The sequence below is a fragment of the Cupressus sempervirens genome, chromosome 9 (assembly GCF_028749045.1).
Source record: "Cupressus sempervirens isolate cs-2001-9-10 chromosome 9, ASM2874904v1, whole genome shotgun sequence".
NCBI lineage: Eukaryota > Viridiplantae > Streptophyta > Pinopsida > Cupressales > Cupressaceae > Cupressus > Cupressus sempervirens.
This window is the reverse complement of record NC_143126.1, coordinates 562,807,583-563,095,940: the sequence shown is the minus strand read 5'-3', so window position 1 is coordinate 563,095,940 and position 288,358 is coordinate 562,807,583. Positions and strand designations below refer to the sequence as shown.

The window sequence follows — 288,358 nt, the reverse complement described above, 5'->3', positions numbered from 1 at the left end:
CGAGGACTCAACTTGGATTTCAGCAGCTGAGGTTTCCCATTTGGGATTTCCTCTACCATTCATAAAGTGACAGGGTCACTTTTCAATCTACCCTGGGCGTCTGATGCAGGAGCATCTAGAGGTATAAGGGCAATCCTGTGTCACCCAAAAAATATACTTAGACTTAGTTTCTGTTTCATGTGTTTTCATTTTTGGATACCCATTTGGGTCAAATAAAGGTTCCAACTCTCATAGTTCCACTATCAGTGTTCGTGTAAATCTTGAAAAAATAGAAGTATGTAATTGAGGCATCATTTTGGTGAACTAGGGGGTGTAAATTGGCTAGATGAATGTAATTTTAATTTAGAGAATTCCAAAAAAAGAATCAGGTCAAAAGGCCCCACGGTTTGAGAGTTATTGCAGTTTTTCGGGTTATGGAGACCTCCTAAGAATGCTTCAAAGTCAGGTTAAGGGCATTAAATGACCTCAAAAAGTGTTGAAAAATGGGGTACAAGCAAAGCTCCTCCATAGGGCTATAGAGCGCTTTGAGAGCTTTTCGAAAATGTAAACAGTTCGTCAATCGAAGCTACGGTTCAAAAGTTATGCCTCTCAAAAGTTTGGTTACCGTTTCTAGATTCTTCTAGATTTGTGTCGACTTCTAACGCAGCTTCTAGAACCTTCTATTTGGTCGGTGGATGCCTACTAGCACTTTCTAGAATGTACTCCTAGTCCTTAACCCTCTGAGGTCTATTTAAGGAGATTTTTAACATTGTAAAAGGCAGTTCGGAGTGGAGTTTGAGAGGAGGTACTGAAAGGAGAGATTATCTCCAGATTTATGCTATTATAAGCCCTTAGGGCATGTTTTGAAGTTTATTTTCTCTGTACTGAATGTACTAGCTTATTTTTTAGTTAATACAATTTCCCTTTTCTGTTGTGTCCATTATGTTCTTGGGTTGTGTCCCCATCAAAAATGGGATGGGGTGGGATGTATGGAGAGGCACAAACATGCTTATTTTTGTAAGAGTATGTGTATATATCATTATCATTATTAGTATAGGAGGAGGAGGGGATATTTTGATTTTGTGTGTGTGTGTGTGTGTGTGTGTGGTGGGGGGGTTCTGAAATAAAAATCTCCTCCTATGACGTATCTCAAAATCCTAAGAGAGAGAATGCATGTGTGTGCGTGAATATGTGCTTTGTCAATAATGGTATAAAGTGAATGCAAAATTAGGTCACAGGGAAATAGAAAGAAGTTTGTGGGTTATAGCTAAAATTGATAAAGGATTATTTAGTTTTCTTTCTATATGTAAAGAGGAGAGAGAAAATTGTTGTAAATCTAATAGGGAAAGTAAGATGTAGGGAGGCAAGGGTGAATCAGGATCTACAAAACTTTTATCACTTCAAACATGAATCATATTCATACTTAATTCACCACACATATCTTTGTCTTAGCCTTAACCATGTAATACCATATAAAAATCTATAATATCAGATCTAATCTCTAATAACATTAATAAAACATATAAAAAATAAATCAAAACATTGACATGAGAAAATATATAGTAATACAAAAACCCTCCAAGGTGAAGGTATAAATGTGGTGGGGATGACACCCACAAAATCTTCACTTCCGCAGTAATAACATGTTCCAATTAGGCTATAAAGTTTGATCAATTCTAATGATCTACTCTATGAGGTGTCTTTCTTTCTAAGAGCTTAAAATAGTGTTAAGTCTACCTTTATTAAAGGATTTTTACATCATAATAAAGTGAGCACTCTTTTAGGAGATTTAAAATTAGGACCACTCTTTACAATAGGCCTATTAGGACCACTCTTTTAAGAAATTCACCTAATCCATTGGTTATAGTGAGATTGGTACTATGATCCTTTAGTCTTCACTTGATTGCTGATGACAAATCTTCTCTTTCCAATATACAATTGTTAGAAATATAAGAGGAGTAACTAAGAGGGGAGGTGTGAATTAGTTACCATAAAAATAAATCCTAGATCCCTTAGATGTCAATATAAATCAAAATTGAACTCTAATGTAACTCGGTAAACACACAAGAAAAATGTTGTAACTCAGTAAACATTGAAATAGCTTGGCAAATGCTTAACATGAAAATCTTAAGATATTATCTATGATTGATATTACTTTAAATTAGTTGCAAATACATAAGAGATATAGCATGAACACAAGATTTTAACGTGGAAAACCACTTTGGGAAAAACCACCAATTGCAACTAGTTACTAATTTTTACTCTTTTGAAGTAAGCCTTGTTAGGAGCCAACCCTGCTAAAGGTTACAAAGCACACTATTAGGTGTGACCCTATTAGAGGATTTAATCACCCTATTAGAAGTGGCCTTGTTAGAGGTCTTTAGACAATTCAATAGAAATGCCACCTTGTTAGAGGATTTACAAATAGTTGTTAAGTCAAGTTTGTTAAGAGATTTAGATCATTGGTACAATGGTTAGAGAGTAATAATGATATGACTTGATTCTTGATGCAACTGAATTACTAATTACAGATCTCAATTCTGGCTTGTATACTTGATCCTTCTTGATTGAATGTATCTTTGCATCAAAACAAGGATATTCTACTTATCCTTCTAATTTTCTTCCTCTGAGCATCATCAAATCTTCAATTATGTTTCACTTACTCTTATTTTTGTAATCCTCAACTTGCCCTTATACTTATATCTTACACATTTTCAAGTCAGCTTGAATACAACTTAGAATAATTAATATTCATCTTCTCAATCAACTAGAACCACCAAACAATTCGATTGAACTCAATATGCCAAAACAAGAAAATCCTTCACTAACCAACCCTGCTTGATAGATACTAACTCAAAGAAATTTTCCTATGCTAACCAAGTGAACTCAGTTAACACTACATATTCATAAATTTCCTTTGGTAACTAAGTGAGCTTAGTTAACACTAGTTCCATCCAACATTTCCTTCATTAACCGAGTGAGTTCGGTTAACACTCAACTTCTACAAGCTTTACTTTGTCACCCAAGTGAACTCAGTAGACATTGTCTTCTAAACTAGGCAAACTCTGGAATACTCACCAGACTCAGGAAAATATCTTCAATGCCTGAGTGAGCTCAACATACACTGACTAGAAATGATATGAAATTTGTGTAACATCAAAGACAATACACAATTAATCAATTATTTCCAACAACAATCACCACAATGTGATAGATATACTTTATCCTCTCTCTACACTTCTTAGTCTCATTAGTCCTTCAACCTTTAATTCACCTTCAATTGTGAAATCCTCTCTCTTACTACTTCAACAACACAAAATTAGGTCTTAAACCCTCTTTAAATATTCATTTGATGAAGCTTCTAGATCTTGATCAATGATTATGATTCATTTTTTTTTTTGCTTGACCTTTCCATTTTTTTGAACAGTTAATCTCATAATACAGGGATTAATGATCTTCAATTACAGGTGTAATTACCTCTATAGTTGACTCTTGAATCATATAAACACACTTCCAACTCAATAAAATGGTTTACATATGAGTTTGTGTCATTCCAAATTCAAATACAAAAAATTGTTTTACTTGACTCATATAGATTCTAGAACTCGATTATTCTTGTTCTAAATTTTTATCCCTTGGCATGAACTTGACTCTACTATCACTAAATCTTCCTTCTGTATTTCTTGGTGTATGTTTCCTTCTTAATCACTTAGCAACTACTGAAATTCTTGGTAACATGTATGCACTCAAAAACTATATTTTCCCTAGCACCAAGTGAACTTCTTCACTTCTCTACTTAATAGCTTAGCTAGTATGATGACTCACTGATAGTGTGATTGATCAAGATTTCCTAATAAATGACTAAGTATTTTTCACTAATAGAAAAGTTTGTCTTCAAGGTCAACAATTTCCACCTTTAACCTTTGTGGCAAAAAAACTTATCATTATCAATAGTGCATACATTGAAAAACTCCAAAAGTTCAAAACTAGAACTCCCCCAATGGGTATACTTCAAACCTTAACTCAGTTACTATATACATGATCCTATTCCTTAGTGTACAAATAGTAAGTTGGGGAGTGGGAATTAACCATACTTAGCCAAAAATGGTTTATGGTATTGCAAGATGAGATTCATAGTAGCATCCCAATTAGCATTAAGTATTTCAAGAATATTTTGTTCAATTTCTAATCTTGCTACTAAATCTATCATATTATCTGCCATGGATAAATTTTGATTGCTCTGAATCATATCCTTAGTAGTTTCCAAATCTCTTTGCATGACCTCCAAGTGAGTTGTCAATAAATATTGAACTTTGATAATATTTGTCCTTATATTTTTCTCTTCTCATGGAAACATAGATTTCCTTCTTGCAAAAATATCAATTTGGAAAAATGTACTAAGCTTGAACTTGCATCCAAGGTTAGTGTATCTCTACTCTACTATAAATTAGCTTCAATCTTGTCTATCTTATCTCTTTGGTATTTTGTAAAGAATGGGATATAACATAATTTCATAACTAATCTATTTAAATTTTGAACAATCTTCTCAAAATAGTTACAAGAGTAGAAAGTTCAACCTACTTAACTACAATCTATGTTGTAATTTTCTCCAACACCTTATTCTCAAATTTTCTTTTTGACCTTTCCATAATCTTTTCTCTTGTATCAATATTAGGGTCATTCAAATTCTCCACAATTTGAACCAACTATTTAATGATTGGGGCATGTTCATTTAAGTTCTCAACATCAATAGTTTTAAGGAATATATCCTTGATCTCATGCAATACTTGCTTCTTGGTTTTCCTTGCAAATAACTTGGTCAATGTTGTCAACTAATCAAGAATCAAATTGTTTGTGTCCCAATTGGGATTACAATCACTTCATCTAAGGTAACATGCTTACCTTGAATTATCTCTAGAGACTTGATTTTCTTTTTCTTTATCCTCTTCCCCTTTGAGTATGGAGTGCTAGAGCTCAACATAATCATATGTAGACCTTTAGTTTGTACACTTGTTCTTAGTCTATGTGTCTCCTTGGTCTATGTATGTTCCATAAATTTTGTTTGACTCTCAATAATAGTCACATATTGTTCAAGTGCATTATCCTTTAATTTTCAAGATTTTTAGTGAGTTCATGTTTGGAACTCACTTGTCCATCCTCCTTTGCTTCCTCAATCTGAGGTCTTGAAGCACTTGGTCTCTCACTTATAATGTACTCATCCACTTGATCATTCTATCTCTTTTCATGCTTCTTCTCTTCAGTAGTTTCATTTTCATTTCCCTCATTGGCATCATTCTACTATTGTGGCACTTGGACATTTTAATCTTTATTAGCTAGAACATTTTGTTGCCCAGCCTAACAAAGCTTATATATCTATGTCCTAATTCTTGACTTGTTGTGAAAATGGGAATAATAGGGATAAAAGGTGTAGTTTATACCTATTGTGTGGACTCCTATGCTTTGATCTTTGAATAGCCCTTTATGTACACAATCATAGGATTGAGGTCCATCAACTTTTCATGAGCTGGCAACTATACTAACTTATTCTATATAGGATCTTCACTTTTCTTCCTCGGCTCAGCTGTGACATTTCCTTTAACACATATCTTTCTAGACTCTTTTTTTCTTCTTCTTCAGTGACCACTATTTACTTACTTAACACATTTCTTTCTAGGCTCTTTTCTGTTTCTTCATTAGTGACCACTATTTTTTTTTTTCTTTCACTCATTTACAGAAAATTATGAAATGTATCAATATGATTATCTATTCTATCATAAATATCTTTGGTATTATCTAAATCCACACGTTCTTGTTCATATTTTTCTACTCTTTCCTTTTGCTCATCCTGAGGAATCATTCCAAGTATTTTCTTCCATATCATTTTTCTTTCCTCCATAATATTTTCAATTTTGTTTTTCAAGATCTCAAAAGGCCTCCTCTTAGGTACAAATCTATTATTGAAATATTTCATAAATTTTGCAATTTTTTTCTTATTTAACTTAGGCATGAGTTGGGAAAGTGTTCCTTTCTCATTTTCATTTTAGTTTTCAATGTATATTTCCATTTTCCATCTATTCTACCACAAATCCCATTGGGTATCATATTCCCTAACTCTAATGGTGTATACTTAAATTTTTCCATCATATCTAATAATGCATGTTCCACTTTGTTCTTATCCTCATTTCTCAATTGATCAAACTTAATGAAATGAAATCTAGATAGTCCTACATTTCCCCTAATATCTTCACATGTCTCATCTTGGGGTTTCTTGTGCATAGCCACTCTAAATGGGCATGTATCCTAAGAACTTTTTCTCTCTTCATCATCATCTTTAGCAACCACAAGCCTCCTAGGCTTCCTCACTAGTTTTCTTGTCTTGGGTCCTTCTGGATTATCCTTCCTCTTTGTTGTACTTTTTCCTCAAGATGGCCTTTTAACTTTTTCTACTCCCTTCCTCTATGGCTCTAGAGCTGAAATGGAAGTTTCCTTAGTTCTTTTTCTTATCACTTTCTGTGTTTCAGGTGTAGGCCTTGACTCCTTTTTCTTGCCTTTTCTTATCTTTGGACTGGCCACAACTACATCTTTACCCTTACCTTTATCATATTCTTCTTTTTGACCTTGTTTTTCATCATTTATTTCTCCTTTATTTCCATATTATTCTTCTTCATCACTGGATATATCTTCTCCTTTTCCTTCAATTATTTGTAGGGATGCCTCTTGCTCGACATCTCCACCCAATACTCTCTAAATTCTTGAACATTCATTTTCTCTTCCTATCAATTCTTGGAATCTTAGTCTCCATCATGATATTTATCTTAGAAGTTTCATATGTTTCAAATGGCTCATCTTTTTTATATATAGGTTCATCCAGCAATTTTTTGATTGTTGCAACTACTTCATAAATGTTAATCTCATAACCTAGTGGCTTTAGCCATGTAATTCTAGGTATGATAGATTATATATAATTCATGCCTATATCTAATATAAAATAGATACTCTCATAATACTTGTCAACCAGAGACTTAGAGATCCTTGGCCTATTTTTCATTTTCTTCTTGAATTCATCAAAATATCCTTCTAAAATAGTCTCAAAATTATCTCTAAACTAACTTATAAACTAATTAATTTGTTGTGTGGCTAGATTCTTCTTATTCCATGTTACATTACCGTTAGTAGAAAAAGAACTTTGCACATAAAATAATATACAAACCAAAAAAAGAACCAAACTTACACATAGTATTATTTTCCTTCCTGGTGTTTCTCAATTTTTCATCCAACAATTGTAGTTGTAGGTCGGCTAGGTCATAGGAATGACCTTTCTTGACAATTTTCCAAGCAACGTCAACTATAATACATGGAACTTTGTCAAGCTGGCTTGATTAGTAAAACTTGTGAGCTATAACCCTTACAAAAAAAAATTGTCTCGGCTTCCTTTATGGTAAGGATTTTCATACCATGTTTATTCCATACTGACATTATATTAGCTTCAATCACATCTTTTCTTTGGCATCTAATATTCTTCACTTTGTCTCTCATAAGGTAACCAGTAACTCAATGTATAATTTTATTTGTGATTTCGACTAGTCCACCCTCAAGCCATAACTTCATCTAATGTACAAAACTTAGAAGAATCTTTATCCACTCAACTTTTAAAACCTTAGAGAAATCTAGGGCTTGAGTAAGCCCAAACTAGGAAATGTGCTTGTGCTCCTCCTTTAGCTTTCCGTTAATGCATAATCTCTCATATGCATTCCTCAAGTCAAACTCTCCAGCTTCACCAATTTTTCACATATAAAATGAACTAACATCATGGATGATTATAACCCTTGGTGGGATGGATGACAAGGCACTAGATGCATCACCCTTTAATGTAATCTTAAGATATGCCTTAAACTTTAGTGGTTTCATAGCTTCATTATGAATTAATTGCACATCATTAACCTTTGATGTCTCATCCTTCTTGATTCTTGAACTTGATATCATTTATGCATTTAGGGTTTGAAATTTGACTATGTTTTACTCAATGATAACACAACCTTCAAATCATGTTCAATTGTCAATGGTACATTGTAAGATCTTCACACAAATCACTTATCTTCACTCTAGAATCACTCTAGCTCTTCTCTTATCTAGAATATAAAATGATAGGTGTTCAAGATTATCAACACAATTCATTATAAGGACCAAAAGTTCAACTTTAGAGCCTTATAAATGTTTTGTACATATAGTGGGTGTGTGACGGTTGTCTCAGCCTTCACTACAAAATTTGACACTCACACTTTCTTCAGTCTTCAACTTAGCTTACATACTAACTCAGTCATTACTACCAATCTTAGTCAACCACATTACTCATTCATCCTTCAATACTGACACTCATCCATATTATCAGCTCGATCTCTACACATTACTCAATACAAACTTCAAATATGTCCTACTGCTTATTAATTTACATTGATTTGTACTTTTTCACTTTCAATATTAAGAACTAATGTATGATTTAGCAGATTTAAAATAAAATTCCATACACACCTCTTTATTTAGTTTGAGGTGTAGGAATCACCTAATCCATTGGATTGGGTGATCACAACTTCACCATTTTAACTATTACCTTCATCAATTTTCTTCTTCTAGGTTTGATTCATTTGGTTCCTCACTTCCTCGGCATTGACCTTTTTCTTTCCATTATTTTCTTCATTATTGGGTACTAATGCTCAGTTCATACAATCCATTCTTAGGTGACCAAGCTTTTGACAGTTAAAACATACTGGACCAAAATTCCTCCAATTTCTTGGTCTTTCTCTGAGATGTATCCTTGCATAATTTATTGCAATGTATCCATACTTTCCATAAAATTGATAATTGACCCAATTATTGTAATCCCAATTTATATTATTACCTTTCCTAGTTGCATTGCATTGACCTTTGGGTGTCCAACTATGTTTTACATTAGATATGTACTCTTATGCCTTGTGACCATACTTATGACACATGTGACAATAACCTTCAAATCTAGATGTAGTGTGAGTCTTATTGGTCTTTGATCTACATTCATGTGATTGATTTCTATTCTTGTTATAGCTAAAATAATTTCCATTGAATTTAGGCTTAGGATTTGACCTACCAACTATTTTCTTGCAAATGTTTGTGGTGTGACTTGGTTTTCCATAATGATAGCATATAGGCTTCTTATTCTTAGCATTCCTTTGTTCTTCATGCTTTGATGATTCTCCTTGTTTGGTAGATGATATGAACTCTGTGTAGCCTAATCTAGTAGTGCCATGAGCTCTTCTTTGTGCTTTTAACTATTCATCAAGTTATATAATAGCCTTTCCTAATCTATTTAGTCTTTGAATGATCTTCTTTTCAACTCTCAAATTAGATTTCAATTGATTGTTCTCAGATCTCAGATTTGTAATTTATTCCACCTTCCTAGTAATCTCATGATTGGAAGTTAATAATTGATTTACCATGTCAAATTAATTGTGAGTTAGCCTCTATACCTCATTGATCCTCTCATCAAGACTTGTAGCCATCTATCTTTTGTCTTCTTCGGCCATTACCTTGTCTTCTTCAACCTTTTTCTTTTTATTAGTAACCTCACATATCCTTACTGACTATATTTCATGATCTCTTCTTCAGTGCTCTTACTTCTTCATTCAAGATGTTTTTCTTCTCCAATAGATCTACTATTATTGCATTAGTTTTAGTGGATCTTCCTTCATCACATGATTCCTCAATTATTTCTTCCTTGCATTGTGTTTCATTTTGTTGGATTTCCATCTCCTTCCTTCTCTTCAAATATTTCATTAGTTCCTCCTTTGTAACCTTAACTTGTTCGTATACAAGTTGCAAATCAATATTTTTATTCTCAATTACCTTTCCCAACTTATAGGCTTCCACCTGCAAGATCTTTGACTCTCAAGTGATTAGACTTCATTCTTAGAGAACTCAACTTTGATACCAATTGTTGTAAATATAAAAAGGAAGTAAGATGATGAGAGGAGGGGTGCATCAGGATCTATAAAACTTTAATCACATCAAATATGAATCACATTTACACTTAATTTGCCACACTAATATTTTCCTTAATCTTAACCATCCAATACCATATAAAAATTTGTAATATCAAATCTAATATTTAATAACATGAATAACACATATAAGCAATAAATAAGCACATTAAAATAGATATGGTAAAGAAGAAACCCTCCAAGGTGAAGGTAAAACTGCAGTGGGGATGACACTCCACAAAATCTTCACCACTATAATAATAATGTGTGCACATTAGGGCTACAAAGTTTTATCAATTCTTATGATCTACTCTATGAGGGATCTTCCCTACTAAGAGCTTACAAGACTTTTTAAATCTATCTTGATTGAAGGATTTTTATGTCACAATAAAGTGAGTACTCTATTAGGAGATCTTCAATAGGCTTGTTAGCACCACTCTGTTAAGAGATTCACCTGATCCATTGAATAGAATGAAATCACTACCATGATCCTTAAATCTACACTTGATTTGTAATGATAGATCTTTTCTTTCCAATATACAATCACCTCAATATGATAGATATACTTTGTCTCCTCTTTGCACTACTCGATCACCTTAGTCCTTCAACCTCTAATTCACCTTCAATTGTACAATCCTCTCTCTTACAACTTCAACAACATGAAATTAGGTGTCAAACCCTCCTTTACTAGTTATCTAATGAAGCTTCTAGATCTTGATCAATGATTAGGATTCATTCTTTTTGTCACTTGGCCTTTCCATTTTTTTGATTAGTTAATCCCATACCATAGGGACTAATGATCCATAATTACATGCATAATTACCTCCAAGTTGACTCCTCAATCATATAAAAATGGTTCCAACTCAAAAAAAATGGTTTACCTATGAATTTGTGTCATTCCAAACTTTCAAAAAACTTTGTTACTCAACTCATATAGCTTATAGTACTCAACTCTTCTTGTTCAAAATTGATATCCCTTGGCATGAACTTGACTTGGATATAACTAAATCTTCCTTCAGGATTGCTCAATGCATGTTGCATCCTCAATCACTTAGTAACTACTGAAAATCTTAGTGATGCTTGTGCACTTAGAAATTATATTTTCCTTGGCACGAATTGAGCTTCTTCACTTCTCTACTTTAATATCTCATCCTATATGATGACTCGGTCATAGTGATGACCGAGCAACATTTCCTAACAAATGACTATATTTTACACTAACAGACAAGTTTTCCTTTAGGGTTAGCATGGAGAGCCTATGGTTAAAAAACCACATCAAAACCATGTATAACAAGGAAATATACTATTAAGTTATTTTTCATTTATGATCATTTAAATTCTTACCCACCTTCAAAAATCCCAATTAATTTTCATCAAATCACACCTAGCTTTAAGAAATCAAAACCCTACAAACCATAATTAAATAAACATAATCAAGGTTAGTGTACAAGTATACTAAATGAATATATAAATTCCATGAGAATGGGTGTGTTGTATTGTTCAGCTAGGGAATTATGTTTGTGTTGCAACTTAGTGTTGAAGGAAGTCATCTTGAAAAGATTGGTACCACAAATTTGCAGCTCAAACACAACAAGGGTTGTAATGTTATTAGGATAAAAATGATGGTATTTTTATATTTTTTTTTCATTTCAAGCGATTTCATTTTCAAATAAAATCATGTTTCAAGCTAAGAAATTTCATTTTCAAATCAAATAAATTAGGTTTTAAATAATTTAATTTTCAAACAACATAAATCATGTTTCAAGAAGTTTCATTTTTAAATCGCATAAACGTGAAGAAATACATGGTATTACCTAGGTAGTGTCATTGGTAGGTTTGCAAAATCAATACACATCCTTATCCAAGTAGTGTTACTAATGGGTTTGCATCATTGAGTGGTACTCACATTTCTGTGCTCGAATGAGAATCCTACCTTTTGTGTGCAGTCTCAAGTAAAAATTATTTTATATTTGTCTTTTCTTTTAATGATAGATTATTATCAATGGAAGTCAAACACTTTACAAAATAAGTAGTCTAACATCCAACACCAATTTCACAAATTCTTCCCCTTCATTAGAAATTAACGTTTAAAATTAGGGCCAAATGTAGTAGTTAATATTTATTTCTTGCAAAGTGGATCATGAGCTTCCTATAAGTGAGTTTCCTCCTTTAGGTAAGGAGGGCCACTATTATTCCTTTAAAAAAATTTAATTGCAATTAGTTTTGTGATTAACATAACCTTTTTTATTTCAACTTCAGAGGTGTTTAACAAGATGACATTGATGAAAGATAAAATGATGTGGAAGATGATGTTGCACCCTCAGGTAAAGAGTAGAAAAATTATGTTACTTAAATTAACCAAATAATTCTAACAATAATAAAAAATTCATATGAATTTAAACCATTTCTTTCTTATTGAAAAAGAAAAACCCTTTTCAAAAGCAGGCTTGTCCTTGAACAAGGTATAAAATAAGGAAAATAGAAGAGAAACATGATAAAGAAAGAAATGGCCCACTTATTGCTTTCACTAAGAATAAATCCCCAAATTTTAAGCTCCAACTCTATAATGTATCTTGTTAATTCCACAAAGGTCTAGATACCTAATTATCCTAATTAAGTCTATGTAATAAAGCGACTACTAATAAAAGGTTTAATCTTGTAAAAATAATGATTAGAATAGTTAGGGAAACATAAAAATACCTTATATCCTGAATTGCAACCTCTAATTTGACCATGCATAAGAGATATTTGAGTTTCTAGTTTTGTTTTCCTAGAATATAGGGATGACAATCCACTAGGGCCCACTACCAAAATTCAAAAACATAACAAACAAAAAAATGGTTTTAGAATCCATTATAGGACCCTCAAAATTACCATACTCCAAGAGGCCTATAGTTTTAGTTAATGAATAATGGATATATCTGCAATTTTCTAATAAATCCTTAGTCGTAGGTTAATTTTAGACCAAATTCTGGAGAGTTTAACTTTTCTTGCATATGGTGACATATTAAGACCTCAAATTTGTTGCAAATTAGGGATAACTCAATCTTTCATACATGCATGATGTTTCCAAACATAGTATAGTCTATATACATATGTTCCAAGACTGTAAACAATAAAATATATTAGAAAATCAATATTCCTATAACTATCCATATATAAAACTGATCCAAACTCCTTCAATCCTTCACAAAACTATATTTTCAATATTTTTTAAAAACATATATATTTAAGAATCAATACATGGAAGGCCTGCCAATGTTGCTGCTCTTTTATCTTGTAGTCCAAAAATTTCCATTTAGCAACTTTTGGAAAAAAGTTGTCAAGCTACAATCTTTGCAACTTTAACAATTTTTGAAAAGTTGTAACTAATGTGCCTTCTTGATATTGTGACCCCTCTAAAGGCACCTAAATGATCTTAAATATAAACTGGTAACATATCTAAATGCTCATAGGAAAATTTTGACACTTGTACATGTTGGCTTATAAATATGCCAAGTCATGCCAATGTCTTACAAAATAGGCCTTTATTACAACTTGACTCAATCAAAATGCTTGCTAACATTAAATAAAATGACCTAACATATGTGCTTGAGTTATGTGAATTTGGAGATGAAATAGATAATAAAATTTCTTCATGTGGGTACCCCTACATAACATTCCAATATCTACAACAATAGTAGTTTGACTTGAACAAAAAAAATGTATCTCTTTTCTTAATACATTAATGGCATTTCAATCAGCAAGAAACTCATAAAAGAGTGAACAATAATAGGTAACCTAAAATATACCCAACATCTTATTAATTTTACTTCAATAAATTCATCCACCTTATTATTCTTTGGAACCTACACACTTTATAGGACTTTCAATTTTGTATTAGAGTTTTTTATCAATTATGTTATTGGCTCTTTTTTTACTAGCACTTAGAGTTCTTATTTCAAGTCTGACATCATATAACAAGTTAGACTCAAATTTAAGACTTTCTATTTGTTGTTGGAATATGGTATCAAAAAATCTATTAATTCCAATATTTGCATCACAAATTGAAGCAAATCTTTGTTATAAGACTTATGAGGAAATTCTTCATCCACCTTCCCCAAGAAAGTTTCATCATTCTCTATTGTTACAAGTTTGTCAAATTTTCTATTAGTCTCTTTCTTTTTATCCCTTTTAGTAAATGCAAGGAAGTTGGTTTTTGAGCATAGAAAAGGTTAGAAATGAGGAACAAATAGATCAAGAAAGGTAACTAAATTGGGATGGTTAACTAAGGATGTTATATAGAAGCAATTAAAATTGATGAGAGTATTTTTTTTCTTGGCCCCCAATAAAAACGTATTTCATACAATGTCTCTTTTTTTCTTGCAGTTTAATCATTATTCTCATCTACATTGGAACCTAGGTTTTGGTAAAAGAGATTGGATGTAATGTTGATGAAGTATTTTATTTTGAATTAAAACTTTATGACACTCAACCTAGATTCCTAGGGGGTACACATAATGAAATTATATTTTGGAAGATTGGGCAATCTTGCTTCCCACTTTTGTGCCTTGAGAGCACTTTTGGATACATATTCCTCTGAAGATGTGTCTAATGAGCCCTGTATAAAGATGGTTTCACTATTTGATACTAAAGAGGTATTGAATTCAATCTCAAGTTTTTACACTACTACTAATTGAATTGTAAAGTTTCTTAAAGCTTGAAATTCATGTTTGGACCATAAAGGTATTATATTCAGTGTCCCTTTAGTGTTGTTTGATGGATTGATCTTGTGCATTTTAGTTCATATTTTGGGGAAAATCTTGAGAATATTAACTAAAAGATGAATTTTATTTATTTAAGGTGAAATAGGGTCTCATATTACTATGTCTGACAACAAATACACTTGGAAATGTTTTAACTAGCTCAGTTATCTTTCTTATAAATCTAGGAAAATTATTAGTGTTTTGGAACTTCATTTCAACTTTAGAAGTCATTCCTCCCTTGTTTTATCTTCATTATCCATGTTGAATTCATTCTAGTATTAATTTTTTTAATAGCATACTAGTCAAGAGCAAGAAGATATCCAAAATCCATAAGATGATGACTTTTCTTTTCAATTTGATTGATGCAAAAAAAAAATCATACAATCAAATCTAGAAGCAAAGGCATCAGCATAATTTTTGTTCACTAAAGTATTATACTCACATAACCATAGACAAATATCTCTCATATTGCATGCATTGAGTTTTGGTAGTGGGCCAACATCTTTCACTAGATTCATGACATGATTTGAAATTTAGAAAATGTTAATAAATCCATAATGTGCTTTCATATTTATTATTATTCTATATCTATATTTTATTATTGGCCTTACTTTCTTGAGAATAAAATAGGATATTAAGTGAACTTGTAGATCATGTCAAAGCTCTTTGTTGTAAATTAATTAATTGATAGTACAAGTTGTTTGGGTTTGTAAAGTTCCTCTATTAGATCTAGAAGTACCTTGGAGAAATCTCATTATTATTATGGTCAAAAGAAGCATATTTTCCAATAGAGATATATATTTTGTGGCCTTTATTATGAGAACTATATGAATATAATTGTTATGAATGCTAACTTAAAATGTTTACTAGGTCATTCTCTTGGTTTCATGCGATGCAAGAGGTGACCCTAGTTCAATGCCAAAGATCAATATTGGTCTTGTTGAGGTGATTTTTCCTCTTGTACTATCACACACATATGGTACTTTTGAGGAAGCAAGTTGGGGACAATTTAAATCTAAATCATAAGAGTGGATGAGAAGCAAAGTTTAAAAACATAATTTTCAACACATTTTTGCATGTCTGGTAGATATTTCTATAGCTTTTTTAAGTTATAGATGTACAAGCTATTAAATTAGTGTGCAAAGAAAATTAAAAACTAATCTAATATTCAACATCTAAATAACATAATAGTATGTATGAAAAGACAAAAGGAAACATTGTAGATGAAGACAAACCAAGATTAGTGAGCTCTCGAAGTGTGACCTTGATTTCTCAATGTGTTTGAGTGATCGTGGATGTATTCTCAAACATGCTTCAAGCCTTCAATGGGTAGGAGCCTTCAAAGGGATAAAACAAGGTGTATGGGGTGAGTATGGATTCCTACATGGTAAGGATGAGTTTTGATGATTTGTTCTTCAAAGGGACATTATAAGTTTGCATGAGATTTGATATGAATTGTGAAGGGAGAGGGCTTAATTTATAGGCCAAGGGTGTGAGGATAGAGGGCGAAGATTCAAATATGGAGGTTTGATAAGGAAGGGCTAGGATGCAAGGAAGGGAAAGCACATGGATTGTGCTTCTTCAAAGCCATAGCCTTGTGACAAGCATCACAAGGGGATTGGATAGGGGAAGAGGACCAAGATGAAGGGTCAAAGGGATTTATGAGGGAGGAGGAGTGTGGAAGAAAGGTGAAAGAGGCATTAAAGGTTAATTAATGCATATAAAAGCCAATAATTCTCTTAGATAGGAATGTAAAACAATGGCGAAAAACTTTTGATTTTGGTTTGTATTAGAAAGTCTTAACCCATGCCTAATAGTGTGCACATTTTTAGGAGGGGAATTAAGCTTGGCCGAGGAGGGGGTTAGGAGTTAAATGGATTAGCATTAATGGGATGGGTTAATTAGTTGGCTAAGTGAGGTTAGTATGGGTGAATGGGTTGGTTTTAGGTAATGATAGTGTTTTAAGAATGGTTATGGATATGGGATTGATTTATTAAATAATTTATTTAATAAATGGGGATGTGGAATTAAATTAAATAGATTTATGAATTCATTTAATTTAATAGAGGAATAGATATTTAATTGATAATTTGACTATAGGTTGTCATTTTCTTTTATCAATTAGACTATAGTTAATTAAATAGATTAATTAACTAGGGGATAATGATTAATTAATTAAATATAAAATATTTAATCAATTATGTCCTAGAAGATTACTAAATAAGATTAATTAGTGATGAAATTAGATTTAGGAGTCTACATTTTGCCCCTCTTTGACATAGTGTTGGGACAACACTTTTTCAAAGAAGTTCAAAAATAAACAACACGCAGATGATTTGTTAAAGCAATAGAGTTGCCCTAGCCTTGAGTAGAAGAGGAGAAACTAGACTATGTGATGTCCCTAATGACTTCTTGAAAAGGTACAACAAGTCAAGATAAGTAGGAAGACAAAGAAGGGCTAAAAGAGTGTGAAAATGGCCATAAAATTTCCAAAGAAACATGGTCAGAAAAGAAAAAAAGAAAAAAAAGGTGGGCAGGGGGGCAAAGAGAACAAAGAGGGTAGGTAGTAGGGCACCACACGGGGCCTATAAGAAGGTTTGGGAGGGCTAGGAAGGAGTAATTACACTCATATTTACATTGAGATATATTGCAATTTTTGAGCTATGAGATGGAGAATGTAATTGTTGCATAGGAGATAATAGAGCATCGGGTGGATGTGGTATAGTGAGTACAGGCACAATGGACACTAGATCAATTAGTAGGTGCTAAAAATTTTCTTTGTGATTTTAGTTTAAATTGTTTATGGCATTCCTAAGGTTGTAAAAGAGCATTCCCGTAAGCATGGGTCTAGTGGGATTACACTAAGGATCAACATGATTGTGATCCTGCAAAAGGGCCAAGGGTAAAGGGTCAAAAGGGAGGGTTGGGAGCCATTTTTGTGAGAAAGAGAATTTGTCTCACAAATTTTGTAGGAACATGAATTAGTTTGGCAACTTGCGTAGGATAGCAAGTTTGGTTGCATGAAAACATTCTTGTTAGTAGGAATGCAGTCTTGTGGCTAAGGGTGGATTAAGGAGATTCAATATGGGAATGGGGGTTAGGGTTGATGGGTGGGGGGAGAGAAGTTGAGATGTGTTCCCACTAAAAGATTTATCTGTGAGAATGCTAGGTTAAAATGGGTCACAAGAATGCAAAATTTCTTGTGGGAATGTAGGTAAAGGGTTGGCTAGTGATGTGGGGAGTAAAGGGAGGGTGGTGAAATATAGGAAAAAAGGTTTAAAGGAAAATAAAATTGGTATAAATGTTATGTGTTGGATGCAATGGTCACTAGATGCATTGGTTTTGTGAGAGTGACGTGCTATAGTTCTTCACACTGGGGAATAGTTCACATCAGTGAACTAGGTGAGGATTGACATCATTGAGCTTGGATACCTAGTCAGACTACCACAGACTCATACATATATGGCAATGGTGATAGCATTGTGTAAGCATTGGCAAAGTGAGACTAGGATGCTTCATTTGTTGATAGGCGAGATGAGTGTCACATTGGAGGATGTATACAGGATCTTCTAGCTACTAGTGTGGGACTCATTAGTGATGGCTACTAGGTAGGTCACAAGATATAGGGTTATGCAGTGATTGGTGGGGCCCAAACTCCAATTCTAGATTTAGAGGGGCCAATTTACATTGGATGAGTACTCAAATTAGGTAGTAGTTGAGCGATAGATATATTTTTATGTGTGTGGGCTAGTGTTGGGGTGTATTTCCCTAGACATGGGTGGTACATGTGTTACATTAGCACTGATACTGATGATTTTTCAAATCATGGATGAGGGAGTCCTAGTGACATGGGGCTTACTAATGCTAGCGAAGCTATATGCGGATCTCCATCAAATAGTGTATCAGGGAGGAGGGTGCTATCAAGGGAGGAGTGTGGGCATTCTGACCCTACTCCATGTGTGGACTTGGGAGCATATTGTAGCATTCAAGCTTATTATATAGAGGGATAGGAAGCTAGAGGAGCATATAGTATATAGCTAGGGGGATCCACTCACATACCATCATACAGAAGAGGTAGACTATTGGTGGGTCTAGATTGACAAGATCTAAGTAGCAACATGGAGGCCATACATGGGTCTTGGTCCATGGGTAGAGGAGAGGCAGTAGCTATCATACACCACATCATCATGCTTTATTTTTGGATGATGGGATTACATATCCAAGCAATATCAGTCAAACAGGGTGCTATGGCAGTTGGGATGGCCTCAAGTTGTGCTAAGGGATCTTGTTTGGTACTAGAGAGTGACCAAAGAGTCTGTGACATTGTTTGGGCCACCTCTAGATAGAGGGGTTACTTTAGGAATGGTAGGATCTGGTGCCTTTGGATTGGGATTGGTTTAGTGGGGTTTTGGATGTTGGGATGACTTAGGGCTACATGGATTAGTTTTAGTGCTCAAGCCTAGTAGGGAAGGCACAAGTAACTAGGGTAGTTGTGGTGGTAGGGGAGATTGCCTAAGAAATGAGGAGAGGGAAATATGAGGTGAGGGGGTTGAGATAGTGGATAGAGGCTATGGTACAAGGGGAGGACAAGAGGAGGGTAGGTCATGGGACAAGGCAACACAATAGAGGGCCCAACAACTATTTGGTGGAGGATGGGGAGTAGGAGGTTCATCCTTAGGAGGGGGGATGATGAAGGGTTGGTGGCAAGATATGTGTCACTATAGTAGACACATGACACTATGAGTTGGCTATTGCAAGATATGTAGCAAGAGAGGGACTAGCTTTAGGTAAAGTGAGATCAGTTATGGTGAGAGTGTGATGCTTGGCAGGATAGCTAGATCAAGTAGAGATTGAGTTGGGGGAATTGCAGCTAGAGTCAAGGAGGTTGGAGAGGAGATTAGAGGTGATGGGGGTAGAGAGGGGGAGGCTCTAGGGGAGGTTGGACACTATTCGGGAGGAGAAAGATAGGCTAGTGGTGGAGATGGTGACATTGGGCACAAATAGTGGTGGAGTAGGGTTGGAGGAGCTCAGATGCCTGAGGGGGGAGGTGGAGCATCTGTGGGAGAGAGAAGGTTTCTACAAGGGGAGATACCATGATGCTATGCAACCAAATCAAATTGAGCATTATAGGAGACCAACATGGTCAAGCATAGCTGGCACATGTAAAGATATGAAGGGAGGTGGAGAGAGTGGATGGAGCACTAGGGCTCATAGAGGAATATTAGGTCTTAGTGGATAGGGTAGAGCTAGAGGTAGGAGAGAGGGATAGGTGGGAGGAGAGATGAGGTGGAGAGTTTGGGTACTTAAGGGGGCAGGATGAGGCCACCACCACCACTAGTGGGTGCAGAGAGAGATCCTTATGAGTCTCATGGTGAGGAGGCGATGAACAAGGATACATATGAGTAGTGATATGATACAATTTTGATGATGTATAGTATATTTGATGTATTGAGATATATTTTTGCAGGTACACACCCCTATGTATTTATATGGATATATGTACTAGATATGGACATTGGATTGGACTGTGATAGAAATATTGTATTATTTCATGGATAGGTGATGTATTCCTTATTCTTTGGGGGATATGGCATATATATATGATGAGCATTCTTTGGGGTGGGATATGTGTGTAACGAGTATTGTGCCTATGGTTTTTTTTATTGTATTGTATGTTTTGATGAGATGCATGTAGATATGGTTATGATATGGATTCATGTGTGTTTGATGTAGGATGTGATGTTGTTGATGATATGCATGATTTTACTAACATCTTGATGTGGGATGTGATGTTATTGATGATTTAGATGAGACGCATGATGCTACTGACATTTTGATGCAAGATGTGATGTTGTTTATGAGATACATGATGTTATTGACATTTTGATGCAAGATGTTGTTTATGGGATGCATAGAATGGTAATGTGGAAAAAATGAATCTAAAAGGCATATGATGATGTAACATGAATCTAAAACTATGATGATGTAACATGAATCAAAATCTATGATGATATAAAATGAATCTTAAACTATGATAATGTAAAAGGAATTAAAAACTATGATGATGTAAAATGAATCTAAAAATATGATGATGTAACATGAATCAAAAACTATGATGATGTAAAATGAATTAAAAACTATGATGATGTAAGATGAATCTGAAAACTGTGATGATGTAAAATAAATATAAAAACTATGATGATGTAAAATGAATCTAAAACTATGATGATGTAAAATGAATCTAAAAACTATGATGATATGAAATAGATCTAAAACTATGATGATGTAAAATGAATCTAAAACTATGATGATGTAAAATAAATCTAAAAACTATGATGATGTAAAATGAATCTAAAACTATGATGATGTAAAATGAATCTATAAAGTATGATGATATAAAATGGATCTAAACCTATGATGATATAAAATGAATCTTAAAAAGTATGATGATGTAAAATGAATTTAAAACTATGATGAGGCCAATGATAACTAAGAAATAACCTAACAATTATGATTATGGAAAAGGATAACTTAAAGGCACCTAAAAAGGAATCTAAAATGTATTATGATAAAAATGATAATAGAACTTAAAGAGATCATGACAATGAGGTAAGGGATTAATGGATGTGTTGGGGGATGGGTAGGATGGATGTGTATCATATCAGTAATCAACTATAGCTTTGGTTAGGGGGATGAATGTGCAAAACTTTGAATGTAGGTGTTTGTAGGAAATATGAGGGAGAGTTCGTAGGGGTGGGAATGAGAGAGAGGTTTTGGGGAGAGATGTTGGATTAGACTCATGTGTTGATAGGAAAAGAGAGGGACTAGGGATGCTTTAAAAAAAAAAAAATTAGATAGGTAGGATGTATATGGTAAGATAGGAACATGTATGTTTGGTAGTGGTGAATTGGTAAAGTGAGGTGAGGGGGATATTTATGCTTGAAGCTTGAGGGTGGGCTACTTTGTAAAGAAGTACCACCATGTAGTTTGAGCACTTTGTTTGATATAGAAATATTGTGGATACGCCAAGGTTACTATTGGATCTTGATTTAATAGTGATTTCAACTACCTTTTATGATGTGAGAAAACCTAGGAATCAGCTACAAACCATCATTGGTATTCTACAAATCAAAATAAAAGGACCAACTAACAAGACATCAAAGTCTTCTCCACTTTGAACTTTGCAAAATTCAGGCGGGTTTACCTCAGGAATTCAAATCTATACTCTTCTAGTCAGGATTTATAACATGAATTCTAGTAAAATTAAATTTATAAGCCTTATTTCTTCTATTTCAATGATCTTGAGATATGTTAATTAGTTATTTTACCAAAACCCTAAGGCTTGTTGAATCAAGTGTAGGCCAACATTTTCATGCTTAGTTAACATAGATATAATGATTGATTGATAATTGTACTCTACATCATGTAAAAAATTTCACTCAAATTAACTCACAAGGATAGCAAGTGCCTTATACATTGGCCTATAATTAATAGAGACTACAAACCTATTCTGATCATATCTCAATACTTTGTGCAAAGATCTATCTATATTCATGTCCAGATCTCATACTTATCAAATCTTCACCTAAAACCATGGTTTTCTTCCACTTTGCATTAAGAATTTACATATCCATTAGATTACCAGTAAAAGAAAATTGAAATATAATTCAAAGAGAATTACAACTAAAATTCAATAAACTTTTCTATCAAAATTTAGAGAACAAAACAAAAACAAGATAAGAGACAAGATTTAGGATGAAATCAGCTCTCAATATTTGTATTCATTTTCTTTGAAGTGTATAGAATTCAATGATTATCTATGTCAAAAATGACTCAAAAAACCAACAACTATAACTTAGTATTCAATTTTGGAATTGATTTGCAGTCTGCATGAATTGACTCAAAACTTACATATGCTCATGCAACAATAAAAATTTGGACCCTCCTCTAGCCTTGGGAACTCACTTATATAGTGTGAAATGCAACAAGCTACGAAAATAGAGGGAAAAGGACAACTATCCTTAGCACAAAAATATTTACAAAAAGGACAAAAACTATCAATATTATAGAAAAGAAAAAATTTGGTGTTCATTTTCCTTTTGCAATAGAATGGCTTTCTTATTTATTCTCTTGTGGTGGGGCTAGTTTTGTTGTAGTAACTTCTTGTTGATCCACTGCATCTAATGATTAGAGTTGTTGTATCTATTATTCTTTAGGTTTTGGGACCACTTGGATAGCATGTGATGTATCATGATTTACAATCTAAATATTTATGATAATTGGCTGCTCGTCTCTCAATTTATCAATTTGCGTGGCCACATCCACTATTGTAGCTTGTTGCTTTTCTTCCATTTCTTCTATCTTAACTGATGCATCAATTGACTGCTCCTTTTTTATGGAAAATTATTTTTCCACGTTTTATCTCTCAATTACCATTTGTAATAGTTTTGGTTCTAGTGAATAATCAACTTTCCACTTGTCAAAAAGTGCATCATCAGGCTAGTTGAAGCTCAATATTTCTTTCTCTTTCTTTAGGACATCTCTTCCTATTTTCCTTATCTCAACAAAATCTTGCTTGAAAGAATCAAAAAATAGTTGTGCCTATACAACTTTCTCAGTAGTTATAGTAAACCAAATGTGTTTTTCATCATTTACCACTATAATAAATCTTATGCTCATCAATTCATTTAATTCCTTGGCTCATTCCTCTTTTTCTTTTATTTGACCCATACCTTTGGGTGCATGTGGAAAGAGGTCGAAACTTTTACCTAGATACTTCGAGAAACAATTATTTATCCTTCTCTACAAAAAATTTCTCTTATGATCAAAATCTAAGAGGTCATTAGCTTGGTCAAAAGTTCTTTCAACCTATTCATTAGAAAAATCAATGACATGACAACAAAGGGTTGTAATGGCATCATCCCTGCTAATCTATTTGTTCAGAATTAGCCTTAAGGTTGCCTCATTACTTATCAATTCATTCCATATCTCTACTAATTTTTACAATTCTAAATAAAATGAGTGCCAACCTACCCTATCTAGTAGATACAAAATGGTATCACTAACCCTATTTTCATGTTTGACGCCCAATTCCACATGTACTGACCATATTTTTGCTTTTTCTTCTTCAAGCTCCTTAGCTGAGTAAAGTTGTGGTTCTTGGGGAGTACATAGGATTTCTACAATTGGAATTGTGTTAAAAGTTGGTACTAAGGGAGCTGGAGCAATTCTAAGCGGGTGAGATTGTGTTCCTACCTTTCTTTTCCAAAACTGTTTATCCAATTGTGCAATCTTTCTTTCCATTTGAGAGATCTCCTCCCTCTTTCTTCATGGGCTTCCAAAACCTTTTCAAAATTTTCATTAAGTTCCAAAAAAAAAAATTATCTTTGCTTTCTACCACCACACCAAAATCAACTATTTCTTTATTTACTAGAGCAACTTTTTCACTATCTACTTCTTCAACTCTATAGACCATGAGACTGCATGTATGCTTAGAATCTTAAACTTCCTAAATTTTGGCATTTTCTCTCTTTTGAATGGACCACATGACTAGAGCTTTATCATCATCATTGTACTTGAACCATTTGTGAGCTTGGACAACCCCATCCTTAGTTTTAAACTGGGTCTCATTTTGTTTTCTGACTGCATCAAAGACCATTACATTAGTAATGTCCCATTTCAAAAGTATCATGATTCTTGAGTCCTTTAACAAGTAACTTCTCCCCTCAAGGTTTATCTATCCAAACTCTTCCATGAGGTTGGCTTTGACTTCCTCTTCAATATCAAATTCCTACCTATTAGGTTGCTCTATCTTGATTTTCTTACACCATGCCTCAAAATTGCCTATATTATTTCTCCATAAAAATTGAATGAATGCTCTTGATTTAACAAAGCTTTTATCATGCAAGAATTTCTTGGATTCTTGTTCCACCACAAGGTCAATTTCTCTTCCTTTAAAATCCCCTACAGTAAGAGCTAATGATGGCATGGGGGGCTCTACAAGAACTCCTTCCTCTATCTCTGCTATGTTTATGACAATATTCTCTTGGCTACCCATCTATTTCAATGACCTCCTAAAGGAGTCTTCATCATCTATGTGGATAGGGGTTTGTGAAGGGGAATACTCCTCAACCCTAGATGAGGAACCCTATCCAAATTTTTTCTTCCTTGTAGCATGTATAGCAAGTGGACTTTCTAAAATTTGTCTCTTATAGAGAGGTACAAGTTGTACACTTCTTGCCACAATATACCTAGCCCTTTTTTGCAATGTGTACTAGCATGGGTTTATGATTGCTTTTCTAGTCAACCTTTTTTCTACCTCAATAGACTAGTCTAGATAGGCTTTGAGTCAATTTCTTTCTTCTCATCTAGGGTTTGCATAAACCCAACAAAATTATTCGTAAGCATGTCTATTTTAAAACCCCAATATTTTTTATCAACTAGGGGATCATATTTGGCTCAAAATCATTAACAAATTTGAGCACCCTACTATATACTTTCCATTTCTCTTTCCTAACCTCCTACTCTTGCAATGAAAATTGATTCCTAATTATATCTTTAGGAAAGTAAACAATGTGTTCATGTGATTTAGCTTTTGTTACCCCCTTTAAAATGTCATACAAACCCTTAGGATCAAAAAAATAGGAATGGGATTGGGCCATCTAGTATTTGTCCAAAAAAAATCCTAATTGTGTCCAACATTTCTTAGTAAATAAAAAATTGTGGACTACATCAAACTGAGAAAAGAATCTACCTTTGGATCTTCCCATCAGTTCTTTTTCTTCTAATCCTCCCACTTGCCACAAGAATTCTACAATCCCAACTTTCAATGGCACTTGATATGGAAATACAAGGGGTTTCCCTAGGAAACCATACACCTTGAATACTATTGAGACTAAATATGGGATGATATCCCCCCAATTGTGGCTTACCTTCAATCCCTTGGCATGATCTTTGGGTCTAATCAATTCTAGTAATGATTGAGATTTCTTGGGATTATCTCCAATTAACAAAATCCTCTACTTGGAAGCAAAGTATCTATCAAATCTTACAAAACTAGCACCAGTGACTTCCCAAGTCATATTTGCACTCCACAACTAAATGTGTAGCTTTTCTCCATCCTTTTCTAACTCTAATTTTTCATCTCCTTGGAGAAAATAGAAATACCCTTGTACAAACATATGTACATCAACATAAAATACCAACAGAAAGTTTTCTTTACTTTGGCTTTGTTGATACCTATGAATCCATTATGGATTTACTCTACTAAGAATGTGGAAAAATAAAAAATTGAGCTCATACCATACTGCAATATTTGAGAAATGATGATAACTATAGACATTTGGATGTGGTCTTGCTCATCCATCCCAAAGAGTCTGTAGAGGGAAAAGTACAATGCTTGTGCCCTAGGGTTAAAATATTTCCTTAGTAGGGGCTTGAGGCTATTTACTATAACCAATGGTAACTAACCTATCTTTATAAAATGTTCTTACAGTGGTCCCCTCCTTAGGTACAACCTCTAAGCATCATACCTAGCTTGCAAATCCTCCAAATTGATCTTCTCATGCACTGTGTGGTTAGGGTTTAACTTAAAAACATCCTAATCACCTCTAGTGTAAGCCTAAAAATATTATATCTAGAATGATTCTTAACCATCCTTGACATTGGGTCATATATTTTAGCTATCATTGCTAGGAGGTCATTGTGAAAGAAAACAACAAAAATAATTAGCTTTCCAATGTCAAAATCCCACACATTGCTTAGAGGAGTATCATGTTTTCTCTTAAAAAACCATTTACGAAATAGCTCTAGACCCATAGTGGATGTTTTGGTATCTTATAACCAATTGGACTTGTTATATAATCCCTCAGTAACCATTAACTTAGAGTTCTTTGGAACTAGCTCTTTGCCTTTAGCAGCCTCATTAGTAGATTGTGGTAACTATTCTAGAAAATAATCATGCATAGTTATTAATTAATAATCTACCTTTCTTGAGAAATCCATTCATGGAGTCATTTTGTCTATATTATCACAAATAAAACTGAAATTTCTCAACTAACCAGAGGTTTTCAGTACTTACCCAAAAAAACTTGCTTGCTCCACTGAAGATTTTGTCTGCAACAATTCATGACTTTAAGAAAAGACAATTTGAACTCTAAATCTTGCTGCAATTAGAAATCTTTATTTATTGGTAATCATTAATGAAAGGAATCACAAATTTTATGCCAATTAGCTTCACATGAATTCACATTGATTAGAATTAATGTTCTAACAGTCACATTTTAGGCCATGTCACAAAATTTGAAACCTAGTTGTCGATCCATGCAAAATTGGATGATTCTATTTTAAAACTCTAAAAGTTGCGTTAGCTTTTTAAAAAGTCAAACACATGTCAATGCATCACTTACCCACTTTACCTAAATTTTGGTCATCTTCAAATTTTAGGGAATTGATAATCGTCAATCTTTATTTGATCAACAATCCTAAATGATCCTAATTATTACTATATTCACTTCAAAAACATTAGGCCCACTGATCCAACTCAGCATCATATCTTCATTTATACATTACACCTTTGGCAAATTAGTACTCAACATCTTCCACCTTATCCAACTCAGCAGCATCTAGCAACTTGTAAAACTAGCTGCCCCCACCATGTCCACATTTCATCACCTCACTTCCCCACTTTTGTTAAACTTTAAAAACTTTCAAAATGTAGGGAAGTGATAACTATTGATCAAACAAGATCAGATGGTTTCACAAAATTGACCTTCTTCTGTCTTAGTCAGCATCTTTAACCAACCAAAAAATGCTAATCTGTCAACTTCTCTGACATAATTCCTTTTATGTATCACACCTAAATTTGGTTTCAAGGCATCCACATGGTAGCTTTTTGCTTCCTTGATTCAGTTAAACCTTACACATCTTCAAAAAGTGGGTAAGCGATGATCATTGATCTTCCTTTGATCGATGATCAAGAACTTACATGATCTTACACTACTTTAAAAAATAAAGGAAAGGGGGCCTATAGGGACAGGTGTCACAAGGTTATATGGGAATATGATGATCGTCAATTTTCCTTTGATCAGTGTCATAAAAACAAACTTTCCAATGGTTAGGAACTTCAACAAAACATTGCACAAGCCGACCTAAGGAAAACCTAAGGTTGAAATAGGAGTTATGTGCTAGGTTAAAAGGATTTTTTTTGAAAATAATAGAAGACAATGTGAAAATCATGTAATAAAGGGTTTTTTAAAGGTATTTAGGGCATATAAAAAGACTTCCCATGCACATTTTGAAAATACAAACAATGTAAACCTATTTTTTTAAACCTAGGGCACAAATGACATTAGGGAAACAAATATTAGGGATTTTTTCTTAGGAATAACCAATTAAAGGATACATAATCCCTAATTGCAAAATGATAATTGGATTTTTCACTATAATTTTGCAAAATTTTAAATACACAAAAAACTAGGCCAATAGTTACTAAGAACATCAAGGCATGTTCACCAATATTATATAGGACTAACCTGAACAAGCACAAAGGGATTTCCCCAACCTTACACATGAATCCTAGAGGAGTCAAAGTGGAAACAATACTGGGTAATCCACAAGAAAATGACATTTTCCAATTGCATCATGTGATTAGAAATGATCATATGTTTGAAACATGTAAAGGTCACATCCAACTAACTCACAAGCAAAAAAGAAAAAAAAGCCCCTTGATCAAGATCTTGCTCTCTAATTTCCCCATTTGCAGCACACCATGATATAAAATATCATGGGGATCTTAAGGAGGGAGCAACCAAATTTCTTGGAAGAGATATGTTTTAAGAACCGAAGTGAAATCTACTATCAAAAAAAAAATCCATTAAAAAGTAACATTTTGCCAAAGAGATCAGTTCGGCTAGATACTAACAGACCAAGATTAGACATGAGGAAGGATGAATCTTGCAAGGACCTATTGGTATTATTTGGAACTATGAGGAGTTTGGAATCTATAACCTTCATAAGATAATACTTTGATGAGAAGGAATCTCATTGGAGGACATTCTAAAATGGATAGCTAGGAGAACTGCAAATTTTGATCAACCACAAACTGACATGAAGAGGTGAGAGATATACAATGGTACAAAGCTAAGGATTGACTTTAGGGGATCTACAACTAACTGACCATGGTATTCACAAGGATCACTATATAAAAGCTTAGTATGATAGGATAGAAGAACAGATATGATATAGTACAATGGGAAAAAATATCAAGAGGAAGAGATATCATGGTGAAAAAAACTCAGAATAAGGGGATAGTAGAAGAACAAGGTATGGTACACTATTTTTACAAAGGGATTGGATTATATGAATATGTTGCAAGAGATAAGATACATCTAATATGATACATGGATATGATACAAATGGGATATGATACAAGAGTTAGGATACAATTGATAGGATACATGGATATGATACATGTGGGAAGGGTCATGATAAACTACACTTCTTTGATGTGGTTTCCAAGATCAAGGGTGAGAATAGTGATAGTGATAGTATGCTGATGGGATCATTGGAACACCTTGGGGAAATGGGAAGATGAGCAATGAGATGCATGGGAATATGGTGAGGGTGGATACAAACCAATGATAGATAATGGAAAGGCCAAGTACACATGGAGCCTATTTTCTAGGTTTTCACCAAGGTACCTATCCAAGCTAATTGAATTACCAAGTTTTAACCATTGGATGCTTATTCTTCTTTGTTATTTTCTTTTTCTTTTTTGAACTTTTTAATTTTTTTTGGTCTTTTTGCAATATTTTAGCAAGATACACTAAGGAGCTTACATATAGAACTTCTTGAGGTGAATGATGTTGGTGGGCTCATTCAATTTTTTAGCTTCAAGTGTTGATAGCTGATATGCTTCTAAGCCAAAAGATGTAGTGACAACATATGGACCAAGCCATGTGGGCTCAAACCTGTCATTCTTTTCTTGGTCTGCTTGGACTTTCATATTTTCTTTGAGGACCATGTCACCTAATTGAAACTTTTATGGGTGAACCTTTTTGTTGAAGTTGTGCTTGAAATAATTTTGATATACTATGAGGTGGTCATAGGCATGTTTCCTTTTTTTCATCAAGTAGATCTAGTTTTCTGAGTATGGCTACTCTATAATCCTCATCTAACATTTGTCCTTGAAGAGATATGTGCAAGGATGGGAGTTCAACAATAATAGGTAGGAATACTTTGGTACCATAGACCAAGGAGTATGGAGTTGTGCTTGCAGATGTACAAAATGAGGTGCGATAAGCCCATCAAGCTGGGTTAATTTGTAGATGCCAAACATTTCTAGAGTCATTGACAACTTTCTTAAGGATCTTGAGTAGGGTTTTGTTAGTTTCCTTAGCCTGATCATTACCTTGTGGGAAGTAGGGTATGGAAAAATAGTGATGAATATGGAGGAAGGTTCACAACTCTTCCTAAAGTTACCTCTATGGTCTATAAAAATGGTAGTAGGGATACCAAAGCAACATATAATGTGGTAGAGGATAAATTTTGATACTTGAACTCCTATGGTAGTAACAAGTGGGACTGCTTCTACTGACTTGGTGAAATAATTTGTATTAGCGATGATCCATTTATGGCCTTTAGAGGATAGAGGGGCAATAACACCAAAAAGGTCAAACCCCCAACATGCAAACGACCATGGTGATGCAATAGGTTGAAGATCTTGAGTTGGGGTTCATATCAAATTTGCATTATGCTAACAAGATAGAAATCTCTTGACAAAGTCACAAGCATCATATTCTATAGTAGGCCAATACTATCAAAATCTAAGTATTTGTCTAGTGAGGACTATATCACTCATGTGACCACCACAAAGTCTAGCATGTACCTCTTTGAGAGCCATTGCAGCCTCATTTTGGTATAGACACTAAGAAAGAGTATTGTGATAACCTTGATGATATAGGGTGCTAGCTACAATAGTGTAATGGGATGCTCTGTAAATGAGGTTTTGGCATTGGGTTCTTGTGAGATGAGGAAATATGATACCATTTTTTAGATAAGCATGAATTTCATGATACAACAAGGATTGGGGACCAACAAAAATGCATACGTGTGTTGATTCATCATGTTTCTTGACTAAGAATTTATACTGTGTAGCTCCTTGGGGGATTTCCAAGAGCAAACTAATAGTAGCCATGGCATCTATAGCTTTGTTTTGCAATCTAGGTACCTATGTGAATTGGATTTGAGTAAAATATTACTTTAGTTGATCAACCAATTCTTTGTAATGTTGGAGTTTTTTATCTTTTGTTTAGTATTCATCTAGGACCTATTTGATAATTAGTTGTGAGTCTCCAAAGACCTATAGCTCAATGACATTACATTCAACTACTATCTTGAGCCCTACAACGAGAGCTTCATACTCTACTATGTTATTTGTAGACAAGAACTATAGTTTGAAAGACTTAGGAATGTAGTCACCTTGAGGGGTAACTAATAGTATCTCAGTTCCAAATCCATGGGAAGTATAAGATCTATCAAAATATAATTTTTTTTCCAAGTTTTGGTCTTACCCTTTAAACACTTGAAGTCATTGGTTGATGATGTAGGAGCATCTAGTGGTGTAAGGGAAATCTTGTATCACTCAAAAATATGCTTAGTATTAGTTTTTTTTTAAAGTGTTTTCATTTCTGGATACCCATTTGGGTCAAACAAAGATTCCAACTCTCATAGCTCCACTATTGTTTTTCGTGGTTAGAGTTTTTGAGCACCTTGGGATACATGCCAACATAGAAAATAGGTTATTTTGTAACTAAGCCATAATTATAATGAGTTAGAGGGTTTAATTTGGAATGATGTTTATACTTTTAATTTAAAGCACTCTAGAAAAAGAATTAGGTCAAAAGGATTTATGGTTTGAAAGTTATTGCAATTTTAAGTTGCCTAGAGACCTCCTAAGAGCACTTCAAAGTCAGATTTGAGGCAATTAATGGCCTTGTAAGTGCCCAAAATATGGGGGACAAGAAAATCTATCCATAGGGCTATAAAGAACTTGGATATCTTTCTAGAAATGTAAATGGTTTGTCTATCAGAGTCCTAGTTCAAAAGTTATGCCTCCTGGAAGTTGGACTACCATTTCTAGATTCTTCTAATTTTACATAGACTTCTGACATGTTTTCTAGAACCTTTTGTTTTGGAGGTGGATGAAAAATGGCATATTCTCAAATTTATTCCAAACCCTAAACCTAATTTGGTTTACTTAAGGACATTTCTTGCATTGTAAAGGCAGATTTTGGTGGAGTTTGGGAGAAGGTACTAGAAGAGGGTTTTTCTCTAGGATCATACAACATTGTAAGCCTATAGGGCATGTCTATGGATCTATTTTCATTGTATTTAATGTAGTAGAAGACCACTTTTGATAATAATATTCCCCTTTTCCTATTGCATTCATTTTTGTCTTGGGTTGTGTCTTCATTAGTTGAGGGAGAGTGTTTCCAAGAGAGACATGTCTAAGTATGTTTTAGGTCACTTCTCATTTATCCTGAGTGCTATACTTTCTATGTTTTTTTATTTCTCTTTGCATTACATTTACCCATCACCTAAGCAGGTTTCCTATTTTCTTAGTTTGTGTAGGGTCTAAGTGATTGAGGCATGGTTGGGATGTGTTTTGGTGTCCTCTTGATGAGAAGTAAGCATTTCACATTTCATTCTCTGTTATCTTTCCCTAACATTTCATATCCCAAGGTTTGTGGGCTTTCAAGTTTTTTCCCCTTTATCAAACTACATCAAGTATGAATCCAAAGGATGAAGCTGTGACAATGATTAATAGGTCGTGAATGTGACTTTTTCAATGGCGAAAGGCCTACGAAATTGTAGATATAAGCTAGAGTGAGTCTCATTCAAATTTGTGGAAATAAGATCAAGTACTACAAGGGAATAAGGGTCTATGGTTTTTCTACTACATATTTTTGATCAAATAGGTAAGATTGACAAATGAGTGTCAACACACTTAACCATCTTCACTATACACACCGAGTAATTCAAGATACAACAGGAAGTCGAGCATTGTGAAGTTAATAGGAATCGAGTGAATCAGGAATCAATAGATGTCGAGCAATGTAAAAAACTAATAGGTGTCGAGTAACACAAAAATCCTACAGGTGATGAGTAACATCAACAAGTGCCAAGTAACATAGGAACTATAGTGGATGTCAAGCAATCCAAAATAGATGGTGTCGAGCATCAGTATTACCTCATGTGCCAAGCAATGCAGGATCAGCATGAAAGTTTGTGAAATCGCAAAACCAAGATGTAAAATGATTATGCATGACTATTGACAAGATAAAAGGATAAGATCAAATCCTCCCATCTACCTATGCAATCCTCATGCAGCCAATTAGAAAATTGGAGACCACATATAGCCAATCAAAAAATTTGAGATTGCATGTAGCCAATAGGTGAATTACGAAGGGTTTGAGTGAGAACACTTGAATCAAGGACGCATAATGAACCCCTATTCTTTATAAGGGAGTCTTGACACCATTAGACAAATAGAGGGGAATAGAGAGTTGAAAGAAAGAAGGAAAAGTAGAGCCTATTAAGATCATTGCAGAAAAAGATTTTAGTGGAAAGAACAGAATTTGCACATCTAGTTGATTAGAACAGAGCAAAAAGGAACACAATCAGTAGATCAGATCTAGCAGAGATCAGTCATAGAAGAAGCAGATCAAGTACCTGAGATCAGCATTAGAGATTGCATTAGATCAGGTGCATTATTCTAATACTCTCTTACAATTGTATTAGGAACTTTGTAAATCCTATTGAGTTAGGTAGGTTTAACAACCTTATGTAAATCCTCTAACTGGGTGACATTCTAAGTTGAATGTTCTTAAGTCCTCTAACAAGGCACACTCCTAATAGGGTGTAGAAATCCTTTAACAAGGTCACATTTAACAATGTGTTGTAGCCTTTAATAGGGTAGGCCTTTAACAGGGAAAACCATCAGAAGTGGTTGAATTCAATTGCTGCAATAATTTTGTGGGCGTCATCCCCACCCTAGTTTTATCTTCTTATTCTTGGAGGGTTTCTGGGTCACCAAAATCTCAGGTGTTGTATGGTGTTGCATGATTGTTTCTCATGATTATTTAATGTTTATATGCATGCATGTTAATCTATATTATAAATTATAAAGAAAGTAAAAAGGAAAAAAAGCTAGTATTTCTGATTCACACCCCCCCCCCTCTCAAAAGCACTCTTCCCATTAAGACATTCCAACACATATTCATGGAAATGAAGTTGTTAAGTTTTTTTTCCAAAGTTGTATGAACTTGAGATAAAATCTCAAACCCATTGATCAGAAAGTGTGGACACAATGTTGAAAAAACCATTTAAAGGATCATAACCAATAAGGCATGCTCAAGATTTAGCATTGAGGCCATTAGATTGAAGTAAAAGGTTGAGTTTTGTTTGTTGTGCTTTAGTCCAGGAAATATTGTTGAGAGAGGATTTTTCTATCCCAAGGCAATGAAAAAGGTCTCTTCTTTGAATTCTTTGAGAATAGAAAGTCAAGTTACTCTAGAATATGAATATCCTTTGGAGATGCTCAAAGGATACTTCCAAAGAAGCTAGTGTTGGAGATGTGAACCCAGTGTTGGAGATGTGAACCCATTATGAAGATATGCAGTATAAAAATATTTAAGCAAAAAGTGAAACAATGAAGGGCATAAGCTGTTTGAGGATAACTCCCTATGCTACGATTCCAGATAGAAGGAAAATGGGTTTTTGGAAAAGCTAAGTGTCTCTCTCTCCCACATGTATTAATATTATTAAGTATATCTATATTCCAAATTCTAAAGAAAATTAAGGCACTTCCCGTAAAGCTAAAGCATTTGTGTCATTAAGTGATTCTTAGTCATATACTTTACTTTAAGTAAAGTAAGAATGTTTTTAGAAACTTATTATTTTATGTGCAAATGAAAAAAAAAATTAATAATCATTACTCATGGAATTAAATGAAAATCTTGTTGTTATAATCATTGGCCAAACTTAATTTCATTGTGTGGTGCCAAAATTCTAATTCCTAAAGCTATTTCATCAAAATTGCATATAATTGGTTTCTTCAAGTATATTTAAATGACTATTTATCGAGAACTGCATTTTGTGCAATCATAGCAAATGGAAAGAAAAGTTGATGGTTATGATAAATTATTTGGCTTGGAGAGTGAGTTAAAAGAGCTTACAAATACATCTTTAAATTCTATGATTTGGGTGATCTTCATATGAGACTTAATTCTCAACCCATTCACCCAATCACTAAGAAACTCAAAGAGAGCAGACTAGCAAAAGCATTTGGTTTACCAATGATAGCTCATGCACCTATGTTAGTGAAGGAATGAATAGAGAGATACAAACTAAAAAAAAAAAAGATTGTGTTTCTTGGCTAGTCCATTCTCATATCAATTAACAAGCCGTTGATGTTGTCTGCATTTGGCATCCCCATGAAGGAGTAGTATTGTGATGTTGATTTCAGGTCCTTTGCATCCATGTTCAATGAGAAGAAGACCCTTAGATGGGAAGATATGTAGAGAACCTAGTTCCAAATTGCCCACTCAAAGAAGAGCAAAATGTCAAAAAATCTATTTGGCTCAAATTTGAAATGAGAGATTGTGGACATCCTCACACTCCTCCTCAAACTAAAATGAAAAGAGGAGATTATGGAGCTCATTGAGCACCACTTCTTCCTAGTACAAGCAATTTGTGATGAAGATATGTAAGTTGATTGGGCATCATCTATGATGAGCTCATCTCATGATTGAATTCGACTAGAGGATTCAAGCAATTCTACATGTCCACTTATTTTATCTATGCTTTGGAAACTCACCACATGTGGCCAGGCTTTCATAGCATCCCAAATTATGATGGGAACACCAAATTCTATGAATTCTACCTGCATTTGTTGCTACAAAGAAGCTATGAGGAGTACATAGTCATCAATGATGTTTTTACGATGAGGTTGTGCCAGGAATTGCAAGGATATCCTAAAAGGAGATTCTCACTGGAGGAAATTTCAGCCATAAGAAAATTTTGATGCTCATTCATCCAGTTTTAGAGTTTCTCCTATTTGTGAATAGGATCTTATGATAGATTTCCTAAGAGGTTACCAAGGTATCTAGAGGACAAGGTGGTTCTAGTCAAGCTATATTGATAGATACTTGCAATAAACACCATGTATTCTAATGTGAAGAAGATTGTTGGGATTCCATTCCCTATAGTGGTAGGCCCATATTCATGTGCCTCTAGATTAGATGCTCAGAATTTGGTAAAGATCTTTGAGAGTAGGATTAAATTGTTAGACTGTGAGGTTTTGAGGCCTCAATATGATCTAGTTAATTTTGTAAGGGATCATCTGAAGTTGGGATATGCCTACAGGCATGTCCCAAATATTAAAGACTTCTAGTCCAGGTGTCTCAATGAGTACCAAACTAGGGAGAGATTTTGGTCACAACTAACCATCAATTAAATTAAGTTAGATAATGATTATTTTGATGTTCTTGACCTTGCAAATGATGAAGCCTACATACATCCCACATCGTATGAGAAGATCACTTAGGGCACACCAATTTTGTCCACCCCACTCATGCAGGGAATAATCAAGAGAATGAACAAATGCGTGGAGTGCACCTGAGCAAGAAAAAAAGGATTGGGAGTATTAGTTCTACAAGTCAAGTACCAACTGGAGCCACCCAATTAATCGCAACAACAACTACAATGGCCACTACATCAACATCTGCAAGGTCATCATAGTCCATTGGCCAAGGTGGAGACCATCCTGAAGAAAAGAATGTGGAGAGATGTCTCCCTTGTGAACATTGAAAAAGTTGGGGAGAAGGAAGATGACAAGGATGAGGAGAAGGAACAAGAGAAATTAGTGGCCAAGCCATCTTCCCCTATTCAAGTTATCAATTTGGATGCTGATACTAAACCCATGGAAGGCCAAGAACTGGATGCATCTTAGAAAGGGGATACCTCAGCCCTTTTGGTAATGAAGGTTGTTACCTTCCTCATTGCTTCTTAGATCAAGCCAACTCCATTAATCCCAAGGAAGTTGTTTGACCCTACTGCATTGCAATCCACTATCAATGTGCCCTCTATAGAGTCTTGGCTCGAAGAGACCATTGATAGGAAGAAGAGGAGATATGAGGATGCAACCCCATCAAAGGACTTGATGACACAAGTTACCTCCTCTCAACTATCCAAGAAGATAAAGAAGTAGAAGACAATTATTACACTAGTAATGGATTCAAACACTGGCCATATGTTATTTGAGATTGCTAAGTCATAAAAAGAGGGATAGTTAATTTCCAAATTAGGATAGTTGATCTTGTCATCCCAGTTCATGACTCCATGGTGAACATGTAGAAGTCCACTAATAAGAAAATTGAGGAAAAGTTGGAAGAGCTTAGACTAGAGAAAGAGATATTGAAGGCCTCAAACAAAGAGCTAGTGGAATACATAAAGTTTACACTCAGGAGCATTTCTTCAAGTCAATTTGACCCAGATGCAAAGGAGAACAAGAAATTACTCCTAAAACTACAACAAGAAAGGAAATTTAGGGAGGTAGGCTGAGCATGCATGGATCAAATGAAGACTTAGTGTTCCCCACTAGTTGAGAATTTGGGAAGCCTAGTTTGGATGCTCACAAGATTAGGGAAGTTGCTTCAAATCATCAAACAAACATATAGAAGGAAACAGACAGATGATAGAGAAGTTGGCCCTTCTACAAGAGGTGATAGACATGAAGACAAATGTGGCCATTACTCACAAGATTTTGAAGAGTGGAAGGCAGTCACTATTTTACTAGAAGCAATCCTTGGAGTTTTTTATAGAAAGCTCCATCAAATCTACAAATGAACTCAAGGATGTGCACGACCTAGTGCAAAAGGTCATTGAAAAGTTGTTTCAATATTTGAAGATCTTGCACATAGAGTCCTTTGTGTCCACTAATGGAAAGCTTGTGGACATTGAGAGAATGCAATCTAAGGTTCTTGGCATTTTTTGATGAAGTCATTGACCCACTCAACTTCCAAGTGTCTAAAATCTAGGAACTCTCAATAGTGGATGCAATCATAAGGAGGAAAATGGAGAAATTCCAGTCAAGGGTGGCCAATATTGATGAATTGACGAAAATATTTGACTACTAGATGGTCTAAGCTGATAATATCATCATTCCAAATGTCAAAGAGCTAGAAAAGGCAACCTAAGCTATGAAATATTTGGCCAAACCCTTTTAGCTAGGGCTATTTTGTGTGATTTTGAGTTCATTTTAAACTTTATTGTTCATTTAGTTTAAAGTTGAGTATATGGAATGAATGTGTTAATGTTGAAAGTTGAATAAATGTGAATGAACTTCATTTTTTTTCCTTTGTTCAATATATTGTATGTTTTACTCTTTTCATCATAAGAATGTCTTCTATTCTCTCTATTTTTTTTCATGGCATGTGTGTTTAGTTTAGCTCTTTACATAAGGAAATGGAAAATGAGTGTGTAGAGTAGGTGAGAGATAGACAATCTATGAATTGTCAAAACATTAGCTATCTGTGTAATTTGGGAATTACTTATTTCACCATCTCTTCCTTTCTTCTTATTGTTGTAGCTAGTTATGCATATTTCCATTGCTTGCATCTAGTTTGTAATAGATTACAGTTGTGAGTTTATCCCCCTTTCAATTCCCTAGGTTGTTCAAAGTGTTGAACAAATTGGTTTTTGCCTCTTCTACTCTTTGGTTAAGAGTATACCCCCAAAACTCAAAAGAAAAAATTTATTACATATCTTCCATTCATAAGGGAGTTGTACCTTTCAATTCAGGGACCTTTGACAGATTAGTACACTAACCCATTCTATTGTTAACTTCTTTGTTTTCCATAATCCATTGGGCAATCAAAGAGTCAAGGTATAAACCAAAATATCAAGGAAGACAAACTATTAACCAAAAATTTCCATGATGGTTTCTCTTTGGTCATACAGAGATGTTCAACTAGATATTCCATAACCAAAGGGTGATTATCTACTAGAGGGGCATTAACCAAGTGATCTTCTATAGCTTGTCATTTGATTTCCTTTCTATCAATATATTGGATGTCAAACTCACTAAGAAACATAACCCATTTTGCTAGACATTTTGTGAGTTTTGTGCATGATAACATATTTCAAAGGATCAATCATGGAGATAAGTTACACAATATGGCTTAGCTTGTAGTGGCATAGCTTTTGAGTGGTAAAGACCATAGCCAAACAATATTTTTCCATAGGCATGTAGTTAAGCTCATAACCAAGTAGGGGCAAATGATATAGTAGTTAGACCTTTCTTTCCCCTTGTCATCAAGTTGGGCAAGAAGCACACCTAATGTTGTTGGGGTATAAGATCAATCATATATATACAACTAGCAGAACTAAGATGGGTGGGTTGGCCAAATATTTCTTGATATCCTCAAAGCTTTGCTAACATAGAGGGTCCCATCTAAAATTTTGATCATTTTTGAGCAAATGTGTGAATGGGTGACATTTATTGACAAGCTATGATATGAATCTTCTGACTAACTACAACTTCCCTTGGAGAGAGCAAAGTTTTCATGGTGTTTTGGGAGGAGACATATCCATGATGGCTTTGATCTTCTAGGGGTCAATTTCAATGCCTCACCTTGATATGATAAAGCCTAGAACTTTTCCAGATGTGATGACAAAGACACATTTCTTGGGGTTGGGCATGATATGATACTTGGCCAACCGATCAAACACTTCCTCGAGGTGAGATAAGTGATCAAGGGAATTGAGATATTTGACCAAGATGTCATCAACATAATTTTGAGGGTTTTTAAGGATGAGGTCATGGAAGATGACCATTATAGCTGACTGATAGGTTTTTGTGGTGTTCTTCAACCCAAACGACATCATGTTGTAATAAAAGGTTACCTAAGGAGTGGTAAATGTTGTCTTTTGTTGATCTTCTTCTACTATCTAAATCTAATTGTATCCAGAGAAATCATCCATGAGAGATAAAGCTCATGGTCTACAGTAAGATCAGCAATCATATCTATATTTGGTAAAGGGAAATCATCCTTAGGACAAGTCTTATTGATATCTTTGAAATCTATGCAAATTTTGATATCACCAAAGGGCTTGGTGGCTTGTACCATGTTATAGATCCAATTTGAATAATCAATCAAGCGAATGATCTTTGCATCTAAATTTTTTTCTAAGTCCTCTTTGACCAGTAGAAAAACTTTGGGATGCATCTTTCAAAGTTTTTTCTTGATTGGTTTGACCTTTGGGTCTATGGCTAAATGATGTACCACTAACTTAGAATCTAATCCTGGCATGTCTTGGTAAGACCATGCAAAGTAGCCAATATTTTCTTAAAGCAACTCAATGAGAAGATTTTCTTGTTTTGGTGGCAAAGATGCAACAATGTAGGCAATCCTTTATATCTATGTTACACTAATGTTGATTAGCTCGGTGTCCACTATTAGGATTGATGATACTGCAGGCCTATCATCTTGTGGGGGAAGGATGAAATCTCCCTCTTTAGGTGCCTCAGAAAGGTTTTCACTATTGGATATGTCCTTTATTTTCATTTCATTTTTTGAATGATCTAATGGTGCTCTAGAAGAGTTTTCTTTAGGGGATCCTTTTTCTTTTCTTTTTTTCTTTTTATTTTCTTTCTTTTGATCATTTTTGTGACTAGAGATTTCATCCTCCCAAAAGTATCCTTTAGGGTCCAATTTGTAGACATAAGTTGACTATGGTGGTGGCTTTTTGTGTGGTGTTTCAAATCCCATGAATCTAAGGAGTGCATACTCTATAGAGAACTTATCAACATGGATAATGATTGGTTGGCCCTGATCAATGAGTTTAGGATGAGTGAGGGGGAGGTATATGAGGTTAATAGATAGTTCATAGAGCATAGAGGCTGTTAGGATAATTTTGTCAAGGAAAATATGGTCATAGAATTTCTTTTCAACTTCCTTAGGGATGTTTTTGACCTCGACAACATTGTTCTAGATGTTTAAAAAGGCATGACTAGCTTTTTTTATGCCCCTAGTTGCAGGGAGTCCATAGCTTAGACCTTTCTTTTTCTCTTCCTTGTATGCTTCTACAAGTTGTCTAATGCCTAACTCTTCATGGCTCAGGCCACCTGCTTGATAATCCCACTATTCAATAGCAAGGTGATGTGAGTGTGGGTTTTTTTTGAAGTATTCAAGGAGCTCTTTACCCTTTAGAGGTAATTCTTTGTATAGCTATGTACTAATATCAAGGTTTTTTTCTCTTTTTCAAGAATCCCATTGCCAAAAAATGTGGTGTGTCTGAGCTATTTGATCTAAGGAGTCATGTTAGGTTTTGGCCCCTAATAGGCTGGGCACCCACAAGTATATGGATCAAGTGGTAAAGCACCCACACCACAGCCTTGGTAGTTGATCTTAACTATGGAAAGAGTGGAGGATAAGATGGTATCTAGATTATGGAAAGTACCAAAGGAACTAACCATGGTGTTACCAATCTCAATTCTAGGATATGGTTATCATATGAGGCATATATTGCATTGTAATAAGCAAAGGGTTCAAGATTAGTGTGGATGCTTATCTCAATACCATGATGCAAAAATTTGATGCACTAATGATATGTAGAGGGAATGGCCTTCATAGCATGAATCCATGGTCGACCAAGGAGGATGTTGAATGGTAGGTTAAGATCAACTACATGACAAACAGTCTCTCGAGTGGCAGGGCCAACTATGATAGGTAGCAAAATAGTACCCTTGGTGGTCCACTCCAAGTTATCATAGGCTTTGGTAATGATGATTGTGTTTATGATATCTGCCTCACTGTATCCTTTTTGTTTGATGAACTTTAAAGTACAGAGATTTAAGGTTGATCCATTATCTATCATGACCCTTTTGATAGTATAGTTAGAAACCATGACGATTATGCATAATGGAAGGATATAATCTAGCTCAACAACTAGGATGTTAAAAGCTTTGAAAGATAATGCGCATGAGGCAGAGAGATGGCTTGCCAAATTTGGTGGCATTAATATCAATGGGAACACAAGACTTGTGAAGGGCATTGTCAAGGATATCTTTGTGAAGTGGACTAGTGTGTAGGAGATCTAGAATAGAGATTTGGGCTAGCATATTCCCAAGGTGCTCCAAAATATTATATTATAGGCCTAATGGGATAGTTGTAGATGGTTTTGCTATGTTGAATCGAGTTCATTTGGTGGTAACTACAAATTGGTTATTTGGGCCTTTGATATTTATCACATTTAGAAAAGGCTTTATCTAGGATATGCAGTCGATCAAATTAACTTAGTCTAAGTATGTTGATGTGTAGTTTTGTGATTTATCATGATTATCTCCTTGTTTTTTTTAACATTATTTGAATTGTTGGTGTTGTTGGTGGCGGTGTTGTTTACAAGGGCCTTTCTTGTTTTTTTGTTGTGTTTGGTAAATGCATTTTGGTAGATTGATAGTCCTACATTTAAAGAGGCTTGTGCCTCCAATGTGATTTCCTTTTGATTAATGAGGTCTTGTACATAGTCCTTGAGTTGCATACACTTAAGGGTAGGATGTCCTTTAAAATGGTAAAATTTGCAAAACTCATTTTCTCTATACCAAGATGTCTATGATTTATTGTGATGTAATGGTTGTGTTTGTTGATGTTGAATAAGATTTTCTTGGGCAAAATTTTCAAAAATGACATCAAGTGGCTCCCCCAAAGGGATATATACTTGAGACTAGCTTTGGACTCGGGGCCTGGGTCCAACTATGATAGTAATGGCATTGGTTTGATTTTGAGGATTCAGTGCTTGTGTATTAATAGGCTCACACTGGGGCAAATAATTAACAAATAATTAACAATTTATGATGAAATTCAGCTTGGTCTATTCATGTCAATCTGAGAGTGTAAGCTTGCAAAAGGTGTCTGATCAATATGCCATCAAGGGATGATGGTTATGAGATGAGGGATTATGAATGCATCTAGAACACACAAGAATAAATTTGTAGCAAACTAAAATAATTTTGGTGATAGGAACTATAATTTTTTGGCAATAACAATTTCAATAGATCTAATAATCTAAAAACAAAACTCTCAAATACAAATCAAACTGATCTATAGACGTTAAACTTGCATAAGATATGGATGGTTAATTTGATAAAATAATTCCCTACTGTACAATTCCTTCTCTTCTAAATTTGTGATTAAAATTCTATAGGAACTACAATACAGAAATGCGACAGGAACTACAGTATAAAAATTAAGACATATTATAATGGAAATCAAATCTGAAAGCCATATCAACTAGATCTGCAACATTGAAACAAAAATAGATTATTAACACTCATTGAATATAGAAATATAATATTAACTAAAAAGAATTATTAAACTATCAAACATAATAATATAAAACATAATAAAAAAATGTCAAAACAAACTAGAATAAATTATTTATAGTCTATCAGCTACTGGAGAGTGGGCACCCTTCCTCCCATCAGATGGCAGAGATAAAGCTTGCAAAACTATGATGGAAACAATCAGCACAATGATTTTATTTCTTAACAATTTGATAACAATGAATTACATTCAATGTTTACATATGCTACTTATATTATTGCAGCTTCTAACAAATAATATTAAAATAGGTAATTTGTTTTTGAACATGGCCAACAAGTTGAAAATAATAGGTTTACATAATATTATTTGTTGGCCACATAATAAAACAAATTTGTTATAACTATGACTAGAAATAAGAAAATATATGTCATAATAATCTGTACCAAATCTTGGATTCTAGCCACCTATTAAAGCAAATAATAATAGGATACTATAATATTTGGAGATCCTCCTTAAAGCCAATAAATGCATTTGTTTCTATAATCCTCAACAATGTTGTTGAAATAATTGGGTAATCAAACAACATGCATGATAATATATGAAATGTTGAAGTGGATAATAAAATAAATCCACATGGAAAATGATAGGAACAATTGTTTAGATAGTAGATTCTAGTGAAGAAGGCGACATGAAGACCGAAAAGCTCTTGTAGCAGAAAGTTCCTATAATTTGTATGTTGCAAGCTTGGTTTTCTAAAGGCTTTGGATTATAATTTCTATTAGTAAAAACAATCAATAATATATATTCTATATTTTAATCGCAAAAATATAATAAACACTACTTATATATATTAAATCATATGCAATGTAAAATAGGAAAATAGAACAAAATGAGATGGAAATGGATTAAAATATGGTATAGAATGGGTTGTAAATGGCTCTCATCATGTATTATGTTGATTGGGTTATGATAAAGGTTGTTGATAGGATTTTTGATATGCACTTTGTTGGTAGAGTGCCTATTATTGTTGTAGGATTTGTTGATTAGGACTATTAGGTGCACTGGGCACTACTCCCACCACATGAACTTGTTGGGTATCAGTGGCACCATCAATGACTATTTTTTCTTTTTTTCTAATATTGTGTTTTGTCATTATATTGTCCTTGTTCTTGGGTGTTTTCTTTGTAGATTTTGATTACACCATATTTAATAAGTCTTTTCTCGAGGCTCATTCCCTTTTCCTTGATGTCTTTGTATGTTTGAAAGAAATTCATAACCATGTGGTGTGCAAGACTAGGATGTGTGTGGTTAATGAACATTTTGAAAAGGTGGTGTTCAGGTATGGTGCATGATATCCAAGTTGTGAGAGTTTTACATCATTGTAAGTAATCAAAGAGGCTTTCCCCCTCTCTTTTTTGGTGTGGTCTACATCTATGAAAGATAACTTGGTTTCAACTAGGTGAGTGTATTGGGCTACAAAGGCTTTTGAAAGATCAAAAAAGGTACTAATTGTGCCTTGGGGTATGCGATAGAGCCACTTAAGAGTAGAGCCTCCTAGACTTTTAGGAAAAATATGCATGAGGAATATGTCATTGTAAGCCACTTCTTGGAAATGCATATAGAATTATTTCACATTTGTGACTAGATCTCCTTTCCCCCTAAATTTATCAAATTTGGGGACTTTGAAGTGTTTAGAGAAGGGTGTCATCATTATAGTCTTGTCAAAGGGATATGGACAATCATTCTCAAACTTGAAGGTCTTGAATTCAGTTCCATATTTGAGTGCTTTAGGGAACTTTTAATTTCTTCCCATTCAGGGTTGATAGGTGTTATTATTGGTGTCCCCAATCTTGTTGCTCTAAGTGGAGGGTATATATCAGATGTCATAGGTAAATGTAGATGGCTTTGGTTTGTATATTGTGGTGAATGAAATGTGCATTGTGTTATTATTGGGATGAGATTTATGGGTGGTTGGAATGGTGGTTAGAAATATTGTTATACTTTTTGGATGTAATTTTGATAGGGTGGTTGTTGCAGCAGAGGGTAGATGTAAGACTATTGTCTAGTCATAGGATTATGTATGGAGGTTTGAACATGTGATGACTACAACGAGATTTTTTGGAAGGGTAGAGGTGGTGGATATAGTGGTGTTTTAGTTTAGGATTGTGTGCTTGGTTGAGGTGGCAACTCAAAGTTGTATGGGGCCAAATAGTTAGTGTAAGGAAATGCATCTATTGCTGGCACCGAGTGGTGTGGTATGGTTTGGTTGCTTCCTAGAGGTGGCATTGGAAAAATAATTCATGATAGTTAGTGTGGTGTTGATAGAAGATGGTGGTGGTGGTTGGAAATTAGTCATGAATGGATTGCTAGTGAAAAGGTTTGTAGGTGGGCCCTATGATTGCAAGAAACTCCAAGGACCTAGTGGATATTAGGTGGCAATGTTATGACTAGTAGAAAATGGGTTGCTACTAATAGTGGGTAGGATAAAAGGTGGATTGCTAGACCCCAAGGAGGGAATCCCTATGGTATAATGAGGTGTTGATTGGTTGTGCTACTGAGAGGGATTAACCACGGTACTAGTAGATACAACATATGAAGTGGAAGTGAAAAATTAAGGGAAGGAGGATGTAGCACTACTGAATGGGATAGAAGTAGATTGCAGCATTAGTATAGTGAAGGTGGTGGTGTTTATAAACATGGCCAATGTAGTAGTGGTATGATGGGATGTTGTGTGGACTAATGATTGTGTCATGGTTGGTTGATTACTTTGTGGAATGGAAGTACTGAGTGGGGTTGATGGTATATTTGGATCTATGCATTCTGTTTGTATTGATTGATATTCATTATTTGGTATAAAAAGGGGGTCATTAGGATCAGATGGACTGATAGGTGGTGGTGTTCATCCTAAAAAGGGATGTGTAGAGATCTGATATGTTGAAAGGTAGTGGTCTCCCAAAGTAAAAGACACCAACATTGTCTCTCAAGAAGCTCTCCATGATGGTTTCTCTATTTTGATCTATGATAGCATTAACAATGGTTGCATATCTAGTTGATCCATAAAGTCCTCCATGTCTAGTGAGGGACTAGATTCTTCTAGATTCTCTGGTGGTGGATCATGTGTGATTGTAGATACTATAGGGTATGGTTGTGCACTAGCTAAACTACCACTAAAACTAGGATCCATGTCTCTCTTCTTCCTTTTATTCTTAGTGAGAAGTGTGGTAGGTGGCATGAAATGATGATGTTCCTAAGGATGAAATACAAGATGGTAAGACAATAAGTGTAAGTATATGTGGCTGGATGGTTTCACTAAATGTTGTTAAGGATATAAATTTATGATGTAAGGATATTCTAGGATGCACAAAGATGTATGATAGATGTGAAGGAAGGATCTTATGTCTAATCTAATGATACCTATGAATCCTAAGGATGTGTGATGTGATGCCAAAGTAATAGAGAGGATGTTTTTCCTAAGGGTAAGCTCGAGATATGATGATTATGTCAACTCTAAGGTGGGCTTGTGACCTTTTGGGAGAAAAATGATGATCAAGTGTGGAGCCCAAAATTTATCTCAAGGTGATGAGGGACACACATGACAACAATAGTTTACCCTCAAAAATGCTTAGTTTGGGGGATAAACGAGATAGTGTGATGGATGTAGGATAGACAATTCTCAACAAAGTGACATCAAATGCTTAAGTATGATGGAGATGATGTAGGATTCTCATCTATGATTTTTTGATGTGGATGGGGTTGGATTTCTAAAGCATGATCTAAAGATGATGGATCTACAAAATGCCTAAGTAGAGTGAGAACAAAATGAAGACCTAAATCTATGATATGATAAGCATAAAGTGTGTGTGGAAGAAGAAGATCCTAATCAAAGTGGGTATAGCTAGTATAGTTGATAAGGTTTTGATTGACTCTACATCTTAGGGTTAAGTTCTAAAATTTGTGATACCACTCAGTTTGTAAAGCAATTTCAACACCTTCTTTCTCAATCTGATCTAGTTTGGAAATTCTTGGTTTAGGTGTGTTTTTCTTGCGTTCTACTTCTATCTCTCTATAAATGATTTTTTGCAAAAGCTTGACCTTTTTCAACTTGGGTTTTTTTTGTTCTAACATGTGGTATTCTTACTAAGTTTATCGTAATTGTAAGTTAAGGTAGTGACTACACTAAGTGTACCTTTTACTTTAGGTTGGACAACATGGATCTTTTGGATAGAAAAATGGGTCTAAGTAGATAAGAAATGGTGTTACCAAAGGGTTATTTTAAAGATAAGGAGTAGAAAAAACTAGACTTAGGTTTTTTTGTGAATAGACTTGCCAACAATTGTTTTGAGATAAAAAGGATAAGACTCTTTTAATAAGGAATAGTGAATTTTATCAAATGATGGTGTAATGACTTTCATTTTGGAAGAGGTGAAGTAAAACCAACTAGACTTAGGGTTGTTGCAAATAGACTTGCTAATAAATTTTTTGAGATAACAAGGATAAGACTCTTTTTGATAACCAAATATGGTGTATCGTGAGAAAAAAAATCTCTCAAAGGACAAAGCAACTTTGAGAAAGATAGACATGTGATCTCTTTAGCAAAAGGATTTGATAGTAACCATAAATGTGTATGTTTTAAAAAAAAATTTCACAAGGTCAATTGTAGAAATAAGACAATTCAAGCACACTTTTTATCCCTAAGGTCAATTTGGTTTCAGTGTGTTACTCACTAGGCCTGTTAAGAGAAGCCCATCTTGATGTTTTCTGAATCTAATCTCTAATTGAAGAGGTGAGTTGATACAAGAGTCAATTGACAAACTTACAAGTGAATGATCCTTCAAGGTATGACAAATAGAAGCCCCCCTTCTATGGGGACAACAACTCTTGGAGATGAAATCCAAGTAGCCTTATGTCTCTACCAAGGAAAACACATATGTCAGGTAACTTCAAAGAAGCCTTATATTCTCTTGCACCATGAGTAACACATTAAGGATAAAAGAGTAGCTACTAAGTTGGTTCGTAATAATATATGTGGAGTCAGTCACTTAGTTGTTACATATGTGATCCACTTAAGAAACTATTCTAGACATGTTGAAATCATGAAAAAAATTTCCCACCTCAGGCTACCCCAAGAAACACACCGCCCTAAATTTCTTGATGGAGAAGAAATTTTACCCTTCTTCTAATTTATGTACTAGCTAGAGGATTTTATTAGTTTAAGCTTCTATCCATAGGGGACACTTCCGAAAGGATGATGAACTTGTGTGCTAGAAAATGTGATATATTAGGAGCATGGGTTAACAAACAAACATTAGCTAAAAAACCTTGAAAATGCATCAAAGATTCATCAAAATGAAAGGAACAAACACTAACTAATGATTGCTTGGGTTTCGCAACCAACAAATCCAACCTTCCAGCCACCTCTATAGCTCAAAAAAGGCACCCATGAGAGGCCTTTTTGGTGTGTTAAGATGGGGGTATGTTTGGTGTGCTCTCCCAAACACAACAATGAATGAATCTCTTGAGTGTGTGAGTGCAAGTGTGAATGCAAATGTGAATGAAAATGCACTAAGATCCTAAGCTATGTAGGATGAGGAACACTTCAAGAAATGGCTATGGAGAAATCCATTCTTGAAAGCATTCAATAATGAAGATGATATGCAATAAAGGAAACTAACTAAGAATGTAAGCTATGGAATGGAAATGCAAATGCATAAAGAAAACTAGATTAACAATGCATGAAGCAAACTAAATCAGCTACCAAATTGTTAGTATGATCCTAGAAATCTCTATGAAAATTAAACTACAATGCAAACTCTAAGCATGAAAACTCAAAACTCAAAATGGCATGGTAACAATGCAATAATGGGAGATAAAAATGCTTGAGACAAGCCCTCTATTTATAGGCTTGAGGGAGGGCTTGGTGAGGTGGCATCCATGTAGATGCCACATAAGGTGACATGCAAGCCATGCAAATGTTCAAAAATTCAAAGTTTGCTCACACATGTGTGAGCAAACTTGAGAAGAAAAGTGGGAGACAAGAGTGTGTAGGCATGCCATCTCACACATGCGTGAGCACACTCTTAGGCTAATGAGGGGGATTAGGGAGATGATTAGGAATGATTAAGTGGGATTAGAGAAGAAGTAGGCTTAAGAGGATGAAAATGATGGTTATAGGCTAGGCTCTAGGTTAGGCTTAAGATTAAATTAAATAAAATTTAATTTAATCATGGGTTTAGATAAATTAATAGGATGTGAGGGTTTAAATAAATAAGATTTATTTTAAAATGGTGAAACATGGAGGATCATGTGTTAAATTAATTTAACCCATTAAGGCTAGAAGTATTTAAATTATATTTAACTACTTAAGAGAATGAACTCATTTAATTAATTAATTAAATTAAATAAGTAGAAAAATGTGAGCAATATAATTCATTAATTAATAATTAATTACAATGTCACGAAAAATATTAATAAGTTAATATAGTGTTTAGGGAGTATTTTCAGCGTCTACAAAACTCACTAGAAGCACTCCTATGTTGTTGCAGATGATCTTGCTAACAACTTTCAGTACATGCGTCACATACTTAAATGGTTCTATTTTTCTTGAAATTAAGAAGTCTAAAATGTTCTAAAAGTCACAACCTCAATACACACAAGGCACTTGATTCATTCGATTTTTGAAGTTGTTAATGTGTTCTTCCTATTGACAACTTGAAAACACATGTGATTAACATTAAAGGTTCATTCCAACTTAATAGTGATGGTCAACATTATAAATTTATTTAACATAAGAAAATTGCTCATATGAAAGCTTTGAAAAGGATGGGAATAACATCAATTTTTCTTTAAGGAATTCAAGATTGTGTGAATTGGTTTTAAGCACTCAATTGTGAAGTGTTTAGCCCACAATGTTCATTTACCACTTAAACCAAATGTTTGTCATATTCATTTCTTTTAACTCTTGGCATTCAAGATTTGTTTTTTTACTTAATCATTCATTCCATTTAAAAATATTACGAATTTTTCCTTAAGGCATTTGATAATAAGTTTGACTAATGTTAGACTATAACAAGTCTGTAAGCAGACAATTTTAAAATCCAAAATGACGCATGCATGTTACTCTTCCTATAAGAACTGAACATTAAAAAATTAGAGGTAAACTAGAAAACCTATTGGAGTCAACCCACAATCCTATACTGTAGGAATGCAGTCAAATAGGGTAGGATCATGGTACCAAAAACTAGTCAAAACAAAGAAAATTATGGGTCATAGAAAATATACTCACAATGCAAACCCATGACAACTTGATCCCATTGATTTGATAGGTGTTCTCGGAGACAAGTTTAACCATGACTTTTAAGGTGGAATTTTAAACTAATTTTTGGGTCTGAATGTTTTGGCAGAGCGATCCCATATGTATTGCAAGTGAACCCACTAGTAGTAACAAGCATTCTCGTGGATATATTGAAGAGCGGGAATGAAGAAGAAGAATTTGATGGCCATATGGTAGGTAAGTATTGTGATAGGCTCGATCCCTCATTTGTAGGTTCGCAATCCCACAAAGTTGTTCTCGTGAACTCATAGCTACAAGTTCATGAAAAGAAAAAAAATTAGGTTTTGTTGTTGGAAAATGAATGATATGGTTGGAAGTGTGTTTCTTGGATCAGGATTAATTCACCTGCAAACAATATTAAAATCCTAACATGCTAAAGAAAAGGAACACCATGTTAGTTTTTTTTATTAGTAAGCATAAGTGAAATAAATTATTAGAAGTGACCCAAATATAGACTCCCAATGGGCATGCCAAAATGTACAAGCTATTAAATTAGTATGCAAAGAATATTAGAAAATAATCTAGCATTCACACATCTAAATAAAATAATAGTACATATGATAAGACAAAAGGAAACACTATAGAGGAAGAAAAATAAAGAATGGTGAGCTCCCCAAGTGTAGCCTTGATGTTTTGATGTGTCCAAGTGATAGTGGATGTATGCTCAAACATGCTTCAAGCCCTCAATGCATAGGAGCCTTTAATGGGATAAAACAAAGTGTATGGGGTGAGTATGGACTCCTTCATGTTAAGGATGAGTTTTTATGATTTGTTCTTCAAAGGGACATTATAAGTTTGCATGAGAGTTGATATGAATTATGAAGGGAAAGGGTTTCATTTATAGGCCAAGATGTGAGGATGGAGGGCCAAGATGCAAAGATGGAGGTTTGATGAGGAAGGGATAGGATGCAAGGAATGGGAAGCATATGGATTTTTTTTTCTTCAAAGTCATAGCCTTGCGACAAGTGTCACAAGGGGATTTGATAGGGGAAGAGGGTCAAGATGAAGGGTCAAAGGGAGTTATGAGGGAGGAGGAATGTGGAAGAAGGGTGTAAGAGGCATTAAAGGGACATTAATCCATGTAAGAGCCATTAATGCTCTTGGATAGGAATGTAAGAGGATGGGGGAAGACTTTTGACTTTGGTTTGGGTTAGAAATTATTAACCCATGCTTAAATTTGTGCACATGTTTAAGAGGGGGATCAGACTTGGCTTAGGAAGGGGTTAGGAGTTAAGTGGGTTAGCATTAATGGGATGGGCTAGTTAGTTGGTTAAGTGAGGTTAGTATGGGTGAATGGGTTGGTTTTGGGTAATGGTAGGGTTTTAGGAATGGTTAGGGATTTGGGATTGATTCATTAAATGATTTATTTAATAAATGGGTATGTGGAATTAAATTAAATAGATTTATGCATTCATTTAATTTAATAGAGAAATAAGGATTTAATTGATAATTTGACTATAGGTTGTCATTTGATTTTATCAATTAGACTATATTTAATTAAATAGATTTATTAATTAGGGGATGTTGATTAATTAATTAACTATAAAATATTTAATCAATTATGTCCTAGAAGATGGCTAAATAAGATTATTTAGCGATGTAATCAGATTTAGGTGTCTACAATAAACTATGGAAGACATTGAAATTATGACTTATATAAGCAAGGGTGATATCATCAACAAGTGAGAAAATTGAAATAAATAAAAGACCAAAAGACTTTTAATCAAAATAGCTAAGAATTTTCCTATTTGAAAATCACCAAGGAGTTCAGACCACCGACAATTTTTTAAATATCTTTATCATATACAACCATCACCTATGTATAAGAGTTTATCAAAGAAGGTATATATATATAGGTGATAAGCACATATAATTTGCTAAAGCACTACTAGGAGATTACCCAACTACATTTGTACTAGTGATACATCCAAATCTTATAGAATTATCACTAGTACATTTTGGGTTGGATCAATTATACAAAAGAGAGGGGGCTTGGGGTGAATTAGTTATGTCCAGTTATCTCATAGTCTCTTGGCACTTATCAACACCATCAAAGAATTATAATAATTAATAACATTAATTTCAATAAATTTAATCACTCAATACAATATTTAGTCAACTCTTTCAACAACCACACTTTTAACAAATCATTCCTTGGATTACTAATTGTCAATAATTTTTTAGTAATTACCTTGTGATATCTTAATTATTACCAACTTGTCGTAAAATCTTAAAATATAAAACTTGCAACATAGACAACACTCACATAACTTTTACACCAATATTTAATGTGGAAACCCCGTTAAGGGGGGAAAATATCATGGACCAAAAATCTAAGAATTTCACTCTTTTGTAATGATCCCTGCTAGGAAACAACCTTGTTAAAGTTTACATACACTTTTTTAAAGAGACATTGTTAGATGATTTCACCAAAGATCATTTAGACCATATCACTCCCTCTCCTTGACTAAAAACAATGGCCTAATTTAAATGACTTACAAACACCATTAATCGATGTTACCATATAGGATATTATAGACTTGTTAGGTTCACTCAATACTTCTAATATTTTTTGCTACAATGGTTAAACAATAAATTGATTTATTAAGAGTAGCAACTACCTTTTCTTCTTCAAATCTTTGTTCTTTCTCTTTCACTATTTGGTCTCTCTCTTTAATATTCCTTCATTTTATTCTTTGACCTAGTTGTCTAACTCCTTATCTTTCTCCTTTCACTAATCAATTTACCTAGCTCAACAATCTCCTTAATCCTTCTTCACTTTTTCACTTTGATCTCTTCTTAGCAATATACTTAGTAGCAACATCAGCCAACGTCTATATCAACTACAACAACCTAAAACTATCTTATTCTCTTTGTTAAATAGATTTCTCAATGCTTCTAGATCCTTCCTATTTGAAAGTAAAGTCCACCAATTTAACTGGGGGAGGGGTGAATTAGTTATCCAACTATTATAAGAATCATCAACCTTATTAATCCTTAACAATGTGAGCAATATAATTAGTAACCATAACAAGATACTCATACACAATAACACCATATATGTTAGCTAAGGAAACCCTTGATCAAAAGGAAAACCTCAATAGGTATGGTACCCACAAAATGATATATCGATATAAATGTTCCTTATGAGAGGATGGACTCTATTAGGATCCAATGAAATACATTTAGTACATATCAATCCCTATTAGGAGACTTTGAATCCCTGTTAGGATATTCCAACCCTATTAGGAGTTGTAGAAGGTAGGTGGACCCATTGTCCAAACAATTTTAGGGGCAAGACCACTGAACTCGGTGTCCAACTAATCTTCATATTATTTCTTGTACAATAGTAGAATAAACTATACATGTACTTCCTCTATCCTATCAATTGGATTTCCCCTCTTCCAATCTTGTTACCAAATCACCAACTTTACATCCAATAATCCCTTGGATCACTTAGTCTCATTTACAAATACTCTGCTATTGTTGGCACAATCCACACTTTACCAAAAGAAAAATAACCTTCCTTTATACCATGTCCTCAAAATAATTCCTTGAGTCACCTTCCCATTTCATTATAATAGGACCTCATTAAGATAATTAATTATTTTACAATTACATAATATTGTCGGCTCACAATCTTTACAACTTCTCACACATGCGATCTCAGACCTTACGCACTCATTAGCATCATCACCAAATTTTCTATTATCACTGTCTAACTTCACATATCACAATTCTAACTATGTTAGGAGATACAATCCAAACATCAAAAAATGCTTCTTAGGAACTCTATCTATATATTATTCTCTATAAATCAACCATATCTTCTACATATCTTTGACTTTCTTGATGCACACTTATTCACATCATCATGATAGCATATAGAACATGTCCCTCACTATGATTGACCTAATCATTAATATTGTGTTCCTATGACCTTGATTTATGTCTACTACTCATCCATTCTTCATAGAAATACATTTATGTTGACATAAAAGTTAAACATAGTCATGAATGCAACATGTCAATCATGCTAACAATCTCCCTCTTTGGCATTGATGGAAACATAGATTAAAAACATCTAACTTCCAAAAATACAAAAACAAACTTTTTTGCTATTATTGTTCTCTTCATCAAACAAATCTGAACTCTTCTAGAACATTGTTCTTTTTGCATATTTTACTTAGATTAGAATCATCAGTTGTTCATACTCTAACTCTTAGGAACAACTCTCAACTTCTCCCCCATTCATGGTTCTTCTCTCTCCCCATTCATAGGATATGTTTTTCATACATACTTCTCCCCCATTGATGTCAATGACAAAGGTTGTTAGTTTGTGGTGACTGATCAGATACTTCATTAAAAAATTTGGGCTACTATTCACCAATTGGCTATTATTTATTTGCCAATTTATCACCAACATGTTGCAACTAATTTTAACACTAAAGTGGCAAAATAAATGTATAAAAGAGCATAGGGTTTGGGATTGTTTCATATAGTGTGATGAAAAAATTGCTTCTTGTGGTGGTATTGAGCGGTAAGGGATACAGATTGTAATCAAGTTGTAATCACTGGATCATAATAATATTGGACTTTTTGTTTGGTGGATGTAGCCCAGGGATTGGGTGAACAACATTAAACCTTGGTGTCTTGTGTTCTCTTCTATGTGATCTATTATTTTGTTATATTGTTTATATTTGCATGAAATTATTATTTTTGTTTGTGGTTTAATACTAACAAGTGGTATTAGAGCTTAGTTTTTTTTAGTTATCCTCTCTAAGAAAGTCTCACAATTGAGTGGGAGTCTCACAATTGAGTGGGAGTCTCACAGTTGAGTGGGAGTGATGGTAGATGAGGGTAAGTTGAGGGTTGACAAGTTTAATGGGTAGAACTTTTAGTTATGGAAGATGCAAATGGAGGATTATCTCTACTAGAAGGATTTATGGAAGTCATTGGAAGGAAAAACTAAAAACCAGGGTGACAAATGAGGAATGGGAGATTTTAGATAGAGAGGCACTTGGAAGCAGTCAATTGTGCTTGGCACCATTAGTGACATTTAACATTACAAAAGTGAAGATGACAAAAGAGTTGATGGAAACCTTGGCAAAATTATATGAAAAGCCCTTTGCTTCAAATAAGATATTTCTCATGAAGCATTTATTTAATATGAAAGTGGCAGAAGGTGGATCTATTGTGGATCATTTAAATGAGTTTAATACTATTACTAGTCAATTATCTTATGTGGGTATTAATTTTGATGAAGAAATTAGGGCTCTCTTGATTTTGTGTTCTTTTCTTGAAAGTTGGAATGGTTTGGTAATGGTTGTGAGTAATTCTATTCTGGTTTTAATACCCTAAAATATGATGATGTGATCGGTGTTATTTTGAGTAAGGAAACTCTTAGGAAAACCTCATGTGGATCTAAATTAGGAAGTGCTTTGAACACACAATGTAGAGGTAGAATGACTGAAAGAGGAAATAATTTCAGAAATTGTGGGAAATCAAAAGGAAAGTCAAAGGGGAAGAGGTCTCAATCTAGAGGACAGAGAGATTGTTGGTATTATGGTAAAACAAGGCATAAGAAGAAATATTGTTGGACTTGAAAGACCAATGGAGATAAACCATAAGGTAACAAGGAGGCAAATTTGGTAAGTAACAAATTTGAAGAGGATGCTTTGCTTCTATCTTTAGAAAGTGTTGATGATTTATGGATTTTAGATTCTAGTGATTCATTTCATGCTACACCTCATAGAGGTTATTTCATTGATTATGTCCAAGGGGATTTTGGGCTTGTTTATTTGGGGGATAATGAACCTTGCTAGATTGTTGGAAAGGGAAAAGTTAAGATTAAGTCGCAAAATAAGAATCATTGGCTACTACATGAGGTAAGACATGTTCCAAGGTTGAGTAGGAATTTAATTTCAGTAGGGCAACTTGGTGATGAGGGTTGTGTAGTTACTTTTAATGATAAAATTTGGATGGTTTCAAAAGGTTCCCTTGTAGTAGAAAAAGGTGTGAAAATAAGAACCTTGTATCTTTGTAGAAGTCATATTGTTCCTTCTACTTTGATCGTTTCAAAGAAAAATGAATGTTTACGAATAGTTGTTGTAGATTCTAATACAGCACTGTGGCACATTAGACTTGGGCACATGAGTGAGAAAGGTATGAAAGTACTTCATTCAAAGAAAGTTTTACCAATTTTGGAATGTGTTAATATGGATTTTTGTGAAAGTTGTGTGTATAGAAAACAAAAGAGAGTGGGTTTTGTGAAGACTGGGAAGGAAGATAAAAGGGAGAAATTAGAGTTTGTGCATACAAATGTATGGGGACCAACTCAAGTATCTTCCCTTGGTGGCTCTCATTATTATATTACATTTATTGATGATTTAACTAGAAAAGTATGGGTTTATTTTCTTAGATAAAAATTTGATGTATTTCAAACTTTTAAGAAATGGAAATGCTTGGTCGAAAATGAGACTAGTAAAAAAATAAAATGTCTCAGATCTGATAGTGGTGGTGAGGATTGCAATCATGAATTTGAAGATTATTGATCCACTAATTATATTCATAGACATAAAATTGTTCCAAGAACTCCATAGGAAAATGGAGTGGTTGAACAGATGAACAAGACTATAATGGAGCGTGCAAGGAGCATGAGGTTACATGTTGGGTTGCCCTTAATTATGTGGGAAAAGTCTATAAATATATTTTGTATGTGATTAATAGAGGTCCCTCTACTCCTTTGGGTTGTGGTATTCTAGAAGAATCATGGACTGGTAAGAAGGTGAGTTATTCTTTTCTCAAAACCTTCGATTATGAAGCATTTGCTCATATACATTCTGAAAATAGAACCAAGCTGGAAGCTAAATCAAAGAAATGGGTATTTTTTGGATATGGCATTGATGAATTTGGTTATAGGCTTTGGGATTTTGAAAATTGTAAAATTGTAAGAAGTAGGGATGCCATATTCAGTGAGAAAGTGTTGTACAAAGATTTGTTACAACAACATGAAAAGAAATAAGATGATTATGTAGTGCTAGATAATACAAAAAAGATGATGTTCTAGCAATTCTTCATGATGTGCAACAACCACAACAAAAAATTCTACACACCCCAATGAATGTTAGATGGTAAAAAAGGCTAAGTAGACCTCAAAAAAGATTTTCTCCTTCTTTGTATTCTATTTTACTAACTGATGTTGTTGAACTGGAATGTTATGATGAAGTTATGCAAGTGGATACTAAGATTCAATGGGAGTCTACAATGAAAGATGAAATGGACTCTTTGCTAAAAAATAAGACATAGGATTTATGCAAGTTGCCTACAAGTAAAAGGAATTTACAAAATAAGTGGGTTTACAAGTTGAAAGAAGAGGATGAACATAAAAAAAGGTTTAAAGCTAGATTAGTTGTCAAAGGATTTGCACAGAAAAAAGGCATTGATTTTGATGAGATATTCTCTCATGTTGTTAAAATGAGTTCTATTTGTATTATTTTAAGTATTGTGGCTACTAAAGATTTGCATTTGGAGTAGCTTGATATTAAAAAAAACCATCCTTCATGGTGATTTGGATGAAGAGATATATATGGCTCAACCATAGGGATTTGAGGTCAAAGGTAAGGAGAATGTAGTCTGCAGATTAAATAAAAGTTTATATGGCTTGAAGCAAGCACCTCAGCAATGGTATCTGAAATTTGACAGTTTTAAGCACGAGAATGGATATAGTAGGTGTCATTTAGATCATTGTGTTTATTTTAAGAGATTGGATGATGATAGCTACAATATTTTGTGTTTATATGTTGATGATATGCTTGTAGACGGGTCTAACATGGATCACATTATGGGGCTAAAATGCTAGTTAGCACATGCATTTTCTATGAAGGATTTGGGGGTAGCAAAAAAAATCCTTTGTATAAAGATTTGCAAAGATAGGAAGAACAAGAAATTGACACTATCTCAATTTAATTATGTTGAGAAAGTGTTGCAACATTTCTCTATGGAGAATGCTAAAACTATTAGCACATCTTTACCTAGTCATTTGAAGTTGACTAAGGAGATGTGTCCCAACACATAAGAAGAGAAGGATAAGATGTCCATGGTACCCTATGCTTTAGCTATTGGAAGCTTGATGTATGTTATAATATGTACAAGGCCAGATATTGTACATGCAATGGGAGCCATTAACAGGTATATGAGTCATCTAGGAATTGAGCATTGGAATGCAATTAAATGGATTCTCAAATATTTGAGAGGAACATCCAGTAAGTGTTTACACTTTGGGAGCTCTACTATTGCTTTATAGGGTTATTTTGACTCAGATTTGGCAAGAGATATTGATACTAGGTAGAGTACTATAGGTTATGTATTTATTGTTGGTGGGGCAACAGTGAGCTGGGTTTCTAGGTTATAGAAGATTAATGCTTTATCCACTATAGAGGCAGCCAAGGAGATGATATGGATTTAGTTCTTCTTGGAAGAATTGGGACAACCTCAGAGGGATAATTATTTGTTTACAAATAGTCAGAGTGTCATTCATCTTGCAAATAATTATGCTCTGCATTCAAAGACAAAACACATATAGATGCAGTACCATTTCATTTGGTTGGTTTTTGATGATGGATAGTTAAAGCTGGACAAGATATATACAGATGACAATCTAACAGATATATTTACAAAGGTAGTGACAAGGGAGAAGTTGAATTCCTCTTTAGCTTTGGTTGGTCTTTTAGAATAAATAAAATAAAAGAATGGTAGAGTCTAGGGTGGTTTGATCTAGTGGGAGCCCCATGTGGTAGCGGTATTGCTATAGGATTAGTCTCCAAGTGGGAGATTGTTGTCTAGTGTGGAGTCTGAGCAGTCCCTAAGTGTGAGATTATTTATTCACCAATTTATGGCTGACATGTTGTTACTAATTTTAACCCTGAAGCAGCAAAAATATTTGCATAAAAGGGCTTAGGATTAAGGATTGTTTCATAAGGTGTGATGCAAAAATTGCTTCTTGCAGCAGTATTGAGCTATAAGGGATTACAAATTTTAATCAGGTTGTAATCACTAGATCATAATAGTATTGGACTTGTTGTTTGGTGGACATAGCCCAAAAATTGGGTGAAACATGTTAAACCTTGGTGTCTTGTGTTCTCTTCTATGTGATCTATTATTTCTGATATTTTTTATATTTGCATGAAATTGTTATTTTTGTCTGAGGTTTAATTCTAACAAATGCTTCATTATATCAATCATCTACTCCATATCTTCAACCAAATCAAGTATCCAAAGACACTATTCTAAACCATCTACCAAGAGTCCTTTATAACTCTACTCATCTCAGATACTCCACTATTTAGGAAGCATCAACATTCAATCTAGTCAAACAATAGTGCTCTATACCTTTGGATTGATGTGATCTTTACATCATCTACTCAGAAGTAGGTAGGGGCATAACCCCAAGCATACCTTACAAATACTCAAATGTATCTTTAGATAAGGGCTTCATAAAGATATTTGTAATCCACACTTTTGTACTTACATACTTAAATCTAATTTCTTTCTCTACGACTTTCTCTCTCAAAACATGATACTTAATGGATATATGCTTAGTCTTAGAATGAAACACATGATTCTTAGATATACTCACTATACTTGTGTTATTACAATGTATGATAATAATATCTAACAATTCTATCTCGATATCCTTCAGCATCTCCTTCATCCACATGATCTGATTAAAATTGTTTATTGCTGCTACATACTTTTCTTTAGCTATGCTCTATGAAATACAATCATGTTTCTTTCTCAACCAAGAAACCAATCTTCCTCCAAGGAAAAATGCTCCACCACTAGGGATTTTTTTTTCATCCATACTATCTACATAATTTGCATCAATATTAGAACACAAAGTGAAATCAATTGAGGAAAAATGCTCCACCACTAGGGGTTTTTTTGTCATCCATACTACCTACCCGGTCTGCATCAATATAAGAACACAAAGTGAAATCAATCTATCTATCATAACATAATCCATAATTAGGTGTACCCTTTAGATATATGAATATCCTTTACTATTGCATAATAAGATTCATTAGGATTGGCTTGAAACATTGCTACTATCCCAACTACATTTTCTATATCTTGTCTAGTGTGAGTCAGATATTACAAATATCCAATCATAGATCTATACTTTTTCTCAAATGTGGGTGTTTCATCTTTGCTAGATAACTTGTGACCAATTATCAAAGGTGTACCAAAAGGATTACAACTTTTTAATCCATATCTTTTCAACAAGTCTTTCAAATACTTAGCTTGTGATAAGATAATGTCATCTCTATTTTGCATAATCTATAAACTTAAGAAAAACTTCATCTCTCCAGTCATACTCATCTCAAACTCATTCTTCATTTCATCAACAAACTTATCACTTGCTTCATCATTATCTCCAAAGATTATGTCATCAAAAAATATCACAATGATCAACAAACCATTCTCAATTTATTTAAAATAAAAATTAATATGTGTCATACCTTTAGCAAATCCTATTTTTTCCAAATATTTGTTCAGTTTTGCATATGAGGTTCTAGGTGCTTGTTTTAGACCATACAATGTTTTCTTCAATCTGCATACCACATCCTTTTCTTTTGTCAAAGGAATCCTTCAGGCTGCTCAATGTAGACTTCTTATCTAATTTCTCCATTCATAAATGCTAACTTAACATCCATTTGATACAATTTAAATTCTTATTTGATACATAAGATAGGAACATTCTTATTACATCCATTTTGACAATAGGGGAAAATGTCTCTTCATAATCTATACCTTGTTGTTCTGAATATCCTTTGCATACCAATCTATATTTTTTTCTTATAACTTCACCTTGTTCATTCATTTTGTTTCTAAATACCCCTTTAGTTTCTATAGTATTCTTTTCTTTACGCCTAGGAACCAATTCCCATGTCTCATTCTTCACAATTTGATCGAGTTCTTCCTTCATTACTTGAATCTACTGATCATCCTTGCATGCCTCATCTTCCCTCTTAGGTTCAACTTGAGAAATTGGACATAATTCCTCATGTTCTCTATTTCTTTTCACTACTCCTTTATCTTTGCTTCCAATAATCTGTTCAACAGGGTGATTATTTATCAAATTCCTATTAGGTGTAGAAGTTTCCACCTTAACTCTTGTCTCTCCCCTTGGTTTTGATCTTTGTTCTTCTCTTTGCTCAAAAATTTGTACATCATTCTACAAATCATTTTTAGTCTCAAAGAAAACTTAAATATTCTCTCTAAAAGACTTAGGATTATCTTCCTCATCATTAGAAAGATAATCTAGCATTCTCTCTTTAACTCCAAAATTTTCATCTTTATTCACAGTTGTACAATCAACAATTTGGTTTTCAATGAATAACCAAGGAAATACCCTTATTGCTTCTTTGATCAAACTTACCAATATCATCATCTCTCTTTATGTCACATTTACTTTCAAAAATTCTAAAATACTTTATTGAGGGTGTATGACCAAACCATAATTCATAAGGATTCTTATTTATACCTTTTCTAATTTTTACTTTGTTCATAGTATACATAACTATATTGACTGCTTCTCTCCAAAATGTCTTGGATACATCATTCTCAAACATCATTACTCTTGCTTCTTTTAATACAAATCTATTCCTTCTTTCTACTATCCCATTTTTCTCAAGATTCTTAGGTGATGACAATTGTCTCTTAATTCCATTTTCTTCACAAAAGATGTTAAACTCTCTAGAAATAAACTCTCCATCTCTATATGATCTTAAACAATTAATCTTTACACCATATTAATTTTCAACTCTACTCTTGAACACCTTAAACTTTTCAAATGCCTCTAACTTTTCCTTAAGAAATGTTACCCACATCCTTCTACTAAAATCATCAACAAAAATCATAAAATAAATTTCTTCATATAATCCTCTTGTTCTGGTAGGACCACTCAAGTCTGTATGACCAATCTCCAATTTCTATGTGGTAGTGAACTTCTTTCTAGGAAATGAAACTTTCTTTATCTTAGCCATAATAAATTCTTTTCAAACAACATTAGAATGCTTCATGATTCTAGGAAAATCTATAACTACAAATTTACTACTAGCCTTCACAATGCTATCAAAGTTTATATAAAAAAATCATCTATGCCATAACCAATTGTTATCCACTTTCACAACCAAACAAGTCATCTTAGTAGGATTCAATTGAAACACATTACATTTGGATATTGAGCCTATTCCAATCAACATATCATCCTTATCCTTGTCTTTCATAATGCAAGTCTTCTCTGTGAACTACAAGCCTTTATCAACTAATTGTCCAACACTCAACAAGTTATGCTTTAATCCATTAAAAAAAAAATTTTTAGTATTAGTCTTTCTATCAAGAGTAATAGATCATATCCATGTGATGTGACAAGTTGCATTGTTACCAACTCTAACAATTCCTCCATCGTGATTTTTGAACTTAACACACTTGTTCATGTCACTAGCCATATGATGTGAACATCCACTATCTATAATCCAATAAGATTTCTTTTCAACTTGCAAAACTAAGGATTTTTCTTTTCTAATTTCAATTTCAAAACTCTCTTCTTTTATAGCCACAACTCCTAATTCATCATCCCTTTCACTCTGAACTCTTCTCTCATATTCATCATCTTCATTTGCATACAAATAATTTATAGGTCTTCTAGGCTTGAAATTTCTTCTATACTTTTTCTCTGTTTTAGGAGACTTAGAAGTGTAATGACTAGATTTATCACATGTCCAACATTTGAAAAAAATCTTACCATCTAGTTCTCTTCTCACAAGAAATTTTATTCCTTCTTCAATCTTCTTGTCCTCCTTAGATATGATTCTATTACTACTAGCAAAGTCTCCATTGGTTCTTGCACTTCTTAAAGAACAAGGACAAATACTTAATTCATTAAAGGTTGTTTCCACTCTAGTTATCTCTTTAGATTGCCTCAAACTTTATTCTATTTCTTCCAATCTTCCAAGAAAATTCTCCCTGGTGAACTTCTTAATATAGAGTATTAAAAGTTCTATCATTTGTGCTACTTTTTTGAATGGTGTCATCAAGGTTTTCAAAATTTTCCATACAATCTCATCTTCCTCTTTAGATCCTTCACAAGAATTAATTCCTATAACAATCTTAGATATTCTACCAGTATAGCTTCTCACATATTCATCTTCCATCATTTGAGCATCTTGAAACAAACATATCCAATTCTGTAGTCTTACAATTTTAGCATGTTTTTCTCCTTCGAAATTAGTTTCTAAGGCCTTCCAAAGTTAATGATATGTTTCTAAAAATCTTACCTAATTGTATTCATCTTCAGGAAGAGATGACAGTACTCATGCTTCTCTCACTCAAATATTGCACATAAACATATCTCTTTCAACTTCACTACATTCCTTAAGCTTGTTTTCTTCCACAACTACTTTGTCATTCTTTTTCAAAAGCCAATATCCTAGACCCAAACATAGAAAATGAATCTTCATATTCTCCTTCTAGCTTTCATAAGAAACTCCATCAAAGTTAGGACTTTCTTTTCTAAAGTGAGCCACCATTGATCTCCCAAAGTTGTTAATGTTTCTCTTCAAGGACATGATGCTCTGATACCAATTTTTATCAAGTAAAATCTAACAATATAAAAAAGAGGGTGGGGGATGAATCACTTATCAAACTATTATAATAATTATCAACCATATTAATCCTTAACCATGTGAGCAATATAATTAGCAACCATAACAAAATACACATATGCAATAACACCACATATGTTAACTAGGAAAATTCTTGATCAGAGGGAAAACCCCAATGGGGATGGTACCCACAAAATGATGTACTAAAATAAGTGTTCCTTTTTAGAACATGGACTCTATTAGGAGTCAATGAAATACATTCAGTACATATGAGTCCCTATTAGGAGATTCAAACCCTGTTAGGAGTTGTGCCAACCCTATTAGGAGTTGTACAAGGTAGATGGACCCAATGTCCAAATAGCTTTAGGGGAAAGAACATCGAACTCACTATCCAACTAATCTCCATATTATTCCTTGTAGAATAATAGAATAAATTATACTTGTACTTCCTCTTTCTTATTAATCATACTTTTCCTCTTCTGATCTTGTTATGAGATCACCAAATTTGCATCCAATAATCCTTTGGATCATTTACTCGCATTTACCAAATACTCTGCTATTGTTCACAAAATCCACATTTCAACTTATCAAATCCACACTTACCAAAAGGAAAACCTTCCTTTATACCATGTCCTCAAAAAAATTCCTTGAGTTAGCCTTGACGATTTCCCAATTAATTATAATAGGATCTCACTAAGATAATTAATTATTTTACAATTACACAACACTGTCGACTCATATTTTTTACAACTTCTCAAACATGCAACCTCAGACCTTGCATACTTGTTAACGTCATCAATAAATTTTCTACTATCATTGTCTAATATTGCATATCATGATTCTATTTTTGTTAGGAGATACAATCCAAACATCACAAATTACTTCTCAAGAACTCTATTTGTATATTATTCTCTCTAAATCAACCATATCTTCTAAATTTCTTTGACTTTCTTGATGCACACTTAGTCACATCATCAAGACATCATCTAGAACACATCCTTAACTATGCCTAGCCTTATCATTAATACTTTGTATGTATCACCGTGTTCTATGTCTTATACTGAACCAGTCTTCACAAAAATACTACTATATTGACATCAATGACAAATAAAGTTGTGAATTCAACACGTCAATCATGCTAACACTTCAATATTTTGTCACTTAAACAAAATCATCAATATTAGGTTAACAATTGAATTCCTTTGTACAATAAATTTAGACACAAAGAAAATATAACCTTGCATACAAATTTGTATCCAATCTTATCCTTCATCACTTTCCTTCATCAAATCCTTCTCAATTTTTCTCAATTGTAGATCTCACAACAAACTTTGACTCTTGCATTAGACCTTCTCAAACTTTCCATATTTTCATCAAATGTCGGCCTTATATTCCAATTTCCCAAACTCGTTCATATGATTGTCACTTGATAAATATTACATTTAGTCAGGAAACATATAACTCATTTAATATTGACTTTCTTGGACAATGCTATGTTCTTCCTTCCTTTACAATAACTTGGGAAATAATGTAGTCACTTGATGAATACAGTCTCCCTTTATTAACCTTTTGACTTGGTTGAGCTTGTGATCTTCAATACATTACAACAATACATGATTGTAAAACAATCAAACCAATATTACACAATCATTGTCTAGCTCATTCAAGTGCCCATTGAATACCTTACATACCAACTATGTCTTCATCATACTTTCTTCAAATCCTCTTCATTCATCTAATAATATGGTACTATCTTGGGTCAGCATAATTTCTAGCCAATTGAGACTTTGACATCAATGAATATATAACAAATGATATTACTCTTTTACATATATTCATAACATCATCACCTAACAATATCCCACTATCAATTACAATATCAATTTGGGCTAACAATCTCCCCCTTTGGAATTTATGGTAACACATACCATACAATTTTACATTACAAAAAATTACATAAGATAATCAAATGCATGCATTGAAAACAATACAACGTTGTGATTCTCATTCTTCAAACTACTATTCGGTCAGTATCTTCAATAGTAGAAAACCCTACAACATTTTCAACATTACTTCCCCTTTGATTATGATCACTTGTTTTAGGTTCATTATTTTGTCATCTTCATCTTTGTAGCACTCCCCCTTTGGGTAATCTTTCTTCCTTTGATTTTCTTCTCCTTTTCATTAACTTCTCCCCATTTTAAAATGTATTCTCCATTTGACACAATTTTCTTCCATAGTACAATTCTCTCCTCCTTTAGTCACATTTCTTCCCCTTTGAGAACAATGCCAAAGGCCATTATAAATTTCAACATAAAACTTATAAAACCTTGTAGTTATCTGTGTATCTTGCATGTACAAATTATCATTACATCAGTGTCATCACAATCAACTTCACAACTTCAAAAATTCTCCAAAAGTGTGAACACTTTTGCATCAAATCCATACAAGTATTTTAATTCATCCATGAATTGATGAAGCATGAAGCTTCACCTAGTGAATTTTGGATAGGAGCATAACCCACAATTTACCTATTAGATACTCAAAAGTATCCTTAGGCGGTGACTTGGTAAATATATCATCAATTTTCTCCTTGCACTTTACATACTAAAGCCTTACTTGCTTCTCTTGAACTTGTTCCCTCAAGTAATGATACTTTATTGATATTTTATTTGTCTTTACATACATCACCAAATTTTTTGATATATTTATAGCACTTGTGTTATCATAGTGAATAGTGATAGGTTCAGTTACTTCTTCTTGCATTCCTTCCAATTGGTGTTTGATCCATACAATATTTGAACAATTAATTGCAACAATAATATATTCAAATTCATCGTTAGATTGTGCAATACAAATTTGTTTCTTTCTTATCCATGTGATAAACCTTTCTCCTAAAAAGAAAGCTCAACCACTTGTGCATTTTCTATAATCAATATTTCTAGCCCAATCAACATTAGTGTAGACTTTAAGATTAAAGTCATCCTCTTGTTTGTATGTACTGTGGCTTCATAACACATGCCTTATTTTGGAGTACAAAATGGAGACCCACTCTTTTCTTTGAGGATGAGGGATCCTATTATCTAGAAGAAGGCACCCAGTCAGGTGCCACAATGAATAGAATCTCCTTCTAGGTCTAGGTTAGTCTAAGTTCCCCATTTGGTCAGTCTAGAAAAAAATCTACAAGTCAAAGAATCAAAAATTTCCCAAGGAGAGAAAAAAAAGTGTGCATATGCACATATTGCACACATGTATGCCTATCAGTGGCACACAATGTGTGTCCATAGTACTTAAGCCCCAAAAGGGTGCACATGCATATATGTGCACCTTTGGAGGTGCGTTATGCACATGTCCAAAGATACCCACCTATAAATTTAACTTTGACTCTGCATACACTCCATATTTTGAGAGGCTCCCAAAACCACACCCACATACAATTCCACATTTGTACATTTTCATCTTCATTCTTGGAGCTTGATTGCATCTTCATCTACCCTGCAAGGCAAACATTGAGGATGGTGTGCATGGTGTGCTATATGTGCAACCTACATATGTTAAGTCCACCAAAGGACCTACATAGTGCATGATGTGCACATGTGCTAAGTATGCATACCCAATTTGAAACAAGCCAATGGCTCACATCATGTGCACCTTGCACACATGCACATGTGTGCAAGTTGTGCAAGTGCATCTTTAAAACCTAGGTAGCCAAATTGTTTAGTTTTTGCAATTTCTACAATTTGGTCAGTTTTTGGTAGTCTAGTTGAGTTTTTTAGTGTTTCTTTTGGTTTCTTATTGATGATATACTGATGTTTGTCTTTGGTGTAGATAAAATGACATCATCTTCATCTTCTACGGTCACAAAGATCACTCCTAAGCTAGTGGCTTCAAATATCAAGGAGCATGAAAGAAGTCCAAATTCAAAGACAAAAACTCAGAGATTTGTGTCACTAAATTGGGGCATATTGATTAGAATGCATTCCTAGTAGTGTGCAATAAATCCAAGGAAAGATCAGCAATGGTGTCAATGTTGATCAGGAGTGGGCTAGTGAATGTAGTTTTCCATTAGGTCCTCTGAGATGATAATGATTCTATCTCAACATTACATACCTATAGAGAATATGGTTAATAGTGTGACAAGAGAAAATGAGTTGGAGATAAGACCACGAAACATTGAGAAGGTCCTCCATCTACTAAGGGTAGATAAATACTTGCATATAACTAATGACATGATAGGATGATGGTAAAGGGAGAATGAGTCAAAGGCAAGGGAGCTAGTATAAGGGAAGTACCTCATCATCAGGCCACCATTGAACCAATAAGGTGGAAAGGTTGACATGATCTGAGGATACATAATTAACAATATATAGGCCACACGTAATCTACCCTTAGATCCTAAATAAGAAGCTCCCTTTCAAAGATTCCAAATATATATTGGTTAGTGATGGATTCATTTTTTATATCATTCAATTTGTCAAAGGAGACTATGCTTAGAGAATGCCAATAGAAGTAGTAGCCTGAATAGCACAAGTAGGTGCCTACTTCATATAGTTCAACACTTTCACCTATATCTAGGTACCTAATAACTTCATGTTCATAAGAAGCTTCCTCATTATTATATAGACTGATGGCTAGTAGAAATAGCAAGGCAACTAGCCTTGGCTTATAACAAAGTGTAGAAATAATACAAGAAGGCATGGGTCTGGCCGATCACCATCAAGCCTTCAAGGTCAAATAGAAATAGGACATAGCCACTTTTGATTTTGAATGTGATCCATACCCCTTGGAGGATTATTTGGCTCCTTGCCCCTACTTTGACAATATTAGGATGGTACAACATCTTGTAGGGAAAGACTTCATACCAAATGTGGTGATTGAAGATCACCAAATGAACTATATAGGTAACTACTATGTCTAGATTAGGGACTATTGTAGGATGAGTCTACAATTGGTAAAAAGGGTGCCTAATTTAGATAATACACCGAAGGTGTGGAATAAAGATTTTCCTAATGTACTAGATCCACTATACAACAAGGACAAGATCTATGAATGACCCATTATGAATGCAAAGATTGGTCAAGAGGAGAATGATGATATCCATCAAAGGGACTGACATGCTTTACAATTGACCGAGGAATGGGTTAGGAAACCTTTCCACTTGGATATAGTTCTCAACACCCTAACTCTACAAGAAACTACCCAACCCAAGAAGGGTAAAGGAATGAAAGTCACAAATCCTACTTATCCAATGAAGTCACTAGTGAGGTCTAAGATGGTGCATCAGCATGAATGAGAAGTGGAGTACTTCTAGACTAAGAGGGTAAAGAGGAAGAAGAGGAAAAGAGATACTCATGAAAGATCCCAATAGGAAAAGGCTCAATTAGAACAAGCCAAGTCAGAATAGGCTCAATCTGAGAAAGTAGAGGCCCAAGTAGAGAAAGCCCCAACAACCCAAAAGGAGGCCACCCCATCAATACAAAAGAGAGCTCTAATTGATATGGTGGTAATGGGAGAGAAAAGTAGGAAATTAGGAAGTTGAAGAAGAAAAGTAGTCCATCTCCTTAGGTTTTAGAGACCATACCTAAGGCTCAAGATGAGGAAGAAGGGGAGAAAATTGAATATATCCCACTTAATAGGAGAATCTAGTTGGGAAGAGATGCAGAAGAGGAAAGGAGGAAGAACTTAACACAAACACCACCTTCTATCCCAAAACAAACAATTCAAATAGAAGTGTCTAATCAAGAAAAGGAAGGATGGAATAAAGAGGTGGGAGGAGATGGGACATATGCCTTTGATATCTCAAACTTTGACATCATGTAGTAGGAATGTAGATGGTAGGGAAAATGATAAGGGATACTGCATGAAATGAATCTCTAGGAGAGGATTGCAATTAGTTTCCTTCCTTACCCAAAGGCCTGCTAGGTATACCTCCTCCATCATTGGTGAACCTTCCATCTATTCCTTCTCCTTAGGTAGAATGAGATGCAATTACAATGCATCCCCCTATGGTAGAGTTGGAGAGTTAGATGATGGAGAGAGATGGGTATGTCCAATTCCATAAAAATGAAGTATTAGTAGGATAGACTACCAAGGAAAGAGAACATATTCCTCTCAAAGGAGAGACAAGATCCTCACCATAGGAAAAAATAGAGGCTCAAGTAGTAGTGCCCCCAAGACAAGAGAAGACTCTAGAATGAGGTGATAATGGGAAATGCATAGATTTGGAACTATCACCATCAACTTAATACATGTCTCTCATGGGAACTACCTTGACATGATTGAAAAATCAAATTTTAAGTCACCAAAGGAGATATATGTAGTACATAGAGGCAAAGCATATGACAGAGTTGATAAAGGTAGTGAAAGTACCAGAACCTATTAAAGGTGATGCTAAGAGACTGGCCTTTATCATGAAGATCCAAAATGAAGATCTACTGGCACACATTGTCATCCCTCCTCCCCATATGGATACTAATGATATTTCTCTAAAAGACTCTTAGATGAAGGAGATATTGCTAAGAAGGCCCATAGTTGATGTGGGGAAGGTTTTGATCAGCACTTTTCTCAAGAAAGTGTTTCCACACTTGGATCAGGGTGAGCTAAATATTTTGGTGTTAAGAAAGAAGAATAAATTACTAAGAGGATATGCTAATGAAATAGTGAGTTTTATTGACCTCAACCATTGAAAGGTTTCTCAATAGGTTTCTTTAGAGAATCAAGAGTAAGGAAAGGTTGCAAAAGATAGTAATTTATTTTTGGATGCATGCAAAAGGTGGCATCACAATTTTGAAGATAGAGGAGTGAAAAATAATTGAAGGTGATTTGAACCTTCTACACAACATCTTGAATAATGTTGACAAATTGGTCACAATAATAGACCAATATTTTAGGCTAATAAATGAAGTGCATACCTAGACCAATGATTTGGAAGCATTGAAGACCATCAAAGGTCAGAGATATAAAATGTTGATAGATATATTTATGAAACAAAAAATTGCATAAAATGGATGGTTGGATTGAGAAGGTATCAATTGGAAATAGAGCCATGATAGGATTATATGAGGATATTCAGGATATGAAGAACAAAGCTAAAAAATGGATTTGGAATACAGATAAGTACTATAGTACCGCTAGACTAGAGATTTTTGGGAATGAGTCAAGAACACATCTTTCTTTAGTAGAAATGGTAGTACAATAGTTTAGAGCACTATTTGAAACAATTTCCTTTGAAGATGATATTAGACATATCTTCAAGATTGAAGAAGCTCTACTAGAGTTAGATTCAAAGTTGGATAATTTTGTGAATATTCGTTTAGAAATTAGTAACTATTGCCAAGTGGTGCACAATAAGTATGGTGCCAAGAGATTACTACAATTATCCAAAAGTTCAAATTGACACATCTAGACATCACGTTGGTCCAAGAGGAAGAAAACTCAGATGTTGGAAATTGAGTTTTGACAATTAGGAAAATTCTATCATTTTGTTCACTATTAGAAGATGCTATTTTCACAAAGATGTGCCTACCACAAGGTGCCTCAAAGAAAAAGGTGTGCTTTTCAAAAGGTGGGATTTTGATTAAGGTGCACCAACATTTTTTATTAGTAATGGTGGTGCCAAAAGTTAATGGCTAGTTGCAATTTTTGAGAATTCCATGCACCAAAAATGTGTTTTGATGGTAGTTTAACTCCTAGAAATTCTTAGAGAAGGTCAAGCTTGCATTTTTTGAAATCTTGGTGACTCTTAGATCATCTCATGGATTCTCTCTTTTTATCTTCTTCTTTTAATGTTTTAAGTCATGTAAAGGCTCATGCACCCATTAATTGATAAAAATAAGGGTGGAGAACTACTTAGCACCATTTAGAGAGTCAGTTTGTATATAATTTGTTTTATTTTATAAGTTTTTAGCATAATGTTTGCATTAAAAGAGCTATCACTCCTAACACAAAATAATGAGAGGTTTTCTTATAAATACATGGATGTAACATGTAATCCAAGTTGATATTTTGATGCAATAATAATTGGTGCTCTCATTATGAGTTTAGTAAATCTTGCCGGAGTGAGTTATTTTCATGAATAGTAATATAGCTAATGGTTTTATTGTGTTGTGATAATTGTGCGATCTTTTAGTTTTGGTGTTTTCCCTATGTTAAAAAACTATTCTTTTGTGATGAAATGGAGAAAGGATCATTATTGTTCTTGCATAGTGTTTTGTCTCATGTGTGTGCACTTTCCATGGCTAGACAATTTGATGAGTTGTGAAACATCTTTTGGTTTTCATTGAAATTCCTATCGATGATTGTATTAGTGGAGTTGAGGAAGCATTTCTCCTAATTTCATTGGTTTCCTACTAGGTCCTTTTGATAATTTAATTCTCCTATGTGTTGTTGCTTAAGTTTATGTCCATTAGGAATTTCCCTTTTGGTAATTTTATTTGATCTTTCATTACTCTATCTTCCTTATTTTCTTTTCAAACACATTTTTAAAATAAGAATTCATATCAATACATTGATAAGAAATTACATTTATCATAAAATAGAAAGTGCAAAAATACATTGGTTTTGTGGTTATGTTTCATCAAAGTGGTGCAGAATTGGTAAATACCAACAAAGGCCTCCTTGTAAACACTCACATTTATCTTTGATTGAGCTACTCAACAAGTTGAAAAATAGCCATCTAGAATAGAAGTGGTGCTAGAAGGAGGACCTAAAAACCATTATATAAACTAAGTTTTTGTTTGATAGTTCTACAATTTATATTTTTCTATTTTTTCTAAGTTTGTTCATAGTCACAAGGTGCACTTTTCAAAAGGTGCAATTTTTACAAAGGTATGCTTTTCTAAAGATGCTCTTTTCACCAAGGTGCACTAGGATACATAGTACACTCCCCCCAAAGATGTGAAAACTAGAAGATCTTGACCCATAGTCTCCCTTTAAGCAAGCATTAAGGTCTTCGCCTTGAAGACAAGAGTTCTTAGAACTCACTCACTTTTTCAAGCCTCACAGTGACAAAGGGATACCCAAGCTCCAGCCACTTACATTACAAATCTCATCTTCTTCATCTATTCCACATTCTACTTTACCTCTAGCTATCATTCCACTAAATCCTCCACCCATGGATTTCTTTGCAAATAGTGTATATTTTCCAATCAACCTACAAGGTCTAGTCAATGATCTTCCCAAGAACCTTGAGAAATTTTGTCCAAGGTTCATTTATGAAGAGACACAAACAACAAAAGATAATATCAAGGTTTTCAAAGAAAGATGCAATAGAAAAAAAATTCAAGAAGAAAACTTGTTCCTTCATATATTCCCAAAAAACTTGGGAGAGGTTGTGTTCATTGGTATGTCAACTTGCCACCAAGATCTATTCTAGACTAGGCAGCATTCAAGAATTTTTTTCTTGGATTAATTCAAAACATTCATCAATCTGACCATTCTACGTCTCCAGTTCATATCTATCAAAAGGGATCCAAAAAAGACTATCTCATGCTTTAATAATTATTTCCACGTGGCATATTGTAAGTTGGAAAATCCTTACACTATGCCAGTAGGGGATGCAATTCAAATCTATTTGAACTATATGTATCACCTCACCATTTTCTTCCTAAGGAGACTGCCTACAAAAGACATTGATACTCTTGAATTGGTGTTCAAAGAAGCAGCCACTTTCACCAAATAATCCAACCCCAATAGAGGAGGCATGATGATTTCGGCTAATGCTAGTGTGATGATACCACAATATCTCATAGGAATATAAGTGATGCCTAATCAATTCATTATGTTGAATCCAGACCTAATACAATAGGCACCTATTATTTCAAATCCAATTATAACCTACCCAAGATATGAACCTCCAAAACTTGTTTTCTTCAAGAAAAAGGTTACACCACCCACCAAGGAAAAGAAAAGAGAAATAATACAACTAAGCTTGACCAAATGAAAAAGACCATGTCTCAGATAACCAATGAGCTACCCATCTGCAATTACCACAAGGGTAGAATGAAAATCTCTAAAGAGCTAATGCATCACTAAACAATAAAGGTTGTGGTCAAAATTACAACATGAATTTTAGTGGAAATAATTCTACAGGACACAATTTCAACATGCCAAACCAAAACAATGGTTTTCAAAGGAAAAATTTATAATGGAATACTCATTCAAACAATGGAAATATCTCTAAAAACACTAATAATAATGCTTGGTTTTTTAATATCAATCAAATTTACACAAACCAAAATGTGTCAAATGACGGTGATATGTTCTTTGGTGAAAATCAAGAGATGAACTAGAATTCATGCAATGCCAACAATGAGCCCCCTATATAGTTCAACACCATAATGTTGGAATATTATGATTCTTCGTAGAATACCAAAATGTGGAACCCAATCAACAAAGAATTTTGTGTTCCCATTCAATCAAGAATTAGATCCTGAGCTAGCTAAGATGTTCTCTTTCCAAAATGATAATCAAAACACTTACAGCTTGTGTAATTGAAGGGAACCCATGACTAATAGAATCCCTCCATGATTAAAGCCAACACTTCTTGATACAAGGGTGAATAATAATCAAACACCTTCAAGAGCACCCTTCTTAGGACAAAAAACTCAGCCACAAGGGAACATACCATTATAATAAATAATCATGCTTGGGCAATAGAGAAGTATAGTGCAATTAAAGAATTAAAAAGGACTAGGGAAAATTTCTTTATGCATGATATGTTATAGAATTGTCCTAGCTAGAGGGAAGCATTGTTGAAAACCCTTGATCATACAAAAATTATAGTTAGCACTAGAACTTAGAAGACAATTACTCCACAAATTAACACCACTGAGGCTATGCCTAGCATGTACAAAGATAAAGCAAAGGTACCCCCTTTTTTGCTAAATCTTTGGATTTTTGAATTAAAACTTCATAATTGCCTTATCAATTCAAGTGATTTGTGTAATGTTATTCCACTTTTGATATCTCAAAGGTTAGGGTTCACTCCACAACCTACAAATCAGATTGTAATCTAACTCCACAAAATGGAAGTAAAATTCATTAGAGTGTTGAAAGATGTTAGCATATAATTGACTATAGATCATAGGATCTATGATATCATCGACATTCATGTGGTGGAAATCCTAGAAACATGTGGCCTACTTCTAAGTAGAGAATGGACAAGTGTTTGAGAGGATGGTTCTCAACAAATTTTATTTAATAATGGGTACCTTGGAAGGGATTGAACAACCAGATCAAAATAGATGCTAAGCCAAAATTAAAGATAATGATCACAGAATACAATTCTCGTAATGAAGTATTATTTCTTCAATTAGACCAAGGATCCTATAGAATGATGGAATTTGATATATATGATATCAAAAAAACCAACGAAAAGGTTACTACATGACCACAAGAGCCCTCCACATGGGAAGAAATCATTACTCAATTCATAGACACTATAGTTGCAAACCTGCAATGTTTAGGAGAAGATGCAGATCCAAATATATTACTTGTTCTCAAATTTTGTAGGTTGCACCATATGAGTCACTTAGAGTTCAAATGCTTAAATTTTCAAGACATGATTGCCCAAGTTTTGACTCACGTAACACAATTGACAACGTGCAAAGTTGTGAGTGAAATACCCAAAGAATATTTAGTTCACCTAGGTGCATCTAAAGTCATGAATGATTTATATAGGGAGGAAATTCAAGAAGATCTAAATGCTTTGTATAGTGATACATCCTCAGATGGGGGAGCTTTATCATCTCTTCCTAAAGGAATGATCAATTTTTTTAGTAGACACTTTTTGAGAGGTCAACGTTGGACCTTGTTTGTTGTCCATCCTAAACCCCAAAATTCAAAAATCATGAAGTTGATTGAAGAGATCAAGGGTAAACAAAAGGAACAAAAATCCTCATCTCAAATGCAACTACCAATGGCTTATTAAGCCCAACACCAAGAAAGATTTAATGGGTCCCCAATAAACAATCTTTCAAAGTCCAAATGAAGGAAAAGGTTTGAATAAATAAACACAAGTCAAGGAAACCCAAAGAAAACTAATTTTGACACTCAGGTTTGATGGTTCCAAAAGAAACCTAGGAGCCAGAGTTGGAATTGAGCTAGTTAATTCCAAAGGTAAGTCTTTCTACGCTACATATCCTTAATAATTCATATGTATTGGTAGAATATGAGGCCTTGATATGTGGGATCCTTTTCACATTGGAAAAGAATATCAAAGCTCTCATAGTCAAAGGAGAGTCCCAGTTGGTGATTTGACAAGTTAAATTGACTTATTCCTAAAATGAAAAAAGGTTGATGGATTATCGTAAAAGAGTATGGGACTTGATGGAATATTTTGATGCACTAAATATCAAATCTATCCTAAGAAGAAGGAATGCAGTAGTTGATGCACTTACAATATGTGCAAGTGCACTATAGCCTATGGAAAGGAAAAAATTCAAGAGGTTCTCAATAGAACTCATGGCTTCCCCATCCATTCTAGATAATATTATTAACTTCCAAGTTTTCTAAGATTACCAATACTTCCTAGAATTCATCATGTGTAATGATTTGTTCAAAGGACAAGAAATTGATGACACACCCAATGACTTACCTAAAGGGGATGAGATGGAAGATGAAGATGGGATAATATATCTAAAAATGAATACTATTCCTAAGGGGATGGTGGAGTTGGAATGTATATTTGATCAAGATGAATCAGCATGACATAGGAAAAACTTTAAAGAGAAGGGAATTGATGATTATGACTAGTACAACCTAGGCACTGAAGATGACCCCAAGATGGTAAATATTAGAAGGGCCTATGACTCCTAGGAAAAAGTAGACATGTTGCAGTTAGTCACAGAATATCAAGATGTCATGGCCTAAAGTTATGAGGAGGTCAAGACATATGGTCCCAACATTATTACCATGATATTTCCTTGAAGCCTGATGCTAGGCCTTTTTTCCAAAGATAGAGGTCAATAAACCCCATTATTGAACCCTTAATAATGAGAGAAGTCTAGAAGTTGTTGGATGCCAAGATATTTTTTTTGATTAGACACTCTACCTGGGTTTCCAATTTAGTATATGTCCTAAAAAAAGATTGGAGAAATTCACCTTTGCATGGACTTCAAAAATTTAAACCAAGCATCTCAAAAAGATAATTACCCATTGCCTTCACTTGAAAAAGTATTACAAATTGTAAACGGGTCTAAAATGATGTCTTTTTATATGGATACTCAGGATACAACCAAGTATTAGTAGATGAAGAGGATAGATTGAAGACAACATTCACCACCAAATGGAGAACATTTGCATAAAAAAGGATGCTTTGGCTTAATTAATGTAGGAGCTACATTCCAAAGAGAAATAGATGAAGCATTTAAGGGATTAGTAAACAAATGCATAATTATTTATATGGATGACCTTACAATATTTTCAAAAGAGAGTAGCACCCATATTCCCAACCTAAAGAAAGTTTTCAACCACTATAGGAAATATGGCATATCTCTTAACCTGAAGAAATGTTCATTCAGAGTTACAAAAGGGAAACTCCTAAGACACATCATCTTTGAAGTTAGTATTTCAATTTATCTAAAAAGAATAGAATAAATTATGAAATTATTGCCTCCTCATAGTCACAAAGAGCTTAAGTATTTCTTAGGAAAGATTAAATTTGTATGCAAATTCATCGGTGGGTTCACCGAGATAGTTTGCCCCCTCAATGATTTATGAAAGAAAGGAGAAAGTATTGACTAGGTTCCTAAAGTCAATAAATATTTTGAAGACATCAAAGTGATTATTTTTATTTCCCCGGTACTTTTGAGTCCTAATTATCAATTTCATTCAAAGTTTATTCTTTCACTTCAATACTTTCATGTGCAAGTATCCTTACACAAAAGAGAGACAAAGAAGATGAAACACCCATCACATTTATGAGTTTCTCCTTGAAGAATGTTGAATTAAATTATCCAAATATAGATAAATAATCATTCATCCTAGTAAAATAAATTAATAAGTTTCATGCCATTACATACTTTCAAATAAGTTATATGCCATTATACTAGATCCTGTAGCCAAATCATTGGTAATGTAGAACTAACTAGAAGAAAGAAGAAAAAAATGGATTACCATCTTATAAGAATTTGATTTGGAAAATCAACCAATAAATCTAGTAAGAGGACAAAGTTTAACTAAGATGATAGTAGACAATGTAGAACAAAGCATGGTATCTCAAGTGGATGCAAATGAAGGGACAATAACATATGTCTAGCATCAGGACATTGTATTTTACTTCTTACAAAATTAGTACCCTTAATGGATGAATAGTTCCCAATGTAGAGGTTTGAAGATGAAATATGAGTCCTATTCTTCAAGATAGAAAGATCTACAAGAAAAACTATGAGCGGATTTACCTTAAAAAATTGGGTCATGAAGAAGCAAGAGAAGCACTAGAAAAATATCATGATAAGTACGGTATTGGACATGGATCAGAGGAGGCTATGACCCACCAGATTCTAAGACCAGAATACTTTTGGCCTACCATTTTCAAGGACACACACGAACACATATGTTCTTGTCTAATTTTCCAAACAAATTTCAATAGGGAAGAAACCCAACTATACCATTGAAACCATTTTTTGAGGTTCCCCTAAGTGGGAGCTAAATTTCATTGATCCTATAAACCCACCATCATATATAGGACATGTGTTTGTTTTAATGGCTATAGATTATTGCACATAGTGGACTAAAGCTAAAACTTTTAAGAGTTGTACTACAAAAGTGGTCACCTATTTCCTAGAAGAACATATTGTGACTAGATTTGGGATGTCATTCTTTTTGGTGAGTGATAATGGGTCATCTTTTGCATCAATTTTCCTTACACAATGGGCATTGGAGAATCATGTCATAATCAAATTCTCATCTAACTATTATCCACAAGGGAATGACATGGTTGAGTTTACCAACAAGAACCTAATAACAATCATAAAGTGCTTGCTTAGAGAGAATCCAAGGGATTGGCACACATAATTGAAATGTGCCTTGTAGACTAATAAGGTGAGAATAAAGAACACTTTGGGAATGTTCCTGTGTTTGCTAGTCTATAGCCAGGAACCTGTATTTCCCCTCAACCTCAATATTCCAATGCTAAAACTTATGAGAGGATATTTTGAAGATGCATATAGGGTCGAAATCATATTATTGAACCTTTTGGAATTAGATGAGAAAAGGAAAATAGCATTTGAACATGTGTCAAAACATTAAGTTGTCATCAAATGTTGCTTCAACAAGAGAGCCATGATAAAATATTTCAAAATCTCATACCTTGTTCTCATATGGGACAAGGCAAATGAAAAACTAGGTAGTCTCACCAATTTTCAACTCTTGTGGATTGGTCCTTATCAGATTACAAAGATTTTGGGAGAAAATAGTTTTAGGCTAAGTACTTTATAGGGAGAATCAATTTCATTATGGGTTAATGGCTAATTCCTGAAAAACTATTTTGAAGCCTAAAGGAGAAAATGTTATTAAAAATATATATATCTTTGAGTTGTGTGTTTATTTTAGTTGTTTTATTTTGAGGTATGGGTTAGTGTGTAATCAATATTTCTCTTGGTAAGTGAACCATGCTAACTGGTCTCTATTTTTGAAATAGGCATTTCTTTGTCAAAGCATTTGGAAAACTTTATTTCTTGTACAAACTAAATATGCATATCACTCACAGGAAAAGAGGACTTTCAACCTTAAAATTGAATTTTAGATTGATTAGTCTCAACACTTCCACAAATTTGAAGAATTTCTCATCTAGGTTGCTTTCAATTTAGGCAGACAGTACCAAAGGACAATTCAAAACCTACCATTTTGGACATAAGATTTCCCTAGAGACATATTAAGATCACTATTTGGCATGTGATTTTACCAAACATTCATTGAAAGAGGAATGCAAGAGTCATTATGCTAGAATAAAACCAAAAGGAAACACCAATACCTTAGGTGAAAACTCCAATCATAGTCAAGGAAAGTGAAAAGAAAAGAAAAAAGAAAATCAGAATGGTGTCACACAATAGATTCTAGAGCTTGGTATAAATGAAAAGGGTAATCAAATAGGAGCTAGCACAACATAATCACTAGTCCAATTCACACAAACAAAATGCTTCAAGGAAGAATCAAGTGGAAAATGAGTTCTACGAAGTAAGATAATGGATTTCTAAGTACCCAAACGCAAGAAATCAATGACTTTTTAAGAGCCCTCTAAAAAAATTCTCATAATGATTAATAGTAGGTTTATGAGAATTTTGGACACCCCTTCTAATTAGCAAACTATTATTTCTGCATTGTTGGACACTCATGATGGTTGGCAACTGAGAGCATCAAAAGAATTAAGACATTGAACACATATTGAGCATGAAAGTTGAAGACTAAGTTTCTGCTTTCAAGTACCTAGAAGTCACTTGTGACATTTGGAATCAAGTTGTAAACTTGACACAAGTTTTAACAGTGCTTGTTGATAACGAAATGGATTTGTCATTTCTTCCTTTTGTTGGGGCTATTTTTTGTGGCTTCACAACATCACATGCCTCATTTTTAGTTCAAAATGGAGACCCCCTCTTTTCTTTTAGGAGGAGGGATCCCATTCTCTAGAACAGGGCACCTAGTCAAGTGCCTCGGTGAATAGGGTCTCCTTCTAGGTCTAGGTCAATCTAAGTTCCCTAGTTGGTCAATTCAAAATAGAGTTTGCAAGTTAGATAAATTAGAAATGTCTTGAGGCAAGCAAAAAAAGTGTGCATATATGCATATAATGAACATTGCACACATACACACCGATAGTGCTTAGTCCCAAAAGGACACACATGCACACATGCACACATGCACATGTATGCACCTTCAAAGGTGCACTATGTGCATATTTAAAGGCCCTTTCCTATAAACTCAACTTTGACCCTACATACACTCACTTTGCATTTTGAGAGCCTCCCAAAATCACACCCATGCACAATCACACAATCGCACATCCATACATCTGCATCTTCATTTACCCAAGGTAAATATTTAGGGTCGCACCTACGCATATACCCACATGTGCACCACACCATGGTGTCCATGGTGCATTATATGCATATCCCATATATGTTAAGCCCCATTAAAGGACCTACATAATGCATGTTGTGCAATTGCACACATGTACTAGGTGTGCAATGTGCATTGTATGCGCATACCTAGTTTGAAATAAGCCAAGGGCTTACACCATACACACTATGCACACATGTGTAGGTCTGCAATGTATGCCTTTAAAGCCTAGTTGGCGAAATTGTCCAATTTTGTAGTTTCTTCTAGTTTGGCCAATTTTTTCTAGTTTGAAAGTTTCTTAGAGTTTTTTTGGTTTCTTATTGATGATACACTGACATTTGTCTTTGGTGCAGATAAAATGGCATCATCTTCATCTTCCTTTGAGCTAATAATGACTCTAGATCACCATTATGTACCTATAGAGAAGGTGGTTAAAAGCATAACAAGAGAAATTGTGTTGGACATAAGATCAAAAAATATTAAGAATGTCTTCCATCTAGGGTAGATCAATGCTTGCATATCACTTATGACATGGTAGACTAGTAGTATAGGGAGAATGAATCAGTGGCGAGGGAGCTAGTACAAGAGAAGTACCTCATTACCAGGCCACCATTAAACCAAAGAGGTGGAAAGGTTGATGTGACATGAGGATACATGATCAATAATATTTTCTACTCTATAGTCCTTTTGAGTAGATCCATGGGTCTCCCAGCAGCAAGTCACCTAGAGACTTGGATGGTGAATTTCATAGAAACCACCAGAACTAGAAGAATACTAATTTATTAGGATATGATTCTTAGTGAAAAACTTGATGAGAAGCTCATCTTATGAAAGAAACACCTATGATTCTACATGACCTCCTATGTTGTGCACCTCTTAGTTGCAAGGCCAATGGATTATCCAAGTTTAGTCAAACAAGGAAGCATGCATGATGCAAATGCTTGGCCACATGTAGTCTACCCTCACCTTAAGAAAAATAAGCTCCCCTTCAAGAGACCTAAATATAGATTGGTCAATGATGGATTCAATTTTTTTATCATTTGATTTTTTGAAGGAGACTATGCTAAAATAATCTCAGTAGAAGCAATAGTCTGAATAGCAGAAGTAGGTGCCTACTATAGAGTCAACACTTTCACCTATATTTAGGTAGTTTTTACCCTCCTATGCCAAAAGAAGATTCCTCGTGATCCTTTAGATAAAATAATACTAATGGAAATAGAAAGGAAACTAGATTCAACATATGATAGAGTACAGAAACAACACAAGAAGATGTGGGTTTAGTTGATCACCATTGGAGCTTTCATGGTTAAATAAAAATAAGACATAGCCACTTTTGATTATGAATGGGATTCATAACCCTTAGAGGGTTATATGGCTCCTTGCCCCTAATTCAACAGTATTGGGATGGTATAACATCTTGTAGAGAAAGAGTTCATACTAGATGTGGTGATTAAAGATCCCTGGATGAACTATGTAGATGACTACGATGCCCAAATTATGGACTATTACAGGATGAGTCTACAACTAACAGAAAGGGAACATAATTTGGATATACCACTTAAGGTGTGGAACAAATATACTCCTAATATTATAGATCCACTATACAACAAGGACACAATCTATTAGCAATCCATTATGAATGTAAAGATTGTTCGAGAGGAGAACAATGATATCCATCATAGGGCTCGACATGTTATACAATTAACCAAGGAATGGATCAAGAAACATTTATGCTTGGATATAGTTCCCAATGCTCCAACTCTTCAAGCAACTGCCCAACCCAAGAAGGGTAAAGGAAAAAAAATCACTATCCCTACATATCCATGGAAGTCACTAGTGAGAACTTGGATGGTGCATGAGTATGAATGAGAAGTGGAGTATTTCTAGACTAAGAGGGTAAAGAGTAAGAATAGGAAAAGGGCTATTCAAGAAAGATCCCAATTAGAATAGATTCATCTTAAGAAAGTAGAGCAAGCCCCAGTAGCTCGATAGGAGGTCACCCCATCAATACCAAAGAGAGCTCAAAATGAGATGATGGTGATGGAAGAGACAAGGAGGAAGTTAAAGAAGAAAAGTACTCCATCTCCTTAGGTTCTGAAGACCATACCTGAGACTCAATATGACAAAGAAGGGGAGGAAATTGAATGTATCCCACTCAATAAGAGAAACCACTTGGGAAGATCTCTAGAAGAGGAAAGGAGGAAGAGATTAACACAAACATGACCTTCTATCCTAGAATAATAGATTCAACTAGAAGTCTTTGATAAATAAAAGGAAGGATGGACTAAAGATGTGAGAGGAGATGGGACATATTTCTTTGATATCTTGGACTTTGACTTCATGCTGATAGGAATTAATATGGTAGGGTAAATGATAAGGTATATCCTATAAAAAAATCACTAGGAGAGGATTGGGATTAGTTGCCTTCCTTACCCAACAAGAAACTAGGCACACCTCCTCTACCATTAGTGAACCTTCCATATGTACCTCCTCCTTGAGTAGAATAGGATGTAATTATAGTACCTCCCCTAGTAATAGAGCTAGAAAGATAGACAATGGAAAGCGATGAGTATGTCCAATCACATATAGATGAAGTATTAGTAGAAGGATAGTTTGTCAAGGAAAGAGAAGAGATTCCTCCCAGAGGAGAGATGAGATTCTCACCATAGGCAAAAATAAAGGCTCAAGCAGTAGAGCCCCCAAGACAAGAGAAGACTCTAGAATGAGGTGATAAGGGGAAAGAGCCAACTTTGGAGACATCATCATCAGCTCAATACATGTCTCCCATGGAAACTATTCAAGCATGGTTGAAAAAGGAAGTTTTAACTCGCCAAAGGAGATATATGGAGTACATAAAGGTGAAGGGTATGATGGAGTTGATAAAGATAGTCAAATTTTTTGAACCTATTAAAGGTGATGCTAAGAGACTAGTCTTTATCATGAATAACCAAAATAAGTATCTACTGGCACACATTTCCATCCCTCCTCCATACATATAGTAAAGATATTTCTGCAAAAGACTATTAATGAAGGAGATAGTGTTGGGAAGGCCCACAGTCGATGTTGCAAAGGTTGTGATCACCATGGGCTTCAAGCAAGTGTTTACACACTTGGATTAGGGTGTGTTAGATATTTTGGTGTTAAGAAACTAGAATGAATTTCTAAGAGGATATGTTAAATATGAAATAGTGGGCTTGATTGACCTTAACCATGCAGAGGTTTTTATAAACATTGCTCTTGAGAAGAAAGAACAAGGAAATATTACAGAAGAGAGTGATTCATTTTTGGACACATACAAAAGGTGGTGTAAAAGTTTTAAAAATAGAGGACTATAGATAATTGAAGGTAATTTGAACCTTCTACATAGTATTTAGAATAATTCCAACAAATTGGTTTCAGTAATAGAACAAGATTTTGGGCTAATGGATAAAGTGCATACCTAGATCAATGATTTGGAAGTGTTGAAGACTATTAAAGGTCAAAGGTGTTAGATGATGACAAATATATATACAATGGAATAATTATACAAAATAGATGATTGGATGGAGAAGGTATTAGCCATAAATATATTTATGATAGGATTACATGAGGATATTTAGGATATGAAGAATAAAGCTAAAAAATAGTTTTGGGAGGTGGATAAGTACTATAGTGCCACCAACCTAGAGATTTTTGGAGATGAGTTAAGAAGTCAAATTTCTTCTATTGAAATAGTAGTACAATAGTTCAAAGTACTATTTAAAATAGTTTCCTATAAATATGATATTAGATAGATCTTCAAAACTAAAGATGAAGCACTACTGGAGTTAGATTCCAAGTTGGAGGATTTTTTGGATCCTAGGTTAGAAATCAATAACTAGAGCCAAGTGGTGCACAATATGTATGATTCCTTAGATTTTTTGGGAACTCAAGAAATCATTGCCATCATCCAAAAGTTTAGAAGGACACATATAGAAATTATTTGGTCCAAGGGGAAGAAAACCTAGATGTTGGAAATTAAGTTTTGACACTTAAGAAAAAAAATTCATTTTGTTCATTATCAGAAGGTTTAATTTTCACAAAGGTGTGCTACCAAAAGGTTCAAAAAATACAAAGGCGCACTTTTTAGAAGGTGCTCTTTTTATTAAGGTTTACCAAAAATTTTGATCAGTAATATGGGCACCAACATTTAACTTCCAGTTTCTTGTTTTGAGCATTCCACGCACCAGAAACACATTTTTATGGTAGTTTAACTCTTGGAAATTCCTAGAGAAGGCTAAGATTGCATTTTTACAAGTCCCAATGACTCCTAGATCATCTCATGGATTATCTCTTCTTATCTTCTTCTTCTTTTATTGTTTTAAGTCATGTAAAGGCTCATGCACCCATTAATTTATATAAACAAGGGTGGAGACCTACTTAGCACCTTTTAAAGAGTCAATTTGTATATAATTAGCTTTATTTTATTAGTTTTTAGCATAATGTTTTCATTAGAAGATCTTTCACTTCTAACACAAAACAAGGAGATGGTTTCTTATAAATACATGGATGTAATATGTACTCCACACCAATATTTTGATGCAATAATAAATTTTATTGGTTCTCTCATTTTGAGTGTAGTAAATCTTGTAAGAGTGTGTTTATTTAGTTATGAATTTACATTCATGAATAGTAATGAAGGTAAGGGTTTTATTTTTTTATGATAATTGTGCGATCTTTTAGGTCTAGTGTTTTGCCTTATGTTAACAAATTATGAGTTTGTGACGAATTGGAGAAAGGGCCATTATTGTTCTTGCATAGCATTTTTTCTCATGCATGTGTACTTTTTGTGGCTACACAATTTGATGAATCATGAAACATGTTTTAGTTTTCTTTAAAGTTCTCATCGACAATTGTATTAATGGAGTTGAGGAAGTGTTGCTCCTAATTTCATTGGTTTCCTACCAGGTTATTTTGATAATTTAATTTGCAGACTTTTTTTTTGGCTTATGTCTATTTGGAATCTCTCTTTAAATAATTTTCTTCAATATCTAATTACTCTATCTTCATTATTTTATTTTCAAATACATGGTTAAGATAGGAATTCATATTGTTGCATTGATAAGAAATTTCATTCAACATAAAATAGAAAATATAAAAATACATTGGTTTTATGGTTACATTTCATCAAAGTTATGCAGAATTGGTAGATACTAGCAAAGGCCTCCTTTTGAACATTCACATTTATCTTTGATTCAAATGCCTAGGAGGTTGAAAAATAGTCATCTAGAACCTTGGAGTTGGTCATTAATCAAATTTTCAAGAGAGAGATTCGAAAGAATTTATGTCATTAGCATCGTCCCAAATGATATTTTCTCAATAATACCATAGATCATATCTTCAATTTCTTTAAGATATTTGAATGCTATTTTTCTAGCAAATATATGGGTTTCCCTTTGATTAGATGAAAACCTTACAACAATTCCAATAGCTAGGGTAATATCTAGTCTACTACTTACAACATATTATACCTTTCCAATCATTGACCTTTATTGTGTTTGATCATCTTCACCAGTAGTGTCTTCCTTTAACAATTTCACTCCAATCACCATAAGTGTACTGACTAGTTTAGACTCATCCATTCCAAAAAAAAATCAATATTTTGTTCATATATTTGGATTGAGTAACATAGATACCTTTTAGTGTTTGATAGATTTGTAAACAAATGAATTTTTTTATCTCTCCAAACATGGACATTTCAAATTTAGTACTCATTTGATCAACAAATGTCTTACTCAACATATCATTTCCTCCAAATATTATAACATCAACAAACATTTCAACAATCAACACCATATCTTGTGATTTTTTCTTCAAATATAGATTACTATTTTCACTTGTTCTAGCAAATGTATTCTTCATCAAATAAGACTGTAATCTTTCATACCATGCTCTTGGGGCTTATTTCAGTCCATAGAGTGCTTTGTTTAACTTGGAGACCATGTCCTTCTTTCCACATTCAACAAATCCTTTAGGTTGTTCAATGTATACTTCTTCTTAAAATATTTCATTCATTAAAACTAATTTAACATCCATCTGATATACCTTGAATTTTTTGCATGTAGCATAAGTCAATAGTGTTCTTACACCTTCTAATCTTGCTTCAAGTAAAAAAGTTACACCATGGTCAATACCTTCTTCTTGTGCATAACCCTTGCAAACCAATCTAGCCTTGTTTCTTACCACTTCTCCATTCCCATTCAATTTATTTCTAAAAAATCCACTTTGTTCCAATCACATTCTTGTCAGTAGGTATCGGTACAAGTGTCCAAGTATTGTCCTTCTTAATTTTATCAATCTCCTCATTCATAGCATTAATCCAACCTTCATCATCCAATGCAACTTTTATTAATCAATGTTCAAAATCAATAGTTAAACATGTATCTTGTCTTGTTTTTCTTCTTGTTTGTACTCTAACACTTCTATCTCTAATAAATTTTTCATGTGAATGATTCTTCCCCACATATTTAACCAATACAAGTTCAATTCTTTAATTCTCATTGCTTTTTTCATTCAGTAAAAATTCAACTTCTTTTTTGAGTTTTACTAGCTGATGTTCACTAGCTTTGTATTGTAATTTAGGTAGAGTATCAAGTGCATCATCATAGAAATTAACAAATTTATTGTAATTTAGGTTCCTTCTTGATTTCTAGGTCATCTCATTCTACAAACTCATTAAATCTTACATTTTTTCTTTCAATCATCTTGTTAGTAGCCTTGTTTAAGAATTTTTAAGCTTTTCTCTTGGATAAAAATCCTAAGAATATACCTTCATCTCCTTCAGCATCAAGCTTACAATTCCTATCATCCTTTTGAAAATAACATCTACTTCCAAATATTTTGAAATAACTTACATTTGGTGTAAGACCCTACCATAGCTCATAGGATGTCTTATTTGTTCCTTTTCTCAATTAAACTTGGTTAAGAGTGTAAACAATAGTATCAGCTACTTCTCTCCAAAATATCTAAGAGACCTCATTCTCAACTATTAGTGTCCTTGCACAATCCATGATAGATCTATTTCTCCTTTCAACAATGTCATCCTATTGTTATGTCCTTAGTGTAGATAACTATCTGTTGATACCATTCTCAGCACAAAAGTTAGTGAATTCAACAAACATAGGTTCACCACCTCTATTAGATCTCAAACATTTCAATGACTTACCAGTTCCCTTTTAAACTCTTTCTTTGTACCATTTGGACATACCAAAAGAATGTGATTTCACTTTCATGAACATTACAATCATCATTCTTGAATAGTCATCCACAAACAATATGAAGTATCTATTGCCATAATAACTATCAACTCCAATTGGACCACATAAATATGTATGCACTGGTTCTAGAAAATCATTTGGAGTGTGTGCCTTGCTAGAAAAAACTTGACTTGGTTATCTTACCAAGCAAACATTTTTTGCAGATAATATTTTCAAATCTTTGCAGATTCGGTAAGCCTCTTACTCTTTCCTTTCTACTAATTTTGATCATGTTTTCAAAGTTTACATGACACAATCTTTTATGTCATAAACACACATCTTCAACTCTAGAAAATAAACATGTCTCAACTGTAGGATCAAGGTAGAATAAGTTACCTTTTGTTTGTGTTCCTATTCTAATTAGATTACCTTCATTGTCAAAGATTTTGACCTTCCTTTTCTCAAATTCCAACTTGTGACCTACATTATTCAACTGATAAAAACTCAAGATATTATATTTAAGTCCTTGAACCCAATATGCACCATTACATATAATCTTATCATTCAACATGAATGATCCTTTATCTTTTTCCAAGTATGCAACATCACTACCAAACTTAACAGTTTCACCATCATCAATTTCTTCAAATTTGTCAAACTCAATTCTATAATAACCCTCTATTGACATTTGATATCTATTAATTTTGACATAAATATCTACATTTCAATCATTAATTTGTCTAGATGAAATACATTTCCTATAATAATAATATTAGATGTTTTTTATTTTTTATTACAATCCTAAGACATTGATTGAATAATATCACCAGATTTTAACAATCAACATTACAAACTCAAAAGCAGTAAATTGGCCAACTAAATCATCAAGTATCAGATCATTTCTAGGCATAGCTCTTACTTCTTGAATATAAGAATCTTTAATAGCATAAACAAGAAAAAGAGTTCTCAAGACTTTACTTACAATTTTAGAATCTTGGATGGCTCTACTGGCAGCTCTAATTGTACTCACAACATCTTTGATTTGATTCACATATTGTGCAACATTCTCGCCTTCTTTCACTCTCATGTCACCATACTAACCTCTGAAACTTTCAACTTTGGCTCTCCTTAGATTGTCATCTTGTCCATGTGCTAGCTTCAATTTATCCCATATTTTCTTAGAATTAGCACAGTTCTTGATATCATCAAATTTAGCACCAGTTAGAGAAGATGCAAAATCAATCATCATACTATTATGATTCATCTTCTCCTTCATTTTCTCCATAGTTAGAGGGCTAGCAGTTGTGACATTTTCATTATCCAACCAATTTGTGGCATTATCTCTAATACCTAAAAGATGCAGCTTCATTCGGTCTTGTCACGAGAAAATTTTCTCCTTGTTTAGCTTTGGTGGCTCTCTCTTATACATCTTGATCTTTATCTTAAGCACCTTTAAACTTGTTTCTCTAAGAACTCAACTTTGATACCAAATTGTTAGATAACTAAGGAGGGGGTGAATCAATTATGTCCAATTATCTCATAGTCCTTTCAAAATTATTAGCACCATCAAAGCATTATAAACATTAACAACATTACCTTCAATAAATTGGATCACTTGGTATAATATTTAATCAACTCTTTCAACACTTTAATCCACACTTTTAACAAATTACTCCTTGCATTACCAATTTTTTGTAAATTTCCAATAATTACCTATTAATATCTTAGTTAAAACTGAGTTGTAGTAAATTGTTAAAAAATGTAAAATAGCTTTCAACATAAATAACATTCACACAATTTCAATACTAATATTTAACATAGAAACCCTGTGAAGGGAAAATACACCTGGGACCGACAACCCAAATTGTTCACTCTTTTGAAGTGATCTTTGCTAGGAGACAACCTTGTTAGAGGTTACATACACTTTGTTAAAGCGGCCTTGTTCGAGGATTTCACCAAAAGATCATCTAGACCTTATCATTCCTTGTCCTTGACTAAAAAGAGTGGCCTGATTTAAAGGACTTACAAACACAATTAATCAATGTTACCATATAGGATTTCATAGAGTTGTCAGGTTCACTCAATACATTTGACATTTTTTGCTAAAATGGTTAAATAGTAATAGTATAAAGTGATCTATTATGAATAACAAATACCTTTTCTTATTCAAATCTTTTTTCTTGCTCTTTCACTATCTAATCTCTCTCTTGAATCTTCCTTCACTTTGTTATTTGACTTGGCTATCTAACTCCATCTCTTTCTCCTTTTATGGTTTGATTCACTTAGCTCAACAATCTCCTTATTCCTTCTCCACCTTTGCACTTTGATCTCTTCTTAGCAATATAATTAGTAGAAACATCAGTGAACATCAAAAACAACCTAAGACTATCTTGTTCTCTTCCTTAAATAGATTTCACAATGGTTCTAGATCCTTCCATCTTTTCTTACTTAATCAACATCGTCAATCTTAGGTTTACAACTAAATTCCTTCATATAATGAATTTAGACACATAAAATATATATAACCTTGCATAGAAACTTGTATCCAACCTTATCCTTCATTAGATCCTTCTTGATTTTTCTTAGCCATAGATCTTGCAACAAACTTTGACTCTTGCATTAGACCTTCTCAAAATTTCCATATTTCCATCAAAATTTGGCCTCAAATTCCAATTTCCCAAAACTGTTCATTTGACTCTCACTCTATAAACATTACATTTACTCAGGCAACATATAACTCAGTTAATACTCACTTTCTTGGGCAATATTGTGTTCTTCCTTCCTTTACAATCACCCATGCAATACTATAGTCACTTAGTGAATACAATCTCCCTTCATTAACCTTGTGACTCAGTTAAGCTTGTGATCTTCAGTCTATTACAATAATACATGATTGTAAAAGAATCAAACCAATATTAAATAATCATTGTCTATGTCATTTAAGTACCTATTTAATACCTTACATAGCAACTTTGTCTTCATCATACTTTATTCAAATCCTCTTCATCAATCTAAAGATATAGTACTATCCCAAGTCATCATAATGTCTAGCCAATTAAGACCTTGACATCAATGACAATATAACAAATGATATAACTCTTTTACATACATTCATAGAATCATCACCTACCAATATCCCACTATCAATTATAATATTAGTTGGGGCTAATAGGGTCAAGCTTCCAACAATGCTTTAGAAAATCTACAAGTTTGTCACCTATGCATATATCTTCTCTAAGAAACTCTTATATCATGTAGAGTTAAAGGTTGTATATGTTGAGAAAATTTAGAAAATTATTGGTGGTCAGATCTTTTTGGTGGTTTTCTAATAAGGGTGTTCATAGTTATTTTGATTAACAGTCTTCTAGTCTATTAGTTGCTTTATTTTGCTAGCTTGTTGGAAGCATTCCCTTGGCTATAGGAGTCAAAAATCTAATTTGTATAGTGGTATGTAACCTAAAAAACCTATCCATCTCTAACAAAAATACAAATGTGTGTTGAAAATCATGGTTATTTAACTCCACCTAATGTCTATGCATATGGATTGTGGTTTTATTGATTCTGAATTGCTTTCTCCAAAGTATCATCGACAAGTTGTCATAACTTTGACACCCTTGGAAGAATTATTAACACACTTCCAATGAGGGTGCCATACTCTCGATGACACTGTCTTCAAGGGTGAATGTCTTACTGTTAGAATGCTAATGACTATTCAATGGTGCATCCGACCTAGATGCCATACTCGTGACAACTTCTTTATAGTTTATTTGATTTGTGTCATCATTTTTTTTATGCACGCTCGTAGGTACATGTTCAACAACAAAAAAATCCCTTTTTTTTTTTTATGACATCGACATTGACATTTCAATTCTCACATATTTTTGATGGCTAGCTAGGAGGGTTAGAAGTTTGATAGGTGCACTTCCCATTGAAAATTTCAATGCTCATTTAGTGATGACAATATTAGTTGGTATTCTGAAAGATAACCATCGGTCAGTGCAACAAACAACCATAAGAATTAGTGCCAAATGTAGTAGTGAGGTCCTAATCTTCAAATATTAGGTGCAATTTTTAAGAAAAGTTAGCTTTAGCATGGAAAATAGATTCTAAGTGATTAGAAGAAGGAAAGGGAGGATCCAAATGGATAGATCATACCTCAAGCTTTACATCATGAAATAAGAATACTAAGGAGGAGCTATTAGGTCATACCCTAATTTTTCCTAGGAAGAATAAAGAGAGAGGAGAAGAAAGGGGATAAATGAAAATACATGATGACATCATATTAAATGGGTGCTAAACTATCATTAAATTGAAATGCATCCAATTTAAGATAGTACAACTAGCATCATGAATTCTTAATATTATTATTTTCCTTAGTCACAGTTGGCATTACAAAGCATTCATTTAGTCATCATAATAGCCATAACGATTCTTTATTACTTCTAATTGATGATTTTGATAGTGTTTAATGTTAAACATCCCATCTCTATCCCTTTTAGAAATCCACTATCTATGTTGGCTATAAAATACAATCTACATCTATAGTTTTCATACAATTATACCTTCCATATATGATATAACATTTGTTGTCAATGATGCACACTTGAGACTCCTTCATTTAACTTGTGTGATATATTTTTAGTTATTGAATTCCATTAATACTCGTTTTCCTTCACACACACACACACACATCTTCAACAAATTATATATTTCTATTATTTAGTATATAGTTTGAGACTTTAGGTATTTTTAACAACTCAACTGACAGTTATAACCATCAAATAAATAAAATAATTAACGAGATAATCATTGTATCATTAATCACTTCTATATAGAGATATTGTATTTTTACTCACTAAATGAATGTGTCTTCCCATAGTCTTCTCTTTGATAATTCTTTTCCTTATGTTTAAAGGAAGTTGTGATGTGTTTGGTGTGGATCTTGATCAGTCTCCAAGTGGGAGATTGTTGATATTGTTATATAAGTGGCTGAGCTGCATAATGCATTATCATGTTGGTGTGCATTTTTTCTAGATAATAGAAAGGTCAAAGGCTATGTAGGTGGATGTAGCTCAGGTTTTGGGTAGACCACATTAAATATATGTGTTATCTATGTTATTTGAGTATTTTTTTTAAAAAAATTCTACATATAACTATTTATTTTTATATTGTTATGGATCTATCAAACCCTAACACGATGAATTTCTTATAATAATGCATCTATGCAAACATCAATTAGTGATCATTGATAAAATCAATTTATCAATATTATATCAACTCACCCATTTATTTTCTATAAAGTTTAGTACTTACCTCAATGAGAATGTCATAATAGTTTTCCATGTCATGATACATTCATTGTCTTCTAACCAAACAAAAGAGTTATAGAGTAATATATCACTTTGTTCATGTTGTCCAAGGAAAAAATTAATATTTCTTACACATTTCTAGAGATTGCCACAACCATGACAACGTAGTAATAATAAATTCCATATTTGAGACATGCTTTGTATATGATCATCAATTTTAATATTTTCCATAGGCTGATGAATATGATTGAGACCTCCTCCTTTCATCTAATGGTTATTTTCCACATTTGTTTTATCAAATTCCATTATTGATAGTATTTACAATGATCTCTATACATATAGATTTCTTTTTTAATCACATTCTCCCCAAAATTGATTTTGTGTTTACCATTTCAATTAAACTGGGTCTTTATGATAGATCTTTGATAATATCTACTTATATATCAATCTAATTGGATCTAACTTGGCTCTAATACCATGTTAATGTTAGATCAGACTAGATTTCAGGAATTTTAGATTTTAATTTCTATTTCCTAGATGCACAATGTAATATTTTCTATTTGAGATGGCATGATATATCTTTGATGCCACTTGTAATCATAATTATTTGTTTATGTTATATTCAAGATTCCCATTGTGTGTGTGTGTGTGTGTGGGTGTGATTCAGGAGCATCTTAGTTCAATAAACAATCTTTCATTGCCCAAAAATATTTATTGTTTTATGTACCAATCTATTGATCATGGAGTAGTCATTTTTGCATTAAGTTTTATGTTGTATGTGATTAACATCTTATTTAGGACCTATTTTTAGTCCTTACCCTAAGAGCACAGAAGATTATGTGTTGTATGCTTTGAGTTTTGTGTAATTATTTTTGTTCTCCATTTTTTCATCCTACAAAGCTTGTTATTTCTTTTGGAACAGTTTCCTATGATGATGTTGCCTCCTTTGCAGTTGGGAGTTAACTCCTTGATTGTTTGGATCTATCCTCAAGAGCATGTGGACAATTGTTTTCCATTACTTGGGTTATAGATTACAACTCTAAGGTAGAACATATATTGTAATTAAATGCCTGACTAGATGACTTGTGGTCTAGTTGCTATATTAAGACTTGGATTTGGTGTAAGAAAGTAAGTAGGATAGTAGAAGGAAGCTTCTAAAAATCTTTGTATTTGCCTCAACCCAGAAGGCCTCACAACTAGACATATTGGATGTTATCACTTATATTTTATCATGTTATTCATGTAATCAATCAATGACCTAGTGAATTCCAAGTCTCTCTGGATGCAAGCCTATGTTTACTTTTGTCTATACTCTTGGCAAGGTTGTTAGGTGATTGGATATTCCTCCTCTCATCTACCTTCCCTATGTTAGGTGGTATTAGAGATTAATTTTCTTTCCTTCTAGGTTTGAATCATGGATTGCCTTAATTGAATTGGTCATAGGGTGGTGGATCTAGAATTTGACCTACAAATTGCAGAAGGTTATGAGCTTGCAAGAACTATTGTCAAGATGGGTTGAGGTAGGGGAAATGCAGATAATGTTATAATGGACATGATGATATAGATTGCAACAAGACATGAAGATGTTAGGAAAACCCAAAGAAGAGGTGTATATTTTGAGGATATTAGTGATGTTGGAGAAGCAACACCTAATCTTGTCCTTGAACTTGAAGTTGAACATGATGAGGAAAGGCTTCTTAGAGGTCTGTATAGGGAAAACTCTAGACGTGTTGTTGAAGTTGCCTCCTATGATGGAAGACTTGATACCAATGTTCTATTGGGTTGGATCTATGAGATGGATAAGTACTTTGAGTTTGAAAACACTCCTAATAATAAGAAGTTGAAGATGCAATCACAAAGTTGAAGGGTCATGCTTCACTTTGGTGGGATCATTTTCAAGATGAAAGGAAAAAAAGAGGAAAAGCAAAGATCAAGAAATCAGCAAAGATGATTGGCAAGATGAAGAAGAAGTTCCTTTCTATAGAGTACCAATTTAAAATGTTGAGAAGAATGTGAGATCTGAGACAAAAGGAAATGAGTGCGACAGAATACACAGAGCAATTCTACAAAGTGGTTATTAGATCTGGACATGTAGATGATGAGGTGGAAAAGGTAGCTAGATACCTAAATGGTTTGAGGACATCAATCCAAGATGAAATTAGCTATGTTAAGATGGATATTGTGGAAGAAGCATATTAGTGCACCTTGGAAGCTGAAGAAAGGTTGGCAAAGAAACATAATCAAAGCCAAAGAGGAAGGGGTGGAAAATTGCAAAGAAGCCAAGGTAGAACCTATGGAGAAGACAATAGATGTGAAAACACAACACAAGATAAAGGAAAGAGAGAATGGAAAGAAGAACTTTCTTGAAAGAGAGGTAATTACACTAGAAGTAGCTATATTGGTTACTCTAGGAATGACAATGGTGGTAACAAAGAAGAGAGATCTTGGTTTAAGGACACTTATTTCAAGTGTTGGGAAAAAGGAAGAGTAAGTGAGAGTACTAGAGTAAAAGACTACATAAAGTACCTTGTCTAGAGGAAAGATAACCTAGTTGAAGATAGTTCATGGATAATACAAGGTGAGTTGGATCTTTATGATTCAGGTTAGAGCATCAGGGTTTCCTGGTGTGGACATTAGTTCTTTACTTACCTGAAGTGTCTGATGCAGGAGCATCTTGGGTCACTAAGAAATCTTGCATCACCCAAAAACATTTCTTGATTTCTATACCAATCTACTAATCATGGAGTAGCCATTGTTTCCTTGAGTTTTGTGTTGTGCGTGATTAGCATCTTGCTAAGGACCTATTTTCAATCCTTACCCTAAGAGCACAAAATTTGATGTGTCATATGCTTCAAGTTTTGTGTAATTCTTTCTAGTCTTTGTTTCTTATAATTTTAATCCTGCAAAATGTATTATCTCTTTTGGCATAGTTTCTTATGATGACTTGATTTTCTTTGGATCTACCCTCAAGAGCACATGAATAATTGATGTCCATTGCTTGGGTTATTGCTTACACCTACAAGGCTGCAAGGTAGGACCTATATTGTAATTAAATGCCTAGCTAATTGGTTGACTTGTGGTCTAGTAGGCTATATTAATACTTGGATTTATTATAGGAAAGTAGGTAGGACATTAGAAGAAATATTCTAAAAACTTTTGTATTGGCCACAACCCAAAAGGCCTCATAGTCAGCCATATTGTATTTCATCACTAATATTTTATCATGCTAGCTATGTAATCAATTAATGAATTGGTGAATTATGGGTCTCTCTGGCTGCAAGTATGCTTTTTCTTCCATGTGTAATCTTGGCAAGGTTGTTAGGTGATTGGGTATCCCTCCTCTTATCTACCTTCTCTGTATGTGTGTGTGTGTGTGTGTGTGTATTGGACTAACCACCAGTGTTCCCATTTAGGATTCACAACATGACTTAACTGCCTCCTATGTTTTATAAGTCGTGTGGTTGTATCAATTATTAATAGGTTGATCTTTTAGCATAATAATTAACACAATGACTAACAAGTGGTATCATCTTGGTCACATGTTCAAATCTCCTTGGGTAATAGTGAGGGGTTGTTGGACTAACCACAAACATTCCCCTTCAGGATTCATGATGTGGCTTAATTGCCTCCTGCATTTTATAAGTTGTGTGGTTGTATTAAACATTAACATGTTGATCTTTTGGCATAACAACAAACATGACGGCTAACAATAAATATATTGATCATGGGACATGTATCATTAATAGACATGTCCCTACATGGACATAGTGTTAGGATTAATGAGACAAAAATAATAATTACATAAAAATACAACCAATATCAAAAAATAATAAATCACATAGAAGAGGACACAAGACACAAAGATTTAACATGGTTCACCCAATCCCTAGGCTATGTCCACCAAACAACAAGTCCAATATTCTTATTATCCAATGATTATAGTATGCAATCCCTTACAACTCAATACCACTACAAGAAGCTACAATCTCATCATATATTATGAAATCTCTAACCTTGAGACATTTTATAAAAGCTTTTTGCCGCTTACAAAATTAGGGCTAGAATAAGTCGTCCAACTAAAAAAATAGCAGCTTACACCTTTTACAATAAGAAAGTCAGTTGAGATTTTGGGGGCATTGCCCCTAAACCCCACCCTATACTACAAGCACCTGGGGCTCTACACCTAGGGACCCTGCAAGGGGCACTACCCCTTGACCCCATCTTGGGGGTGCTACCCCAAAATCCCCATAGTAAAATTTAGGGGGAAACTACAGCAAATAAAGTGGGAAAAATTAACCTTTGAGTCTAATTAGACTCCACATCACAAAACATAGTCCATGTAGGGACATGTCCCTTTATGAGGCATGTCTTACCTTATACAAGGTGACACTTCAAAACTTAGTTGGGATTTTCAAATTGTATATTACTTTGATACTAAATATATATCATCATAACTGTAGTTAATACAGTAACAATATCGACTAAAATGGTTGATAATGATCATGGAAATAGACTTGATTTCATGAAATCAAAAGAGAGATTGTCTCTCATAATAACTTTGAGTAGGATGCAAATGGTAGATAATGTATTTTGATCAAATACAAATTCATCAATTTGATTGATCCGAATAATGCTACAAATCATTAACACTCTAGTTTGTTTAATGAATCAAGTGATTCTTCCTTTACAAGTGCATTTCTACTACCGTTGTCAGTCATCTTGCTTGTATTGTTACATTTGAATGCCCTATGTCCTTAACTACACTTGAAACAAGTTCCCTTGCACCAATTATTGTATTCTCTCTTCTAATCATTACCTCTATGATAATTACCCCTTTGATAGCCTCCTCTACATTTGTAAGAAGTTTCTCCTTTCCATTCTAACTAGCCTTTGTCTTGATTCATCTTATCTTGATCTGACCTATGACTTTCTCCATGGAATTTACCTTTGTCTCTTGAAAAGTTGATGCACGTAGAAGGTGGTGAACTTGTTCTTATTCACCAAAACTATATAACTAGGTTTTAATCTTTTGCAAAATGACAAGTTTGGGAAGATGGAAGGTCATCCATCTTGGATGAGCCCTTAGAGGAGGTGAAAGGTCATGTTTTTGTATAAAACAATGTAATCTCATGTAGAAGAGAGGGGAGGAGGATATGTAGAGAAGAGAAATGAAGGGTTTTATGTATGGTTTTTGAATAAGAAATTAGTTTTTGTGAAATTTTCTCTTGTATTGATATTTGATTGCAAATTTAACATTTCTTCCTTAATCCTTGGGTATGGTGATCTTCAAGCTTTTTAGATATATGGAAATGAAGTATAGTAGTGTTATTGATGTTTAATGTTGTCTTAAAGCATTGAATGATTGGCAAAACTTACTACTCGTTGTTTATATAGTAAATCTTGCATATTTTTAGAGCAAGGTGACTTAGTGATTGAATGTTCTCATTTCGTGGAGTAAGGAAGGATTGCTAAAGGTTTTGTATTATTGAGATTATCCTCTCATAATTCTACCTCAAAAACTCTATGTGGATCTCATCAAGATTCCTGGGAAAGGGGAATTTAGGATCAAAGGAACTTGCGAGTCTATGACTTCTTCTAAAAAGGATGTTATAGTTTAGATGCAAAGTGGTAGCACTCATGAACAAGGAAATGAAAGATGCAATGTAACTTGAAAGAAATATGCAATCCAAGCAAATTTAACTATAAAATTTAAGCATGTAATTATGAAGATATGAAATTAAATTGATAATTTCTAATGTAATGCACATAAGGTGATCTAGATACCAAATTAGATTTGACAATGTAACAATGAATCTAGATGCATACAATGTAATTAAGATGTAATACATACAAGGTAGATCTAGATAGAAATGAAATCTCACACCAAAATTATAATGGAGATGTTACAAGTCAAGTTCACCAAAATGTATAATAAGAACTGGTGAGCACTACTAAAGGGGGTAGATCACTCACAAAATGGGGGTTTTCTTATTAGTTATTGGAATAAAGACTCTCTCTTGGTCAAAATCTAGTTAGCACAAGCCAAAAAAGGATGGAGGAGTGCTAGTGCAAGATCTAGGATAGGGGGATTTGGGAAAATTCCTTATACTTAGAATATGATTATGATATGTAAAAGTATAAATGACACTTATGCTCTGATAAAGGAAATGATTACTAACAAGACGTGATTTCAGATCTAATGCATAAAAGTAAGTGCTAATGGAAAGAAACATCTCACCTTGGAGCTAGAAAATGAGGACTAAACTTCATATCTAGATTTGATTGTTGAGCTATCAGAAACATATAGTTCTAGATTTGGAACTCTAACACATAAAACTCTTGACAGTAAAAATTATAGATTCTCACGACAATGTTGACCAAAGTTGACCTTGTCCAAGAAAGTTGACCTAGTTTTGGAGGCACAAAAATTGATGAAATAGCAATACCTGTCACTAATTTTGTAACCCTAAAAATCAAAATGCCAAAATTATGTTACTTATTCCTACACAAAAAAGGAGGAGGAATTATTATAGGGAGGGGATTGCCTTGGTCATGCCACTATATAGGAATTAAAAATTGAAATGAAATTGAGATTCAAGATAAATGTAAATATTTACCTTGCATGATAAACCCTCTTGGATGGATGTTAGGATTTGGTAAACCCATGAAGATGATTGTATGCTTTCTTGAGATGTGTTGTAGATTCAAGGATGTCTCCACAAATGCATGGATCTAATCCTAGATCTTGTATGAGTGTATGCTTGATTACTTCAACGGAGAAGGAGAGAGAGGAATGAATGTATGTGGATCTTCTTGCTTTCTTTTGAATTCCTCTACTTGGCTAGTATGGGAGAGGGATACAAGCATCAATGAGAGAAGATTATCTTTGTTTGAAGGGATCTTGAAGATGCACTTAGAGATCTTGAATTGGGTGTTTTTCTTCAGATCTTAAATCCAAATTCTCAATTAGCTTGATTGCACTTTCTCTTGAAATCACCAATAATTTACACACAAACATGATTGATGGATGTCAAAATCAGAGACATTGATGTCCTTTTATACCCTTTTCAGGATTCAATATCGTCATGCCAAGCATAAATAAGACCGGAAAACAAGATGTCCCACATTGAGCCTATAGCCCAAAGCCCACTGAAAGCAATGCTAAGGGACAAGGTCGAACTTGAAAAAGGCCAAACTAGTCTAGATAGAGTTATTTTCAATGCAGATCCAGAGCTCGAGAAGTGTGAAAAACCCCAGGGAGAGAAAATGGACCATTATACCCGAACTGTCTTATAGGAAGTCCGTAGACTTTTGTAGGGTTCTAAGAGTACCTTTGAAGTTTATCATATCTTGGTGTCATTTGATGGAGGTTTCTTGAAATCTCTTGTTGATCTTGAGATTAGTTTATAGAAAGTTTCATCTGTCTTGTCTCTTATTAATAGGCTATATTTTCTTTGGACCAATCTTCTCCTTTATATTTCACCCTTTAACTTTGATTCTAGAAGTAATGTTGAGATCTAACAACTATTTTTTAACACCATCTTGGATTAGGCATTAGGTGATTGGAAATCATACACAAAGAAGTTTGACAATTCTTGTGCCAAATGTAATGTCGAGAAATGAAACATGATGAAGAACAATAATAGCCAAGACTCAATAGACACAAAAAGCCTTATGTTCGTTCAAAAAAGTCATCAGATCCTATAGCATATTCGACAACTTGACTTTAAGTGAGGAAAACTTAACAAAAAGGCTTTAAAGACTTGGAAAATAACCCAAAATAGTAAGTTTTGAATTAGATACCTAGAACTTAGACAACCTAGTCATACTTGCCACATATATGAAAAGTAATGAAGTCCATAGATTAAAATATATGACACCTAACCCTACAAATACATAAAATCTTTTGAAAAGGGCCAAAACACATAACTACTAGTTTAATACAACTACTAGTTTAATACATTTATTCATAAGACCCTAGATATTTCTAAGGGGTCTTTATCCTTATAATCGTTGCCATGTGTTTTTGCTATGGGGGTCCTGTAAAATGCTTATGTAATATCCCTTCTAAATATCTTGTCAAAGCATATAATATAAAAACTGAACATATTTCCAAGGTGGAAGTCACGTGTTTGATACAACCGTAGCCAGATTGCTATCGAAAGTACTGGTAACAAGAGCTTGCACTTCATCCAATCAAAATGCACATTTTTATCTCCTCATCTAAAATCCAACATTTGTTTGAATTGAATTCAGGTGGTATCGGGGGGTAGGGGGCCATGGGCGGCATGGCCTCTGCAGCATTCTCCTTTGTGTCCAGCTCGTCCCACTCTTCTCTTCTGTGCAGATCCTCCAGCAGAATAGCATGTATGCACGGCTCTTCTCTTTCCTTCTTAGCAGTTCCTACGATCCAGTCATTCTTTTAATAATTTAGAATGGCACTGCTTACAATCAAATGAGCTGGGTTCAGAAGAACAAATTTTTAATCTCCTTAAAAACTTGAATTTGCAGTTAAGCATGGTTGAAGTTAAAAAGCTGTTTCTTCTTTCGAAGTTTAAATGTTTCAAATAACAAATAAGGGGTTGATTGTTTAAACTCTTCCAACAAGTTTCTAGTTAAATTCTTAATAGCAAATAGCATGCTAACTGAATTGAAGCTCTGGTAAATACTAAAATGTGCAGAGTATTGACAATAAAATGCTACCATATAACTTTTTTTTTTATGGGAACAAGCAGTTTTTGGGCTTAAAGGAGGAAACTGCACCGTTAATATAAAGCTCAACTTTTTGTCTGGGTGGTTGCAGTGATATAGATTATTCCCACAAACAGGTTTTGTAGAGTTCACACAGTACTCAAATGATATTTCAGAAGAGATAAGATCCTTGAACATTTCAGGCTGGCTTTTCCATGGTCCGGTCGAAATGCTTCTTGCAGTTAAAATGCGAATTTCTGTAATGTTGTCACTAAAGATTGCACCCTAGCTAAGCCTAGACTCAGCTATCTTGTGAAACATAGGACAGTCATACACAAATAAGCTGTACTAAGCATACATTTTCTTGCTACACATTGCTTGAAATGAATAAAGAAGTAAAGGATTGAGGTCAAATCATAATAACTTGTTCGATTCCACTCCTACACAACAATGAACAAAGTGATTGAGAAGGACAGCTGACTTCTTTTCATTAAAATCAGAAAAGAAGGTGATTACAATGCTGAAAAAATGAGTCACAAACACATGAAAATGAGTTACAGGCACTCTTCTTTGATGTATGCACAAGAAGAAAGCGAGAGTTAGAGAGAAAATAAATAGAGTTGTCATTTTAAATTGAAAAGAGTTTCTGATGGAACCTCTAGTCAACTCAGTCTTATGCTTTAGTCAACTTTCTTGACTAAAGGTGAGAATTGAGATGAGCTGAGTCCTAGCTGACTGCAGCTACTCCTTCAAATCAGGGGCTTAACTGATGTCTTATCCTTGAAAGCAGGAATTGGGTGTTACAAATGCACACTCTTCCTTTGAATTTCAAAATTTCACTTGTAAACGTAAAGTTTAAATAGGCCTAAAGTCCCTTGTTTGCATGCAAGCTAGTGAACCCTATTTATACCACATCAAAGTTTGAAATTCAAAAAGCTTCTTTCCGAGGTTGATGAAGCTTTCACTGCTGCTATTTTCCCTTGAAAAGGAGCACTAAACTATTGAAAAACATTGGTATCGAACCCCTTGAAAAGTAACTACATTCTTTGAAGGACTGTAGTAAAAATTGATGTCTAGACCCTTTGAATACTACTGCTTTGAAGCCTCGTGTTAGTGCTATCCTTTGACAGTGACTTGATCACTGTTCTTTTTTCCATTGCATTCACTGTCTTCATTCCATCTCTCCAATTTAAATCTTGTGGATCATTGATACTTAGCATTTAAATCTTCATTGCCCCAAGGCATTTGTGCTACTCCTCCCTTTAACAACTCATGAATGCTCATTGATAAATCATGGCTGTTCTAATTGATAATCTCGTGATACATTGTCGTTTGTTCTCATTTCTTTATGATTCTTTACATTTATTTTTTGAATGACTTCTTTGACATTCCTCAGACTGCTCTTCATGATCTATCATTTACCTACTGTTCTGATCTTTATTGTGACTGCTCTAACAGTGAATGTCACTGTTTCCAACAGTATGTAATTGTTTCATCATGAAATCACTGGTATACATCTCTGATCTGATTGATTTTCTTTTCACTGCTATCACATTGCAAAAACACTGCTTTTAATCATTGTTTATCAAGTAATTTATCACTGTTATGCCACTTTTATTGACCACTGCTCCTAAATACTCTTGACCACTGTTTGTATCACTGTCCTGATTTTGTTGATTTCTGATCCATTTTCATTCACTGACTTTTCATGACTAATGACTTTTTTAGGGTTCATTCTTCTGTTTGCTGTCTTCTTTCTTTGAATACGGTTCTTCAACACTCATTGAAGACTACTGTCATCAGAAATTCATGAAGCTTACTGTCAGTAGACATGAAGATGATCATTGTCCTTAGACATTCATTCGACTTTTTTTCTGGATCTTCACGTCCTCTCTTAACAGTCATGATATTTTCTGATATTCTTCTGCATTTCTCCATTTCTGATCACTGTCATAAAAATAACAGACACTGTCCTGCAGCACACTCTCTTCTACATCCTTTTGGTTGCTGTTCTCAATCATGGATTATTGCTCATATCATTTTTATTATGATTGCATCATTGGCACTCTCTTCCTTCTTGAAACAAAAGATTATTGTCTTGCTCTAAGTGATTGTCACATTTTTTCTCTATCCTTAACATGCATATCACCGTTGTTGACAAGTGCAACTTTTCTGCCTGTTGTAGCAGTTATAACTATTGCGAAATACTTTTTGTATTATTTTCTGATTCCTTACTTGGAACATTCCTTTTGTGTAATGTTCCTTCTGCTATGTGAAGGGTTTTGTTGTCCATGCACAAACTATGGTGCAGTCCATCTGCAGCTGTCATCTGTACAATCAAATTCCTTCTTGGCAATGAAGTGAATGGCCACCTTGCTGACAGATATACAATTGTCTTTCTTACTGATCCAAGAAACAAGTTTTCCTCCTAGAAAGAATGCTCCACACCTTGTGCTCTTCCTGTCATCAACATTACCTACCCAACATGCATCAGTGAACACTTTTAAAACAAAATCATCACTGTGAGGATACCAAAGACCATAATCAATTATACCTCTAAAACATCTAAATATCCTCTTCACTGCCACCATATGTGCTTCCTTTGGATTTGACTGGAATCTAGCAACTATCCCAACTGCACGACCTATATTAGGTCTACTATATACAATATAATATAACTTGCCAATCATGGATCTATAAAGTGTTTCCTAAACTGAACTTAAAGTGTCATCCTTTGACAACTTACAACCTGCGATCATAGGTTTACCTACTAGTTTTGAATATTTCATACCAAAAGTCTTTAATACTTGACATATTTGGACTGACAAAGGAAAATTGCAGCTTTCATTTGCATCAGGTGCAATCCAATAAAGGAGTTTCTCTCACCAATCATGGACATTTCAGATTCTTTCATCTCTTCAGCAAAACCCAAACTCATATCATCTCCTCAAAAGATGATATCATCCACAAAACTTCAACAATCAACAATTTGTCACCTTTCATCTTCAAATATAGTATCTTCACTTTTTCTTTTGAAACCAATCTTTATGAAATATGAATGTAACTTTCATGTCATGCTTTCGGTTCTTTCTTCATATCATACAAATCTTTCTTCAATTTGCAAACCATATCCTCACCTTTTGATAAATCAAACCCATTAGATTGCTCATTGTAGACTTCTTCTTCCAATACAGCATTAAAAAAAGCAGATTTGACATCCATCTGAAAGACTTTAAACTTCTTATAACTTGCATAGGCTAGCGACATCCTAACTCCTTCAAGTCTAGCTACTGGTGCAAAAGTCTCCCCATAACCCAAACACTTTTCTTGAGCATATCCTTTGCAAACCAATCTTGCCTTCTTCCTGACAACTATGCCATCTTCATTCACTTCATTCAATTTATTCTTGAAAACCCACTTTGTGCCAATCACACTTTTGTTCTCTCATCTAGGAACTAATGTCCAAGTGTCACTCTTGTGAATTTGATCAAGTTTCGTTTATTGCCTTGACCCAATCATTACTTTTCAAAGCTTCATTTATTATTCTAGACTTAAGTTCATAAATTAAGCATGTACTTTCTCAAATCTTCCTTCTAGTCTACACTCCTGCATTCTTGTCTCAAATAATCTGTTTTGGAGAATGATCCAACTTTACATTCCTTGGTATTACAAGTTCAAGCCTTTGTTCTTCGTCTTCATTTACCGGTTGCACCACTTCATTTTCTTTATTGTTTTACTCAACAATCTCTTGAACTTCCAGTCGTATGAATATCATGTCTCAATCCTTTTCAGTTTCCTGCTTATCTGAATCATCATCATGCGCCTCATATATGTCTGGAAATTCATCCACCTTCACATTTGCACTTTCAATCATCTTATTAGTTCATTTTTTCCAACACTTGTATGCTTTACTCTTGGTAGAATATCTTAAGAATATTACTTCATCACTATTAGGATCAGACTTTTCAGTGAATTCATCTCTCTTGATATGACATTTACTTCCAAAATCTTTGAAGCAACTTACACTCAGAGTATGACCATGCCATAATTTACAAGGTGTCTTACTAGTTCCTTTCTTGACTCGTACATGTTTCATTATATAGAGTGCAATACTTGTTACTTCTCTCCAAAATATCTTTGCAACAACATAGTCCTTGTAGTGTCAACAATTGTTCTATTTCTCCTTTTTGCTATTCCATTTTGTTGAGGAGTCCTCCAAGCTGACATCTGTCTTTTAATTCCATTTCTATCACAATAATCAACAAATTCCCAAGAAGTGTACTGACCACCTTTGTCATATCTTAAGCATTTTGAGATTCTTACCACTCTCTTTCTCAACAAAGATTGAAAGATTTTGAACTTATGAAAAGCTTTTGATTTCTTTCTTAAGAAAGTAACCCACATCATTCTAGAATAGTCATCAACAAATAGCATGAAATACTTGTCACCATGATAACTTTTAGTTCTCATAGGTCCACATGCAACAAATCTAAGGTTTTCTCAGATGAATAGGACTTGATATTGAAAGTAGTACTAGTCAACTTACCCAATTGGCACTCCTTTCACATAACATTATCTTGTCTTACTGAAATGGACAATTTTCTAATTGCATTAGTCTTGCTTATCTTTATCAAACTTTCAAAGTTCACATAGCAACACCTTCTATGCCATAATCATCTTCAACCTTTGCACTTAAATGGAATAAGTTACCTTTTGTCTGTCTCTTGGTACCAATCAAATCTCTCAAGCTTCCTAGAATCCTACACACACCTTCCTTGAACTCTAAACAATATCCTTTGTCATTCATTTGACCAATATTGAGAAAATTGTGCCTTAGACCTTCAACAAAATATATGTCATCAACACCACTCTTTTCATTCAAAGAAATAGATCCTTTACCTTTCCTCATACATTGAGTATTATTGCCAAATCTCACAACACCACCATCAAACTCTTTAAACTTGATGAAATTGCTTCTATCACTGGTCATGTGATGTGAACCATCATTGTTAATAACCCATTCATGACTGTGATCTATATGTCAAACACGAGCTTTCTCACCATCTGCAATGCCTTACTTTACTGCTTCAAATTCATCTTGCTTCCTTTCTTCATTAAAGATTGAATCAAGATCAGTAAGTGTAGCAATTTCCTTACCTTTACTTCTTGGATTCAACGATGGAGGCTCTGAAAGTAGCTTCAACCTTAGGAATACTATTGTCATAGTTACTCAGCTCAAAATCATTACAGATCAGTCCATCAATGAAAGCTTTCTCAAAAGTTCTTAATTCATGAATTACAGAAACTTTGATTGTATAAACAAGTAGTAATGTTCTCAACATTTTACTCACCACAACATCATCTTCTATAGTTCCACCAGCATTTCTTATTCCAAAAACTACTTCTTTCAACTTATGACCATATTGAACAACATTATCACCTTCTACTATCTTTATGTCATCATACTTTACTTTCAAGATTTCAACCCTATCTTTTTGAACATGAACATCTCCACCATAGACTAACTTGTGCTGAACCCAAACATTATGTGCATTATTAATCGCATGAACATCAACAAAATCTGAGTCAGATAAGGTACTTACAATTACATTCAAGGTTTGTATGCTTTTCTATCTCCACCTTCAATTGATCTACACTTAGTGTCCCATTGGGTCTTGTATACTTGTTGTCTACATGTGCCCAATATTGTGGCCCCATTTCTTTGATGCAGAGTTCCATCTTATCATACCAAACAAAGAAGTTCTCCTTGGAAAGTCTAGGACCTTCCTTGTTCATCATCTTGGTCTTTTCCTCAAGCTGTTAGGCTTTCCACAAAGGGGACCAAAGCTCTGATATATATCCGAGGTCCTAGATTACTACGAGGGGGGGTCAGGGGTGGGTGAATTAGTAATCCACAATATGCAAACTTTAACTACAGCTTTACAAAACTAATTAACCAATATCAGATCTAACTCTTAACCATTCATTCATTCCATGTTAACTTGTGAAACTATCAATATGACAACTAACAATATCATCCACACAAGTAACACCATAACAACAATCACTTTTTTGTGGAAACCCTTGGCCAAGGGGAAAGCCACAATAAGAACTCGTACCCACAAGTATTTGCATTCTTCTCAAATGCGCTATGCTAAAGGACTGACTTTGTTAGATGCTTACAAGTATTAAAGAGAAAACCCTGTTCGGACTTAGGAGACACCCAATTAAGGGATTTACCTTAGACCTGTTAAGATCTTTACCTTGTTAAGATTGACCTTGTTAAAGGATTTTCTAACTCAATTAATGAGCCACCTTGTTAAAGGAATTCACTTCAGACTTATTAAGATCTTGCTCGTCCTATTAAAAGTGACCTTGTTAGAGGCTTCAAACTAGAGAATCTATTAGGATTCAACAAGATGAGTGACCTAGAAATAACACTTCAGTACTACTTGTACAAATCTAATTCAGTTCACTGTTTGGATATACTTGCAAACATTTGACTACCAACTTAATCGCACAACTCTTTATGATCTTACTATCCACTCTCACCCTTGCAAAAATAACATTCCGCCAAAATATACTTCACAACATTAGGTCAATCCACCACCTTAACCTAAATGTGTTGCGCCTTAAATCAACCATAGCTTGACCAAAACGCATTAACAAACCCTAATCTATCAACGACTGGTACTACGCAATCAACCATTTAAATCACAAATCAATTCAACAAAGAAAATTTGATGATATCATTTTTTCCAATGATCGTACACTGTTCCATAAATTCCATCACAACTACCAATGTATAACTGATCCTTTAAAACTTATTGGTTACATGCCATTTCCACATCATTAACCAAATTTCCATTGTAAAAGATTTACCAAAAACGACCTACATTTTGGAGATAATTTCCACAGCAAGTCAAATTGTGATATTGCTATCAAGATTTAACTGTATGATTGAGTCAAACTCATTGACCCATGTTCCATGAGTAGTGATTCAAAATGAATCCATCTCTCTTGAGAATAAATGGAACACTTAGCATCACCTAGGTCCAATGAGTGCTAAGTGTTCCATTTATTCTCATGAGAGATGGATTCATGTTGAATCACTACTCATGAAACATGGGTCAATGAGTTTGACTCAAAATCACACAATTAAATCCTGATAGCAATATCACGACCTACATGTTACTGGTTCAAGATCAAACACAAATATTCAACTTGTTCTTTGTTTTCCTATCTTTACTGTCTTCAATCGATCCAAAACAGGCCTTCTTGTAAACCAAATCATATTAAACAACTAAGTAAACATCAGAAATCTTGAATTTCATTTCTTGAAACATCATAGATTTGATAGACCATTCACTGTTTGTCATATACTGGTTAACCTAGTTGCATTGTCTCACTTTTAATCAATCATAACTCACTCAATACTTATGTATAGTACATGAAATTAAATATACAAGAACTAGAAACATCTCTAAGTTTGCCATAACCATTGTGCACACTAACTCAGGTTATGTGCACACTAACTCATTACACAAATCAATTGCCAACTTGATTTGTCACCTACATAGTAAAGAACTTAGCTGCTTGGTAAACAATTCATATTGATGTGTTTTTTATATATTTCATTTAATTTAATTTATATTACAATAATAATATTTTATTATTAGTTCTTATTTTTATATTTTAATACTAATTGTAATATATGATTTTATTTTCATTCTTTATTTAATAATATTCTATTATCCAACTATTATCAAAATCCCATCTTAAAATTGGGACATGACACAAGTGTAAATGAAATTAATGCAATTAATATCCCATACGAAGGGTTGTGTCAAGTATGTTGGCTGGATATTTTGCAACTGACAGTTTTGGGTAAAAATCCAATTGCAAAATTGTTGAAACAATTGATTAATTGTGTATTGTCTTTGATGTTACACAAAATGTCATATCATTACTAGTTAGTGGGTGCCGAGCTCACTCAGGCATTGAAGACAATTTTCTGTATCTACCGAGCATTCCTGAGCTTGCCAAGCTAAGAAGACAGTATCTACAAAGTTCACTTGGGCGTCAAAGGAAAGTTTGTAGAAGATGAGTGTTAACGGAGCTCACTCGATTAATGAAGAAAAAGTTGGATGGAACTAGTGTTAGCCGAACTCACTCGGTTACCAAAGGAACTTTGCAAGTATGCAGTGTTGACCGAGTTCAGTTGGTTAACACAGGAAAATTTTTTTTAAGTTAGTATCTACCAAGCAGGGTCGACTAACGAAGGATTTTCTTGTTTTGGCATAGTGAGTTCAATTGGTTTATCTATTGGTTTTAGCCGACTGAGAAGATGGATATTAATTATTCTAAGTTGTATTCTAGCCAATTTGACAATATGAAAGATATAAGAATAAGGTCAAGTTGAGATTTAGAACTATGTGTGAGGGTGTAGAAGATTTGATGATGCTAAGAAGAAGCGAATCAGAAGGATAAGCAGAATATCCTTGTGGAGCAGAAAAGATATATTTGATCAGGAAGGATCAAGTATAAGCTAGAATTGAGATCTGTAATCAGCAATTCAGTCACATCCAAATCGAGTCATATCATTGTTACTCTCTAACCATTGTAACAGTGATCTAAATCTCTTAATAGAGTTGGCTTAACAAATATTTGTAAATCCTCTAACAAGGTGGCATTTCTATTGAATTCTCTAAAGACCTCTAACAAGGTCACTCCTAATAGGGTGATTAAATCCTCTAATAGGGTCACACCTAATAGTGTGTTTTGTAACCTTTAACAGGGTTGACTCCTAACAGGGCTCACTTCAGAAGAGTGAAAAACAGTAACTAGTTGCAATTGGTGGTTTTTCCCAAATTGGCTTTCCACATTAAATCTTGGTGTCACTTTGTTCATACTATTTCTTTTATGTGTTTGCAATTAAGTTAAACTAATGATAATCACAAATAACATCTAAGGTTTTTCATGTTAAGTGTTTGCTAAGCAATTACAGTGTTTACTGAGTTTCAACATTTCTTTGTTTGTCGAATATCAGCAGAATTAAGTTTTGGCAAAATTGTTTTGTACTGACATCTAAGGGATCTGAGATTTATTTTTATAGTAACTGATTCACCCCTCCCCTCTCAGTTACTCATCTTATTTTTCCAACAATTAGTATCAGAGTGTTTGGTGCTTGCAGAGGTGGTTTTAAGGACTTAAGCTAAAGATTAGGATGTCTTACAAAAGAGAGATTCCCAGGCTGAACAAAGACAACTTTGCAGCATGGCAAGGACTTATGAGGTTACATCTGGAAACCATTAGTGATTCAGGTTGTATCTTGATGCTGAATACAAGACTTCTATTAGAACATTATCAATTGAGGATATTGCTGAAAAGAAAAAATCATAATATCATGATGATTGATAATGCATTTGCTCTTAGTTATGTTGAATTTGATGAAATAAAAGACTGCAAAACAGCTCATGAAATGTGGACCAAACTAAAACACATTTATAGAGGAGATAACAATGTAAGAAGAGCTAAAGCAGAAAGTCTCAGAGGTCAATTTGATCAAATGAAAATGAGAGAAGATGAAAACATTGCAAAATATGTGGAAAGAATCAAAGCAAGTGTGAGTACAATCAAAGCATCTGGAGGAGACATTGATGACAAAATAGTTGTAAGCAAGGTACTCAGAACCCTTCTTCCTATTTATGCAATTAGAGTGTCTATTATTCAAGAGATGAAATGTGATCCAAATAACAAGATAACTTTGGATGCTCTAGTTGAAAGATCGACAGCTTTTGAGTTGGATAACTAGGATAACTATGTTCCTAGTTCCAAAAATATTGAGTCTGCATTTGAAACCAAACTCTCACTCAAAGAAAAGGGCAAGAAATCAAAGACCAATCAATCAAGAAGTGAAGAAGAGATAGAAGAATGTTCTGACAGTGATCTTGAAATTGTTGAAACCCTATTTGCAAGAAAATATTCCAAAGGTAGAGGAAAGTACAAAGATAAGGTTCTTCTAATTTGTTTTTCTTGTGAAGAAGGTGGTCACATTGTTGCTAGGTGCCCAAACAGAGAAAATAAAGATGAAAAGAAAAGTAAAAAGTACAAAGGCAAGAAGGAATTCAAGAATTACAAGGACTACAAGGACAAAGGTAAGAAATTTGTTTTATGGTTAAAGATTCTGACAATAGTGAAGATGAAATGGTATATATTGCTGTAAAAGATGAATCGGATGATGAAAGAGATAAGATGGCACTTATCTCTCATGTTAGCAAAAAAGATACATGGATCATTGATAGCGGCTGCTCACATCATATGACTGGAGATAAAACAAAGTTTGAACACATGGAATGTTATGATGGTGGTAGTGTAAGATTTGGAAACAATGAACCTTGTAACATAAAAGGAAGATGATGTATCTCTTTGACTAATGAACTTGTATGTGATAATGCTTATTGGGTTGAAGGATTAAAGCATAATCTAATGAGTGTAGCATAGTTGAATAACATTGGATTCAAGGTAGGATTCATGGATGGAAAGGCCGAATTGTTGGATGGAAAATGAAATATGGTTGGATCTGGCAAAAAAATAAAAGGTAATCTATTCTATCTTGATCTCAGTGAAAGTTCATGTTTTATTACTCAAGTAGAAGAAAGTTGGTAATGACACAAAAGATTGTGTCATGTAAACTTTGATAATCTGGTTAAGATAAGCAAACATGAAGAATAAGAGGTATTCCTAGTTTGAAGAAACTTGATATGAGTTTATGCAAGAATTGCCAAATTGGTAAGATGAGAAAGACTAGTTCCAAAAGCAAGAGCTATCATTTTGAAGAAGTCCTAGAACTTGTACATACAGAATTATGCAAACCTGTTGGAATAGAGAGTTACACTAGAGAAAAGTTTTTAATTATCTTTCTTGATGATTATTCTAGAATGATGACTGTAATGTATCTGAAAGAAAAATCAGAAGCCTTTCAAAAATTCAAGTGGTATTTGGCAAGAGTAGAAAAAGAAACTATAAAAAGATTGAAATGTTTGAGATTAGACAGAGGTGGTGAATTCATCTCCAATGAATTCAATGAATTCTACATTGAAAAAAGAATTAAAAGACATGTATTACCCTGTGGTACACCTCAGCAAAATGGTATAGCTGAAAGAAGGAACAAATCCATCATGGATTGTACAAGAACATTGATGATAGAAAAGAATGTTACAATCAAATAGTGGAAGGAAGCTATCGGCATTGCAGTTCATATCTTGAATAGAGTACAACTGAAGAAAGATTCAAATAAAACTCCTTATCAACTATGTTATGGCTACAAACCTAATGTAAGTTACTTGAAAGTGTTTGGTAGCAAATGTTATATCTTGAAAGAATCTAGAAAAGACAAATTTGGTGTCAAAGATGATGAAGGCATATTTCTAGGATACTCCTGCAAAAGTAAAGCATACAAATGTTTGAATTTGTCTACTCATAAAATTATAGAAAGTGCACATGTGAAAATTGATGAGTTTGCAGAAAAGTGTAAAGAAGAAAGCAACAAAGAACTAGAAGATTATAGAAGATTTGTTTACTATGAATCTAATACCCTGCCAAACCTATCTGAAAGAAAGGAGGCTTCACCTCCTGAGTCCCCAAAATCTCCAACAACTACCAAGTTACAGACAGTGCAACCTGAGTCACAATTTGAAGGACCCGAGTCACAATCAGAGGATACCAAGCTAGAACAAACCGAGTCTAATGGACCCGAGTCACAAACAGTGGGACTTGAGCTTGATATTGAAATTCATGATGAAACCAGTGAAAGTCACTCCAAATCCAAAGAACCTGTGTTAGCAAGATATGTCAGAAGGCATCATGCACCTGATTAGATCATTGGAGACAAATCAGATGGAACAATGACACGAAACAAATTGAAAGGTACATGTTTACTTGCTAAATTTGAACCTAGAAATGTTAAAGATGCATTGGATAATGAAAGTTGGATAGAAGCAATGAATGAAGAGATAGAACAAATAGAGAAGAACAAAACTTGGACTTTTGTTCCTAGACCCAAGGATAAAAATGTAATAGGCACAAAGTGGGTATTCAGAAACAAGCTGAATGAAGATGGAAAAGTATCTAGAAACAAAATAAGGTTAGTATGTAAAGGCTATTCTCAAGAAGAAGGTATTGATTATGGTGAAACTTTTTCTCCTGTTGCAAGAGTAGTAGGTGTTAGAACTCTATTAGCATATGCAGTTGACAGAGGATTTAAAGTATATCAAATGGATGTAAAATTTGCATTTTTGAATAAAATTCCTGATGAAGAAGTCGACATTGAACAATCAGAAGGTTTTGTAGATCCTAGCAAAAGGGACATGGTCTGCAAATTACATAAGGCATTATATGGTCTTAAGCAAGCTCCCAGAGCTTGGTATGAAAGACTACACAACTATTCAGTACAAATTGGTTTTCAAAGAACAAATGATAATAGTAGCCTATACATCAAAGAAGGACCACTCAAGAAGATTGTGTTGGCAGAAATATTTGTTGATGATACTTTATTCATAGGAAATGATGACTTGTGCAAGGCATTTTCAAAAGAAATAAGTAAAGAATTTGAAATGTCTATGTTTGGTGAGATAAGATTCTTTGTTGGACTGCAAATTCAGCAGAACAAAAATGGTATATACATTACTCAATCTAAGTACATCAAGGAAATACTAAAGAAAATTGGAATGGAAGTTTCAAAACCAGTTAGAACTCCGATGTTTATTGGACATAAGCTTTCCAAGAATGATGATTCCAAAGAGGTAGATTAGACCACATATAGATCAATGATTGAAAAATTATAGTATGTAGTACATACAAGGCCTGATATTGCATTAGCAGTTGGTATGGTGGCAAGATTCTCAGCAAATCCCAAAGAAAATCACATGATGGCAATCAAGAGAATCATGAGATATCTGAAAGGTACTGAAGACTATGGTTTATGATACAAAATAGGAGGGAATTTGGACTTAAAAGTATTTATTGATGCTGATTGGGCTAGAAGTATTGATGACAAGAAGAGCACTAATGGTGGAGCACTTTCTTGGTAAAAGACTAGAGTCTTGGACAAGCAAGAAACAAAATTGTATCTCTTAATCCACAGCAGAAGTAGAATATGTGGTAGTAGCAATTAATTGTTCTAACATTGTTTGGTTCAAACAACTGATGTCTGGAATGAAGATAGAGATCAAGGATCCAGTAGTCATATACTATGATAACACCAGTGCAATCAATATATCAAAGAACCCAGTGATGCATACCAAAACAAAGCACATTGCTATAAAATATCACTTCTTAAGAGAATTGGTGCAAGACAAAGAAGTCAGATTGGAATATGTAAATACAAAAGAGCAAATTGTAGATATATTCACCAAGCCATTACCTAAAGATGCATTTCTGTATCTAAGAAGTAAGTTAGGGGTCATTCCCCTATTTGAAGCTCACTAAATAAAGTTTAGTGATGCATTGACCAGAGCATTATTGAAGATTAATCAGTTGATGTAGAATTGACAAGGGCATGTTGCAAATGAATTGGTACTTAAGGTACATTAATATTAACAGAGTTATTGTCTTTGGCGTGTGTTGTCAAAGAGGGAGAAGTTTACTATCATATCTCATAGATTTTTTTTGAAAAGAGGGAGAAGTTTACTATCATAGAAAGAGTTGCAAAAAAGGGAGAATGCACTTGGCAAAAGTTCTAGCAAACAAAAGTCTTCTGATAGAGGTAGGAATTGTGGACAAAAAGTTCACACTGATAGAGGGAGTTCTCATAGATGAGAATCAGAATGAAACTAATGATATATTTTTTATTTTTGATCTAAAAATTCATTGTATTATGACATATTGTGTTGCCATCAATGCCAAAGACGGAGATTGCTGAAACAATTGATTAATTGTGTATTGTCTTTGATGTTACACAAAATGTCATATTATTACCAGTCAGTGAGTGTTGAGCTCACTCGGGCTTTGAAGACAGTTTTTTGTGTCTACCGAGTGTTCCTGAGCTTGCCAAGCTAAGAAGACAGTATCTACTGAGTTCACTCGGGCATCAAAGGAAAGTTTGCAGAAGATGAGTGTTAACCTAGCTCACTTGGTTAATGAAGAAAAAGTTGGATGGAACTAGTGTTAACCAAGCTCACTCGGTTACCAAAGGAACTTTGCAAGTATGTAGTGTTGACCGAGTTTAGTTGGTTAAAACATGAAAATTGTTTCTGAGTTAGTATCTACTGAGCAGGGTCGGCTAACAAAGGATTTTCTTGTTTTGGCATATTGAGTTTAATTGATTTATGTGTTGGTTCTAGCCGACTAAGAAGATGAATATTAATTATTCTAAGTCGTATTCTAACCAACTTGACAATATGAAGATATAAGAATAAGGTCAAGTTGAGATTTAGAAGTGTGTGTGAGAATGTGGAAGATTTGATGATGTTAAGAAAAAGCGAATCAGAAGGATAAGCAGAATATCCTTGTGGAGGAAAAAGATATATTCGATCAGGAAGGATCAAGTATAAGCCAGAATTGAGATTTGTAATCAACAATTCAATTGCATCCAAAATAGGTCATGTCATTGTTACTCTCTAACCATTGTAGTAGTGATCTAAATCCTTTAATAGAGTTGGCTTAATAGCTATTTGTAAATCCTCTAACAAAGTCGCATCTCTATTGAATTGTCTAAAGACCTCTAACAAAGCCACTTCTAACAGAGTGATTAAATCCTCTAATTGGGTCACACCTAACAGTTTGTTTTGTAATCTTTAATAGGGTTGGCTCCAAACAGGGCTTACTTCAGAAGAGTGAAAAACAATAACTAGTTGCAATTGGTGGTTTTTCCCAACTTGGGTTTCCACGTTAAATCTTGGTGTCAATGTGTTCATGCTATTTCTTTTATGAGTTTGCAACTAAGTTAAAGTAATGATAATCACAGATAACATCTAAGGTTTTTCATGTTAAGTGTTTGCTAAGCAATTACAGTGTTTACCAAGTTTCATCTTTTTTTTGTTTGCTAAACATCAACATAATTAAGTTTTGACATAATTGTTTTGTATTGACATCTAAGGGATCTGGGATTTATTTTTATAGTAACTGATTCACCCCTTCCCTTTCGTATGTTGGTTGGATATTTTACAACTGACAGTTTTGGGTAAAAATCCAGTCGTAAAATAGGATGACCAGCCACAGCGTGTGAGATAGTCTCTCCTACTTTAAAGGGAAGACTCTCCCTTCTCACCATTCCTTGGATCAACTCAAGGTAAGCAAGAAGTCAAGAGATTTTGTAAAATGGGTATTACCAATATCCTTTCTTCTTAACTTTCAAGAAAGAATCCACTTACTCTTGGAGCGAGTAATGGGCAGGGTGAATCTCTAACTATACTTCTATCAAGAGCTAAAACCAGTGATACCGATAAACTTTGACTAACTCAAAGGCTAGCTGAAAATGTACCGATTTGGCTCCAAGTCCGATTGTACTTCGATATGAAATTTTTTTACAATTAGGGCACAAAGATTCCTAAAAGTAAGAATAACTTAACTATTTTGCGAATTAAGAAAGAAGTATAAGTTACAGACAAAGCTTCTAGTTATATATTTGCTTCTGGTCAAAGCTCTGGCTCTAATTGCTTCTTAACTCTTTTCTATTCAATTCACAAGATACAATTACCAAAAATACAAGATAACATGAATCAAAGACAACTTAGATGAATTATACACAAAGCTTATAACTCTTGCAAGCAACAATCTCACTTTAATCAAAGTTATAAGTCTCAAATGCTCCTTTGTATTCACTTTCTCTCAAAATAGTGCTTACACAAACAAAGTTCTACTAGCACAATTTCTCCAGAGCTCTCTTGCATAAACATAATGATGATTTTACAAAGAGGGGGCACTCCTTTATATAGGCATAAGAGTTGAGAAAAAGGTGGAGGAAAAAGTGGGAGCAACTCAACCAACTTTGACCTAGTCTAACTATAGGAGAAAATAAAGAGTTACATGCAACTCGCATTACATCCTTTTACATACATCTAACTCGCATTATATGTAATTACACCCTTTCATGTAATGCATCATTTACAACTACTAACATAAAATTAAAAAAAAAAACAATCTTAGAAATTGTTTCTTAGTGACTTAAATTTGACAATGATGTCATGCATTGTGGGAAGATCAACAATCTCCATGGTCTTTGATATGGCCTCTACTCTTACTGCATTTGCATATGCTAATTGCACAACTTTGGAATTTTCTGCTATAGTATCTAACAAGTGCTTTGTCAAAGATTTATACAAGACAAACTTGTTCATTGTATATGAACCAAAGTCTTCAGAATCTACATCAGCATTGATCCTGATTGTATATTCTAAATTTACTCTCTCTGCTGTAATAAGATTACTAGAGTCATTAGTAACACGACATCCCAGCTGTTCCAAATCACAAGTAACACTCGTTACAACTGCTTGACAATCTCCAAAGGCCACCTGCAACTTTGTAATCAACTTCCTCAATGTCTCCTCTTTGTAACCAATGTGTCTTGGAATTTGAAGAACATTTCACATGATGGAAGAATGTCACATGAGACTAAGGCATCCAGATCGAACTTCACTATTTCATCCCAATTATCAAGGATTTCCTTCAAGTTATCTACTTCTTGAGTCAAAGAAGAGATTAAGTTTCGCTCCATTTCATTCATCTCTTTGACATTCCTAAGGACTACAAATGTCTCCATGATGGTTCGAACTCCTTAAAAAATGACTTCCTGTATCCAAGATTTGGCAGCTTCAACTAGCTTTCTCTCTTTAGATGTTTGATACATAACAACAACACTCTGAGAAGATTGTTGCCAAATGACTTCGTTTAGACGAGAGAACTCTTGTTTCAATTGATTTTTTTTCCTCCAAAGCTCATGATTGCTCTTTGATACATTAGCTAATGCATCTTGAGCATCTTGCAAACAATTCAAATGTGATTGCTTTTTGATTTCAACCTTAGTAAACTTGTAGTTAGAGCGAGTAAGTTCCTCAACAGGTTTATCTACCAAGGGCTTAACAACTTCAACAAATTTGGTTTTATCTAAATCAACCAAAATTCTGGAAACAATCTTGTCCTTCAAAGATTTGGATTTAGTCTTCTTAACAGGAAGATTGTCCGAAGGAACAACCACTTTTCTCCTCTTCGTTATTTTGCCCAACCATGCAGGTAGGCTGAAACCTTCATCCGTAGAAGCAAATATGGTAGAGACCATTGGTATTGGTCCTGATTGTATTTCTGTTGTAATAGAGTAGGATTCAATTTGCACAACTAAAGGCATAGGAACATGTTGAGAAGACTCCGTTAGGAAAAGCTCAACCCTATTAAAGATGTATCAAGTTGGGAAACTTGACCATTGTTAAGAGTCGGAAAATCCTCAAACGCATTTGCTAAATGTTCATATTTGTTCATGTCTAGGGATGCGAGGAGTAGCAGAGGAAATAAGAAGAACCATGGTATTAAACTCTGAGACTGGAATGGAAGGAGTGAAAATAATGGAGAATGAATCCACATCGTCATCTACTTCATGCAGAAAAAGGCTTCATGTATAGAAGATGTGCAAGCTTGTGCAGGCTTTGGAGGAGATATGATCATGATTTCCCCTTGTTCATTTGAATCTCCTTTATCAGATCCTGTTTCCAATTCCTCTTTTGATTCTTCCACTTATTCTTGAATTGGTTCAGGAATTTGAGATGAATTATCTCCTTTTTTGCCCTTCAGTTTGAATTCGAGGGAACCCTTAGCATCAGAAGATGAGGCACCATCTTTCCCTGTGATTTTCAGTTGTGACTTCCTGCCAGAAGGACCAAATCTCCCACAATCCAAGCCCATCTTAAGATTTATTCTTTTAAGGCCTTTACTTTTCAACCATTTTTTAGTATTTGCTAAAATGAATTGAAATCTATCCATGATAGATGTGCCTTCCTTTTGTTGCCACTGAATAGGAAATAGACACTTCTTATCAAAGCCATCTTGATGAAATTCTGGATTGAGGATGTCGCCATCATCTTCAACTTAGAAATCTGTAGGGATCTCCAACATGTTAAGATTAATTATCTGCTGCAAGGTTAATCTGTGGTAGTCCATCTTCATGATGTCAAACTCAGATGTCCTCAATGCGATGAACATGAGTATAAGCTCTTTTAATTTGAGAGTTCATCTCTCGGTAGTCAAAATCAAATTTGGCCTTTAACTTCTTCAAGGTGATCAACTACAATTCTGCTTCCATATTGTTTGCTTTAGGCATAGAAATGATCGAATAGTTGCCAATAGCCAAAGGTTTAGCTAATGTAATGTCAAAACCAAGCCTATGCATAACATGCTGATCACTCTGCACGTCCATGAGCTGTCTAGCTAACTCCATCAAAATAGTTCGATCTGTAGCATACTTAGGTAAGGTATACGGCTCGCCTTTAAAATATCCAACTCTCAAGTATGTGAAAGTGGGAAACTGAATGAAAATATAGCCATATTAGTTCACCTTCTCCCATGTTGCATCAAATACTCTTTTAACATATAAATGTTTATTGAACAAGCACTGAAAATGCCCAAAGAAGACATCTTGGACTCTTCTCAGTCTTCTGTAATGAAATTTACTATTTGGCAAAGTGATTTGGTCATAGTACTCCCAAACAGGAACCTGAAGACGATCTCCCTTAGTAGAAAGACCAGAGAAAGATCCCATAGCAGCAGCAATGTAAACAAGCTAAGAACTCATATAGAAGGGCATTGATGTTACCACGTTGCCTATTTGCTGGTAAAGTGCAGTGTTGATGAGCTCTCCCCAAAAGATGTGTTCTTTCTTCTCCATGATTTGAAACATGAACTTATACATCCATGGCTTGAAATCATTAGAATCTTTAAGGCCATAAATGCTACTGAGAAGGATGATGAGATCCTTATATTCTTGTTTGAAGTTAGACCAATGAACAATTTTTGGCCATTTGGAAAAGTTACTTCTTTTATTGTCTAATCAATAAAGGTTGACATACTTCTGATAATCACCCTTTTGCCCATTCCAGCATGCCAAAGATGATTCTTTGGTCAAATCTACACATTTTGGTTTATGTGGAACCTTGAAGATTTGTTCAATGACTTCAGGATCAAGGCTAATAATAACTTTGTCATCAGCATCCTTGATAGTCTTCATCTTTGGAGTAAAACGTGATGCACATCTGAGAATGAAGTCAGGTTCTATAGATGCCTTAGGAAATGTAGACACCAAGTGAATGTTGCTTTTCTTGATACGTTTCATTTCTTGACTACTTGGAGCTTCAACTCTCTGTAGAAAATCAGCCACGTTCACATGACCAATCTTTGTGTCTATCATGTTATCCAGAATAGATATGACTGATGAAGGAGTTGCATGAGCCAATTCTTTATCATATTGATATTTCATTTTGCCTTTGGATTTTGACGATGAGGGCATTTCTTGTGCTTGTACTACAACACAAAAACCCCAAAGCATAAATACATCATTAGATGGAATCGCCATACAAGTTGATTTGTGATCAATAGAGATTTGGAAACAAATTGGAGACTTGGTAGATCCAACGAAATGATCTCGAAGAAATCATATGCATATGTAATGGATGAAAAATGAAATGAACAGAATGCAGAATGAAGTGTTATGAGAGTGAAACTATAGAAGATGGACTGAAGCAGAATGAAATGAGAATGTGTGAAAGGAATGCATGCAAATGAAAATTGTTGATTTCACATGTGACTTAGGGTTTCAAGGCATTATTGCATAAAAACTGAATACATGTAAGTGCAACATATAACGGGAGATGGAAGGTGAGATGAGATGTGAATGCGGGTGGAGGATGCACTTCACATGTAAGTGTGAATGGAGGATGAGATGGAAAGCATGGAAAGATGTGGAAACATGTATTTGCTCATGGAGGCACAAATGCATATGGAGGGACGGAAATGAAAAATGGAAGAGGGATAATGAGTTTTATAGTCACTTTTGGTGAAAAAGGGGAAGTCAAAGTACATGGGAGATGAAAATGACATCTTTTTGACTTTTCAAAATGCGACTTTTAATCAAATTCGAACCTTTTGGATGCAATTACACATAAGGCATTTCGTGTAATTGTGTCATGCAAATGATGCGAAAAGTGAGATGAGTGAAAATGGAAGCCGAAAATGAGATTACATGCAAGTGCGGATGGTGAATGAGATGGAAACCATGTAATTGTATTTGTTGAGTGACAGGTGTTGTATTGTGACATAGAAATGAAATGTGGAACATGATGATGCTTTCGCATAAAGTGAAGCAAGAACATGTTCTTGGGAAAGAACTTGCAATTTCTCCAAGTGCAGAAAACCAACAAGCAAGCACAAAGCACAAAACACAAAAGAAAAAACATAACTTTGGAAAGTGACTCAAACATGCCAAGATGTAATGTACTTCAACACACAAATTCGAAATTGTGACTTGGGGAAGAACCAAAAAAATGAAAAAGAACAAAAACTTCATTTTTAAAGGAAAAATGCACTTTCCATGGCAAAGATTTCAACAAGTGGCAATCATCAAGCAATTACATGCATAAAATCAGCAAGATAAGCATGAATTAAAAGCAAGAAAAAATGAGTCCACTTACATTTGTCAAAAATGAAGGGAAAAGATGCTCCAATGTTTGAAAAATTCTCCAAAAATGTTTGAATCTTTCAAACTTTCAGAAATTCAAATGGGAGAAGGCAGAAATCAAGGAGAAGTTGGTAAAAGATGCCAAAACATGCCCTAAAATCACTCCAAGATCCAACATTTGGAAGAACATATGCTTGGGACATTTTTAGCAAAAATATGCTTTTCCATGATGCAAGATCAAAATGTTTTGGTGTTTAAACACCAAAATATGCATCAATATGTAATGCAATCCCAAAAAAAAGCCAAATCAATTTGCTTTGGAGTCAAAACATGAAGCAAAAATGAATTTATTTGCTGATTTCTCCAAAAATGTGCCCTAGATGGGAGCTTTCAAAAATGTTTTTTAGCTTGTTGAATCCATTTTAAATGCAAGAGAACTCATTGCCAATCAAAAACACCTCCAATAGAAGAAATCTCATGCAAATCCATTGAAAAAATCTTTACTTATGATCAAAATTGAGTTCTTGGAGGGCAAAAACATGTTCTTCAAAATGAGACTTTTGAGTGTCATTGCATATATTAAAACATGTTTTTGATCAAACTTGGACCTTTTTGGATCACTTGCATGTTTTAAAATATGTATCTCATCAAAATCACACCTTTTGGGTGCTATTACATGTTTTAAAATATGTTCATAAGCAAATTCAGACGTTTTGGGGGAGGATGCATATTTTAAAATGCATCTCACTTTTAGATGTAAAGGCATAAAAACTTCACTTTTGATGCAATAGCATAAAAAAGGTCCACTTATGATGAACTTTTGATGTAATGACATAAAAAAGGTCCACCAAAGTGAACTTTATATGCAGTGACATGTAAAATGTCCACTTTTGATGGATTTTACATGTAATTGCATATAAAATGTCCACTTTTGATGACTTTAAGTCATTTAATTCACTTAAAATTATAAAAATGTTACACAATGGGCCATAAACAATATTTCTCTATCATATTAAAAAATATAACATATAAACATCATTTAAAAAGTAACATTTAAATAAACATTTGATTTAAAAACTAAAAATTAAACTGGAACTATATAGTTATATAGTTACTTTAAGTGAAAAATTTAAAAGTAACTCAACTTAAAATTATAACATAAAGTACACTATAGTCACTTTAAGTTAAAAATTTAAAGTTCAAGTAACTTAAAAACATAACAAAAAGTGAATATAAGTTATATTTATCAAAAAATGAAAGTCAAATTAAAAATATAACATCATATTTTTAATTCGTGTTGTTGCACCAAAAAGGTCCACTTTTGAGACATTAAAACAAACATATCTCTTGACTGACATCTCCTATTGAGCTCTAGGTTAGACCGAAATGGAGAAAAAAACAAAAGGCATGACATGATCAAAACCAAAGGACTAAAAACCAACAAATGCAAACTCAAAAGCAAAGAACAGACGATGAAGGCTTTAAAAATCAAGCAAAGGCTCGACAAAAAACAAAACCAAAAAAACTTGACGAAAGCCTTTAGTAAAATGATTTGATATACGAATTGAAATGGAATGATTGATCAACATTAAGCAATTGAATATCAAATTCAAGCTTAGAGAAACGCGAAACTAGCTTGAAAATGTTTTGTGTTGTTACCAACATTTTGTGGTGACAAAATGTAGGACAATAGAGTAACGACCCGCATTCAAAACACACACTAGTCAATTAAGACCATTTACCATTGAAGAAATTGAAAACTGCTTTCTTCATGCCACACATTGTGTCATTCACTTCCCTACTGTCAAACTTTTAGGAGGATTTGACAAATCAATCAGTTAACTTCACCTCCAATCAGCAATCAATCTCCTAAGATTGTACTGAAAAATGGAATCTGTGGCATATGATGACTATGCCACTTTGAACCCAACTTGTGTACTACCAAGTACCACACCAGCCCGTTATATGTGAGATACTCTGGCCCTTTTGAAGAATGTCATTTCTTAGTACCATTAGAACCATTAGGATGGTTTACATGTCCACATCAGCCTCACTCTAGTTTTCCCACTCACATAGGCCAGTTTGGTCAGCAGTGTAGCCAATTGGTTTATCAAAAAGCCTTGCATCTTATCTGGCAAATTACAATTTCTAAATCTGGCAGATACTATCAATTATTACATGTAATCTGTTTTTGGATTTGATTGTGTATAATTTTTAGCATCAACGTTTCGGATCACACTCTGTGATCCATCATTAGGATGAGAGAATGCAATAATAGAATGGTATGATGCTAAAAATTATACACACAATCAAATCCAAAAACAGATTACATGTAAAAATGGATTGTGGAAACCTGATAAAATTCACGATCAATTATTATCAGTATATCACCTTCCTCATAAAGAATAGTTGCAATTGCCCCATTACATACTCTTGCTTTTCCCCCATATGTCTTCTTATGAAGTCAATACCAATAATGGATGAATATTTCTTTGTTCCATACCTCCAAATTGAACATCTCATATAAGGATGAAATTGGTATGAGAAATGTATCAACTTCTCAGTACCTCCCTAAAACTTAGTCTTGTCAACACAAATTTGCACTGAAACAATCTTTTGAGCAGCCTTGCTAAGATCATCATCAAATAAGCGAAATAATAATGTACTAGATGGTATCATAGTCACCTCTATTTCACATGTAATCACAATCCTTTTGATCCTATGGCTAATCAAGCTCAGTGTGCAAAATGTAACCCATAATAGTACACTATCCTTGCCGCATCCAAAATTATGCTCTCTTAGGAATCCCTGAACTATCTCCTTGCAAAGCCAATACGATCTCTTGATGGATGTTTAGAAGATCCACATCAACTTTGAATTGTACTTCACCTTCATCACATGCCAAGTTGGCTAACCGACCAGCCAGGGTATTGCCGTCTCTGTAAGTATGGGAGATGAAAATTGGTTCAAACTTATCATACAAAAACCAGGCCTGCTTAAAAACATAATTTATCTTCTAGTTGTGGCAATCTCTATTTTTTAGTAGCTTCAATTATTAACAAAGAATCCCCTTCAACATGTAAATGTGAAATACCAAGTTCTTTTTCCAGACTCACTCCATGAAGTCATACGTAGGCCTCTGCCATATTATTAGTTGCTTGACATAAGGGTATTGCTTTAGCAGCAATTAGCTTCCCCTCTGCATTCCTTATGTACACCTCACTCTCTAAGATTCTTGGGTTACCTCGCAAAGCACCATCAAAGTTTAATTCCAAAAAAGGATGTGAAGGAGGTTGTCAAACAATCTGATTCCTGTTTGCCTTGTCCTTTGGAATGTTCATAATGAAGCCATTAAAAGGCAGCGAGCTATGGGGTCATTTCTTGAATCCCTGATTGTCCCAAGAGGAGAAGATTGAGGTGAAAGATTTAGCTTTATGAACGCATAACTGGCTCTGAGATTGAAAGTTAAATCTTTGTTAAAATGTTCTCAATGGGAGTGATCTTTTTCCTAAAAATGTGTTTGTTTGTTTCCCACCGCAGGGACCAAGTTATGACAGCTGAGGCAACCACCCATATCTCTGCAAAAATGAATTCTGATAGAGTAGTGGCCAGCTTTGACAGAGATCCCAAATGTATGTGGTAATGGCATAGTAAAATCTAAGCTTGAAAGGATGAAATGCCCAAATTTTTGAGCAAAATTAGAATGTTGAAAAAGGTGATTTAAATCTTCAATGACCTGTCCACAAAATGCACAATTGAAGTGGTCAACAATATGCAACTTGGCTAGTCGATCACTAGGTAAGACTCTTTTCCTAAGAACCAACCAGGGGAAAAAGCCAGCCTTTGGGGAGACTGCAGTGTTCCAACGAAGTTGAAATGCCCTTTGTGCAACAATTTGAGATACCTTGGACTGAATTGCTGCATAACCCTTTTTCACTGTGTACTGTCCTGATTTAGAGGATGCCCATATAATCTCACCACTGTTATGATTAAAGAAAACAACTCTCTTTCAGTGTTTGAGACAAATTTTTTTGGTTCAAGCTCATAGGTTGGCTGAAAACATCCTTTTATAACACCTTTCTGGAGTCTAGTTCCACTGCATTGACATACTCAACTAGATTTACCCCCCAAATTTGTGTTACTGTCGGGTCCACCAAGTCAAAATCATTCATTAAGCAGAAAGGTTTGTCTTCATTCCAAGAATCATACTAAAAATTAACACTTTCGCAATTGTCAACTTTCCATGTAATGTAGGAGGTAACTACATCCCTTGATGCTGTAATAAAAATCCACACAGCTGATCTGTTAGGTGGATTTGCAATTGTAAATATTCTTGAAGGATCACCTCTATCTAGATATTTAGTGTGCATTAGCTTGCTTCAAACAAATCTTCCACTTGGCAAACACCTCGTAAGAGCAACGAGAGGAATACCGACATAACTGTTTAATCACTAGGGACCAAGATGTCTATGGACTACGAACACTATTTTGGACTTCTCTTCTCATACTTTTAGTTGCAACATTCATCAAATTTTTACATTACTAGCTTCACCCTGCCATTCTCAACCATATCTATGACAAAATGATACCGAACATCAATGCGCTTGGTTTGGACGTGAAATATCGGGTTCTTGGCTAGGCAGATCATACTTCTGAGTATTACAGTAAATTGTTATTGCACCTTGTTTTATTCTAATATTTGAACACAATCTTTCTATCTGTATGGCTTCTTTACAAGCATGAGTAGCTTCCACGTGCTCAGCTTTAGTAATGGAAAAATCAACTACAACTTGACGCTTGCTGATCTAACTAATTGCACCACCAAATAAATTAAACCCGTAAGCACTTGTAAATATTCTACTATCAATATCACAAATTATGAATATCAAGGGAAATTTCATATTCTGTAATATTATCATGATAACATAAAAAATACTTTACTCTTCAGATATTTTAACTGCATCCAATAAACTCTACCAGGATTAGACATATTTTTGGAAATAACTAACATTGCTTGGGAAATGTCTAGTCTAGAACAATCCACAATACACCTTCCAAGTTCCAACTGCACTCTACTAAGTTATACTACTCATGTATCTTTGATTGGGATGTAGGACAATCTAAAACAGATAACTTCCTTCTAATTGTAAAAGGAACATTTAATGGTCTACAATTCTGCATGCTGACCTTTTCTAAAACCAAGTTCACATGCTTACTCAGGCCTAACCATAGCTTTCTATTCACTGTGTCATTTCTAACTTCCATCCAAAGAATGTGTTTAGCTGCACCAAGATCTTTTATTTCAAATTTAGCAACAAGCTGAGACTTTAGTTTTGAAATCATATCTTTTTCGTTGTGACCTCTAGCACCAACATATCAAGAATAACCTTTTTTATTATTGCAAGATTGAGACCAATTTCCTAACAATGATGACACCACATCACCGCAACAAGAAATTAGACTCAAAGCTAAAGACATGTCACAATGTTAGCTTGTAGTCTGAAAAGGGTCTTTCAAATAAAAGATACAATTTGAAGGCTAATGTGATGCAACTAGGTGTTGAGATGTGGACAAACAATCAGACTTTGCAACCTTAGGAAATAGTTGAGGCATTCAAAGAACTAGGGAGAAATGAAATTGTCAATATCAAGTTGTACAAATGTAAGGCCACTAAAACAATGGGGTTTGATGGGATTGAGACTTATGAGTTAAGAGATACAACCTAGGGAACCTATCATCGTGGGAATAGAAGGTCAAGCTGATAGAGAATATGAAAAACCTCGAGGACTAAGATTTTAGTCAAAGACATGAAAAGAAACCTTAGTGATGAACAAAAAGCAAAAACCTGAAGGGTCAAAACAAAAAAAATGAATATTCCAACTAGGCTATTTGATTCATATGCATTGATAACAAAAATGAGTTGGCAAATCTAGAAGGGTATATAGAAATCTATCCTTTTGCCAAGGTTTTTTGTTTTTCTTTGTCAATATAGGGAAGTTTGAGAGTACATATTATCTAATGTGCATTGGTTTTGTTGGGTGGATATTTTGCAACCAACAATTTTGCGTAAAAATCCAGTCACAAAATAAGATGACCAGCCACGACATGTGAGACAGAGTCTCTCCTACCTTAAAGGGAAGGCTCCCCCTTCTCACCATTCCTTGGATCAACTCAAGGTAAGCAAGAAGTCGAGAGATTTTATAAAATGGGTTTTACTAATATCCTTTCTTCTTAACTTTCAAGAAAGAACCCACTTACTCGTGGAGCAAGTAATGGGTAGGGTGAATCTCTAACTGCACTTCTATCAAGAGCTGGAAACAATGATACCAATAAACCTTTAGTAACTCAAAGGCTAGTTCAAAATATATTGGTTTGGCTCTAAGTCCGGTCGTAATTCTATATGGAAAAGCTTTACAATTAGGGCACAAAGACTCCTAAAAGTAGAGATAACTTAACTATTTTGCGAATTAAGAGAAGAGTATAAGCTACAGACAAAGCTTCTAGCTATACACTTCCACAGTTGCTCCTGGTCAAAGCTCTGGCTTCAATTGCTTCTTAACTCTTTTCTATTCAATTCACGAGACAAAATTACCAAAACACAAGATAACATGAATCAAAGACAACTTGGATGAATTATAGACAAAGCTTAACAATTCACACAAATAACAATCTCACTTAATCAAAGTTAATTCTCAAATGCTACTTTGTATAATCAAAGTTAATTCTCAAATCCTACTTTGTATTTACTTTCTCTCAAAATAGTGCTTACACAAATAAAGTTCTGCTGGCACAATTTCTCTAGCTCTCTTGCATAAAAGATAATGATAATTTTACAATGAAGGGGGCACTCCTTTATATAGCCACAGGAGTTGAGAAAAAGATGGAGGAAAAAGTGGGAGCAACTCAACCAACTTTGACCTAGTCTAACTATAGGAGAAAATATAGGGTTACATGCAACTGCACATGCAACTCGCATTACATCTTTTACATATATGTAACTTGCATCACATGTAATTATGCTTTTTAATGTAATGCATTCTTTACAACTAATAACATGAAATAAAAACAAAACAACAATCTTAGAAATTGTTTCTCAGTGCCTTGAATTTGACAATGATCTCACGCACTCTGGGAAGATCAACAATTTTCATAGTCTTCGATATGGTTTCAACTCTTACTGCATTTGCATATGCTGATTGCACAATTTTGGAATTTGCTACTGTAGTATCTAACAAGTGTTTTTTCAAGGATTTATACAAAACAAACTTGTTCATCGTATGTGAACCAAAATTCTCAGAATCTACATCAGCAATGATCATGTTGGTATTTCTGAATTTACTCTCTGTTGCACTAAGATTACCAGATTTATCAGTAGCATGACATCCCATTTGTTCCAAATCACAAGTAACACTTTTTCAACAGCTTGACAATCTCCAAAAGCCACTTGCAACTTTGTGATCAGCTTCCTTAATGTCTCCTCCTTGTAACCAATGAGCCCTTGAAATCTGAAGAACATTTCACATGATGGAGGAATGTCACATAAAACTAAGGCATCCAAATCAAATTTCACCATTTCATCCCAATCGTCAAGGATTTCTTTCAAGTTATCTGCTTCTAGAGTCAAAGAAGAAATTAAGTTTTGCTCCATTTCACTCATCTCTTTGACATGCCTAAGAATTGCAAATGTCTCTGTGATGGTTCGTACTCCTTCAGAAATGATTTCTTGTATCCAAGACTTAGTAGCTTCAATCAAATTTCTCTCTTTAGACATTTGAGAGATAACAACAACACTTTGAGAAGATTGTTTCTGGATAACCTAATTCAAACGAGAGATCTCTTGTTTCGGTCGATTCTTCTTCTCCCAAAGCTCATGATTGTTTTTTGATACATTGGCCAATGCATCTTGAGCATCTTGCAAACAACCCAAATGTGATTGCTTTCCAACTTCAACTTCAGTAATCTTGTAGTCAGAACGAGTAAGTTCCTCAACAGTTTTATCTACCAAGGGCTCAACAACTTCAACAAATTTGGCTCAACAACTTCAACAAATTTGGTTTTATTAGAATCAATCAAAATTCTGGAAACAATCTTATCATTCAAAGATTTGGATTTAGTCTTCTTAATAGGAAGATTGTCAGGAGGAACAACCACTTTCCTTCTCTTTGTTGTTATTTTACTCAACCATGCAGGCTGGCTAAAACTTTCATCTGTAGAAGTAGGCACAGTAGAGACCATTGGCATTGATCCAGATTATATATCCGTAGTGACTGAGCAAGATTCAGTCTGTACTGCTGAAGGCATAGGAACATGTTGAGAAGACCCCGTCATGAAAAGTTCAAATTTTGTCAAAGATGTATCAAGTTGAGAAACTTGACCACTGATAAGAGTCAAAAAATCTTCAAGCACATTTGCTAAGTGATCATATTGTTCATGTGTAGGGACGCGAGGAGCAGCAGAAGAAATAGGAAGAGTCATGATATTAACCTCCGAGATTGGAATGGAAGGAGTGAAAATAGTGGAAAATGAATCCAAATCATCATCAACCTCATGCAAAAAAGGTTCTTCATGTATAGAAGACGTACACGCTTGTGCAGGCTTTGGAGGAGATATGATCGTGATTTCCCCTTCTTCATCTGAATCTCCTTTATTAGATTCTTCTTTTGATTCTACTACTGACTCTTGAATTGGCTCAGGAACTTGAGATGATTTTGTTCATTTTCTGCCCTTCAATTTGAATTTGAGGGAACCCTTGGCATCAGTAGATGAGACACCATCTTTCTTGTAATCTCCAATTGTGATTTCCTGCCAGGAGGACCAAAACTTCCACAATCCAAGCCCATCTTAGGATTTACTCTTTTAAGGCCTTTACTTTTCAACCATTTATTAGTGTTTAGAAGGATGGATTGAAATCTGTCCATGATAGATGTACCTTCCTGTTGTTGCCATTGGATAGGAAAAGGGCATTTCTTATCAAAGTTGGCTTGATAAAACTCCGGATTAAGAACGTCGCCATCACCTTCAACTTGGAAATTTGAAGGGATTTCCAACATATTAAGATCAATTATTTGTTGCAAGGTTAATTTGCAGTAATCCATCTTCATGATGTCTTATAAGTTCTGTCCTCATATCTATCCAAATGTCTTCGATGCGATGAACATGAGTGTAGGCTTTTTTAATCTGAGAATTCATTTCTTAGTAGTCAAAATCAAATTTGGCCTTGAATTTCTTCAAGGTGATCAACTGCAACTCTGCTTCCATATTCTTTGCTTTAGGCACAAAAATGATTGCATAATTGCTAATAGCCAAAGGCTTAGTTGAAGAAATGCCAAAACCAAGCCTATGTGAAGCATGCTCATCACTTTGTATGTCCATGAGCTATCTAGCTAACTCCATCAAGATGATTCGATCTATAGCATACCTAGGTAAGGTATACGACTCTCCCTTGAAATATCTAACTTTCAAGTATGTGAAAGTGGGAAACTAAAGAAAAATACAGTCGTATTGGTTCACCTTCTCCCATGTTGCATCAGATACTCTTTTGATAATTAACTGCTTATCAAACAAGCATCAGAAATGTCCGAAAAAGGCATCTTGGACTCTTCTATAATGGAACTTACTATTTGCCAAAGTGATTTGGTCATAGTAATCCCAAATAGGAACTTGAAGACGATTTCTTTTGGTAGAAAGACCAGAGAAAGATCCCATAGCAGCAACGGTGTAAACTATATAAGAATTTATATAAAAAGGTACTGATGTTCCCACATGGCATATTTGCTGACAAAGTGCAGTACTGATAAGTTCTTCCCAAAAGATGTGTTCTTTATTCTCCATTATTTGAAACATGTACTTATACATCCATGGCTCAAAATCAGTAGAATCTTCAATGCCATAAATTTGACTGAGAAGGATAATGAGATCTTTATACTCTTGTTTAAAATTTGACCGATGAACAATCTTTGGCCATGTGGAGAAATTACTTCTTTTGTTGTCGAACAAGTAAAGGTTGACATACTTCTGATAATTATTCTTTTGCTCATTCCAACTGGCCAATGATGATTCTTTAGTCAAATCAGCACATTCTGATTTATGCAGAACTTTGAAAATTTGTTCTATAACCTCAAGATTTAGGCTAATGATAACCTTGCCGTCAACATCTTTGATAGTTTTCGTCTTGGGGGTAAACCGCCATGCACATCCATAAACAAAGTTAGGTTTTATAGCCGCCATAAGAAATGTGGATACCAAATGAATGTTGCTTCTCCTAATGCACTTCATTTCATGACTAGCCAGAGCTTTAACTCTTTGTAGAAAATCAGCCACATCAACATGACCAATCTTAGTGTCCAACATGTTATCCAAAATAAATATGACTGAAGGAGTTGCATGAGCCAATTCTTTATCATATTGATATTTCATTTTTCTTTTGGATTTGGATGGCAAGGACATGTCTTGTGCTTGAATTGCAACACAAAAAATCCCAAAGCATAAATACATCATCAAAAGGGATCTCCATACAAGTGAATTCCAGATCAGCAATGAAGGTTCGAAAATAGATTGGAGACTTCACAAATTCGTCAAAGTACTTCAAAGAGAAAGGATATGCATATGCAATGAAATGAAAAGCGGAATGAAAGTGAGAAAATGGAAGATGGAATGAAATGGAATGGTATGAAAATGCGTGAAGGTGAAATGCATGGGAATGCATGCAAATGAAAATTGTTGATTTCAAAAGTAACTTAGCATTTTCAAGGCATTATTGCATGAAAAATGAATACATGTAAATGCAACATTTAACAGGAGATGGAGTGTGAAATGAGATGCAAATGTGGATGATGGATACACTTCACATGTATGTGTGAATGAAGGTCAAAATTGGAAAGCATGGAAAGATGCGGAAACATGTATTTGCTCACAAAAGTGCAAATGCATATGAAGGGATGAAAATGGAAAATGGAAGTGAGATAATGAGTTTTATAGTCACTTTTGGTGAAAAGGAGAAGTCAAAGTACATGGGAAGTGAAAATGACATCTTTTTGACTTTTCAAAATGTGACTTTTAATTAAAAACAGACTTTTTGGAATCAATTACACATAAGACATTTCGTGTAATCGTGTCATGCAAATGAAAGCGAAAAGTGAGATGGATTAAAATGAAAGTGGAAAATGGGATTACATGCATGTGCGGATGGCAAATGGAATGAAAAACATGTAATCACATTTCGTTGAGTCAAAGATGAAATGTTGTGACATGAAATGGAATGTGGAATATGATGATGCTTTCACATGTAATGAAGCAAAAAAATGTTCTTGGGAAAGAACTTGCAATTTCTCCAAACGGAGAAAACTGACAAGCAAGTACAAAACACAAAACACAAAAGAAACAACGTACCTTTAGAAAATAATTCAAACATGCCAAGATGCAATGCACTTTAAAACTCAAATTCGAAATTGGGACTTGGGAAAGAACCAAAAACATGAAAATGAATAAAAAATTCATATTTAAAGGAAAAATGCACTTTCCATGGCAAAGATTTTCACAAATGGCAACCATCAAGTAATTTCATGCATAAAATCGGCAAGATAAACATGAATTAAATAGCAAGGAAGAAGAAGTCCACTTACATGAAGATTAAGTGCCAAATATGAAGGAAAAAGATGCTCTAATGTTTGAAAAATTCTTCAAAAATGGTAAGACCTTTTCCAACTTTGCAAATTCGAATGGGAGAGATCAGAAAACAAGGAGAAGTTGTTGGAAGATGCCAAAATGTTCCCTAAAAAGCTCCATATTCCAACGTTTTTGAAGATTTATGCTTGCAAACACGTTTTTGGCAAAAATTTTTTTTCTTCATGTTGCAAGATCAAAACATTTTGATCATTAAATCTCAAAATGTGAACTTCATTGCCATGTAATCTCCAAAAAATGCCAAAACGATTTGGTTGGAAGGGAAAACATGCACTAAAAATGGATTTTTTTGCAAATTTCTTAAAAAATGTGATCCATTATGAAAGTTTCAAAAACGTTTTTGAGGCAAGTAAATCCATTTTAGAAGTGAGAAAACTCATTGCCATCCAAAATGTTCCAAATGGAACAAATCCCATACATATCCATTGAGAAAAACTCAAGTTATGAGCAAAAATGAAGATATTTGGAGTTTTTCTTCAAAAATGTGCCCTAGGATTGATCTCCAAAAACAATTTTCACAATGCCAAATCCATTCTTGATGCAAAGAAAATCATTGCTAAGGAAAAACATCTTCAATGGAGAAGATTTCATGCAATTGCACCAAGAAAATCTCAAGTTATAAGCAAAATCGGGTTCTTGGAGGCCAAATGCATGCTTTCCTTTCAAAATTGGACTTTTTGGGATGCATGGCATGTTTTAAAACATGCTTTCCTTCAAAATCAGACCTTTTTAGGTGCAATGCATGTTTTAAAATATGCATCAAGTGAAAATAGGACCTTTTTAGGTGCAATGCATATTTTAAAATGCAACTCACCCTTTAGATGCATAAGCATGAAAACTCCACTTTTCATGTCATAGCATAAAAAAGGTCCACTTATGGTGAACTTTTGATATAATGACATCAAAAATGTCCACCAAAGTAAACTTTATATGCAATGGCATGTAAAAAGTCCACTTTTGGTGGATTTTACATGTTATTGCATATAAAATGTCCACTTTTGAAGTCTTTAAGTCATTTAATTCACTTAAAATTATAAAAATGTTACAAAATGGGTCAAAAACAATATTTATTTATCGTATTTTGAAATATAACATATAAAGATCAATTTAAAGTAATATTTAAATAAGCTTTTGATTTTTAAAACCAAAAATTTAAAATGAAACTATATAGTTATATAGTTACTTTAAGTGAAAAATTAAAAGGTAACTCAACTTAAAATCATAACATAAAGTGCACTATATTCACTTTAAGTTATAAATTTAAAGTAAAAGTAACTTAAAAACATATCAAAAAGTGAATATAATGTTATATTTTCCAAAAAGTGAATATCAAATTGAAAATATAACATCATATTTTTAATTCGTGTTGTTGCACCTAAAATGTCCACTTTTGAGGCACTAAAACGGGCATAACTCTTGACTGACAACTCCGATTGACTTCTAGGTTAAGACTGAATCGAAGAGAAAAATGAAAGGCATGACATGAGCAGAAGAAAAGGATTAAAAACAAGCAAACGCAAACTCAAAAGCAAAGAACGGACTATGAAGGCTTCAAAAATCAAGCAAAGGCTCGACAAAAAGCAAAACGAAAAAGACTTGACGAAGGCCTTCAGTAAAACAATTTGATATTTGAATCGAAATGGATCAATCAATCAACATTAAACAATTAAATATCAAATTCAAGCATTAGAGAAATGCGAAACTAGCTTGAAAAAGTTTCGCGTTACCAACATTTTGTGATGACAAAATGCAAGACAATAGGTTCAGCATAAGTTGGTTTTGTTAATGAAAATATGGTTTCTTGACTTTAATCCTTTGATAGAAATTTCAATTATGTTGGTCTACAAGGGATTTAGTACAATTGGGTGTGTCTATATGTTTGCTTGTCAAAGTATGTTTATAACTTATAGGTAGGTGGGTGTATATGGAAGTGGGTATTGGAGCATGAGAATATCTTGTTTAGATTTATACACACTTCTATGTAGGTCACAATGTTGCAAATTGTCCTATGGAGAAACCAAAACAGGTGAAACATGTGACTTGGTGGCTCATCTATTAGTTACTAGGGTGGCTGTGGTTTGTCTAGCGAGATAGATGTTCAAGGAGGGGGCATGACACTTGATGGAAGAGGCTTTGTCTTTGGTGGTGGGCACTCCTTTGCCCTTCTAACCAACCAAATGCTAAGGTATAGCTTACATTGTTTACCTCTTCAACTTCCTTCCTTGGATTGTTCTTCACAAGAAAAAAAAGAGTGAATTTTTGTAAGTATGGCTGGTTCTAGAGATAAACCTGAGAAGATTGTTCCTAATAAAGATGTGCAAACAGTGCTATGTCTTATGTCCCCAAGACAGCCTATCAAGATTTATTGCTAGCAGTGATTAATCAGCCATTATTACTCCTCCTATACATATTATGGAGTGGTCGAGGCTTGACTGGTTGGCAAGAGATTAAGGAAAAAAATAATCTTTAAAATACCAGCTTTTGGCTGTATAGGGACAAGATCAAGAAGCAAGAAAGGAAAATTATAATGGGAGTAGCTTTTAATTTTCAAGATTGTTTGCTATCAGTGATCAGTCAGTCAATACTCCACTAATATGGATTATGAAGTAGCTGAGGCTTCAATTGGTTGGAAAGGGATCAGCCAAATAAAAAATCTGTTAAGTTTCTGCTTTCTGGTAATACAGTGACTAGATCAAGAAGAATGGAAGGAAAATTATAATGCTTTTTAGTATTGGTTGTTCCACATGTTGCTAATGTATGTTTGGCATTGGGTAGGAGCCTCTTTTACAGATCCCCTAATAATAATAATAACAGCAACACACTACCATTACATGCTACAACTCAAAGAAATAACAGCCAAGAATAACTTTTTCAACACACTAGAATTACAAGCTATACTTTCAAGAATACTCAACTACAAAGAATCATATGACCCTTGAAAAGCGGACATAGCACACATTCAAAAATTCAGCTAAATGGTCCGAGCAAAGATTCCAAATGACATTAGCCTTTGAAAGGCCAGATTCAAGCATTTGAGCTTCCTTAGATCCATTTGGTGTTAAGGAATTAACCTGGATAATCTACAGGTCTACGGGTGCAGATTGTGCCTAATTCTCATTCTCATATACTCCATTAAAAGACATTTGTAATTACTTATACCTGCTCTAAAGGTGTCAGCAATCAAAGTGTAATAGGTTTTAGTTTTCCTTACCTAACCTTAGTTAGGATTAACTAATATCTATCCTATGGTTGCCGACTTTGGGTATACTAATTACTTGTTAATGCTAAAGGTCATGTCCCTTAAGGGACATACCCTCTGATATGGATATATAGGCAGGGCTGTGAAGGTAGTTTGGAGACACATAGCACACCTACAGTCTGATCTTCAAGTCTTCTTAGCCTCACGGGTTATCTGCAACATTTTAGTACTCCAGTTCGTACATATACCAAGATCTTCAGTTATCTCATCTGCATAATTGTACTTGAATATAAGTTTTATTGCCGAGGTTATTCTTGTGCTTATTTAGTCTTTGCATTTGAAGTCTGATCCTGTTATCAGAATCTCCAGAATATTTACATGGTATCAGAGCCCTGTTATCAGATCTAGGGCTCTGCAGATTTTTTAATTATCAGACTTGTTTATATCCAGTAGTTATCCTTCATTTTCAATGGCATATACCATCAAGCTTGAGGACAGATTCGATGGAAAGGAACATTTTGAAGCATGGAAATTCAGAATCTTGATGATTCTCGAAGAAAATAATGTTAGACAATTTGTTGATGGAGCATCCAAACAGCCACCTGTTGAATCTCACAAATCCATATGGACCAATGGAAATAGGAAAGCCATTCAAATAATCTTGGATGGAGTTAAGAATGACACCGTACCTATGCTTACAAAACACCAAACTGCCTATGATATGATGAATGCATTACGAAATGCATTTGAAGTAAATAATGCAACAAGGGTCCTTGCACTAAAGAGGCAACTAAATCACATCCAAATAAAGAAAGGAGAATTAATAAACTCTTATTATCTAAGAGTTGTTGTTATTAGAGATGAATTGTCAAGCATAGGAACCATCATAAATGACACCAAACTAATGCTCATGGCCTTAGATGGACTGCCAAAATCATGGGAAATATTTGCACAAGGAATAAGTGGTAGAGATCAGCTTCCGGATTTTAACAGACTTAAGAATGATTGTCGTCAGGAAGAATCAAGAAAACTAAAGAAAAGAGGAAAACCTAAAGTGGAAGATGAAGAACTTCACGTTCTTAATGCCAACTCTTATAAAGGCAAGAAAAAGCATTTCAAGAAAAATAAAGGAAATCAGAAGAATGGAAAGTCCAAGAAAGACCTATCAAAACTAAAATGTGAAAAATGTGAAAAATTTGGACACTATAGATCTAATTGTCCAAAAAACTCCAAACAACAAGCGAATTGCACAAATGTTGTTAGAGAAGAGGAAACTTATGATCCGGAGAATCATGTTTTGTATTCCTCCTTATCAAATGAAATCTCAAATAAGGCATGGGTAATAGATAGTGGATCCTCTAGGCATATAACGGGATACAAAGAAACTATAGATTTCTTGTCCGAGAAAGTTAACGGTGAAGTTACTATTGGTGATAACTCAGCACATTCAGTTAAAGGAATTGGTAGCTGCACTTCGAAGCTAAAAACAGGAAATACTCTTCTTCTGAAAGATGTACTATATGTACTAGGAATAAAAAGGAATCTAATATCAATTACAACATTAGAAGATGATGGACACAATGTTGCATTTGTGGATGGCAAAGTATTAACTTGGGCTAAGAACTCTTCCATCAAGAAAGCTAAAGTAATCGGTCAAAGAAAAGGATATTTGTATGAACTAAATATAGAACCCATTCAAGCTCTTGTTCACAAAGCGGAAGATTCAAACAAAATATGGCATAGAAGATTAGGGCACCTAAACTTTAAAACCCTATCTACTATGGAAAAGATGGTTACCGGATTACCAAAGTTATACCAAGATTACCTAGTATTTGCAAAGGGTGTGCCCTAGGTAAAAGTACTAGAAATTCTTTTCATGATAGTACTAGAAAAACAAATAATGTACTAGAATTAATTCATTTAGATTTATGTGGACCCATGTCCGTTCCCTCCCTTGGAGGATTCTGGTATTATGTCTTGTTCATAGATGACTTCTCTAGGAAAACATGGATTTATTTTTTAAAATGCAAAGAATCAGAAGAAATCTTACCAAGATTTAAGGAATTCAAAGCATTAACTGAAAAATTTTCAAGACATAAAATTAAAACCCTTAGAATAGATAATGGAGGAGAATATACCTCAGATTTGTTTAAATCTTTTTGTAAAGAATCAGGGATCAAGAGGGAGTATACTGTTCCTTATAACCTTGAACAAAACAGGATAGCTGAAAGGAAAAACAGGACAATTATAGAAGTTGCTAGGGCTATGATTTTTGACCAAAATCTAGAATACTATTTTTGGGCAGAAGCCTCTTTTACTGCTATATACATTCATGTGCCAAAAGAAAAAAGAACCAAATTGGAACCATTTGGAAGGAAGGGTATCTTTGTAGGGTATAGTGAAACTTCTAAAGCATATAGAATTTTCATACCTAGACAGAAAACTATTGAACTTAGTAGGGATGTAATCTTTGAAGAAGATCTTGCATTTAAAAGAGCAATAAATTCCCATGAACCCTCTCCTTTATCAAATTCTAAAAGAATAAGTGAATCTGAATCCCAGGGGGAGAACTTAGAAGAGTTTGAAGATGAAATAAACCTTGAAGAAAGTTCAAAGAAAAGGCCACTTTGGGCCATAAAAACAGTTGAAGCAGCTCAAGATTTTGCTGCACCTTCAGGAGCAGTCAGAGAAAGAGATTCTCTGGTTATACAGCAAATATGATTGATTTATCCAAAATAGAGCCAACCAATCTTTCTGATGCTATTAAACATCCTGCCTGGAAAGAAGCTACGATAGAAGAATATCAATCAATTATGAAAAATGATGTTTGGGAAATAGTTCCAAGGCCAAAAGGAAAATCCATTGTTTCTTCAAAATGGATATTCAAAATAAAGCATGCCACTGATGGAAGTATTGAGAAATATAAAGCCAGATTTGTAGCCAAAGATTTTTCTTAGAAAGAAGGAATTGATTATGAAGAAACCTTTGCTCCTGTCGCTAGATATACTATCGTTAGAGCTGTCTTAGCAATTGCCGCATCTAAGGGATGGAAGGTACATCAGATGGATGTAAAGACAACATTTCTCAATGGGAAGATTTCAAAAGAAGTCTATATAGAGCAACTAGAAGGATTTGAAACCCATGATCCAAATGCCTTTGTTTGCCGACTCAAGAAAGCTCTTTATGGGCTTAAACAGGCTCCCAGGCCTGGTATGAAAGGATTGATAAATACCATAGTTCCAAAAATCGCCATGAAATCGCCAAAATCGCGATAAGATTCATGGCTCACGATTTTTTTGGAATTGGAAATCGCTGGTGGCGATTTTTTCCTGTGAATCGCCTGAATCGCCAAAATCGGCGATTCATGGCAAAAATAGCCAAAATCGCCATCGTGAATCTCCAGAAATCGGCCGCGGCAGCAAGGATAGAAAGTTCAATTTAAAAAAAAAAACACATGTTTTATTTGCTTTCTAAGTTGACTTTCCTCTTTGTTATAACCCTAAAGAGCCTTCTATTTGCTCAGTATGAGTAGAAGAGAGGAAGAGTGAGAGAGAAGAAGAGAAAAGAGAATCCATAGGTTTCCAACCGGCAAGAAGGAAGAGCACCAAAGAGATTAGAAGTCCATCTGGGGAGGCCATAAATTGCATTGGGAGCATTAAGGAGTCAATATCAACACTCCTCAACTCATTTGCAAGAGGTAAGTGTTGGTTTTTTTTTTGCATGTTAGTGTAGTATGCATTTTTTGTTAAATTTTTTTAGTGTTCATTTGCAAATCTTGAATGTTTTTTATTTTTACTAAATTGCAAACTAGGGTTTGTTGTTTTGTAGTTTTTGTTTATTAGTTGCAAACTTTGATTTTTTACATGAATTTTTTTATTGCAGCAGCCCTTTGCTTTCATTTTCCAATTTCCATAATGGGTAAAAAAGATGAATGCTGGAAATATAATGAAGAGTTTCCTGGGAGAACCAAATATCAAACAAAATGTATATTTTGCAAAGAAAAAATAAATTTAGGAGGTATCTATAGATTGAAATACCACATTGCTGGCATACCTGGCTATGATGTCACAGTTTGCACTCATCAAACTGCTGAGGCAAAACGCTCTTGTTTAGTGGCATTAGAAAAAATTGAACAAGACAAGTTGACTAAGAAAATGCAACTTGAAGGGTTAAGAGGCATTGGCTCCCGTGCTCCCACATCCGCAACCGCATCTACATCTGCAAGTGCATCTGCATCAGCTTCCGCATCCGTAGGTTGTGTTGGAGAGGGTTCTTCTAGGCCTCCTTTTCATCCTAGTGCTAGTGCTCATGTGAGTGTTAGTGGTAGTCGGTCTCATATTGAGACAGAGTCCAACACCAACCTATTGCGGCCTAGAGTGCGGAAAAACAGAATGGATAGTTACTTTGTGCCCCGCACTACTCTTGGCTCCCAACCCACGCTTGAGGGCATGGGTTTGAACAAGGAGATTCATGATGCTACCAGAAAAGAGATTTGCAAATTCTGGTACTTTTGCAACATTTCATTTATTGCAGCCAGGTAATTGATTCTTTTTTCTTTGTTATCTTCAAAGTTAAAGTTAAAAGTAAAAGTAAAACTTTAATTATATCTACTTGTTTTATGATTTTAGTTTTTGACATCTAAATTTCTAATCAATATCATTATCTATTTGTGACAGGACTCCTTATTGGCAGAACATGATAGATGCAGTTACCATCTGTGGTCCGGGGTTTAAAGCCCCAACCGAGGCTGAGTTGAGTGGATACCTCCTGGAGGAAATGGTTGAGGATATGAGGCATGAGCTTGAGGACAACCGAAAGGAGTGGATCGAAAAGGGTTGCACCATCATGACTGATGGTTGGACAGATAGGAGGGGAAGAACACTCCTCAATTTTCTTGTATCCTATGGAGGTGATTGATCATTCTACTTTCCTACATACATAATTTTGAATTATGATTGACTATTTCAAATTTTGATTTGTTGATTGCTAATAGTAATTATAATTCGTTGTTTTGTTACTTGTAGGATATACCATGTTCCTCAAATCCATTGATGCTTCTGCTCATGTAAAAAACGCCACATACTTATGTAAGGTTATTGAGGAAGTTATAGAAGAGGTGGGGGAACAACATGTGGTGCAAGTGGTGATAGATAATGCAACAAGTTATGTTGCTGCAGGTAAACTTTTAACTTTTTAAGTTTTGAAAATAAATTTATTTGAATTTTGAACTTTTTCTAATTCTAACTTAGAATTTCTAAGTTTCCTAAGTTCTAACATGTTTGAAATTTGAATTTCTAATTATCTTAAAATTGTTGTAGGCAAACTTTTGATGGAGAGGCACCCCACCATATTTTGGTCCCCTTGTGCACCACACTGCCTTGACCTCATGTTGGAGGAAATTGGCAAACTTGAGTGGGTCAAGTCATGTGTGGAAAGGGCAAAAAACATATGCAAGTTTATTTATAATCATTCATTTGTCCTTAGCACAATGAGGAAGTACACAGGAGACAAAGAGTTAGCTCGTCCAGGGATCACGAGGTTTGCCTTGAATTTCATCACCTTGCAGTCCTTGTTGACATCAAGAGATGATTTGAGGAGCATGTTTGTTGGGCGGGAGTGGATTTCATCTTCCTATGCTACGACCACTGCAGGGATAGATGTGGTGGATTGCATATTTGATGATGATGGTTTTTGGAAACCTGCTAGAGAAATCCTTAAGGTAATTTTATTGCAATTTAACATTTAATATTTTACAGTTTACTATGCTAATTGTTTAATGATTTAGTTTTACCTTAAGTTATATTATTGAATTATTCTATGTTTAAGTTTTGACTCAAATTTTTGTTTTACTTTATATGTAGGCCACTGAGCCCCTTGTATCTCTCCTAGGAACTGCTGATGGGGAGAAGCCCTCTATGGGCTACATATATGAGGGCATGGATAGGGCCAAGGAGGCCATTAGAGCTCAGTATGTAGGAGTGCAGGAGAAGTATGCCCCTATTTGGGACATCATTGATAGGAGATGGCAGAATCAGCTCCACAGACCCATCCATGCAGCAACTTACTTTTTGAATTCGGCATTTCGTTTCCGTCCTGACTTCAAGGCGAATGAGGAGGTTCTCACCGAATTATATACAGTGATCCAGAGGTTGAGTACTGATGAGGATAGCAGTGCTGCAATTATTGAGCTTGATAAGTTCAATAATAAAGAAGGGCCACTTTTCTCTAGCAGGGTAGCCATAGATGCTCGGGAAACAATACAGCTAGGTAAAAATTAAATAATATATTCAATGTTCATGAATCTAGATTCTAAACTTAAAGTTGATTATGTAATTTTAGAGTTAACTTGTAATTTGTAATTTGTAAATGAGACTAATTATTTTTATTTTCCCTTATTTCAGATAGATGGTGGCAAATGTTTGGGGCCACAACCCCAAAACTTCAAAAAATTGCCATTCGTATTCTGAGTTAGCCAAGAAGTGCTTCTGGATGTGAGCGCAGTTGGTCCATGTTCGAGCACATCCACTCGAAGAGGAGAAACAGGTTGACAGTGCAGAGGTTGAATGATCTTGTCTTCGTTCATTACAACCTCTGTCTTAGGATCAGACAGATTTTGGGCACTGACTCCTCTCCGATCATTCTGGAGGAGATTGATCCAGAATCAGAGTGGCTCACAGAGGTTGTAGATCCAGTCTTCACTGAGGAAGACCGTGCGTGGATTGACCAGGTGGATATAGAGGCTGAGGCAGCTAGAGCACGTTTTTCAGGCATTGGTAGACGCACACGTGCACGCACAGACACAAGCCCTAGCGACATTCGTGAGCCCATCTTATATGCGGGAGATATGGCTCGACAGTCCTCTAGGACCTACATTAGACGCCTTGCTACTAGGCAGACTGGATACTCAGAGGCTGAGGCTGAGGCTGTAGCCGAGCTTGAGGATGATGTTGAGGATGATGATGACTATGAGCCTGAGGCTTGAGCTGGAGCCTTGTTTTTATATTTTGTTTACAGATATTGATACTGAATCATTGATAGACTTATGTTTCAAACTTTCATGGATCTTCATCTTAGATTCTTACATAAATTTATGATTTGATGTCTTATGGATCATCTTACATACATTCTATGATTTAAATCATTATGATCATTTGATTTCTATTTACTTCAGCTAGCCTACAATTTACATTTTAGATAACATAGTTACGTATGTGATGGATTTTATGTTCCATGTTTATGTATGTTAAGTTTTAACTTCTATTTGATGATGTTATAGTGTGCTTAAGTTATATTCAATAAAGGGTGCATGAAATAAGTTTTAAATTGTTAAAATCTTTAAATTTAAAGGGTTTTTTCAAATTTGCCGCTTCATTGCCGATTCACGATTCGATTCGGCCTTGCCGATTCCGATCCGATTCCAATTCACGTTTCTTTGATAAATATCTCATTGGCTTAGGATTCTCTAAGAATGAAGCTGATCCGAACTTATGTTATAAAAGACATAAAGATGGTATGGTAATATTGATATTGTATGTTGATGATTTATTAATGATAGGTGATGATCATCTTATAGATCAGTGCAAGAAAGATCTTATCAAAGAATACGGGTCTTCTCCATTACTTCCTAGGATTGGAAGTGTGATAGAATTCTGATAGTATCATACTGAATCAAAGGAAGTACACTTCAGACATCTTGAAGAAATTCGGAATGTGGAACTGTAAGTCCATGTCTTCTCCAATGGAGACCAATTTGCATAAACTTAAAGAAGCAGCTACAGAATCACCTCCAATAGATTCTACTCTCTACATGCAGATAATTGGGTCTCTGATGTACCGAGTAAATACAAGACCTAATATTTGCTATGCGGTTCATGTTTTAAGTCAGTTTATGTGTGAACCTAAGGAGATTCACCTAGTTGTTGTTAAACACATTATGAGATACCTACAAGGTACTCTTAATTATGGACTCTAGTATGAGAGAGTTGCTTTAGATTTACATGGATTCACCGATTTAGATTGGGGTGGAAGTGTTAAAGGCAGGAAAAGTACTTCAGGTTGTTTCAATTTAGGATCAGCTATGATTTCATGGATATGTAGAAAGCAGTCTTCAGTAGCTCAGAGCTCCATAGAAGCTGAATACATTGTAGCAGCAATGGCCTCTCGAGAAGCAGTATGGTTGAGGAAGTTGCTTGTGGGATTATTTGGGCAAGCCATGAATCCTACGATCATTCATTGTGATAATCAGAGTTCCAACAAGCTCTTAGTGAATCTAGTTTTCCATGATAGATCCAAGCATATTGAAATACCTTACCATTATGTAAGAGATATGGTAGACAGGAATTCTGTGAAATTGGAATACATTTGTACTGCAGATCAGACAGCAAATATACTCACCAAACCTCTATCTAGAGTAAAGATAGAACATATCAGAAAGAGACTTGGTATGGTTGAGTTGTAATTCATTTTTGTACTATTTGATTATTAATAAAATGATAAATTTTATTTTGTTAGGCTATTGACTGTTATGGGCTCCACCATATGTAATCATTATTTAAGAGGTGACGATCTTTGAAATAATTAATACTTGTGCAATAGGCATTATGAGAGGTGACGATCTCTTAGATAATGTCCTAATAGTAGATTTTACTGTAAGATCCAGGTGAATTTTAGATCGTCTTGTGACATTGACATGTTCATGGGTTACAAATTGGATAAAGAAAGAATTCTAGAAATTCTTTGGGTTTATCCTATATTCTGGTAGATCTTAAATTCAGGATCTAGTTGTGATCTAGAAATACCAGTTTCTATGAGTCACAATATGTGTCTGATCACTAGTAGCAGTGATTTGTCATATCACAAGTTTAGTAATATGACTTTGTATCATGTGTTTTATGATACTATGTATTAAGAAGAGATAGACAGATATAGAGTATTAATTCTTGCTTAACATCTGTATTGATGTTGCTAGATATAATATGTCTCCATAGGATTATCAGGTTAAGAGGGAGTGTTAAGGAATTAACCTAGATAATCTATAGGTCTATGGGTGCAGATTGTGCCTAACTCTCATTGTCACATACTCCATCAAAAGGCATTTGTAATTATTTATACCTGCTCTAAAGGTGCCGGCGATCAGAGTGTAACAGGTTTTAGTTTTCCTTAACTAACCTTAGTTAGTATTAACTAATATCCTATGGTTGCCGACTTTGGGTATACTAATTACTTGTTAATGCTAAGGGTGATGTCCCTTAAGGGACATACCCTCTGATATGAATATATAGGTGGGGCTGTGAAGGCAGTCTGGAGACACATAGCACACCTACAGTCTGATCTCCAAGTCTTCTTAGCCTCACGGGTCATCTGCAACATTTCAGTACTCCAGTTCGTACATATACCGGGATCTTCAGTTATCTCATCTGCATAATTAAACCTGAATATAAGTTTTATTGCCAAGGTTATTCCTGTGTCTATCTAGTCTTTTTATTTGAAGTCTGATCCTGTTATCAGAATCTGCAGAATATTTACATTTGGGTCTTCATTTTGTCTCTTTTGTAAGGGTTTGTCACAAGCCAAAACTGCTGTTTGTGTTTTTCCTAAGCCAAAGACTTGTTTGCCTGAAGACAAACAGTTAACTGTGCATTGCTTTCGTCTTCTCATGGCCCCAGGGTGTTCTAATTGCCTTAGAACCCCTTTACTTCAGTTTTTAGTCTCTGCACTGCTTTGAATTCTCTTTTCTTAATCAAATATGCCATATTAGGAGTATTGGTAATATAGCAATTTCTTGCCGTAGTCATTTTTTAGAGTGAGACTAGTAACCTTGTTGAACTGATTTCCACTTAGTTTCATGATCCAATTTAGATCAATTTCTTCATTTTCATTTTCTCTCAAGTGGACATATACTTGGCTTTCATTTTCTTCTTAAGAACTGCTCCATATATGTATAAGTTTTTCCATTTGTTTTGATTATTTGAATTCATTACATGTGATTCTATAGTCACCTCAATTCTTCTAGATTCCCATCTTCAATTTTCATTTTCTTCATCAGCCTTATATTTTTCTATCATTTTCTTTGATCTGACATTGCTCTTTCTGATCTACTATGTTGTTGACTTTATTTTGTATTTTCTTCTTCCTTTCAATAGACATGTCTCATCCTCTGTATGTTATTGGCCTTCTCAGAGCAGGCTTTGTTCCATCTTCTGTATGCTATTGCATTCAAAACGATAACTTTTTGGAAACTAATATATTTTCTGATTTGCAAGGTACACTAAAGGGCATTAACCTTGCTGACTACTTGTAGAGGCATACATTGTGCTCTTAACCATGCATCATGAACAACATACAAACTAGAGTAGAGATATAACAAAAAACAACTTTCTGGACATTTAAAAGACATTCCATTTCACTTGTGAAGAACAAAAGCATAGCTATCACATTTTCATGTCTGAGATCAGAAATATCGAAGCATAGAAAGTTTCAGTTTGTATTAGGAGTAAAGATAACTATACAAAAACTTAACACATTGATTTAGTATGCCATACATTTATGACAATGAAGTGGCAGTTGCGATGCTGTCTGCCAATTAATTGACACCGTGAACATATCTGTTTCTGGATGAGTAATGATCAACACAGTGTTACTCACACATTGACACTTGATGAACAACAAGATACCAGCTACAACTTAATATCAACAAGGTGCTATCAACATGCCAAAATTACATATATGCAATAATGTATGCTTGGCAACATGCAAGCCCCAAACAATATGCATAAATATAAAAGTAACCCTATTTCATTCCCTACAGCTTGCTTGAACTTTAGGACAAGTTGTTAGGATCGAAAATGTGAGTAATTTACAGAGTTAGCTGCAGATGACTGAAAATAAGTCTTTAGCAAGTATTCTCAGTACAGAGTCGTTAAGATAGGTGCTTTCTGATACGCAAGTATTATTTGTGTTGGGTAATATGTTTACAAAGTCCAATTCTTTGATGGAAAGCTCTCACTCGCCAAAAACTTGCCAAGCCCAAATAAAAATGCAGGAAACATTCGGCCAATTTTTTAAAAAACTCGGGGAAAAACTCAGGAACCTAAAAAACAACTTAAGTTTAATTAAACATATTTGTTTTTTGCAAAATTCAATGAGAAGATGCATCCAATGAGTTAATTTAATGAGAACACAAAAGAACCAAGTAGAGTTTAAAATCTAGATATATATAAATGCAAGTGGGTACAAAATCACATTCTCTTGTAGAATGCTGATGGCGAGAAGCAAAATTATAAATAGTTTCTATAAACTAGAAGTAGATACATCATTGCAGTTAGTTTCTATAAAATTAGAAGTAAATGCATCATAGTAAATAGTTTCCATGAAACTAGAAGTAAATACACTGTAGCAAAATAGTCCAAGAGTGAGTTTGAGCAATTTTGGCCTATTGGAAAGTAATGCTTGTGTCTTGGGTGTGAGCAAGTGGTTGAGATAAGTCTGTCAAGTTTTGGGAATATAGAATTGAAACCAAGTGATTGCTGAGAAAATGAGTTTGAATCATTAGAAAATCCTTGTTCCAGCTTCAAGTTGACCTCAAATAGCTAGGACAGGTTGTGGGAGATAACACTGCTGAAGGCATGCTGAATCCTGAAATTTGGCTAAGCCTAGATTTTTTTGAGAACCCCCAAAATCTAGAATATGTATTTTAGGTCCTATGAAGATGAAACTTATTACAAACATCTTGACAATATTTATGCAAATATAGCTTAAAGTATTGTTACCTTGGTATTAAACCTGACCCAAATTTTTAAAACATTTTCACCGTGATTAACCAAGGTTTGATGTAATGATCCCATCTTTTAGCAGTTGACCAAGTGTGTGTGCGTTAGCCTTGTTCTACATGGTCCCGAGGGCTAACGAAGGGTTTAATGGGATCCTGGAGTGTTTTGGCCTAGTCATTTCCAGTTTGGGCCAAAACGAAGTTGATTTACTCAGTTTCAGACATACTTACTATTTTTAGTAAGTCGGCAGGACACAGTACAGGTCAATTTTGGTGATTGGAATTCGATACTCCTCGGTGAGAGCTTTCCGATGAGCTATCACTCGCATTATTCGGAGTCCGATTGCTAATACATTTTAATGCTTGAAGTTTTAGTAAAGTAACGTCTAGTTAATTGTAAAATATTAAAGTGTTACTTTAATATTTATTTTATGGTAGTGTGTACCTAAGGGAGACATAAGGGGTATTTTAATATATGTTTTATATAGTACACATCTTTTATCCCACATTGCCCATATGAGTTGAGCGGACCCTTGGAAATAGAATAAAAGGAAGCATTTGTGGCTTCATTAGGCAGGTGGAATATGAGAAGAAATTGGTGTGTGAGTTGCAGCTTTGTTCTTGGCATTTGAGGACGTCTATCCTCTCTTGTAACATTCTAGACGTCATTCCCTTGGGGTTTGGCCTTTGAAATTCTTTCTTATTGGCTTCATTAACAGGCATTTTAGTTGCATTTCCGGCTACAGGCAGATTTGATATTTTGCTCATATCTTCTTCACTACTTGTCCGACGCTTATGCCGCTTGGAGGGAATGGTATTATGAAGGTAGTGGACTGATTGGAAGACAAAGTATTGTAGCAGCAAGTTCGTAAGCATGGGCTGGAGTATTATGACAATATTGCTGAAGTAATTAGTGAGTTGATAAATCTGCCATGTATTTGGTTTTATGAATTCTGAAAATAACATTTTATTAGCAGCAGTTCATTTCCACTTTGCATATTATTGTAGTTTCTTTCTTGTTTATGTTGTATGATACCGATTCCATGCATGAAACACAACAAACAAATAAACGTTTGATTTCCGGAGTTATAAGGGGTTTTAAGAAGTTGAATGCAAACTGTTTGACATAATTCCTTTCAGCGATTTGGTTTAGTTTTTTGGGACATCCAAGGGTGTCCATTACAGTGGTATCAGAGCTTGCTTGCAAAGTGTTTCACGAAGTTATAACCAGTAGGTGCGCATTACAGTGGTATCAGAGCTTGCTTGCAAAGTGTTTCACGAAGTTATAACCAGTAGGTGCGCATTACAGTGGTATCAGAGCTGTTAGTCCTGCCATCTTGTGGAGATCTTATAGATAGCCGGATAGAGGGAAAAGTGTTTGACAAAATGTATATCAGTCCAAATCAAGAAAATGTAATATTTAGATTACTGGGTACATTAGAGAAAGGGCGTCGTACGCAACAGGAGCAAAATAGGCGAATGGATATGATGTTGCAACTTATGGCAAAAAAGATGGGCATCAACATTGACGATTTGTATGTTGCTCCAAACCAGAAGGTAGTTGATTCTTCAGATGGGATCGAGACACCACCGGGCTATGCTATTGGTGATAGTCAGGAGTCCACATATGAAGCTTTGTCAGGGGATGGCGATGCAACAATGATGGGATTAGAAGAATGCGAGGACACTGTCATATCAGCAGCCACTTCTATGTCCGTTGAACCATCCAACAAGGAGTTTAGTAGTATGCATGCAGTTGTAGATATGTGCTTTGATGATCATTGTACACCTATTATTGCTAATGAGGTGAGTAATATAGTGACAGAGTCATATTATACTGTTGATCAACAAAGTGTTAATGTTCACTCTTGGGATAATATTATGTTCAACATGGATGCAACATTGTCTTATGACAATCTGATGTTTGAGGCTGATGTTGATCATTCACCTGAGTGGAGTTGGGCTCAGTTTTCACTATCTACAAAGATTCAGTTTTGTGTTGCAACAGTTGGGAGGAAGAGGTTTCATAGATCTTCTATGGAGCCACCTTCTAGTGACATCCAGACTTATACTTCATCAGCACAAGTTTTGGGAGCTAACTTGCAGGACATGTGGTTGGTCCTAATGATGTTCATTTGTAATTTGTTTAATGTCTATATGGATATCACACATTACTTCAATTGGGATCCAGGTGGAGGTTGGAGTTCATTATGTTACTTAATTGCTTGAGGACAAGCAATTTCAAGGAGGGCGGATTTGTAATGATCCCATCTTTTAGCAGTTGACCAAGTGTGTGTGCGTTAGCCTTGTTCTACATGGTCCCGAGGGCTAACGAAGGGTTTAATGGGATCCTGGAGTGTTTTGGCCTAGTCATTTCCAGTTTGGGCCAAAACGAAGTTGATTTACTCAGTTTCAGACATACTTACTATTTTTAGTAAGTCGGCAGGACACAGTACAGGTCAATTTTGGTGATTGGAATTCGATACTCCTCGGTGAGAGCTTTCCGATGAGCTATCACTCGCATTATTCGGAGTCCGATTGCTAATACATTTTAATGCCTGAAGTTTTATTAAAGTAACGTCTAGTTAATTGTAAAATATTAAAGTGTTACTTTAATATTTATTTTATGGTAGTGTGTACCTAAGGGAGACATAAGGGGTATTTTAATATATGTTTTATATAGTACACATCTTTTATCCCACATTGCCCATATGAGTTGAGCGGACCCTTGGAAATAGAATAAAAGGAAGCATTTGTGGCTTCATTAGGCAGGTGGAATATGAGAAGAAATTGGTGTGTGAGTTGCAGCTTTGTTCTTGGCATTTGAGGACGTCTATCCTCTCTTGTAACATTCTAGACGTCATTCCCTTGGGGTTTGGCCTTTGGAATTCTTTCTTATTGGCTTCATTAACAGGCAGTTTAGTTGCATTTCTGGCTACAGGCAGATTTGATATTTTGCTCATATCTTCTTCACTACTTGTCCGACGCTTATGCCGCTTGGAGGGAATGGTATTATGAAGGTAGTGGACTGATTGGAAGACAAAGTATTGTAGCAGCAAGTTCGTAAGCATGGGCTGGAGTATTATGACAATATTGCTGAAGTAATTAGTGAGTTGATAAATCTGCCATGTATTTGGTTTTATGAATTCTGAAAATAACATTTTATTAGTAGCAGTTCATTTCCACTTTGCATATTATTGTAGTTTCTTTCTTGTTTATGTTGTATGATACCGATTCCATGCATGAAACACAACAAACAAATAAACGTTTGATTTCCGGAGTTATAAGGGGTTTTAAGAAGTTGAATGCAAACTGTTTGACATAATTCCTTTCAGCGATTTGGTTTAGTTTTTTGGGACAGGGTTTTAATAAGTTGAATGCAAACTGTTTGACATAATTCCTTTCAGCGATTTGGTTTAGTTTTTTGGGACATCCAAGGGTGTCCATTACATTTGAATGACACGATCTTGAACAATCCAAGCATTGAACCGTTTGTGCCAAGATGGGAATTGTGGAATAAAGTACAGAAATGTATTTAAACATGGGTGATGGCTAGCATATTTTCCACTAAATGTTCAAGAAATGGTTGCAGAAATTGATAATCAAGTGGCAGGTAGTAGGGAAATGGGTATAGGCATGGTTTGGCCTTAATAATAAGACAGAGCAGAATCACATAGTATGAGAAAAGATTGAGCCAGCTGTCAATGAACTTTCCTAGCATCAGTGGCATAGACCCCTTCTCATTTTAATTTGGAGGAAAAATTTCTCCCATAATTGACAAATTGCAAATCCAGAAGGTCCCTTGCTAAGTATTTGATAGATTGCTTCATTTGAATGTTTGTTCAAGCAATAAAACAAAAGGTGGAAATTTTCAAAGATGCAAATCTTCCTTGATTGAGCACGAACTATTTGGCAAAATGTTAAATATAAGAGAGCTATCATTTATCAAGTAGATGGAATGCATTTGATGTGTAACAGATTCTCAGCTCCCACTTTGTTGATTCAATACTTCCATTCAAGTTAACAACATGTAGCCAACACTCCAACATGTTTGTCCCACAATACAAGCTCTCGCAATGGCATATATCTTTTCAAAGCATAAGGATTAGGTTTCAATCAGCCAATATAGTTCAAGTGATCTGGTAAACGTGTGGGGATGGTGAGGAATAAGCAAGATATGTGAAATGTTCAACAAAAAGTTGAGTTGGAGTCAATGAACTTTCAAGTAATGAAGTCAGGAGATTGAAAGCTTTGGTTGACATGCATGCAAAAATGTGGAAGCATAAGCCAAAAACAAGGATTGTGTGACAAAATGTTCGAGTAAGATAAAAGTGTTGATCGCCACCCTTGTCCATCTCTCTATATGTTCTGAAAGCATAGCATGTAAATCATTTGATGGAATGCACAATAGCAATACCAACATAGTTGGAAAAGCCACAATACACATGCATGTGGTGTGACGTGGGAGCACAAACTAAGTTTTTGAATTATTTGACATAATGCACCTAAGTTTGTTGCCCATCTCCTAGCCTACTCATAGGTTTTTGATACGATGACAGAGACTTCAAAGGAAAAACCACTAGCAGCGATAATGCTAAATTCTGTTACTTCAAAAAATAATGAGAGTATTGGAACTTCTCTTCAATGCCAATCAAGGAATGTCTATGGTAAAAGTTTTGTCAAATTTTGAAGCTCAAAATCTCCATTCTCCAATTTATGGCAGGCTATTGATACTATTGCATTGCTTGGCATGTGATTTGTTTTGCATAATATCTTGAAACTGCAGGTGATTTAATAATCGGAGAGAATGCCTCATGGGGACACCATTTCAAGGGAGAACGTTTGTACATGACAAAGAGAGCAAGTGATATGTTTGATAGAATTCTTCGAAAACATGTCTTCTCATAGGATGTATGAGCAAGGTGTCCAATCAATGCTCTCCCTCACAAAACAAAATTACTTTAATGAGAACTATTCAATAGTTTCAAATAGCCACCTTCTATCTATGCCAAGTATATACAAAAAAGAATAGATATCCATCAAACGGGAGCTTGTTCATAGAATGAGCATCAAATGCCATTTAAACAAAAATGGAGAGATCTTTGAAGGAAACACAATTATAAACAATGCCTCTATTTCATTGTGGTGATGATGTCTGATATTGTGGCTGAAGTGTTCTCTATTGCGGCAAGGCTGGAGCTAGTTGTAGACATCCATGAAAACATAAATGCACAAGTTGAGAGGCAAAGGTTCTTTTGCGATTATTGTGCGTCCAATAGAAGAGCTAGTGGTTTATTTGTTAGAGTGCTTCAAAGATATTGTGTAAGGGAATAAATTAAACATATAGCAGGATGCAATGACATGAGTTCAAAATTCAATCAAATGCAATAGAGGCTATTAATGAGTTGATTTGTTGAAAATTTATTAATGTTTGAACAACAAACAGAGATCTATAGAACGTAAGCACAATGAACTAAGCCAGGAAAGTTTGTAGAACCCAAATCCAATACCACTATTGAAATTGATATCCATCACCTTGGTAAGAATTTGGTCAAATGCATGAAAAATGTGGAAGCATATCAGACATGGGATTAGTATGACCAAATGTCTTGATGAATTGTTTTATAGAATTTCATTGTTGAAAGGATTTCAAAGTTTCTCAAGACCATTCATCAGTGGAATCCTTCAATAAGATGTAGCAAAAAGAAGTGATCTTGAAATGAAATGGTTGTAAAACAAATGATGACAGAGGATGCAAAAAGATAAAGTTATCATTCTTCTCTTCAGCAACAATGGAAGTCTCAAAATGGTATGTCGACATCATGAGGAACTAGTGCATATTTGCAGTACAATACTCATCTTAGTAAAGAAGACGAAGTAGTTCGAAGAGCAATTTTCCAACGTCTCCTAGATTTTTATATTAGACTAACTTTGATTTCTTCTTATAAAGCCACACTTATTGCATAGGGATTGTGTTTGGATACATTGTACTTTTTGGAGGAATAGAAGATGGAAATGCAAGATGTAATTAATTGATTAAGCTGTATCTTTTAGAATGAATGTTTCAAGTGAATGATTGTTACTATGTCAATACTGAAGAAGTCAAACTATGCACTAGATCACAAGAAGATTTGGAGGCTTCAGTCAAGACCAATAATTCAAGTCTTATTTGAAAACGTGTCCATGTTTCATATTATATTTTGGTTAATTTTGTCTAATTTAATTAACCAATATTTTTTGCCCAAAATTGTGAGGTTAATTAGCCTCTTGCAAAATATGTAAAAAGAAGTTAGTTATTAACCCAGAAAGAAGGTAATAATTTTGCATAGCCTATAAATACAAGGCCATTTGTAATGTAAAAGTGGGGAGGGGGGAGACTTTTTGCAAAAGGGGAAACTCTAGAGAAATTTTCAGAGGAACTTTCAATAAGTTTTAGTTTTATATGATGTGTAAGGGCTTCTGAGTTTGTAGATTCTAAAAAAGATAATGAAGATTGCATTTTGGTTCGTATGTGTAAAATGACCTTCTGAGTTATGATCACAAATTTATCGTATGTTAAACTAGTGATTCTTGTATGCATTCATGAAGATCATTCAGTTTGGTGTAAAGAAACATGTTCATTTTATGGTATTGGATGCATTCATATGGCTTATCACTTTGTATGTTGGGATTTGTCATACTTCTTGCACCATCATTATATTTGTATGCTCAAAAACCCTTTGTGAATGGTCATCTTTTGAATCTCGGTTAGTAGTCGTATGTCTATTATTAGGGTTCATATATCTTCTTTTAGTTTCATGTTCTATCCTTTCCTACTTTCAGGTGAAAAGTACACAAAAATCCAAAATACTTGCATCATACAAGGGAGCTTCCCCTCTCAAACGCAAAGGAAGGTTGCACTATCATAGTGATCAATTGTAGTCTCTCCAACTGTTGGCATAGTTGCCACTATTCATAGGGTGAATAGGGTCAGTTTTGAAGGTTATTTCACAGTGACAAATTTGTTTACCAACAAGTATAAATTATGCTTAAATGTTATATTTGTATAAATCCTCTTCCCAGCTCTAGTAAAAACTAAGGGAGAGGTAGAAGTAGAGGGTCTAGTCCCAGAAGTTTGTAATGCACATGATTTTGGGTCCTCTAACTCAATGTGTGGCTTGTCTTCCATCCTGGATATAACCACGCCTCTAGCTTTTCCCAGCAATAGTAATGACTAGTAATTCAACTCAATATTATCCAACGCGAAACTAAATCCACCACCCTCCTCCATAGTCTGCCTCTCCAAAATCATTGATGCCATCTTCTTCAAAAACCACCAGGAATCTACCTCAAATCTGCCTCAAATCGATAGAAACCAGTTTGCAAGTATTTGGAGTACAAGGGTTTGGAAGACTATTTTCCCCCTCAGCAAAATACAAGTGAGGAAATGAGAAATAAAATTAATTTGGGCCCCTTTTTTCCCTCTAAGTGCAGTTACAAAACTACAACCAAAATTTGAACAAAAACTCCTTGAGTTTTTAGCAAAAACTTGGCAAGTACTAAGCCAGTTTTTACCAAAATTTTGGAGAGTTTTTGGTGCTAGAAAAAGTCTTAAAAACTTGCTAGGCTAGAAAACTTGGCAAGTTTTTGCAACTCGGCCAGTAGTACATCTGTGGTCCACACAACACCATGGTAGGTAATTAGGTCTTTTTACATAGCACAGGAAAATGCATCTAGTATCACTGGTTGCTTTTGTTATTAACTCTCATCTCCCTGAATTGGACTTAAAGCCTAAATGGATAAATTTCTTGAACTGGTTCTTGATAAAAGATGCAAATTCCCATTCACTCTTTCTTTGGTACTTTGACTTTGGACAGAAGCAGATGACAATATTTGTCTTGACCCTCTGAAGTCCTTTTACTCAAGTTAGAATATAACTCTGACACAAACATTGCTGTTTCTATCTTGTCATTTGTTTCTTTCTGAAAGCTTGAGAAATTGGTTGCTTACTGTATCTAGTTTTTGACTGCAAGCATTTGCCATACTCTCTGACCAAATTTTTCTAAATGCAATTTGAGAACAAAAGGAATGAAACTTGTACTCTCTTGCTGGTGTCCCTAACAAAAGGTTGTAACTCTAATAATTCTTTAGTAAGAGGTTTATGATGGGTTGCAGGGCTGAATCCGTATACTTGTATTCATGACTAAAGTGAAATATTTACAGCACAAATAAATATTAACCAAGACAACTAATTGACTTTTTTTCTTGTGCCAATTATCCAGCAAAACTTCCACAAGTGTCTTGTTCAGAGACATCCATAATATCAGCCACAACTGTTATGCCTAGTTCCTCTGGAAATCTTCATATCCATGCTACAAACTCCCTTTCTTCTGATTTGTCTGCTCAAGAATTTTTTCCATACAAGACTCGGGAAATTTCTCTGCCGCCCAAGGTGAGCATAATGTGTCAACCCTGTTTGTGATGAGTTCAACATCAGATGAAAAGTAAGGTTTTTTTCTTGATATGTATGTTAATGAAAACTTTAAATAACAACAGTATTACTTTAGTGTTTTAGATAATTCCTGCATGCCAGAGAACAAATTTTGACTGTATTACTGCATTAAATATAGGCTGGTTACTGTTCTTGATTACTTCTGATTGTATTCCAGGTAATTGTGGAGGCCACCACAGGCAGAGCAATACTGTTGAAAAGTGAAGAGTTGGATACAGAAAGTGCATCAGCAGAAGCTAAAACTGCTGCTAGGGATGTATCGGTGGTTTGCGAAGATATGCAGCATCTTCCAAAAGACAAGTTGCTTTCAAAGAGAGATGAAAAATCTGGAAGAGAGAAACTTACCCAAATAGAAGTGCTTGGAATTGTCAAGTTATTCAAAAAATATGAGCTTGCTGAGAATAATTCAGGAGCACAATGTATTTTAAATAGATCAAGTTCCTTCACTTATCATCCTCAATTTGAAAGAGAATGTCCTGTTTTTCCCAAATTCGAGGGCAATTCCATTCAGGCCTCTCAAAATATAGTGGAGAAAACAACAAGATCCAGTAAGAAATCAAGAGCAAGAACTATGAAGTCACAACTATTAAAAAATACTACAGAACTTTGTCCAAAATCAGTTTCTTCCCCATCTACTAAAAAGTCTACAATGATCATTGTGCGATCTGGCAATTCCTCTGACACATCATACATTCACCATCATATCATCAGTGCAATCTCCTTAACTAATAATGAAGCAGAACTCTGTCAAGGATTAAAGGTAGATCTCTTATTGATACTTTATTTTTACCTTTAATTAGACCTCATTGTAGTCAACAGGCAAAGTTCACTTGTGATGTCCACTCTTGCCACAGGTAAGCCATAATGTGAAACCAGGCTGAGCTCATGATAACTATCTTGTTGAAAACACCCATAGAATGCTGAACATAACTTATGATGTCAAAGAATATGTTTTTCTTTGTTGACATTTGACACTTTGAGTGTTATGTAATGATCTCTTTCTGTTTAAGGACCTGCAAAAATTGGAGAAGATTAGAGCAAGAATTAAAAGTAACATTGGACACGAACCAACTTCAGCCCAATGGGCAGAAGCTGTTGGCCTAGATCAGGGAACTTTGCATAGGAGACTACTGGCAGGGCACTGTTGCAAAGATAAAATTGTTAAAGGTGCCATACGGTTGGTAACATCAGTTGCCAAGAAGTATCAGGGAAGAGGGGTGTGCCTACCAGATCTCATTCAGGTGAGAAGCATAATTGCAGAGGACATGGTTTTTAGCTATTATATTTATCAGTGTTTCATAAACATCTGTACTGTTCATCTTCTACTTTGAAATATCTCAAAGTGAAATTTCAAATGCAGGAAGGATGCTCAGGCCTCCTCCGGGGGGCTGGAAAATTTGATCACAAAAAGGGCTTTAAGTTTTCAACATATGTTTATTGGTGGATTAGACAAGCTATCACAGATGCAATAATCAAGAAATCGAGGATAATCCAGTTACCTGTAATGTTTTTTTTCCTTTAATGAAGTTTTTCTGGCACTTATCGTGGAATTTTTTGGGACATCAGTAGAGTTTTATTTTGATATTAAGCAAGGTGTAAATGTCTTTTATACTGGAAATTTTTCTCCAGCTCATTGGAGATAATTATTACTTGACTGTGCAGAAGTATTTTATCAATACCTTGTTCCAAATCAGAAAAGCAAAGAAGTATTTATACCAGAAGTTCAGAAGGCCTCCAAAAGATGAAGAAATTGCTTGTTTTTTGAACCTGTCAGTTGCAAGAATAAGATTTGTGAAGATTCGTTCAAACTTTCCAAGATCAATTGATCAGCATGTTTCACAAGACAATGACAGCAAACTTGGAGTATGTTGCCACTTCTTATCTACTTCAAAGCTCTCTTACGTTTTTTGTTTTGTGCATAAATGCATTTTATGTTACTTCATGGATCAAATAACTACAGTAATGTATCTAGGGTTGCAAGGAAACTCTCTTCTTACATTTTTCAGAAAATATAAATTCTGAGCTGGTACCTATAAGAGGCAATGACTTGCATCTTTGCAAAGATAATTGATTTCAATTTTTTGCAAGCAAACCCCAGAACCTTCATTAAAAATTAAGTGGTGAGGGTTTCTCAAGGAAAAAAAATCATTACATCTTGGTTTCTACAGGTTTCCAATAGCATTCGATTGAAAAGCATACCATCAAAATCTCGAGCTTTGGCAAGGTTTTCCCCACCACTAGAAATTGTTAGGGCATTAAAAATTCCAAAGCTTAGTGCTTGGAAGAAGATCAAGATTTTCAGATTGATTGACTTTTCCTTTACCATAGAGTCATAGGATATCTCATCCTTATCTCTTCTTTGACTGTGAAGCAAATCATCAGCGTGTTTCACTGCATCATACAGTCAATTTCACAATCTACATGACCACTAATATCCTGTCATTTCCCTAATAAGGATCTAATCTTTGGAGCTGAAGTTCTAAATGATAATTTTTAGGGATGTTCCTAGAAACTTTGAAGTATGAAATGCAGGAAACAGTATCTGAAGTCTGATATGCTTGAAAGAGTGTTTCAAGTGCTCACATGATGGTGATAAGAAGTCAGCATGTGGCATATCCAAGATGAAACTGTGGGAAGCTGGAATTTAAGATGAAACATATGAAGGTCTTATTGGAGAATGCTTTGCATTCCTTTTCCTAAGATTTTGGTGGCTTGCAATTTAGGTGTTATAATACATGGTCTATGAATGTTGCACTATACCATTTTTAGGTACACAGAAGTTGTATTTTGTTGTTTGTTAACAATAAGTTTGCCTATCAGAAATAGTCAAGATAGGTTCAAAGAATGCTCCACATTGGAATTTAACGTTGTGTGGTTTGGTACATGTTTCTAATGCCTATGCAATGTTCCACTTCAGATATCTTATTTTAGTTTTCTCTGCAAGTGAAGACATTTTGTTTTGAGTGCAATATTGTCGTCTGTGTTAGTCTCTAGCCAACTTAGTTAATTGTGATGAATTCATTCACAATATATTGGTTTGGATGCTTTGGAGGAAAAGTTAGAATATTGAAATAGGTCCTCTCATGGCACATTATTCTTTGCACCATGTCATGAATTGGAAAGTGTTTTTGGTCTAGGCTATAAACACGCTTCAATACTTTTCTCCAGATTCCACTTGGGTCTGACCTTGGAGGTGTTTGCAATGCTTTCAAATAGATAAGAACATTTATTAGAGATGATGTATTTGGATCCCTTTCATCTTCTAGAGTTGACTGCATTGGTTTAAATGCTTGACTTGGCCAACTTTGTGTAAATTATGCGTATATCTACCATGGCTGACCTAGTTGTAATTTTGATTGATCAAATTGATATATATATAGACACGTGGTTGGATGAGTTGATGAGAGCATGCGTGTGGATTAGAGTAGAAGCGTGTGGATTGATTTGGGATTGAATGTGAAATTAGTAAACTGCAAATGTGAGAAAGTAGAGGTGACTAACTGCAAGATTGACAAAGTTGCAGCGTTTCATCAGGAGATCCTATATCCTCTCATTCCATCTTTTCTTTGTGCTTGATAGAATATTGTTTTCGCTTTTGGCAGCTTGTGCAGATCTATATCTTTCCTTAAGGCAGTGCACCTTAGCTTGCAAATCCTTTTAGCGTACTTCCTTAGTAGTATGCTTAAGACAATCATTCTTATGCTATTATTCATATTTTGAGTAAGATTATCATTGTGGTTTTTCCCACATTGGGTTTCCATGTAAATCTGGTGTTCTTATGTGTGTTACTATTGGAATATCTTTTACTGATGGTTGGTTGGATTAAAGTTAATCATTAAGGGATTGTGATAGAATAATTGAGGTTTGTACATTTTATTTCACCTGATCTCCTCTTAGCATCAAGATGTGTACAATAATTGGTATCAGAGAAAGGTTCCTATTGAAGAAGCTTAACTACTCCAGGTATACCTAAGGTGGAAAGTGAACATGGCATCAAAGTACAACATTCTGATGGAACAAACTATACATTTTGGAAGGCAAGGCTGGAATCACATCTAGACTCTATCAGTTAGAGTTCTGGAAGTTATCAGAAACTGCTACACTCCTCTTGCATCTGGTACTCCTACACTAGATGAGATTAAGGAATGTGAGAATAATGAAAATACTAGGAGCATTATTATCAGTAGATTAGGTGGTTTGGAGCTACTGAAAGTTATGGGATGCAAGACCACATATGATTTTTGGGAGATATTAAGTAGACACAAAAGTCAAGAAAATCAAATTGCAGTATTTGAAGCATATATCTGAGACTCTGAGAAAATCTGAAGATGAGAACATAGAAGGTTATTTACACTAGGTGAATGCACTTTTCAATGCAATTAGAGGCATTGGTGGATCTATAGAAGACAATGAAGTTGTTTTGAAGGTGATGAAAACTATGCACAGATCCTACAAGACTTTCCTGATTGCCATTCAAGAGAGTAATGATATGGATAAATATACTTCAGACTTCTGTGGAGTAGTTTCCGACTTTTGAAATGTCCAAACTTGAAGATGCTTAAATAAGAAGAAATATGTAGCCTTTAAGGCCTTCAAGAAGACCAAAGATGAATAGAAGAAAGCTATGATCCAGATGATGTTGAGGAAAACTTTGTCAGAAGGCTGAACAAAGGATCCAGAAAGTATAAAGGTAAGTTAAGTTTCAAAAGTTTAAATTGTGGAAGAGTAGGACATCATGTTGTTAAATAAGGACAATTGTAAGTTGTCTAATGAGGATAAATAAAGTTATAGAAGGAGTAATAGAAATACTAGGATAAATAACAAAGAGAAAGGAAAGAAGAGTGTTTGTTCAATGAAGGCTCATTTATCAAAGGATGAAGATGGAAATTACTCAAACGATGAAGTGTTGTTCATAGCTATTGAGGATGATGATAATAAAATTTTAAAAATTTGGAAGTCATAATGCTGCAGAAGAAATTGTGAAGACTACTCTATGTGCAAGAGAAGAATCCAAAGCTTAGATCATTGATTCTAGATGTTCAAATCACACTATAGGAGAGAAGAAAATTCATAAAGATAGAATATTATGATGGAGGGTCAATCATATTTTTTAGTGAAGGCTTTGCACCTATGTAGTATGTGAATCATATCTATTGATGGAAAACATAAAGCTATTGTTGTCTATTGTGTTAACAGATGATGCAGTGCAAGGTCTCTGTATCCCCAAAGGAGATGACCAAAACCCCCAATGAAGACAATACATCAGAAGTATAACAAGATACAATTGGAAACAAACTCTTTTATTAACAATAGACTTTGAATTACATCAAATGAACAGCTTACATGTTGGGTTGTGAGGCCTTCTTGGTTACGGCCAATAAATTCCAGATTACAAACCAAACTATTGTTCTTCGAGCTACCACTTTGCTCTTTTGACCAACCTACTATCATGCTACTTCTGACTGCCCTACTATACACAACTACATTACATATATAGCCAACAGGATACACAGGCTGGCTTTGAGTTCATTTTCTCCAATAATAGGAAACATGTTATACAATATAGGAGTGACCCACAATCAATTAGTGACTAGATGCATAATACATCATAAGAACATCAACAACCTTAGACATAGGTCCACATGACATCCAAATATCTAGATCTAAGTGTACACAAGCCAACTCCCAAATATAGAACCTCACCAAAACAAATGCCATGCATTGTATGAAGAACCAGATAGGAAACCAGCACCCGAGAAGGTGAAACATAACTTAAACCAATTGTAACATTAAATTTTGCGAACATAGGATAGTGATCTAGAATAGGTCCATAATAAGAAACCAAGCCCGCAGAATCTGGAAATGGAAATCAAGTGATCATCAAATCAAATTGTCAGACAGATAATTGGAAAACAAAAAACAAAGCAAATTTCTTTTTGGGTGATGCAAGATTGCCAACAACCCAAGGATGCTCCTTCATCAGACACCCAAGGTGACAAAAAGATGTTCCATAAAGACTTATGAAAATCTGAAAGGATTCAACACATATATCCATGCTCATTCTTAACCCACAAATCCTCTTCATCAATCATCACAAAAGTCTAACCAAACTTACTGTTGTAACCAACTATTCCATCACATGCCTCAAATCAGTTCCTACTTCCATGATCAAATGAAACATACATGTTGCATACCTTCATTTGATTAGAAGTCTTCTTTCCTTTGCATCTATTTTTAACCACATGATCGGACAACTTTCTCAGATCAGATTATCTTTCATCAACAGTAACTTGAATCTCATGCTCTGCTATTCCCAAACAGAAAGTTTTGAAAACATTTAGCTTCTTTTCTCTTCCTCCTTCCTCATCCTTACAAGGAATCAAAGCAAACTTTCTTCCATCCTTCTCAACTATAATAGTATTCTTCCTGCAATCATTAATAACTCCTCTATCGAATTGCCAAGGTCTTCCAAGTAAAACATGACAAGCACTTATGTTAACCACATCACATAAAACTTCATCCTTAAAAGGTCCAATGCTGAAGTTAACCAAGCATTGTTCTTTAACTTGCACCCCATGATCATCTTGAAACCAACTGATACCATAAGGTGTGGGATGTTTTAATCCTTGCAACCCAAGTTTCCCAACCATTTCCTCTAATACAAAATTATCAGTACTTCATCCATAATAACCTTACAACATTTACCTCTAGATTTACAAATAGTTCTAAACAAGTTTCCTTCTTTGCATTGGTTACTTGTCATTCTTAGCCAACATAATTCTTCTCATCGTAAGAGATTCTCTAATTGCGGGTGAAGCCAAATCATTATCTGATGTTTCCTCTTTTTGATCTTGTACTACCAAGTTATGTCTGTCAATCTTTTTACCAAGACATTCAAAATCTTAGTGTCCCTCTTTGCCACATTTGAAACAAGTACACTTGAGCACAAATTTCTTATCAAACATTATTTGCTTACCCTTATCCACTTTTGTCAACTGTTTACCTTTCTTTATTCCTAACTTATCTTCTTTCTTTAATGCATATTGATAAGTATCTTCAACTGACCTAAGTTTCGACATACTCAATTCGTCCTAAATGTTAAATTTCAAACCACTAATGTACCTTGCAACCTTTTCCTTATAAGGTTCACAATGTCCAGACCTAATCTGTACCTTGTAAAATTCTTCAGTATATTCCTTCACAAACAATTTTTTGTCTCAAGTTTGCAATGTTTTAAACAAGTCAAGCTCATAATCTTCAGGTTTGAATTTAGCCTTCAACGTAGAAACCATAGGTTTCCACTTACTAATTATAGATTCATCACTATCCTCTCTATCTTTCTGCAATTTTTGCCACCAGAAGGGAGCATGCCCTTTCAACTTAGTTTGTGCTAATCTAACCCTCTGTGGATCTACAATATTCTCAAGATCAAAATAATCTTCAAGTTCATTAATCCAATCTATCAATTCCTCAAGATCTAAAGATCTTGAATGATTTGATACCTTCAATCTATGACTCTTACCAACTTGTGTCTAAGCTTTCAGCAATCTTTCTTCTTCTGCAGGGATGTCTACTTTAGATACTTAAAGATCTTCAACAACTTCTACATATTCATCTTCTGTTTTAGGATTTATTTTCAAGCCATTCAATATATTGCGAATCTCTTTCCTCATTTATACCTTAAATTCTTCAAACATTTATTCTATCCTCCTTGGTGGCATACTAAATCAAATCAAGGTACAACTCCCTCAACTTTGGCAATCTGTTCACCAACCTAACAATAAGCCAACACTCAACAACTTTGCAACTGGTTACCAGCAACTTGAACAAGTCCTCTGCAATTGTGAGTCAGAACTACGACTTGCCACCTTACAACCAAGAAGTTTAGGTCTTGATAAGTCCACCGAGATCAACCATGCTTTGATACCATCTAATGAAGTGCAAGGCTTGTGTATCCCCAAAGGAGATTGCCAAAGCCCCCAACAAAGACAACACAAGTATAACAAGATACAATTGGAAACAAACTCTTTAATTAACAACAGATCTTGAAATACATCAACAACGTACCTGCCGGGTTGTAAGGCCTTCTTGGTTACGACCAATACATTCTAGATTATAGACCAAACTATTGTTCCTCGAGCTACCACTTCGCTCTATTCACCAACCTACTATCATTCTACTTCTGGCTGCTCAACAATACACAACTACATTACATATATAGCCATCAGGCCACACAGGTCGACTTTGAGTTCACATTCTATGTAACAACCAAAAATTTCATATTCCTAGATTACTCTTTATTTTAACATATGAAACATACTAGCTTCCTATTCACATGACAAAGGTTCAACAATTATAACTGATTGATTGCATTCTCATGGTGATTCTTAACTATCATTTAAAATTAACCAAATAATTTACACAAGAGAAGTGGATTATATCTAACTGAAACATTTAACTACCTATTTCATATAATGAAAGAAGTAAACGTAATTGCATATACATATATCTAGCTGAAACTGAAATAAGACTATAGAGGAAATGTAAATACCAAGTTCAAATCACATCAAATTTAGAGAAGCAGACCCAATCTGTCTTGTGCAAGTCTTGGCATGTAGTGGTGAGGAGAAGCATTGTTAGAGGTGTAACCTCCCAACCATGGACCATATGTATCGCCTCTCATTCTCAACTAAAATTACCCTACCTGTGTGGGATTAGACACAGGACACCAACTTGTTCTATCACTTGAGCATTTTGGTCTTAGAGTGTCAGCTATACAACTAGCTAGACTGCGGAGTCCTTCCTATCAACCTATTCATCCAACTGCAAGCCATCCTGACCTCTAGTGATCACAGCAGCAAGTTTCCACTAACTTACCCTGGCCAAGGATTAAATGGGCACTTTGTACCTAATCACCCACCGCTAGAATTGACAATCAAGACTACACCCCATTGTGCACCATTAGACGACTCAGTCTTTAATTAAGTATCGTATGTTATCATTTAATGCTTGGTTTTTTATTGATTTATACTTCTTGTTACATCCCAATTTTTGACCTAGCTTGAAATATAGACGTTGAAGTTCACATTAAGTCAGTTGGTAGTTTAATTTGATATAATTTGGCAAAATGGTAAGATAGTTGTTATGATTTCAAGTGAAGACGACATGCTAGTTATTCATTAATTGTGAATTCATGGAATCAAGAGGAAAGGTTAACTAATATGATTATTTATAATTTATAGTTTAATTACAGAGAAATTCCTTGCAAGGAGCTTGTCGAAGGGGTGGAAGCATTGTCAGAAAAGAATTAGGCAGGGAATCACCATCATTGGACAAACAGGTAGAGGACCAAGCGATTTGTAACAGGACTCATCTCTGGAACTGCATGAGTTGTTAATAATTAATTAAATTTAATTAATTAAGTTTAAATATAAACGCATTCTTAAAAGATTTTAAATTATCTTTCGTCGTATTATTTTTAATAATAGTTTATACATGTGCATTTGAACATAAAAATATTTTGGCATCTTTATATGTTAATAAATTAATAGAATGATGTTTTAAAAAGTACTTATAAGATTTTAATAAATTTTCGAATTATAATAATATTAATAAAACTTTTTCACCTTTGTTCCAATGATTCATTTTTCCATTTGATGGAATTCAAAGCGCATTTGAGTCTTGTAACGGCAGAAGCTGAAAAGCTATTCATTATCTTTTTATATGGTTGCCTTGTCGTTTTCAGACAACACCAACAAGATACTCGTTCGTTCTTGTTTCCGTCATAGTCTCAGAACCTCACTATTCTGCAACCTGAGTTTGTCTATTTGCCTTGTATCTTGTTATATCCGTCTCAAATTCTTCTTTTGCAAATACGTTTAACACCCTACTAAGATCCGTCGTCCATTTTGAAAAACGTTATCACCTACAACATCATTCCTGCCTAGCGCGATATCATACCTCTGAGCTTACACGAGATCATTCTTGCGCATCACTGAACAGCGGATTCAACGGGTATTTGAAGAGTTCACAAAGCAGGGCACACAGTAATCCGTAGCCAAGTAAGGATGTGCTAAATTGTTTTTAACTTCTTTCACTCACGTTTTTCTTGTCTTTTCTGGGTCGGGTTGATACAAAATGTAAGAGTTGTGTGCACAGAATAGAGTCTTGATGTTTACCTTGTGCTCAGAATATTAGAAAATGCCAACAGAGCTTGTTTACATGATTACTACTAAAGTAGTTGATGCTTATGATAGAAGCCAATAAAGGAAGTAATAAAACTTTATGTTCTCATCTTATTCATTGTCTGATATTATCGATTGCCATCACTTAATTCAAAAATACTTTTGAATACAGACTATATCTTTATCAAACCACGTATGTCTTAAATCTGTAGATTTTGTCATGAAAAGCTATGTTCTCAAACAAACAAACAGTAATAATGATCAACTCTGAATACCAAGGAAATTCTGAGAATGTAGTCTTAATTTTATGAATAGGTATAAGATGTAACGGTTCAGGCACCAAGGAGACACCAATCTAAAAATCTGTTGATGGTTAGTGAGTGCAATGAGTTGTTCTTTTCTAGTTTGCAAGTTGGATATAATATGAGTTCATCTGTTGTATCTGTGTGTATTGAGAATTTGTTTTTCAAGGATATAGATATTGAAAATTGGTTGAAGATATAAGCGTAGGAGACAAGTAAGAATGTTGCCGAATTTAGTAAGAATGTTGCCGAATTTAGAATGGCCAATCGTGTTTTTCTTTCTAATGCAATTGTTGAATCAAGAATGTTCAATGTGTCTCTTTTTCATTAATATTATTGCAGACTGAATCAGGGTGGTTAGTAAAAGAATTCTTGTTCTTGGAAAACTGCCTTAAACCGTAAATGTTTCTTTATTCATAAGAGAGTATTAAACATGTATAAAGATATGGATATGCAATGAAAATCTGTGATTAACTAATTCAGTTCAGAATGTATTACAAACATTCATACCCTGCAAGTGTGAATTTATTAATATTAAACAAGCAACTGGAAATCACAGGCTTGGAGACCTGATGAGGTTGAGGGGGCGTGAGGAAAGATTCATCAACAATAAGAACCAGTAATATCAGTTATGACATTTTAATATATATCATTTAATATGAATTAATAATAGCTCATGCATATTCTTGTTATGATGATCTCCTGCTGCCAAGTTGTATGGCGTGTTATATATCATGATGCCCAATGAATGGTAAGATGTTCCCTGTCAATTCTGGGTAGGGAGGGCCTTTCTCGTTAGATATCATGTGGGGATATATATATTGTGGTCCGAGGTTGGGTGGTAAAGCCCCTGGCAATGTTTCATCTCTCTCAAGATGTCAAATATGCGTCAAACAGAGATAAGCCATGAAATCAATTGTTTAGCGAAAACAGGTATTATCATTTTTGTTTATGAGAAGGTAAGATTAAATTGAGGTATTTCATTGTTATCATCATTTTACTTCATATAAATGAATATTGAATATAAGTAATTATCTAATCTTGAGAAATTGTCACAGATAAGCAATCAGAAGGAAAAGAAATCCGAAGCCCTAATTGATTACGTGACAGCTGGAACCTTAATTGATATGGTGGCATTGGAAGCCCTAACTGAATCCGTGGTATCGAAAACCCTACTTGAATCCGTGGTTGCGAAAGCCCTAAATTGAATCCGTCGTCGCAAAAACCCTAGATAAAATCCGTTGTCACGGAAGCCCTAAATTGAATCCGTGGTCACGGAAGCCCTAAGTGGTAAAGTAGTACCAGAAGCCCTAAATAAATCAATGGTAATTGATGCCCTAATTGGTAAGATGATATGTGATGCCCTAATTTAAGTTATATTGGTATTTAGTGGTATTCATCAAATGATTTTTGAGATAGCAGTCGATTTGAGAAATTGTTATAGTATATTTGTGGACTAACCCGAGTGGTTGCAAAAGCATACTTAGATGAATTTCAGTCTCAGTTTTTCCGAGGTATGTGATTTCAATTTATGAAGTAATTTCATTAAAAGGTATTTCAAGTATTTAGTTAAGAAATTTTGTTTAACTGACTTCAACAGTAATCTTTTTCACATGAACATGAATGATGTAACTGCCTTCTTATGAAGTCGAAGTTAAAACTGTAATTCTATGCTTATGATAGATGTTAAAATTAGACCCGAGAAAACCGATACACTTCTAGGCTTCTAGGTACCTCCCATAGTCCTTGTTATCAACCTACACCTTCATCTCAACTATATTTGGTTGTCCTTGATGATCACAAGTGTAGCTGTCCATGAATCTTAATCAATATTGTTAACCATAGTCACAAATTCTCTAGCCAACCTCAACCAATAGGGATGTTAAGAAAGTCTTATGGCATGCAATTGTATTACCAACTCAGTGTAAAAGTACCTCATCTTATCTTAGAGGCATACTATCTTATACCTTTGTATAAGAGCATACAGTTTTGAGTTTTCTTTTGATCTTTTCATATTCTGAAGATAAGTAACAACATGTATTTCCATTCTTATCTTAGAGGCATACTATCTTATACCTTTGTATAAGAGCATATAGTTTTGAGTTTTCTTTTGATCTATTCACATTTTGAAGATGAAGTAACAACATTTATTTCCATTCTTACTCAAACCGGCTATAAACAGATTATTTCATTTGTTTCTAATTATATTTTTTGTTAGACCGAAAAGCTAAAGCAAGACTTAGAGACCCTACAATCTTGGGTCCTAATACGATTGGAGCATTCTAATTACATTTAAATCTTCCATTAAAAAAAATTGTTCAATTGTAAGGTTCATAATCATAAAACTTGTAAAGGAAAAATGCATGGAAGATGCACGACCTGGCAACCTGAAATGTAAGGTGCGTCTAACCTAATTCAATGGAAATAATTCAATTCTTGTTATTGCTAGAATTCGTTGGTTGTGACAGAAGAGAAGAATTGCAGAGCTTTAAATGCTACGATATGTCTTTCTTTGGCTATACTTGTTTTTAAGGTTACAAAATGCCAACAAGAGTTACGCACAAGGTGACTTGAAAGTTGGTGACATAAGTAACATTCTTGATTTGTAAATTCAAAGGCCAAAAGTAAAAGGCCAATGGGCTCTAGGATAAAAGGTCGATGGACTCAATAATAATAAACTAACATAAATTGGAAATTATTTGCTCCTTATGTTTTATTATAATGATACTTTATTGTATTTGTATATATTTGTATGTGTGACACACACATATACATACATACTCATAATATTCTAAATATATGTATTTTTGTGTATACATTGTAATATAAGTACACATATACATACATGTACGTCATATTTGAATATACGCATATATACATCTATATGCATGTACATGTACAAATGTATGTAAGTACCGTGGTATTATAATACTACAACATGTCTGATATTACAAGAAGGGTTTGAGATTGACCCAACTCATAAAGGTAACAATTGTTCTTATTTGATGCTCAAGTGAATACTTTAATATATCTTATTAAATGTGTAGACCTGGTTAGCTCACGGTGGACACTTGGTATACCCTTGCCTGCCTAGTTCATTTTCCCATGGCTAGGGTGGTTAGGGCTCATACCTGTTGGCTCAATGGTAGGTTGGTACTCTTGTGCCCTATTCCCTCTTCGGCAACGCTTTTCCCTTTGTTGCGCTCTTGGAAGTAGAAATTTACCATGGTAATAGCATATTTCCAAATCATTTATTGAAATCAAAATTACCATAACAAATAACCATACTAACTAACCATTTCTAATTTAGATAGCATCATAACGATTAACCAATATTTCTACTTCCCATGGAGTCATTACAAATAACCAATATTTTCACTTCAAATGAAACCATAACAAATGAACAATTTAACTAATGATCTCCAATTCCCATGAAGTCTCAACGGCTAGATAGAATATTTAAAATTAAACAAAATAGGGGGATGTAATATACTTGCCGCACCCCCCACCCCCCGCGCCCCCCCTGGTTAGCTCATGGTGGACACTTGGTATACCCTTGCCTGACTAGTTCATTTTCCCATGGCCATGGTGGTTAGGGCTCATACCTGTTGGCTCAATGGCAAGTTGGTGCTCTCATGCTCTATTCCCTCTTCGACAGTGCTTTTCCTTTTGTTGTGCTTTTGGAAGTAGAAATTTACCATGGTAATAGCATATTTCCAAATCATTTACTGAAATCAAAATTACCATAACAAATAATCATATTAACTAACCATTTCTAAATTAGATAACATCATAATGATTAACCAATATTTCTACTTCCCATGGAATCATAATGAATAACCAATATTTCCACTTCAAATGAAACCATAGCAAATGAACAATTTAACTAATGATCTCCAATTCCCATGAAGTCTCAACGGCTAGATAGAATATTTAAAATTAGACAAAATAGGGGGATGTAACATACTTGCACCTCCCCCCCCCATGTTTCATCGTCCTTGATGAATATTGCAATTAAATACACAAAGAACATCCTCAAGGAAAGAAATAGATGTCATACTGTCTTACATAGCATCATGTCATATTGTTCCAACTTGCAAACTAATAATAGTAAACTATATTTGGGCTCAAACCTGTTGGCTCAATGGCAGATTGGTGCTCTTGTGCTCTATTCCCTCTCCGGCAATGCTTTTCCCTTTGTCGCACTCTTGGAAGTAGAGATTTACCATGGTAATAGCATATTTCCAAATCATTTACTGAAATCAAAATTACCATAACAAATAATCATATTAACTAACCATTTCTAATTTAGATAACATCATAACGATTAACCAATATTTCTACTTCCCATGGAATCATAACGAATTACCAATATTTCCACTTCAAATGAAACCATAGCAAATGAACAATTTAACTAATGATCTCCACTCCCCAATAAAGTCTCAACGGCTAGATAGAATATTTACAATTAAACAAAATAGGGAGATGTAACATACCTACACCCCCCCCCCCCCCCATGTTTCATTGTCCTTGATGAATATTGTAATTAAATACATAAAGAACATCCTCAAGGAAAGAAATTGATGTCATACTGTCTCATAAAGCATCATGTCATATTGTTTCAACTTGCAAAATAATAATAGTAAACTATATTTGATGTTCTTGGAAAAAGCTGGGGAAATTTCTGGAAGATCTCATCATAATCTTCCCAAGTAACATTCTCTTCAGCATATCGTCCCACTGGACCTTGCACTAGGTAACATCTCGATTTCATAAGCAAAGCTTATACACCTCAAGTATTCTAAGTGGCTCTATTTCTACCACCCCTGGGTCTCATATCTGCAAGAGATTCCAGTCAATAACATGCTCATTATTGGCTATATATTTTTTAAGATAGGATACATGAAATACACTCTACATCCGGACAAGGGTTGGAGTGGTGCAGGGGCATCCAGCCTCAACAACAATTCATGAAGCCACTCCAAGTACAAGACTATGAAGACAATCAAGTCACCTAATGAAGATCAAAGGATCAAAGAGGTTAAAGGGATCTTAAACAATGCAAATCCAATAAATCATAGTTTTATTGACACCTGTGATGTTTTAATGCCCTGCAATGGCATTCAAATAAATAGATTTCAGTTATATGTTTTAAGAGCCAAAATTTGGATGTAATATGGACCACTAGTGTCCAAGGGTGCTTTTGGGTAGTAAGGAGTATCAGCATGGAGTGATTAAGTAATAAGGTTTAAGCATTTTTAGCATTTTTAAAGTTTAAAGGTTCAAATATTCAAAGTATAACGGTTAGTAGTCACTTTAGGAGGGAAATAGGATTTCATTATTCAAATCACTTGAGTAATCCCTCTAACCGGTTGTGTATGGTTGGGGAAGTTAAGATTTGATTTATTATATTGTAATCATCTCTCTTTGTACGGGCAAAAAGAGAGAACCTGGAGTTTATGGTAAGAACAGGATTTTTAATAAAATGACAAGTTTAGTTTGCAATCCTTGTGTTCTATGCATTTTTATTAGGATCCATTTCTTTTGTTTTGATTTTCAGATACAAGATGGAATAACAATCAATCTAAAACATTCATTTACTGATTGAGTGCATTTAGATTCACTTTAAACTCTTTGTTCTTGCATTTTGTCTAAAGCAACTTGACAGTGTCAGCAATTGTATTAATTCATTTGAAGTTCTTTATCTTTTCCATGCACTCCTGATTGGATTAAGGAATTGGAAGATCAAGTAATACATTTGGAAGGTGCATTAGATGTTTTGAAAGGCTTTGAAGAATTTTTTAGCATTACTGTTCCATCATCTACAGCGGATTAGTCCTGATTTTGTTAAGTTTAAATCTATTTTGAAGTTAATTGGTAAACCTTGATGGACCCAAGGGCCTAGGACCAATGGAAGGTTGAATACTAACATTGTAATATAATTTCCTAATGATTATACTTGCAGATGATTAAAGAGTTAGAGTAATCACTGGCTGGAACAGTGTGTTCCTTAAGGCAATTGATAGCTAGGGAGCAGCAGTGAGAGATTGGCCTTAAGAGCAAGGCATTTTTATGACTTGGATAGTCATATACTGGCATATTGATGGTGGATCAACCACAAATAGGTCTGGAAGTGTATGGAGAACAGAGATTGTAGAAACCCTCAAATCAAGGGTTTAAACTTTAAAGGCATCATTTTGGGGCTGTTGATGTTCCAAGGAGTTTGGGTCTAATTCCTCTTGGAATTAGGGGTTTGGTAACACATTGAGACACTGCTGAAAGGTTGGAGTCTTGGGGGTACAAGTAACTAGGTGTGGCTTTGTTAAATCACCCTATTTTGGTGCATTTTGGGGTCACATAGCAAGGACAGTCATACTTGGTCCAAAAGAGTCTATGGAGATCTTGTAGTATGTTGTGTTAGGGCCAAAAGGGTATCCAAATATACCATTTATTTGTTCCATCCTTTGAGAAAGTTTTGTGTTTAAAGACAAAAAAGGGCTAAATGTTGATTTTTAGGCCTCATTATGCTAATTTGGAGTCTTTTTGCTGTTGTGAGTGAAAGATAAGTCTAGAAACCTCAAAACCACCTTAATCCATCCTTATGTACATGAAACTCTTCAAATCTATCATTAGTTTGCATTGTGAAGAGTCTTGGTTGGGTAGAGTCTTATAAAGCCATTGTGCACCTTTGGGAAAAGTGTGGGTTTCTAAACCAAATTTGAATAACTTAATTTGTGTAAAAGGTCCATCACCCTTTCCTCTGCATCATGGAGATAGGGCAATTCTGTAGGCCTTAGGATGACAACTTTCAATACTTAAAAGGGTCCCACATATCTTGGGGCTAGCTTCGCATTTTTATTGAACTTGATAATGCTTTTTTAGGGTTTTACCTTTAGGAGAACCTTTTCTCCCACCTTAAATTCTATGGGTGTCCTTTTTGCGTCTACATAACTCTTTTGCTGGTCATTTGCTTCCTTTAACCTCTGTTGAATTTGAACTACCTGTTCATTCGTTTCTAAAAGCATTTCAAGACCAACAATGATTTGATCTTCAATTATATTCCAACTTGCAAGTGTCCTACACTTATGCCCATAAAGAGCCTCAAATGGTGCCATCTTAATAGCAAGCCAATATTATTTATTTTAAGAAAATTCAACCAAGGGAAGCTACATCTTCTAGTGGTATTCTTGATCCATACAGTTTACCCTTAGAAGGTCTTCTAGCATGTGGTTCACCCTTTCTATCTGGTCGTCTATTTCTGGATGATAGGCTGAACTGATGTTTAGTTTTGTCCCCAATGCTGAAAACAAGGTTTGCTAAAAATGAGATGTCATTCTAGCATCTCTATCAGATATAATCTTCTCTAGAACCCCATGAAGTCTAAACGCCTCTTTTACGAACATATGGGCAATTCCTAGTGCCCCATCAAATAAATTTGCTAGGATGAAATGGGCTACTTTGGCTGACCAATTTACTACTACGAGGATAGTGATATGTCTATTTCTGGTCATAAGCAGTCCTTGGATAAAATCCATGGAGTTTATCTGCCATTTCCATTCTGGAACCTCATTTGGGTGTAACAATTCAGCTGGGTACCTATGTTCGGCTTTGACCTTTTGACATTCAAGGCATCCTACTACAAACTCTGTTGTTTCATGCTTCATGCCCTTCCTATATTGGTTTCATATTGGCTATCATTTTTGTTACTCTCAAGTGTCCTAAATATGGGGCGGCATGGATCTCCCTCAAAATCATTTTCCGAATTTTAGAATCCTTAGGTATCTACATCCTTCCTTTGTATCTCAAGAGTCCATCTGTTTCCAGTTGATAACCTTCGTATTTGATGTCATGAGGGTCCCTTCAAATGACTTGACACGCTTGATTATAGAATCATCTCTTTGTAGCCTTTGAAGCACTTGCTCCCCAGCCCAATATTTATTGTTATCATAGCAGAGATATGCCTTTGTCTACCCAAGGCATCAGCTACTCATTTTTCTTTCCCCTTGATATAGTTGATCTCAAAAGCAGTCTGCTAAGAATTCTAACCATCTTCTTTAGTGAGCGTTAAGATTTATATGTACTTCAATCCGTGATGATCTAATTTGAGCTCAAATGGTTTTCCAATCAGATAATGTCCCTAAACCTATAGAGAGTAAACAATGGCTTATAATTCTAATTCATGTGGTGCATGATTCTACTCATAGTTCTTTAACTTCTTAGATTCATAAGTAATGACTTGGTCTTCTTTCTTCAGGACGCCCCCAATCCTTCTCCTAATGTGTCAATGAGAACCACAAAATGACCCTCAGGGTTTGGTACTTTGAGTATTGATGTAGTGGTTAGTTTCTCTTTCAAATATTCAAAAACTACTTGGCATTTCTTCGACTAGACAAACTTCTTACCTTTTTGCTGCAAGGTAGTTATAGGTTATGCTATTTGTGAGAAGTCCCTATCAAATTTCTTGTAGGAACTGGCTAAACCCATGAAGCTACTGACCTCTGACACATTCCTAGGTACCGGTCATTCCTTTATTGTCTTGATCTTGGTGGGATCTACTGCAATTCCTTTTGCTGATATAATATGCCCTAGATAGTAGATTTCCTTTCGATAAAATGAGCACTTTGACAATTTCCTGTACAACTTGTGTTTGCCCAACCTTTGTAGGACTATCTCTAAGTGTATTTGGTGCTCCTCATTCTAAGAATAAATAAGGATATCATCAATGAATACTAACACGGTCTTGTCCAGACAATCTTGGAATATACTATTCATAAGACTTATAAAGGCTACAAGGGCATTAGCCAACCCGAAAGCTAGAACTATGAACACATAATGTCCATAATGGGTTCTAAAAGTAGTTTTATGAATGTCTTCCTCCTTAATCCAAGGTTGGTGGTAACCCGATCTAAGATCAATTTTAGAAAACATTGTGGCTCCTCTTATTTGGTTGAATAAATCATCTATCCAGGGAAGTGTGTTTCTAATTTTTATGGTGACCTTATTGAACATCCTATAATTGATGCATAACCCCATGTTTTCATCCTTTTTCTTCACAAACGGATAGACGCTAGGACAAATGATCTTTTTATCAAGTGATTTTGGTAATTGTACTCGTAACTCCATCAGTTCTGTAGTAGTCATTCTACATGGCGCTCTTAATATAAGCTTTGCTCCTGGTACCAAATTCGTGGTAAAATAAAATATCTAGAAGGGGGTAGGCCATGTAGTTCTTTTGGAAACACGTCTTGAGAGTTACTATGATAGGGGTATTTCTTTGTAAAGGCTTCCTTCATCCCTTCCCTTATCTCACCATCCTCAAGAATGTTATCATCTTGATATACATTTGCTCAGGTTTCCCTTAGATCCTCCACTCTTACTGCAATGATTTCACACCCATTTCTCCTACATCTCTTAAGTTGCATGGCTGATATTTGATTTGTTTTTATTTCATGTAATATTCCTTGAATGCTGACTGGATTCCCCAGGTTATCTAAGCATTTTACAGTCTTTGCCAGACAATCCACTTTTGCCTTGTGCTCGCTAAGCCAATTTATCCCTATGATAATGTCATAGGATGTAATGACCCCTACCAATAGGCCACTAAAAACCTCTAATGCTGAATTGAGAAATTTTGTCAAACACTTGGCATGCGACTGAAGACTACTACTGAAAGTAAATGCTGAACATAGGAAATTGCTCAAAACCATATGCCATTCATAGATCAACAATTTGCAACAATGCCATACATATTTCAGCCAATAATATGATCATCAAACCCTAGGTTGGTAATATAGATAGTCTAGAAATTACAATACTCTTTTACTTGCAAAATCCTAGCCTTCCTTTGATAGCAATAATGTCAAATGGCAAACAAAGACAAGTAAAATGTAAAATAGTAAAGCGCTGAAGCTATATTTTGTACTCAGCTGAAAACAAACATTTCTCAGAAAATATGACAAATGCCAAATGAGAAGTGAAGAACCTGATTGTAGATGGCTGTAATAATTTTTACCAATGCTGAAGATGCCAACACCCAAGCCAAAGTCACCCCAAATCTAAAAATGTACTTCCTTGCAAATTTTCGAAAATGTCTAGGAGTTTTGAAAAATTCCTTAAAAATAAATCATGGCATTTTGGAACTCCAAAATACACCTATCTTTATTTCCTAGACAATAGAAATCCGATGCAAAAATACCCAAAAGATATGCTCAGTAATGAGGAAGATATGAACAAAAATGTGGTTCCAAAGCCCTATCTTGAAATTCTAAACATTGGATCAGACCTGTAGCAAAAATGAACCAGCAGCTATAAATATTTTCTCGACCACAACTAAGCCTTCTAAAGATGTCCTGCAATCAATCAATGACTGAAAATGAATAGTCCTCAGCAAATGCCCTCCTTTTATAATTTCGGGTTTGCTGAAAGAAGCCTCCTAAAATTTCGGAGTTGCTAAAAATGGCTTCCTATAATTTTGGACCTGCTAAAAATGGCCTCCTATAATTTTGGCCCTGCTATAAATGCCTCCTGAAATGCTGAAATGTTGAAAATGGCCTTAGGCCCAATGATTCCCTAGCTGAAGTGACTGTAGTATCACCTCCAACTGTGCAACCCTTCAAAAGATATTTCACCTCCTCAGTTATGCAAAATCCTTAGGAGACTCCGTTCCTAAAGACCTAGTGACTATGTGAAACCACTTGGCTCCATTATAGACTATGTGACTAAATCACAATTTGATGTCAAGGGAGAAAATACAAAACTGGATGATCCAATGTAAGACCCATAGGGTCTATTTAGTCACTTTTCAGTAGCTTCCTCTAGAAGTCACTTAACCATTCTAGAAGCATCCAAATATTCTCATGAAATAAAGTGCACTTTTATAAAATATTACTTTATAATAAAAAGTGCATCTCAACATCAAATTATAAAATTGGGCCCGAATAAAGTAACTTTACTTTATAACAAATGTAGGCCCAAATCACTAATCAACTGTAAGGACAAAATACTGCCAAATAGTCGCTGGTACGAGAGCTTGTGATAGACTGATTTGGCATGCTAAACGATGTCAGCCAAAATGGGGACATGACAGTCTGCCCTTCTTGAAATTGCTTGTCCCCAAGCAATGACTGAACAATAAACTAATCAACCCACTTGGATCCCAAATATAGTCATGTACTATACTGCTGTCAATCAACGCAGTCTCCTGCAATATCCTCTACAATATAACCAAGAAGAATCCATGAATAAAGCGTGAATCACTGCTCAACTGAACTTCAAATCCCCTATTGCCATAGTCAGGAACCCATGAGACACGAACTCCCAAAATATTAGAACCCAAGTAGAGTGGACATCCCAAATTACCAACACAGTAAATACCATCGACACATCCCACTGGCCTATGCAGAATGTACAATGCAACTCTATCACAATAGTGGACACTCCTGAATGAAATTGTACCAAGTACGGAGAATCCACACATTGTACACCTACTGCAATCAGCACAACTGTGCAATTCACCGACCATTGTCTCATAACCATAACTCCCATGCACCACTGATGGTGAGTAGACATCACAAGATAAACAGCAAGAAATTGAACCCATAGCAAGTTGGCCTGCCATCAACTCCTCAACACATGGATCAAATGCAAACTGATGAACATACCCCACAATATAATGTTGATTAAAAGAACCAACCTCAGTCAATAGCTCCCCATGCATGGGTGATACAACCCACTGCAACTGATCACCAGCTAAGTCAGGAGATGACATAGCCAAAGGAATAGAATCAATAACAACCGCTGAAGCATCACTCCCAAACTCCTGCTCTAAGTCATTTACTATCAAGCTGTCAACCGCAGATGCTATCGCCATGTCATGCCCATCACAATTCTCATCCCGTGGTGTTAAACCGTCCCATAACTGATGACAAGCACTAGGAACCAAAGTACATCTTTGTATCATCATCTCATCAACATGGTCATCAAAGGTAAATTGATGAGCATACCTCACAGTGTAATGCCGATAGAATGCGCCAATCTCAGTCAATGGCTCAAACTACAATCCAGATGAAACTAACTGCAACCGATCACTGACCAAGCTAGAACTGACTACTACCTCCGAAGACATCGCCAAGGGAGTAGTATCACTAGCGAGAACCATGCCAACTGCCAGCTCACCAACATCACACATGATCTCTGACACAACATCCCTAGTCTCCGTGCTATCAGTAGTAGAGGCCATCACCATGTCAAGCATACCACAGCAATCTGCTGCAGCACCCAACTCAACTAAACTTGATTCTAGTGGAAACGAACCCGATCTGCCAATGCTAGTATCAAGGATGGATGCATCCCCATCTCCACTGTCTCTGACAATCTTGAGCATGGACATCCTTGGATCACCAGACACCACAACCTGCGGCTGTACAAAATCTGGTAAAGATTGCAGTCGCTCTAACTCCATGGTCACCTCAGCCAAATAAAATTGTGACACCTCAAAAGCCAACTGTGTACTCTCAAGAATCTTAGAAGTCACCTTGAGTTGTTGAGTAAGCTCACTCACCTCATCTTCCTTGGCCAATAATGCATCGTATGTTGTACTCCTGCACTCCATAAGATAATCTTTGTCGGCTACCAACTGCATATAATTCTGTCTCAGAATCTGGATAGCCTCCCATAAGGGTGGATCTCTGTCAAGGAAAGATAATTGCCTCCTTGCTCATCACTAGTAGGAAAACCCCATCCATAAACTACTAACAACTGATGAGTAGCATCGAAATGCTAGCAAGCGATAGCAATGTCTTACTCACTAACTCTCAGCTGACTAGACACATGATGGCATTGGCTAGACTGTCTCCTACAAACCTCCTCTGACGCACTGTCCAAAGGAGTATCCTCAAAGTTACTGGTCTCTAGAGTATTACCATCCACATCTTGCGAATCAACTCCAAAGCTCATATCAACATACGAAGTATCAAAAACTGTAGCACCGCTACCCAATTCCTCTGTACCAAAAGAAATTGCCAAGGAAACTAAGTCCTCAAAATTGCCCACTGCATCCTCCTGGATGTCATCAATGCCAATATGATCCTGGGACTCATTTGTAAACACTACCAAATATGAAAGATCATCAACACATTCCAACAAGAATAGTTGATTGAATATATGAACAAAGCCTAACATTGGTGTATAAAAACTAATACCAACATCGGACAAGTTGTTGACACAAGAAAGGACAACACCATGCAATCTTCTAATCAAATCCATGATAGCACCCAAACAATCACTGCTACAAAAAAGTGATAAAGATCTCTAGTCAATTGAATCCCAAATGCCAATATAACAATCTCCGGTCCATATCCGTAAACTAGAATCAGCTGGTAACTCAAGCAAACTCCTCACCTGAGTAATATGACTAATACCAACTAACTCCACATACTTGTTTAACACTGTTCCTGTATCCTAGATGTGAATGCAAGATGAACTCACAACATTATCAACGACCACATATGATCCTCTTGCTGCAAGAAGCTGAGTATCAGGTGTGCAAGATGGTACTAAACTCAACTCCACGCCATGCTCATTCCCATGTCTTTCCAAGTCCTGTAATGCTAATGGAGTATTCACCAAGGAAACTCGAGTGTCCTCAAGCTCGCGAGAAAGCCTGTCAACTTCCCTCTCCTTCCTCCTCAAGGCATCTAAATAGTCACCGGCAAGGCTAAGAAGATGGTCACGATCTGATAGAAGATGTAAATAACTCAACTTCATCGTTCCCATTCCTTCCCTAATCGCCTGTAAGTGAATACAAGAAGACTCTGCTTGAACTCCCTTATGTTTGCCCTGTAACTGAATCATCAGGATGTGATCCTCTATCATATCCCGCATCCTGTCATGATGAGATAATGAAGTCACAAGACTGTCTTTGCTCACCTTCAACTGGCTGGACAAATCGTGCGAAGTACTACCAACCTCAACCTCATGTGACGAAGCATCCAAACGTGCCTGGTACTCCCTCTTAGCAAAGTCATGAATACTCAATGTCTGCTCATCTCTACCAGGTATCTCACCATCGTGCACAACAACATCCTCAAAATCATCATCTGAACCCTCTATGCTATAGTCACTGCCTGTCGTAACTAAGCCATCCCGAGTATTTGTGACATCACCCTCTAGCGACCTATATACAACTATCTCAACTTGAGTATCAAGTTGACCATTACTATCAATTTGCATAATATCCTTTACCACCACCTCCTGTAGTGGAGTAGAATCTGAGACCTCTGTCTGGCTGTAAGCTAGTTTCTCGAACTCCTCATGCAAGTTCCTGGTAATTGTGTCATTTGCCCTGTGAGAAGATCTACCAAATAGAAATCCAGTCAACTTATCCACCTTAGCTAGGTCAGACAGCATGTCATTCAGCATATGGTGATGCTTAACCAACTGTTCAGACATGTCATGGCTTATTTTCCTAAGTTCATCTCGAATGTCTAAATAACCATCCTTTCTACTGTTCCGACTTTGGATCTTCCTACTTTGTCTATCAACTGTCCAAGATCGTGTCCTCGGAGACTCTGTACTATACCTGTCCATTCTGGATAAAGTAGAGTGCTGATCACTCATACAAGACGGCTCTTACCCAACAGGATGGCAAGAAAACCACTCTAATACCACTATAATGACCCCTACCAATAGGCCACTAAAAACCTCTAATGCTGAACTGAGAAATTTTGTCAAACACTTGGCATGCAACTGAAGACTACCACTGAAAGTAAATGCTGAACATAGGAAATTGCTCAAAACCATATGCCATTCATATATTAACAATTTGCAACAATGCCATACATATTTCAGCCAATAATATGATCATCAAACCCTAGGTTGGCAATATAGATAGTCTAAAAATTACAATACTCTTTCACTTGCAAAATCCTAGCCTTCCTTTGATACCAATAATGCCAAATGGCAATCAAAGACAAGTAAAATGTAAAATAGTAAAGTGCTAAAGCTATATTTTGTACTCAGCTGAAAACAAACATTTCTGAAAAAATATGCCAAACGCCAAATGAGAAGTGAAGAACTTGATTGTAGATGGCTGTAATAATTTTTACCAATGCTGAAGATGCCAACACCCAAGCCAAAGTCACCCCAAATTTGAGAATGTACTTCCTTGCAAATTTTCAAAAATGTCTAGGAGTTTTGAAAAATTCCTTAAAAATAAATCATGGCATTTTGGAACTCCAAAATACACCTATCTTTATCTCCTTGACGATAGAAATCCGATGCAAAAATACCCAGAATGATATGCTGAGTAATGAGGAAGATATGAACAAAATTGTGGTTCCAAAGTCCTATCCTAAAATTCTGAAAATTGGATCAGATCTGTAGCAAAAACGAACCAGCAGCTATAAATCTTTTCTCCACCACAATTAAGCCTTCTAAAGATGTCCTGCAATCAATCCATGACTGAAAATGAATGGTCCTTAGCAAATGCCCTCCTATAATTTCGAGTTTGCTGAAAGAAGCCTCCTAAAATTTCAGATCTGCTAAAAATGGCTTCCTATAATTTCGGACCTGCTAAAAACGGCCTCCTATAATTTCGGTCCTGCTAAAAATGCCTCCTGAAATGCTGAAATGCTGAAAATGGCCTTAGGCCCAATGATGCTCTAGCTGAAGTGACTGTAGTATGACCTTCAAATGTGCAACCCTTCAAAGGATATTTCACCTCCTCAGTTATGCAAAATCCTTAGGAGACTCCGTTCCTAAAGACCTAGTGACTATCTGAAACCACTTGGCTCCATAATAGACTATGTGACCGAATCACAATCTGATGTCAAGGGAGAAAATACAAAAATGGATGATCCAATGCAAGACCCATAGGGTCTATTTATTCACTTTTTAGTAGCTTCCTCTAGAAGTCACTTAAACATTCTAGAAGCATCCAAATATTCTTATGAAATAAAGTACACTTTTATAAAATATTACTTTATAATAAAAAGTGCATCTCAACATCAAATTATAAAACTGGGCCCGAATAAAGTAACTTTATAACAAACGTAGGCCCAAATCACTAATCAACTATAAGGACAAAATACTGCCAAATAGTTGATGGTCGACTCTCTCCACATCACCACCAGTCTACGAGAGCTTGTGATAGACTAATCCGGCATGCTAAATGATATCAGCCAAAATGGGGACATGACATAGGACCCCAGAGGTGCTACATATTGATTAACCTTGGTAGAGAAGTTTGAAAAGTCTACTTGAGCCTCAAACAAACATTGATCTACTCGAGCCCTTGACTAGTTTGCATATTCAACAATCCAAGGATTTTCCACAAATCCAGTTCTTTTTGGAAATTTACTTAATAATATTGGAGATATAAAACATTTTGTGGCTCTAGTATCAATTAATATGGAGATGGGGTTTCCATATATCTTACCCAGGGTTTCTATGGGGTCTAGTTGTTCCTGCTTGACGGTTGTCCAGGGCTGCATGAATTCTCTGTTGGAAGACAATTTGCTCATGTGGTAAGGGAGGATGCGTTTGCTAGTTGGATGTGCCCTAATTAGGACACTAGTTGGCATAATGGTCTCTACCACAAACAAAACAACCTTTTGCTACTTATTAGTTCTCATTATTCTCATTGGTAAGATATAAATTTTTCCTGTTGCAATTGCAACCATATTTATTACAAAACTTTCCCTCTACTAAGGTACAAGGAGAAACTTTATCACAACTTTTTAAGGAAATCGGACACCCTATCCTTGGGTATCCTATTCGTTCCCTTCCCTAGGCTTATCCTACCCTTCACAAGGTACATGATATTTCATGAATGGGTCTGTTTGTTTAGAATTCCATATTTGGATGAGTTATTTTCTTATGATTGCCTTCCTAGTAGGAGTCCACTTGACTCTTCCCTTCCTAACTCTGATTAGAGCATGAGCTAATGTCTCATCATCTTTGGGCATATAACATTGCGAATAGTCAAATTTGGGCACGTTATTTATTAGAAAGTAATGGATGGGGTGATAGAGTTTTTTCCGAGGTGTCATCTGGGTCCACATCTTGTTCTTATTTCAACATTGCATTTCAATTTTGAAGACAATGATGAGCCCAAGGTTTAGTGTCAAACCCAGAGCTTTGATACTATATGTAACAACCAAAGAATTCATATTCCTAGATTACTCTTTATTTTAATAAATAAAGTATGCTAGCTTCCTATTCACATGACAAAGGTTCAACAATTATAATTGATTAACTGTATTCTCATGATAAGCTTTAACTACCATTTAAAAATTAACCAAATAATTTACACAAGACAAGTGGATTATATCTAATTGAAACATTTAACTACCATTTTATATAATGAAAGAAGTAAATGTAATTGCATATACATATATCTAGCAGAAATTGAAATACCAGTTAAGTTCGTGTCACATCAAATTATGAGAAGTAGACCCAATATGTCTTGTGCAATTCTTGGCATGTAGTGGAGAGGAGAAGCATTGTCAGAGGCTTAACCTCCCAACAATGGACGATATGTATCCCCTCTCATTCTCAACTACAATGGCTCTGTTGGTTCCCAAAACTACAGATTGGAAATCCAAGAGCTTGCCACTTCTCCGATAGGATTTCTCAATCAGTTCTGGCCAACGAACATGAATACTTCTCGATTCCCCTGCACTTCAAGCTCCACTACACCCAAGCGGGTAAACCTTCACCTCAAATGCTGACTATCTAGTTCAAGGCTTTTCTATAAAAAATTTAAACTTCCGAAGTTCTCCGGCTGGCAAGGTCCTTGAACTCGATGAAACCGAAACTAAATGCCAAGTACTTGAAATAATTGAATGTTTTGTATAAGGCTTGTTAATAATGAATTTGATGCTTGTAGGAAGGAAGATATAGATTTTCCGACTTCAATAATGAAAAGACTAGTGCCTCTACTCATCTAGGAAATAGAGTCAACTTCAATGAATTTTCATGTAAAACTTTATAAAGTTCTTATGCACTTATACTGCCAACAAATAAATGATCGAGATGCAACAAACCAAATATTATGCAATCTTAAATTAGTCCAGATTGAATTTTAACTCCTCAAGGAGACAAACTGGACACAAATATGGAAACAATTTAATATTTCACAATATTTGTGATGATCAAATTCAAAATGCTAAATGACCATGTCCACTTATCCGACATTGAAATTGCTTATAGAATTCCAAAAAATAATTACAAAGGACAATTCATTTGCAGTTTAAATCTCCATGCCATTTAAAAAATAGACAAAAGACATTTTTATTTTATTATAAAAATAAAATAATTGAATTTATATTAAAAAGTCATAATCAAGCCCTTATTTCTCCATACAAGTAGATATTAAATGCTTCTTCAGAATATGTTTTTTTTAATCTTATAATGTCTTATGTTTTTTTTGCCTCTCACCACCGCTCCATATTTATACTTGAAAATACAAAAGAAAGTGACTTTTAATATTTATGTCATGCCTCTTCACATATAATTAACATTAATCATACATTTCTAAACTAACCAACCATCCTCTTTTGCATTGCGCTTGTCGAACGATGACTTGGTATTTTTATTATTTTTAATACTTTCATTATCGCATGGTTCACTTTAGCTATGATAATCAAATCAGGAAATAAATTCATTAATATCACCGGCTTGTTATCAAGGGCACTTCAATATTCATTCTCTGCAATTTCAACAATTATAATCCCTATTCCTTACATTGCTCTTGAGTTCAGATGCAACTACACTGAAGAAATTGCAATGACTGAATGTGAAACATTCCTTGTTAATGGTTGACTTCCTTCAACAGGTTCATATTACTGCCATTATAAATGTCATGAATGATTTGAAAGTTTTCGAATGGCCAAATAATTATGAAGAATAACATCCAGGTTATGCAATATCCATCGTGCTCACTCAAAATTCCCATATGCTTGCCATTATTGGCTCATGTGCGATGTTTTCTCAAATTGATGTCTTTGACCGTTGTAAAACATTTTTCTTTGCCTGTCTTCTGCAAGTATCGTGCTGCACAAGATGTGTTCCTCCAGTCCTTCGAATCTCCTGAGCATTTGGTGGGTGACATCTGCTTCATTTTTCTTTATTCTCCAATAACAGGTGATTGTTAACCATAAAAATAAGATTGCATTCGAACCTTGGCAGACATTCTCTTTCTTGCTCCTGGTGGTCATTTTGCTCTTTTTACATCTCGTGTTACAACAGTGATTACTATATGTATATTTAATTTCTTTCAGAAGTTATTTTTCATTCACCAATCACTCGGTTCTTGAAACACCCGCAAACAATAGAGGGAGGTGTCTTGATATAATCACACCTTTACATAATCAATTTTCGAGATATTGGTGACAAATTTCATTGCACTAAGAAATCCCGAGAACATGTCATCATGCAATTTACAGTATTTGATGTCTTCCTTGAAGTCAAATTTGAACAAGGATCCTTTATACCTATGTATTCTTTATAGGTCATAGAATGAGCAGTCTAATTGTGCTCTCACTTCTAGAATTTGCTATGCTTTTAATTGGGACTGATAGATTTCTTCGAGACAAAGAAACTCCATAGATGTCTTTCTATGGGCCATGTATGCAAGTCATAACTAATTAACCATCATATTCCTAAATATAAATTTAATAAGAACCAATGATTAGTCTCAACTTTTATCATATGCAAGAGACTAGTCTTTTCCACATCACTTCCACCTCTTGTCTGAATTCCTTTAGCTGGTAACCTAGAGAATGATAGATTCTGAGTTTACATTGGTCATCACTTCCTCCACCAGAGCCTCTACCATGATGAGCACAATTAGAGGGAAAGATGCGTATTTTAACTTACCCATTCCTTGATCATGATTCTTATTCAACAACGAACATAAGATCCAATTAAATGGGGTGACTAACAATACAATTAAATGGGGTGACTAACAATACTGCAAGCAAGCCTTGGAAATATAACTTTAATCAGTATTTGTTTTCTCCATGAGTTTTTTACACACAAAAGGTTCATAAATGGAGAATAAAAAATAAGGCTCCATCAGGCCCTACCATGTGTGGGATTAGGCATGAGATACCAACTCGTTCTATCGGCTGAGCATTATGGTGTTAAGAGTGTCAGCTATATAGTTGGCTAGACTGTGGAGTCCTTCCCATCAACTTATCCATCTGACTGCAAGCTATCATGACCTCTAGTGATCACAACAAGAAGTTTGCCACTAACCTACCCTGGCCATAGATTTACATGGGCAATTTGTACCTGATCACCCACTGCTCGACAATCAAGACTAGACTCCATTGTCCACCATGAGATGACTTGGTCTTTAATTTAAGTAGCTTATGTTATCGTTTAATGCTTGGCATTTTATTATTATTTTTGGGCTTGTAGGTACTTCCCACAGTCCTTTTTATCAGCCTACAATTTCATCTCAACCATATTTGGTCATCCTTGATGATCACGGGTGTAGCTGTCCATGAATCTTGATCAATCTTGTTTACCACAGTCACATATTCTCTGGTCATCCTGGGCCTATAGGGATGTTAAAGAAATTTTTTTGTCATGCAATTACATTACCAACTCACTATAAAAGTACCTCATCTTATCTCAAAGGCATGCTATCTTATACGTTTGTATAAGAGCATACAGTTTTGAGTTTTCTTTTGATCTATTCACGTTCTAAAGATGAATTAAGTAACATGTATTTCCATTCTTACTCAAACCGACTATAAACAGATTTATTTCATTCATTTCTAATCATATTTTCTATTAGACCAAAAAGCTAAAACAAGACTTAAGAGACCTAAAAAAAGTATTTGATGGTTGGTATACTAATAAAAGTATTTGATGGTTGGTATACAGAAAAGAGTATGTGAAGTCCTACAAAAAAGTATGAGGGTGTGTCTAGCATGGAGAGTTGTGGAATGTGAGGTACGTAGGAAAGAGCATCTGATGGTTGATGTTAAAGAAAGAGTATTGAAAATGTGATGTGCAAGAACAAGTATCTAAAGTCTGATATACAAAATAGAGCATTTGACATGCTCAAATTATGGTGATAAAAAGCCAATATGTGAAATGTCCAAAAGATGGAGGCCGTATGAGAAGATGGAATATGTGGGAAAGTGTATTTGAAGTACTTAATGGGAGAATGCTTGCATTCTTCTGCATAAGATTTTGGTAGCTTGCAGTTTAGGTGTCGTAACATATGGTTTATGAATGTTGCACAATCCCATGTTTAGGTCTACGAGAGTTCAAAGGGAGAAATTATTTTTTGTTGTTTTCTATAAGTGAGGTTGGTTGTCACAAATAGTTAGGTTAGGTTTGGAGAATGCTTTGCATTGACATTTGAGGTTATGTGGTTTGGTGGACATGTTTCTAATGTCTAGGTGTTAGCCCCATCTTTCGCTGGTTCTCCTATTTTTCCTAATTATAGAGTCACCTTGTGAAATTTTTCATGTGTATTATAATCAAGTCTTTGAGCCATCATAAAGTTATTTGTGATAATAATCTTTCTGTCGAACTAAACCTTCTTGTTGAGCTTCCCAAGGTTCACAACTTCAATTTCAACCTCAATTATCAATCTTCATGTTTTAATTGTCGAGAAAACATAATGTTAAAAAGTGAGGCTTGATTGAACTTGAACTTTGAAACAGTTTTTGTAAAGGTTCAAAGGTTAAAAGTTCATGCCCGAAGTCCCCACTATTGTTAATGTGTTATTTCTTCATATGTCTTGATTCCTAGTTTTTCTTTTGCATCAGTCTGTTGCCAATAGTAATTGAACTTGAACCCATGAACTTACAACTTTTTCAAAAGGTTCAAGGTTCACCCATACTTGGATAATGAAGGTAATTATTACAAGTGTTGTTAAGGAAATATGCATGGGGGAAGTATTTTGATTAACCATAAGTGTAAATTTCATCATTGTGAAAATGTCATTGAAAGGTAAGCTCGTAGTGTGAAAGGACATACTATTAATTACCCTATTTGACTACCATCTTTTCAAGAGTCACCTCCCAACAAATGCAATGTTCCATTGTCCGACTAACCCTTGGGAATAAGTTTGTTTGTGTGTGAACTTGGTGAATGCCAGAATCAAACATGCACGGGTCAAAGTGGCCGTATAGGGAAGCCTAAATAGCTCGTATGATATCTTCTTGGTGATGCTATGGAGGTCGTATGTTAAAGCTAGAAGGCCATACAGTAAGCTAGGAGGTTGTATGGTATGGAAGATCGTGAGGGAGGGTGAACAGGTAGGCCGTACATGGAGCAACAATTGATGAGGCCGTACAGTAGAGCTTGGAGGCTGTACGGTATGTGAAGATCGAGCTGCACTAGAAATCAAGACAATACACTCACCAAATATATTAAATAATGACAAAATAATTGATTCAATCCGATCCCAGAAATGTACATATGAACCAACACAAATGTGGTGCTTTGATTTGCCAGATTTGAGCAAAGTAATACATAGACAAAATAGGGTGAGGGTTGAATCCCACCAAAACCGAAATAGCCAAGTAGGGAAGATCTTTCACTTTTTAAATAGTGAACCACAAAGAATCCCAATGGGAATTTGCAGTATAAAGAAATAATCCAAATTGCATACCAACAACTACCTACAAGCCGTGCTTAAATACCCGTTGGGGAAACCTTTCCAAGGGTGTACAAAGATAGCCAACAACCATACCTACCTACTGAAACAAAAACAAAAATAAAAATGGATCCGAGATATAGTAAATCAATCAACCCATTAACAAAGGTTTGATTAGTTATTTATTTTATGACGGGAATATTACAGTCCTCCCATCCCAAATTTTGCTTGTCCTCAAGAAAATGCAATGTCAGATGCTGGAGAATGTGTTCGCCTTCCCAATTCGTGTCATCCAATGGAAAATGTCTCTAGCATACCAAGTATTCCTTCATAGTACTGTTCCGCAAGGTCTTCTCACGTACATCAATCATCTCGACCGGTTTCAATATGAGCTTCCCTTCATTGAGCAGCAAAAGGTCTACAGTCACCGTGATGTTCTGTCCCACAACTTTCTTTAGGTAGGAGACATGAAAAACGTTATGAATGCGACTCCCGTTTAGAAGTTCCAACTCATAGGCAACTTCACTGATGCGACAAGCTACACTATAAGGGCCATAAAGTCGTGGCTTCAATTTTTCTTTCCCTTTTACCTGCAATGAGGATTGCCTATATGGCTGAAGTCTGAGATAGACCAAGTCTCCCACTTTGAAGCTTCTCTCGATTCAATGTTTGTTAGTGTACATCTTTTGTTGATTTTGCGCCCTTTGTAAGTTTCCCTTCAAGCATCTCAGGATGTCCTGCCCCTCTTAAACCCAATCCCTCACCCTTGGTGCGTGACTGTCACCCAACACTGTGTCGATAAATGAAAGGTGTTCATACCCATATAGTGCTTTGAAGGGTGCCATCCTGGTGGACATGTGGTAAGTGGTATTGTAATAGTATTCCCCTAGATGTATCCATTTGACCCATGCCCATGTCTCCGAAGGTAACCTTCTAGCCACTTGTTCACAATCTCTATCTATCCATCTGTCTGAGGGTGGTAGCTGGTACTTGTGAAAATTCCATTCCTGCCAACCAAAACAATTTTGTCTAGAAAACACTGATAAATCGACCATCACAGTTACTAACAAGGTTTCGAGGTAACCCGTGTAGACGAAAGACTTCTTTGAAAAATAATTTGGCTACCCATGCCACCTAAAAATCTAAAGAGACAGCGAAGAAGTGTGCATACTTTGTCAATCTGTCAACTACCATGAAGATACAATCTTTTCCGTTCACCTTGGGAAGTCTAGTAATGAAGTCCACCGAGATACTTTCCCACTTTTTTTCTAGTATAGGTAAAGGTTGCAGTAACCCAACTAGTAGAGTATGTTAATATTTGTTTTGCTGGTAGACTACACATTATCTTACATATTGCAATACGTCTCCTTTAAAGCCTTTCCATGAAAACCTCTCCCTGAGTTGTCTGTAAGTTTTGAGGAAACCTAGGTGTCCAGCTAAGGGTGAGGCATGTATCTCCTTCAAGATTTTCTACTTCAGTTTGGATTTAGGCACTAAGTAATTTCAATTCTTATAGTAAATGATGTCATCCACCACTTTGTACCGATCATTTTGAGTGTTGTCATCCATTAACTCACATGCAAATGTGTTTTTGGAATATTCCACCAATAAATTTGCTTTCTAGTCATTTGAAATTTGAGTCAGTAAGCAGATGGCGGGTTTCCTAGACAAGGCATCTACAACCACATTGTTCTTTCCTTTCACGTATTCAATTTTGAAATCAAAATCCTAAACTTTTCTTACCCATTTTTGTTGCCTCTTGTTCAAATCTCGTTGCTCTAGAAAATATCTCAAGCTATTATGTTCAGTACAGATGACAAATTTGGAGCCCATTAGATATTGTCGGAACTTGGTCAGAGCATGTACGATGGCTAACATCTCTGTCATAAAGGGAATATAGACACTTTGCTTGTGTAAGCTTTTGAGTCTCATAGGCTATGGGGTGTCTATCTTGCATCAGTACCATGCCAATGCCTTCTTTGGATGTGTTACACTCCAGAATGAATGGTTGACTGAAGTCAGGTAAGGCAAGTACTAGGATAGTGCTCATTACTTCTTTCAACTTATCAAAAGTGAGTTGCGCCTTTTCATTCCACTGGAAAGAGCCTTTTTTTGTCAGATTTGTTAATGGTGCACTAAGCTGAGAGAATCCTTTTACAAACCTCTAATAATAACTGCAGAGTCCAAAAAATCCTTGCAACTCAGAGAGCAGTTTAGGTGGGGGGGGGGGGGGTTGGCGGGGGGGAATCAAGGATCGCTTGAATCTTCTCTTAATGACCCTGTACTCCATATTTACTAACAACATGCCTCAGGTACAATATTTTTGTCATCTTGAATTCACACTTTGATTGCTTGGCGAACAAGGACTAAGCCTTCATGATCCTTAGGACTTCATCCAGATGCTTCAAGTGTTCTTCCCACATCTTCCTATAAATAAGGATATCGTCAAAGAATACCAGTAAATACTTACGCAATTGTTTGTTGAAAATGCGATTCATGCATGACTGGAATGTAGCAAGTGCATTCGTTAATCCGAACGGCATGACCAGGAACTCATAATACCTCTAGTGACAACGAAAAGTTGTCTTCTCTACGTCTTCTTCCCTCATGCGGATATGATGGTATCCCAAACAAAGATCTATTTTTGAAGACTAAACCACACCATGTAATTCATCCAACAATTCATTGATCCTGAGAATAGGATATCTATTTTTTTTGTCTTTTTGTTCAATGCATGGTAGTCCACACACATGTGCATCATTTTGTTCTTTTTAACCAATACTACTGAGGATGCAAAAGGGCTAGAACTAGGACGGATCCATCCTCTCTCAAGTAGTTCTTGAATCATCTTTTCGATCTAATCTTTGAATTTCTTGGGATGGCAGTAGGGTGTGGTTATGACTGGTTTGGTGCCTACTTCCAATTCAATGGTATGCTCAAACCCACGATGGGGAGGTATGCCAAGAGGAATGTCCATGAAAATTTTATCATGAGCACTCAAGATATTCTAAAGATCATCATCTTGGCGAGGTGTCTGTTGTCTTTTTATGGGTTCTGTCAAAACAAAAGTGTGCAGCCCATACAATGCCATCATGTCGAAAGATTGCTTCCATCTGCTGTACCGCCATTCCACGGAGAATCCACCTTCTTTCCATTGACAACAAAAGTGAAGTCCATCCGTTTGAAACTTTGAGTGTATTTATCAAGTGTCTCCATCCACTGTATGCCCAGAATAACCTCCATATCATCTAGGTTCACTATAAAGAAATCCTCTATCACAGTGTGGTTAGCCATGGTGATACTTAGTTGGTTAAAAAAGGTGTGTACAGGGCAGAAGGGTCCCTCCAGCGACCTTAACCTAGAATCCTGCATGCATCTCAATAGGTAGACCTCTTCGTTTATGAGTTTATGAAGTTTAGAGTGGCTCCGCTTATGAACATCACCATGACCCTTTGTCCTTAAAGGGTTTCTCATACATGAAACACTATAAACTTCGGGCTCTTGGCTAAGGCAATAGTTCCTCCGAGCCGTACCAAAGCTGTAATTCTCTTCATACAGTTTAGGCTAACCATTTTGGTGTCCTCGTGGGGATGGTTGTCTTCAGAAGGTAGATCCTCCTAATCATCCGCATCATCAAATACGACTTCAATGTAGTGTATTTTTCCTTTACCGAGGTATTTGTGCCCAGGCTCCCATGGTCCCTTGCAATTGAAGCATAATTTCTTCCTTCGTAGCTCCTATTTGGTGGCTTCGTCCAACAAAGGTTTCTTAGCCAGAGGTTTGTTATCTTTGTCCTTGGGAAATACTGGCAATTTGGAGTGTGCGTAACCTCAAGAGGATGATGTTGATGATGATGCCATGCTTCACGACTTCTTTATAGCCTCCAAAAGAGTGGTAGGATTGGAAATTTTTACCCAACCTCGTAGTGGTTTCGTCAGTTTGTCCATGAACAACACTATTCATCTCCTTTTGGAAATGTTCATGACCAAAACAGAGAGTTTTTGAAATTCCGTATGTATCAGTCCACTGATCTAGTTTGCCTCAGTTGTGCCAATCCTTTGAAATTAAGTTCCGAATCTTTACCATCAAATTGATCTATCAATCTTTCAATGAATTTTCTGCACAAGTATTTATTTGGTCATGCCCCATTGTGATGGTGCCATGATGCCACCATTCATGTGCCACTCCCTCCAAGTGTAGTGCTGCAAATTTGATTGCTTCCTCTTTTGGCATTGGATTAAGTTGGAAGTAAGTGTCGGCCTTCATTACCCATGCTTGAGCAGATATGGTTCCAGATCCATTAAATGGTGACAAATTTACCTTACTCAACTTCCTTCAAAAATCATCATTAAAATATCCTCGGTTTCCGCCTCCGGAATACCTCATTCTCAGTTCCACATAATATTTATAGGATATATCCTCCAAATTTCCATTCTTCCAGTCTTCTCGCAATTGTCCTTGAACTTCCTCAAAGGTTGCCTACTTTCCTCTGTGTGGTACCTTTGTTTGTGGAGGGAAAAATGGCATGGAAGGTTGAGATCGTGCTGAATGAGGATTTTCCTTCCCTGACACTGAGTCCACGCTATGACCATTTTGTTCACCAGATATTGTATTATATGCCAATTTCCTGAGAGTTTCTTCCATAAGTCACTGGGTATCATTGATTTGCGCCTGATTCCTCGAAAGATCAATTAGTATTGCCATGAGTTTAGCAGTAGTGGGTTCTTCTTCCTCCATTCTATCAATTGAATGGGATCTTCTCTTCTAGCTATAAACTCTCATTCACTATCCATAGGTTGGCAAGATGATTGGCTTTGATACCACTGTAATGTTCCATCATCCGACTAACCCTTAGGAACAGGTTTGTCCATGTGTGGACTTGGCGAATGCCAGAATCAAACGCTAGACCAAACGTGGACAGGTCAGAGTGGTTGTACAGGGAAGCTTGAATAGGTCATAATGTATCTTCTTGCTGATGCTATGGAGGTCGTACGTTAAAGTTGGGAGGTCATACTGTAAGCTTGGAGGCTGTACAGTATGGAAGATCGTGAGGGGTGAATAGGTAGACTGTACGTGGAGCAACAATTGATAAGGTTGTATGGTAGAGCTTGGAGGCCGTCCAATATGTGGAGATCAAGATGCACTAGAAATCAATACAATACACTCACCAAATATGTTAAATAATGACAAAATAATTGATTCAATTCGATCCCAGAAATGTATATATGAACCGACACAAATATGGTGCTCCGATTTGCCAAATCCGAGCAAAGTAATACACAGACGGAATAGGGTGAGGGTTGAATCCCACCGAAACTGAAATATCTAAGTAGAGAAGATCTTTCACTTCCAGAATGGCGAACCATAGAGAATCCCAACGAGAATTTGCAATATAAAGAAATAATCCAAATTGCATACCAACAACTACCTACAAGTCGTGCTTAAATACCCATCGAGGAAACCTTTCTGAGGGTGTACAAATATAGTCAACGGCGACACCTACCTATGGAAACAAAAATAAAAATGGGTCTGAGATATACTAAATCAATTGGCCCATTAACAAAGGTTTGATTAATTATTTATTTTATGATGGGAACATTACAATGAATGAATGATTTTTCACTGTATGTACCGTGGCCTTTGTTATTTTCATCATTACATGCAAAGCAACTAAAATTGCTATCATTATAGAACTAAGGGTTGTGAGATGGAAGGTAGTAGAGGTATTTATAGGAAGTCTATGCAATTTTAAGAAATATTTGATAAATCACAAAGATGAGATTTGGTGATTCTTTCCTAAATTGTTGCTTATTTGTAAGGAAAATTCTAGTTACTCTATCTTTTGTTTAGTTGCATTGTAATTTATGTTGTGATCTTTTGAGATTGCATTGAAACCACGAGGACTATACTTGCTAAGTTTGGACAAATGTCTTGTTTAGTGAGCACTCTTAGAGCTAAGTGATACCTCCATGGCACAAGCCAATTTTGAGGAATTCCTTGACAAGGTGATGAATCTCCCAAAAAGATCAATGATGGAGAAAATAGTTAATAGTGGTATGGATGAAGTAGGAGCCTTTTTGAAAGCAGCACCATGTCCAAAATTGGTATTGGAGTGTATGAATAGGTATGACTCATAGAACTGGTGTATCCACAAAGCTGATTGGAGTGAGCTCGTGCAAATTGATAGACAAAAGGTGATGGTTGCAATGGGTATCCTTAATAAAGAGCCTTATGAAGATTGGTCAATTTCAAATCCATATTCCATCTTCCAAGATCTATAGATGTGTTATAGTTAGGAAGTAGGTCATAACGTTACAAAAAGGGGGTTTTAGATTGCCCAAGCCTTTAACTAGAGAGCATATGCTTCCTGAAGTGAAGGACATAGTTAACTTGCTCAACCAAGTCAAAGGAAATCCACAATCCTTGTATTGGGAGTACTAGATGTACTTTATCATCCAAGTTTGGTTGGGAGGTGTTGATGTGAGTTTTGTTCCACTACAACATGCAAAATCAAATACTTAATGCTTCAAGGAGAAACACCAAACATCAATTCTCTCTTGATATAAGGTCATCTCTCATGCTAAGCTTGCAAAGTAAGATCATGAAATAACTTCAAAATTCCTTCTTAATCATGGACTTCACTCAATTTAATGATGTGATATGCAGGTTATCTCAAAGGGACTTATGTTATTTATTCAATGGATATCAACTCTTGCACTTCTATAGATTTGGCTTTACAACACGTAATGAAAATATAGTGCAACTTCTCAATTATCCACTTAAACTTAGACTTAAACTTCTACTACTTTTATGTCTACTTTCAACTGTGAATGCAAGGAATCGTGGATGACTTGGACTCTATTAGATGTAATCTCAACAATGGCTCCACCTTACTAGTGCAAGATCTTAAGGAATGCAGAAATGATTTTCACATAAATATCCTCTCCCCAATCCCATCATCTAGACACAAACCAAAGATTGAACATCAATTGAAGTTGTTTTATTGGCTTACCATGCAAGGCACCCTTACCATCAGCAAGAGGCTAGTGGCCTAGATTTGTTAGAGTCAAACAAGAAAATATCCACAATCACTTGCATTCAACTAAACTACTTCAACATGAAAAGAAATCTACTCCAAGTGAAAGATTGAGGAAACCATGCAATACTACAAAGCAATACTAAGTAGTCCACCACGAAGAACGGGCAATGAATTATCAATTACTTTCAAAAACATTATAGCAACAATTTGATCAAGTCTCTCCCTTGGCTATCCTACTCTACTCTAGTTCTCGAATCTTTCCTCCTAGCTCTATTGTAATCTCATCTCCTAAGTTCAACTAATCTAATCAATCACAACAAAGGGCTAAGATTGATTCAAGATCAAGGGCCGAGATTTCTTCCCACAAACCCTAATTGGGGTTGCCAAATTTTCAACCAATTACATGAAGGCACCAATTCATGGACCAATAAGAAAACCACAATAATTTTGATAGCTAATGAGAAAATAGGACACTTGGCATGATGTGATTAAGTGTGCTTGAAACTGAAATTTTCTAATTGGAGGAGACAAACAATTGCCATGTCACCATCCTTATCTTGTGTTTGGAATCTTGGCTTGTAGAGTATTGCCAACATTTTTTATTTCCTCCATCCTTCAAGATTTCCTCATGGAATCGACTTGAATCACTTGCATCTTTGTGAACCTGTGAACTTCATCTTTCTTGATTCTCCTTGAACATATCCTCGTGTAGCTAGATCCTTTGCACTTTATTGCATTTTCTCTTGATTTCAATTTAATTTTGCGGGTTGATACGCTGAACATGAATCCTTCCTCCCCTCTTGAATTCCCTTGTAAAACATAAGAGAAAAGCATTAAGGTTGTGGAAAAAATCTAAAAATAAAATCACATCAATAATGAATGAAATCCATTCTAGCTTAAAACTAACCATTTTGCAAAGTCGAGGCAAATTTTAATCTCATCACAATCCAAAACCATTTATTATGATTTTTTATTTTTTTATTTCTAATTTATGTCTATAGTAACACTGGAAAGCCATTTTTCCACATCTTGTTCTCATATATGGAATTGATGATATTCAGAACAAAGATCTATTTTTAGAAAATAAACTGCACCATGCAACTCATCAAGCAAAATCATCGATCCTGGGAATAAGGTATCTATTTTTTATTGTCATCTTGTTCAACGCACAGTAGTCCACATACATGCGTAACATCCCATCCTTCTTTTTCACTAGTACCAGTGATGTTGCAAAGGGGCTAGAACTAGGAGACGTCCATCCCTTGTCAAGTAGTTCCTAAATTGTCTTTTCAATCTCATCTTTAAACTTCTTGGGATGGTCATACAGTGTGGTGATGACTAGCTTGGCGCCATCTTCCAATTCAATGGTATGCTCAAAATCATGATGAGGAGGTATATTAGGTGGCATCTATACAAAAACTCTATCATGTTTATCCAAAATGACTTGAAGCTCATCAACTTGATAGTACACCTATTGCACTCTTATAGGTTTTGTCGAAGCCAAACAATGTGCAGCCCATGCAACATCGTCATGTCAGAAGACGTCTCCATCCGACAGGCTGAAATCTCCTTCAAACCCTCATTCGTCATTCCCCTGAGGACCACCTTATTTCCATCAACTATGAAAGTGAAGTCCATTCGCTTGAAGCTTTGTGTGTACTCGTCAAGAATTTACATCTATTGGATGTTGAGAATAACCTCTATGTCATCCGAATCCACTATAAAAAAGTCCTCAGTCACTATGTAGTTGCCCATGGTAATACTCAGTTACAGAACTAAGTGTAAAAGTATTCCTCCGACCACTTACGCTTAGAAACCGACGTGTGCTTCTTTTGGTAAAACCATTTTCTTTACAAGTGATGCTTATAAAATTTAGGGTGGCTCCACTATCCAACATTTCTATGACCCTTTGTCCCTAAAGTGTTCCCCGTACCTTGAAAACTATGCACCTTGGGCTACCCACAAGAATGATGGTGCCCCCATGTTGTACAAGTGCAGCTATCCTCTTTGTTCTTCCTCAACTATCCTATTCGGGTGTCAAATCCTCTGGTTCTTCCTCACTGTCCGATATGACCTCAATATAGTGTATTTTTCCTTTTCCTAAAAATTTGTGGCATGGTTCCCACAAGTCCTTATAGTTGAAACACAATTTTCTTGTCTTGAGTTCCTGACCAGTAGCTTCACCCAACATAGGCTTCTTCAGTTGGAGTTGGTTGTCTTTTTCCTTCGAAGCCAAGAATCATTTGGTGTGTGATTAAGCCTAAGAAGACGAGGTTGATGATGATGCCATGCTGGAAACCTTCTTGATAGCTTTCAAGAGGGTGATTGGATTGAATCCTTTTACCCATCCTTTCAGCAATACTATTAAGTCATCTATGAATAGCACGGTCCGTCGTCTCTTTGATATGTCTATAAGCACTATGAAGAGTCTCTGAAACTTCGTGATGTAATTGTCCACCACCCCCTATTTGTCTTAGCTATGTCAATTCTTTAAATTTGAGTTCCAGATCTTTGCCATCAAACTGATCTATTAGTCTTTCTATAAACTTGGCATAAGTGATTATTTGGTCTTCATTTTTGGCTAAAAACTTTTATGCACTGTCCATAGACTGGCAGGATCACTGGCTCTTATACCATTGTAATGCACCTAACTTTCACACACCAAGTTGGATGCCTAATGATAGGAAAATTTGGATCCAAATGGAAGGAAGAGTAGTTAAGGTCGTACGGAGGAAAGTGCTAAGTATGGTGCATAATGTCAAGGTCGTGTAGTGTCTAATTGTTTCAAATAGGTTGTATGGTTTAGGAGGGAGCTTGGTATGGAGTAGAGGTAAGTGCATGGGTGGAAGTTGTTCGTACATGGAGGAACTGGAGTAGTGTACGAGTATGGAAGGGATGTCGTATGGTAGGAGTAGAAGAGATGAGATTGTTGTAACCGTACAAAGGATTGGAGAAGACAAATAGCATATGGTGAAATGGCATACAGTGGATGGAAGAAGACCAAAATGGCATACAGTGTTGAGAAGACTTACTATTTGTAGGGTCCTGTGGGGAAATGTTGTAGGTATAGCATGCAGGTTGTACAACAAGTAGGCATACAATCAGTCGGCCAATATTGCACGAAATTGATATTAATGTTGTTATTGAATACAAACATGCTAAATATTTGTCAAAGTTTGAATGCCAAAACACAAAGAGAGAAGCAATTTAGCCACAAATATTCTTCTAATTTGCAATAATGATGGTTCTCCAATGTTCCAAATCCGAGAAAAGTAAACCACAAGCAGAATAGGGTAGAACTAGAAGCCTACCAAAATTGCAAGGAGCAAAGTAGGGAAGATATTTCACTTCCGAAATGGCGTACAAGTAGATTCCAACAAGAATTCACAATACAAATAATAAATCCAATCACATAACTAAATAAAATAACCCAATGGACATAAATACCCCATCCAGGGAGAAACCAAGTGCCAACTCAAGGCACGACAAACACCTACGAAATAATTAAAATAGACATGGGTCCAATATATACTAAACCAATCATTTCCATAAACAAAATTTTAAATATCTTATTTATTTTATGATGGGGACTTATAGTATGTGTTAGGTTAATTATGTTGTTTCTGGGTTGTTAGTTTGTGATGAGTTTTTTGTCAATTGATGAAAATGATGGTTTGCAATCTTAACTACTTGAGGACTCCTATATATGTACTAAGTTTTTTGTATTGAGAACAATGGGTGAATTTCCATTTACTTGCATATCAATTGAATGGAATAAAACACTTTATCTTTCTAGCACTATAACTGTGTTTAAAATTCTATGTTATTTACATTCTATTCTTGTTTACTTTGTGTTGTAACATAACCCTATCAAAGTAAACAACATCATTCTAAATTCTTGCTCTCTTCACATTATTAGGTTTGTCTTCACTTGTGTCCAAAATGGATGACTTTCTACTACAATATTAAGGGTTGACACTATAAGTTTGAGATGAAGAAGTAGGTGGCCTTTATGAGCCCCTTCCTCTCCTCAAAGGATACTCCATTCTATTGGCAATCTTAGATGTATTTAATCATGGCTTGATTCATTTTTCTATTTTCTAAGCTGATTTAGGTGCAACATATTTTCCTAGACAAATTTTGAATCCAAATCCAAAAATGAAACAAAAACTAGCTTTCCCTCAATTGTAGGGATTTGTATGCTCACACCCACTATACATCCAAAGATGTCCCAAAACTTGGAATCTACTATGTCATTTCCACCTCCACAAAGATAAAATTGAGCTAATTTTGAATGAGGGTTATCAATGGAGCTAGTACAAGTTGCCATCGTAACAATGTAATGATAATCTCCACATGTCATTGGACTACAAAAATAATTTTGGAAAATAAAATGAAACTCCAACAATTTACAAAACATCTTAACCTTGGAATCATAAAAAATTGTATTAAATTTGAATTTATATAATAACTGAAGAATTGTACATTAGTTATTCAATAGAACATCAATATGTTAATACATCAATAATAAATATTGTATATAAAATTAGTTTTATATATAGAAGTCACAATACTATTTAGCAAGGTTGCATCAAGACGGGGGTACTTGGAGACTCTAGAGATTGGTAGCAATATTTGTACAACTACTTTTCCAAAATAGTAGTGGAGGGTACTCGGGGACATCAATTTCTTTAGTATAATCTAATAATTTGTAGAAAATCTGAAAATATAATTACATTGAACTTTCAAATAATGAACATTGATAAAGTCTACTGTTTAACATTGTAATAGCCCTATTTGTAATAACCAATTATTAAATATATTTGTAAGAGTTATTTATTAAATTTAATTGTAATAATATTAATGATTACTTAAATGAAAGTATATTGATTATTAATTAAATAATAAATAAGATTATCAAAAAATTAATAATTTACCAATTATCAATGTTCTATCAAATAAGTTAAATAAATAAGATTATCTAATCTAATCTAAGTTAAGTTAAATGAATTTTATTACAATGGAAGTGTTCTCGAAGAAGTTGCGGAATATAAATACCTTGGCATCGATTTCAACAAAAAACTAAGCTGGTCTAGCTGCAGGTATAAAAGGACATTAGGTGGATGGAAGGCTTTCTACGCTCTTCAGAATAGGTGCCGTGAAGCGGAGTTGTGGGATTGGAAAACTATTCAAACCTTGTTTGGTCTTCTTGTGCTGCCAGTTGTTCTTTATGGGTGTGAATTATGGGCCAGCAGCACTACTATAGCACAATGGAAACAAATCGAAGGAATCCAAAAGCGCTTGATTACAAGCAAGTTTAAAATTAAAAGCACTGTTCCATATGACATCATGCTAAGTGAAATGGGGGCTGCGCCTATTGAGGCACTTGCTATGGTTCGCCTTTTAAGCTATCTAAAAAGAATCGAAAAAATGGAAGAGGATAGATGGCCGAAAGTTGTCTTTAGTGACACACTATGTAAGCGAAAAAGGACATGGATGCAACAAAACATCAAGTGGATGAGTAAATGGAATATTCATTTCAATATGTGCCCCACAAGTAATAAAGAAATAAAGGTCTTTGTTATGGAGAAATTCTACAAGAGAAATTGGGGAAGCGAGATTGGGAGGAAGAAACTATATTATATAAATGAGTTCAACCCCACTTGTGATCAACTCGAAAAAGTGTACATAGGAGCCAACATTTCTTGGAGAGCTAAAATTCTTATTGCTCAGCTGAGAACCAACTCTCACCAACTTCGTTGTGAGACCGGGCGTTGGAAGAGGCCAAAGGAGGCTTGGGAAGAGAGAATTTGCAGATTTTGCAATTCTGGGAAAGTGGAAACTGAACAGCACTTTATTCTAGAATGTGAGGCCTACAAGGATAGCAGGGATAAGTTTGCGGATACTATATGTGACAGTTCTTGGCATAACCTGTTCAACGAAGAGTACATTGAGCAATTGGGGGGGCTCATCATCAGTCTACACAAGAGGCGAACAGCGCTACTTAAGTCTGCTTGAGTTGTCTTGCTGTCCCATAGGCTATTCTTGGCCTCGTGGACGTTAAAATTTTATATATCTATCTATCTCCCATAGCTGAATAAAATACATATTAAATAACACCAATCTAATCTAACCGTATACATAACCTAAGCGCACCACACAAACACATTGACAATTTTGGACCACCCATACACATGGCAGGACTTGATATCGAGGGAAGTCGCGCCTTTCAATGCGGGGGATATAAATACCCAACCACACAAGGTGGATAGGACCATGGAAGGCGTTTTTGGAAAAGCATCAAATAAGAAACTTATAAACCCCTTTGTACCTTGTACGAGCAGCGGATCAGACACATCACAACAGCTGTTGACTACGAGTCACGTGAGGTAAGTGTGGGTTTCTAACCATATTGGCCAAAGTCAAGTACCGAATGTCATTTTGTTTATTATAAACATAAATCTTTTATCGTTAATCACCTTGGGTAATATATGAATTAATATCTAAGTCAATAAACATTCTATGAATTACTGTTTATAAATGGATAAATATAATCAATTTTATATTTCTAAATATTGTGTTAAAGACAAATAATCAATATTATTTATATTTAATTTAGGGAGAGGTAAGAGCCCAATGTTGTCAAGAAAGGGCTTGTCTAAATCCAAGCAATTGGATCTTTGTCCCAAAATAAGGTACGGGTCAGCGACCCGTGATCTTTCGGGATACGGGCTCAGACCTATAAATTTTGAAGGAATCCATTTGCATATTTGGCATCTAGGCAACTTGGACGACATCTATACTTTCCAACCCTCAAATTAAATGATGATAATATTGATATTTTAGAAGAATAACTATTTCATATTTCAGGCAATTAATTATAAAACTTATTTTAGAAGATAACTATTTCATATTTCAGACAATTAATTATAAAACTATGTATTGAACTAATTATGTCCAATCCTACTGGGGGAAATGACAAATGTTAACTTTGAAGTTTAAGTATACAAATTAACAAATGTTATACAATCATTGTGTCAAAGTTTCAAATTGATTACATGTTGAAATTAGCTTGATAAGCAGCAAGCTGATACACAAACAAAAACAAAAATCAGAAATCTTATATCATCTACTCTTCTACATCATGATCATCCATATCAAGTCATCAACTAGAGTTCTTTCTTGGCTATTTCTCAAGAAGAAAGATCTCATAATGATCCCTAGTGTCAAACTTTCTTCTTTTTATTTTATGTGTGGGAGAGGACACCTTTTGTGTGGGAGACAGCATGAGTCTTCAAGAGACTGTAGATGAAAGTCTCTTGCAATTTGGGACATCTTAGGCAAGGTCTCTAGTACGGAAGATGTGCTCTAGTGTTCAATTCGCTAGGGGATTAGAGATGCATCTCTCTGCAACCTAGCTATTTAGTTGGGTTGGATGCTTGGCTCTATTAGTGAGAGCCTTTTGTGGTAGGCATGAGATTATGAGGTCAAGTCTCCCCCAACCCACGAAGGGCATGCCCCGCTAGTGCTCAAACTATTGGATCCTCTCCCCTATGCCCAGATTGAAACTTCATAGTAAGAGAATTGAAGCTTATTCAAATATAATAGAAACCCCTGAATAATTGTTGCTATCAGAAATGTTGGCTCACTCAAGACTAGGAAGCTATGGAGGTGAATATTGGCTTCCCTAATTGCAGGAAAACCATCCCTATTCGTGGAATAATAGTACCCCTTTCACAGAAAAATCATCCTTGTTCTTATGAAAACCATCCCTCTTCGGCATGATAGCAGAAACAATAATAAAAACCATCATATGGCATTGGTACAATGTCTCTTTGCTTCAAAACTTAGCGTGTCATTACATTCTCGGGTTTTCTAATTGTTGAAAAGTGAAGAGAACATCAAACTAAATGGCTTCAGTTTCCCTCTAAACATTCTAAAGTGTCATTGCATTGGGCCAAAACGTGCAGGTTTGGGATGTGCTTGGTAGAATTGATTTGATTCCAAAATACCAAATCCTAGACATTTTTGCAAATGTTTCTGGGTCAATTCTGATTGTGGCAGCCCCAAAGTTTAGTGCATATTCAACAATTTTTTTGGAAGATAATATAAATATGCAAAATAAACTTTTTAAAAAAAGATTGAGAAGCCTTATGAATGGTTTTTCTAGAATGCATTGAGTTTACAATATATATAGCTTTTACTTCGCAAAATCTCAAAAAAAAAATTGCATATCATCTTCAATTTTACAGTAGATTATTTGGCAAGTCCCCTACTTATACTAAGGTTTCAGGGCCACATCATCAAATATGATGCCACAACAACATGTCTTTTTTTGAAGTGACGAAAAAGGCCAAGATAAGTGAGACCACTAGTTTGTCCACTAAGTCATATTTTATTGGTGTACTAATAAGGCATCATATGATTTGTTGCTCTTTAGATCTAAAAAATACATTTCATTCAATTATGGGTAGTCATCACGATCACTAACAACTTTGAAGTAACTAGCAGTGCAATAAATGTATTTAGATATTTAATCAACAAATGCTACAATTATTGGAATATAGCCTTATTGCAGTCCAACCATCATAATGTCAATACTAGAAGGATGTGGAAGTGTTTTGCTAATTTCAAAAGAATGGTTGCATCATAGGTGCCTGTATGTCATTGCCATTACATATCAAAATGAAGACGACAATCTGCCTAAACATCTCTTGGATGCAACTTATCTCAACCTCCCACCAAAGGCAGGTACCTGATCAAAAGAGCATAAAAAATAAGTTATAGTTTGAATCATAATACCAAATTAAAAATAGATGTGCCTTATTGCTAAGATTTCATCATTTATTCCATCCTTCCCAGTAAGAGGGAGATTGAGACTACTCAAAAGTTGAAACTTGAATCTTAGTTCAAAATCCAGCAAATATCTACTTTTAATGATCTGCAAACCTGATTCTAATTACCATATGGGGTCCTTATGCAGCCGATGAATTCTCCTAGTTCTGTACAATTATATTTAACGTGTTTGGAGGCATATTGATTATAAACAAGACCCACAATTCACAGGTCCTATCAATAAATATAAGTATGACTATCACAATGGGGTTCTTGGGCAAACTCACGGGCCCAGTGAAAACCTTCTCAACCGTTAGTGATATTATTAAGAATAATTCTTATACTAAAAAAGAGTTTGGTGCTCCCAACTGATTGGGCTGGATGCAACTGAATCCTCCTAGCTAGATTCTTTTACTGGAACCTTGCAGGAGTTTTGAGAAGGGTAATAGAACACCATCTTCACATCTTTTTCCTTCCGGCATCTTTAGCAATGAGCTTGATAAGGCCGACATTGAACAACTCTTTACATTATGGGGCTAATAACATGCAACATTTTCATCCAAATTTTCACCAGAAATCTCTTTGGGCTGGGAGAACTTTCGATTTTGATATCCTTCATTCCTGCCTCAATCCTTATGTCTTCCATAAGTTTCAACCTTTGAACTTATAGATGGGTTGATAAACCCTATAGAAGCCTTGGGCAAAGAATTAGTGCCCACACATGTAAAAATCTTTTGGAAATAATCGTGAAAGATATGGCGGAGGGATTTTTCAATCTCTAGGATCCTCTCCGACTTTTGTGTCCTCTAATTTAAAAAAAATAAAAAATTATTATGGAAATGTTTAAATGTATCACACAACATTTGATGAAATCCAAAACCTCTAATGATTTTGAATATTTTGGAGAGGCATTTACCCATTCCACTATTAGCTAAAATGACATATTATGAAGGTTTTCAATTTACTTATAATAATTACAAGTCTGTGCATTTTGTTCAGGAATTTATTGCAGATCCTGTAGTGAAAAACTCAGAGATGGAATTGAGCAGACAGAAGGTGCGCCAAGACATTGACGAACTTCTCGAAGCTCTTCAATCAAGGGAGAGAGAAGTGATAAGACTGCGCTTTGGACTAGACGGTGGCATGTCTAGAACACGTAAGGAGGTTGCCTACCAATTTTGTGTTTCCAAAGAACGCATCAGGCAGATTGAAAGCATTGCTTTAAGAAAACTTAAACACCTATCTAGACACAAAGATATGAAATGTTATTTGGATTACTAACATGTTTTGCATCACCAGAGTTTTGTGAAATGTAAAATCTTGAGATATGGCAAGAAAAGAAAAGAAAAAATAGAGAAGCGTCATCTTCAGTGCCCCAAAAATTCTTTGAGAAGCATTCAAATGGAAGCATCCAACACCAAATAAAAGACAAATGCTATAATCTAGAAGGGAAAACGGTTTCTACTAATCAGAGCTACAGTCTACTTTGTCACAGTTATGATCTTGCCAAGAATCTACTGTTTCCTGGAATATGTTCCTAGATGTGCCCATGTTTCTGGCTCAGAGACCAAGAAAAATGTTTCTGGCTCAGAGACCAAGGAAATATGTTTCCAGTCAAGTAGAATGTTGCTTGCAATCAAAAACTATTTGTACAACAACTGATAAAGGCCACGCAAAAATTCACAGGTTGAAAGCATGCAGGATCTTGTAGTAAAATGATGATGAATAGAAGCAGATATTTTTAGGCCATGAAAGGATGGGAAAAAATTTCAATCTTGCCATATACCATGTAATTATTTAATGCCATCAATGCTTCTGTTTAACGCACTTTTTCAACTTTTGAGGTACAACATACAACAATAGGAACTGTTAAAAAATAGTTTTGAACTGACATAAAAATAAGCAATGGGCTTTGTGTTGGTGCATGTCATCTAGCAACCCTCTATTCGTTAGAATAGAATAACAGCTAATGAATAAACAGCTAATAATAAACTGGCACATTACTACCCATCCAATTGCCTTGGTGGAATGTAACGAGTGAAATTGAGAAACTCTGGCAGTGCAACTTGTTTCCTTAATTATATTAAAAATGGAACTTTTTTATTTTTATTTTTGGAATTTCCCTGTTTTCTAATTGATAATCAAATATAGTTTGAGTGGTAATCAACACAATGTAGCACTAATCTATGATATTCTATTAACATCAATCCTATGCATGTAAAAGCAATGCACAAGTACTATTTATAAATCACAACAAAGTTTAATTCATAAGAGATATACATCTTTCTAAATTCATATGGTCTACTAGTTAAGTATGTGATAGATGGTGCTCTATAAGAAGCAGAGTTCATTGCGTGCCTCTCCATAACAATGCATGTATTATAAGAATCCAGACCAATACCAAATAGGCTTTATTTTCAACATTCATATTCGCTTATGTTATAAATGTGTTAACAATGCATGGATTAAATCCCAAGGGATCCAAGGGGTTTAAGATCTTCCAATCAAATCTATACAAATCTTCTTGCAAAAAATGACTAATAATTCCACAAAAGTAATTAGGGTTGCCAAATTTTCTATCAAAATAAAAGCACAAAGCATACAAGAATTTAGAAGAGCAACTTCCACAAACAATTTTAAACACATATTTTATTGAAAAATGGACTGAATTATATATGATAACCACATTTTTAAAAGCTTATAATGACTAGTGAGCCACTCGTCCATCTTGAGAATACTCAACCACAAGAAACACAAGCATTGCCAAGTAGGCTGGGGTACAATAGTGCAGTTTCTATGCTGCCATGGGTTAAAGAAGGCCTCAAAAGTCTTCACAAATTTGTTGTAGGAGGTAGTGGTGGTGATTCCTAAGGCACATTATCCAAAAGAATTATGCTCATGGTGCAAGCATGTTTTCCAAATAGTTGAGTATGATTGAGGATGTCAAAATTCCAATGCTACCTTCTTGGCTTGTGCCTAAAAATATAGATGAGAATATGAACATATTTATTAATCAGAAAATAAAAAAATTATTAATAGCAATATTTGTAATAATAGGTCAATATAAGAATATAAATTTTCTCATAAAGAAATAAAGGAATTGAAATGGATCAAAGGTTGTTGCTTTAATGTTCTATTATCATTACATTAAATTTTAACAAAATTAAAACCATAAATATGTACTTAAACATTCATTTCAAGTTCTTTTTTATTAGACTAATAATAGAGGTGAAGGGTGATTCTAAAGGAAAAGTGTTAAAGATGATAAAAGTGAAAGGTGGGTTGTTTTGGCATCAATTGGAATGCATCTACAATCAACAGTAATTGGGATGCATTTAAAGTTGATAGTGTTCAAGTGTGACATTGTCTAGATTTGATGCATTGGCATCTACAATATTTAAAATGCCCTTGTCTCATGAAAGAGAATAATCATGATTAAAGACTACTCTAGAATCTAAGGAGAATCACTTTAACTAGAATGGTATATGATTCATTAAGGACCACTTTAACTTAGATATATGAAGTGGGACTCATGATCACTTTAATTTTTGCACAAAGTTTTTGTAATAAAAGGGAGGATACATGCTCCCCTCATATGGACTCTATATAAAGTAATGGAAGAAACAATTCTAATTTCTATGATCCCAAATAAATAAATAGTTTGCCTCTGCATTATTTGTTAAGAAAATGGGATAAATAAATATTTGTCTAAGTTTTGTTTGTTAAGAAATGTGATCATATAACCTTAGATCATTGAGGAAAATGAATACTTTTGCCTTGTATTGATGCCTTCAAATGTGAGGGCATGAGTTATGTGTTATATTTGGCATTTTACTAACAACATTAAAATGTGACATGAAAATAGTTATAATGTTATTTAGTGTTTTAAAGTTATGATAATATGATAGTGTGGAATAATCAATCATATAAATTACAATGCAGTAGAAATGTTAATATTTTTTAGGAAATGTGGCTTAACATCTCATCATTTAGGAGGAGGTGGAAATGGAATTGTTGTTGATGCATCCTAAAACTAGGGTTTCATAAGAGCATCAATCATTTGCAAACTCTACACGAAGAAGATCGCATGGTGTAAGCATCAATGCAAATAAAAGTTGTAAAGATAAATTTCAAGCTACAAGGGCAAGAAGGATGTAGTGGAGTGTGTTATTGGTAATGGTGAAGAATGACAAATAGAGGGAACATTGGAAGACAAATGAAGAAAGGTGATCATGATGGGGGAAAATGATGCCAGACTAGGTTATAAGGGCAATGGCACTTGTAGTCCTTCGAGGACTTCAAAGGCTAATGTTGTAGATGTGTTTGGAACTCATGAATGAGGAAGAACAAATGTTGGGGTGTGTATTTTGGCTAGAGTTTTTACTATCCATTTTAAAAGACTATGTAGAGAAGGAAGTGGTCTACAATGTTGTTGTTTTCTCAAAACTTGGAGTGATTAAAACTTTTAGGGAGTTGCAATCAAGTCAGTGTGATCTTCATGGGCGGATTTCAATTAATTGGGAATCCATTTTGGATGGTTATGGTATACTCTATTGCTAATAGGTTTTTCATTGTAGAATTTGAAAACATTTAGGATAGGAACAATGTGTTATGTGATTTTCAATGGAACTAGGAGGACAAGCATGTGTTGATTTTGAAGTTGTGGTACCTTGTCTTTCTCCTACTAGTGAAGTTTTTTATAGTTTTTTCATTTCACCTGAATCTATTTAACCTTTTTTTTCTAGCTCAATTTATGCTTTGAGGTTGTTGGAAACTCATTAGGTTATTTTTTATGGAAGATCAAGGATCTTCCAATATATTGCATTCAACTTTTGCATGGATTCTTTTAGAGATGGATGTATATGAACATATCCTTGAAGAAATAATGATTAAGACTTCAAAAAAGTTGTTGGGTGCAGTCTTTGGATTACAAAGTAATACCTTTTGGTTGTAGAAATTATTTCCAACTAGGGCATATGGCTACTCAATGTGCTAAAGAGAACACAAAAAAGGGCTTCCTAGTGGATGTAGGTCTCCCCCTTACATTATATGGTGGAAAAGAAGGGTGAGTAGCAAAAGAGCCATTCTTAGGTTGTGAATTGGGAAGTGCCACAACAACCTTCTATGCATTCATCCTAGGTGGGAAGGGAGGAGAAAAGACCTTAGGGGTCTTGAGAGAAGGGAGAAGATTAGGTTGATGTAGAAGGTCAATTTTAGCAAGGTGAATGCAATCCTATTAGCATGATGCCAAATCCCCTAAGTTGATTTCGTAGAATGACAAAAAGAGGCAACCAAGGTGGAAGATGGATGAGAAGTTGTAAAATGAAAAAATGGAAAGAATACTACATCTTTTGATATGATTATGTGTTCATGAAGTAAGGGTGGAGCTAATGGAAAATCTTGAATTTGGTATGCTTACATTTTGTGTCATAGGGTTCTATGTTAATAGACATGTTCATGGGTCGTTTTAATGAAGTGTCAAAAAAACCTCATAATCTACCACATGGACGAAGTTTTAAAAAATAGAGATTTAAAAAAAGTAAGAGAGTAGAACTTTTGCATGTTTAGTGTTTTCATTAAAAGTGCAAATGAGGGGGAAAAAGGATAATAATAATGTTGTCTTAGGCACATCTATTAGTGGTGCTATTAAAGATTTCGTCTAAGTTTTTTAACTAGGTTTTTTTCTATTTTTTTGGTCCCTCCTGTTTTGTTAACTTATGTTGGTTGCTGGTCCTTGTAAAACCAGCTTGACTTGGTTGTTGGTCCTCGTAAAACCAGCTCCTAACTTTGGTTCCTTTTTGTTTGGGGTTTCGGGTCCCCTTCAAACCTGCTTTTACCTAATCAAAACAAGTAAGAAGAAAACATAATAATTATAGAAGAGACAACATGGCTAAAATAAGTAGAATCTACTAAAGGAGAAGCACAATAATTGTGGTGCAAATAAAAGATCAAAATGAAAACCAAACAATAATGGGGAATTATAATTTTGGGTTAGCATAAAGAGAGAAGGTGAGGGACATGGTAGAGAAAATATCTAAGGGGTCTTGAGGAAAGGGAGAATATTAGAGCAATGTAGAAGGCCAATTTTAGCAAGGTGAGTGTAGTGCTACTAGCATGATGCCAAATCCCCTACGTAAATTCCATGGAATGACAAAAGGAGATAACCAAGGTGGAAGATGGATGAGAAGTTGTAAAATGAAAAAAAAATGGAACGAATACTACATTTTTTGATATGAATCTACGTGATAAGAATTATTGGTGCATACCCTTATAGACTTATATGATTTTGAAATAGGAACAATGTTTGATATCCACTCTGCATAATCAATTTCTCTGATAAAGCCTACATCGAATAATTTCTTTAATTCAACTTTGACTAGGAGTGTTGCACATGGATGCATCTTTCTGAGTTTTTGTCTTACTATTTTGACTGCTAGAGATATAGAGAAATAGTGCATTATGAGATTTGTATCTAAACATGGCATATCAGCATATGACCATGCAAAATTGATTTGTTTAGATCTGAAAACCTATAGATACTCATCTCTTTCTGACTCTAAGAAAGATGCAGCTACCTTCAGGATGCATTGGGATTGTTCTATTCTGATGTTGATAAGCAATGTTAGTTCAATGAGTATTGTTGATTGCTTCCAATAAAAATAACCAGGAAGAGTGTCAATCCTTTCATCTTTAGGTGCCTAAGAGAGGTTTTTACCATTAGACACATCTTTTATTTTTACTATTTTTGGATCTAATACTACCACATAGTTGTTTTAACCATTAGATCTATTGATTATTTTCATATTTTTACAGCTAACAGGATCAGAATTTTCACTTAAATAAGCCATTTCATTGAGTTTAACATGGATTCCTTTCTTATGATCTCCCCAAGGTAATTGATCTCTGATCTCAAGATAATCTATGATTGCATCATCATTATGGAAAACATCAAGTTCAGGAATAGGAGGTGAAGCCAAATAGATAAGTTCAGGATGTAATAGTGGTAAGGGATCGCTTGAGTCATTTTCAAAGGTGGTAATGGTATTAATAGAGAAATTCTCAAGGTTTGGGAATGTATCAACAAGGTCTATTTCCTTACTCTCATCTGAAATGTCATGTTCCTAATAAATCTCTCTTTCTTTATGATAATCATGATTTGTATAATATGGGATTAAATCTAATGAGTTTGATTGTGAACTTTCTCCCTTATGCTATGAGTTACTATAAGTCCTAACAATGTCAATTTGCCTATCTTCAGCGAGAATAGATAGCTCATCTCATTCACATATATTGGAATCATATTCATTGAAATCACTATACTCTTGTTTATCTCAAACCTAATTGAGTAATTCTTGTGTAACCTTTTGTTTCACATATATGATCTAGTCTATAGCCCAATCTTGTGGTATCTCTTTGATAATTTGGATTCTTCAAAATGGGTTGTAAGACACCTTCTCTTTGCAAGCCAATAGGTTCACTTCCTTTGTATCTCATTTTTACCAAGATAGCATATCCTTTTCCATAATCTTTAGGAAATATAAGTTCACACTTGATGGTCTCTTGTTTCCTCTCTTTGTAGAGGAATTGTTCATCATTTTTGTCATTTTCTTCATCCGTTAATGTGCCTCCACTCACAAAAGTGACAAAAATAGTAGTAGAAGGTGGTTCTAACTATTAGGTTATTATCAAAGATCTTCCATATGACCTAGGAGATAAGGGTAATTATGTGATACAAAAAGGCCCAAGGTATATTCTCCCATGCTCAGTTCTTCGACATCAACTTTTAAGTCGAGTGACTTGGAATTAGATGCTATATTATTAGGATCATGAGTAAGAGATGTGTATATAACTCAATTGTGTTGTATTAGATAATTTATTGATGGCTTCATCGTATTGCAATACTGAAAATCATTCGGATCTCCTTTGATTGTTATCTCTTGTCCTTCGTGAGGGGATTTTAGACATTGATGAGATGTTGAAGGAATTGCTTGCATAGAGTGAATCCAAGGATGTCCCAAGAGAATATTATATGCTAGCTCCATATCAAGAACTTGACAAGGTATGTATTTTGACCACAGGACCAACTCTTATAGGTAATATAACCAATCCTTTAGATGCCCTTTCTTGTCATCATAAGCTTTAATTATAATTTTTTTATGATCTACTGCATTTTTAGAAAGTCTTAGTGCAAGGACTAGTTTTAGAGTACATATATTCAAGCTAGCTCCTCCATCTATAAGATCTATTTTAATTTTACGATTTTGTACAAGGAATTCAATATTGAGTGGAACATTATGAGGTTGGTGAAAGGCAAGATCATCATTTTTAGTAAAGGATATGAAATGTGGTGAGCTCAAATGTCCCACCATAGCTTGGAATTGATCATGATCTAGATTTGTAGGTATTGTGGTCTCTAAAATAACTTTTTCAAGAATTTCTCTATTTGATGTTAACAACTACAAAAGCTCTAATATGGATATCTAGGATGGTGTTTTCTTTAATTGATCCAAAAAGTTGTATTGTTTTGATGTCTTGAGTGTAGACTTTGGTACATAGACCACTTTTGTTTGAGATGTGGTTGTTTTGGATGAGACACCTTGGAGTGTAAACTTAGCTTGATTTCTAGTGGTAGCATTAACTTCTTCAAACTCATCCTTCTCATGAAAGGTAATGACAATTGCATAATACTGAGAAAGATCACATTCAAAGATGTTGTTAATGTACATGTAGGATGCAATACTTTAACTAGCTTGATTATCATTCTTCTTGTTGGAGGCATTTCCTCTATCATGATCTAGAAGTGGATCTTTGAATGTAGTTATGTGTCTCATTTGAAGTATGTCCATTAATGTTTACTTCACCGCTCTCAACCAAATCTTGTATCACATGCTTTAGTCTTTGAAAATTATTTGTTCTATGTCCTTTGCCTCTATGGAATTCACAATAGTCATCATCATTCCACCATGATGGTTTCACTTTTGGTTCATAATCTTTTACTTTAGGAAGTGTCATAAGTTTTCGAGTGATTAACTTCCTCAAATTCAATTCAAGAGATTCACCTATGGGAGTAAATGCTCTTTTCTCAAGTATGAAAGATGTTCTCATGAAAGATTTGATTATTTCATTGATTGTTTGGGACATCTTGAGTATTTTGATTTGTTTGAGGAGTAGTAGATTTATTTCCTAGTTTGAGTACTAGTTGTGATTTCTTGACATTTTGAATATCTACTACTCCATCACTCACAATGTTCTTTTTTTTTTTCCAATATATAGATTTTTCATTGTTGGTATTGGAATTGTTTTTGTTGAGATTTGACGAGCTAGCATTTTCTTTTGTGTAAAGTTAGAGTTCTCCTTTTTGGATCATAGTGTCTTTCAATTTTTACACCATTTTCAATGAGATTTTTGAAGTTTGGTGGACATTGTAATTGTACTCTATAGCTCATGCCTAGTGTAAGATTTTTTATAACGATTTCCATTTTCTCATGTTCAAGAATGATTTTTAGATATTTTGACAAAAGGTGACGCCATCTTTGTAAGAAGGTGAGAAATGGTTCTCCATTCTTTTGTTGTGTGTTGCAAAGGTCTAACATTGTCACCTCGTGTCTAATATTGTAGGAATAATGTGTTACAAACATAACAACTATCTCATTAAAGGACTCGATACCGGGTGGTAACTTAGAAATCAATTCCTTAGCTTGGCCTCCAAAACTTCATGGAAATACTCTCATAAGGTAAGTCCCATCATGAGCTACTTGAATGTAGGTAGCACATAATTCTCTAGCATGATCTTGTGGATCCATATTCCCTTTGTATTTGTCAACACAAAATTCTCTAGCATGGTCTTGTGGATCCATGTTCCCTTTGTATTTGTCAAATTTGGGAACCTCAAAATGAGGAGGAAATGGAATAGGATATGGACATATGTCTTCTAAGGTATACCTTTTGGTTGAAGATCTAGTTTAGATTTCTTGGAATTTTTGTTGAAGCATTTGGACCAGTTGCACTAGAGGGTCTAATGATAATGTATGTTCATACAAAGTATTCCCTTGAGTATTGACTCCTTGAGGATTTGGACTATAAGTGTTCATACTAGGAATATTGTAACCTTGTTGATGAGATCCTTAGAATGTTGGATTTTTTGTTGGAAAGGGCCTGATTGAACATATTGTGTAGGTATTTGTTGAACATAACCTTGAGAAGAACCATGTTGGGGATAACGTTGTTGTGTAATACCTTGTGGGGTCATCCTTGGTTGATAAGATCCTTGATATGTTGAGATTATTTGTTAGGAAGGACCTTGCGAGGTTACATTTTTTGGACTAGGAACTTGTTGGATTACACCTTGTTGAGAGACACTTGTTGGGTATAACCTTGTTGAGGAGGTCCTTGTAATGTTACAATTGGTGGATTAGGACCTTGTTGGGTTACACCTTGTTTAGGAGACACTTTTTGGGTATAACCTTGTTGAGAAGGTCCTTGTAATGTTACAATTGGTGGACTAGGACCTTATTGGGTTACACCTTGTTGAGGAGACACTTGTTGGGTATAACCTTGTTGCGAAGGTCCTTGTGAGCTTACAATTGGTGGACTACAACCTTGTTCGGTTACACCTTATTGAGGAGACACTTTTTGGGTATAATCATGTTGAAAAGGTCCTTGTAAGGTTGTAATTGGTGGACTAGGACCTTGTTGGGTTACACCTTGTTGATGAGATGCTTTTTAGGTATAGCCTTTTTGAGGAGGTCCTTATAAGGGTAAATCTTGTTGAGTAGTATCTTGTTGGATCAACCCTTGAGATGTTGAACCTAATAAAGGACCTTGAGAAGATGCATTTTGTTGAATGAGATCACGTGATGGTAACGGACCTTGTGAGGTTGAACCTTGTTGAAAAATATCTTGTAGGGTAAACCTTTGTTAAGGAGGTCCTTGATCATAAGAAGTAGTCCTAAGTTGATTGGGATCAAAATCAATAGGAATTTTGACACCTTGTCTTGCAAGTACCATGAAGTATCGCTCTTTATCTACGTATAATATCTTTTTTCATTATCTTTTGAAACCTAGGATCTTTCATGGCTTCCTTAATCTCTTCTTCAGTTGGTTCATCATCCATTGAGTATTTAGATGACCTAATAGTTTTTTTGGGCCAAGGATTCTCATATGTATTTGTTTCATCCATGTTGTCTTGATGTTGTTGGGATTTCAGCTTTTGAGCTCTGGTTTGAACTACCATAAAATATCAAAGTATAGATGTTGGTTAAGGATTTACTAAAGTGTTGAAGATTTAGATGTAGAAAATGAAACTCTAAATCTATAGGAGATAGGTACTCACTATGATGCTGACAAAGAGGATTCAAAATGTAAATCCAAGTATGTTTATAGATAAAGGATGATAAATTGTGATAAGGAAACTCACTAAGATGGAATTGTTTAGCACTAGAAATTGATGGTGGATGATTTTTAGGATTTTGATATGGTAGACTAGAAGGATGTAAAACAAAAATGATGTTCAAACATGTATTTTGGCTCTATGAAAGTTTCAATTGTTGTCAGAAATGGACTGACAAACCAAATGGGTATCCAAAAGTGTTTTCTATCTTTTTCCTAAAAAGATATCTGAAGCTCTCTATCATAGATGTGCAGTAACAAATGCACAAATAGACTAAACAAATGAATAGATAATAGTGATAGATGTGGGGTACTAAGTATTATAAATGTGCCAATGTAATGAACAAATGCACAGGAACAATATACAAAATCATAAAAACACAATAAAAAACACAGATAAATTTACTGAAAGTACATCAGAAAATGGCATATGCACAAGTATAAGACAGAAGCACAACAACTTATGAAAAATACAGAACTCTAATGGAATTTGGAAAATTTTGTTTTGATTTTGAGTTTTTTATTGTTTTCTCTGATTTTTGGAAAGAAAATATGCACACACATAAAACAATATGAATGATCCCCTAAAAGTAATTCTAAAATGCAATGCACAAACACATCACAATCCTAGGTTGGCCAAGACAACAATTATTGAATTCCCACTTAGACTAGGTTCAGTCATGCTAACTCAATGTGGATAGAATGGTAGCTTGGAGGCACATGATCCCCCTTATATTGCACTCACTTGTTGGGCACACCAAGCTATGAATTCCAAGGGTGATGAAACCCCAAGTAACCACTACCCCACAATAAAGCCACACGAGGTGTGGGATGTCTTTAGGGATCCTTAGTGCTAGTAGATATAAGTTTTCTAGCAATCTAAAACAAAATACTTAGTAAGTGCATCCCAACATAACAATATTACAACCACTCCACAAAACTTTCATCCCAATGGATTTTTATTTATAGTAGAATTGGAAGAGCTTCGTGTTAGCCCATTACCACTTGGGTTGTTCCCTCTCACTGGCTCTCCTAAAGAAAATTTGCAAAGGCAACCCCTCTAAATATTAGTGCAATGTCTCTCTTACACCCAAGATCCATGAATGGCAATGGGAGATGATAATCCTTTGTACTAAAATTGGGAAAACATAGGACATGGCTATTCCACAAGACATAATTGACACAATGATCTAATCTAAAGAACACAAATGAAATCAAAAAGCATATCGTATTTTAGGACCAAATCAAGGTTATGGTTTTCATTTAACAATCTCTTATAGTAACCTACAAAATAAGGGACAATCAAATATGTTTTTGAGGGGCCTTCTATACAACATCTACAAAACAAGCCTTGAAAACTACCAGACTGAACATCAACTCATTTGAATGTGAGAAATCTAAAATGCAACTACAAAATTTATCAAAATATGACTACTAAAATGAATGTGTAGTTCTACAATACATATGTGCAATAACAATAAACAAAAGCATAGATGTTAGACAAGCACAGTAGAAAGAAGTACAAGCACATATAGAAGAAACATAAGTGCAAAATAAATGGATGAGAGTTTCTAATGGACAGATGTAAGCTTCTAGTGAATAGATGCATAGGATGAACAAATGTGTGATAGAAAGTAATAGAAGCATAGGAAGACAGAACAAATGCACAAAAATTAATGGAAGCATAATGAAAATGAACAGATGCGCAGGTCTGTAGAATGGATGTGCTAAAGTGACCTGTAAGTCACCTGCACACATAAAAACTTCAAACAAAGATCAAATTTTGGGGGTTGGGCCCAACGGTGGGCACAAAAAATGTATGCAAAAATTAGTGATAATGCCTAAACAATCAATCTAAGCTAACAAATGCATACATTATGAAGGATTACAAATCAAAATAGAATCTTTACCTTTCCTTACTAGCTATAATGTGCCTCCATTTTCCTTCTAAGCTTGAGTTTCCTTATTCCTAAGCCCTCATATCGTGATCAACACCCTTCTTCAAGATGCTTCAAGGTTTTGGAGATTGTGAACTTCAATGTAAGATCCTATCAAATGATCCTAGGATGCTAAATACAAATGATGATGAATGGATGAAACAATTAAGATTCTAATGGAGATTGGATGAACAACTATGGAGTTGATGGTTAATTGTTGAACTCTCTAACTACTAATTGTGATTCTAAGTGTAATTCTAATTCAAAATCTAGGTGTAATTGTAAGTGTTGATATGAGGGGATAGAGGTTCCTTTTATATATTCTGAGAAGATCCTAGTCTAGGTGGCAACATCTAACAGTGGAGAGACAATTTAGGACACATGGATGGATGAGATTGACTTGGCTGGAGAAATGGAGTAAATCAAGGATTTAGTTGAGATGTGAGAGAAAATTTAGGAAGAGGAAAGACACATGGAAAATCTCTCATCAAGACTTCTTGAGAGGACCCTAACTTTAAGGAGGACTAAAAGACTTAGTCATTTAAGTGAGTGGATAATTAAGTAATTTAAATAAATCACTTAATAAGATTATTTAGATGACTTAGGATAATGTAACTGACTTAGGTGAATTCGCTTAGTAAACTAAATAATTTATGAATACTAATAGAAGAAGAATATAGATTAACTATAAAAATATTTAATTAATTAGCAAAAATTTAATTAACTTAATAAAATATTCAATTTATTAAAGTAATAGAGTAGAAATATTAATTAAATATTAAAATTATTTAATTAAGTGACTTGACAATTTTAAGTGTAGACACATTGTAATTTGTTGCATCGCCTAAATTGATCCTATCATGTCTAATCATAAACTAGAAACATGTATCACGTGCCTAATCACTAATTATGCACTATGAATATTGTTGAATCACTAATCATTAATCATGCACTATAATATATTGCATCACCTAAATTAAACCAATCATGTCTAATCATAAAATAGAAACATATATCACATGGACCATAAACTACAAACATATATAACATGTCCAATCATATATCAAATCATATAAATATGTCAAGTATCATAAATGGACCATAAACATGTACAGAGATCAATACATATAAATGTCAAATCATAAATGTATATGTTCGAAAAGATCAATGATAAAGTAAGCATATCACATGTCCTAAACTAGAGAGTCATCTAGACACATACGAATAGAAAGACCCTCTTATCGAAACTCAAGAGAATCATGTGTCTATGGAGTATCAATTGACCCCTACAAATCAAAGTATGACAATTAGTTAGACATACATATATATATATGGGAACTAATTTAAAATATTTATACAAATTTAAATGCATTGACTCAAGTGCATGTGAACAAATTATTTTAAAATCCTATTTAAAAATTACTTGAGCACTAGTGGGTATTGCATCCATTAGATTTGTACCTGTTGGAAATAATAATGAGAAAGTAAGTTCTAAGAGGGGGTGGGGGGGTGAATCAGAACTTAAAACTTTTACCTCTAAAACATTTCACCGTTCATCCATCTCATAACTTAACATGTAAACTAAAATAAGTAACCGTTCATCACATCCAAAGTGTAAAGTAAACCAACACATAACACATAAGATTTTGGTTACCCAGAAACCCTTCAATGAGAAGGTAAAACTAGGGTGGGGATGACACTCACAAATCTTCACTATTGCTATTGTAAAGTATGGTCAATTATGGCTACAAAGTTTTGATCATAATCTATGATCTACCCTATGAAAGGTCTACCTTGTTAAAGGCTTACAAGATTGTTAGGTCTCACCTTGATTAAATGATTTAAATTGACAACTAAGTAAGCACTATTTTAGGAGATTTACAAAAGTCTGTTAGGACTACTCTGTATCACCTGTTAAAATGATTTAGCACCTAATCCTTCAGTTAACACCTTGTTTCTTGATGTCAGATCTCCTCTTTACTGGTTATCTCTTGATCATCTTGATCATATCTATCTTCTCTATCCTTTCACTGATTATCTTTGTTATTCTCAAACTAATTCTGCATTGTAGTTCCATAACATAGCCATCATTTCCACCTTGAAATGTTCTCTATGCTCTTAGCATTCCTCTCCTTGTGCATGTAATACTTCTCTTCACATCCTCCTTCACATATTTACTCCTCCTTAGGGTTTATCTCTTTAAGTAGGCATTATGGAGATGGGATAGGTCATAATCAATGACTATAATTGATCCTTATTACTGCCTAACTCTTCCCTTTATCTGATTGGTTGCATGTATTAGCATAGGGATTCGTAATATGACCGGATCCTTATTTCTTAATATCAAAAATTTATATTCATGTCAACCAAAAATAGTTTACATAGAGGTTTGTGCCATAACAAACATCTATGTCAAAGACTGCTAACCCAGTATCAATAGACTTTGATGCTCAGCCTTCACTATGCCCTTTATATTGATACTGGGCTTCTAAATGGTTCAACACTAACTCTTGTTTGGCACCTAAATCACTCAGCACACACTATTTACTCGGCTCCTATTTTGTCATCATTTGAATGACTTTCTATACAGTAACTGCTCAACACATACTAGTGCTCAGCACTCACTGTCATATTACTCGACATTTATTGTCTGGAGGCTTATGCTCGACATACACTATGCACTCGGCTTGCACTGTTCTTTGCTAGATAATGACTAAGTGTTTTGTCACTACTTTTTCAAAACTACAATGAGATTAACAATCTCCCCCTTTTACATGAGTGGAAAAAACACTTTGTCATGGCATATACAATCTTATTTTATGCATAAGCCAGACAATATATCATTTCTGTTCGGCTTCTATACAAAATTTTAAAATCTCAAAATGTGCAAAAAAATTTGTTGTTACCTTGGTATGTTACTCCCCTGTATAAATACTTCATTTCATTTTTGTGACTCCTTCTGAGTAGATATTTTCCTTGACAATATCTTGAAAATCTTCAAAATCCCCATTTTTCAACACTTTTGTCATTTGGGTGGTACACTTATAGTTTATTTGTCCAAAAATTGCTTATGTAGTTCCATTATGATTCCCAAAGTGGAATCCCAGTTATCACTGGCTACATCTAAAGATTGAATTGTATTTCTAGATTTGCTACCATATCTACTAGACCTTATGTAGAAAGATGAGAATATTTCTTCAACAATGTTTCTACAAAGGCTAGTCCCTTTGGCAAAAATTCCATGTGTGGGGTCAACATTGACTAAATGCTTATCAGAGTTGATCTTATATTTACATCCTTTCCTTGCAACAACAAGCCTACTCGATGTCAGCAATAATCTCTGAAAATGAACTTGACTAGTGTCAAGCCTCAATGTAGTACTTATTATTTGTAAATCTCCTTACAGCTGGTCAATTGACTATTGAGTTTCTTTAGTAAAGATATCAACATCACATAATTTTCTATACAGAGAGAAAATGTTCTCCAAAACTTTCTTCACACTCTCTATCTTAGTTGATAAATCAACTTGTATTAGTGCAATGGCACTAGATATCTTGTCCATAACCTTAGTGTGAGATTTCCTTTCAGCCCATTCCAATAACTTTATATTTGTATCTATATCATCATCCTTTATCTTATCAACTATACGTACAATTTTATCTAAGAATAGCTTATTGGAAAATGAATATGAAATATCAAAAGTATCTACAAAAATATCTCTAATATCATGTAGAACCTATTTTTACTTATGCTCCCCTCTCAAAATTTCTTGCTTTGTTTTCCTTTGTAGAGCCTCTTGAAGAACATCCATTTCTTCAAGTGTAATTTTTGTTGGATCAAACTAGGGTAGAACAATCACTTCATCTAAACTCACATCCTCAAATGATGTAGTCTCATCACTCTTAGGTGTACTTGTAATTGGCCTTGATATTTGCAATGGTGTAGCTTGAGTACTTCGCCATTGAAGAGTCTAGCTACTGGGAGGAGGTGTAGTGACTGGTAAAGTGACTAGTGTTTGTATGGCTACCTATTCCTTTATCTCAGTAGTTATCTTATCATCTTCTTGTTATTCAACCTTCGTCTGTTCTTCAATGGGTTTCAGTGAGGTGAGTGTAAGATTATCTTCTTTCTCCTCTTTCTCTTCATTATCCTCTTTGTTAATTATGACAAGTGTTAGCAACCCTAAGCTTTGTAGACTTAGAAGTAATGTAGCTAGGGTATCTGCCTCCTTCTTCTTCATCTCAATGACAATAGTAGGCATTGAAGATGGTTCTTGGTTAAGTTCACCTTTATTTTCAAGGGTTACACTTTGATCTATTACTTGTTCATGTGCTTCCTTCTTAACTTCTGCAACATGTGGGGGCACAATAGATGTGTCTTGTTGTTGTGTCTTAGTGGATGCAATCTTAGCCTTTTGAGATTCATAAATCCTTACCAATATTGGATTTGTCCATGCAATAGTAGTATTGGTGGATTTTTGTTGTAGTGTCTTTAAATCTTCCTCAATGGATTTACATTCTGTGTAGAGTTATCAGGTATGTCCTTAATGGTTACTGAGTCTTGTTGACTCTCTTTCTCTCCATGTGTAGGACTAATGCTTAGCTAATTAACATCATGTACATCTTCCTCAATTGTATCATCCTATTCTATGTCATTCTTCTCTACCTCTGTTCCTTTCTTCATTTCCACTATTTTCATTGTTTTTGTGGTCAACCCATAGATTGTTTTCCAAAGTAATTTTCTCTGGGTTACCACCTCTTCAACTCTACTTCTGAAAATATGAAAGGCTCTATATTTAGGAGAAAATCTCCCTTTGTGTTTCTCTACAACCTTTGTAATCTATTTCTTATCAAATTTAGGCATAACTTGAGCTAAAGTAGCCTCCCTGATTTGTCTCCATATTGAACTTCCATTTCTGCTCAAATCTTTCATATAGGATTTTAGGTATTGAGTTAGCAATCTTTAAGGGAGTTGTCTTAAAAGTAGCCATCATATCATAAATAGCTTCTTCAATATTATGCTTAACTCCATTGTCTAACTTATCAAAATCAATATGCTAAAAACCTAACAAATCTACAATATTCTTTATATTGTCACATAGGTCTTCATTATCAGATGAAGGTTTGTGGCTTACCACTTTGAATTTACTAATTTCATCAAACTTAATCCTCTCATCATTTGATTCTTCCTAAAGTTTTAGACTCATCTTCAATCTCTTAGTAGGCACGCTCAACTTTGTTGTATCATCTTTCATTTTGCCTTTTGTTGATTGAGCTTCCTTAGCTTGTCCAATGGCAATCCTTGTGCTTGACCTTGTCAAAGGTGCAGTTGGCTCCTGTTGTTCCTTCTTTGCCACTTTCTTTGGTTTCTCTACTTTCTTGGTTGTGCCTTCCTCTTATTTTCAATTTTCTTTTTCTTTCTCATCTTCCTCTTCATCCTCTAAAGCTTGATCTTCTCCTAGTCCTTGTGTAAGTTGTAAAGGTCCTTGACCTTCTTCATTTTCTTCTTCTTCTTCTCCTTCACCAAACTTTTCGTTCAATTTCTTCACCATTTTGTTCTTCTTTATGATGATGGTGGCAGTGTTCAAGTTTATAGTTATCCTTGATTTGGCTTCATCATAATTCCCAAAGGATGTAGCATCCTTGTCAATCTCTTTTGCCAACAATGCAGTGATGGTTGTTAATGCCTCATCAACATTTATCTCATATGGTAATGGTCTCAACATCTAACCCTTGGAATAGCTACCTGAACATAGGTATAGTCAACATCTACTAGGAAACATACATCGTTATAATGTTGCTCCACTAGAGATACATGAATTCTTGACTTTTGCTTCATTGATTTCTTAAAATCGTCAAAATAACTAGTCATTACTGAATCAACATTTTCTCCTAATTTCTCAATGAATTCACATATCTTTTGGGTAACAAACTGACTGGACTTCCAAAATACCTTGCCAAATGTAGGAAATGTGTTTTTCACATGAAAGAATATACAAATAATGAGTGAACCAAACTTACATGAAGAAATCTTTGCCTTTCTAATAGCTTCTAGGTTTTTTGATAGTTGTTGAAGTTGTAGCTCATCTAGGTAATAGGAATGTTTTTTCTTTATGATCTTGTAACATAGGTCAATAACAATGCATGGAAAATGTTTGAGTCATCTTAACTGGTAGAATTTGTGTGCTAGCACTCTCATTGCAAATGTAATAATAAGGTCTTCAATTATATCAATTGACATTCCCCTCTTACTCTATACGGCTCCCATATTCTTCTCAATTACTTCTTTTGCATTGCTCCTCAATATCTTTGGTCTATCTAGGGTACGATACTTTATCACTCTGTGAATGATCCTCTTTGATATTCAAATAGGTCCATTCTCCAATCATAGTTGATTGTTATATATTTAGCTCAATACAATCGTTATCCATTCTATTTTGAAAACTTGGGAAAAATCTAGGGCATGCGTTAATCCTTTTCACTCTATGATTTTGTTTTCTTCTTTCAAAACACCATTCTCACACAACTTTTGCTAGGTCTCTCTGATCTCTAAGTCTCCAACTTCTCCAACCTTGCATGTGTAACAACATCTTACATCCTGAATCATCAAAACCTTGGGCATAATAGTCCATAACACACTAGATGGATCTCCTTTATATGAAATATTAGGAATAGCATGAAATGGTGGTTGTCAAACATCATTACTGAGCAATTGTACATTGGTAACTTCTTTACCTTCCTTTATTACTTCCACTAATGAACTTACTACCATTTTTCACTTGCTAGGGTTTGTAAAATGTGAAACAATATAACTCAACACAAGTGAAATACCTTTCAAATCAATGTAAAATGTCATGTAGCAATTGAATCCGATATGTAGTTACTGGAATCCCTTCCTCAAATCACCTTTGTTCTCTTTGATCTTCTAGTAAAAGAAAATGACTCAAAAAATTGAGTATATAGCCTTCAATACCTTGCAATTAATGTTTAGTGCATATATAGTTGTAAGCTTGGCCACTATAGGGTTTTCAATTCACTTGGCTATCATAGCTAGCTCGATAGTCACTATAGTACCTCATTACTTGACACTTACTACAATACTTTCAATACTCGGTTACAAAAAAAGAAAATAACATAACGATAGATTGTCTCTTTCTTCTAATCACTTAATTGCATCTTAACATATGCTGATAGATCCTTTTCATTACTTGAATGCTTAGAACTGATGCAAAATATATCATTTCAGATATCAGTTCCACACATGCCTTTGATTGTGTAGTTGGGGGTGATGTGATCACCTAATCCAGTGGATAAAGTGACCTCATTTGGACTTGATGTGCCACAATCTTCCTTTTTTCTTCATATTTTGTTCATCTACATCCTTACCTTCTCAACATCTACCTTTCCTTTACCTTTGTTGAATTCATTGCTCGGTGCAAGTGATCGAGTTGGACAATTTATGCTTACATGATTGGTCTTAAGTCAACTAAAGCATACAATCTCATTTAACCATCTATTGTATTTACCTCTAAAATTTGTCTAAAAGCAATTTACAACAACATTTCCATACTCACCACAATAATGACAACTTTACCTTGTATTTTAATCCCAATCATAAGAATTCCCATGATGATGTACCTTGGTTTGCTTGTTTGATCTCCACTTGGGTTTGGATCTAAATTCATATGCCTTGTGTCCATAATTCTAATAGTTGTAAAAGTATCCTTCAAATCTCTGAATGTTGGTGGTCTTTGTCTTGCATTCATGTGACTAATGTCCTTGCTTCTTGTAGTTATGGCAATGTCCCTTGAATTTCTACTTAGGTCTTTGATTTCAGTGTTGCTCCTATAGACATTAGTTGTGTGATCCAATTTTCCACAATGATGACAAGTGGGCTTGTTTTTCTTTCCCTTAATGTTCCTTTGTTCACCACTTCTAGATGATTCTCCTTTCTCAGTGGTAGAATATCCCAATCTAGCAATGTCATTTTTTGATCTTGGTGCTTCCATCAATTTTTCAAAGTACTTTATGGCTTCACTAGGCTTGTTAAGCTTTTCCTTTTCTATCTTCAATTCATTTTGCAGTAGGGCATTCTTTGTTTCCAAAGTTGTAATCTCAATGTCTTTCCTATTAAGTTCTTGATTTGCAATCATCGACTGATTCATCAAATCAAATTGAGTGCTTAATAACTTTTGCACATATGATGACTTGTCCTCAAGTCTCTTAGCTAGTAGTCTTTTGTCTTCTTTCATCATGACTCTATCTTCATCTTTCTTTTTTTAGTCCAGTTTTCTCATATAACAGTACTGACTGAGTTTCTTGTTCCCTATTCAGATTTGTGACTTCTTCATTTAAGGCACTATTCTTTTCCATTAGATCTATAATTGCTGTATCAGATTCATTTGAGTTGTTGTCCTTAAACAATCTAGTAGTGTCTTCTTCTTGATATTGAGTGTCATTTTTTTGAATGGCCAATTCCTTTCTTTTCTTCAATGACTATTGTAGTTCATCTCTTTCCTCCTTGACTTGATGTAGGACAAGTTGTATTTCAATCTTCTGGCTCTCATTAGTCTTTTCCAATTTGTAGACTTCCATCTCCATGATCTTACCTCCAAAGATATCAAACTTTCATTTCTAGAGAACAAAGCTCTGATACCAATTGTTGGAAATAACAATGGGAAAGTAAGTTCTAAGAGGGGGGTGGGGGTTGAATCAACACTTAAAACTTTTACCTCTAAAACATTTCACCATTCATCAATCTCATAACTTAACATGTAAACTGAAATAAGTAACCATTCATCACATCCAAAGCATAAATTAAATCAACGCACACCACATAATATTTTGGTTACCTAGAAACCCTCCAATGAGAAGATAAAATTGGGGTGGGGATGACACCTAGAAATCTTCACTACTGTAGTTGTAAAGTATGGCCAATTACGGCTACAAAGTTTTGATCATAATCTATGACTGGCCCTGTAAAAGGCTTGCAAGACTATTAGGTCTCACCTTCATAAAGGATTTAAACTCACAACTAAGTAAGAACTTTGTTAGGAGATTTAAAAAAGTCTATTAGGACTACTTTGTTAAGAGATTTAATCTATATCACCTATTAAAATGATTTAGCGCCTGATCCTTCAATTAACATCTTGCCGCTTGATGTCAAATCTCCTCTTTATTAGTTATCTCTTGATCCTCCTAATCACATCTATCTTCTCTATACTTTCATTGATTATCTATGTTTTTGATTAGGCAAAACAAGTTTTAATGGGGCCCTAAAACCCTACAATAGAAAAATAAAAACAAAGATAAAGTGCTTAATGTAACAACGACATAATAGCCACTTATAGAAACAACAACCTCCCACAACAAAATAATAAAAAACATAAAAAATAGGGAAGTAGAGTAAAAAAAAAACTAGGACAGGCCCAAAAAGCCAGGACAAATCTTAGGCAATATCTCTAAGGATATCTGCAACCCAAATCTCCAGCTCGGTCATTCTTCCAACCACCTCTTTTAGGTCTAAAAGATCTTTCTCAGGTTCCTAGATGTCCTTTTTCTTTGTGCTAGATCTGGTTCTCTTTCTTGAACCATCATCTAGAGTCTTATCCTTCCCACTTTTGGGAGAATGGTCATCCTCCTTACTATCCCTGTATTCTTCAATTTTGTTTATGAGCACCTTTATGTTGTCATTTGATTCTTTTAGAATGTTATAGCTTTGCTTAGAAATTCTCCGCAAAGTGCCCTCCATAGTTTGAACTCTACTCTTCACTTCCTCTACTCTGTTATCCATTTCATTTTCCTCCTTTGTTTTCCTATTATGCATGTTGCAATTATCCCTTTCTAGTCTACCCACTCTATTTTTGAGCTCCTAGATTTCATGGAAAGTCCATTTAGAGTTTTGATAACTATCAATAGCACTATTTTTTAGCATTATTAAGCACGTCCATCTGAGGGTTTTCCTTTGCGGTGTCACTCAAAATAAAAAGGGTAGGGTCAATCAACTCCTCCATTTGAATTTTTCCCTCCTTATTCTAGATGTAACCATAGTTTTGATCATCTCTCTTGAGACCCATCCTTGCAGAAATATTATCAAAATTTCTCCAAACCACTTACTTGTCTTTGCCTGAAATCTTACATGTGTACTAGCTAGACCCATATTCCTCACATTCCCGCTCCTTCTTTTCCCTAGTCCCTTGCTTCTCATCTTCCTCATCACTATACTTCCCCTCCTCCTACTTGTCCTCCTTAGAGATGATATCTCTCCCTCTTTTTGACCTCCTATTAGGCTTGCCCTCAAAATCTTCATCTCTGTTAGCAAGCATCTTAATAGTGATGTTTCTCTTTCCACCCATCCTCTCTTTGCATTCTTCCCCTCTAGGATTGTCTTCCTCCCCAATATCATTGTCTCCCTCCATGTACATTCCCTCCACCCTCTCATTATATTCTCGACCAGAAGAAATCTCGATGCCATGTATAGGTTCATTTTTATCCTTTTTCCCTTTTTTCTCCACTTTGATTATCATTTTCCCCTTTTTGTATTGTGGGATGGCATCTTCCTTCATATTGAAATGAATTTCTTGGCTATCCTCAGTATTAGATGGGGTATAGTCCTCTCCCAACTCATCCGAGTCAGCTTTACCCTCCTTCACCATCTACCTATTCATAATTTCTTTCCCTATAGACCTCGGCTTAAAAAATTCATAAATTAACCGCAAAAGCCTCTCATTAAAGGCAATATTACCAATGTGCTTCTCCCTATAGTCGTTGATATTCTCATTAATAGAGGAATATAGGAAAAAAGGAATAGAAATCTTTGGCCCATACTTGAAGTGGTTAAGAAACACAAAATGGTGAGTGTAGAGACCATCAAATCTCATGTTGAGGAAAATGTACTTGATGATAACCCTCAACACAAACCTCCATAGCAACTTGATAGAGCTTGAAAAATAGTAGGTGCTTCTCTTTATGAAAGCCTTCTTTTCTTCTGCATCCTTGGTAAATTGAATCACCACTTGCCCAGAAATCTGTCTATCTCTATAGAATTTCTTCCCAGTAATGGGTATTCTAGTCACAACAGAAATAACCTCCTCTACAACCATGAAATCCACTCCATCAATCTTAACACTCCCCTCATTCCAACTCTTGACCATATTGTGAATAACATATGGTTTCCACCTGTGAAGCCACTCAATGAAAGTGGTAACGTCACTTTTTTCAAAATGCTCCACACCTTAGAGTGTCGATGACACTTCTCTACTTCATCCTCAGGTTCTCTCCTACATCTTTCCCCCACCATGCTTTCATTCTCTCTACAAAATTTTCTTCTAGTAGTGATGTGCTTTGAAGGTTGTTTCCTATTATTATGATTTGTTTTTACAAAACACCTTTTCACTTTGTGTACTTGATGCCCAAAATCAAGCCTCAAAGTGCGGTGATGGAAAAAAAAATGTGATTTTTGGTTTGATTGTCATACTTGCACACCATATTTTAGCACATTTCTCATAGCATGTAACCTTTCATAATTAACCTTTAATGCTTCCTGATTTTCCTAGGATCCTCTCCATTTCTATCAACTCATAGATTTCTAACAGAATAATGTGTCCATTCTTCCACATTTTCAATTCATCATTCTTGACTGCCTAGTTGGCCAACTTGTCAACTACTTGATTGGCTTTCATATACTCATGAGCCATGTATATATTATCAAAAGACTTTAGGATCTAAATGCACTCTTTAATAATATTCCTAATTGTCCACGTATGCTCATTCTTCTTAATAAGATAGTCTATAATATTCTTGGAGTCTCCTTCAAGCCATAAATTTCTAACTCCCATGTCCCAAGCCAATTTGAGGGTTTGATAAGCTACAGACACCTCCACATAATGATTAGTTTGCATACCTAGAGGAGTTGATATAGCAGTAATACCTTTTTCATGGCTGTTTGTAATGATTCCACCTGCCCTAGCCTTGCTAGGTTTGCCTTTGGCAGCCCCATCAAAGTTACCTTTACACAAACCCCCAAGTGGGAGAGTCCATTTGCAATCCTTTTTGGGTAAAACTGAGGTTCAATTGGATAGCTTTTATATGGATATAGTTGAATCAAAAATTACCCCTAAAATGTCAATCCAAGAATCATGGACTTGCAAGAGATATCACGGCTGTTTGCTCAAGGGGTGAAGATAATAAATCAAGAGGTTTATGAATGTAATTATTACTTGTCGATAAATTGAACTGTTTAAATTACCACACATCTAAGACTGCTTTTGCAAATGGATTCTAATCTAAAGTTCACACCTGGAAACAAAACACAATGTCTTTATGAATGCTTTGAATATTATCAACACACTTTAAACAATTAATCACAAATACTTTTAACACTCCTTTAATTAATTAATCCCAAATACTATTAACAATCAATTATAGTCTTTTAAACAATTAATCTCAATGAATGCTTGTTGCAGAGTTTTTGTCTAATGTAATCTGCTTAGACTGTGACAGGAAGTTGTTTCCATTGGGTTGGTTCAAAATGCAAGATGCGGTAGGAAGTTGATAAAGGGTGACGGGGGATATTGTAAATGGCGACAAAAAGTTGTGAGTATGATAAATATTATGGTTTAACGACTAAAAGGATACAGTAAAGGGAATACAAAAGATGATATTATGAGTACCAAGGCTGAATGGGAGCGGTAGGAAGAACATAACGAATAGTATTATATAACAAATTTATGTATTAACATCAAACAATTCCTTTATAAGATTGTCACAATCAATAATTCCACCAAACAATTGAATTCATGATTAATCAACAAGCTCTGTGTGAATTTGATTAGCAAACATATATGGCAACCTTATTATAAATGCACGCAATCAAAACTAAGAGAAACACATGCAATCAATAATACTGGAATACTTACAAAGTAATCTACTAGAATCTCACCAAGTTTGTTGAGAGGGGGCCCTCCTCTGGTTTGTGAGGTGAGAGATAAAACACCAATTGCTACTTGAAAACTGTGCTTTAAAAATTCAGAGGTAATCTGGAACAGAGTATTTTTATAGATTATCGATGATATGTCTTTTAATTCACATTCACTTATATAGCCTAAAATATTTAACCATATTAAAAATTACCTAGAATGGCCGCTGGCCTATTTCCTAAACATGGATAATAGTTTGTTTTGGTCGCTGGCCATACATAACAATTTATAAAATAGTCTGGCTAAAATAACATATGGCCAAAACAGAGCCATTCAAAACTATTTACTTAATGTAACAAAACGACAACTTCAAAAACTGTTCTTCTAGCTGAATGGCCGACTCTATATGCTCACATCTTTAGTTCCTATAGCAGAATAGATCACAATATATCAATATGTATACATTAAACATGCACTCTTTTCAAGAAATATTTCAAACCTTAAGACTTTATTAAATGCATTATAATCCTCAATAATTAATGGCATAACAGGGGTTTAGACAGGCTTAAGACAAGGCAAAAGTTATAAAGAATATACAAAAAAACAAAAGCAGTTTGCACACCCATCAATCCTCTCTCTTATTTTTTCCAATTTCCTTTGTGCTTAGAAGAGGGTTATACCCTTTAATGTTAGTGAAGTGTTCTAACAGAGCATAAAGGTTTTGTGGAAGATAAATTTAGCATGAGTTTCTTTCTCCCTAAATTTTTTGTTGTTTTGCTCCTTCCACACTCCCTAATAGACATGAGGCAAATTCCATTCACACAAGCCCTTATTCACTTCCTCATAATCACCAAGGTGCCATTGTTCAAAGAGATCTGAAGTGTTATTAGGAAAACACTAGGTCAACTTGAAGAAAGACAAGAAATAGGATCATATAACTCTGGTGAAGTTACAGTGTATAAAGATATGATCCACACTCTCACAATAATTTTTACAAAGAATGCATTTATTATGCATCAGATTCCCCCTCTTGGTAAGGTTGTCCATTGTGAAGATATGGTTTTGTAGCATTATGTAGAAAAAAATGTTGATTTTGGGAAGAAGGCCAAGATACTAGGCTTTAGCCCAAATATGGGTAGTTTCCTTGTTTTGTATAGTTTCATATCTCAAGGCAATAGTGTAGTTGTCATCCTTAAACACCCCCCAAATAATGGAATCCTTGTTGGGTGATAGAGGAATATGCCTTATCATGTTCATTAGTGGCATTAGCTCCTGGGATAACTCAATGAGATTCACCCATTCATTGTTATCCCTGTAGTCACTTACTTTATAGCCATAGCTTTCCATACATAAATTTTCCCATCTGTTAAATGACTCTATGTTCCATAATGACCCTTGTCTTAGCTAGTCATCATGCTAGAAATTTATATCTTCACCATTGCCCAATTTTAGTTTTGCTTTCTCAATGGTTAAGCTCTTTGTCCTCAAAATGCCATTCCAGATGTTAGAACCCCTTGGGTCAAGGTCCCTACTAATGAACTATTTGAAATTAATATTAGCTACATACTTTTCCTTCAAATTATCCCTCCATTCCCCTATGGAGTTGAAGATCCTCCATATCTATTTACCTTGAAATGCCTTATTGAACTATTTTAGATTCCTAATCCCCAGCCCTCCTTGCTTTTTGGGTCTACAAATATTCTCCCAAGCCAACAATAGGTACTTCTTATTTCCTTCAACACCAGCCCATAGGAAATTCCTCTGAATGGATTCCAAAAAATCAAACACTTTTGTAGGAATAGAGAAAAGACTTAAAGCATAAGTTGGCAAATTCTGTAGGGTAGATTTGGTTAGAAGCACTTTCCCTACCTGACTCAGGGTGATGCCTTTCCATCCTGCTAGCTTTCTATTAAACTTGTAAATGAGGTTATTCCAAAAGAGGTCAAGAGATTTAGTCCCTAGAAGAAGCCCCAAATAAGTAGAAGGAAGAGAACCAATGACACATCCCAAAATGTTAGCAATTTTCCTTTGTCTATCTGTAGGGGTGTTAATAAAGAAGACTGAGCTCTTGCTCCAGTTAATGAGTTGACTAGTGGCTTTAGAGTAAGTGTTAAGAATTCTCTTCACATTTCTAGCTTCCTTCATTGAAGCCTAAGCCTCTCCCCCTAAAATGGTGCCATCTATGAATTGATGATGGGAGAAAATTAGTGGGCTGAAAGAAGGTTTTAAACCCATAATTTCCCTTTGCTCATTTTTTCATGAATCAGTCTTCCCAAGCATTCTTCCAAAATGATAAAAAGGATTGATGAATGAGGGTCACCTTTCCTAAGACCCCTAGAAGGTTTAAAGAAATTAGAGGGGGTTCCCATTAACCATCACTGCAAAAGAGGGGGTGGGGATCAATTGAGAAATTATCTTTCTAGTTTTAATATTAAAGCTAAAAACTTCCAGCACTTTATCCAGGAACATATAGCCCACCCTATCATAGGCCTTTGAAAGATCAAGTTTAAGCAGAAAGCCTTCCTTCTTGCCTTCCTTATTGATTATCTATGTTCTTCTCAAACTAATTCTGCATTGTAGTTCCATGACTTAGCCATCATTTCCACTTTGAAATTCTCTCTATTCTCTTAGCATTCCTCTCCTTACACATGTAATACTTATCTTCGCATCCTCCTTCACATACTTACTCCTCCTTAAGGTATACCTCTTTTAGTGGGCATTATGGAGATGGGCTAGGTCATAATCAATGCATGTGGTTGATCCTTATTATTGCCTAACTCTTCCCTTTATCTAATTGGATGCATGTATTAGCACAGGGATTCATAATATGACTGGATCCTTATTTCTTAATATCAAAAAAACATGTTCATGTTGGCCAAAAATGGTTTTTGTGCCATAACAAACATCTATGTCAAAGACTGGTAACTCAACATCAATAGACTCCGATGCTTGGTCTTCACTATGCTCTTTATACCTCAGCTTCTGAATGGCTCGACACTAACTCTTGCTCAACACCTAAATCACTTGGCACACACTATTTTCTTAGCATTTGAGTGACCCAACACACATTGACTTCTCGACACATATTAGTGCTCAATACTAACTATTAGATTACTTGGCATGTATTGTATGGAGGCTTATGTTCGACATACACTATACACTCAGCTTGCACTATTCTTTGCTAGATAATGACTAAGTGTTTTGTCACTACTTTGTCAAAACCACAATGACATTAATAGTACCCCCATGAGTAGTAGGTGTTGCATTGATAATGTCTCTCCTCCCACCATGATCGGAACCCACAATAGGCCACCACGATCAGAGCCCAAAATAGAAGCATGCTTTGCTACTTGTACCCACAAAAATATTATTCATTTACAAATATCAACACATGAATATATACTTGTGTATAGAAATTTATTATTCTTAAAAAGAAATATAAAAGAGTTACCTAGGTCGGAGGAGCAAGAGGGTCATCAATGATGCATACTATGGTGTCATCAACATAAAATCCATCTCCTAACATCTCAATCCTTTGTAATAATGAAGAGTGCAAAGGAGTAAGATGCTAGGACGGAAGTGGTGTAGAGTGGATAATAGGAAATAATGTGCCCATATATGTGTACCATCTTAAAATTGATGCACTTGCCTTTTAAGACCTCTTAGAACACTTTCCATAATGTCTTTATTAGACCATGGATGAATCAATGTTTGATGTCCTCTTTTCCCATCTTCTTCCACTTTCTCCTATATTTCTTCTTGTAACTGTATGATCTTTCTATGGCTCCCCTAGTCTGATCTTTGGAACAAGTTGACCTATTTTGGAATAGATCGACCTAGGTTGACCTAGTCCCTATGATTTTGAGAATTAGGGCCCAAAATTCCTTGGGGGTTTAATTATTTTTATTGTGCTCTCCAATGAGATCGTATTATTTTCTCACCTAAAAACTCATATATAAGGAGGCCTTGAGGCTTCATTCTCATACCTTATCTTATGTTCTCAAATCGATCACCATTAAAGATCCCACAAGAGTAAAATATATGCCTTTTTTCATTCAAGGATTTTAAGCATTTCAAGACAATCAAGCATTTTTAAACATTCAAGAAAGGGAGATTTATATCTAGCATTAAAGGATCTATTTTGGACATTTCCTCCTCAAGATCTAGTGTATTGTTGACCATCAAGGGGGACCATGATGATATTATGATAGATCCATTGCAAATCATGGAGATGCCCTACATTCCTATACCTAATTCAAGGTCTAAAACACACTACAAAAAAAATATTTATTGACAAGGGTTTTAAGAAAGGTGAATCCTAATATTTCTTTTGTTTTCATTCATTTACATTTAATTTCTTAACCTAGGGATTGACCAAGGCAAGCCCTCATCTAACCTAACAACAAAAACTCTTCATTTTTTGTGTGTAGGAGGTGGATAGAAAAATTTCACATGTGGATCTAAAAAAAAATCCTTGAAAGCTTTCTAGAGAAGTTGGCTCAATTTTGTTATAGTTCTATCAAACTACATCAACTTGCAGGAAGACATCCTTCTTTAGGTCAACCTAGCCCTTTTTGTTTCCTTGATGACTAATTTTTGGGTTTTGTTCCTTTTGTTAATTTAGTTAGGAATCTGCAATTAGATATTCAAAAATAGACTCAAATTTGCAACTTTTGGATCTAAGATACATCTTCATATATCAAGGTGATTCTTCTATTTCATTTCCTTTCATATCTTTACCTTAGATCTATATCTTAATTGGCTTGATTTTACTCACATAACATCTAGATCTACATTATTTAAGCAATAGATTTAGTTTTACATACATATTATCCTATAAGGGCCAAAGAGATTATTTCCTTGTACTTCATTCCCCTTTATAATTTGAATATGGTATCTGTGCTCTTCTTTATTTGGGTCTAGCTAATCTAATTTTGATTATAAGTGGAATCATATTAGGAGGTTTCCCTCTTTCCCTCATATACATATTTGAATGGCTTAGTGGCCTAGAAAAAGAGGAGATCTACAATCCTATTAAAGTGTCTTCCTTTTCCCCTTAAAACATTTTTGCGAACCCAATGAGTCCCCTCTTTCTTGGAGTTAGATATTTCTTTATTATTTTAGGTGTTTACCTTATTTTTAGTGAACCCATTTTCTCCTTTTTTAGAGTTAGATTTGGCTATGTTGTGTGTGGTTAGATATCTCTTTTATGCTCTTTATTAAATTTATATGGTTATATCACATTAGATTTTTTTTTTGTGAAAGTCTATTTTATGAGCTTAATTGCACTATGTCCAACTTATATCATTCCCATTAGGAAAAGTCAGACTCATGGGATCCTTTGATCATGATTCCTCTTTTATTCCTAGGATTCATGATAACACTAATATATTTTCTCATGATCTTAATCCTATAATGGAGCATAAATCTTCTCACTTATCCTGTGATGAAGCTTTAAGAGTTCCTCATTTGCAAGTTGATAAGCTTTCTCGTGAATTTGATAAATTGGAAACTTGGCTTTGCGAGAAAATTAGAATCCCGATAGTGTTTTTGTTATTGAAGCTCTTAAGGAGCTTGTTAATAATTATGCTGATAACATTTCTATCTTATGTGGTATATCTCACCTTATTAATACTCATGCTAATTCTTTGACAAAATGTGCTCAAGTGTTAGGATGTCATCCTCCTTCCACAACCATTGAACCTTCTATCTCAATTTCCACCACTCTTTCTAGAATACTTACCTAATCTCCACCTCTTATGACTATTTCTATAGAATTTTCCACTCCTATAAGTGTTGGTATTCCTAGCCTTTCACTTCTTGTGAGTGATCCTCCTACTTCCATTCTTTCTTCATTACCTTCATATAATGTGATTCATTTTACTTATTCAAACCCTTTACCTATTCCTTCTAATCCTTTGTGACATCTTTACATATTCCTTCTTCTATAACTTTCCTAACCCATATACCATACCTATGCCTATTATTGCATCTTTTGATCATACCATTAGTATCTTGGTTCAAACTATCACAATGTTGCAACAACAACTAGCTTAATTTACTCAATTTAAGTACAACATCTTACATGTGATGTTGTTGATACCATTTCCATAGATATCCTTCATGTTTTTATACCACATCGTGTTGAGGTACCTTGTCTTGAGACTTATAATGGTAAGGGAGATCTCGTGATTCATGTTAAAACTTTCTAGACTATAGGTAGTGATTTTTCTCATGAGTATAGGCTTATGGCTAAGTTATTTCTGCATACTTTTAGGGATAGAGCCTTGCAATGGTATTTCTCTCTACCTCCTTATTCTATTGATTCCTTTTAGACTCTTGCTAATTCTTTCATTCAATAATTTTAGAATAATATTGGTCCATGGATTTATTTAACTAATTTAATGCATTATAAGAAAAATGTTAAAGAGAATGTTATTGATTTTATCGGTAGATTTAAACATTTGTATGCTCAAGTTTCTTATCTTGGGCCTAATAATGATATTCAAATGCATCTTTATTTATAATTTATAGAAAGACATTAGAAATAAGATTCCCTTTACTGAGAATACCTCATTTTCTCATCTATGTGCAATGCTTCACCATTACCAGTTACAAGTGGGTCAACTTGTGAGCTCTACTTTGATGGCACCTATTTCTAGTGATAAGAGTGATGCCACTAGAAGTTCAAATGAGCTCTCTAAACCTAACAATTTTATTAAAATCAAGACAACAAATACATTTGTTGGTCAAGTGGCTACTACATCTAAAGGTATGACTACTTTTTCCTATGTATATCATCCTAATTGTAAGTATACTCAATCATCTAAACCTTTTTCTGAGATGATTACTAAATTGATTCATATTGGAATTCTTAAACTTCCTCCTATTCATCCTATTGATACTAGTGAACCAATACATAATTATTTTTTATTCAAACATTTTCTGTCAATACCACCATCAACTTGGTCATGATACTCAAAGATGTTATTCTTTGAAGAATGCTATTTAGAACCTTATTAGTTCTAAGTTTATATGTATTTATGTTCAAGTTAACAATGAAAACAAAGTTTTTTTGTTGCCTAACCAAAATTTGTAGATTTACACCAACCCTTTTCCTTCACTCTCAAAAAATGTTATTAATCAACCTTCTTCTTTAAACCACCATATTATGATGATAATATAGAAGAAGTGGATCATGTGGTTAATCATGTTGATTTGGAACCTCAACTTCTGATTTTTGCTCCACTTGAACCTAAATAGACACCTCTTATTATCTTTAGTCATTTTGATATGTTTAAGGCACCTAATGGTCCTATTTACATCACTGTTAGAGTTGCACATATCACTTCTTGTGGTACATTGATCAATCCTTTTTCTTATGTTAATGTTATCACCAAAGAACACCTTTTTAATAAAGGGTAGCATAATGGTACCTATGATACAACTCCTGTATGAATTCAAACGTGTAATGGTTTTCTTTATCGTCCTCAAGGTTCTATTATTTACATATTTCTCTTTCAAGGAAAGTTGTTTATAATACCTTTATTGTTATTCCTACTTCTGATCAATTTCAAGTTAAGATTGGAATTCCATGGCTCTCTTCCATGCAATTTGTAGCTTCTCCTATTCATAAATTCGTTAATTTTCCCCATGATGGAGACATTATCACTATCAATCATTCCCTTTATAACTCATTGCATCCTATAGATTGTGTTGAGATTGATTTTAATTGGCCATATCGTCTTGAAAAACCACCTACTCATTGTGATCATCTCTATAAAAACTATAAAAAACATAAGGTAGCCAAGATCGTGGAACTTAGTCATCCTAAAGGTTATTCTCCTATGCCTATCTTGCCTACTCTGTCTGTACATTATACTGCTCAACCTATTTTACTTTATACATCAATTCCTTTAGTTACTATAATTGAACCAATTATTGTTCCCTCCTCGAAATCTTTGCTAGTTGATCCTAATCCTTCTAGTTTATCTTGTAAGACTATTCATAACCAACATGCCTATCAACACCACAAGAACTTCCAAGATAAAGATAAGGCTAACGATTATTCTCTTGCTTCTCAATTTGCATCTTCATCTCAACTTGTACCTTCCTCTAACCAAACAATGCGTGAATATTTGGAGAAAGTTAAACAAGGTGACAATATTCATATGGATAAACATGATGATTTTGTTCATATTTTATATTCTATTAGTCTTGACGTGAAAGATACTTTAGATGATGATCATGTTAGTAGTGATGAAGAATTAATTGATATGGATAATGATTTTACTAACATGCTTTATACACAGCTTACAATCCATCCTCGTAATGAGCATAATGACTCTCATAGCCCTTGATTAGAATTGGCTATAATTTCTATTGTGATGGATGTTGTCCCTCAGGATAGTTACCATTTTGAACTGAGTTGGGGGGGGGGGGGGGGGGGGGGGGGGGTGGGGTGTTGCGCAGAATGCTTGATGTGGACTTCGTTTACCATGGTAGTCTTTGTGTTCTTGTTTTGTATTTTTCTCATGTTATGTTTTTGTTATATATTTTTAAAATTTGATTTCTTTAAATGATCCTTGTTTCTTTATTGAGAACAAGAGGATAAAGTGATCACCTTGTCATATACATTAGTCTATTTGTATCTCTTTTATTCTACATGTTATGTCATAGTTGTGCTACTATTCATACCAGTGATCTTGTGTAGTCTTCTTGGTTACTTTGATATGGTAGCACTGATTCTTTTTAGTCTCTATGTTATTGGCCCAAAATTCTTCTTCTTCATATCTCTTACATGTCTATTCTTCCATTGTTTTGTAGCTCTACTTCCTTTAGGGAATAATGATATTTCATACTTGATATAATATTACATATTATTATATGATCTTACTAACCCTAGAGTTAGTAGATCCCTATGTCTTCTCTCTTTTTGTTGTATTCTCATTTCCCTTGATATTTTTATCTTCTTGGGGGGCATCTTATAGTGCTCATCCTTTGTCCAAGAAATGCAAAAATAAATTTTGTGTATAGCTTGGAGTACTTCAGCCTTAAGTGCTTGGTATGATTTCTAAGTTCTTCTCAAATCCATGCATTGTTAATTCATCTCTCTCTCTCTCTCTCTCTCTCTCTCTCTCTCTCTCTCTCTCTCTCTCTCTCTCTCTCTTCCTTCTACTTTCCTAGAACTATTGAAAATTCCTAGGGGCTTGGTCTCTTTTGGATCTCTCTATAAGATATTAATAGCTTGGGAGGCTCGATCCTTGTTTTGGACCCTTCTTTTGACTAGTGACAGTATGGGAATCTAGGTCTTGTTTTGATTCCTTAAGGACACACACATCATTATGCCTAGGTTGGTTTTATTCTTCTTTTTAGAACATGGAGTTCCCTTGAATTTAAATCATTTGATGGAATCACTCTCATGCTACACATACTTTCTAGAGTATTTGGTTCATCTTCGATGGGTTGACTAGCATGCCACACGCACTTGCTAGATTGCTCAATGTCATCCCCTTTTGCAGAGACCTTTCCCCCTCTTTCTTTTCTATCTCATTTCTTGTGTGGTTCATAATAAGGCACACAAAACTTACTGGGTGAGTAACTACATCCCTTTGTAGTGGTAATATCTCTTAATATGATTTTAGATGTGACAAAGACTCAAGTCTCTTAGGGGCTTGATGATTTTTTGCTTCTTAGATTGTGATAAGATTAGCTCTTGATCTGCTTTAGTGTGAGTCTAAGGAAACTCATGGGTGAATGCACAAAGTTGGGTCGCAATTCCACGGAAGTCAAATCCGTGAAATGAGACCTCTTAGAAACAGGTACCCGTTTCTCAAAAAAAAAAAAAAGAATTTTTAAGAAATGGGCACCCATTTTTTAAAAGTAAAAAACAGGTACCCGTTTCTTAAAAATTCTATTTTTTAAGTTTTCAGCGGATTTTACATGCGGCTTGTAGCTTTTCAAAATGGGTACCCATTTTTTGAAATTCAAATAATGGGTACTCATTTCTTACAACATGAGGCAGGATTTTTTTTTCCTACCTCGGATTTTGGTTTAGGACAGGCTTGGTGAGACCAAGCCTATGCCTTGGCCTCTCAAGATTTGGCTAAGGCATTGAACTAACAAATTCATGCCTTGCCATAATTTTTAGAGGGTCTTCCCGATCAAATTTTTTTATGAAACAAAAACCCATTAGAGCTCTCACTATCTTGATTTTAGAAATATAAATTTTATAGAGTTATGATTTTATTTACTATTTTTAAATTATTTTTTAATCAAAAGTGGTACCTAAATGTAAAATAGCAATGTTCACTAAAACTTTAATAACTTTTTTATTTTATATTTTTTTAAAAATTAATTTATATGTCATCAATCTATGAAGTTAAAAAAAAATTTGAAAAAAGTGAAATTTTGATCAAATTATGGTGTCTGTACACGAGAGGTTTTAAAATTTTCCTTTATAGCCAATTAAAAATTAATAATAAAAAAATTATTCATTAAAAAATTTAAGAAAAATATTCTCATCAATCTTTGGTGTGTCAGGTAACTCTATTTAAAAGGATTCACAAAAATTCATTCATTTGTGTCAAATTATGGTGTCTGTACACGAGCGTGGTATGGTCCTAAAACAGGCATTTTGAAAAAGTGGTTTTTAAAGATCCATACCAAAAAAAAATCTATCATATGGGTATACAAATAAATTACATATTCAAAAAGAAGATTCCAGGCACTACAATTTTTATTTCTAAAGTTTTTTTATATTTAATCTCTAAATGACTCAAATTTTGGCATCAATTGACAAAATATTTCAAAAACAGGAAAAACACTTCCACTTTTTGGCCAAAAGTGAGACCCAACTTCTTGCACTGACCCTCATACTCCTGCTAAAGTGGGGACTAAATGTACCATCTTAAAATGGATGTACTTGTCTTTTCAAACCATTTAGCACCCTTTCCATAATTCCTTTGTTGGACCATGGATGTATATGTGCTCGATGTCCTCTTTTCTCTATCTTCTTCCACTTTCTCCTCTATTTCTTCTAGTAGTTGCATCACCTTTTCATAGCTCCTTTGACTTGATCTTTAGGACCAAGTTGACCCAAGTCAACCTAGTCCCCAATGATTTTGGGGCTTGGGGCCCAAAATGCCTTGGGGATTTAATTAGTTTTATTATGCTCTCCATTCAGTTTGTATTGTTTTTTCACCCTAAAAAGGCTTGGAGGCTTCACTTTTATATCTATCTTATGTTCTTAAATAAATCACCATTCAAGATTCCAAAAGAGTAAATTTTTGCCTTTTGCATTCAAGGAGTTTAATTATTTCAAGACAATCAAGAATTTTCAAACATTCAAGCAAGGGATATTTCTATCTAGTATTAAAGGATCCTTTGTGGACATTTCCTCTTTAAGATGTAGCTTATTAGTTATTAGCCATAAAGGGAGGAGATCTACATTGAAGTAATCATTATCTTCTACATTGATGCACACTAACATCCATGGCACCATGATGAGATTATGGTAGATCTATTACAAATCATGGAGATACCCTGCATTCCTATACCTAATTCAAAATCTACAACACACTAAAAAAGAATATGTATTGACAAGGATTTTAAGAAAGGTCAATCCTAATATTTATGTTGTGTTTGGTCATTTACATTTACATTCTCATTTAGAGTTAATTCTTTAACCTAGGGATTGACCAAGGAAAGCCGTTATCCAACCCAATGACAAAAACTCTTCATTTTTTGTGTGTAGGAGTGAGATAGCATGATATTGCACGCATATCTAGAAATAACTTCTTAGAAGCTTTCTGGAGAAGTTGTTTTGATTTTGTAACTTTGTTGTTAGACTACATGAACTTGCCAAAAGATGACCTTCTTTAGGTCAACCTAATCCATTCTTCTTTCTTGAAGAACAATTTCTAGGTTTCGTTCCTTTCATCAATTTATTCGAGAATCCACAGTCGAATATTTAGAAATGGGCTTGGATCTACAAATTTTGGAGCTAAGATACATCTTTCTCCATTGAGTCTTTTATAATTCATTTCATTTCATATCTTTACCCTAGATCTATATCTTAATTGTGTTGATTATAGTCACATTGCATCTAGATCTAAATTATTTAAGCAATTGGTTCAATTTTACATACACATTATCCTATAAGGGCCGAAGATATTATTTCCTTGTATCATATTACCCTTTATAATTTGAATTTCATATTGGCACCCATATTTTTTTGGGTTCTAGGTAATCTAATTTGGATTATAAGTGGAATCATATTAGGAGGTTTCCCTCTTTCGCTCACATACATATTTGAATGGCTTAGTGGCCTAGAAAAGTGGAGATCTACAATCCTATTAAAGTGTCTCCCTTTTCCCCCTAAACAATATGATCATATCTCAATGGGAACATGAATCCAACTCAACTCTTGCAACTTCTCATCAAGCATGTCTTGTCCATTAATAGTAATATATATACCTCCAACTCATAAGATCAACTTAGATGGAGTTGTAGTAGAATGTTCTACATCTAAGTGCTAAGTTGAGTGTTGTATAGAGTGTTGAGCACTATACAGTTGAGTGTGAGAGTGTTGTGTAGAGTTCTTAACACCAAATTCTTGTATAGAGTGTTGTGTGCTCTGATGTACATGATCTGATGAATGTCATGGACCGCTCAAAATACAGGCCTATGTGAAAGTCCAATAACCTCTATGAAATCTAGTAAAGGTATCCTCTACACATCTGCAATGTACGACTATGCCTATAAAAGATCCTCTCGAAAATAAAAGGCCATATCCATATGTTTATTAATTCTACTAAGGTCATGTATACGTCCTGGAGTAGGAAGACATGTAACTCTATAGACCTCATCAATGAGTGATGCACAATTATATGGTGCCTTTGAAGATGATTTAAACTAATTGGGTCTACTTATAATATATCTACCTAGAGTGTCATATGTAATGTTGCTAGTTGTAGTTGCAATTTGTTCTACTTGATCAACCAATTCCCTCTAAGAAATAATAACAACTCATTCTATCGTAGAGCCCATCACGAGTGTCACTACTGGGGTACTTTGACCAACCAACACATGATGACTAGGTAGAACACAAGTAGACTAAATATGATTCACAACTTTGCCATGTCCCTGGATATAATAAAAACTCTATCTACAGTAATAGCCATCATTGGTGTGTGTGTGTGTGTGTATAAATGTGTGTGTGTTTTTGTTTGTGCATGTATATATGTATGTTTATATAGATATATATTCATACATATAGACATATAAATATATACACACCCATATAAATTCATACATGCATACAGAAACACACACACATAAACAACTATGCATATATATCTAGACATACACATACCTAGGAATGTATATATGTATGGTATGCATGTATGTATGTTTGTGTATGTACATATAGTAATATATGTGTATGCATGTGTAGTGTCCTAAATTGTAAGCATGTACAATTAGTTTCCTTAGCTAGGCCTCATTTTAGTGTCCAAGGGTTCCATGCACCATTGGATATTTTTCCATACATTTAATTAATAAATATTTAAGTACTTGTCATCTCTTAACTAAATTTATATGTGGGTCCTTAATTCAAGGTTGGCCCTTTTAATTATGACACTCATTTTTTACCTATTTCATACATAAGACCTATTTCATTATGGGTTTCCTTTTGCATTTGTTATAATTTTAAACCTTGATTTAGTGTATGTTTTGGGTATTCCCATATCTGAGTTGATTCGTTGGTAAATGGTACCCTATAAATAAATAGGCAAGATAGGTTGTCCCATGCCTTAGAAAGCACCAAGTACCTTGTAAAAGTGACCCAAATCTGAAATGGAGACAATATATTGATTTTAGTGAGATATTCAAAACCCCATCAACTTCCTTTGATATTTTCACCCCAAATAATTGGAAAAGATATAAAATAAAATTTATCTCCCTCATTCTGGTAAGAAATCACTTAGAAATAATCTTATCTAAGCATTCAAGCAATCAAGATATCAATTCAAGGAGAAATCAAGGTAATATATACACATTGATATTTATCCAAGCATCAGGGAAGGATGGAAGACAAGAAGTAATGTCTAGATCTAATTAATGGTGAAGGCATTGATGATATTTCTAGATACAATTTGAAGACAAATTTTACAACACTTTCAAGCATCTTTTTGATAAATTCAACACTTACGAAGGTATACTATCTGATTAAGCCTCTATTAGTACAACATTATTTTCTTTTTATGCAATTCACTTCAATTTCAAGGTAAATCTCTCAATAGAGGTTTTCAGTTTCAAGGTAAATCCCTCAATAGAGGTTTGACTATGGAAAACTCATTTTTTGTATTTTTTGTATGTGGGTCACAAGTGGTATAGTTGCAAAAAAGGTTATAGAAAGATACAATGAATATTTACAAGTGACAAAAGTTTCATTAGAATTCATTGGGTCGAGGGTGCCTCCTAGGGCCTCATGCAAGTTGTATTTCCCTATAGCCACTGAATTACCTCATTCCTTCCATTCTAGATTGAAATTTGGATCATAGGGTAGTCATTGTTTTTTATTTATAGATCTATTACTATAAGAATCAAGTTTATAGTGTATCATTTGTCTACATACATACCCCTTTTTTCAATTTTTGTCCTATATTATTGCATTTTTCTTTTACATACTTGTTGTCACAAAAGTTTGCACTCTTTCCTAAAGTTTGACCTAAAGGAGACCTTGTGAAACATGGAAACAATCTCCAAGTTGTGGGACTTGAACAATGAGATTAAGACTTAGGAGAAGGTTAGCTTCCTCACTATTAGGATGCACCTAACTACTTCTTGAGAGGAAAAGGGAGAAGGAAATGTATGAAATCAAACTACCTAGTCTAATCTAGAGGGGTGATACACCAAATAGTATGTTCAGTCTTATCTCTGCATATAACTACACAGTTCATCAATATAATCCCAATGTATATGGATTCAATCATTGCTTTAACTCAAGAACTACATGTAGATCCAAGACCAATAGAATGTTATAAGGAAGGAGCTTTAGTCTATATCATTCAAAGGAAAAAATGGATACAACATACAACTTGAAGAATGAAAGAAATATATTAATAGAAGGCAAGAAGATATTGCACATGTATTAATGGAAGAAAGAGGTACAACTAAGAAATATATTCATTCAGAGGTAAAGGAAATTATAGTAGAAGAGTATACAATATAACTACTATAGAATCAAAGAAGATACCAACCCTTGAAATAATTACAAAATCTGCCTTTATAGCTTAGTGGTGCAAGAGAACCTAAGAAAAAAGAACACAAGGAGGATAATATATCTTATGTGATATATTTAAATTCATTTGAGCCATTTATAATGTATTTGAGTTGTTTGAGTCAAGATGTAAAGGCTAGAGAAGTCATTTGTAATAAGTTGTCAAAATTGTAAAAGAAGGTCTTAATATGATAAATAATGTCAAAATGTTTATTTAATAGGTGAATGGATCTATTTGTATCCATCTAAAGACATTTGAGTCATAATTTTGGTCTAGATTGGGTTTATCTAAAAAATTTAATGCATAAAGTGTTGTCAAAAATGCAAAAGGGTCAAAAGAATGTAATGAGTTTGTTTAAAATGTGGTTCGAAAGTTGTAAACCACCACAACTACTATAAAATAATTGTATTGGTTGTTCCAAATAGAGATGTATGAATGAGAAGAAGAAGAGATTATTTTGAATCAATTGGTTTCTTAAGAACTCTTCATTTTGATTGGTGTTAACTATTTTTGTGTTGGTTCTAGGTTTTGTAGGGCCAATTATAGCTTGGAACCCATGTATATTCTATAAAATTGAATAATAGGATGAATAATATTCTTTCTCTTTTCAGTTGGAGCAATTTTGTTAAGTTTTGAACAAGTTATGCTAGTTTTGGAAAAGGTGGTTATTTTCAGATTTCAAGATGCCCAACTACAGTTAGATTTCAATGTTTGGTATAGACACATTTTGACTAAACAGAAACTCTATTTATATTCATTGGAATGATATATGAACTAGATTTCATTTCCAATTTTTTAGAGTTGTTTCCATTTAGATATGTGTAAGTTATGTTCATTTTAATGAAGATTGGTTTTTGAGGATCTCTGTTGAAGTTGTAGACAATGATTTGTTCTTGTAGAACTATTTATGTATTGTATAAATTAATACATTACATATTATGAAACTATATTTATATAGGATCAATTTGAAATTGGTTTGGTTTCAGTTGGAGTTGTTTGGAGGAAGTTATTGGATTCCTTAGGCAGGGCTACTAGTTTTACTTCTGATTTATGACATATAAAATGGGTCCACATGCAAAGACTATAACTTGTAATGGATTTATTATTTTTTGCTCAGATTTGATTATTTTTAACTATTCCTAATTTTTAACTATTTCATATAAGGTTTTGGAAAGAAACTATCAGGATGGAAAGTTATGAATAATTTACTTGGCTATAGAAATCAAACCATGTGAATGGTGAAGTACTGTATACTAGCATTGGAAAGAGTTTTGTTTTGCCTCATGAGATGTCTGAGAATGAAATTCATTTCATGGATTTTGAAGGGATCAGCATGTATCCAAATTATGTGTTGATTTTTAAGATGCTCTACATCAGATTGGTATCAGAGCTTGAAGATCCTGAGTGTATGGGTAGAGCGCCGAAGGAGGCAATCCACACCAGGACCTTAAAGATTTGGTTTTGATTTGTTGATGATTTTTTGGTTGCAAGTGCTCATCCATCTTGCTACAAAAAGAAGATGTGTTGTTGTGTTGACAAAAAAGGAAGTTCTATCAAGGGCCATGGGGAGGTCCAACGGATGCTGAGAGACTAGAGATAAAGGCAAAGAGAAGGACTCATAGGTGAGGCATATGGAGAGTTGGTTTTGGTGAGTTTGAAACAACATGGTAATGGTGGATCTCAAACTGATAAGGCACTGTGGAAGTTGCAGCCATTAATGATCCACTAATAGGAATATTTGAGAAGGTGATTTTGAGAGCATTCCTATGTGTTTAAAGGAAAATATGATGGTGATAAGGGCATGAAGAGGCAAAGGAAAATGAAGGTAAAGATGAAGATTTTTGGTCTAATTTTTTCTTGCAGGTTATTGATTCCATGTTTCCAAGAGACTTGGAAAATTTTCAAGGTAGGGAGTATGGTGTAAAAGCACCTAAGAAACAAGTACACAATGAGGATAATATATCTTATGTGATATATTTAAATTCACTTGAGCCATTTATAATGTATTTGAGTCTTTTGAGTCAAGACGTAAAGGCTAGAGAAGCCATTTGTAATAAGTTGTCAAAATTGTAAAAGGAGGTCTTAATATGATAAATAATGTCAAAATGTTTATTTAATAGGTGAATGGATCTATGTGTATCCATATAAAGTCTTTTGAGTCATAATTTTGGTCTAGGTTGGGTTTATATGAAATTATTAATGCAAAAGTACATAAAGTGTTGTCAAAAATGCAAAAGGGTTAAAAGAATGTAATGGGTTGATTTAAAAGGTCGTTGGGAAGTTTTAAACCACAAAAAACATTATAAAATAATTTTATTTTTCATTCCAAATAGAGAGGAATGAATGAAAAGAAGAAGAGATCATTTTGAATCAATTGGTTTCTAAGAACTTGTCATTTTGAATGGTGTTAACTATTTTTGTGTTGGTTCTAGGTCTTGTATGACCATTTACATACTAGAATCCATGTAGATTATATTAAATTTAATATTAGAAAGAATATTATTCTTTCTATTTTTGGTTTGGAGCAATTTTGTTAAGTTTTGAACAAGTTATGCTAGTTTTGGCAAAAGTGGTTATTTTCATATTTCAGTATGCCCAACTATAGTCAGATTTCAATGTTTGGTATGAACATATTTGGATGAAATAGAATCTATAGCTATATTAATTAGAATTATATATGAACTATCTTTCATTTCCAATTGGTTTGAGTCATTTTCATTTAGATATGTGTAAGTTATATTCGTTTTAATGAAGACGGGTTTTTGAGGATCTTCATTGAAGTTGCAGATAATGATTTGTGCTTGTAGAACTATTTATGTATTAGATAAATTAATGGAATAAATATTATGAAACTATATTTATATAGGATCAATTTGAACTCATTTTTGTTTCATTTGGAGTCGTATGGAGGAAGTTATTGGATTCCTTAGGAAGGGTTACTAGTTTTACTTCCAATTTATGATAGAGAAAATGGGTCTACATGCAGAGACTATAACTTGTAATGGATTTATTATTTTTTGCTCAGCTTTAAATATGTTTTATTTTTACTAATTTATAACTATTTCATATAATGGTTTGATAAGAAACTATCAGGATAGAAAGTTATGAGTAGTTTACTCGGCTATAGAAATTAGACTATGTGAATGGTGAAGTATTGTAAACTAGTATTGGAAAGAGTTTTGTTTTGCCTCATGAGATGTCTAAGAATGAAATTTATTTCATGGATTGTGAAGGTATTGACATGTATCCAAATTATTGGTTGATTTATAAGATTCTATTCATCACTTAGGCATAACTAAGAAGACTTCCACTAAAAACCTAAAACTCAACCACTATTTTCAAGTTGTAGAGAGCAATAACTATTGATCTGAGGAAGATTTGATTAGATGCACATCCATATGTAGAATATATATTTTTTGCATTAAACTTGGGCCCTGAAGAGATAGGAATGATGACCATAACTTCTTTGACTAGTAGATGGATTACCATGGCAGTGGAGGAATGTCTTTTGCATTTATCAAGCCTTGAGAACATCGAAGGTTGGTTGTAGGTGATCAAAGGATTTGTTCACCATCAATGAGCCACTTGATAGTGCTTTACAACAACACCAGGTTAGTTGTGTCATCAAGTCAATTGAATTCAATAGTTTCCACATGGCCTCATATCTTTGAAGTGTTCTACCAGATCATTCTATTTCTAGCTCAGGAAAAGGGAGAAAGTGTTTTCATTTCTTACTTTAGGGTTTGCAATCTTACAATTGACTTTAGCATTCAAAACCATCGTATTCTTGTAAGCTTATAATTTTGACATTACAATCTTAAAATTATCTCCCTATTGCATGATTGAGTGTTCCTTTCAAGTCTTCCATGATATTACAATCAATAACTTATCGTAAGATTAGAATACCAATTGCAATGTCCTCCTTTGGAGCCATGAACTTACACTCAATAGTTTATAATTATTTTCATATCTTCATTCCCTTTCACATAAACTCTTACGATCATACAATCTTAGCTTTGTGTAACATCAGGCTTTACCTTTACTTCCTTACATTCTCTCAATTGCAGCCAACTAACTTTTTCGTGACTTTGGAAGTTTCCTCTTAACTGTTGCCTTTAACTCCCTATCACACGCTGGCAATTTCCTCTCCTTTGTTATAACTTCATAGACTCTTGGATTCAATTTATGTTACCCCCTATTACCATATGCTCACTTGCATTTCATGCCATTGGAAACCTTCATAGCTTACTCCTGTGATCTTACGAGCAATAGTTTATTGTAAGATTCAAAGATTCAATTGCCATGTGGAATAATTCTTTATGTTCATGTGCCTAGCCCCACCATTTGCACATGTCGCTATGTCACTTTCTCACTTTGGCTAAACTTCATGGATCTCTAAAAAGAGAGAAAGAGATGACCATTTATCTAACAAGATCTAACAATCATGATTGATCATGGGCTTTTGAGACATTTCTTCCTTGCTTACAATCTTACAAACCTTACCTTCATAGCTTTGAAAGTCTTTTTTGGAACATGTACACTTACATGATCTTCCCCTTATTGTAAGATCATAGGCACTTACCATCTATCACAAAGCACTTACAATGATACACTACTAGGACAACCATAAGATCAGAACCCTTATGACACACCCTCATGAAACTAGGATAACACTAACTATTGTAACACTGAGAGACCCAAAAATCACATTCACAATCTGTAGGTGCACTAAAAGTACCCCAATTTTTAAAACTTTTAAGTCACCACCCATGATAAATTTCCACTAATGTATTCCTTGATTCTAAGAAACTTTCTATGAAAGATTGAATTGTTTTTGAGTCTAGATATGCAGATGTGGAAGCAAAATGGTGAAAATCTGACAAAGTTTTAAAGAAATGAATAACTCATTTTCCGCTATAATTTTTGAAGTCAAAGTTCATTTTTGCACTATGAAGAAGCACTTCTTGAATTTTCCACAATGGAGTAGTCAAATTGAGATTTTCCATCAAAGGAAAAATGTGTAGTGGAAAACTCATTTTCCACTATGCCTTTTGCAGTCAAAGTTTAGTTTTCCACATGAGGAGAGAAAAGGAAAATCTTAATCCATAATTAAGATATATGGGGTCTACAATCAAGATCACTCTATAAAAGTAATTTGTGAATCAATCTACATCAAAATTGTGCCCACTACATGGAAATGGAAAATTGAAGATTGGGTGTGCTATTCGCACTCAAAAATGGAATTTCCACCAAGCATCAAATCCACAATAGAGAGATGGAAAATAGCTCTTAATTGAGTAAACAAAGAATGATAATCTCATAATGATTTATTGCTTGAAGATTTGGACATCAACATGACATTAAATATGAAGTGTAAAATTCATTTTCTGCTACGCCTTTTGCAGTTAGTTTGGAGTTTTCCAAAAAGGGAGAAGACAAAAGTCAAATTTCCATAAAGAATGATTTGGAGTGTTCTATAACTAGTGACTTGATAGTAAAGAATAAGTATTGCTTATTAATTATTTTCAAAGTGTAGTTGTTACTAGAATGTGTGAATTTCACCTACAACAGAGAAGTGGAAAATTGAGAACTTGGTACATTTTTCAACCTTCATTTGGGATTTTCTGCCACAAGCGTTCTAGAGAATCACTCCCAAAATTCAGCAAAGAATCAACATGGTAAGCATGGAGGAACATACTAGCAAATTGAAGATATCTAGTTTACAAATCATGTGAAAGAAGAATGGCTGGAAACTTTATTTTATCAATTCTAATTTTGTACCAATCATATAGATCAGTGTTCAGTAGCTCATATCTTTTGACTCAGTGATTATTTTTCTGATCACTTTGGTTAGAATGAAAATAATTAGGTTTGGAAAAACATATCCAAAAATTAGCTCAATCCAATAGTAGAAGAAAAAGATATGCCCCTCAATACATGACCCATTTTTACCTGGCAGCAATATTTATTTTGTTGTCCACCCAACAAAGGAAAGATTTTGATATAGAATTAACATATTTAAATTTCAATGGTTAAAATATAATTTAAATATGTTAATATATATCATTATTAACTTTAAAATTTAATAAGCATATCAATTTTCAAAGGGAAAAAGATGAGAAGTCAAAGAGACAAGAGTCAGTTATAGAAATGAAAAGTCACTAGAAGAAACCAAATGATTGCTAGAGAATGTATTTACTGAAAAACTTTTCATTTTCCAGGGTTCTTCTTTTCTACAAGAGCAGGTATTGCTAGAGTAGAGGGAAGATAGTAGTTTATGTCATGTATTTCATTTCATGCATTTAGGGGTTTTATGTTTTGATTTCTGTAAAAGATTTGGCCTAAGTTGCAGGCAAATAAAAATCAAAGCATTGTATTTGTTGTGTTGAAAACAAAGAAGAGTTTTGCTTCGAAATAGAGAATTTGGGCTTTATTTTTTGAATATATTCAGTTAGAGCATTATTGTATTCAATTTTGGACATTATCTTGCATCTTGTGTCAAATAATAAATGTGTTGTAGATTGAAGTATTTGCATGTATTCCTATTGCACAAATCTGAATATTAAGTCTTCATTTCTTCATTGCATTCACATAATCTGCATCCATATTGCATTATCTGTATCAAGAAGTCATAGGAATTGTGGGTTCTTTGCATTGGCTAGGTTTAGGAACTAAAATTTGCTTGAGTCAGTTCTGTCTAGGGCTGGCTTGGTTTTCCTCTTTCGTTCTCAGGTTAAGAACGTGCCCAATTAGTTTAGGAACAAAAAAATTCATTGATTATCATTGATAAGAGAGCTATAAATTTCAATTCAAAGGAAATCTATCAACCTAATGATAGATTATCCAACTGTTGGTATCAAATTGTTTCTCACAGGTTCGGGCATTTAAGAGTTACATTGGAAAGAACAATCTGTTTACCAACATATTTTTGGCAACTTTGCTGGGGAGTGAAAAGGAAGATTACTGTTGAAGGTTGTTTCCTTAGTTTTATTATTATCTCTATTATCTAGATATTGGCAACTCTGTTATTGATTCTTATAATTTTTGGTTGAGGAGGCTATTGTTTTCATTTTCAAAATTATTATTATATCTACCTGCAGGATATTGGCAACTCTACTATTAAAAAACCATGCCCATTAAAGTTGTGAAATGAAGAAGGCTAGATCCTTCTTTGATTGAACTTCATCAAACACATGATCCAGTATTGTGTGATTTGTTTGATGCTTTTAGAGAAAGCATTACTCATAAGAGAAAAATGAATTTGAGCATTGAAGAAGATCATGCACTAGTTCTTTTATGGAGAAGTGTTCATTCTAGATATCACATGATGAAAGATATGGAGGTAAAAAAGAAGTTATTGCAACATTGTGAGAAAATGGTGTTGCAGATAAGAAATGAATTAAAGGTGGATGATGAAGTGGTTTAAGAAGTCTCGCCTAATTTTTTTTCTTATAATTTTTCAATTTTGAGTTAGCAAGAAGTTCAACAAAGAAAACAAATCAAAAGGTGTGTGCTAGAAAATGTGACTTGTTGGGAGCATGAATCAACAAACAAACATTACTTAAAAACTTCAAATATGCATCAAAGACTCATCAAAATGAAAGAACATTAACTAACTAATGCTTGCTTGAGTGTTGCAACTCTAAGCAGCCAACAAACCAAATCCTCTAGCCACCTCTATAGCTCAATAAAGGCACCCACGAGAGGCCTTATTGGTGTGTTAGGATGGGGGGTATGTTTGGTGTGCTCTCCCAAACACAACAATGTAGTGAATCTCTTAAATGTGGATGTGCAAATGTGAGTGATGATGAAATATGAACCTAAGCTACATGAGATGAAGAACACCTCAAGAAATGGGTATGGTGAAAGCCATACTTGAAGGCATTCAAGGATGAAAATGAAATCGAACCAAGAAAACTAAGTATGCAAGCTAAACTAACATGTAAATGCAAAGGAAATGTAAATACATAAGCAAACTAGACTAATAATGCCAATGAAAAGCTAAACCAGCTACCAAATGGTCATTATGCATCTAGAAATCACCATGAAAACTACCATGAAAGCTACTATGAAAGCTCAAACTAGCATGCAAGCTCAACTATAATGAAAGCTCAAATCTCAAACCAACATGATAACAATGCAATAATGAGAGATGCAAATGCTTGAGATAAAGCTTCTACTTATAGGCTTGAGGGAGGGCTTCGTGAGGTGGCATCCATGTAAGTGCCACATAAGGTGACATGCAAGCCATGCAAGTGGTCAAATATTCAAAGTTTTCTCACACGTGTGTGAGCAAACTTGAGAAGAAGAGTTAGAGACAAGAGTGCAAAAGAGGAGTGAGTAGGCATGCCTTCTCACACATGTGTGTGCATAGACTTAGGCTAATGAGGGGGATTAGGAAAGAGCTTAGGATGATTAAGTGGGATTAAATGAGGAATAGGTTTAAGAGGATGAAAATGATAGGTGTAGGCTAGGTTTAAGATTAAATTAAATATGATTCAATTTAATCATAGGTTTAGAATAATTAATGGGATGGAGGGGATTAAATAAATAAGATTTATTTAAAAGGGGATTTATGGAGGATCGTGTATTAAATAAATTTAACACATTAAGGCTGGAGGTATTTAAATTAAATTTAAATACCTTTGAAAAGTGAGCCTACTTAATTAAATAAATTTAATTAAATAGGTAGAATAATATGAAAAATATAATTAATTAATAAATAAATAATTATAATGTCGAGGGCAATATTAAATAAATTAATATAGTGTTTAAGAAAATTTTAAGTGTCTACATTTTGCCCCTCTTTGATATGATGTTGAGATAACATCATATCAAAGAAAAAAAATATATAGGTTGCCCCAAAGAAGCTAGAAGTCCTAAGAGCAACGATAGGGGAGGAGGGTGCCCCCTCGAGGAAATGGGGTGGAAAGGAATATATTTTGCCCCATTTTCTCAAAAATAGACACAAGAAGGAAAAGGAAAGGAAGGTGACCTTGCATGACTTGTTGGTAAAAGTGGAATGAAGTAGGGTGAATTGGATAATGATTAATCTAAATGCATCTTAACTACATGAATGTGTGAGATTCAATTGTGTTCATATGGGAGAGCACACCCTAGTTTGATATTGCAAGAGGACTTATGCACCAAATGCTATAGAAGCATAGATGACAATATCCCTTTGCGTGGACTAGACTCTCAACAAAATAGAGACTTTAGGAACATAGATGTAGGCTTCAAAGTTGTGATGGAAAATATGACATATACACATTGGAGAGGTCTGGACACACCCAAAGTCTTGTTAGGGATCTTGGTGGAAAATGTGCTTACCCATTGCCCCCAATGAGCAATGCATAAGCATAACTCAAAAATCGACAGAGATGTGCTAAAGAATCATGAAAATAGATCATATCACAAAATGACATGTGTAATCAGGTTAAGCCATTCAAATGATACCAAGATATTGAAGATCGAAGCACACATGGAGAGGCTATTGCTAACACACAAAGATAAAATCAATAAAAAGACCTTATGACCAAGTAGTCATTTAGTCCACAGTTCTTGCCATAAATTTGATTCTGATAGTGAAATTTGTTAAGCTTGTGTTGGAAGGATTCATCCTATAAGGAAAAAATTGATTGTTTGATTGAATTGTATTGAAATGTTTGTGATTGTTCACTAGCAATAGTGTGAAAGGAACAATGTTCTTAAATCATTTAGTCTTAGTGTGAATTTGTGTAAGTTTGTTTTCAATCACTATTTGATAAGCTCAGTTTGATGAGTTGAAGCTTAGTATCATGAGATAAATAGTAGAATTTGGATAAGATATGATAAGATAATGGAAGAACTTTGATTGAATGAGATGAATGATGTGATAAGCTTGAAGTTGATTTGTATGAAATGATTGGAAGAAGTGAATGTGATTAGATGAGAGGGGAAATGAATTGATAGCATGGATTGGAAGAAGTAAAAATTGATGGAAGGTGAAATGGATTAGAACCAATGACAAGGGATAACCAAGGGATGGTAAATGGAGGAAAAGCAACGTGAGTGTGTGGATGATTGGAATGGTGAAAGGATATGAGGGGCCAAATGATATGGTATTGGAAAATGTGGAGCCAAGGACCATGTTTCAAAGGAGTTCAAATGCCCCATACCAAGGATAGGAAAATGGAAGAAAATATGGTGGGAAAGGATGCATGAAAATGGAAAGATGGTACGAAGTCTAGCATATGAAGGAAGAGAAGACATGTGTTCTTCCAAAGCATGTATAAATAGTTTGTTATTGTGCCTCTAGTAGTGATCATGAGCATGGGTATGAAAGTGGAATGAATAAGGGATATGGAAGGGAGGGTATGGAAAAGGGATAATGATATGGGGAGTATGGATGACATGTAGCATATGAAATGGATGGGATGGAAGGGATAACCAAGACCAAGGATATATGAAAGGGGGATGGAAGTATATAGGAGTATGGATGGAAAATGGAGGAACATGACAAGGACTATGGGATGCAAGATATGGATAGCATGTCAAGATCAAAGATGTGAAAGGATGGTGGGAGTGTATAGGATAATGTATGGATAATGTGCAAGGGATATGGAAAGTGAGCATGGATGGATGGAAGGAAAATGATAGTCAAGATCAAAGATGGAAAAGGATGATGAATGGTAGATGGAAGTATGGAAGATATGTATGGAAGTTTGGTATGGATGGAGCTTGCCCCTAGTGTAGAGTGCAAGTGGAAGAGGAAAAGTGAATGGATGGATAAGTGGAAGTGGAAGTGGAAGTGGAAGACTCAAGCATCTAGATACATGGATGTTATCCCTTGATATTTATGTCTCTTTTTCTTTTTTATTTTCAAGGAATTTTGACTATTTTCTCATAGATGTTGGTAGGATAGTGAATGGAGGAGTGAAAGTGGATTAGGGAATGGAGGATAGTGACTTATGAAAAGGCTTGGATTAAGGGGGGGAGTGGGTGGGAGGAAGACATGGTTGATGGATGCTAGGTTGGAAGACTTGTGAATGATTGGATGGAGGAGGCAGAAAGATCATCATTGGAACACACCTTGAAGGGTGATAGAAAGGAGGAAATTGTGGAGGATATGTAGGAGAGAGTTTAAATTTTGGGATATAGGGACCCAAAATGGAGGAAGGAGATGATGGATTTGGGAAGGTGGATTTGGGTATATCAGGACCCAAAATGGATTTTGAAAATGGAAGCAGGGATGATTTATGCATGAGGGAAGCCTTGGGATTAGCAGAATTGGATGTTATTTTGAATCTTTCTTTGAGATTCATTGCTACATTTAGTAGCTTTGGGATCCACAAAAATTTTTCATTTTTGATTTTGAGCCTTTGTGGCCTTTTGATTTTGTTTTGGATCGTATTTTTCTTTTCTTGGACATGTCTTTTAGAGGGGACATGTTGATTCTTGGATTTTTGTGCATTTTTTACTTTATTCTCTTTTTCGTTGGCATCCAATTTGCTTCCATTGGCCATGGTAGGGGTGCATAAAGGTAAATGGGATGGAGAGATTAAGGATGGTGAACCTTGGAAGGAATTCAAGGATGTGTGCCTTTTTTGATCTTTACTAGGACCATGAGGGGATGAAGTGGAAAACATGGATATGGTGGATGGATGTATGAAAGGACCTAAAATGGAAGGAAGGGATGAAGGGTTTGGATGTGGAATATAAGGACTTAGAATGAATGGAAGTGAGGAAGGAATAGGAATATGGATATAAGGGCCCAAAATGGACTTGGAATATGGAGGATGGGAACATTTAGGTTTGGAAGGAGTAGCTTTGGATTTGGAAGAAGTGGAAGGTCTACCAACATCTTGAGACATTATTTCTGGAATGGGATACTTATCATTTTTAATACAAGATGCAAGTCTAGGTACATGGGGTTCATGAGTGGATTGGATAGGCATGATAGGGTCATGTGGAGGATTAGGATAGCAAGGGAGATTATGAGGGATAATAGGATCTTGAGATGGAGTGGGATCATGAAAGACGGATGAAGGAGTGCTTTGAACTTGACTTAAAAGAGGATCATGTGGTGGAATGAGTGGATCATGAGATGGAATAGGATCATCTGGAGGGAATGGAACCATGAGATGGAGTGATTTGATCTTGACATGGAGGAGTATTAGTGGATGGAGTGGAAGGAACTTCTTCATCAAGTGGAGGATCTGATGAAGGGCCACACCACCCGTGCCAACTCACAACCAAAAATGCAATAATATGGAGACGAGAGAGATGAAAAAATGCTTCATAAAACTTCCATTAATACTTTAAATTCATTAGAATATTCTCCGAATGGAAAAACTCCAAATTCTTACAATATAAGAGAGATTGCTCGCTAAGAGCTTCTACAAGAAATTACATCCGAAGAGCTTCTACTTGAAGAGCTTGTCTTGAAGAGCTTCTATTTCTCCAACTTCCTTTAGAAGAGCTTCCATTCCTTGAACTTGATTACAAATGATAATAAGCCTTGCTTAAATAGGCACTTCTAACCCAAGACATTGCAAACACAACCAATGTGGGATAAAAGGTAAATACAACTACCTTTAAATAAATATTAAATTCCCATCCAAATACAACTAAGCACCCAACAAATATTAAATGCATGATTTAAGGAACTTTCCACAAACTTCTAAGATGCCACCTACACACCTCGATTAATGGAATGACAACTATTTTTATTATTTTCTATTTATGCCGCCCATGCACCTTGAAAATAGAAATTCCTCTTTTCTCCATTTTTTCTATTTTTAGTTTTTTTATTATTTTTCCTTCTATTTTCGTCACTTTCTCTCTCCTCCACAAATTTTTATTTTTATTTTTTCCTTTATTTTTTTATTTTTATTTTTTTTTTATAATTTAATTTTCTCATGCAAGATGCTAGTTCAAGAAATGGAAGCTCTTCTAATGGAAGTTCAAGAAATGGAAGCTCTTCTAATGGAAGTTGGAGAAATAGAAGCTCTTCAAGGCAAGCTCTTCAAGTGTAAGCTCTTGTAGTAAAGCTCTTTGTATGTAATCTCTTGTAATCTGTAACGTGTGTGGTACATGAAATGTCTTGATCTTGATTAGGAAGGGAATCATGAGATGGACAAGGAGGGATAAATGGATCTTCAGGGATAGGGGATGATGGAATGGAGAAATTCTTGGATCTAGAGGAGAAGAGGAATCTATAATGTCATGCTTTGGAGGAAGGTCATGAGATGGAATTGGGGGTATGACTATGGGTGATTGGCTCTCTTCATGTTGTTTTTTACACTTAGCCAAGAATGATGAGAAATACCCCTTACGAGGTGGGGATGATGTTTTTGGAGGATTAGGATTGTGTGAAGGTGGAACTATGGGTAGGGGATTGCATGGAGGGTTGGGGTTGGATGGGACATGAGGACTATGGTCTTCGAAACATGGAGGAAGAGGACAAATGGCATGGAAGGTGAACTTTTTCTGCTGACTTGCTAGAAGATAATTCTTTAGTTGCTCGATTTCCTTGGCAAGGTCATTTGTGGTTGAGGAATTGTGTGGACTATGAATGGAATTGTATGTAGGTGAAGGATAATGAGGTGGATTTTCCTTGTCAAAGGTAGACGAATAGTACACATGAGATGGATTATAGTTGGATATGAAGTGTTAAGGATGGATTTTATATGTAGGTTGAACAAGAGGTAGAACTCCATATTGTCTTTGAAGATTGTCAACCATTTGATTAAGAAAATTTGGATCCATAGATGTTAGAGGAAGAGTGACAAAAGATTCAATGATGGATGTAATATGAACCTAGGACTATGAGCAATTTTGGACTTTGTGTTGATTTGATTTGAAATGGATTGGACTTGATATTGATTGGACTTTATTGGCTATTGATTGGATATGATTTGATTTGATGTGATATTGAATTGGATTGGATTAGGGTTTTATTTGATGTGATAAAAACCCTATGATATTGTAAAAAAGTCAATGGTGGATTTGAATGAGAGTCCAATGGTGATGACAATGCTCCTATGTCCAAAGTAGAGGATGTGATGCAAAGTTGAATTAGAAGAAGACGTGAATGAAATTAGAAAGATTGATTATGGAGGAATATGTAAATGGATTAGAAATGAATGAATTTGACAAGGAATTGGATTGAGAATCATGAGTATGAAGCATTGGATGAGGGAATTGAAGCGTGATGTGGATTATGCACCATGACTAGGATGAAGATTATGGATGACATTGAATGATTGGGAAGATGAGGAAATGATTTGGACGAATAAAGATGATTAAGACTTCAACGAATGGTTTGAATGATAAAGACAAGAGATGTATGAGGGTGATGACTTTGATGGAAAGAAGAAGTGACGTGGAATCGATGTGGATAACTTGACTAAGAGGACTTAAACCAAAGTTTGTTTTTGTTGTTTTTGAGATTTTTTTTTTTTTTTTTGGATTTTTGAACTTTTATGATTTTTTTTTGATTTTTATGTTTTATGATGTTCTTGGATTTTTTCAAATTTGAGATACAAAATCAAACAAGGAAATATGTACAAGACAAGTGTGTTTCAAACACTCAAGAACGTTAAACACCCCAAAAATCCTACAAGGCTTCAATTAGGATGTACAAGGATCAACTAGAGGGCATCCTCAATATACGCAAGGTACATGATGACCAAATTTGTAGATGAAAGAAAATAATGCCACACAGCCAAGGGGAGATGGTAACCCAAATCTCCTCCTTCACTTCCCAAAGGTATAAAGTTCTTTGAGGCTTAGCCAAGAGTGACAAGATTTTGCTTCCAAGAGAGGTGTCTTTCAATTCACCTCCCGATATTTATACTTTGCCAAAACACTGGAATTGAGGTCATCCCAACGAGTGATGAAATCCCCAAGAAGTCCTCCGAAAAAAATGAAAAACAAGACAACTTATTTCTTGTGCACCCAAGATCACCCGAAAGCACGAGGGGAGAGAATACATAAGTGGCCTCAGGGTTTAATAGATAGGTGTTCTTTCTAAATGAAACTTTAGGTCTTGTAATCTATTTGAGGACACATGTGATTAAAAAATACAATGTTCTTTCCAACTTGAAATCATTGTCAACATAAATGAAAAGTGGGGATTCATCAACAAGAAGTAAATCAAACATGCGTAAATGAAATGCTGAAAATGAAAGATGCTGAAAATAAAATCAATTTCCTTTATGGCATTCAAGAGTGTGTGACTTTATTGTAAGCACAAAATCCAAATGTGTTCTAGCCTAGGCATACATGTCAATTTTAAGCACCAATTTCAAATGTTCTCTAACCTAGGCATACATGTCCATTGTCCCTTAAGGCATTCAAGATAGTGTGAGTTCTTTTTATGCACCAATTCTAAATGTTTGCTAGCCTAGACATTCATGTCAATTTCCTTAAGGCATTCAAGATTGAATTCGATTGTTTTAGCATTTCACCATCATTCAAAGACGAGTGTTTAAGCATACAAGTTCATTCCCAAAATAAATTTTAAAATGAACTTGCAAAAAAAATATGGTTAGTGAGAAAATATCCCTGCAAAAACACAAGTTAGGGCAGCAAAAATGTAGAAAAAACGTGAAACAACCTTACAATGAAAGTGTTAGCATAAACTTCACCTTTTGATAGGAAAAATAGATATCTAAATAGAATAAAAAATTTATGAAACCAACACCATGACGATGGGCTCGGAATCATCTTTTCAACAATATTTTGTTTTTCGAAAATAGAGTCCATATGCTCAAGTTATGAGCAAAAAATGGAAGGCTACTCCTTATGGCTTAGAAGGGCATGTGAACTGCTGATGCAGTGATGATGTCAGTGACCTGCGAGGTTAAATTGGATGGTTAGAGGCAGGTCAAGCAAAAAAAAAATTGTTTCTTTGACGTTTTTAAAAAAAAGAAATCTGATTTATAAAAAAAAGGAAAAGTGTTATGTTGAAAAATAAAAAAGACCATGAACTTTTTTTTTTGGTTTGTTCTGCATTTTTGAAAATGAAAAATAAAATGAATTTTTTTTTTATTAAAATTGTTTTTTTTAAGACACATGGGTGGACTAGAGTTTCAGCAGTGGAGGGGTGGTGGAGGATAGGGGAGGTGGTGCTCGGTGGTGGTGTTTGGGTAGTGGAGCAGGAGGAAACAAAGGGCTACAGGTTGAGCGGTGAGGGAAGTTCGTAGTGAGCAGAGGTGGTGGAAGGGAGGTTGTGCAGGGGATGAATTTGTAGTGAGCAGAGTGAAGCGGGGAAGGTGAGCTATGAGCGAGGAAGAGGGGAGTGGACGACGAGTTAGGATTTTTCGCGAGTGGTATAGGTGGGCGGTTGCGGTGATGAGCAGCGAGGGAGATGGGGGCAAGGTCAAGACCAAAGCATGGGGGAGGTTTTTGTGAGTGGTTGCAGAGTGTCGTAGCTAAGCTCGATGGCGATGTAGGGAGTAGGGCCACCCCTGGTGGAGGGGGGCACAAAGGAGGTCGTAGCGAGGTGGAGGGTTTGTAGGGAGTGAGAGCTACGGTGGCAGTTGTAGTAGAGTGGAGCGGTTGCAAGAGTTTGAGTGATCGGGCAGGGTTTTAGTGGACATAGGGTGGTGGTGTAAGTTTTTAATAGTCAGCAGGCCAAGCGACGTAGAGGGGAGGGCATTGATCAGAGTGGTGGATGGTGCAGCAAAGTTGGTGGTTTCGAGGGTGGCAGAGGGAGCCGAGAGCAGGCGGCACTCGGCATAGGTAGCAGCGGACAGGGAGTCACTAGTTGTAGAGCCGAGCATGGGGGAGGGGAGTTGTTAACAGCAGAGGTGTCGAGTTACAAGTTTTGGCGAAGGAGTTGCGGGGTGGAAGCTGAGCGTAGAATGAGGAGTGGTGAATGCGGGGGCAGGCGACGAGTTAGCGGTGGTGAAAGTAGTAGGAGGAGAAGCGGTTGGGTGACAAAGGAGACTACGAGGTTGAGATCGAGGGGAGCCACTGGAAGTAGGGTGGCACTTGCGGGCCCTACCACGGGTGGCGCCTGCGGGTGTCCACCTGTAGAGAGAAAAAAAAAAAAGAAGCTGGCAGTTAGAAAAAAAAATTTGTTTTTATTTTTATTTTTTATTTTTTTTAATTTTTTAATTTTATTTTTAATAGATAAATATTAATGATTTTAAAAGAAATATGTATAAACAAAATAAAACAAAACAAAACCAAACCACTACCTTTTTTTTTTAACCTATTTATCTATTAACAAAGAAGTAGTATTTTTTTTTTAGTTTTCCTAATTAATGAAGAAGTATACGTAATGTATATACACTCCTAAAACTTGAAAATAGAGCAATAAGAAATAAAATATAGAGTGTTATATGTCAAAAAACTTCCCTTGTGTGCTCTAAACACGATGATGGGCTTTATGACTCAATTAGAGGCTCTTCATAAGATTTGACCTCCAAATGCTTCTTCAACCTACAAGCTCACAAAATACTCAAAAACACATTAGATAGTTAGTTTGAACCTGTGAAGTGGGTCCCACCAGGTGTGCCAAAATGTGTGCTAGAAAATGTGACCTATTGAGAGCATGAATCAACAAATAAACATTAGTTTAAAAATCCAAATATGCATCAAAGACTCATCAAAATGAAATAACATTAACTGACTAACGCTTGCTTGAGTATTGCAACTCTAAGCAACCAACAAACCAAATCCTCTAGCCACCTCTACAGCTCAACAAAGACTCCCATGAGAGGTCTTGTTGGTGTTCTCTCCCAAACACAACAATGTAGTAAATCTCTTGAATGTGGATGTGCAAATGTGAGTGATGATGAAATATGAACCTAAGCTACATGAGATGAAGAACATCTCAAGAAATGGCTATGGTGAAAGCCATACTTGAAGGCAGTCAAGGATGAAAATGAAATGCAACCAAGAAAACTAAGTATGCAAGCTACACTAACATGTAAATGCAAAAGAAATGTAAATGCATAAGCAAACTAGACTAATAATGCTAATGAAAAGCTAAACCAGCTACCAAATGGTTAGTATGCATCTAGAAATCACCATGAAAACTACCATGAAAGCTACTATGAAAGCTCAAACTAACATGCAAGCTCAACTATAATGAAAGCTCAAAGCTCAAACCAACATAATAACAATGCAATAATGAGAGATGCAAATGCTTGAGATAAGGCTTCTATTTATGGGCTTGAGGGAGGGCTTCATGAAGTGGCATCCATGTAAGTGCCACATAAAGTGACATGCAAGCCATGAAAGTGGTCAAATATTCAAAGTTTTCTCACACATGTGTGAGCAAACTTGAGAAGAAGAGTGGGAGACAAGAGTGCAAAAGGGGAGTGTGTAGGCACGCCTTCTCACACATGTATGAGCACACACTTAGGCTAATGAGAGGGATTAGGAAAGAGATTAGGATGATTAAGTGGGATTAAATGAGGAATAGGCTTAAGAGGATGAAAATGATAGGTATAGGCTAGGTTTAAGATTAAATTAAATATGATTTAATTTAATCATAGCTTTAGAAGAATTAATGGGATGGAGGGCATTAAATAAATAAGATTTATTTAAAAAGGGATTTATGGAGGATCATGTATTAAATAAATTTAACACATTAAGGCTAGAGGTATTTAAATTAAATTTAAATACCTTAAGAAAGTGAACCTACTTAATTAAATAAATTTAATTAAATAGGTAGAAGAATATAACAAATATAATTAATTAATAAATAAATAATTATAATGTCAAGGGAAATATTAAATAAATTAATATAGTGTTTAGGACAATTTTATGTGTCTACAAAAGGAAACCCACATTTGAAGAAATAAATGTTGAGAGTGATTCTAACTTACAATTCCTTTGGACTACATTTAAACAAAGTATTACTGATGCTAAAAGAAAAGGATTCAATCCCTCATAAGATCATCAATCTGCTCTATTGTTAAAGTGCATGATCCAAAGATACTTTAATGTTTAAGACCAAATAAAAGGGAAGTATGGTTCAGCAAGTTTACCTGAAGAAAAATCAATAAAAGAAGAACCAATACCAGTCAATTGTTTGGTTCTTAGAGAACAAGATATACCCCAGCTTCTGGAGGCACAAATTTCAATGAACAAAGACACTCTTGACAGCGGCAAGGAAATGGTAAGTGAAATAGAAAATGAGGATTTACCCATGCTTTCCTTTTCTCCTATTGTTGAAAGTTTCAAATTTGAGGAGAGTAATGAAGATCATTTTTTGCATAATATTTCTTGTGAAAGTCATCCCTTGATTTGTACACAAGTAGAATATGAAACTTTTAAGTTTGAAGAAGATGATATTAAAAATGATTTTCAATCTTCACAAGTTTATGATGATCCTGTATTAGAATCATTTTCTTTTGATGAAAGTGCAAAGTTAAGCGTTCTCGATGAACTATGTACCAACGAAAAGGTTGGATCCTATTTCAGTGATTATCAAATTAAGTCCAAAATTTTAGTTGAAGAAAAAGGTGTAAGAATAGATTTTCTATAGAGATCTTCAATGCCTTACAATGTGTTGCAGTATCATGAAGATGATGAAGAGTTGAATCACATTTTTCTTTGTCATGAAACGGAAGTTAATCAATCTTTGGTGTCAGCTAAATGTAAGTCTTCTTCTACAACCAATTCAAGTATTGAAGTTTTTAATTTGGATAAAAAAAATTCATACTTGATCGCTACAAAGGATGATAAAATTGTTTCATTTTGGATTTGACCCTATGTGTGAAGAAGACTCATGCTATTCAAAAATTCAGCAAAGAATCAAGATGGTAATCATGGAAGAACATACTAGCAAGTTGAAGATATCTGATTTGCAAAGCATGTGAAAGAAGAATGGCTGGAAACTTTATTTTACCAATTCTGATTTTGTAACAGTCATATAGATCAGCGTTCAGTAGCTCATATATTTTTACTTGACGATTATTTTTCTGATCACTTTAGTTAGAATGCAGATAATTAGGTTTTGAAAATCATATCGAAAAATGAGCTCGATCCAATGGTGGAAGAAAAAGATGTCCCTCAAAACATGACCCATTTTTACCTGGCAATAGTATTTATTTTGCTGTCCGCCCAACAAAGGAAAGATTTTGATATTGATTTAACATATTTAAATGTCAATTGCTAAAATATAATTTAAATATGTTAATATATGTATCATTATTAACTTTAAAAGTTAATAAGAATGTCAATTTTCAAAAGGAAAAAGATGAGAAGTCAAAGAGACAAGAGTCGGTTACAAAACTGAAAAGTCACCGAAAGAAACCAAACGATTGTTGGAGAATGTATTTATTGTAAAACCTTTTCATTCTCTAGGGTTCTTTTTTTTTGCAAGAGTAGGTATTGCTAGAGTAGAGGGGAGATAGTAGTTTATGTCATGTATTTCATTTCATGCATTTAGGGGTTTTATGTTTTGATTTCTGTAAAAGATTTGGCTAGAGTTGCAAGCAAATAAAAATCAAAGCATTGTATTTGTTGTGTTCAAAACAAAAAAAAGTTTTTCTTTGAATCAGAAAATTTGGGTTTTATTTTCTAAATATATTCAATTAGAGCATTGTTGTATTCAGATGGACACTATCTTGCATCTTGTGTCAAATAATAAATGTGTTGTAGATCAGAGTATTTGCATGTATTCCTATTGTAGAAGTAGGAATATTAAATCTTCATTTCTTCATTGCACTCACATAATCTAAATCCATATTGCATTATCGGTATCAAGAAGTCATAGCAATTGTGGGTTCTTTGCATTGGCTAAGTTTAAGAACTAAAATCTTCCTAAGTTAGTTTTTTCTAGGGTTGGCTTGGTTTTCCTCTTTCATTCTCGGGTTAAGAACATACCCAACTAGTTTAGGAAAAAACAAATTCATTGAATATCATTGATAAGGGAGCTATAACTTTCAATTTGGAGGAAATCTATCAACCTCATGATAGATTATCCAACTATTGGTATCAAATTTTTTCTCACAGGTTTAGGCATTTAAGAGTTACATTAGAAAGAACAATCTATTTACTAACACGATCATTTGCCTTATCGTAAGATTGAGAGTCTCCTTTTGAGCCTTCACAATCCTACGCCCTTTAGCCTATCATAACATTATATCACTTTCCATCTACCATAAAAATACTTATGATGACATGATATGGGATGATTATAAGATCGAGAGACTTGACATTTAGTCTTTACTTTATAACATTAGAAGATGGATGATTCAAGGCTTACGACTAGATGCTAAAAAACTTGATTGTAAGATTGTAACACTTGATGAGAAATATGAAAATGACATATGATCTCCCACTTAAACAACACAATCATAAAATTGAAGGGGATAGCTAGTGTATTAGTTAGGGTTTGGCCATTTAGTGCACTGTACAAACCTTAGTGCCATGAAAAGATATGTCTAATCAAATTTCAATGATGACGACAAGGGAAGAAAAGGGGGGGCTAAAATGACTAACATTTCTAGCAACTCAAAGGGGATGTTTTCCTACTAAGCATAGGATTAGTGGCCTTAAAAAATTCATTGGGCATGGAGTCACAAAAAATGAGCCCTATTCTGCAAAAAAATTGTAACCTCTACAACTGCAAAAATCTCAAAACTTTTCTATTTCACAGAGAAATAGTCTATGCTCATGCACTTATTGAAAACTAAGAAACTACTCTATTATGTAGAGAAACCCTTAAGCTTCCCTAGAAGCAAGGCTTAAGGTAAATGTAATGTCCCCATCTTTTTAGCATCTTAGTGGAGTTCTTAGCTTTTACATTCTCTGAAGGCTAAGTGAGGAAATAAGGAGAAATTGATTAAATTAATTTCTTGTGAAGTCATTAAAAAAATTAAAATTAAAAAGTGACTTTATATTTAATTAATTCAATTTTCTAGAAGCACAATTAATTATTGTATTACAAGGGAGAAGCTTCTAGAGAGTGCATTTTCTAGAAATTTAATTAATTATTGTATTGGAAAGGGGAAGCTTCTAGAGAATGCAATTAAATAATATTTTATTTCCTTCTAGAAGGGTAAAGGAAAAGAATAAATAGAGGGGAGAGCTTCACTTTTAATCATTTGATTATTGTGAATTGCATTTGATAAGAACTTGGTAGAAGAAACTAATGTTTCTAATTTCAGTCAGCCAGTGGAGAATGTCAACTCTTAAGTGTTGCAACCATTTGAGGTGGTGAAATATCAACTAAATTTGGTATCTAGGAGAGCTTCAATTTAGGAGTTCTATTTGTGCTTAAATTGGAGAATACATTTATTGTTGGTTTCTATAGTATGCAAGAGAAATATCATGCTATAGTACTTATGCTTGATTCATCTCCATTCTTGGGCATCACTATTATCAGGTTCTTGCAAGTATTAGTAGTTAGCATTGTATTTTTTAGGTATATGATTTTCTTGTGATAATTCAGAATCAGATTTTGGCATTACTGTATTCATTATTGTAAGCCCATTTTTCTTGGCAAACTCATAGCATCATTGAACATGAGAATGAATTCAATAAAGGAGATACATGTTGCATACCATTTGTTTGAAAAAATGTCCATCTAATAGCATATATGATCAACATAATAGTTGTATGTCAATTGTTTGTCAAAATGTCAGTTGGTTGTAGGTATGCATTACATATCTAATTTCCATGTAGAAGCATTGAAAGTACCAAAAGAAATGAGCTTGCATATTAGTTCATTGTAAGAGGCATTGTAATATCATTTGCAAATATTCTAAATTTTTTAGCATTAAAAGGTAGCATACAAGTTTTTGACAATATTCCTTGAGCTAAAATTAGTCAGTTTGGACAAGGGATATTACATTGGTATTAGAGCTAAATCTTGCCATCCTGAGGGTTTAGCAATCACAAGCCACCTAGGGTTGGCTCTCACAGATTTTTCACTATCAAATGAGCTTTGTTTGACAGGGAACAAGATTTTATCAAGAAGCCAAACACCATGGGTGATAGGAAAGAGCATAGCCCACTAATAGACAATAGGAATGAGGATTATGAAACAAGAGAATTTTTCAAAGCAATGGCTACAAGACAAGAGTGAATGGCTCGGGCTTTGCGGGCACTCACCACCATGGTTCAGTGCATGGACCCACGGGATAGATGGAATTTGGAACAAGGGGATAACATGAGTGCAGTGGGATCACCTAGAACTCATAGAACTCTTTCCAGAATAGCAAATAGCCCCACACGTCCTACTTATGTTAGAAAGAAACCAGTATGAGAACCAATAGAGGAAGTTGAGGATGAGACATTTACAGATATCTTTATGGCTTCAAATGATGAATGGGAATTATTGGCACCATAGGTTTGGGAGAGGATGACCTTTGAACACTTTGTAAATCAAAGGAGAGAACATTATAGGTCACTCACATAGGATAGGAGGCCTAGGGGTCAAAATAGTGAGCTGAAGAGGGCTACAGGCAAGCTTACTATGCCTACATTTGATGGGATTGGTAAGATGAAAGCTCAAGCTTGGATTCATAAGCTTGACACATTATTGGCATTGAGGCCAATGACAAAGATTGAAGCTATCAAATATGCCACTTTGCATTTGGAGGGAGTAGCACATGATTGGTGGTACCATGGTATGGTAACACTTCAGTATAATCAGGTGATAGAGTACTAGGACTTCATGGACAGGTTGGTTAAAAGATTTGACAAGAAAGATCTAGAGGTTTACTTTTGGGAATTAGCACAACTAAAACAAACAGACAACTTGGAGTATTTCATTGGTGAATTTAAGTAGTTGGCAGTCATGGTGCTAAACATTTCAAAGCATATATTGATAGTTGTTTTCATTAAGGGCCTATCTAAACCACTGAGGGGTTGGATAAAAATATTTGATCCCATTTCTTTAAAGGAAGCTATGAAAAAGGCAAGAAGTATGGAACATGCAGTCCCAATAAACAAATTTCAGTCCAAAGGAGCATCTTCTAGTGAGGATAACAAACCATTTGATAAAAACCCAAAAAGGACTGATTTTTAAAATGATTCTAAAGATAAAACTCTAGTACCTTTTGATAGGGAAACGTTAAATAGTTTGAGGAAGAAAAAATTATGTTTCTACTGTAAGGGACCCTATGATGCAAACCATGACTATCCTCTTAGACCAAAGGGCAAAGCTAATAGAATTATGTGGGCATACTATAAGGAATCAGAATCAAATAATTCAGACCAGCAGTTTGACACATAGGAAATAGATGGTGAAAAAAGGAAGACAAGGCTAAAAACTTGTCTAAAATAGATTCCATGGATGGGGAAGGAGATAGGAAACTTAGGGAAGCTCGTCTCACTAGTATTAAGCAAGAAGGATCATTTCAAATGAGAGGAGTACTTTCTGGACAGCGAGTTATAACTTGGGTTGATACCAGTGCCACTCATAATTTCATTGATGCTAGGTTGGTGGAGAAGCATGACATACAAATAGAGGAGTTCGAGGGAATTAGAGTGAGGGTAGCTGATGGCTATGTCCTCAATTGTGATTGTAAGATCACTAGACTCCCATTGGAAGTTAATAATTATGCATTTAAGGAAAATATTTATGTTGTGCCTATGGGAGATATAGATATAGTCCTTGGGATGAGTTGGTTTCATGATATTGGTGAGTTCACTCTTAATATCAAGGAGATGGAGATGAGGTTTAAAGTGAATGGGAAGACACAAATTCTTAAGGCAACCAAGGATAGTGATTTTAGAATGGACTCTTTCTAGAGGATGGCTAGATTGATTTGACATGATCGGGTAGAGCGGGCAGAAGAGTGCATGTTAATGCCATCACAGGTGGGATAGCATAAGACTAAATATCCTCCTACTGTTCAAGAGCTTAGAGTTAAACACTATAAAGTTTTCAGTGACATTCCACTATGTAGACCACCAAACAAGGGTATTGAGCACATCATTGAGTTAGAGGAGGTGGCTAAGTCCATCATGATTACACCTTATAGGCTTCCAAAGAGGTTGAAGGATGAAATTGAAACAACCATAAAGGAGTTACTTGTTATGGGCCACATTAGAGCAAGTAAGTCTCCTTTCTCTTCTTTAGTGGTGTTGGTAAAGAAGAAGGATGGGATATTGAGGATGTGCATTGATTACAGGTTGCTTAATAGGAAAACAATTAAAAATAGGTACCTCATTCCTAGTATCGATGAGTTGATAGATGAGTTTCATGGAGCTTGCTTCTTCTCAAAGATAGATTTGAGATCAGGTTATCACCATATCAAAGGTAGAGAGTAGGACATCAAGAAGACAACTTTTAGATGTCATTATGGTCATTTTGAGCTTGTAGTTATGCCATTTGGGCTAACTAATGCACCTACTACTTTTTAGGCAACAATGAATAGGGTTTTCCATCCTTAGTTGAGGAAATTTGTACTTGTCTTCTTCAATGATATCTTGGTGTACAGTAGATCTTGGGAAGAGCACTTGGTTCACCTTGACACAGTGTTGGATATATTGGGCAGAGAGTCATTGTATGCAAAGGAGTCAAAATGTGATTTGGGTATGAAAAAATTGTTGTATTTACATCATCAGTGCAAAATGTGTACACATGGATCCTAAAAAGATTTGTGCCATTGTGGAGTGGCCTTCACTAGTGAACCTTACATAGTTAAGGGGGGATTTCTTGGATTATGTGGTTTTTACAAGAGGTTTGTAGATGGATATTTCAGGCATGCAGCACCCTTGATAGATTTGATGAGAAAGGGAGCTTTCTCGTGGACTCCTAAGGCATGAGAGTGTTTTGAGAAATTTAAGGAGTTAATGACTTCCTATCCAGTGTTAGCATTACCAAATTTTAGCAAACCTTTTGAGCTACACTATGATGCTTCTGAAGAGGGCATTGGAGTGGTTCTTATGCAAGAGAAGCACCCTATTTCTTATGAGAGTAGGAAATTAAGAGGGCCAGAGTAGAGCTTCAACATATATGATAAGGATATGTTAGCCATTATGCATGCTTTGGCTAAATTTAGGCAATATTTGGTAGGTAGCAAATTTTGTATCAAAATAGATCATAATAGCCTAAAACACTTTTTGGGGTAGCGAGATCTCAATGATAGGTAGTAGAAGTGGGTGAGCAAGTTACAGTCCTAGGACTTTGATATTACATATTTTAAGGGGACATAGAATGTAGTTGCTAATGCTTTATCACGTAGGCCCCATTTAAGCTTATTGATAGATATATCGAAGGATTGGAGAAACTAAATCCTTGTAGAGTATACAAAGGATACGTGGACAACTAATTCATAGATGGAACTATTCAGGACATCAGATACACCCTTGTAAATGAGCTCATCAATTACAAAGGGAAAATATTTTTGGTTCCAAGCTCAATAGTGAGGAGGATGGTTCTAAAATCATTTCATGATTCACCTATGGTAGGACATCCTAGTTTCTACAAGACATAATAGCAGATTAGAGAGTGCTTCACATGGAAAGGGCTCAAAGTAGAGGTACTTCAGTATGTTAGGGAGTGTTCCACCTACTAGCAAAATAAGCAAGAGTACTCCTATCTAGCCGATTTACTTCAGCCACTTCTGATTCCTGATAGGAAGTGGAAGAATTTATCTATGGACTTCATGACAGGACTGCCTAGAGCCCAAGGCAAGGACTGCATATATGTGGTTTTGGATTGCCTTATGAAATTTGCACACTTCTTTCCAATCACTGCTATATACATTGCTACACAATTGGTAGAGTTGTTCTTCAAGGAGATATTCAGTTTACATGGCTTACCTCAGAGCATTGTGAGTGACAGAGACAACAGGTTTATGAGTCACTTTTGGTAGGAGCTATTCAGGTTGTGTGAGACAAAGCTCACTCCGAGTACTAGCTACCACCCTTAGAAAGATGGTCAGATGGAGATAGTGAATAAATGGGTGGAGGGATATCTTATAAATTATATAGCAGGGCAACAAAAGGCATGGGTAAAGTGGATTTATCTCTACGAGTATTGCTACAATACCACTTATCACATGTCTATTCAGATGTCACCCTTTATGGCCCTATATGGGTCTGAGGTAGCCAATCTTATGGATCTTCTTTTAAGTGATATTAGAGTGGCCAATGTATGTGATTTGTTACAAGAGAGTCAAGACATTGTTAAGACTCTCAAGGATAATATAACCAAGGCACAAAATTAGCAGAAGTAGTATGCAAACCAGAAAAGGACTGAGAAAACTGTTGAGGTTAGAGATATGGTGTATCTTATGTTGCAACCTTACCATCAATCCACTCTCAACAATAGTGGTGTCAAGAAACTTAAGCCTCGATACTATGGTCCATTCACGATTATCAAGAAAGTGGGAGAGGTGGCTTATGAGTTAGATTTTCTAGCAGAGAGCAAGGTGCACAATGTTTTTCATGTGTTACACCTCAAGAAGGCACTAGGACATCATATTGTTCCTTCTATAGTGCTTCCACCCTTGGATGATGAGGAAAAATTGGTATTGGTGCCAAAGCCTATCATTGATTTCAAGGAAAAACTTGAGGTGACATACTATAAGGGAGTATTTGGTGAAATGGAAGGACTTTCCAGTAGAGGATGTGACATGGGAGAATGAGGAGATTTTGTAGCATCTAGACTTGAAGTTGCTTGAGGACAAACAATTTCAGGGAGTGCAGACTATAATGTCCCCATCTTTTTAGCATCTCAGTGGATTTCTTAGCCTTTACATTCTCTGATGGCTAAGGCAGGAAATAAGGAGAAATTGATTAAATTAATTTCTTATAAATTTTTTAAAACAAATAAAATTAAAAGGTGAATACATATTTAATTAATTTAATTTTCTAGAAACACAATTAATTATTGTATTGCAAGGGAGAAGCTTCTAGAGAGTGTATTTTGTAGAAATATAATTAATTATTGTATTGGAAAAGGGGAAGCTTCTAGAGAATGAAATTAAATAATATTTCATTTCCTTCTAGAAGGGTGAAGGAAAAGAATAAATAGAGGGGACAACTTCATTGTTAATCATCTGATTATTGTGAGTTGCATTTGATAAGAACTTGGGAGAAGAAACTAAGGTTTCTAATTTCAGTTAGTCATTGGAGAACGTCAACTCTTCAGTGTTGCAACCATTTGAGGTGGTGAAATATCCATTGAATTTGATATTAGAAGAGCTTCAATTCAAGAGTTCTATTTGTGCTTAAATTGGAGAATACATTTATTGTTGGCAGCTACAATATACAAGAACGATGCCATGCTACAATACTTATGCTTGATTCATCTCCATTCTTGGGCATCACTATTATCGAGTTCCTCTTGAAACTATTAGTAGTTAGTATTGTAAATTTTAGGCATATGATTTTGTTGTGATAATTTAGAATCAGATTTTGGCATTACTGCATTCATTATTGTAAGCCCATTTGTCTTGGCAAACTCATAGCAACATTGTACATGAGAATGAATTCAATAAAGGAGATACATGTTGCATACCATTTGTTTGATGAAATGTCCATCTAATAGCATATATGATCAGCATAATATTTGTATCTCAAGTGGGAAGCAAACAGAGCTAATTGATGAGCTGATTCAAGAGAGGGAAAATCTAGTGAGATAGGAAGCCTTTCTTCCCTTCCATATAGTAGCATGAAGGGTGAGTTCCCAATTTCTCTCTCAGGTGTAATCCTATTAGCCCAAATATTTTTTCTTAACTTTGAATGCCAACACCTATGATTGTCTTCAATTGTCCTTCTCATAATCTTGATTAGTTTCTTGTTGGAGGACTCAACCAAGTCATTTCCCTGGGGATAGTAATTTGAGGAAGTACTCAAATAGATACCACAGTCAACTACCCAAGAGAAAATGTGAGTCCCAAAAAAGGACTTCGCATTATCTAATATAATTGTTGAAGGGACACCAAACCTGGTAACAATTCCATCAAGGAATTCCACTACTAAAGTCTTTGTGGCATCCTTCAAAACTACTTCTTTTGTCCACCTTGTAATGTATTTTGTTGTAGCTAAGATCCACTTGTGACCAGAGCTAGAAGGTTGATTGATTGGACCAATTAAGTCCAACCCCCACTAGGTAAATGGTTGATCAACCTAAATAGGATGAAGGGGAAGAGCGGCTAACTTTTGTTTATCTAAAAGTAAGGCACACTTCTCACATTTCCTCACATGTTTATGACAATCATTGAATTGAGTTAGCTAATAATAACCAGCTCTCATTACCTTTATGGCTATTGTTCTAGCTAAGAAGTGGCCACCATAAGGACCATCATGAAACTCTTTGATTATTCTATCTATTTGATCAAGGTTAATGCATCTTAATAGGACTCCATTGAGATCTCTCCTAAAAATTATCCCATCTACTAGGAAAGAAGGAAGAGACTACAATCTAAACTATCTTATTTTAGCTCAGTCTAATCCATGTGGATATCCTCCTCCCAATAAGAAGGTTGTCATATCATGTATCTAACTATTCAAATTTTCATCCTTTGCTGGTTGTTCATCCTCTAATACTAGTGCAACCTCTTCAGTCATTTCCTAGGATGAAATCATTTTCTTACACAATCCTTTACCTCTCACAAGCTTTGTGATTTTGATGTCAATGTCATATTCCATGACCTTGGTGATCCCTCCAACTCTTTTCTCACTAATATCTTTTTTCAAGAGGAACTCTTTCACACTAGCATGTGGAACTAGGAGCTAGACCTTGTTATGTGATAATAGATGTTTGAATTTCTTTAAAGCTCTTATTATAGTAAGAACTTATTTTTCCATATAATTGTATTTTTCCTCATAATTCATTATCCCTTCATAAAAAAAAGGCTATAGGTTGCTCTTCATCTACATCATTCAATTGTGTCAAGATAGTTGATATGCTTGACTCAATGCCAAGGGTATAGAGAAAGAAATCTTCATTAAAGTTGGGATTGATAAGGGTAGGAGTTGATGCTATTGCTACTTTCATTTCTTCAAAAATGGCTCTCCCTTCCTTTTTCCAAGTGAAAACCATATTCTTCTTCAACATGGCTATAAGAAGTTTGACCATGGTAGCAAGGTTACGGATGAACCTTCTGACAAAGTTGATTCTACCAAGGAAACTTTACAACCCCTTCTTATGACTAGGAAGTGGAAGAGCAAGGAGTTCCTTTATTCTTTCTAGATCAATGGTTAAGCTATCCTTAGACACAATATGTCCTAGATACTTTCCTTGACTGATGGAAAACACACACTTTCTTAGATTTAAGAACACACCATATTCCATGCACTTGATGAACACCTGCCTCAGATGACCAAAGTAGTCAGCCACATTCTTTGAGTAGATTGTTATGTCATCAAGGTAGAACAACACAAATTTCTCAATCATGCTCTTGAAAGCCATCTACATTGCTTTTTGGAAGGTAGTGCCTGCATTGGTTAATCCAAAAGGAATTTTTCTATAGGCATAAGTGCCCCATTTAGTAGTGAAGTTTGTCTTGTATCTATTAGACTCCTGGACTAACACTTGGTTATAACCCATAAACCCATCTAGGAAGGAAAATATTAGAGCCACTGACATTGGATAATATTTGTTCCATGGAAGGGAGAGGATGTTGATCTCTAAGAGAGGCCCTATTTAGGTCTCTAAAATCTACACATAATCTATTTCTCCACTCTTCTTTCTAACAGGAACAAGGTTGGCTATCCAAGAAGAATGCTTAATAGGAAAAATAATATTATCCTCTATTAGCTTGGATAGCTCCTTTCTCATCATAGGTTCAATCTTAGGGTCGATTGGTCTTTGCTTTTTCCTAACAGGCTTTGCATCATTATTTAAATCTATGGTATGTTGAAACAAACTTGGGTCAAAACCCTTTAAATCATCATATGTCCATGCAAATATATCATTGAATTCTTGAAATAAATGAACAAAACTTTCTTGTTCAGCTTCATATTATACATTTTTCAAATTGAGAATCTTTCCATCAGCAATGGCAATTGGTATGTGGTCATCTTTATTTGTAGCTAGGTTCAAACCCTTGCTCCTTGCTTGGTCATCAGGATTGAAAATACCTTCTAAAGTGATTACAGCTTTAGGAAACTTGTTGGAGTTGAGGTTCATGATCTATTCACCATATTGTCTTTTTAGCTTAAACTAATTCCTATCAGAGAATTTTGCTTCACTCCACAGAAAGTTGATAATTTGTGCATTAGAGTCAAAAACCTACCAATTGACATGGTTATTTGGAACGGTAATTCTTACAACTAGTCTAATGTGTTTCTCTCTTTTTTCCTCAACATGCTTTGGTACATCATAGTGAGAGCCTATTTTTGCAAGTCTATCAACCTTTTTTTTTATTGCTTATAGGGACACTTTGAATGTCAAATGTTTGGAAACCCTCAAGCAAATCCCAAACTCTATGCTTGTATGATTTGAGCAGATTATTCTTTGGGATGTTCTAGCTCCTTACTTGGTTAACAACTAGCTCACTATCTCTAAAGACCTTTAAATATTTGATCCCCCTCTTTTGTGCACATTGGAGGCCTTGAGTCAATGCTTCATATTCTGCTATGTTGTTAGTGCAACTAAATTGGAGCCTATAAGAGAAGTTAAAATTCTCTAAACTTGGGGAAACAAGCATTACACTAACACCTGAACTATTCATGTTTCTTGAGCCATCAAAGAACATGTTCCATAGTCTATCAATATCATCTTCTATTTTATAAGATTAGGAATAGGAACATTCTTTTCTAATGTACAATAGGTTCCAAGACCCATTTCTAGAGCTTCTTCTACTAGGTCAAACTGAAAAGCAATGGCCCATTCATCTAAAAGATAACCAGGCACTTCTGTTAGGGAAGTGGCAAATTCATGTGTCATGTCCTTATCATCTATCTCATGAATTGAACAATTCATGTTTATATGGCTAGGTGTGTAGGTCTCTATGTGGTTAAGGGCCAAAGCATCTACCCTTATGGAGGCTTTTGTTCCATATCTTGTCCTAAAGAACATATAGGAACAATCTAATGCAATATAACCACCTATATGTGCAATGAAGTCTCTATAAAGATAGATGGAAAAATGTGGATCAACCTTAGCTACTGATATGTCTTGAGTGACAGTATAACTAAGGCATGCATGCAATGCCATTTCCACATTTTTTAGGATTCCTACTATTGCAATAGAGCTACCATCTAATTGTAGTACATCTCTAACCATTGGTTCATATTTAATACCAAGGAGTTCAGCTACACATTTAGGCATCATAGAACTACTAGATTTAGAATCTATCATGCAATTATGAACTATTTTGTCCCCTATAATCAAAGAGACATAAAAATGAGAAGGCTTTTTTTTCTTACTTGTGTCTCCTTGTTTTGTTGGGTGCACTAAACTCATTGATAGAGTGGGGTTGTCATTGCACCGAAAGATCAATCTATCAATGCCCAATACAACCACTCAACTTATAGTACATAGGAAGTGGTTAAACCCTTGTCATGAATCTCGAGGGGAGAGTTGATCAAATTTCCAACACGAAGGTTTGAGGATTTGAAGCTATGACCAAGCTCTAATACCACTTGTTAGAGTGGGGTTGCCATTGCACCAAAAGACCAATTTGTCAATGCCCAATAAAACTACTCAACTTATAGGACACAGGAGGTGGTTAAGCCCTTGTCATGAATCCTAAGGGGAGTGTTGAACAAATTTCCAACACTTGTTGCCTCATCTAAGGTGGTTAATTTATTCAACACCTTTATACTCTTTAACTCTTGTTGTAGTAGCTCTAACTGTGGTGGCATAATGATAACATCCCACATAGGAATATTAACACTAGTCCTCTTCATCTAATCTATTATGTTCAGAGGAGTGCCAACTACTTTGACTAGAGCCTTGGGGCCTATAGGAATTGATGACTAAATTTGAGCAACCTGAGGTTTAGTAGACCTCTTGTTGCTTATGTTTTGATTCTATTGGGGAGCAACATTTTATCGTGCATTTATAATTGGAGGATGAGGGGCAACACTTGAGCTTGAATCCTTGTTTGATGAAGGAGGTGTAGTATTCTCAATGCCTCTTCTTTTTCTTCTGGTATTATGAGCTATAGCATTATAGTTATCATGGGTAGCATGATAATGTTCCTTTGGCTGATGGTTCATAAAATTAAAATCACCTTGTTGTAAGTGAGAACCATCAGTAGGTTGACTAGCACTATATTGTTGTCCAGCTACATGATCTTGTGTGGTTAGTGCTTGGGATGGTTCTTCCCTATAACATATACAATACTCATATAAATAATTTCAAGTTGGACAAAAATCCTACTCTTGAGCAAGGTTCTTTTGAGGAACTAATGTCCTTACTGAATTTGTGTGTGCATTTGTAGCAGAGGCATTACCCATAAGCCTATTTTGCATCCATGGGGCTTGACCCTAATCTGGTGGTCCATTATATGTGGGGTTGGTGACAAGGTTGGAAAGGCCTACTGTTTTGAGCTTGTTGCCTTTCCAAGGTCACCAACTTATTATTAATCTTTTGAACCATTAAGAAATGGTCTTGAAACTTCTTGTCCATATATGTGCTATGATCCTTGATCTTGTCAACATTTTGCATCAAAGCTTGCATCATGTTCTTCAACTCTCCTAACTCAATAGAAGATGTAGAGGCTATTAGGGTTATGGAAAGAGGTTGGCTTGTGGATGTGGTAGGAATAGGGGGTACTATAGATTGATGAGTAGACATGTCAGGAAAGAAAGGCATTGGAGGCCAACTAACTTCCCTCCTTGAATCAAGGTATTTTCTACTCTTATGGCAATTTCATATGTAGTTGGTAAGGTATCCCCTCCCATGGTTTGTAAAGTAGTAGCAATATCACTATTGAAAGATCTTAGATAATACAAGAAAGCATTATGAGGGGAAGGTTTTACCATAGCATGTATTCTATCCCATGTTTTTTGGAATCTATAATTAAAATCTGTCATATATTCATGGGGTGCTCTCTTGATCATAATTAGCTGCTCTAAAAGTGATAGGTGATCACTTTTCTCTTCAAAATGTTTACATAATCCTTCTCCTAACTCATCCAAGTTATTGATAGAATTATGTGGTAATCCCCTATACCATTGTAAAGCTTTTCCCTTTAATGATGAGGCTAAAAGTCTAACAACAACGTCATCCTTTGTAATAGCATGTATATTTTAGATGTTTGAAACTTCTTGAATATGTTTTATTAGGGAAATAAAAGCTTCGTTGGTAATATATTGTAGGCTTTTAAGAGCAGATATTGGGATATCATGTCTCTAGGGTAAAATGAAAGGACTACCTCCATTGAAGGTAGCAAATAATTGATTCCTAGGGAGGGCCATGTGGAATAATGATCTATTCAAATGAAAAGTTGGTACTCTAGGTTGTGATATATCAACTGGAGGAGTAGAAAAAGATCTAGCAAGTGTATGTGCTACTTCTGAACTCCTAATTGATGATAGAGAGAGTCTATTTTGCTTCCTTCTAGGGTTTGAAAAAGAAAGTTCACAAACTGAAATATACCTCTAGAAGATGCCCTCATTTGAACCTTGGGCATGAATAACACCAATTCTAGTTTGGAAACCAAGATGTAGAGATGGAGTTGCCAAGTACTTTAAATGAGAGCCTTTTGAAGGCTTGAAATGATAAGAGCAACACTATTTCCTAAGCATAATTTTGAAGTTCCTTTCTTGACACAAATGAATCAGTAGACTTCAGAAGTGCTTCAATATCTATCCCACCATGTGTGCAAAAAACTATTGTCACAAAAGTTTGGACCCTTGCCTGAAGTTTGACCTAAAGGCAACCTTGTGAAATATGGAAACAATCTCCAAGTTGTGGGACTTGAACAATGAGATTGAGTCTCTAGTGAAGGTCAGCTTCCTCACTATCAAAATGCACCAAACTACTTCTTGAGTGGAAAAGGGAGAAGGAAATGCATGAAATCAAACTACCTAGTCTAACCTAGAGGGGTGATACACCAAATAGCATGTTTAGTCTTATCTCTGCCTATAACTGCACAGTTCATCAATATAATCCCAAAGTACACAAACTCAATATATTTTCTTAAACACAACAACCACATGTAGATTTCAAACCAATAGAATGTCATAAGGAGCTTCACTCTATATCATTTAAAGGTGAAAATGGATATAATACACAACTTGAAGAATGAAAGCAATACATTAACAGAAGGCAAGAAGATATTGCACATGTATTAATGGAAGAAAGAGGTATAATAGAGAAATATATTCTTTCAAAGGAAAAGGAAATTATAGTAGCAGAGTATACAACACAACTACTATTGAATCAAAGAAGAGACTAACCCTTGAAAGTGCTACAAAATTTGCCTTTATAGCTTAGGCATAACTAAGAAGACTTCCTCTAAAAACCTAAAACTCAACCACTATCTTTAAGTTACAGAGAACAATAACTATTGATTTGAGGAAGATTTGATCAAATGTGCATCCATATGTAGAAAGTATGATTTTTGCATGAAACTTGGGCCTTGAAGAGATAGGAACGATAGCCATAACTACTCTAATGAGTAGATGGATTACCATGGCAATGGAGGAATGTATTTTTCATTTATTAAGCCTTACAAACATTGAAGGGTGGTTGTAGGCAATCAAAGGATTTTTTTTGCCATCAATGAGCCACTTGATAGTGTTTTACAATAGCACTAGGTTAGTTGTGTCATCAAGTCAAATTCAATAGTCAACCTTGTTGCGTGGCCTCATATCTTTGAAGCATTCAGGCAGATCATCCAATTTCTAGCTTAAGAAAAGGGAGAAAGCGTTTTCATGTCTTACTTTAGGGCTTGCGATCTTACAATCGACTTTAGCATTCAAACCCTTCATATTCTCATAAGCTTGAAATTTGGCCTTTGCGATCTTATGATCACTTTCCTATTGCATGATTGAGGGTTCCTTTCAAAGCTTTCAAGATATTATGATCAACAACTTGTCCTAAGATCAGAACACCAATAACAATGTCTTCCTTTGGAGCCACAAACTTATGCTCGATATCTTCATTCCCTTGCACATAAACTCTTACAATTATATGATCTTAGCTTTTTGTAACATGGGGCTTTATTTCCTTATGATCTCTCGATCACTACCAACTAACCTTGTCATGACTTCAGAAGTTTCCTCTTAACTGCTACCTCTAACTCCTGATCACAGGCTGGCAGTTTTCTCTCCTTTGTCGTAACTTCAGAGACTCTTGGATTCACTTTATGTTACCCCCTATGACCATACACTCACCTGCATTTCATGGCATCAAAAACCTTCATAGCTTGCTCATGCGATCTTATGATAAATAGTCTATCATAAGATCAAAAGATTCAATTGTCATGTGGAATAATTCTTTATGTTCATGCACTTGACCTCACCATTTCCATGTGTTGCTACATTTCTTTCTCACTTTGGCTAAACTTAATGAATTTCTAAAAAGTGAGAAAGCGACAATCATTGATCTAATAAGATCTTACGGTCATGATTGATCATGAGCTTTTGAGACATTTCTTCCTTGCTTATGATCTTACAAACCTTACCTTCATAGCTTTGAAAGTCTTTTTGGGAACACTTATGCTACTTACACAATCTTCCCCTTATTGTACGATCGTAACCACTTACCATCCATCACAAAGAACTTGCAATGATACATTGCTAGGAAAATCGTAAGATCAAAACTCTTAATACAAACCCTCATGATTCTATGATAACATTGACTAATGTAACATCGAGAGACCTAGAAATCACCTGTGCGATCCTTTGCCTTATCATAAGATCAAGAGTCCCCTTTTGATCCTTCACGATCCTACACCCTTCATCCTATCATAACATCGTATCACTTGTCATCTACCATAAAACACTTACAATGACATGATATAGAATGATCGTAAGATCAGGAGTCTCAACATTTAGCTTTATGATCCCCTGCTACCCTTTACTTTGTAACATTGAAAGAGGGAAGATTCAAGGTTATGACTAGATGCTAAAAACCCCAATCATAAGATTGTAACACTTAATGAAAATATGAAAATGACATATGATCTTCCACTTAAATAACATGATCATAACATTGAAGGGGATAACTAGGGTATTAGTTAGGATTTGGCCATTTAGTGCATTTTATAAACCTTAGCGCCATGAATAGATATCTCTGATCGGGTTTCAATGATGGTAACGAGGGAACGGGAGGGGGGGGCTAAAATAGCTAACAATACTTTTTTTTCAACTCCACAAAAAGGGAATCCTTACATCCTCTTAGTTATTGAGCCTCTGCATTCCTAGTTGACCAATTATCCTTCCAAATTATGGAAATATTTAGGAGTGAGATTCCTAGTTTGGCCATCCATCCTAGTGAATGAACATCATACTCTATTTTATTTACACACACACACACACACACACACACACACATATTTATATAGTATCTAAGTAGATTTTTGCTATGATATTTTCAATGAAATTGTAGACCTACACATTAGGAGTTAAGAAAGTATGGATGGTAAAATGTTATAAAATCACTATGTTTACAAGGAAGGTTACATTATCCATAGAAAACAACATCATTAAGTTATCATTACATGCAAAATGGTATGTGTGATTTATTATATGTTATAATATATGAAGCATGTTGTTTGTATATAGAGTACCTATGTCTTATTTACATAAATTCAAGTTGTCAAACATATTTATATATGGAATTTTAAGGTCCTCCAAAATTTTCCCTAGCTTTCTATAAAATGGACACACACACTAAAGTGCCATAGTAAAATTCAATAAAAGACATGAAGATGGAGCATATTGTGTGATATGAAATTAGTGTGCAAAGAACATTAAAAACAAATCTAACATTCACAAATTATATTAAACAACAATATGTATGATAAGACAAAGGAAACACTATAGAGTAAGGCAAACCAAGAATGATGAATTCCCCAAGTGTGACCTTCATGTTAGATGTGTCTAAATGAGGGTGGATGTGTGCTCAAGCATGCTTTAAGATTCAAAAAATGGATTTGTGATCAAGCATAAAGATGGATGAAGGGTTCAACAATAGAGGTATAAATGGATTTTGACATGGTAATGATGCAATGGATAACTTTGGTGGTTTAATGGAACATTATAAGTTTGCATGAAAAAGTGGATGATTTGTGAGAGGGGAGGCATCCAATTCATAGGCTAAGGGGTAGTGAGATGGAGGGCCAAGATGCAAAGATGGAGGTTTGATGAGGAAGGACTAGGATGCAAGGAAGGGGAAGCACATGGATTGTGCTTCTTCAAAGCCATAGCTTTGTGACAAATGTTACAAGGGGATTGGATAGTGGAAGAGGTTGAAAATGGGTGGTCAAAGGTAGTTATGAGGGAGGAGTGTCGAAGAGAGATCTAAGAGGCATTAAAGGGCCATTAATGCTCTTAGATAGGAATGTAAGAGGATGGGGAGGACTTTGAATTCAGCTTGGGTTAGAAAGTCTTAACCCATGTTTAAAGTTGTACACATGTTTAGGAGGGGGATTAGGCTTAGCTTAGGAGGAGATTAGGATGGTAAGTGGCTTTGCATTAATGAGATTGGTTAATTAGTTGACTAAGTGAGGTTAGTATGGGTGAATGGGTTGGATTTGGATAATGATAGGCTTTTAGGGATGGTTAGGGCTTAGGATTTGATTGATTAAATGATTTGTTTAATAAAAGGGTATGTTAAATTAAATTAAATAAGTATAGTGCAATCATTTAATTTAATAGAGGAATAGGTATTTAATTAATAATTTGACTTTGGGTTGTCATTTGATTTTATCAATTGGACTATAGTTAATTAAATGAATTAATTAACCAAGGGATGATGATTAATTAAATATAAAATATTTAAGCAATAATTTCCTAAAGATGACTAAATAAGATTACTTAGTAATGTAATTAGATTTAGTTGTCTATAGTTTGCCTCTCTTTGACATAGTGTTTGGACAACACTATTTCAAAGAAATTTGAACATAAATGACGCAAAGAAGATTTTGAGGCAACGGGGTTGCCCCAATATTGAGTAGAAGAGGAGAGATTAGATTGTGTGATGGCCCCTCAAGAAGGTAGTGGGGAGAGAAGACGAGGCTCAAAACTTCTTGAAAAGGTACAACAAGTCAGGGTGAGAAGGAGGATATAGAGGGACTAAATGTTTGTTAAAATGGCAATAATATTGCAAAAATAGCATGGCTAAAGAAAAAAGGGGGGGCTAGAGGGGTTAGAGAGGGAAGAAGCGCACCATAGGGGGCCTATGAAAGGGTTTAGGAGAGCAAGAAAGGAGTAACTACTCTCATATTTATGGCAATATATTGTTGGTTTGAGCTCTAATTGGAGGATGTGATGGTAGTAAAAGGACAACTATAGCATTGGGTGGATGTGGTATGGTGAGTATGGCGACAACAAACACCAGATTGATTGGTAGGCACTATAACTTTTCTATTGTGATTTTGGTTTTTTTTTTATAGCGTTCCTAAAAAATCAAAAAGGTGTTCCCATAGGCATAGGTCTAGTGGGGTCACTCTAGGGATTAGCGAGATCACAATCCCATAAAGGGGCCAAGGGTAAGGGGTCAAATAGTGGGTTGCAATCTATTTTCATAGGAAAGTGAATCTGGTTTATAGCTCTTGTGAGTTAGTAGTCTCAGCTTACATTTTTTGTGGGATAGAGATTTGGATCGCGAGAAAGCATTCCCACTAGTGGGAATGC

The 288,358-nt window shown here is 34.8% G+C and overlaps 2 protein-coding genes across 5 annotated transcripts; both read left to right on the top strand.

The window, feature by feature from the left end:
* Positions 1-101,764: 101,764 nt before the first annotated feature.
* LOC149539895 (uncharacterized) lies at positions 101,765-250,113 on the top strand. 4 transcript variants are annotated; one of them, XM_089801117.1, is made up of 8 exons: positions 101,765-101,861; positions 101,948-102,058; positions 157,948-158,117; positions 158,335-158,937; positions 159,188-159,418; positions 159,538-159,678; positions 159,840-160,040; positions 250,012-250,113. In XM_089801117.1, exons 2-8 carry the CDS (start codon positions 101,971-101,973, stop codon positions 250,039-250,041), a joined length of 1,464 nt encoding a protein of 487 aa, XP_089657243.1. In that variant the 5' UTR covers positions 101,765-101,861; positions 101,948-101,970; the 3' UTR covers positions 250,042-250,113. The 4 variants fall into 4 exon arrangements, with proteins under 4 accessions (XP_089657243.1, XP_089657242.1, XP_089657240.1 ...); XM_089801116.1 differs by lacking the exon at positions 250,012-250,113 and adding an exon at positions 208,161-208,997 and having other exon boundaries at positions 159,209-159,418; XM_089801114.1 differs by lacking the exon at positions 250,012-250,113 and adding an exon at positions 208,161-208,997.
* On the top strand, positions 141,768-144,454 carry LOC149539896 (uncharacterized). Its single transcript, XM_089801113.1, has 6 exons — positions 141,768-142,456; positions 142,596-142,828; positions 142,944-143,096; positions 143,238-143,638; positions 143,781-144,186; positions 144,321-144,454. The coding sequence occupies exons 1-6, from the start codon at positions 141,783-141,785 to the stop codon at positions 144,389-144,391; spliced, it is 1,938 nt and encodes a 645-aa protein (XP_089657239.1). The 5' UTR covers positions 141,768-141,782; the 3' UTR covers positions 144,392-144,454.
* Positions 250,114-288,358: the final 38,245 nt, after the last annotated feature.

What these genes read in the sequence shown, in the direction of transcription:
- LOC149539895 (XM_089801114.1), top strand. Translation starts at nt 101,971, where the DNA reads ATGGGCGGCATGGCCTCTGCAGCATTCTCCTTTGTGTCCAGCTCGTCC. An exon ending in ATCCTCCAGCAGAATAGCAT is followed by an intron (nt 102,059 to 157,947) that starts GTATGCACGGCT and finishes CCAATTATCCAG; the next exon opens with CAAAACTTCCACAAGTGTCT. An exon ending in AACTCTGTCAAGGATTAAAG is followed by an intron (nt 158,938 to 159,187) that starts GTAGATCTCTTA and finishes TTTCTGTTTAAG; the next exon opens with GACCTGCAAAAATTGGAGAA.
- LOC149539896 (XM_089801113.1), top strand. Translation starts at nt 141,783, where the DNA reads ATGAATTTTTTTATTGCAGCAGCCCTTTGCTTTCATTTTCCAATTTCC. An exon ending in CTGCTAGAGAAATCCTTAAG is followed by an intron (nt 143,639 to 143,780) that starts GTAATTTTATTG and finishes CTTTATATGTAG; the next exon opens with GCCACTGAGCCCCTTGTATC. An exon ending in TCGGGAAACAATACAGCTAG is followed by an intron (nt 144,187 to 144,320) that starts GTAAAAATTAAA and finishes CCCTTATTTCAG; the next exon opens with ATAGATGGTGGCAAATGTTT.